This window comes from Phocoena sinus, chromosome 14 (genome assembly GCF_008692025.1).
Source record: "Phocoena sinus isolate mPhoSin1 chromosome 14, mPhoSin1.pri, whole genome shotgun sequence".
Taxonomy (NCBI): Eukaryota; Metazoa; Chordata; class Mammalia; order Artiodactyla; family Phocoenidae; genus Phocoena; species Phocoena sinus.
This window is the reverse complement of record NC_045776.1, coordinates 67,240,589-67,478,620: the sequence shown is the minus strand read 5'-3', so window position 1 is coordinate 67,478,620 and position 238,032 is coordinate 67,240,589. Positions and strand designations below refer to the sequence as shown.

Genomic DNA, 238,032 nt, shown 5'->3' with positions numbered 1-238,032 from the left:
AAGAAACTAAAAGGCAAGAAGAAAAAGGAGAAGAGCAGAAGGAGGAGATGAAGAAAGGGGGTGGGGGAGGAGGAGGAGGAGATTAGTGAGACCCCAAGTAAGTAGAAGAAAAGCATAAAAATCAACATGGAAATCAAACAAATGGAAAACAGAAAAATAATAGAGAAAATCACTGGAAAAAAAAAACTGGTTCTCTGAGAGCAATAAAATTGATTAACCTCCAGCCAGATTGGCCAATAAATAAGAAAGAAGACACACTACAGAAGTGACATCACTATAGATTTTATAGATATTTTAAAAACAAAAAGGGAATATTTTGAACAACTTTGTGCCAAAAATTTTGGCAATTTAGATGAAATAGACAAATTCTTTGAAAAGACATGATTTACCAAAGATCATTCAAGAACCAAGAAATAACGCTGAATACCTCTTTATCTATTAAAGACTTTGAATTTATAGTTAAAATCCTTCCTACAAACAAAACTTGAGGCCTAAATGGATTCACTGGGCCCGCAAATCCCCCCCAATATTTAAGGAAGAAATAATACCAATTCCATACAAACTTTCAGAAAATTGAACAGGAAGAAATATTTCCCAATTCATTCTATGAGGCCATTAATTCAACTGATACCAAAACCAGACAGTAGTATTTTAAGAACAGAAAAATTACAATATCACTCATGAACATAGAAACAAAAAATTCTTACCAAAATGTTGGAAAATTGAATCCAATAGTATACAGCAAATTCTCTTGTTTTATTGTCTGTCTGGGGATGTCTTTATTTCACCTTCAGCTTTGAAAGATAGTTTTTGCTGGATATAAGATTCTTAGCTGACATATTTTTCCTTTCAGCACTTTGCCTCCATTGTTTCTTTCTCTTTTTTTTTTTTTTTTTTTTTTTTGCGGTACGCGGGCCTCTCACTGTTGTGGCCTCTCCCGTTGCGGAGCACAGGCTCCGGACGCACAGGCTCAGCGGCCATGGCTCACGGGTCCAGCCGCTCTGCGGCACGTGGGATCTTCCCAGACCAGGGCACGAACCCGCGTCCCCTGCATCGGCAGGCGGACTCTCAACCACTGCACCACCAGGGAAGCCCTCTTTCTCTTTTTTTAAAAATAAATTTATTTATTTATCTATCTATCTATTTTTGGCTGTGTTGGGTCTTTGTTGCTGCGTGCAGGCTTTCTCCAGTTGTGGCAAATGGGGGCTACTCTTCGTTGTGGTGCTCACACTTCTCATTGTGGTGGCTTCTCTTGTTGCGGAGCACAGGCTCTAGGCATGCAGGCTTCAGTAGTTGTGGCACACGGGTTCAGTAGTTGTGGCTCACGGGCTCTAGAGTGCAGGCTCAGTAGTCGTGGCACACAGGCTTAGTTGCTCTGCAGCATGTGGGATCTTCCTGGACCAGGGCTCAAATCAGTGTCCCCTCCACTGGCAGGCAGATTCTTTTATTTTTTTAATAAATTTATTTATTTATTTATTTTTGGCTGTGTTGGGTCTTCTTTGCTGCATGCAGACTATCTCTAGCTGTGGTGAGCGAGAGCTACTCTTTGGTGTGGTGCACGGGCTTCTCATTGCAGGAGCTTTTCTTGTTGCAGAGCACAGGTTCTAGGCACATGGGCTTCAGTAGTTGTGGTGCACAGGCTCAGTAGTTGTGGCACGTGGGCTTCAGTAGGTGTGGCTCTTGGGCTCTAGAGCGCAGGCTCAGTAGTTGTGGCACACAGGCTTAGTAGCTCCACAGCATGTGGGATCTTCCCAGACCAGGGCTCGAACCCATGTCCCCTGCGTTGGCAGGTGGATTCTTAACCACTGTGCCACCCGGGAAGCCCTGCCTCCATTGTTTCTGATGAGAAGTCAGCTACTAGTCTTATTGAAGTCCTCTTGTATGTGATGACATACTTTTCTTTTGATGCTTTCAAGAATTTCTTTTTGTCCTTGAACTTTTTTTTTATTATGATGTGTTTGGATGTGGATCTGTTTGCATTTTTCCTACTTGAAGTTCATTAAGCTTCTTGTATATGTAAATTAACGTTTTCATCAAATTTGAGGAGTTTTCAACCATTATTTCTTCAAAAAATTTTTCTTCCCCCTTTTCTCTCTCCTCTCCTCTGGTGCTCCCATTATACATGTGTTGGTGCACGTAATGCTGTATCACATTTCTCTAACTCTGTTCATTTTTCTGCATTCTTTTCTCTCTCCATTCTTCAGATTGTATAATCTCTGTCAGTCTATCCTCGTTTGCTGATTCTTTCTGATCTGAAATGGGTGGGGGAGGGAGGGAATGTGCCATGTCTCAAATGCTACAAGGTCTTGCTGTTCTGAGATTTACTAGATTTTCTTGAATAAATGTTTCTTTGTTTGCTGTATGCCCTTAAGGCAATTTCCAGAGACTTTAAGTGTGTTTTTTGTTTGTTTGTTTTACAAATAATTGTTATCAATTATAGTTGTTTATCTGGGGAGAGGGAGCCACAGAGTTCCTCACACCACTATTCCGTAAGCCATCTCTGAATATATGACATGTAAAAAGAGTAATACATCACAACCAAGTGAGATTTCTCTAAAGAATGCAAAGTTGCTTTAATATTGGAAAATCAATCAGTATGATTCACTGTATTAATAGACTGAAAAATAAAAACTGTAAGAGCATCTCAATAAATGCAGAAAAACATGCATTCCTGTTAAAAAAAAACTTTAAGCAAACCAAGAATAGAAGGGAAATTCCTTACCTAATAAAGGACATCTACACAAAAAACACCAAGCAACAACAACAAAAATCCTACAGCTAACATCATCTTTAATGACGGAAAACTGAATACTTGCCCCCAAGATCATGAACAAGACAGGCCTGTCTACTCTCACCACTTCTATTCAGCATTGTACGAGAGGTTCTAGCCAATATAATCTGGTAAGAAAAAGAAATAAAAGGCATCTGTATTTGAGAGAAAAGGGGGAAACTGCCTTTATTTGCAAATAACATGTATGTCTACATTGAAAATCTGATGGAATTTACAAAAAAGCTATGAGAACAAGTAAGTGAGGATGAAAGATACAAGATCAACATACAAAAATCAATAGTATTACTAGCAACAAACAATTGGAAATTTTAAAAAATTTATTTACAATAGTACAAAAATATGAAATACTTAGGGATAAATACAACAGAAAGTATGAAGCATTGTACAGAACATTGTTCCGAGAAATTTAAAAAGTCTAAATAAGTGGAAAAGTATGCCATGTTTGTGGATCGAAAGACTTAATATTGTCAAACATGTCAGTTCTCCCTAAATCAATCTACAGATTCAACATAATCCTAATCGAAATCCCAACAGGGCTTTTGGTAGACATTGACAAGCTGATTCTAAAATTTATATGGAAATGCAAAGGACTTAGAATAGTCCTTTCAACAACTTTTTAAAAGAACAAAGTTGGAGGACTTAAATGCCTTCAAGATACTATAAAGCTACAGCAATGAAGACAATGTGGCATTGGTATAAAAATAGACAAGTGATTTAATGGAACAGAACAAAGAATCCAGAAATAGACTCATGTATGTATATGGTCAATTGACTTTCAACAAAGGTGCAAAGGCAATTTCATAGAGAAAGGGTAGTATTGATATTTTCAACAAATGGTGCTAAAACAATGATAGTGTGCTGAACCTCCACCCCCAAGATACGTCCACATCCTAATTCCCAGAACCTCTGAATGTTACCTTATTTGGGAAAATGGTCTTTGCAGATGTAATTACATTAAGGATCATGAAATGAGAAGATCATCCTGGATTATCTGAGTGGGCCCTAAATCCAATGACAAGTATGTTTATAAGAGACACACAGAGGAGAGACATACAAGGAGAAGGTGGTATGAAGTCAGAGGCGGAGATGGGAGTGATGTGACCAAGGAATGCCAGGCAGCCACCAGAAGCTACAAGATATGAGGAAGAGATTTTCTCACAGAGGCCCCGAGGGAGCACGGCCCTGCCAACATCTTGCTTTCAGACTTCTGAACTCCAGAACTGTTAGAGAGTTGTTTTAAGCCACCAAGTATGTGGTAATTTGTCATGGTATCCTCAAGAAACTAATGTAGACATCCATATGCAATTTTCTTTTAAAAAGAATTTTGATCCACACCTTGCATTGTATATAAAAATTAACTCAAAAATAGATCATAAACTTAAATGTAAAACCTAAAACTATAAAACTTCTAGAAGGAAGAAAGATAGGAAAAGAAAATCTTTGCAACCTTAGGTTAGGCAAAGATTTTTTATTTATATGCTCTTGCATATCCAACACCGGACCTGAACTCAGGCTCCGAGTGGCCACTCAGCAAACGTGTGTGTGGGAGGAATGAGGCCATTCCCTGTACAGGCCCGGGATGCTCAGGCCACAGAGCCAGCATTGAATCTCCTGGGGATTCAAGTCAGCCACGTTCCACCCAGCAGGAAAAATTCAGAGCTGACATTAATTCAGACCCTACATACATGATTCTTACCGAGTGAGGCATTGAGACAATCTTGCCCTTTGTCAGAACTGTGGGAGTCTTACTTACACGTAGAGAGAAGCCAGTCTAAAATCAGTCGCTTTTTGAAACCATCAACTCAAGAAATTAAGGATTCTGTCAGCGTGCCCTGAATTTCTGAGCCCAGCAATTAATTCCTTCTAGATTAAAGGATTGTTGTGTTTCTAATACATTATTATGCGGAGTGGGCTTGCTGTGAATTTTAAAACTTTAGCTAGAATCCTCATTAACTGGGACCTTTTATCCGTGTGCAACTTCTAGAAGAGGCCAGTGGCTAGAAAGTGAGCTGACACATGCAAAAAGAAAAAAAAAGCCTCCAAGGGGGCGTCCCAATGCACATTCAGCCTGGGCAGCTGTCGTCTCGCCTAACGGTAACAGGGCCATTTCCTCATAAGGCACCAGGCTCAGGCTGGACATTGTACATCACCCCATGAATCCTCGCCTGCCCTGTCAGGTGAACACGGTTATTATCATCTCCAGTTTACAAATGAGGAGACTGTGGCTGGTGAAGGGAGGTGAGGACCCTTGCTCAGACCCGTGGTGGCCCAAGTCTGCCTAACCTCCAGGCTCCATGCTTGGTCCCATTTTCCACTGCATCCCCTACTACCTGGACAGTGAAGATCGCTGTGCAGAAGGATGACCCCAAGGCCTTTTGAGTTCACCATCCACCTAAGAACCATTCTGTTGTGGAGTGGTACCCAGGGCCATTTACATGCTGGGAGGGAGCCATGGAAATGCAGCTGTGCATGAGGCGGAGGGTGACCCAGAGGCCAGGATCTCCATCCCATGTCTGGGAACCTCGGGATTCTTTCAGGCAGGGTCCAGCCTGGCTGCACTTATGGCAGAACCTGAACTCAGATGCAGCCCTTGAGGGGAGATTTCTAGGACCTGGGTCAGACACTGGCTGAGCCACCCCACATTAACCTGGGTCCCCTCAGTATTTTAGTCAATCCTCGTTTTTAGTTCACACGGGTTCATATACATAATGTGTGTGCACCCAGCCATCTCCTCACCCCACCCCAGCCCGCGGCAGGCTGGGAACCAGTGCCCACCTCCCCTCAGTCCAGTGCAGGTCCCTGGAACCCTGGGGTCTCCTCCTAGAAACTTTAGAAACTCACAAGGGAGTGGGTCAGGAGCTCCAGCCCCCCTAATAAAATGCCCCTTTCCAGCTCCCCAGACGAGAGGTCGGGAGACAGGCAGCCCCGAGAGCAGACCCATCCAAGGGCCTCCTTCCTCTGGGCCCACGGCACCTACCTAAAGCAGAGGGGCTGCTCAGCACCTCCTGCCAAGGTGGCTGGAGCTCACCACCGCACAAAGCCGCTCACAATATTTTTGTTGTGAAAAATAAAATCTAAAGGAAATTCCGATACATGCTGCAACATGGATGAACCTTGAGGACATTATGCTGAGTGAAATTAGCCAGTCACAAAAAGACAAATACTGTATGATTCCACTTATATGAGGTCCCTAGAGCAGCCAAATTCATAGAGGCAGAAAGTAGAGTGGTGGTTACCAGGGGCAGGAGGGGAGGAGGGATGGGGAGTTAGTGTTTAATGAGGATGGGGTTTCAGTTTTGCAAGATGCAAAGAGCTCTGGAGATGGATGGTGCTGACGGTTGCACAAAAAATATGAATGTACTTAATGCCACTGAACCATATATTTTAAAATGGTTAAAAAGGTAAATTTAAATGATGTATATTTTATCACAATTTTTTTAGTAAATTTATGTATTTTATTATTTTATTTTATTTATTTATTGTTTCTGGCTGCGTTGGGTCTTCGTTGCTGCACGTGGGCTTTTCTCTGGTTAAGGCGAGTGAGGGCTACTCTTTGTTGCGGTTCCTGGGCTTCTCACTGCGGTAGCTTCTCTTGTTGCGGAGCACAGGCTCTAGGCGCACAGGCTTCAGTAGTTGTGGCACATGGGATCAGTAGTTGTGGCACGTGGGCTCAGTAGTTGTGGCTCGTGGGCTCTAGAGCACAGGCTCAGTAGTTGTAGCGCACAGGCTTAGTTGCTCCACGGCATGTGGGATCTTCCTGGACCAGGGATTGAACCCATGTCCCCTGTACTGGCAGGCGGATTCTCAACCACTGCGCCACCAGGGAAGCCCTACAATATTTTTAAGTTAAAAAAAATATCTAAGATTTCCCTTCATCAAGCATCCTGCTATTCCCATTCTCCCCCTGAATGCTGGCAGCAACATTTGGAAGTAACTTCTACTGTTATTCTCATTTAATAGGTAAGAAAACAAAGACAATGGAGGTGACATGAGTGGCCTGAGTTCACCCAGCAAGTAAGTGTAGAGCTAGGGCTTGACCCAGGGCCAGACTGCAGGACCTGCTGTCTCCCACCAGGAGCCCTGGCCACAAAGAGAGCCGCCCCTCCCTGATTACTTGCTACAGCTCTGCTCTGATTCCCCTGCCAGGGGCTGCAGACAGGATCCAGATGGTGGTTCCCCTGCTGACCAGGATGGGGCCGAATTGGAAAACCCCTCCTCCAGTGTTTCCAAATGCATCCCGGACTTCTGTCCTGGAAGCGCCTGGTGCCCTCTTGCTGGGACAGTGGGGGGCAGAGGGGCAGCCGAGCCTGGCCACTGGCCTGGACGGTGACTGTTGTGGACGACAGGGGTTGGCACCAACCCAGGCCCTGGAATGCCCAGTTTCCTTGGACCGTGAGACTCACCTTATCCTCACCTGAGCTTGTGCCCTGGGGCTGCAGTAACAAAATATCACAACTGGAGGGTATAAAAAACACACTTATTGTGTCACAGCTGGGGAGGCTGGGAGGCTGGGAGTCTGCAGTTGAGGGCTCAGCAGGTGCCTTTGTGGATTGGGAGGGAGAATCTGTTCCATTGCTCTCTCCACCTTCTGGTGGCCTCAGGCGTTCCTTGACTCATAGGTGGCCTTCTCCCTGTGTCTTCACATCATCTTCCCTCCATCTGTCTCTGTGTCCAAATTTCCCCTTTCGTAAGGACACGGCCGTAGTGGATGAGGACCCACCCCAATTATCTCATCTTAACTTGATCATCTTCAAAGACTCTATTTCTAAATAACGTCACATTTCAAGGGGTGGGACTTCAACATCTTTTAGGGGGACACCATCCAACCCATAACTCTGTTCCACTACGCTCTTACTCCTCTCAGCCTCCCTGGAGGCCAGTGGGGAAGGTTCTGAGGGCTGGGGACGTTTGCAAAGTGAAAGGGTATTTCACATACTCTCTAAGGTTTTGTGAATTTATAACCATCATCGCATGTACTGAATGCTCACTGTGTGCCAGGCACTGGGCATACACATTCCCCCATCCTTAGCTGCAGGGCAGCTGTTACCATCCCATTTCACAAGTGGGTGACACAGCCCTCAGTTGAAGGAATGAAGCTTAGATCACTGCAGTTGGAGTAAAAGGCAATGCCTGGGAATTCGGGTAGGAGGGGAGGTGTGAGGGGAGGTTATTTCTACCTCCTAAAAATCTTCGGATCTGGTGACTTCTCTCCTTCCCCACGTGCCTGCCTGTATCTGTGTCCTGGGGCTGCTGTAGCAAATGACCATAGACTTGGTGGCTTAAAACAGCAGAAGTTTATTCTCTCACACTTCTGGAATCGGAAGTCAAGATGTCAGCAGGGCTCCCTCTGAAGCCTCTAGAGGGGGATCCTTCCCTGCAATGTGCAGCTTCTGGTGGCTCCAGGCATTCCTTGGCTTGTGGCTGCATCCCTCTCCGATCTCTGCCTCTGTCTCCACATGGCCTCCTCTTCTCTGTCTCTCCTCCAGTGTCCTTTATAAGGACAATTTGTCCTTGGATTTAGGGCTCACCCAGGTAATCCAGGACGATGTCACTTCAAAATCGTTAATTACATCTGCAGAGAGTCTTTTCCAAATAAGGACACATTCACAGCTTACAGGACGTGGACATATGTTTTGGGGGTCACCATTCAACCCCTTCTTATAGTCCCAGCTGCCATCATCCAAGCTGGGCCACTGCAACTACCCCGTCTCCCAGCCTCCAGGGCGCACAGCCAGAGGAATCTTTCAGAAGCAGAGACCAGACCCCAGTCCCTTCCAACTTAAAGCCTCACAGGCTCCCAGAGCCTCAGGAAGCTCCCTTGGCCGGGCCCTGCTGACCTCTTAGGCCTCGGGTCTCCCTGCTCCCCTCCCCACACCCTGTTCCCACCACACTGACCTGCCCTTGGTTCCTGCAAGGGTCCACACGCGCTCTTGCCTTCAGGCGTCCCCCGTGCGGTTACCGCCGCTCCCTCTGCCTGGGACTCTTCGTGTGGGCTTCACCTGGATGACTTTTGCTAGTCTACCAAGTCTGTTTAGAGAGATTCTCCTGCACTCTCCTTGACAAGTGAATCAGGGGCCTGAGTTCCCACAGCCTGTCCCCGTCAAGTCATCCCAGGGGGTTATAAGGTGGGTTCACCTGTCTTTGCTCTCCGGACCGCGAGCTCGGCTGGAGCAGGGCCCACTTCACCCACATCCATCCTGCTCACTGCAGAATGGCCGCCACCCGCCGCAGGGCACAGCTGGCATCCTGCAGTGTGTCTGGGGGAGCATGGGGATCAGACAGGGCTGGAACTTTCCTCCCACCTCCCACCCCTGCCCATCTTCCTTCCTCAGAGTCTAGGGAAACATTTTTTTCCCACCTTTAAAATCAAGTTCTGTTTGAATGTATGTATGTGTGTTTTCTATATAATAGCTTTATTGAGATATAATTTACATACCGTACAATTCACCCAAACTGTACAAGTCAATAGTTTTCAGGGTATTCAGAATTGTGCAAGCATCACTACAATCAACTTTAGAACATTTTCATTATCCCAAAAAGAAATCCTATACATATGAGCAGTCACGACCCATTTCCCTCTGACTGCACCCCTTCCCCAGCCCCAGCCTCAGGCAACCACTAATCTCTCTGTCTCCATGGAGCTCCCTATTCTGGACATTTCATACCAATAGAATCATACAGTACGTGGCCTTTTGTGTCTGGCTTCTTTCACTTAGCATAATGTTTTCTAGATTCAGCCACATTGTAGCATGTGTCAGCACTGCATTCCTTTTTATTGCCTGAATAATATTCCATTATATGGATAGACCACTATTTATTCATTCATCAGCTGATGGACATTTGGGTTGTTTCCACTTTGGGGCTATGATGAATAGTGATGCTGTGAACCTTTGTGTGCAAGTTTCTGTGTGGATATATGTTTTCATTTCTCTTGGGTCTATACCTAAGTGTGGTGAATGTGTTTTTCTTAATTAAAAATAATTTATATTTTAAATTACAAACACAAAACACGAGAGATCACCGAAGCCACAAATTAGAAACAAGAAAATACAGACACACCCATAATCCCTACAACAAAGATATCTGGTGTCCTGCCCTGGAAACATCCCTTTGCTCTTGTTTACTTATATGGATCATGAACGGGAGGCCGTGTATGTAGAAACTGACAACTCCTGGCCCTTGCATTCAGCTTCCTCTGATCTCTCATGTGACTATCAATAAAGAACCATTCAGCGCAGATTAGAAATGAAACCAGCTTTAACTTCAAAGGACAAACAGCTAAGAGTTTAGCTAACAGCTAAGAAAGAAGGAGGATTTTCAGCTGTCTGGAGGTGGGGGAAAGATTTTCAATGGGGCTGGAACTTCTCATTCTTTGGCCAAAAAAAAGAAAAGCACTAAAAAGAAGGGAAACCCAAACCCCAAACAAAAATCTAGGGAATCATTACATCAAGATAGATGGATTACAAGTGATTTATTTTCTTTTTGAAAAAATTTAATGATATTATATTATTATAATGTTTTACCACTAAAAAGATTCTAAGAAGGCTTTGAGGGATTACTGATGAAAAAGAGTGATTTTATAAAACCCAGCAATTCTTAAGGAGAGTGCGGCGAAAAAGGCCTTTTTTGTTCTTTTATAGTTTCTTCCAAGAATGGGCTCACTGAGACAGAGGCCAAGTGAGCAGACAGCCGCAGACTTGAGGGAAGCTGTGAACATCTCAACTCCAAGAATGAGAGTTGCCTGTGCACACATAGGAAAAAGCAGGTAAGAAAAGGCATTAAAGGTGTCTCTCTTTAAAAGGATTGTGGGGGAAAAATGGAAATTCTTAACCATTCATGACTGGTGAGAAAGGCTGAAACTTCATGTTTGCTGTCTTAAATATCTTGCTGCAAACCTTTTCCCAAACTATATGTTCATTATTACAAAAATAATTCTTATAAGCATCCCTTCTTAAACAGAGATTAGTAATTCTAATATTCATGATCAAGTGTTTTAAAGATTTCCACTTATTCTGAAAAGTATCATTAAACAGAAACACATTCTTGTCTACTCAGAAGCACAGTCTAGAGGCGGCTGGATGCCTGGCACAGAAGCTGCTGCTTTCCACTCCTTCACCCAGGGTAGACATTGCTAAGTGATCACAGCACTCTTTTCCACCAAACTATAGACTGTCTCTGTATCCCTATCTATTCTTCTCAAAAGGTAACTTCTAGGAGTGAATCAGAGGGGGCAAAAAAACAAAAACCAAAAAACACTCATTAATGTGCAAGTACAAACCCAAGGCGCCACCTAGTGTCAGAGCTTCCTAATTGCAGGCAGAGTACAGCAAACTATCCCCAGTTTTAGAAAGAACCGGATCCCTGGGCCAGCAAAGCCAGTCACGATGACAGTAAATAAACTGTTCAGTCTAGTCTTGAGCAAATACAGTAGACCTCCTAGAGAAAAGTTTTGTATTTCAACATGGGTTTTCCTTGCTTTAGCCCAAGAGATTGGCCAATAGAAGAATGTCAGGCAACAACTAGTAGCAACAAATGGCCTTTAGAAAACACCAAATTCTTCCCCAATATTCTCTTTGCCAAAGACTGACTCTTCTGTCTGTCAGGTTCCCAAGCTGCCCAGATTTCTCATTCTGCAAATTACATACACCATGCCTCAGAGTCACGTGGGTACTTTTTCCTGAGCAGAATATGCCAGGCCCTGCATAAGGAGCTCATCTGAATTCTCCTCTTAGCAACCTACCCTGAGACAAATGCTGCTATCCCCATTTTCCAGGCAAATACACTGAGGCTCAGAGAGGGGAAGCAACTTGGCCAATGTCACACAGTGAGGAAGATACAGGCAGGATTGAAACGTCCTCCTGGCCAAGCTGGGGCTACAGACCCCACAATGTCAGCCCCTTCCTGACAGCAGGCTGCCCTTCTTGCTGGAGGAGTCTAAGCAGGTCAGCTGTGCTCCTGGGAACATACCACTGGGGCAGGGCACAGGCAGCCCAGATGGGCCAATGGGCCCCGTCAGGAGGGGGCTGGGCACAGTGCAGGCTCTCAGGGCCAATTTCGGACCTGGACTGTCCCGACCACCTGCTCCAAGGTTCTGCAGCAAGACATTGAGTCGCCCTCTGTGGTCACTCGCTGTGCAGTTTATCAGCCTCCCCGGCCTCCCTTTCCTGGGCAGAACACCTCTGCATGGGCAGCTGTGATAATGCATGCCGTCTGCAGGCACATAGATACAGGCTCAGGGCTGACTCAGTAGAAGACAGGTCATTTCTGCCCACCCCACTCCCCCTGCTCCTGTCCACCATCCTGTCCTCCTGCTGTCTCTCTGCTCTCTCCACATCGCTGTCTGCCTGTGTGGCTACTCTGAGCCCCACCTCTTTCCATGTCAGGCCCGGCTCCTCCCTGCTGACCACAGGGCTCAGTCTCTCTGTCTCTGTGTGTTTATCTCTGTCTCTAACATTCTCTTTCTCTCTCTCTCACCCTCCTCTTCTCTATCTCTGTCTTCCCTCCTCTTCTCTTCCTCTTCTTCCCTCCCTGGGATCAGGGGAGGACACAGTCAACTTCAGCTTCTTGTGGCTTCAGCAGGCAGACATGGGGGGCAGCCCCGGCTCTCTGTCAGGTCCTTCCCTCTGGACAGGGCCCCCACCTCCCCATCACCTCCCTGAACAGCCTCCACTCAGGTGTGTCATGAGTAACCAGAATCCCTGGGCCAGGCCTGCTGAGGACCCGGGAGGGGAAGGAGGGGCCGCCTCCCAGGGTACAGCTGGTTCAGAGGCGCAGCTTCTGATCCAGCCCTGGCCCTTGTGGATCCTCTGCCTGCCCAGAGGTGAAGATCCATGTTGAAACTTCACCCCAGCACCCAGGGACCCTCCCAGGATGAAGGCAATAGCAGCTTCCAGAGCTGGAATTGTAAGAGTTGCCATTTCATACGTGTGCATGAGTGGGCGCACACACACATGAATTTAATTCTTAGGGCAGAGGGTGAATATAATATGTATACTTTTTGGTATTAATTTTTTTCAAACCATGCAAAAGGATTCACAGTGAAAACTAACACCCTCAGTCCCTCAGTTCACCTTCCCAAAGGCAGCCAGTTAGCAGTTTCTTGTGAATTCTTCTAGAGAAAGTAAGTGCATGATCTGAGTACTTACGGGTAGATATTCCTGCGATTTCCCCCCAATGGCAGCATCCTTTACACACAGCTGCACTTACTTTTTTCACTTAACAACTGATCTTAGAAGTTCCATAATCTAGGGACTTCCCTGGTGGCACAGTGGTTAAGAATCCACCTGCCAATGCAGGGGACATGCATTCGAGCCCTGGTCCAGGAAGATCCCACATGCCATGGAGCAACTAAGCCTGTGCGCCACAACTACTGAGCCTGAGCTCTAGAGCCCACGAGCCACAACTACTGGGCCTGCGTGCCACAGCTACTGAAGCCCGCATGCCTATAGTCTGTGCTCTGCAATAAGAGAAACCACCACAAAGAAAAGTAGCCCCCGCTCGCTGCAACTAGAGAAAAGCCCGTGCACAGCAACGAAGACCCAACGCAGCCAAAAAAAAAAGTTCCATAATCTCCCTCATCTTTACATATATAAATATATATATAAGCCTCATCTTTATATGTATATGTATATATAATTCACATGCCACAAAACTCATTCTTTAGTATGAACAATTCAGTGTTTTTTAGTATATTCAGAGTTGTGTAACCATCGCCACTAATTTTAGAACATTTTCATCACCCTAAAAAGAAACCCCATACCCACTAGCAGTCACTCCCCATCCCCTGCCCCCAGCCCCTGGCAACCACTAATCTATTTTTTGTCTCTAGGGATTTGCCTATTCTAGACATTTCATATAAATACAATATGTAGCCTTTTGTGTCTGGCTTCTTTCACTCAGCATGATGTTTTCAAGGTTCATCCGTGCTGGAGCATGTATCAGTACTGTGTTCCTTTCAATGGCTGACTAATATTCCACTGTATATGTATGCCACATTTCACTTATCTCTGTTCTTTTTACTCGCAATACAGCATTCCACTGATGGGTGTACCTTAATATACTAGTCTCCTGCAAGGGGCATTTAGGTTGTTTCCAGTCTTTTGATACTACGTATAGTACTGCAGTTAATTTCCTTCTGTTCTTTGCAAATATACATGTAAGAAACTTCCTCACTGTGGAATTACTAGGTCAAAGGAAGACACACTTTACCTGCTATTACATATTACCAACTGTGCTCCAAAGAGGGCATATGTGAAGTGACAATTTCTCCACATCCTTGCCAACTCATTTTATCAAAGATTTTAAGTCCTTACCATCAGTTTTGGAAGGTGCTATCTCATTGTGGTTTTCATCTGCAATTTTTTCTTTTGAGTGAAACTGAATGCCTTTTCATTCTGAGTTGTCTGTTCATAACTTTTGTCTATTTCTCTATTGGGTCATTGATTGATGTTATTGATTTGTAAGAGCTCGTTATATGTGGAGGAAAATAGTCTTTTTTTCTGATTGATATGTTGAAAATTTTTTCCACAGTTAATCATATTATTCTTTTTAATGCAGAAATTTTTATGTACCCAGTGTATCCTTTATGGCTTCTGGGGTATGTAGTTTTCTTAGTACTCTTAGAAAGATTACGGAAAGGGCCTAGCATCTATTTATGATCCATTAGGGGAATCAGACAAATCAACAGATGGCTCCTGCATAGAACACTGTGAGTGCAGAAGCCCAGTGGACATGTGATCCAGTCTTGGATCCAGTCTTCGTTTGGGACACCTTCCCAGAGGCAGGGAGGGAGTGATGTCTGAGCTGTGACAGAAGGGGGAGTGGGCATTGGTAGGCAGAGGGGATGGGATGGGATGGGAAAGCCCTGCAGTCCAGCTGGAGAGCACAGGGTTGGCTGGGAGGATGGAGACTCGCTTTGGTGTCCCAGGGTCTGGGACACAGGGAGGATGGGCAGGCCAGGCCACATTCAGTTCCCACCCTGAGGGCAGCAGGGACACTGAAGGTTTCCCTCACAGGGAAATACCTCCAGTCACCTTTGGGAAGATCCCAAAAGACTGGAACGGTCAGAGAGGAGGTGAGAAGCCACCAAGGAAACTGAGGCCAAATCCCATAGAGGGTGGGGAGGCTGGAAGGGACAGAGCCGAGGAGTGGGCAGATGGAGAGGATCCAGACTTGGCACTGCAGGGCTGGACAGGAGGGCAGGGCAGGGAGAGCCTGGAGTCCAGGTGCTCCAGGGGTACACATCCCCCATATGCTGTCCATCCACTTATGACTCCCTGGGCCAAGCCACAGGCTAGAAATCCATCTCTTCTGGGTCCAGCAGCTCCATCTGCCTAACAGGGCTTCCCAGGCACAATTTATACCAATGCAGGCAGCCCAGAGCCCATTGGTCAGCCAGTGCCAGGCAAGGGCAGCAGATGGCAGAAGGACCAGCTCCTGACTCTTAGGGGTTTGGGAGTGTGGGTCTGAGGGAGGCAGAGCCTGTCGTGCAGAAGATGGTGCTGGGCTGGCACCCTGGTCCTGCCCCCTCTGCCTGGTCCCCACAGGAGCTGAGACCGACAACCTGGGGTCCTCTTCCCCAAGTGCTCTTCTCTCTGTGTCTGTCTATCTCTTTTTCTGTCTCTCTGTCTTTCCATCTGCCTCTCTCTACATCTCTCTGACTGACATCTCTCCCTCTGTCTCCAGCTTGCTGGCTCTCTTTCTCCCTTTCTATCTCTCTATATCTCTATATATCTCTCTGGCTCTTTCTCCCTCTCCTCTTCCTCCTCAGAATCGCTTCCTCAGAGTGGAACCCATTCATCCTGGGGGTGTCAGGTGGGGCAGGCCCACATGCTCCTGGCCCAGCAGGCACCTCCTGGGACTGGCAGGGCTGGCAGGCAGCTCCAGGGTCTCCGCTCTAAGTGGCTCCTCTTGCCTGTCCTTCGTGCCTGCCAGGTCCATCCAAACCACATGGACTTGTGGCCACCACTCCAGATGCATCCAGCAGGGGGTGGGTTTCACCTCACTGTGGCTGGGAAAAGGACATTTTCCCACACAGAAGGCCCTTTCGCTTGGCAGACCTTGTTCCTAGATCCTTGGTCACCAAACATCCCCCTTACTAGCCTAGAAGTGATTACTAGCCCACTACTAGTGATTTGGGGTTTAAATGAGGAAGAATCCCTGTTAACTGGGCCCCAACATTTAACAACACTCAATATGTCAGTCATTAACACTCTAGTGTAAATGAGCCAACCTCTACCGCCCCCCCCCAGCTAGGTGGATGTTGCCTAAGGAGACCTCATTAGTCTGTTTTTGCAGGAGGAGAGATGTGGAAAAAGAAGCAGAGCCAGGGATACCCAAAGAAGGGAAATAGGGCAAAGGTGGGGGGCAGAAAGGAGGGGATTTGTGGGCAAGGAACCAGAGGAAGGGAAGTGGGACAAACATTGTTAAGGAGAAGGCCTCTTATCTGTCCATTTCTTCACAGTCAACAAAGCACAGTCACAGGAAAGTCCCCAAGTCTTGTATCCCTCCCTCCCCCGGTTTCCAGATGGGGGCACTGAGGCCCAGAGAGAAGGGACTCACTGTAGATCATGCAGACATCCAGGTGTCCTAACTTCAAATACAGGTGCCCTGGCTGCCACCCTGTCGTCCTCCCCTGACCCAAGGTGCCGGTCTCTCCCCCTGAGGATTCCTGAGGAGGGCAGGAAAGCCTTCTCTCTGAGCCCTAATTTATGATTTTCCGACAGCTTCCTTCCTCCCATCACTCCTTCTAGCTCCAGTCCCAGCTTCATGAGGAAGGAATGAACTGGGTGAGAAGGGCAGCTCCATGGAGCATAATTAACTTGGCTGGGCAGCTGCAGGCTCTCCGGGTCCCCCAGCATCCCCGCCCTGGCCCGGCGAGGGGCCGCAGGGCCAGGCCTCCAGATCAAAGGCACAGAAAGCGGGCATTGTTCCCTAACCTGGAAGGCCGGCCCACTGGCCCTGCCCTTTGTTTGGGCAGAGGCTTAAATGGCGCTGGCGCTGACTGGGCCCCTGGGGGCTGCCGCCACAGGCTCCGGTACCCCCAGGCCTCTTGGGCTGCTCCCTCCCCTGTAGAATGTGCACGACATGGGTACAGATCAACTGGGGCACCTGGACTCACACAAGCTGGTGTGCAAGCAGGGCTAATTTTATGCACCCCACCCCCCACCCCGAGCTGGGGAGACTGTCCTTGGGACATAGGCAGAGGGAAGAGGTCCTTAGCACAGGCTCCAGGGGCAGTTCACAGGGAAGGGAGGCTGCAACCCAGGTTTGTTTGCTGTTAGAAAAACAGCATTTCCTGTTTGGATTAGGCCGGCTGGATGTGTCAGTGAATACACACCAGAAGGGCTGTGTTTCCCAGACCCCATGGCCTGCTCCCAGTGGTGTGTGTGTGTGTGTGTGTGTGTGTGTGTGTGTGTGTGTGTGTGTGTGTGTGTTTATGCATGTGCTCCCTCTCACGGGAGTCTAAATCTGAGCTGAGTTCTCTTTTTGCCCAAAGAAACACCCTTGCAGGTTCAGAGGGCAGCAGTGTGGCCTAATGGGTAAGTGCAGAGGCCGGCACCCATCACTCACCAGCCGTGGGCCCCGCACCTGGGGATAATATGGAGGCCTCCCGGGTGTGAGAGAAGAGGGCAGGCGACAATGCAAGCAAAATGCTTAGCACAGCGCCTGGCACACGGTCAGCGCTCAGACCGGACCGGAAGCTACTGTTGTTACTGGCGGTTGTGGTTCCGTCTTGGCAGCTGAGAAGATCAGCCCCCCAGGGAAGAGGCCCCACCCACAGAGGCCTTGAGCCAGCGGGCCCCTCTCCTCCCCATCTCAGCAAACACTGAAACCTCAAATGACCAAACCCAGGTCCCTGCAGCATTTCCTGCCCTTCCTGCTCAGTGGGGAAAGAGGACCAGAAAATAAGCTGATATCCACCAGGAGAATGCGTCCTCAAAAGGGGGCTTCATACTGTGCCCCAGGACCACCGCGCAGAGACCCAAAGCTTTAAAAACTGCCTTGCTTTTTGTTTGTTTAATTGAAGTATAGTTGATTTACAATGTTGTGTTAGTTTCTGGTGTACAGGCAAGTGATTCAGTTATATATATATATTCAGATTATTTTCCATTATAGCTTATTACAAGATATTGAATATAGTTCCCTATGCTATACAGTAGGACCTTGTTGTTTATCTATCTTATATAAAGTAGTGTGTATCTGTTAATCCCAAACTCCTAATTTATCCCTCCCCCGCTTTCCCCTTTGGTAACCATAGGTTTGTTTTCTATGTCTGTGAGTCTGTTTCTGTTTTGTAAATAAGTTCATTTGTACCATTTTTTTAGAATCTATAGGTAAGTGATATCATATGGTATTTGCCTTTCTCTCTCTGACTTACTTCTCTTAGTATGATAATCTCTAGGTCCATCCATGTTTCTGTAAATGGCAATATTTCATTCTTTTTTATGGTTGAGTAATATTCCATGGTGTATATGTGCCACATCTTCTTTATCCATTCATCTGTCGATGGACACTTAGGTTGCTTCCATGTCTTAAAACTGCCTTGTTTTTTCAGGCAAGGAAATGAGGCTCCGAGAGGGGAGGTGACTTGTCCCGGGTCACACAGTGTCCAGTGGTTGCTCTGGAATTGACACTTAGGCCTATGGGGTGCTGAGCCTATGTGGTAACCACCAGGCTGCACTGGCATGGGGGTCTAGCTGTAGTTTTAAATAAATACGCTGGACCACGGGACCCCAGCCTCAGTAAGGATAGGACCCTTTCTGATGTCCAAATGTTGATAACAGCTTTTCCTGGGAGCATCCATTGCTGGAGAAATTCGCAGTGGCCTGGAGCGCCCACGCGTTTGGTGATAAAGGAACATGTATGCCATTCATCACAGGAGCATCTCAGACACGTTGCAAAAAGATGTGGTAGTGCCTCCTCATTCTGTGGCCCTCCTGAGCCTTCCCAGGACAGAAGCCACTGCCCAGCACTTCCCCTTCCTAAAGAGCTGCATACCCTCCAAAGTGCCCTTTGGGGTGTTGGGTTTTGATCGTGGCCACCTGACCAGGCCTCAGATGGGCCTGGGACCATCTCATGAGATGGCCCCTTGAGAGTGACAAGTTATCTAGAGGATTAATTAACTGATCTAGTTGTGTCAAAAATAAGAGCTAACCAGAGAGGTGCAAAGCTGCTTTTCTTGGGGGTCAGACAGACAGCACATAGAGGTGCCCAAAAATCACAGATGGCAGCTCCCCTAGGGGGGCAAAGTTGGCACCGTGATGATGTGATGATGTTGTTGGAGGATGTGAGGAGCCCTTGGGGGAACCACGTGAAGCAGGGGACTGTGGGGGTCAAGGCATATCTCATTCCTGCACACACCCCATAAGGAACGTGCAACTGTTCTCCTTACAAAGAGAAACTGAGGCTCAGAGAGGGGCAGGCCTTGCCCAAGCTAACACGGGCAGAGGGGGCAGAGGGAGGGTTTGAACCCAGCTCTCACTGCCTGCCCTCTCGGGGGACAGGAGTCGGCTCTCTCCACTGGCACACCCTCCCCCCTCTGACTCAGCCCAGGGCCCTGTGCTGCTCTGGTGAGTCTAGGAGAGGTAGTCCCAGGAATCAGAGGTCAGGGCCAGCATGCCCTTCTTGCTGGAGTGTTTCTAGCAGAGATCCTAGATCTGGACAAGCCACAGCAGGATCCTGTAGGACAGGTCACCGGTGCACTGCTGGGGTGGTAGGGGCTTCACCAGCCTGGGACTGCCTGCTGCCCATCAGTTCTGGCAGAAGGGGGTGGGGGGGAGGTCAGAGACTGTCCTGGAGTTTGGGGAGGGTCTGGGTGCCCTCTGATGAGAACATAAACATACACTCCTGTCACAGACACATACATCACACACATGCATACAGGCATCACACATTTCACATGCCCCCATCACACCTGCACACATATGTATCACACACACATACCATACTTTCATACTCTTTGGTGGAATTCACATGTACCCCAGATTAAGTAACTCCACGGTAAGCCAGTCCTTTTCTTGTCACTGATGGGGAAACCCAGGCGCAGAGCAACTGATGTCTGCACTCTTCCTTAATTGTGCTAAAGAGCTGACACCCCCTCTGAAGTCAGGAGACCTGGATTTGAATCCTAGCTCTTCCAACCACTGATGGGGTGCTTTAAGCAGATGACATCTCCTCTCTGCCTCAGTTTCTCCATCTGTAAAATGGTGATAAAAGTGGACACTGACTTTATGGGGTCAGCCCAGCTCTTCTCCCAGGGGGACTACGAGTGCCTGGGCCTCCTTTTTTCTCTCTGTAAAATGGGGATCATTGTGCCCACCTCACCCAGAGTGGTTTGAAGATTAAACCGAGAGAGGATGTGAAGCGGAGGTGAGGTGCCCTGCACACAGTGGCGTTCACTGCTCAGGAAGCCTTTGTTGCATGGATGGACCGTCCCTCGTGGCTCGGGAGCTGGAACCCTCAAAAATGTCGAGAGGGGATGAGGCCCCCGCATCATTAGCCCAGGCTTGTTGGGTTTGGGTCCTGGCTGCGTCTGAGACCATGGCCCGGCTTCAGCTCCCCACTTTGCAACACGTGGCAGGGCACCTCGAAACTGGCACTGCGCCCCCAAAAGGGCCACGCAGCGCAGGGCGCCAGGCTCAGGTGGGCACCTGGTGGCCTTCCTGGCGGGGGCGCCCGACCCCCGGGGCTTCTTCCGGGTTGGCAGCGGCGGCGCAAGGGGCGGGGGCCCGCGCGGAGGGGCCGGGCGAGGCCGGGAACGCGCGCCCCCGCCCCGCGCCCGCCTCCCGCCCGCCCTCCCGCCGCTGCGCTGGGAACCGGGATCCGCGCGTCCTGGGCGGCTGGCTGCGCGGGCGGGGACGCCAGGCTGGAGGCGACGGCGAGGGTCCGCGCGCGGAGGGCGCCGGGCGCAACATGGGCGACCCGCGGGCCTGGGCGCTGCTTTGCTTCGGGCTCCTGCTCCCGGGAGGCAGCGCCGCGTGGAGCGTTGGGGGAGCCCCGTTCTCTGCACGCAGGTAAGGGCTGCCCCTACCCCCCGCACCACCTCTGTGCCCTGCCAGCCCGGGGTTGGGGACAGGGACTCCAGGCACCGCCCCCCCACAAACTCCGTGCAAGCCCGGGATTGGGAAAGGGACCCGGTTCCCCACCTCATTGCCAGCCCGGGTTGGGGCAGGAACCCTGGGCCTCCCCGCTATCTGGCAGAAGCTCCAGGCCCTGCGGGGGTCACCTACTTCACGTATACAGAGCCGGCAGTCCCCCGACAGCCTTCTCCACCCCCCACCACTTCACCTCCAGAGCCCCTGGGGGTGGTTTCCCCCAAGGGAGGAAACCACCAAGACTTCCCCCACCCTCTCCCTAGGGCCCCCTTCCTGCACATAGGAGAAGCCCAGGACACCCTCTAGCTGCCACTTGGGGGACCCTCCTCGCTTTACTCTGCTCCTGGCTTTTTTTTAGTATCCCAGCTATTTATTTCTCTCAAAGGAAGAAGACTGGGGTGGAGTTTCACAGACCGAGGGTCAGTGTCGGCTCCCAGGGACCTGGCATTTTGGACTGTGCTGGGAGCAAGTGCTCTGTCTTCCTGCTGCTCTCTCAGGAGCAGGGAGCATTCTATCTGGTGGTGTTTATGGAGCATCTCCCAATACCAGTGAGGGGGCCCTTTATGTGCAGTGTTCAAGGATTGAATGAGGTAGGGAACACTTGTCCCCATTTAGCAGATGAGCGAACTGAGGCCCCAGAGAATTAACATAATCTTCTAGGCTCATTGACCATTAATAGAAGAACTGGGATTCAAATCTGTGTCTTTCTGGCCTTGGTGACACTGTTTGGACCTACCCAGGTCCCTGTCCTGGCTGTAGCCCCTGCCCCTGCTGGGGTCCTGTTTCGAGGGCCAGCCGCCACTGTTGTCTGAGGCAGACAATACGGAGTAGCCAGGCCTCTCCAGGCCTTTTCATCCCATTCAAAGGCCTGCCGGGCCCCCACCCCCTACGGGCTCAATTCTTTAATTCTTTTCAGAAATTCCCTTTTCCCAGTGGTCAGGGGCCAGCGTGCCCCTGCTGGGCTAGCAAGAGCAGGTGACATGGGCAGGGCTGGAGGGCAGAGGTGGCCGTGGCATCAGCGGCCAGAGGAGCAGTTGTTTTGAGACAGGGGCTGACCGCTGGCAGATGTCACAGCCACCACCATGCATGCTGACCTGGGCTGGCATTTCACCTGTACCTATACCCTCCAGAATCTTCCCAACTGCCATGGGAGGCACACATTTTTATGGTCCTCATTTCATAGAGGAGGAAGGTGAGGCTTAGAGAGGGGACATGACCTGCCTAGGGCAAGGATGTGAACCCCCAGGGTCCCCCGTGTCAAGCTCAGGATGATGGTTGAGAAGGCATAAGGCTTGGACTGCCCTTTAGCCAGTCCACTGCCTCCCAGCCTGGGCTCCTTGGCCCCCCAGGACTTGCTATGTGGGAGCAGGATGGTGTCCGTGGGCAGGTATCTGGTGGTCACTGGGGACTGTCACCCCATCTGGTCATAGAAGGCTCACAGTGGCCTGAGCATCACAAAAGCTCTGTAGGCAATGCTGTTGCTCCCATTTTACAGATAAGAAAACCAAGGCCCCCAAAAAAAGAAAGCCAAGGCTTAGAGAGGAAAAGATACCTCAATCTAAGTCAGTCAGTTTCCAGATCCAGTGTACTTTTCACTCCAGCAGCTCTCCTGGAGGAGGGCGAGCTTTTGTCAGCTTGGGGAGCTGAGAAAGGTTTGCAGGTCATGGTTAGGAATTAGGGGCTCTGGCCTCAGAGCAGCGTTTTATTCCTGGCTCTGTCACCCACTCAATGTGTGACCTCAGGCAGGTCTCTTCAGGGCCCCAGGTCTCAGTTCCCCTCTTCCCTCCCCTCATCCCCTGCACAGATGCCTGTTCTGAGGACAGTCCCCCATGGGAGGAACCAGTGCAGGGCCTGATGTACAGTGGTTCCTGCTATGACCAACATTAAGTGAGGGGAGGGACCCCTGGCCAGAGGAATCTGGTTCTTGGCTGCAGGGACCTCCCCTTGTGGCCCTGTCCCAGCATCATTGGAGACGGATGGGGATGTTGCTCCCCATCAGCCCTCCCTCCACCCCTATCCCGGTGCCCCAGGCACCCCTTGGCAGCTGAGAGACCACAGGGAGAAAAGAGGCTTTGTGCCTGGGGAGGGGGAGGCCCGGGAAGGCATCCAAGGGGCCGCCCCCAGGCCCAAGAATGTGGCAAGACTTTGAGACCCCCGGAACCAGGGTGTCCAGGGCTGTGCAGAGCTGCCTTGTCTCGCCTTTGCCCCTGTCTGCCCCCCCAAGTCCCTGCTGGGGGTGCTTCCTGCCCCTTTGAGGGCCCTTCCAGCCTTTAATGACCCATCTCAGTGTCTCAACGCTGTGGCTCTAGAGTTGAAGCCGTCACCGGTGTCCTGGTCCAGGCTTCTTTTCCTGCAGTACTGGCTTCCTTTGGGCAAATCTAAGAATCAAGGAGAGTGGAGAATTTTCTTCCCCACCCACTCCGTTGGGAGCTCAGATCCCAGCGCTATACCCACAGGGGTGACCTGGGTAGGTGACTTCTCTTGGGGCCTCAGTTTCCACTTGGTAAAATGCAGAGCCTGACAATCCCTATCCCAAAGTCAAGGGGGGGACCTTGTGCGGAAGGTACAGTGCTGGTGTCCCTCAGGGAAGCCCCTGGACCACAGCTGCCTGGTGTGGGCCCTATGTCACGGTCCAGGAACAAGAACTACCAAAAGCCGTCAGCGCTGCGCTAAGGGCTTTACGTGAAACCTCCCTTACAGGAGGAGTGTCTGCTGTCCCCATTTGCAGATGGACAAAGTGAGGCCCCGAGCGGGTCAGGGCCTTGTCCAAGGTCACCAACTTAGGAAGCAGCAGAGCCAGTGTGTGGGGTTCACCTCTGGTGTGGGGTTCTGGCTCTGTTCACCCCACCCCCACCCTGTGGGTCTTCTTTCTTTCCTCTCCTTTTCATAGCGGCCCTTGGCCCCCAGCCCGCTTGGCTGCCTCCTGCAATTAGCCCCTATCACTGTTCCGGATCACAGCCCTGGGCCCCGTGGAGACAAAGTCCCCTGAGCTCCTCGTGGCAGGGGGTGGAGGGCAGATGGGGGGGGCCCCCTCGTGGGGGCGGCCAGTGCCAGGCCGAGCTGGTCTGGCCTGTTTTCTCTCCTCCCGGCAGCCTCTGGAGGCCCAGGAGGTGCTGAGTGGGCAGAAGTGGCAGGCCCAGGAGAGAAGTGCTGCCTCCTCCCAGCCCCTGCCATTGTCCCATCCCACAGGAGGTAACCCAGCGTCATCGGGTTCCTGGGTGGCTTATCACCAACCACGTCCCAGAAAAGAAGCTCCCAAGGGCAGCAGGATGGGGGCGGGGCCTCCAAGGACTGCGCCCATCTCTGGGAACCTGGGTCCCGGCTCCTCTGCCAGGGCCACTGTCTATTCTCAGTCATTCAGCAAACCTCCCTGAGCGCCCCCGGGCTGAGCCCCATACTGGCTTGGTCCCCGCCAGCGCCCTCCCCCAGCGCCATCGGGGGAAGAAAAAGCTCAGGGCTGCTGTGAGTGGCTGAGGGGGGCCCCTGCAGGTGCCCAACTGTGCCCAGAGCCTCAGGACTGAGACCCAGAGGATGAATAGGAGTTTGCTGGAGCAGGGAGAGGGCTTTCCAGGCAGAGGAAATCTCCTATGCAAAGATCTGAGGTGGGGAGAAGATGTGCATGGGAGGGAGGGCAGGAAGGAGGGAGAGCAGCAGCGCAAGTGTGCAGGACCCAGCGGTCAGGGCGACGGGCAGCGTGGTGGGCTGTGGACTTCAGGCCAGCAGCGCCCCTGGAAAGTGGACGGAGGGGTGGGCGGGTGGTGGAGCCAGGCTGTGATCCTGCGGAGGAGCTCGGGCTTATCCTGGCAGCAGTGGGGCTGGGTCTTCAAGGCCAGGGAGGGGCAGCACGTAATTATTGGTGACCCCCCAGGTGGAGGGCACGAGGGGCTGACCTTGAACCCCACCTGGCCAGAGTGTCCCCTCCTGTCTAAAATGTCTGCTAGCCGGCCATCAGCTCCGTGTCTCCTAAGCAGGGGATTCAAGCAAACTCCAGCTGGTGGGAAATAAGCAGGGAACCAGGCAGCAACTCACATGGGGGAGATTTTAAGTAAGAAAGAAGAAAAAAACTGTTTTCTCTGGCTCCTCCGTGGTCAAAAGAATTGCTAGGGCAATTGTGGGCAGTCACAGGCCCGCCTCCCCCAGTCCAGTCCAGGGGCTGGGCATGGGGTGTGTGTGCACACTTGTGTGTGAGGGTGCACGGCTCTGTGTTTGCAGGTTTTGGCCCGAGTGCAAGTTGGACAGTCATTTCTGTGGTTATATGTCCTGCTAGATTGACCTTGGTCTGATTGCGTGCTGTAGTGTGTGTGTGCATGCACACACTTATGTAGGTGTGTGTGTGCACATGGACACGTGTGTCTGGAAGTTGTATATGTGAGCGTGTCTGTGTGCTTTCATGTCTGCATGTGTGTGTGCATATTGATGTGTATGCATGTGTGTGAGTCTGTACACTGGCATGGAGTCTTCAGTCCGTGCCAGGGCCCTCCTGTGTCCCATGCTCTGGCCATCCTCTGCCCAGGTTGCTCCCTCCCTCCCTCCTTCCTCCACTCACAGAGCCCCTGGGCTAGCCTGGGGGACATCACACAGGCTCAGGGAGCTCCTGAGTCCCCCTGAACTTGTACCCCACGTTTTATGCATTTTTGGGGGGAGGAGCGACAACTCACATCAGTCTCCAAAGGGGCTTATGTCCCCCTAAACAAGATCCCAGTGGATTTTAAACCACAGCTCTGGGGACCCAGAGGCTCTAACGGGTGGGGGACCTTTTTTTTTTTTTAACATCTTTATTGGAGTATAATTGCTTTACAGTGGTGTGTTAGTTTCTGCTTTATAACAAAGTGAATCAGCTATATATATACATATATCCCCATATCTCCTCCGTCTTGCATGTCTCCCTCCCACCCTCCCTATCCCACCCCTCTAGGTGGTCACAAAGCACCGAGCTGATCTCCCTGTGCTATGCGGCTGCTTCCCACTAGCTATCTATTTTACATTTGGTAGTGTATATATGGCCATGCCACTCTCTCACTTCGTCCCAGCTTACCTTTCCCACTCCGCGTGTCCTCAAGTCCATTCTCTATGTCTGCGTCTTTATTCCTGTCCTGACCCTAGGTTCTTCAGAACCATTTTTTTGTTTTTTAAATATGGAATGCTTCACTAATTTGTGTGTCATCCTTGCGCAGGAGCCATGTTAATCTTCTCTATATCGTTCCAATTTTAGTATATGTGCTGCCGAAGCGAGCGCTGGGGGGCCTTTTTGAAATGCATCTTTTTAAACTTATAAAATCCCCACTTGCTCATTAGGAGAAACATTTCCAGCCTGTGGTTAAGAGCACAAGCCCTGGGGTTAGAAGAAGCTGAGTTCCAACCGTGACTGTGTCACTCATCGTGGGTGCCTGGGGCACATCCCAGACCCCAGAGCCTCAGTCTTCCCATCTGTAAAGTGGCACTTATAATTAGGTGTGTGGAAGGCCCTGGGCACAGCTCCTGGCATGGTAAACGGAGGCTGCTGTGAGCACAGGGGACTGAGTGGATGGAACTCATCTAGGCATGTGATTTTTCCTCACTTAATACACACATAGGGAATTCCCTGGCGTCAAGCGGTTAGGACTCCGTGCTTTCACTGCCAAGGGCCGGGGTTCAATCCCTGGTTGGGGAACTAAGGTCCCACAAGCTGCATAGCGTGGCCAAATAAAATTAAAAAAAAAAATACACACATAGCTTTATATGTACATACATTTACAGTCTTTTGGCTTTCTCTGCTTTTCATGTATTAATAGAAATGTCATTCTCTTGGTCCACACATACTTTTTCCCCCTTAAGTAGGCACATGGAGACCTCGGACTCTGTTACAGCGCCTGGTTCTCTGTGTCTAGGGGTCCCACTTAGGCTGTTCCAGTTTTGCGCCGTTCCTGACAGTGCTGTAACAAGCGCCTGGCACCTCTGCTGTGGGTTCCCTGGCCGAGGGCTCTTTTGAGCTCCTGCCCCATCACTGGGCTGATCAGAGCCACCCTTCTCTGGCTTTCCCACCTCCATGCAGTCGGCCAGGGTGTTTCCTCCTCCTGGACTGATTTCAGCGTGACACAGAATGGTGAAGGGACTTCTGCAGAGTCCCATAGTGAGTTTGTCAACTGGTCCCCGCCAAAGACTTTCTCCTTCAGGTGGTCTGGGTGGGGGTGGGGCCGCAGCTGCAGGGCTGGGTTTCCGAGGTGGCAGGCACCTCCGTGATGGCTGGAACATTCCAGGTGCTCACCGGCCCTCAGCTCTGCACGGGGTCACGGGCCTGCGTTCTTTTGCTGGTGCTGGGAAAGGAGTGACCGTTTCAGGTGACCCTTCTCAGCTTGAGCCCCCACCCCACCAGACTTTCCTTTGTGGCCTGGAGCCCAGGGTCAGCAGGTTCCCAGGCTGAGGCCTTCACAGAGCCACAGACCGTGGCTCAGGAGGTGGGGAGGAGACGGGAGCTGACGGGGCCTCTGGGATGGAGGTGGGGGCCAGGCTGAGCCGTCCACATTCCTGGGTTCAAATCCAGATCCGCCATGCACCAGCTCTTTAACATGAACAATTGTCTTCCCCTCCCTGAGCCTCAGTTTACCCCTCTGTTAAATGGGGGGGGGGTTTCCTGGTTCCCTGTGGGAAGATGATGTAAATACCTTTAGCATACAGTAGGTGCTCAGTATGTGCAGTGCAAGGTGATTATTTGTTGGCATCTGAAAAAGTCAGTCCTCCATGCTTGGGATATTGATTGCGCATCCCAGCTGTCACACAGAGGGGACCTGAGGATAAGTGAGACAGAGCCTCTTTCTCACATGCCTCAGGGAGGGAGAGGGCAGACATGAATCACCAGCTTAATTCAGCATGACAGGGATACAGAGTGCTTAGGATCCCTGGCAGGGAACCATCGCTTCTACTCAGATGGGGGTGGAGGCGGAAGAGGACAAGGGAAGAGGTGACAGCACAGTGGGGCTTTGAAGGTAGGAGGTGTCAGGAAGAGAAATGGGGGAAGGGTGCTGCAGGCATCAGGTCCAGCATGAGCAAAGGCCTGGAGGTGAGGGATCCACAGCAGGAGTGGGAGCAGGAGACTTGGAGGGCTGAGGGTAGGGCTAGGCAAGGGACACCGCCAGGTTTCCATTGTCTGACCCTCCCTCCGGGGAGAGAGTGAGGGGAAAGACGCTCACTCACTGCCCTTGTCCAGGTGGGAGGTGGGAGGCAGTGGTGGCCTGGAGGGGTCAGGGTTGGAAAGGAGATGCTGAGGAGGAAGAGCCCCAGTCAAGATGCCCTGCTCCCATCTGGGCCCCTGCAGCTCATTCCCCAAGACCTCTGAGAGCACCCAGCACAGCTGTCCCCTCCAGGGTTCTGGAATTCACTGCTCAGCCACTTCAGCTCAGAGACTCCCACCAGGGCCCAAAGAACTTGGAGAGCTTAGGGGTCTCCCTGCCTGGAGACTCGGGGCTCCCAGAGAGAACATGGGCTGCACGTGGCACCTGAGCTTCCTCTCTGCTGGTCTGTTTCAGGAACTGGTGCTCATACGTGGTGACCCGCACCATCTCGTGCCACGTGCAGAATGGCACCTACCTGCAGCGCGTGCTGCAGAATTGCCCCTGGCCCATGAGCTGCCCTGGGAACAGGTGAGTGAGACCGTGTGGAGTAGAAGCTGCTAGCGTTCCCACGGTGGGCACGGCCTGGTGGAAGAGCTGGGGCTGGGGCTGGGACTCCGTGCAGGAGATGCCTGGGACCCCAAGGGTGGGCGGACAAAGGGACCATTGTCCATTCCCAGCGCCTCCCCTTGGCTCTTGGGCCTTCCTGGGGGAGGGATTCCAGCATTCACCTGCACGCCTTCGCTCAGTGAGCGTTCACCGCTGGGGACAGTCTAGCCCAGCTCGCAGGGGCTTCCTGTCCAGTTGGTTTCTAGATCCCCCCGGCTGGGGGCTGGGGAGGGAATGGAAGGGCTGAGGCCCAGAATGCATTAGGAAAGAGGCTCCAGAGGGACCTGGAGGTGGCAGAGGACCCTGGAGGCTCTGAGCTTGTCCCCATGGATGGTGGGAGGGGTGGCGGAAGGCCCATCTGAACCGGGCCACCTGGGCGCTCTTTCAGCTACAGAACCGTGGTGAGACCCACATACAAGGTGATGTACAAGACAGTGACAGCCCGCGAGTGGAGGTGCTGCCCTGGGCGCTCGGGGTCGAGCTGCGAGGAAGGTAGGACTGCCCCAGGCGCAGACCAGGTGCCTCCCCTCAGGTGTGTGGGAGGGAGCTGTAAACCATAGCTGAGTCGGTAGGTGCTCAAGGGCGCAGCGCCACACTTACCGGGGCTGCTGCACAGAGCTGCCGGCCAGACGCAGCTGGGCCACAGTGGGTATCTGCTCTCCCATGGGTGTTGACCACCTGCCTCTTGGGACACTGTCAGGACCCCTGGAGGAATTTCATACATGCTGGGTAGCTCACGTCTTAGGTCACACATCCCAAGCCTTTCCTCCAAACTTGGGGACATTTCCACGGGAGGTGGTAATGGTGCAGGGAAGCAAAGCACCACTTAGTGCAGTGGGTCAGCAAGGTCGGGATGGCTACACCCAGTCTGCAGGTGAGGAGAACAAGGCTGTGTGATGGGCACACAAGGGCGTGTGATGGGCACACAGCTCCTAAGTGGCAGGATTCAAACCCAGGTCTGCCTGGCTTCCCCCAGGCCCTCAGGGATGGGAGGACTCAGCTGGGCACCCTGTGTGCGGAGTGTGTCCCAGGCAGAGGCCCCCCTCTCTCCCCCCACCTCCTCTGCGTGCAGCTTGGTGGTTTGGGACCAAGCACCCAGCAGGGGCGCAGAGGAGGCAGCCCGCCCCTCCCCTGGCCACACAGCTACTGGCAGTGCCGTCTCCTCGAGGGCGCCTACCTCTGCTGAGGGGTCCAGGCTGCATCCACACTCACTGCCCGGCTGAACCCAGTGTGCTCCGAAGAATGACTAGAAAGAGGATGGACTGGCCTAGAGCCAGCCTGAGAACCAGGCCCATAGGCCCCTCAATAGAAAGAGGATGGACTGGCCTAGAGCCAGCCTGAGAACCAGGCCCATAGGCCCCTCAATAGAAAGAGGATGGACTGGCCTAGAGCCAGCCTGAGAACCAGGCCCATAGGCCCCTCAATAGAAAGAGGCATTCGGGGCCCCCAAGTAGCACATTAACGTGACTGTCGGTCGAAAGATGCATTCTGATTCCAGAAACACCGATGTGTGAAACACAGCCTCCGAATCAAGGGAAGGTGATGCTTATAGAGCCATTCATAGGTGTTTCTTGAGAGATTTACACACTTCACCTCCCTGGGACCCCACAGCAGCCCTAGTTCACAGATGGGGCAACGCAGGCCCAGAGAGGTGAAGTCACACGGGGTGGGGGCAGACTCCCCATGGAGTGGGGCAGGGAGGGAGCCTGGTGGTTTCCATGTGGGGTGGGAGAGCCCCCAGCACAGCGGGGGAGGAGCAGGGCAGCCAGAGGGAGGGGGGAGCTGCTCGAGGTCCAGCAGGGGTCCGGTACAGAGAGGCAGCCCTTTTTACGGATGGAGAAACTGAGGCTCAGAGAGGTGAGGGGGTTGACCTGTGGTCACGCAGTATGTGAGAGCTGGGACTGGGACCAGCCTGACCAAGCATCCATGTGTCAGTGCCTCCAGGCCTTGGGGCTGGATGGCAGGGAAGGAGACTAGCTGAGACTCACCAAGGCAGATGTGGGAGGCTGGGAGGGGCAGACAGGGAGGGAAGGAAGGGGGCCAGGAACAGCCCCCTTCCTCCCTGCATGCTGGGAGGAAGAGGGGCAGGCAGAAGGGCCCCAGGGGCAGAAGGGGAGCCAGCCAGGAGGGACTGTTGCCAAGGAGGCCACAGAGGAGCTGGTGGTAAGGAGGGGGCGAGTCCCCAGGGTACGGGGGCCCCCTGGGTGCAGAGCACCTGCCCATACATAGGCCACTCTGTCCCTGGCTCCCCTCCCAAGGGCAAACCTTCCCAGGTCTATGGGGCCATCGTGGAGCAGGTGTTGGCAGCGACCATGCCCTTGAGTGCAGCAGCTGTAGGCTGTGCATCCACGACCAAGCCAAGGGCTGTGGCTCTGCCGCGGGGGTGAGGTGGGAGTGCGAGACAAGGACTCGGGCCGGGCCAACCCTGACGTCTCCCTCGGCAGGGCCTTGGGGTTCCAGCCTGGGGACGGGACAGCTCTGCCACACACCAGCTGTGTGGCCTTGGGCCGGGTACTCCCCGTGCACCCTGCGAGTAGTTGTGCAGGGGTATCGGGCCGGGGGGCGGGGAGGCTGCAGTTCAGGCGGCACTTGTCTCGTGCCCTCTCAGAGGGAGAGGCACCTTCTCTAAAGGGCACCAAGCTGCCTTGTGCTCTTGCAACACCTGGGGCTCTCCTGCCCTGGGCCTCAGTGTCCTCACCTGTGAAATGGGCAGGATCATACAGTCGGCCTCCCAGGGATGTTGCAAGGGTGAAATGAAGCAGGTGGCGCCACAGCCCATGGAGGGCAGCACGTGACGTGATGCCCAGTGGGACAGGAAAGGAAGGGCCTGTCCACACCCATGAGGTTGGAGCCAAGTAAAGGGATGCCAAGGCCTGGATATTCTAGAAAACTGCTTTGCTGGGGCCCTGGGAATGGGGACGGGGAAGCATGAGGACATTGCTGACCCACGCCGGGCCCTGCCCTTCCTATGACAGCCAGCTTCAGGCTGGGCTCCCCCAGCTGTTTTCCCTGCTGGTGACTGCCCTCGCAGTCTGTCTGGTGTTGTGACATGACCTGAGGTCAAAGAGCTCTGTCACTAGGGGCAACAGGGCCCAGAGTGAGCTGAAGAGGGAAGGGAAACACCTGTCATTCCGGAATCCAGCCTTGGATCAGCTGTGCTCTGCTGTGTGACCTGGGGCAAGTCACTTCACCTCTCTGAACCCCGTCTCTATCTGAAAGTCACCTCAGATGGAGAAGTGCCTGCCTCACACCTTATTATGAGGACCAGAGACATGCCTCCAACATAGCTACTGAATAAATGTCTTCCTTTCCCCTTTGGCCCCCTGTGCTGGGGAGTCTGCCCTGCCTCCCAGCTCTGAGACCCCATTTCTCAGTCAGCTGCTCAGCAAACAGGCCTCTACTCTCTGGACTGGATGTTTGTGAGGTGAGCAGACTGCATGACTTTTAGTTCTGGTTTTCCCATCTGTACAGTAGGAGTGTTCACTCCGTGATAATGAGTGAGGATGGTTTCTCTGATGTTCTTGACAACCGTGAGGAAGGGGCTAGAATGGGTCCCTTTTTACAAATGGAGAAACTGAGGCTCAGAGAGGTTGGGGGGGGTTGGCCTGGGGTCACTCAGTATGTGAGAGCCGGGACTGGGACCAGCCTGACCAAGCGTCCATCTGCCAGTGCCTCCAGGCCTTGGGGCTGGATGGCAGGGAGGAGACTGGCCCAGGCTCTCACCTGGCTGCCTGCTACCACCAGAAACAATGGGCAAGGAATGGCCAAGGCCAGAATGCATCATGTGGGCTGGTCCTGATCCCCTGAGTGGCCTGGGCTGTTGGGCTCTGCTGAGGGTAGGGCTGTAGTGATCACCCTGCCTCTAGGGGCTCCCCACAGACCGATCTCTCACCCAACAACCCCATTGTCCAGATGATGAAAGTGAGGCTCAGAGAGGGTATAGGCCTCACACAAGGTCACACAGCAAGTAAACATCATGGCTGGGATTCTCCCAAGGGCTCTGACCTGAGGTCTACGATGTCGCCCTGCCTCAGACCCTCCTGCAGTCATAATGATGTAGACTTTATGACTGCCACTGACATAAATGGGGAGGAAAGCTGCCACTGTCCTCTGTGCTGGGCACCATGATTTGTACTCACCTGCATCGTGCCACCATGTCATCGTACGGAAGGTCCAACTGTGGAAACTGAGACTGGGAGAGAGGAGTGCCTTCCTCTGGGTTACAGCTGGATTCAAAGGCCTTGCTCTGGGTTACAGCTGGATTCAAAGCCCTTCAGTCTGACCAGAGCCGAGGTCTTTCCTCTGCAGCAGCGCTGGCCAAGGACTTCGTGGGGCACGTGTTCAGACAGCTGGGACTGACGGAAGCCAGCCTCAGCCCCAGCTCCTCCCAGATAGAAAGATAGAGGAGAGGGGACTCCCTCACCTTCCCTCCCCATGGGCTCCCCCAGAGCCAGGCTGCCTTCACTTACCCCTCACTGTCCCCATCTGTCCCTCACACCCGTCCCTTCCCCATCCGTGGACCCCCACAGCCCTTGTCTTCTGTGGTGGGGAACAGCAAGGGAAGAAGTTTGCCAAGGGTCACATAGTAAAAAAGCTTAAAAGCAGACGGAGATTCCAGCCCAGCACTTTCTGGGCCCCTCGGCCTCTCCACCGTCCAGGGCTTGGCCCTTTCCAAACATGGCTCTTGTGCTCTAACCAAATGCCAGGTGCAGTGCCAAGCCTGTGCCTTACTCTGCGGATTCAGAATCCTGCAGGTTAAATGCTGTTGGAATTTGCCCATATCTGCCACCCGTCTACTCCACTCCTGTCTGGGAGGCTTAGAGTCTCCCAGACAAGAGTCTGGGAGACTCCCACCAGTGTATTCTCCACCCCCAGCTGGGAGGCTCCTCCTCTGCCCTCCCAGCTGCCCCAGCGAGGTGCCCCAGCTTTGCCCTCCCTCCGTTTTGCCCGGGGCCCAATATAGCCTTCTCTCCCACCTCAGAGCCTGGGCAGTGGCTGTCCTCTCTGCCTGTAACCTTCTTGGCGCTCCCGCGTGGCTCCGAGGATCCCCACCCTTTCATCATTAATCCTGTCTCTCTGGTTCCTGGAATGGGTCTGGCGTTAAGTGGGTGCATGGGAAATGAGTGGGAACCTCATTTTACCCACAGAGGGACCAGGACAGACACAGACCAGGGCTTCCCAGAGGGCTGCTGGAGAGTTCTTGGAGCTCCCAGCCCCAGCCCTGACCCCAAACCCTGGCTCAGGCCAACAGTAGCAAATATTTACATTTGCAAAGTAAATTCCAGGGAGGGGAGCTGGGCTGGGGCAGGGGAGGTTGCGCTCATGTGGTCTGTGGTCACTGGACCCAGCAGACCTGGGGGGGAGGGTTATGAAGGAATAAGCCCCTCAGAGAGAAAGTCAGAACTGGAGCCCAGGGACACCACCAACGTCTCACACCCCTGTTCCCAGCTGAGGGTGGGATTTAAACACCATGCTCTGCTCCCCTCTTCTCCTGCCCTGGTCCTGCTGTGTGGACGGGCAGCCTCTTCTCTCTGGGCCTCAGTGTTCTCATGAGGATCTGTTGAGAAGGAACATGAGACACTGGGCAGAGGGAAGGGCGGCTGCTTAGGGGGGCACAGGACTAGAAACTGCAGATGGCACTGGCCTTGTGGAGTTCAAGATGGAGTGATGAGAGCTTGTTGGTGGGGGGCTTTGGTGGGTTCCCTGGTCTGTGCAGGAGGTGACATGGGGGCAGTGGCTGTGGGGATGAGGAGGCAGTGCACTCGTGTGTGTGTGTGTGTGTGTGTGTGTGTGTGTGTGTGTGTGTGTGTGTGTGTGTGTGTGTGTGGGGCTGGCTGGGACCTCCCAGATGGTGGGAAGTGGCCCACAGTCAGGGTCCCAGGGTGGATCCAGGGTTTGTGGTCCTGGGACTAGCGGGGAGCTCCTTGGAGGGTGAGGTTGGGGCTGGGGAGGGGCCCTTCAGGGTGGACCACCAGGCTGGGGTGAGGGGGGCTCTCAGCCCACTGGGGCCCGCTCCAGGGGCCCTGGCTCAACACCAGTGGGAGGGATGTGACATTTTTATCCTACAGGAGACCTCCCCCAGCCCTAGACTTTTTTACGTACTGGAATTTTGTGTGGTATAGGGCCATTTACAACCTGGTTCATCCCTTAAAGTATTTCTGTCCGTTTCTTAGAATTTAGGGAGAGCTTGGGGGGCCATTTTTTGTGAATCTTGAATCCAGAACCAATATTTTCTGGTCTTTTTGACAGTTTTTGTTATTTAAACTTTCTTTTTTTTTTTTTAATTTTAACTCACAATTTCTTTGAGCCAGTTATGTCTGCACTGCTGGTCAGACCGTGCTTTCATTAGTTTTTCTAGTTCTCTCTGGCTCCCAGTGAAATGTCCCAAAGCAAGTGGGTTGAAAAAGAATTTCCAACCATATGTTCACAGATTAAAAACTTGGGGACCCCCTGGCGTGACATTAGAACCCTTATGTTCATTTTCAAGACAGTCATGTCTGCCGTCCACATTATTTTGCCTTTTATTTTGTTTGCTTGCTTTAAATTCATTTTCAGCCAGTGATTCATGCATTCCTCAACAAGAGGTTTAGTGAAGCCCTGAGGCCCTACTGCGCACCAGGCACTTTCCCCAGCCACTCGCAAGACGGATGAGGTCCCTGCCTGGTGGAGTTCATGTTCCAGCCTAGGAGGGCGGAAGATCAGACCGGGGGAACTGGCAAGCAGATAACATGTTAGAGGGTGGAAAGTGCCATGGAAAAAATGGAAGACGATAGCAGGGTGGTGCGGAGGATGGGCAGGGCGGACGCTCTGCCTAACTTCATCCCAGAGAAAACCCAAACTTCCATGGGGTTGGAGGGACGGCCTCTTCTTTTGGTTGACTTCCTGGAAGCAGTCATCCAGTGACCTTTTACATCTTCACCTGGGAGCAAAGGAGGTGCGGAGGGCTTACCGAGGTCATTCTTCTAAGGAACCAGCATTCTTGACGGGCGCCGGGCCTCCCTGCCTCTCTGCCAAGGGGAACCTGGGGGACTTGCAGTGCCAGGTGGCCCAGGAGAGAGGAGGACGGGCCCTGGAGTTAGACTAACCTGGGTTCCAGTCCAGGCTCCAGCCTTCAGCTGGGTGACCAGTCTCTTTACCTGTCTGCCTTGTTTCCCCCCAAAGGGAAATATTCATATTCACTCATCCATTTATCTGAGCATGGGGTCGGGGGGCAGAGGAGTGATAATACCAAGCTACTCTGTGCCCATTTCCCCATCTGTAAAGCAGAGGGGTTACTAGCACCCACTCACAGGGCTTCGTGAGGACAGTGAGTTAAGACTGTTTATGAGAAGTACTTAGAATGTGCTGGGCCCAGCATAAGTGCTGCACAAGCATTGGCTGTTATTATTATTACCTACCTTGCAGGATCGAGCTGGGCTTAGCACCGGGCGTGGCTCATGGTGGCATTATCACCTCCCCACTGCTGTTGTTCTGCCCACAGAGCCCCTAACCCCTGCCCCAGTCTTGGGCTGCCAACCCCCTTCCTCTATCCCAGGTGAGACTTACCCCCTGTGAGAGGGCAAGTCGCAGGCCCCCAGGGAAGGCATGCTGGGGATGCGGGCCCAGCCTGAGCGAAGGCCCCGTGGTGGGACCTGGAGAGGGTCTGGCAGCCACCGTGCTGGGGGTTGGCCAGAGGGACCCGTCTGGTTTGAATTCCCGGCGCCTCTCACTCCCTGCACCAACCCACAGCCTGGCTCTGAGCTGCCAGGCCCGTGCCTTATTTGGGTCTTGTCTCCCCCCAGGCAACGCTTTGCGGCCTTAAAAGGCAGGCCCGGGCTGGGGGGTGGGGCAGTTGCCACTGCTGGCTTCAGAGCCCCTCCAGCTGCACCCCCCGCCCCTGGCTTGGCCAGTCCAACCCTCCAGCTATGGAGAGAACCTGGTCCCCAAAGCCAGACCAGCCAGGATGGCCTGCTCCTCATAGGGGTGGCTGCAGGGGTGGCCTCCTGGAACAGGCCCCCCGTGCCCTCCCAGGCAGCCAGCCTCCCTCTGGTTTTCATTTAAAACCAGAGCTGGATCCACTTCAGTGTCTTCTTACCAAGTGGGGCAGGGAGAGGGTGGATGGTGACGTTGCTGTGTTTATTGAGCACCTACTGCATACCAGGCCCTGTGTGTGCTCATTAAGCCCTTTGCATGCATGTCCATCCTCAGGCCTTACGCCAGCCCGGGAGGTGTAGAGACCTTATGATCCCATTTTACAGATGGGAAAATCAGCAGGTCCAAGGAGGACAAGTCACATAGGTCAGCAATTAGCAGGGCTGGGACCTGACCTTGCATCTGTTGACTCTAAGCTGTTAACCCATGCAGCTTGCTGGGGTTGTTGGAGAAGCCCCCAGCCTCATCCATGGCCCCCACCCATTGCCAGCCCCCCTCCCCAGCCCCGTCAGGTTGATAGCCTTGTCCCAGCTCAGCCCAGTTCATGCTGTGTGACCCAGGCAAACTGCCCCACCTCTCTGGGCCTCTCTCCCTTTGCACTAAGGGGAGTAGGGATCCCTCTGTGGCTGCAGTGGCAGGTCGGGGGGTGGGGAAGGGGACAGAACAAAATGTCACAGCCAGCAGGGCTCTCACCCTCACTGTCCCTCAGTTGTAGGCTCCTCTGGCTTCGTGGAGCCCAGGTGGTCGGGCAACGCCATGTGGCGGATGGCAGTTCGGCCCACAGCCCTGTCAGGTGGGTCCTGGGGCAGCTGTTTGGGGTCCCCCTGGGCTAGGGGAGGCTGGAGGGGCTGGTGGTGACTGTCCTAAAAACCAGCTGGGCCCAGCAGTGGAGGGTCAGGGATAGCACCCTGCGCTTGTCCACTGCAGGCTGGAAAGAAAACTGGAAGGTAGAGGAAAGGCCCCCAAGGGGAGTCTGACCTGGGCCCAGGCACCTGAGACCCAGGACCCCCAGAGTCTTGCAGACATGGGTCCAAGCCCCCACTTTCCTTTTTTTATTGAAACGACACTTTTCTGAGTGTCTGTAGGATGCGGGGCACTGTGCCAGGAGCTTTCCATAATCAACTTTGTGTAAACCTCACCCCAGGAAGGCATCATTGTTGCCACTTTAAAGAGGAGGCTGAGGGTCAGAGAGGGGACGTGCCCTGCCGGGGGCCCCGCAACCAGGAAGGGGCAGCGCTGGGCCTCGACCCAGGGTTTTTGCCTGTTACACACTCACTCCACCCTTGCTCTGAGCTCAGCCTTTCCAGGTGTGAACGGGGTGACACTTGTCCTAACATGCAGGATCATGGTGAGGACCGGAGAGGCGAGCTTGTATCGTGCTCGGTGGCTGCCCGGCACTGTTATGAATAACGTTGGGGTATCAATGAGGAGGCCAGGGAGCTGGACAGTGGTTCTGGAAGAAGGGTCAGAGCGTGACACCTAAGGCCATCCCAGTCTGGACTATAATGTGTCGGTCCCCAAAGCTTCAAGCCGAGGCCAGCCCCGCCCATGTGGGATGCAGTCGTTTTGGATGAGGAGTCAGATCCCTGGTCCTGCTCTGAGAGAAACAGTCCCCTTGGAGGCTCTGGAGCCAAAGGACACCCACAGGGCATGGCTCACCTTGGACAGGCTGTGACTCTTTAGCTCCTTCCCTGTGATGGGCTATCTCATGGGTTAGGGTCATCAGGTATCTGTCCCCTCCCTCCATCCTGCCCCCAGGGGCTGAGGGGCTCCAAGAGGAACCTGGGAGCCCTGGCCCAGCCTGCTTCCTCCCTGCAGGTTGTCTCAACTGCAGCAAAGTGTCGGAGCTGACGGAGAGGCTGAAGGTTCTAGAAGCCAAGGTGGGTGAACAGCTTCCGGGCCAGGCAGGCACCACCCTCCCATTCAGCTTTCTCAGCCTCCCTTCCAGCGCCCACCCCGGGAAGCCTGCGCACAGTCAGGCAGCCTGGCCTGCTCTCCTTCCAGGAGATCCATGAGGTTCTCCTATCCCCATCCCACCCAGAGACTCCTAGACACCCCCCCAGAGCTTGTGGCTGGGTCCCCTCATTGCCCCGTCACCTTCATCCTTTATCCCACCCACCCATAATGCCATTTTCCCAGTTCCAGAAAGAAAAACATCTATTGCGTGTCTCAAATTATCTCAAGATAAAAAGTTTTTAACCATTAAAAAGTAAGACATTCTAAATTTAGAAACATGAAAAACTCAGCACCATGAAAAACCATTGGCCTCTGTCGCCTGTGCCCCCAGAGAGAGCGATTGCCAACATTTAAGCATCTTTTCTTCCAGATTTTCTAAACACACATAGATGCATTTACGTTAATCTCCATATCCATTCCCTCCTCTGGGAATTTATCTTAGGAAGATTAGCTGCAAAGATGTTCATCCAAGTGTTAATTAAGAGGGAAATTTGAAAACCAAACAACAGAAGGGGTGGTTGTATAATTAGCAAGTGTGGCTCAGTGGAATACTGGACAGCCGTTAACAACGCCTCCATTTTCCAACACGAAAAGATGCCCCTGATCTATCAAGTGGAAAAACCAAGCTTCTAAACAGCATGGGTTAAAACCCCTGTTATGAGGTGTGAGCACCCCAGGAACTCCACCCTGCTCCCCAAGCTCCCTCCCAGAGGAAGCCAGCATGAGGGGCAGCTCAGCTCAGATCTGGGGGCTAGGTCTCAGTTCCGGGTCAGCTTCTCTCTGGGCACGTCTACACGGCCCCCCACTTCCTGGTCTGCGGACGTTCCGGCCTCTCTTAATCCTCAGTAAGTGGCTCAGGGGACACCGCTGACCCTTCAGGCTCTCCTCTCCACTGGGTCCAAAAGTGGTTTTGTACACATCTCGGCACCTCTGTTTCATGCCAGACCCTCCCAAATTTCCCTTCAAATTTAGTAAAAATCCGTGCAGCCTGTGGTGCTTTAACAGACCAAGAGAAGTTTAATATGTATGCATCTAAATGTATATAAATATACTTATTAACATGCAGGTAAGCATAGGAAAAAACCGCACGGCCCAGCAAACACGAGGACAGTCTCAGAACTCAAAGTGGGTGACTGTGATGGTGTGTGATGACTTTTCTACAATGAATGTGATGAATTGTGCATTTTGAAAGCCATGGTCACTTCTGATGAAGTTCGGGGCCCCTGTGAGTCCGGGTCTCCACTCCAGGCTGGGTTCCGCCAGCCACGTGGCCTCTTGCCCCCCAACACCAGGGCCCCGAGCTGGCCTGACCCTGGCGAGACCCTGGTACCCACCCCATCCCTATTGTCCTCTTCCTCCATAGGTGGCGGTGCTGACTGTCACTGAGCAGGCAGTGCCCCCGACCCCAGCTGCCCCTGAGGACCCCGCCCCGCTCTGGGGTTCCCCAGCTGCCCAGGGCAGCCCCGGGGATGGAGGCCTCCAAGGTGAGTGGGTCAGTGGGGAACACGCTCCCATGTGGCAATTAGTTGGATCCAGCCCCCTCCCTGCTGCTGACTCCCAGCTTGACCCCCTTGTGGGCCTCAGTCTTCCTAGTTTTCCCTTGGGCCTGAGGGGATGGTCTCCAGGGGCCCCTGAGCACTGGAGTCCTGGGAGGCCCAGCAGCTGGTGGAGCAGGGGTAGGAACTCTAGACACCACTGACCCCTGCCTACCTCTCCACCCCAGGGCTACCAGGAACCAGAGAAAATGTGAGGGCCCCTCTGCTCCCCCGAGATGGTAGGTGCTAGCGGGGCGGGCAGGGCCGGGGGCAGGCCAAGCGCAAGGCTGGAGCTGTGGAGCTGATGAACTTTCTCCCCCAGATCGAGTTGGTGCCCGGGGGCTTCCTGGGCCCTCTGGCCCCAAGGGAGACCCTGGCAGCCGGGGCCCAATGGGGATGAGAGGCCTGCCAGGTGAGTGCCCACAACACCGGCCCTTCCAGCTCCCCTGGCCAGCCCTGCTCAGGTGAGCCCAGGCTGGGGCCTTCCTTACCAGACCCTGCCCTCCTGGAGCTCCCAGACCATGAAGGCTAGTGGGGGTGGGCCTAGTAGGCAGGGGAGAAATAGCAGTGCCCACCCCATGTGACCAGGGTTCTTATGGGGGATGTTGCAGCTAAGGGAGCCCTAAGTAAGGAAGCCCAGACCCAGCCTGGATGGAGTGGGGGACAGGGAGGGCTTCCCAGTGGGAGCTACACCTTAGGTGAGGCCTCAGAATGACCAGAAGTGCACACCAGGCAGCGCTAAGGGAGGACTGATAGAGGGAGCAGCTCGTGCAAAAGCCTAGAAGAGAGAGGAGAGAACATTCTGGAAATCAGCGTCTGCTAGGCACCTGTTGTGTACCAAGTGTCCACTGTCCTGAAGCCCCAGGGGAGGGCTGTGTTCATCCCCCTCATAGACAGCCAGGGAGGGAGTCTGGTCTGTGGCCTCTGGAGCCATCTCGTACCTGCTGCCCCTGGCTGCCTCATCCCTGGGCCACCCTGGGCCTCCCTGCCTCTTGCACACCCACCAAACCCCCTGGTTCCATTGCAGGTCCGCAGGGCCCCCCAGGGAGCCCTGGCCAGGCTGGAGCTGTGGGCACCCCTGGAGAGAGGGGACCTCCAGGCCCCCCAGGGCCTCCTGGCCCCCCAGCCCCACTTGGACCACCCTACGCCCGGATCTCCCAGCATGGTGAGTCCCTTGGGGTCACAGCAGGTCCAGGTGGTGGTGGGGTGAGGCTGGCATGACCATCTGCCAGGCACCTTCTGTATACCAGGCTTGGCCTTGGCCCATAAGTCACCTGATCCTCCAGTGGGCGCTGTTGTCACTGATGAGGAAAACTGAGGGCCAGAGAGGGGAGATCACACAGCCAGGGCACAGGGGGGCCGGCTTCAGATCCACGAACCCTCCAGAGCCTGTGCTGGGAACCACCAGCATCAGGCCCTCCCACCAAGCCTTGGAGCTGGCCGGGATCCAGCCCTCAGAGCACTGGGAAGCTCAAGGCCTAGCAGCAGGACGTGAGCCCTGAACTCCCAAGGCCACAGCCCTGCCTCTGTGCTCAGAGAGGCCCTGCCCCCTCCGCCCAGCTGGGCCCTGACGCGCATCCTTCACCTTCTCCAAAGCCTGACTTGCACACGCACTGCCAGGGGTCAGCGCTTGGAGTGCCAGGTTCAACCCCATCTGCATCATACCTTTGGTGCGTGACCAGGCACCATTCATTCATTCTCCCTCTCCAAGGGACTTCCCTGGCGGTTCAGTGGTTAAGACTCTGCCCTTCCAATGCAGGGGCACGGGTTCGATCCCTGCTCAGGGAACCAAGATCCCACGTGTGGCGGGGTGTTGCCAAAAAACAACAACAACAACAAAACATTCTCCATCTCAGAGCCTCAGTTTCCTTATCTGTATGACACCCATGCACAGAAGCTTGGCACAAAGTAAGTGTCAAAAATGGTAACTTTTATTATTATTCCCATTAGGCACATGACAGTACAGGCTCAGCAGGGTAGACACTTGCTGGATGTCACTGGCTAGACTCTGGCAGTGTCTCCCTGCTTCCTGGTCCTGCATGGCCAACAGTCTCCTGACTCCCCACCCTTGAAGTGGGTGCCTCGTGGCCCCAGCCATGCTGCAGGCTGTCCCACAGGGCAGTCAAAGCTGGCTTGGCAGAAGTGACAGGTTAAAACTGACTGCCCGGGCTTCCCTGGTGGTAGAGTGGTTGAGAGTCCGCCTGCCGATGCAGGGGACACAGGTTCGTGCCCCGGTCCGGGAAGATCCCACATGCCGCGGAGCGGCTAGGCCCATGAGACATGGCCGCTGAGCCTGTGCGTCCGGAGCCTGTGCTCCACCACGGGAGAGGCCACAGCAGTGAGAGACCCTCGTACTGGAAACAAACAAACAAACAAAACAAAAAAACTGACTGCCCCACTCTGCCCCGCCCAGCCCAGCCCTGCTCACTCATCTTTCCTCCCCCAGGGGACCCATTTCTGTCCAACACCTTCACTGAGACCAGCAGCTACTGGCCCCAGGGACCGACTGGACCCCCAGGCCCCCCAGGACCCATGGGTAAGTTGAGTCCAGGTCTAGGGTAAGGGGCAGGGTTGAGGGATGGCAGAGAGACTAGGGCTGGCTATCAGGAGGGAGCTGATGATGGACTTTCTGGCATTGTACTGTTGAGGGCGTCATGTCTTATTCCAGGTCCTCCTGGACCTCCTGGTCCCATGGGCATCCCTGGGAATCCTGGACATATAGTGAGTATTTCTCCAAGTACTCCCACTCTTCTGTCCGTCCATCCACCCACCCACCCCCGCACCCAGCCCATCCATCCACTCACCTATCCACCCACCCACCCACTCAACCACCCATCCATCCATCCTTTCATTCATTCATTCAAGCATTTATGAAGTACTTAATGTGCAAGATACTTTCCATAAATCTTCTTATTCAGTCCATGTAACAAGAAGCAAGTATTGTTATCACCTAAGGCCAAGAAAGGTGGAGATTCTTGCCCTAGGGCTGTGGCCAGCACATGGCAGCTTCCAGATCAATGCAGGGACTGTCTGACTCCAGGGCCATCGCTCTGAACACTGAGCTGTATGCACTTCCTGTTGTGTGCTAGGCATTGGGTGTGTGGAGAAGGGCCCAGAAGCCCAGGGCAAGCTGGGGTGCCCTTCCCTACCCCTCTGCCCCCTAAGTCCCTGCCCCCTCTACCCTGCCCCAGCACAAGGCTGAGGCCCTGTCTTGTTGCTCAGGGACCCCCAGGCCCCACTGGACCCAAAGGAATCTCCGGCCACCCAGGAGAGAAGGGCGAGAGAGTGAGTATTGAGGTGGCCCTGGGTGGAGGATTCTGGGGAGTCCTGGGCACCCTGGGTCAGACCCTCTGATAGCGCACTCCATTCTTCTCCTCCCTCCTACAGGGACTGCGTGGGGAGCCTGGCCCCCAGGGCTCCATGGGGCAGCAGGTAAGTGATGCTGCCCACCCTGCAGCACCCCCTCCAGGATCCCACAGGCCCAGACCCCTGCTATGGCTCCATCTCCTATGGCCAGAGCCCCTGTCCCTCCCTGTCTGGTCCAGAGCAAGCTCCGTCTCCTTTCTCACCCCCTGTCTCAGGGTTCCATCAGCCTCTTAGGATCAGGCTGCCTCCATCTCCCTCGCTCTCGCTCTGTGTCTCTGTACCTGTTTGTCTTTCTCTATCTTCCCTCTGTGTCTCCATCTCTCTGACTCTTTGTATTTCTCTCTTTCTCCATCTCTCCAGCTATGACTGTAGATTTGTCTATTTCTCGCTCTAGTTTGGTCAGTTTTTGCTCCATGTATTTTGAAGCTTTGTTATTAGGTGCATACACATTAAAGATTTTAATGACTTCTTGGTCCTTTTATCTGTATGAAATGAATATCTTTCTCTCTGGTAATACTTCTTGTCTTGAATTCTATTTTGTTTGATATTAAAATAGCCACACCAGCTTTCTTATGCTTGGTGTTTGCATGATATATCTTTTCCAATCCTTTTACTTTCAACTTGTTTGTCTTTCTATTAAAAGTGCGTCTTGGGCTTCCCTGGTGGTGCAGTGGTTAAGAATCCACCTGCCAATGCAGGAGACATGGGTTCGAGCCCTGGTCAGGGAACTGGGATCCTGCATTCTGCGTGGTGCAGCCAAAAAAAGAAAAAAGACATACTTGAGTCTTGCTTTTTTTGTTTTAAACAGCCTAACTATTGAGTTCATTTACTTTTTTTTGTTTGTTTTGGCCACACTGCCCAGCTTGCAGGATCTTAACTCCCCAACAAGGGATTGAACCTGCGCCCTTGGCAGTGAAAGCATGGAGTCCTAACCACTGGACCACCAGGGAATTCCCCATTTACATTTATTTATTTGGTTGCACTGGGTCTTAGTTGCAGCAGGCAGGCTCCTTAGTTGCAGCTTGCAGGCTCCTTAGTTGCAGTTCGTGGTCTCCTTAGTTGTAGCATGTGAACTCTTAGTTGCAGCATGCATGTGGGATCTAGTTCCCTGAGCAAGGATCGAACCTGGGCCCCCTGCATTGGGAGCATGGAGTCTTTTTTTTTGTTTTTTGCGGTACGCGGGCCTCTCACTGCTGTGGCCTCTCCTGTTGCGGAGCACAGGCTCCGGACGCACAGGCTCAGCGGCCATGGCTCACGGGCCCAGCCGCTCCGCGGCATGTGGGATCTTCCCGGACCAGGGCACGAACCCGTGTCCCCTGCATCAGCAGGCGGACTCTCAACCACTGCGCCACCAGGGAAGCCCAAGGGAGCATGGAGTCTTAACCACTGTGCCACCAGGGAAGTCCCTCCATTTACATTTAGTGCTGTATATTATTATTGATATGGTTCTGTTTAAGTCAACTATCTGGCTATTTGTGTTCTGTTTACCCCAATCTCTCCTTTATTTCTTGTTCTCCCCTTCTTTTCCTGCCTTCTTTTTTTTTATTTTAGATTTTTAAAAAAATTTTATTGGAGTATAGTTGATTTACAATGTTGTGTTTCAGGTGTGCAGCAAAGTGAATCAGTTATACATAGACAAATACCTGCTCTTTTTAAGATTCTTTTCCCATATAGGTCATTACAGAGTATTGAGTAGAGTTCCCTGTGCTATACAGTAGGTCCTTATTAGTTATCTATTTTATATACTGTAGTGTGTATATGTCAATCCCAATCTCCCAATTTATCCCTCCTCCCCCCTTTCCTCCCTGTTAACCATAAGTTTGTTTTCTACATCTGTGACTCTATTTCTGCTTTGTAAATAAGTTCATTTGTACCTTTTTTTTTAGATCCCCTGCCTTCTTTTGGATTGAGAATTGTTCTGTGTTGTCTCTACTAATGACTTTTTCACTATACCTCTTTGTGTTACTTTTTTCATGGTTGCTCTAAGGATAATAATATGCATCCTTTTACTTGAATTAGTATTATACCTCTTCATGTATACATAAGAACGTTACAACTGTATAATCCACTCCCTTCTGTCCTTGTGCTATTGCCATCATATATTTTACTTCTGTATTTGTTATAAGTCCTCAATACATTGTTGTTATTGCTTTAAACAGTTGACTTTTAAAGAAGTTTAAAAAACAAAGAAAAATAGTCTTTTACATCTCATGATGTATTTATCATTTCTATACTCTTTATACCTTCCTGTAGATCCAGATTTTCATATAGTATCATCTCTCTTGAGCCTAAAGAACATCCTTTAGCCTTTTTTGTAGTGTGGGTCTGCTGGCAACAAATCCTCACTGCTTTTGTTATCTAAAACTGTATTTAACCTTAATTTTTGAAAGATATTTTCACTGTATATAAAATGATAGGTTGGCAGTTTTATCCCCCTTTATTACTTTAAAGATGTTGTTCTGTGGTCCTCTGGCTTACGTAGACAATTACAATTTCTCATGAGAAACTGACTGTCATTCTTATTGTTTTTCCCCTGTACATAATATGTCTTTTTTTCCTTTGGCATTTAAGACTTTCTCTTTACCCTTGGTTTTCATCAGATTGATCATGATGTGGATGGCTGTGATTTTCTTTGTGTTTATCCTGCTTTGGGTTGGCTGAGATTCCCGGATCTGTAAGGTTGCTGGGTTGTGTTTTTCGTTGATTGTTTTGTTTAATGAATAAAATTCTTTTTTACAGCATTTTTTGAGTTCACAGCAAAATTGAGTAGAAAGTACAGAGAATTCTCACATGCTCCCTGTTCCCACACGTGGATAGCCTACCCCACCATCGACATCTCACATCACAGTGGTGCATTTGATACAATTGATGAATCCACATTGTCATGTCATTATCCCCCAAAGTCCATAGTTTACATTAGGATTCATTCTTGGTGTTGTACGTTCTATGGGTATTAATAGATGTATAATGACATGTATACGCCATTGTAGTATCATGTAGAATATTTCACTGCCCTAAAAATCCTCTGTGCTCTGCTTATTCATCCCTCTCTCTCTTCTAACCCCTGATCTTTTAACTGTCTCCACATTTTTGCTTTTTCCAGAATGTCATATAGCTGGAATAATACAGTATGTAGCCTTTTCAGATTGGCTTTTTTCACTTAGTAATACACATTTAAGGTTCTAGCATGTCTCTTCATGGCTTGATAGCCCTTTTTTTTTTTGAATAATATTCCATTGTATGTACCACAGTTCATTTATCCATTCACCTACTGAAGGACATCTTGGTTGCTTCCAAGTTTTGGCAATAGTGAATAAAGCTGCTATAAACCTCCAAGTGTAGGTCTTTGTGTGGACATAACTTTTCAATTAATTTGGTTAAATGCCAATGAGTGCAATTGCTGGATCATATGGTAAGAGTATGGTTAGTTTTATAAACTTTTTTGTAAGTTTTTGTAAGAAACTATGGTCACCATACTATATCTTAGATCCTTAGATTAGAACTTAGTCATCTGGGAGTTCACTGGCAGTCTAGTGGTTAGGACTTGGCACTTTCACTGCCATGGGTTCAGTCCCTGGTCGGGGAACTAAGATCCCTCAAGCTGCACGATGCAGCCAAAAGAAAAAAAAAGAACTTAGTCATCTTATAACTGAAAGTTTGTACCCTTTTACCAACCTTTCTCCATTCCTTCCCTCCCCACAACCCAGTCCCTGGCAACCACCGTTCTACTGTTTCTCTGAGTTCAACTTTTCTTTTCTTTTTTTTTTTTTTTTCCGCATTCCACGTATAAGTGATACCACACGGTAGTTGTCTTTCTCTGTCTGGCTTATTTCACTTAGCATAATGCCCTCCAGATTCATCCATGTGGTCACAAATGGCAGGATTTCCTTCTTTTTTAAGGCTGAATAATATTCCTGTGTGTGTGTGTATAACCCACATAGTATTTATGTGTTCATCAATCAATGGACACAGGTTCTTTCCATATCTTGGCTATCATGAATAATGCTGCAATGAACATACCTCTTCAAGACAGTGATTTCCTTTCCTTTGGATAGATAACCAGAAGTGGGATTGCTGGATCATACAGTAGTTCTATGTTTAATTTCTTGAGGAATCTCCATACTGTTTTCCATAATGGCTGTACCAGTTTACATTTCCACCAGCAGTATACAAGTGTTCCCCTTTTTCCACATTCTCACCACCATTTGTTATCTCTCATCTTTTTGATAACAGACATCCTAACAGGTATGAAGTGATAGCTCAAGTTGTGGTTTTGATTTGCATATTCCTGATGACTAGTGATGTTGAGCATCTTTTCACATACCTATTGGCCATTTGTATATCTTCTTTGCAAAAATGTCTATTCAGGTCCTTAGCCCATTTTTTAATTGGCTTATTTGGGGGTTTTGCTATTGAGTTGTATGAGTTCCTTATATATTTTGGATATTAACTCCTTATTGGACATGTGGCTTGCAAATATCTTTTACGATTTCATAGGTCGCCTTTTCATTTTGTTGATGGTTTCCTTTCCTGTGCAAAAGCTTTTTAAATTGGGTTGTTTGTTTTCTTCTTGTTGAAGTTTAAGAGTTCTTTGTATATTTTGCATATACAGAGATACACCTTTGTACACCTTTATCAGATGTATCTTTTGCAAATATTTTCTCCGAGTCTATAACTTGTCTTCTAATTCTCTTGACATTCACTTTTGCAGAGCAGAAGTTTGTAATTTTAATGAAGTCCAGCTTATCAATGATTTCTTTCATGGATTGTGCTTCTGGCGTATCTAAAAAGTCATCATTAAACCCAAGATCATCAAGGTTTTCTCCTATGTTATCTTCTACAAATTTTATAGTTTTGCATTTTACATTTAGGTCTGTGATATATTTTGAGTTAATTTTTGTGAAGAGTATGAAGTCTGTGTCTAGATTCATGTTTTTGCATTTAGATGTCCAGTTGTTTCAGCATCATTTGTGGAAAAGACTACCTTTGCTCCATTGTATTGCCTTTGCTCCTTTGTCAAAGATCAGTCAACTATATTTATGTGGGTCTATTTCTGGGCTCTCTATTCTGTTCCATTAATCTGTTTGACTGTTCTTTAGCCAATACCACACTGTCTTGATAGTGTAGATTTATACTAAGTTCCCTCTAAGCACCGCTTTCACTATCTCCTACAAATTTTGCTAAGTTGCATTTTTATTTTCATGTAGTTCAAAGTATTTTAAAATTTCTCTTGAGATTTGTTCTTTGGTCCACCTGTTATTTAGAAGTCTTTTGTTTAATCTCCAAGTATTGGGGGAGTTTCCAGTTATCTTTTTTTGTGAGGGGGGCTGTGCCTCGCGGCTTGTGGGATCTTAAATTCCCTGACCCGGGATCGAACCCATGCCCCCTGCAATGGAAGCTTGGAGTCCTAACCACTGGACCGCCAGGGAATTCCCTCCAGTTATCTTTTTGTTAGGGATTTCTAATTTAATTCCATTGTGGTCTAAGAGCATACATTGTATGATTTTTTTTTTTTTTTTTGCGGTACGCGGGCCTCTCACTGCTGCGGCCTCCCCCGTTGCGGAGCACAGGCTCCGGACGCGCAGGCCCAGCGGCCATGGCCCACAGGCCCAGCCGCTCCGTGGCATGTGGGATCCTCCCAGACCGGGGCACGAACCCATGTCCCCTGCATCGGCAGGTGGACTCTCAACCACTGCGCCACCAGGGAAGCCCCATTGTATGATTTTTATTCTTTTTAATTTGTTGAGTTATATTTTATGGGCCAGAATGTGGTCTATCTTGGTGAATGTTCCATGTGAGCTTTAGAAGAATGTGTAATCTGCTGTTGTTGGATGAAGTGGTCTATAGATGTCAATTTTATCTGGTTGATTAATGGCATTGGCGGATTCATATATTTCTCTTTGCAGTTCTATCGGATTTGGCCTCACATATTTTGATGCTCTGTTGTAAAGTGCATACACATTAAGGATTGTTATGCCTTCATGGAATGCTGACCCCTCTATATCCGTGATAACTTTCCTTGCTCTGAAGTGTGCTCTGTCTGAAATTAATATAGCTACTCCCACTTTTGTTAAAAAATTAATTTATTTTATTTTATTTTTGGTTGCATTTGGGTCTTTGTTGCTCCATGCAGGCTTTCCTCTAGATGCAGCGAGCGGGAGCTACTATTTGTTGCAGTGCGCAGGCTTCTCATTGCCGTGGCTTCTCTTGTTGCGGAGGACGGGCTCTAGGTGCGTGGGCTTCAGTAGTTGTGGCACACAGGCTCAGTAGTTGTGGCTCGTAGGCTCTAGAGTGCGGGCTCAGTAGTTGTGGTGCACAGGCTTAGTTGCTCCGTGGCATGTGGGATCTTCCCAGACCAGGGCTCGAACCCATGTCCCCTGCATTGGCAGGCGGATTCTTAACCACTGCGCCACCAGGGAAGTCTGAGGCTCTGTTAATTTTTTAAAAAATCTTTCTTCTCTCTGGGCTTCACTTAGAATTATTGCATTGACCTGTCAAGTTAGTTGATTCTTTCTTCTGTTATGGCACATCTTCAATTAATCCTAGCTAATTAATTTTTTATTTCAAGTATTATCTTTTTTATTTCCAGGATTTCCATTTGATTCTCTTTTCATAATTTTCACATCCCTCCTGAAATTCCCCATCTCATCACCCATTGTGTCAATTCCACTAGATTCAATTTTTTATTTTTGGCTCCGTTGGGTCTTAGTTGTGGCGGGCGGGATCTTCACTGAGGCACGTGGGATCTTTTGTTGTGGCACGTGGGCTTTTCACTGCAGTGCGCGCGATTCTCTCTAGTTCTGGTGTGCAGGTTTTCTCTTCTCTATTTGTGGCATGCGGGTTTTCTCTTCTCTAGTTGTGGCATGCGGGTTTTCTCTTCTCTAGTTGTGGCATGCTGCCTCTGGGGTGCATGGGTTCTGTAGTTTGTGGCATGCAGGCTCTCTAGTTGAGGCGCGCGAGCTCAGTAGTTGTGGCGTGCAGGCTTAGTTGCCCCACATCCCCTGCATTGGAAGGTGGCTTCTTTACCACTGGACCACCAGGGAAGTCCCTCCACTATATCCTTTAACATAGTTGTCACAGATATTTTAATCTCCATGTCTGGTAATCCCAGTACCTGGGTTGGCTATGGATCTGTTTCTACTAACTGATTTTTCTCTTGCATATGGGTCACATTTTTCCATTTCTTCACATGTCTAATAATTTTGTATTGCATCTTGGACAATATAGACAATATAGTGAAGACAGTCTTCCTCTGAAGAGTGTTGAGTTTTGCTCTATGGTGTGGCTCCAACTCAGCTCTGTGACTTTAGCATGGGCATTTCACGGACCATCCAAGGATTAGAGTGGAGTATTTATACAGATTTTGCTCCCCTACTGTGGCTCCCTGCTTTCCAGCATTTCCCCTCAGTTTCCTCCTTCTTTGTCAGTCTTGACCCCGACCTCTGATTCCTCAGGCCAATAAGACTAAAGCTTGCTGCTTGAGCTGTTTGCCAGGCAGAGGGGGTTGGGATGAGCCCTCAGAGGAAAAGCCGTAAATATACTGATGCTACCCAGTGCAATTCCCTTCTTTCTAAGGTCAGATATCCTTCAGTTACTGGCTGCTCTTTATCACTTTCCATTGCCTTCAAACAGTTGTTTTTTTGCATTTTTATCTCGCCCAAACGAGCTACTCTCTGTCTCACCCTTGCTCAGCCTCTCTTCCTCTCTCTATCCTCGCCTCTCTCACTGTTCCTACCTCTCTCTCCTTGCAGGGAGAACCTGGCCCCAAAGGAGACCCTGGTGAGAAGAGCCACTGGGTAAGCCACTAGCCCAGCACTGCCCTCCCGCTGCCTCCCCGCCCTGGACACTCAGGAGATTATTTGGGGGTGGGGGCACCCCATCCAGATCCCCTTTGCAACCTGGTCTCCAAGTGGGGAGCCTTGCCAGTTCTCAGCCCCAGCGTCCTCCCCTACCCTGTCCCTCCCCAGTGGGCAGGGCCAGCCTTATCAGCAGACCCTACATTCTTTGTCTCTGTCTTTGTCCCTATCTCTGCCTTCCTTCTGCGGCCTTTCCAGGCCAGGGTGACCCTGCCAGTTCTCCTGGGCAGTTTGGGCTGACCCAGTCCAGACTGCATCCCCTGCCTCCATAGCCCCCTCCCAGCAAGGGCTTTGGCTTCTGCTTCCCTGTCTGCAAAAGAAAGGGAAGCATGAAAACAATATCCACACAGAAGAACGGGACAGGAGGCCTTAGGAGAGCCATGGAGCAGAGGAAGGGAGGTGTAGAAACGCTGAGGTACACAGGAGCGCTTTGGTAAAAGGGACAGGGCGCTAGACACCACCATACACATAGGAATCCGTGAATCACAGGAAGGGAGACCTGGAAACCACCATGGACACGTTGTACATGGTAAATGAGGTCAGGGGACCTAGATCCATTGTACCCAAAAGACCTATAATTAACATGAGGTCCCAGACACCATCACATACACAGGAGACCCATGAGGAGTGGGAGGAGAGGCCTAGAAACTGCCATACGCACCAGAAAACCATGGAAAATGAGATGGGGGATCTGGAAACCACTGTACACAAAAGAAGCCCATGAAGACTGGGAAGGGAGGTCTAGAAACTGTCACATACACAGCAGACACAGAATAAATGGGAAAGGGGACCTAGAAACCACATGTGGGATCCTAGAACCTTCACATCACGAGAGAGACTTGCAGTGAATGAATTTCAGGGCCTAGAAATCACCCACCCAGGAGACATGGTGGGAGGACTAAAAGCCCCACGGTGCAGGGACCTGGAAATCATCACTGATATAGGACACATTTGGAAAACTGGATGGGATGGGGGCAGACAGGAGAGGCAACTGGGGAGTTCTTTTGGAGGCTGGTATTGTGCCTCCCTCCCTCGTCCACCCCTCTCCCTGGTGCAGTCTGGCTGGGACGCCCTACTTCCTGGCAGGCATTAGTTAATGAAGACATGGGAAGTACTCAGCGCCTGCCCTGCCCTCTCTGCTCCTGATTGTGGGGTCAGTGATGGATACAGCCGTGGGAGCCCCCCACCCTGCACGAGCCCTCCCCCATGTCTTTCCATGACTTCTGGGGTCCTGCTACCTCTCGGGCAAGCCTCTCCCAGCCCCTTACTGCCACCCCACTCCCTTACCCACCCTCTACCCACTAGTGGCTCCAGAGCCTCTTAAGCATACTGCCTGCTTAGGCATGAGCTGGGCTGGGGGTCAGCTAGACCCATGTGATCCCAGCCCTCTGCCGCCTCTAGGCCCCTTCACTGGTCTCTCCCAGAGACCTTTCGTTTGGAAACACATTTTTCACCCCGCCCAGAGGAGGTGGGAGAGGTGGGATGAAGGCTGAATTAGGCTGGGCAGCCCCATCCCTATATGGAGGTCCCAACAGGAGAACAGATGCCTGAACTCTCCCAGAACAGACTTGAAACTCAGGACCACCTGTGGGAGGGGCCCCCACAAGAGGTAGCAGGGCCCCTGCCCATCTACCTGCTTTCCCCTCACCCACCTGCACTTCTGCCCCTGCTTGCCGCCTGCCTGGGAGGCGACCCGCTGGGCTGGGGGCTGCATGAGGCTTTGGGGGCTGGGGGAACAGCTCTGTTGGGGGCAGGTGGGGATGAGGTCTGTGTGGGGAAGAGGCCTGAGGGCTCCTATACACACTCCACCTACCAACCCCCACTTAGTGAAGCTTTTGGAGCCACTGACCTGGCTGTAGCTCAGCATTGACACCCAGTGGTCATGAGGATGCACTGCAGGCACTGCCTGGGAGTGACAGGGCTCAGCTGGCCCATCTAGACCAAAGCTCATACCCCTTATTCAGACAGGAAAAACTGAGGCCCAACTCCACAGAGTGAATTGTTGGCAGAGGTTGAACTGAAGCCCAGGCTTTTCAGCTCCCAGGACTGGGGGAGCCAGCTAACTTTCCCCAAGCGCCTCCTTGGTGGGTGTCAGGCCCCAGGCTGGGCACTGTGGACATAGATGTGATTTGGACACAGTCCCCATCCTCAGGGTGGTCACAGTGGGGTGGGGGGAAACAGACCAGTAACCAGCAGTGACAGGACAGGGGGAGCTCAGCTATGATTGTGGAGGGGTAGATTTAGCATCTTCTTGGTTAAGGAGACCCAGGCCGAAGCCTGGCAAAGGGTGTTCACGCAGAGGAGAAGAAACATCACATGCAAAGGCCCTGGGGCAAGAGTGGGCCCAGGGTGTTTGAGGAGCTGCAAATACTTTGAGTGACAGAGTGTGACAGGTAAGGAGTGAGACAGAGGTCATAGAGGCTTTTAGGACTTAAGAGGCCATGCTGAGGAATTAGAACTTTGTTCTATGGGCAGTGGGGAGTCATTGAAATATTTATAAGTAGGGAAGTGACATGGTCAGATTTTTGTTTGCAAAAGATCCCTCTGATTGCCATGTGGAGAAAGGATGGGAGAAGGGAGCAGAAAGAGAGACTAGACAGGAGGCTGTCCTGGTCACCCTGGCAAGAGGCTGTGGGGGCCGGAACTGGAAGGGGGACAGTGAAGAGGGACAGATGTCAATGGAGCTGAGAGACACTTGGGTGCTTGTCTGGCTATGGAGGGGGGAGCGAGAAGTTAAGGGAGATGTTTACAATAGTAAAAGAGAGAAGAGAGCCAGGAGAAGCTGGCCTGCTGAGTTTTCTCCATGGAGAACAGGAAATGTCTACATGACAGCCGAGTGGGGGTGTCCAACAGGCCCTGGACACTCAGGCCAGGATTGGAGAGCACTGGGACGTCATTGGTGCAAGCAGCAGGCCACCCACCCAGAATATTTTTTTGGCATTTTCCCCCATATTTTTACTTTGAAAACTTTCAAATATATAGAAAATTTGCTACAATGACTATCCTTGTACCCTTCTTCTAGACTGACCAATTATGAGTATTTTGCTGCCTTTGTTCTTTTGCTCTTTATATATCTATAGATCTTTTTTTTCTAATCCATTTGAAAGTAAGTTGCAGACCTCATCCACATCTTCCCTAACACATCAGCATGTGTCTTGAAAGAATATGGACATTCTCCCAAAGAGCCACAGTAACGCTGTCACACCTGAGAAAGCTGACATTAATTCAGTGAAATGATGCCACTTAATATACAGCTTATATATAAATTTTATCCATTGTCCCCAAAATGCCTTTTGTAGCTAGTTTAAAAAAAAAAACAAGATCAATCAAGATTCATGTGTTGCATTTGGTTGTCACGTCTCTAGGTTCTTTTTTTTTTTTTTTTTTGCGGTATGCGGGCCTCTCACTGTTGTGGCCTCTCCTGCTGCAGAGCACAGGCTCCGGACGCGCAGGCTCAGCAGCCATAGCTCACGGGCCCAGCCTCTCCACGGCATGTGGGATCTCCCCGGACCGGGGCACGAACCCGTGTCCCCTGCATTGGCAGGTGGACTCTCAATCACTGCGCCACCAGGGAAGCCCTCTAGGTTCTTTTCATGTAAAATAGGCCCCCTGCCCTTTTCTTCTTTCTCTTGATTTTGTCATTTTGTGACTGTCCCACTGTCTAGATTTGTCTGACTGTTCCCTCGTGATGAGATGCAGGTTAAATACCCTTGGCAGGTGCACTAACTGGGGATGTGGTGCCCTCTTATTGCATCTCCTCAGGAGGCTTATGACATTAGCTTGTCCCATTGTCGATGCTGGCAGTGGCTTAATGTAATTTTGAAGGTCATCCATGTTTAGATGGGTGTAATACTTGAAGAGAGATTACTTTAGTGTGACCCGGTGACCCCCAGGCCCAATGGCCAGTCAGTGGCCCCATCCATGTGATGTGGACAGGACAGCCAGATCATAAGGGACAGTCTCAGCATGGCCACAGTGGGCTCGCTCAGAACAGACATGTTGGGAGGACTCTTGATTGTTAGATGTTTTTGTGGGAACAGCTTCCTTGAAGGTAGTAATTGTACCAGGATGCATATTATACCTCATCCCTTCATTTAATCTGTACTAAGTGAAGCACTCTGAGAGACTCCCAGATGTGTCAGGGTGGGAATAGTTCTATTGCTATCCTGGTGCTCTGTCAGAATTAAGATATCTACATTCCAGAAATAGCTTTAGTCTGGACTCGGAAAGAGGAAGGAGTGAGGGAGTGTGGAGTTTTGGCAAGACCGTGGACCCTGTGCTGGGGGAGGAAAGGACAGACAGACAGACACTGGGAAGAAGTGAAGGCGAGGGCCAGCTGGCGGTCCCTGGCCAGCACCGGCACCACTTGAGACAGGAGACCCCAGAGCAGGGAGGCCTAGGGGAGGGGTCTGAGGGCCGCTGCCACATCCCCGGGCCTGGGTGCTGGAGACTCAGCTGAGAAGAGAGGGCGGGGCTGAGGGCTGGGCTCCGGGATGTGCAGCATATGGACCTGGAGTAGTCAGAGCCCAGGGAGGGATGGGCTCAAAAGGGCTGGGGCAGGGGCACCTGGGCCTGAACTTCAGCTTTGCCGGCATTTTAAGCCTGGCTTCCCAACAGCGATGCCACACAAACATTTTCTGATTTTACTCTTACATGTTCATTTGGACATGAGTGGGAAGGACATCGGTAAGTAGCCTGATCCCACCAATGGAGTTAATTAGGGTGAGACAAATACAGTATTTAAGGCAAAATTGAGTCAGTTTAAAAGACTGTTAAGTAAAGAAGAGTACAAGTGGCCCAGGGATGTGGCAGGAATCATGCAGATGATGTGAGACCAACTGGTTTCAGGCAACAGGGATGGAGGAGGGGCTGGGGCTCTGCGGCAACGTCTGGGCAGGTTCTGTGGCAGGCTCTGGGACAGCAGTGCCACCCCTGCAGACTGGCCTCCGCCCGCCCTCAGTGCAGCAGGATTTGCAGGGGTGTGAGGGAAGAGCAGCCAGCTGGGTGGGATCCTACTGAGGAGGTTGCTTCTGCCTGCCTTGTCCCCCTCCCGTCCTCTCCTGGTCTTGTCCCTGCTGTCCGTGGGCCCTGGGCTGTGGCAGGTGGTGTGGAGCTGCAGGTGCATGTCCAGGGTGGGGCATGGGCCTCCAACAAGCTTTGCAGGGCCCCCTCCCCTGCCCCCTTCACGGCTGCATCTGTCTCTTTCCTCCACAGGGGGAGGGGTTGCACCAACTACGCGAGGCTTTGAAGATTTTAGCTGAGAGGGTTTTAATCTTGGAAACAATGATTGGGCTCTATGGTGAGTAGAGACAGACAGACGGACAGACAGCCCAGCCCCCGCCTGCCAGGCTTCCCCAGGCCCTCCAGGGTGGAGCTGCCTGGGTCCAGTCAAGAGGCTGGATAAGGTACCTGCCCTTCTCCAGGTGGGGACCTGAAAGGTCAAGACCACCCATCTTTCAATGACTGGTCCCTTGTCCACGGGTGAAGGGGGGGGCGCTAGAGACACAGGCCCCCACCCCTGTGGTAAGACCTGGGGCTCCAGACATTGTGGGTAATGTGGTTTCCAGGCCTGCAGGGGAACCAGAGGTGACAGATTTCGAGTCTGAAAGGAATTATGGGCAATGGAGCCAAACTCCAGAACTGCAGGGGATTGTGGGTAACAGAGCCAGACTGTAACAGTGCAGGGGGTTGTGGGTAATAACGTCAGAGCCCAGGCCCCCAGGAGGATTATGGGTAATGAATCCAGACCCCAGTCAGGCCTCAGCTCAAGAGAAATTGTGGGGAACAGAGCCAGTCTGCAGGCCCACAGGACAACAGGTCATGGGGCTAGACTCCAGAAGTGCAGGGGACTGTGGGTGACAGAGCCAGGCTCAGGTCCCAGGGTACTCTGGGTAATGTACCACCCACCAGTTCTGACCCCAGAGGCTCTCACTGGGCAGGCCATCCTGGCCCCAGGGTCCCCCTTTAGTGGCCTGAGAGACCCTCCCCCAGGCATTCACCCACCAGTTCTCCACCCATCTGGTCACTTGAGGAGACAAGTGAGCCCCATCCCCACTTAGAAGGAGCAGCCAAGGTCCCAACAGAGACTCACGCCCAGGCTCCTGCCCGGAAGCCAGAAGGAACTGGCCCCGCCCCCCACCCTCGGTGCCCAGCCCAGCCCCTGGAGGCCGGACACGCACCGTCTGCTCTTCTCGATCTCCCATCAGGCTCCTAGCTTACAGAGCTTCCTGCAGCAGCAGGCTCAGCTGGAGCTCCTGGCCAGACGGGTCACCCTGCTGGAAGCCATCATCTGGCCAGGTAACGGCAGGGTGGGCAGGCAGGGGCAGCCCCTGCCAGGAAGGGCCTGGGAAGGGCCTGGGGACACAGAAGGCGCCTCCCAATACTGGATCCAGACTAGCAGACAGCCACTCTTCAGCCCTTCCATCCGGCCAGCAGACGGTGTCTGGCACAGAGGAGGTTCTGGTAACTAGTTCTTGAGTGAATGAGCACCTGCTCTGTGCCAGGTACCTCGCTGGCACAGGCTCCAACAGATAAGACAGACAGGGTCCTGCTCTCATGGAGCTTAGGGTGCTGGGGGGAAGCCCTGGAACTGGGCGTTAAACCTAGGGTGAGGAATACCACAGTGGAGTGAATACAGGTGGCCACCAAAGCCCACAAGTGCTCCTGATGCAGGCTGGGGGGTGGTAGAGGGCATCTCAGGAGGGCTTCCTGGAGGAGGAGGCATCTAAGTGGAGACCTGAAAGGCAAGGATCGGGGGCAAGTGAACAGGCAGAGGAACAGCATGGACAAAAGCCAGGAGACCAGAGAGAACCTAGAGGGACAGTTCCATGAGGTTGCTGAGGGTGAGAACAGAGGCCAGAAGATCTGGTAGGGCCCCATTTGAGAAGGTCCTTGAAGGTAGGTCAGGGAGGCATGGAAGGAGGTTAGACACCACCTGGCTGTCACAGTGGGCCTAAGGAGGTCTCTCCATGTTAAACTGGAGCCTGTGGCTGGCCCTGGAGAGAGTCAGGGATCGGCCACCCCGTTCCTCACCTACCCGTGAAGAGGCCCCAGCCCTTCTCCCAGCTGCCCCATCTCTCAGCCCAGTCCTAGCACATCAGTGCACACAGCCTCAGACATAATGTCCAACCTCCCGTCTATTTTACAGATGGGGAAATTGAGGCCCCCAGCAGGAAGGAGAGCCAAGGTTAGAGCCACGCCTCCTTCATTTGGCAAAACTGTAGGGCACACCTACTGCAGGCTGGGTCTGAGGCAGATCTCAGGGTACCCGCCTTGGGGAGCTGCCCATTGGGTGGTGGGCAATCCTCAGCATCTATAGAGATGAGGGCCATGGGGTACAGGAGCACCAAAGGATGTGTGTGAGGAGAAGCCTTCCTGGAAGATGGGACCCTTGCGTTAGTCATGGAAGGTCCCTACGAGTGTGCCAGGAGGAAGTGGTGGGAGGGCAGCCCCCGTGGAGACAAAGGCCTAGAAGTGGGAAGGTGTGTGGGTTCTGCTTCCAAAGCTGCTCTCGCCATGCCACAGGGCTTCCCCAACTTGTGAAAACTCAGACCATCTCCCAGACCTCCTCCCCTCTCCCAGAGGAAGGACCAAGGACCAAATCCCAGGCGCTCAGCTCCTTGTCAGGTGTCCCCTGACTCCCCTCTCAGGAGGATTGGGAGGGGAGCCAGAAGGGACACATTGTGGCCTTGGATCTGTGCTCCGCCCCCCTCAGCTGGCTCTGTCTCCAGCAGCCCAGGGAGGAAGTGCCAGGCACCTGGCAGTGTGGCCAGGAGGGGGGGGAGTAGAGGAGATGGAGCCTTCCCCATTGGCCCATCATACACAGCAGGTGCTAACAAAAGACCCAGATGGGGCTCATGTTTAGATTATAATCAATAATGATGATAATAGTAACAGCTGTCACATATCCAGTCCACCTGGGCCGGGAAATTTACATCCATCATCTCTAGTCCTTGCAACAAGCTTTCTAGGTGGGCAACACTGTGCTCACTTCACAGATGAAGAAACACAGGTTCAGAGGGCTCGTGTGACTCCCCCGGAACATAGGGATAGTAGTGGTGAGGCCAGGGGTCCACCCTAGGTCAGGCCTCTAAAGCGCCAGCTCTTTGGGCTCCATCGGCAAAGGTTCCCTGACCCCTCTGCTTTGCTAGGCACTGAGTGGGGCCCGGGGGAAACCAAAGCCCTGAATTTGATCATGTCAGAACAGCATCTCATGACTGATTCAGTGACCAGACCTGCAGGAGCCCTGGGTCGAAAACACACCAACCTAGTGACCATAATAATCCAACATTTACTGTGAAAACCACTTTCCACTCTTGGTCACATTGAACACTCTGCAAGGGTGTGACAACAGGAGTGTCATCCCCACATTCCAGATGAGGCTTAAAGGTTCTGGGACTTGCCCAAGGCCACATAACCGGGACATGGTAGGGCCAGGACTTGGCCTGAGCTGATGTTGGAACCTGAGCTTTGTGCTACCCTCCTCCTATGCTCCCTGTTTTAGGGCATGAAATGTTCCTTGACTGTGATTGCAAATACCTGTCTGCCCCAAGGGCGCCAAATCTCAGCCCAGAGGTGCATGAGACACAGGGTCAGAGTGCTAGACAGTTATGAGTATGAGGGTATAGCTCCCTCCCTGGCATTGCCTTCAGTGGGAAGCTGGTGCTCACCAGAGTCAAAGTGTCTCTCCTGTGAACAGTGTTTCGAAGGCTCAGCCAAGTCCTCCATCCTGGGGCCCTCCCCCTGGAAAAACAACCCGTCCTTCCGAGCTGCCTAACCCCTCATTTAACTTTGAGAGGGACTGAGGTGATAGTTACATAAGGCTTCCTGGAAGAGGTAGGTCCTGATCTGCGTTTTAAAGGTTGAGTAGTTTTCCAGGTGGGAAGAATGCCAATTATCCGGTTTTACTCTTGGGCGCCAGCTTATTTGCAGGTTGGGGCATATCTCACCATAGCTAAATCGAAACTAACTTCAGTAATTACTGGAGTTGGCCAGGGCCTCTGTATCTGGAACTGTCCCCCTGGTTTTAGAGATGAGACAACTGAGGCCCTGACAGAGGTCCAAAGCCACACAGTAGGTCAGTGGCAGAGCCTGGCCTTCCTAAACCCTTCCCCACTACAGGTGGCCTAACCTGAAAAGAGAGGAAGAGTGAGGCTGATGCCTGGCCTTAGTTTATGCAGCTCTGAAATGGGAATGATTCAGGGCACACCTCTGCTCCAAGATATGTTAACGAAAAAAAGAGCTATACTGTTTATGGAGCATCTACTACATGCTAAGCATTTCAGAAACATGGTGGGTTCATTGATCCCCACTTGACAGAGAAAATCAAATAGAGGCCCTGAGTGTTCTAGTTGGGTTAGGGGCTAATAACTCCTGGGGGGAGGGGCACTAACCAGCTTTGCAGACCCCCTTCTTTCCCACACCTCTGCCTCTCAGACTTGGGCAGAAAGCCCCACCCTCCACCCCCTCAGAGGGCCAAGGGAAGGTGGGCACCTCACACAGACGTCACTAACCCGGCCTCTTTCCTTCCCTCCCGCAGAACCAGAGGGGTCAGGGGCAGACCCTGCCGGCACGGGCACCCCCAGCCTCCTGAGGGGCAAGAGGGGAGGACACGCCACCAGCTACCGGATCGTGGCCCCCAAGAGCCAAAATGAGAGAGACTGAGTGTGGTGGTGGCCCCTTGGCGAGGGCCAGGCCAGGCTTCCCTTCCCAGCCTGGACTTGGCCAGCTGCCTCCAAGGTCCGCCATCCGTATTTATTAATATCCTCAGGGTCCCTTCTGCCACCTAGGCCTTTGGGGTGGGCATGTCTTGGTCCTGGCAGCCCGTGCGCATCTGCCTCCTATGAGGCTGAGCCGGGACTGGAGCCTGAGAGGGAGGTGTGGTCCAGGCAAGAGGTGAGGCTTTGCTCAGGGCCGTGGGCCTCAGTTTCCCTCTGTGAAATGGGGTGATGCAGGCCTGTGGGGAGGGGCGGCAGGTTTGGAGCTTCTGTCTTCTCATCAACCGCCCGGCCATCCAGGCCCCAAGCAACTGAGGGAGTTGGAAGCTGGGGCTCTGCCCGGCCCTCAGCACACCCAGGGATGATGAGGGCGGGCAGTCTCACCTCCCCACTCCCCAGCCAAACCTGGGGGGCCCACCTGTACCCCTCGTCTCCTTGTTTTCTGGTGCTGGGTTCCTGGCCCTGAGGTCAAGCTACCTGATCTGACTGGACATTCAGGGCTCCTTGTCTCAGTTCTGACCCCTGAACCCTCAGTCCTTCTCATGTCCCAGGCGGAGGGGGCATGGAGAGGGAGGGGCCACCTGCTCCTACAACGGCTTGTGACAGACACCAGGAGGTAGATGTGTATCGGCCAATAAAGGCCCCCAGCCTCACTGCCCACCGGCCTGGTCTCAGTGTGTGCTTAGATGAGGGGCAGCCGGACAGGGCCAGCAGCCTCTCTTCTCAGTGGCCTTCACTGTCCACCTGCAAAGCACGACTGTGAGGCCAGGGCTCCCCTGGCCATCACCTGGGCAGCTGGGGAATGGGGGTAGGTGAGCAGAACAGAGGCTCAGGCCATCCCCACCCCCTGGCCAGGTGTCCAGCAGGAGCTACCAGACCTCAGGGCAGCTTCCCTTCTCTGAGCCTGTTTCCTCACCTGTAAAATGAGACTGATGGTGTAGTCCTCAGGTTTCCCAGTCTGTTTCTGGCCCCTGGCTGGTGACCAACGGCAGGGTCAGTCTCTGTGGCCCCTCCACTCTGGCCCTGGCCTGGGGTACAGCCTCACGGGTGACCAGAGCACAGGCCAATCCGGGGCCTACAGCCCCCTGTACTGCCCCTCAAAGTCCAGCTTCCTGGCCCCTCTGCCTTGCAGAGTTCCCATCGGTGACTCACACCCATGCCCCACCCTCTGTCCTCTAGGCTTTGGCTACACCTCCCCTCCCTGGGAAGGGGGCAAAGACTGAGAGGGGCCAGGAGGGAGGAGCTGCTTCTACAAAGCTGAGGAAGCTTCTCCCCAACAGCACGGCCACATTGCTTCCTGCCCCCGGCCACCCCCCACCGCAGGGCCCAGCCACCGGCCTCAGAGCCTGCCCTGGGGCTCTGGCCCTTGTCGCACTGAACTGGCCCTTGTCCAGCAGGGACACAGGGGGCTGTGGGCAGTGAAGGGATGCTGTTCCTGGCGAATCAGGGAAGGCTTCCTGGAGGAAGGTCTCCGTGTAGGCCAAGACCTGAGGATGGGTAGAAATTAGCTGGGGAACAGATGATAAATGCTCCTTGGCAGAGGGTCCAGCCCAACAAAGACCCTGAGGCGGAAGCTCGGTAACACTGTGTCTCTGGACATCAGGGAGCTGTTCTCCTGCAGTCGGCTGTTCATTCACTGCTCGTTCATTCTTTCATTCATTCATTCATCCCCCTGATGCTAACGTAGAAGAGTCAGACACAACTGCTGCCTCCAAGGAGGTCCAGGTTGAAAAGTGAACTGGTTTTTATTCTAAACAGTACCAGGGCAGGATGCTGGGGGGCCACCTCTGAACCCACCCTGACTCTCAGCAGACAGGGCTGGGCTCTGACTTCCTACCCACAGGCCAGGCTTCTCACCTGAGAGCCTGCCTGTGCTAGGGGGGCCCAGGACCCTCAGGGTGGGTGGGCCCACCCCTCCCCTGAGTCACCAGCGCCTCGGTGCCCACCTCCCCACCGACCAGCAGTGACACGGCACCCTCCACACGGCCTGTGGCTGCCAGGGCCACCACCGCCTGCTCCGTGGGGAAGCCCATGCGCTCCAGTTGCTGCAGCCTGTGGGAAGGGGGGACAGGGAGGGAGTGTCAGGGCCGCCTCCAGCCCCCACACCAGGGGACCCCACCCCTACTTACCCCACCTTACCGCAGGGAGGAGACGGAGGACTTAGACAGCCGGAGTGGGCTCTCGGGACCCTGGACTGGCCCCTCAAGGAGCGAGGCCTGGATCCCCTTCTGCAGCATCTGCTCGTCTAGGGCTGCCCACAGCGGGTTCCCTGGGGGGAAGCTGGGCCCAGACCAGGCCAGTCCCACCTCTGAGGAGCCCTCCCAGAGCGGTTGCATAGGCCCCAGGACTGGCGGGAGCGGGGCTGAGCCTTCGCTGAGGGGCCAGAGGCTAGGGGAGGCCATGTAAGGAGGTCCAGGGGTGGGCGGCCTGGAGGAGCAGAAGCAAAAGGCCTGACTGCCAGCCACCGGCATGGCTTCCACCACCGGGGCCAGTGTCCTCGGCATCACCCTCACCTCACTCCGGCAGGATGGGTGACAGGCAGCTCAGCCAGGCTGCCTGGGGTGGGAAGGAGCTGGAGCGGCCAGCACCCCGCCAGGGCCCTGCACAGGACACCCTCCTGCAGTGCCTGCAGCCGCTGCTCAGAGATCTCCAGCCACCGGAAGGCCCCAGCCGCGTCTATCTGCCCAGGGCAGGGCGGCGGGTCAAGGAAAACCACATTCAGCCAGGGGTGAGCCTGCGCCACATGCCAGGCCACGTGCCAAGTGTGTGATGGGAATTCCCTCCTGTCTCCTCACTGTGGCCCTGCCAGGGAGGTGTCATCACCCTCGTCAGCAGTGGAGGCTCAGAGAGGGAAAAGGGCCCCTGCCTGAAGCTACCCAGCCAATGCCTCATCCCAAAACCTGTCTCATCCCCATTCAGCTGCCCCCTGCCCGCTGTCCCCTGAGGCCTGTTGCTGGCCTGCTCAGGCCTGTGACACCAGGCCCACCCCTGGGCCCTGCCCCAGCCAGGGCGACATGCTCCCCTCTCCAGGATTCAGCCGGGTGTCCCCAATCCTAAACGACTCCTGGGTCAGCCTGCACCCACTGTTCCCTCTGACTGCACTGTTGTCCCCGACAGGCATTAAGCATCTTTGGAGCAAAAGCCTGTTTAACACACCTGCACCACCGGCCGCAGGTTGTTCCCCCTTTTGGTGCCAGGAGAGCCGCAGGCTCACGCTCACCCTGGTCCTTAACACTCTCTGTACTGTCTGCCAGGCCCATGCTCTCCTTTTCCACTTCTCGTCACCTGAACCCCTCCTTCTGCATGGTCTCGGCGTAGACCCACCTCCACTGGGACGTCCAGATTAAGTGCCTCCTTGGGCCCCTCAGCTCCCAGGCTCTCCTTTAAATTGTAATCGGTACCTCTACATGGCCACAAGCCCCCAGTTCCCAGCCCAGAGCCAGGCGAGAGGAGGACTTGGAGATGCTCCTGGGATGTGTGTGAATGTGGGGGCCCGACCCCTTGTGCCAGTTCCTTCCCAGGCACCCTGGGGGCCCAGCCACAGAACCCACACGTCCACATGAGCCCTGGGCCCAGGCAAAGGATACAGGCCAGGCCAGCCAGGAGGCCACAGAAGAGCTGCAGGAAGGGCGGCTCGGAGCTGAGCAGTGGTGTCAGGGCGAGCAGCAGCCACGGCAGGAGCCATGGTGGCAGTGCCCCACGGGGCCGTCTAGGGTTGTAACCCTGCCCCGCCAGCATGGCCAGGTGGACAGGCATGTATCCACAGCCCCCGGCTGCACTGGACACCCCGAGGCCTGCCAGCAGCACAGCCATCAGCCCGGAGGCCAGGGCAAGGAGGGTAGAGACATGCAGGAACCGCAGTGTGCCCAGGTGGCACTCCTGCCGCCAGCCCAGTGTGGGCAGGAGCAGCAGGCTCAGCAGCAGCCCTGGGAGGGCCTTGTGGCCCAGGGCATGTGTCAGCAGCCGGTGCGCTGGGAGAGAGAATGGGCTTATGTGCCAGGTTAGTGGCCCTAACCCCCAAGGCTGGCCCCAGTGTGCCAGATGGGGAAACACCCTCCGCCAGGGCCGCCCACTAAGCCAGCACCCCCTCCCCGGGAGCCAAAGTCTGCCCACTGCCAGTAGTTTAATCACTGGTGGTGGGGACCAAGGGCTTCCAAACACTGTGACCGGCCCCCTGCTGCTTTAAGTAGAACAAGCCAGACCCAACACTCGGTCTTCTTAAGAACAACCAACCATGGATAAGTCACTTCACTTCTGTGAGCATCATTTGGGTTCCTCAAATGTAAATGGAAGCTGTCATTCTTGGGAAACAGGTGTTCAGCTGGGGTCACTCTTCAAACCCCGAGTGCCTCCTTCCTGTTCTTGGGCTTAGCTGAAAGTCTTAGTTTATTTTAAGGGAAAGCCACCCAAAAGGGGAGCCGTCTGAAAAGAATTCCTACTTACAGGCTCCCACCCCTGTGCTGGCCCCTCTGCCCAGGTCCTCGGCCCTCCCTTCTTGGCTGTAGTTGAGCTGGGCATGCTCCCATCCAAGGCTGACCTTCCCCGGGGCCCTGGGTCCTGTCCTTGCCTGACAACTGCAGGATGCATGCTGCTCCTGACAACTGGTCTCAGGCCCTACAGCAAGTCTCCTGCCTCCTCCAAGGCCCATGTGGCCGGCCCTCACCCTGCCAAGGGTCCAGCAGCAGCTCTGGGGCCAGGACAAGGCTGGGGCCAGCTCCCAGAAGCCACAGGCCGCTCATGAGCAGCATCAGGACGGAGGAGGCGAGAGGCAGCGCCGGGGTCAGTAGGCCAGGGGGACCTCTGGCATGCATAGCTTGTCTGAAGGTGATCAAAGGTGATCTTGGGGCTGTGTGCTAGGGGTAAAGGAAAACAATAACAAGTTATTATTGCAGCTTTTATCTGACTTCCTTTCGGCTACCATACCAACAGTACCATTTTACAGAAATAAAAACTGAGGCTGGAGAGGCGGGTGCAGCAACTTGGCCATAGAGGACCTCAGAGCCTAACCATGTGTTTAGTAGCCATCTTGCCATCCCACTGATGTGTGAGGATGGGAAGAGGCCAGGCCAAAAGGTCCCTGAGCCCTGATGGGCCCTGGAAAGGGGCCTGGAGTGGGAAGCACAGGGAATGGGAAGTTGAACGGGAGCCCTGGACTCCCCAAATTTTTTGGATTTGTGTAGCCCCCCAGGGCAAATTCAGGGCCATCTCCAGCTTTCCTCTGCCTCCCTCTTCCCTCAGGCTACAGACCAGCTACCTTCCTCCCTCCCTCCTCCCCTCCACTGACTTAAAGCTCCAGGTGGCCTGAGCTGCCCTTGACAGAGGGGGTAAGGCCAGCCAAAGGGCAGGCAGATTAGGGAGGGGGTGGAGCAGAAGGGTTGGAGGAGAGGCAACAGGAGTCTCACACCCTGAGTGCACACAGTGACACTGGACAGAGACGTCCCCTTCCTCGAGCCCCGACCACAGCCCCTCTGACCCTACCTTCCCTTTCACAGAAAGGTTTCAGTATCCACTCCACTTCTTCCTGCTGTTATCTCTCCCTGGGCAAATCTGGAGCTTCTCCTTCCTCATCTGTAAATTGGGGATTAAGAAAATCCATTCCTCATAGAATGAGAAAAAGGAATGGACTTAGGCAGTCCCACAGCTCCTGCTGGATAAACTGTAGCCATCCTGGCTGTCCCCAACAAGGGGAAGCCTGAACATGGAAGCAGCTGCTCCAGCCCTCAAATGTGCCAATTTCCTGCCCATGAGGCAAGGCTTTCTCTCCCATTCTCCCTCCTCACATCCAGCCTGTCCTCTAGGCCCTGCTGGAATCCTCTCACTCCTGTACCCTAGCCTGTCTCTGGACTCCCACTGAGCTGATTTTATAGGGCAGGAAGCAAAATCCCAGAGACAAGAAGGCTGCTTCATCTGCTCCCTTGTCATGGGCATCCTTGGCATCAAAACCCACCCGGCAGTTTCCTGCAGGAAAAATATAGGAAACTCCTCTGCCTGCGACGTCCTTCCCTTCATCTAACAGCAAACTCCTATTCACCCACTGAAGCCCAGCTCAAAGGTTCCCTTCCCCTCCTCTGGTCCCTCTACATCTTGGAGCCTAGCCTATCCAGTGAGCACCGCTTGGCCTGTTTTTCTCTAGGCAGGTGGTCTGAACTGTGGGAGGAGGGGTGGTCCTCCTACTCATGGTCAAGTTCCCCAGGGTGCTCCTAGCACACAGCTCGTGCTTTATGTGTCTTCACTGAAAGAAAGACACTAGCTTTGCTCCAGGTCCCGCTGAAGGATTTGGTGAGCGCTGCCCTTCGCTGGGCCTGGGCATCTGCCTAGGGAGACTGGGTTGAGTCCAAGAAGTCAGGCAGGTGCAAGCCTTGCGGGGAGCCAAGGCACCCACTGCCAGCCTTCTCCTGCACCTTCACAACCATCCCGCCCCCCCACCCCGTGTACTTTAGCAAGAGTGAGAGACTTGCCCATGGACCAGCAGAACTGGGATCTGAACGCCCCAGGTCTCAGTCTCTTTATCTATAAAACGGGGCTGTGCAGCATCAGGCCCTGCCTACCTTACTGGGAAGGCGGGAGGACAGAATGTGAAGACAGGACGGGGACAATTCTTCCGGGTGATGGAGAGTGTGTGTGGGGGGTGGGTGGGTGGGTGTCCCAGGCTGTGGGTGGGGCTCAGCTTTGTGACTTTAGGAGAAGTACCCCAAGTCCTTGGGCCTCAGTTTCCCCTTCTGTAAAAACAAGGATGTTGGATGAGAGGTGATTAAAGGGTCTTCTCAATCTCGACCGTTACTGGGGGGCTCTCGGGCCGGGCGCTACGTTCGGGGCCTCCCATCCAGCCCACCGGCCTTGGCCCCCTCCCCCGCGGACCGGGCCACGTGTCTGGGGTACTCACAGCGCAGCGCGCCCCCCGCCCCCATTAGGCTGAGTGGAGCCCTTGGCTGGGAGTCGGTACTCTAGCTTCCCGCCGACACCCGAGCGCCCCGAGCCCATTCTGCTCGCCCTCGGGCGCGTGACCCGGGCCGACCGGTCGGCAGGCCACCCCCTCCTCCTCCACCACCGCCCGCCGATTAGTCAGCAGTTGTTCTAGGCCCCGGTCCCTTCCCCCAGCCCTCCCGCCGGCCTCCGTTTCCCTCCAAGGCCGACTCTTCAGAGACGGTCCCTAGAGCCAGCGGGAGTAACCATTCCAAACAACCTAGCATCAACCGGAGAATCACTCCGACTTGTTACCAAGATCCGCTCGCCAGCCGCTCCCGCCCCTGCGGTGCTATTTTGGCCCACACGTCACATCCGGTGCTCTTTAGAGAGGATTAGGACTAGGTTTGCGGGCGCGAAAGCTGTGGTTCGTCCCTCCCTCTCCCACCCCCGTGGCCTGGCCCGATGGTAGCGCCCGAGGTTGCGGGTTTCGCGCCTGCGCAGTGCGGTGCCTAGAGGGAAAGCGAGAGGGAGACGGACGTTGAGAGAACGAGAAGGAAGGAGAGAGAAAATGGCGTCCACGGGTGAGTGTGGTGGAACTGCGGTCGCTCCGGCGACGGCCGGGATGCCCAAATTGGGGGCCGCTCGTTTCTCGGGGTGGCCGGGACGACTGAGTGGACCTGCCAAGAAGGGCGTGAGGTACCCGTCGCGGCGTGAGAAGCTCGACGGCCGGCGTCCCCCTCCGCTCCCTCCCCTCCCCCAACTGGGCAGGCCGGTTCTGGAACCTTCCGGCGCCCCCCGCGCGCGGGGGGCTCGAGGCGGCGGGTACGCGCGGGGCCTGCTTTAGTCTCCATTGTGTGATGGCCGTCGGGCCCCGCGCCCAGGGCAGCCCGCCACGTGGGCGGGGCCTGTGGCCTCTGGGCCCCCGCGTGGGGGTGGGGGGAGGGTTCGGCTAGGCTTCAGGCCCGGCACCCCGAAACCGGAGGTGGGGGGGGCCGGCGGCGGCCCGAGAAGCCGCAGGCCCGCTGACCCTCTGACTCTCCCCACCCCAACCCCATTTCCAGGGCGGCAGCCCAAGCCCGAGCGCTTCCTCTGCCTCACCGAGAACACGAGAGAAAAAAGCAAATAGAAAAGGTTTCGCGGATTTGTGAGCCGAGGGGCGCCGACCTATGAGCGGGAGCCCCGTCATTCTTAAAGCCGGGTCGGCTGGGGCGTCCGGGGCCGCAGAGCTGCGTCTAAGGCGGGCTCCAACCCCCAAGCCGAACTTCTGCCCGAACTGGGGTTTAGATGGAGTGCCCCCCCCCGCTCCTTTACAGCCCCCCAATCGGCTGCCTCTTCGGGATTCGGTTTTTACCATTATTAATTATCCTTACCGCCCCAAAAGGCAATTCCCAGAGCCATTTTTCAGCAAACGCCGAGGGAGATTTTTTGTATAAGGCCAACCCGGATCGTGTGGCCAGAAATCCCCACCGAAAGAAATTTCTGGCCTCTTTGACTTAGGGGAAACAAAAGGCCCCAGTCGGCGTTTGAATTATACTTAAGTAATCGTTTCGCACGTCTATTCGCTTAGGTTAAGCCGAGAGGCTTGTTTATTTCGTGGACTGATAGAAGAGAGCGGAAGGAGGCGCGGACTGGACTTTGAAAGCCCGGGGTGGGAGCTGGAATATGATGTCTGGGGTGGTCCTTGACGCCCGGAGTGTGTAAGAGAGTAGCCTAAACGTGACCTGCGGTTTGCAGCCTGTTCCTGCACTAACTTGTGGTTATTGGTTGAGTGGGGCATTTTTGCCTCCGGGGGTGTTCTTAGGCAGCCTGACTCCAGGCCTTAAGAAGCAGTTGGAGAAGATGGAAGATGGGAAAAGCTCTGGGTGCTTCAGAGTTTTAATTTGAAAAGGGTCCAGAATCCAGCAACGGAATGACAGTTTCAGAACTCTCCGCAACTATGTGGTCAGTAAACAAGCAGGTAGATGCTGGCTGTTAGTGCCAGGGTACAGAGTGCCCCTAGAAGAAAGAACTCTGAAATAACCACAGTCTTACACACATCTTGGTGGGAAATGGTTTCCTCAAAGCCCTTTCCACCTTCCTCTTCCCTGCAGTGTTAGGATTTTGTAAGGAGGAGTGCTACTCCTCCCTTCCCTGTTAACGTTTGGGGAGTAAATATGTGTGTTCAAATTTGTGTGTGGCTGGACTTGCCCCTTTTTCGTTCTACTTTGCTCAACCTCTTTTTACTGGTAACCACCACATACTATATTAGAATTACAATTATGGATTATGTAGACACACAGTAGTAGGCCTGGCTGGGGGCCCTTTGCGGGGGGGGGGTGGGGTGTCACTAACTTATCTGGACTTTGGTTTCCTTTCAGTCCAAATGAAGGGGTTAGGCTAGACCTTTTAAGAGCTTTTTCAGCCTTTAGCTTCTGACCTTACAGCAAAGTATTTTGGCTCCCACAAAGTTGTCCCATAGTGACTTTAACTCATGATGTTAGTCTGAAACTCTAAATCTCTGCAGTTTCTTGATCGTGACTGCCTTAAAGTGTCTAAAAGCCACCACCTTGGGTAATGTTAGTTGTTTTTCCTCCTCATGTGTAGCATATATAGAAAAGTACCTAGAGTATATGTCCACTTTAACGAAGAGTTACAACGCGAACTCCCAGGTAACCACCATTCAGACCAAGAAATAGAACATTGTCAGCACTCTGGAGGTCCCCCACCCCCACCCCAGTCACAGCCCCTTTTCTCCTCAACCTGTCCTGTATTTTTAGTGTAGTCTTCAGCTGCAGATTTGGTAGTTAAAAAAACAAAACAAAAAAAATAATTGCTAAAAAATCTGACAAATGTGTAACTGTAGATTTTTGAGGCCATATAATGTTTGTATGCTGTAGGTAGATAACATAAGTTCTCATGAAGCACATTTGCCACTTTCTGTAGCCCACCAGTATGGGGCTAAATCAGCTGGTTTCCCATGGATCTGAGATCATTCCTTGTTCATGTCAGCTTCGCCACTTTGATGTTTTACATAACTTCTTGTGTAGCAGTCCTCTTGCAGACATTGAGCTTACATGTCAGCTATTTAGAATCATTTCTCATACAGAAGCTTCTGCAGAAGGTAGTTTGAAATATTTGATTTTTGATGCTTCATTGGTATGTTTATTTTGTAACTACAACATGGAAGAAGTGATTTGCATTTAGTTTTTTATATGTCACATACAGAGCTAAGATTGTCTTGAACAAATCAATTTGTTCATTATACATAGCCTTTGGCCGTTGATTTGATAATGTTGATGATTCAGGGTTCTGAGTTAAGGGTGTACAGAGGAAGGAAAGTGGTCAAGTGAAGTGTAGAGAGATGAAAAATGAGCTAAGTTAAAGAGATGGATTCAGCAAAATGCTCTGGGGGCAGGCCAGGTGAACTGTGAAGCAGGCTTTGAATGGAGTGGGATTAGAAACTCCTCCACAAAGAGCTGTCAACTGTTGCTTTCAGGTGAGGGACTATTTTCTGATTGGAGAAGAAAGGACCCTTTGGTCTGCCTTAATGACAGTGTTGCCTTATAGAATAAGATACATAGTTCTTGTGGAGAGCAAAGAATTGGGCAGAAAAAAAAAAAGAATTGGGCAGGATTTAAAAAAATAATTACTTTAACTTCTTTAAAAATACATGTTTGATTCAGTAGTGCCATGAAAACCTCTTAACCATTTTGTTTTCTGTTTTCACTACTTGCAGATGCCTCAGTGGACCAGAGGGGTTTTTTTTGTTTTCATTTTTAGTCCTTTTTTGTGCGTGTTGTAAATTTCTTATGAAAAGGAAAGTTGTAGGAAGCTTTACTTAGAGAGGAGAGGGGAAGATAAGTTGTTTTTTTTTTTTAAGTTGAAATCACTTGAGTTTAAAAAGATGATGTTACTTAAAACCAAGTTATTCCCCCAAAGATTAAATGCTTTCTCCTCTGCCAGTTATCATGAGTCTGCCTTGACTGCTTCACTTGTACTTACAATGTGTCTAGTTTTTTAATTATTCTACAGATGTAGCCCTCATATAGTCAGCAAACCCTTTAGAACACTGGATTGAGATGATTGTCCTCTTGTTTTCTGCCATTTCATTTCACAGTCCTCCTCGGGAATTATGGTTGGTCTAACTTGCTAAAGTGAGGGAGTGATTTTTTTTTTTAACTAGTTTTTGAGGAGATGTAGCTACTGGTATAACCATTCTGGTATTAAACATTGTTATATTGTTGCATGCCTCCTTTTTATATGAAGGTAAAACTTCCGATCCTCTTGAGTTTATCTTGTTCTCCTGTTAGTTTTAGGATGATGATCATATATTTGAAATGACAGCCTACAGTTAAGGGAAGTTTGTAGTCATGGGAACATGCAAAGTATCTTTGCCAAATCAGATGATCTTGACCTCATTAGCTGGCACTTTGTTCAAATTTTCTGTTTAACTGGCTCAGATTTTTTTACTTTGGTGTTGAAAGATAAGAGGTACTCATTTGGACCTGTGTTGTCCTGTAGGTCCTCTCAATACTGGTTTTTTTTTTTTAATATATATATATTTATTTTTGGCTGTGTTGGGTCTTCATTGCTGTGTGTGGGCTTTCTCTGGTTATGGTGAGCGGGGGCTTCTCTTGTTGTGGAGCACGGGCTCTAGGCACACGGGCCTCAGTAATTGTGGCGCACAGGCTTAGTTGCTCCACGGCATGTGGGATCTTCCCAGACCAGGGCTCGAACCCGTGTCCCCTGCATTGGCAGGCGGATTCTTAACCACTGTGCCACCAGGGAAGTCCCTCAATACAGTTTTTAAAATTCATCTTCCTGCCACCTGAATTCCTTCCCCCCTTTTTTCCTTTCTCCTTGTAAATGTTGGCTTCACACTATTTTCTCTCCTTGTTTTCTCTAGATTACAGTACCTACAGCCAAGCTGCAGCCCAGCAGGGGTAAGTCAAACTTTTACAGCAGTATCTTGGGTGTGATTTGTTGTTTTTTAGAGTACAGAGCCTCCTTTAATTGTAGAGGATTTAGTAATGGAATCTGGATTTCTATATTCAGTTCTTGCATTTAATTTCTCTTACAGCTACAGTGCTTACACCGCCCAGCCCACTCAAGGATATGCACAGACCACCCAGGTAATCTTTAAGATAATTATTTGTGGCTGCATCCCCAAGTTAAATATTTCCATCAGCCATTGAAACAATAGCTAGCACAAATCTTCTTCAGAAATTAGGTAGTAGAAGAGTATAATGTGCTTGTAATCATAAAATACACAGGTGTTTAAAGTTTCACAGTGGGAGTGCCATTGTAATGAAACCATCAAACTGGGAGTTGCTAGCTCTCCTTTCCTCCCTAGTATGGTTTCTCAAGTTAGGTGTTTTGCTCCATGCTTGTTCCTTCTACATATTTTGTGTTTAAATTTATTTAACTTAATCATACAGCAGTTCTGCAGAGGAAGGTGATATTATGACATTTTGCAGATGAAAAATTGCAGTGCATAGATATTACACCATTCGCCACTGGTCACATTAAGTGATGGGTTAACTCTTATGGGTGCCTAACTATAGGGCTTTTGAGCTCTTTCTAGTACGTGAGTCTATTCTAAAGTCTAGGCTAACAGATACTAGAAATTAGCCACCTAGTGTTCTCAATATCATCTCAAGTTCTGAAACGGTCTGTGGCATAAAATGGATACAGTAGCTCTGCCATGGAAACATTATAGGACAGGCAGAATGTGATGTCTCTGGCTGATCTTACATAACTGGTCATTCACATCTAGAATGTGATCTTGCTAATATCTGAAAAAACAGTTCATTCCTTGCCAGGTTTTAAGTATTACTGATGTCCAGGTTCAAAAGACAGCAGTCTTGCTGTCTTAAGAAGACATGCAGCGATCTTGTTCATTTTCTTTGAAGTGGTATGATAATTTTTAAAATTTTGTCTCAAGGTGAAGATATAGTTTTCAAGATTGTCTGACAGATTTTAGTCCCATTTTCATTTTCATTGTTCATTTTATCTTCCTAGCATTTGTTTCCGTTTGCTAAAACTGCTACACTAAGTGCTGGCAATTATACACCTGTTCCCTCATTGTTAATCATTTGAGGGCATCTTGTTAATCTCCTGTATCGTTAAACTGTGGTTTTGCCCGATTATCTCAGGAACTTTTTTGTAGTTTATGAAAATATGAGTGGATTAGATAAGGAGAAACAAGCATTCATGATACTGCGGTCACTTGTCTGTTTTTTTTTTAACCTTTTTATTAGAAAGCATATTTTTGACTTTGGTTTTCCAATTTAGGAACTTAGAAGTCAGTCCATTTTATTGCTAAAATGCAAGATTCATATATGAAGTTCTTAAATCCATTTTCTTTGAGCAGGCATATGGGCAACAAAGTTATGGAACCTATGGACAGCCCACTGATGTCAGCTATACCCAGGCTCAGACCACTGCAACCTATGGGCAGACCGCCTATGCAACTTCTTATGGACAGCCTCCCACTGGTAAGACTCTAGAGAGACTTTGGGGTTACATTAGCTAGGGTGTTTGCTAAGAAGCTTGTTACTTGTGCTCTTGGGTGTATATTCTGGTTGATACCTTGGCGTTTGGGAATCCTTTATTCTTAGGAGGAGCTGGGGGTTTTTGTTTTGTTTTTTTCCTTTTCATTATATTCTCCTTGAGGGATCTCTGATAGAATGTGGGTGGGATAAATTCCAAGGGAAAAAAGAACTTTTCATGCTAGCTATTTTATACAGTGTATTGAGTAATCTCACGACAAAATAGAGAATATATAAGAGATTCTGCTAATGCTAATACTGGGAAAGAATGAGCCTTCTTAAACTGAGCTGCTTAAAAATCACTGATTTTCACATCTGTTTGCTTCATCTGATAGTGTGCCCTCTACTTTTTGCTTTGTGCTTTCCACAGTAGAAGGGACCAGTACAGGTTTGACTATCCTGCTCATTCTTGCATGGGAATTGCTTTCCATCTTGTCTAACCCTGTAATGTTAACCCTTTAGGTGTTTTCATTTGTTTAACCCTCAAACTTTCTAACATCACACACAATAAGGTGCTAATGGAAAACTGCTTCAGGTGCCATTCGCAGATTCATGTCCCTTTTCTTTATGTGATTTTGGGAAAGGTTTCGCTTTGTTTTATTTTACATTATTTTGTGTCAAGCCTTAATAATAGTTGTTCACCTTCTCAAAGGTATTTCAGGTGACTACTCCCCAGCTGATTTCCCCCTATTCCCTGAAGGATAGATTGCATGATTAGATTTATTCAGAGGAACAGATTGCCACCTTGCATGTATTATGTTTGTCTGTTGGTTGGCTTCCGGTCCAGACACATTTTATTTTCTGTTTAAATGTTAATGAATTATTTTTATCCATAGTATGTCTTAAATATATATGTAACAGCATTCCAGGGAGCAAAAAAAAAAATTATTTTAAGAATTAGAATAAATTGTATCCTAATACTAGGGTTGAAATGGAGCCTGTGAAAATTTTACAATAACTTTTTTATGTTTGGTGCTGTGTGACATTTCAGGATCCCTACCTTTAAGATGTAAAAACTTAGATTTTTCAAACTATCTTTAATCCCAAGTTATATATGGTCTATCAGAGTCATTAGTAGGGAGAAACCCACCTGTAATTTATCTCACTTCGTGACAGTGTCCTGGATTTGATGCGAAGTATTTCCTAATCTATCTCAATGCATATCATTGAATAGGATGGGAAATGTTTAAACTTTCTGTGGGTGTTGGCAACTGTAGGAAGAGCTGGAACTGAGACTCTGCAGTTTGTATTTTTAGCACAGAATTTTGAAATTGTGAGATGAACTTTACGTTTTCAAGCTATTATGTTTTTAATGAGATGTAATTGACATATAACATTAGTTTCAGGTATACAACATGATTCAATATTTGTGTATGTTGTGAAATCACCACAGTAAGTCTAGTTAACATGAATTACCACACATCCTTTTGATGAGAACTTTTAGGATCATCTGTCTTAGCAACTTTCAAATATATAATACAGTATTGCTAACTGTAGTCATCATGCTGCACATTACATCCCCAGGACTGATTTATTATAGCTAGATATTTTGTATCTTTTTGACCTTAACTTATTTTTAAAATAAGTATCATCTGAAGTAATACAGCTTAGATCTAGCCTTTGGAGCCTTTGGATCATTTTATAAGAACATGATAAAGTCATTTATAGGAAATACAGTAGTCTTCTAGATTCTGTGGAGCCATGTTTTCACTTTGTAGTTTATGGAAGACCTTTCATATCTCCCCAAATTCTTCCATCAGCTTTTGGAGTGTAGGAACTAAAATTAAACCTAGTGAGCAGATTGAGGCTGAACCAAACCAAGCAGGACCCTGACAGTAGTAAGTAGGTTCAGGAACACTTAATGCTTTTTTCCTTACCTCTTACTGTCTTTACACATAAAAGTCACTGGATAGGGCTTCCCTGGTGGCGCAGTGGTTAAGAATCTGCCTGCCAATGCAGAGGACATGGGTTCGAGCCCTGGTCCGGGAAGATCCCTCATGCTGTGGAGCAGTGAAGCCCGTGTGCTGCAACTACTGAGCCTGCTCTCTAGAGCCCATGAGCCACAACTACTGAGCCCACGCACTGCATCTAAAGCCCGCCGCGCTCTAGAGCCCGTGCTCTGCAACAAGAGAAGCCACCACAGTGAGAAGTCCGCGCACCACAACAAAGAGCAGCCCCTGCTCGCTGCAACTAGAGAAAGCCCGCACACAGCAACAAAGACCCAACACAGCCAAAACTAATAAATTTATTTTTAAAAGAGTCATTGGATAATTATTGGAAGAAATAAATAAAAAGACACTTATAGAATATTTTAAAATTAAGCTTCATGAGAGGGAGCTATATAAATCTCAACTCTTAATTGGAATAGAAATCTTAGACTTTAGTTTTTACCGTTGAAGTTGAACAAAAATTCTGGTTGGTTTGTGTGATGTTTCTTACTACCCTTTTCCTTAAATTTATCAACACATAGTAGATACGTTGTCTTTTTGCTATTGGTCTTTTTTATTGTCATTAAATCATTTTGCTCTGTTAATTTTTGCTCATTTTGATTGGCTGCTTGTGCAGGTACTACAATTAATTAAAAGATTATTAATTTTTAAAAAAAATGATTAATTAACCAGTGTCTATTTGTGTAATCTTTAGCACTGCAAGGCTCTGTTGCTGGATACTTCTATGACACGAGTTACTGCCCTTGTCACTTTTTGTTGTTGTTTTTTAATTGTTCTTCTTATAAATCTTTTTTTTTTAACTGTATTTATTTTTGGCTGCATTGGGTCTTTGTTGCTGCCTGCGGGCTTTCTCTAGTTGCCGCAGGCGGGGGCTACTCTAAGTTCTGGTGCGTGGGCTTCTCATTGCGGTGGCTTCTTTTGTTGTGGAGCATGGGCTTCAGTAGTTGTGGCTCGTGGGCTCTAGAGCACAGGCTCAATAGTTGTGGTGCACGGCTTTGTTGCTCTGCAGCATGTAGGATCTTCCTGGACCAGGGCTCAAACCCGTGTCCCCTGCATTGGCCGGAGGATTCTTAACCACTGCGCCACCAGGGAAGTCCTCTTCTTGTAAATCTTATAGATGGCCTGTCATGTAGGGGAAAAAAAAATCTGTGTAGGAGTAATAGGGTAGGTGGAATTAGATTCCAGTAAATAAATGAGTGCTTTATGTGGTTGACATTAGGATTCTGCAAAGAACTTTTAAATTAAATAAACAGTTCAGATGAATAATATGCCAACTTGAAAAACTTCCAGTGCTTGGGGCTCCCTGTTTGAGAAGGAAATATGTGTATAATTAATTTCAGAATTTCCCTAAAATGTTTGGGATGGAGAAGAAAGTAGTATACTCTGTGCTACAAAAGATGACACTTTAGATTGTACAAAGGGAAGTTGGTATTTGTTTTTGGCTATTTGTTGGTATTTGGCTAAGTTGGTATTTGTATTTATTTTTGTGTATATAGTGAGGACACTTTATTCTAACTGAAGTTTAAGTACTGAAACATTTTTACTTTAGTGAGATTTGGGTTTTTCTTTGATGGACATAAATGCTGACAGCTAGACCCAACTTTTTATTGCATGGCTTACTTGTGCTCGTTGACCGTGAGGGAGGAGTAGGAGGGAGGGAAGCCAAGCACCAGGAAAGGTTATAATACTTTTTGTAGGAAAGGGACGCAAGTTAGGAGCTGCAGGTCCAGGGGTGGGAGTTGTCACATTCCAAGCCCAAGTTCCAAATGAAAGGGCATGGATCCCAGGAATTCCCTGGCAGTCCAGTGGTTAGGACTCCAGGGTCTGGGTTCAGTCCCTGGTCAGGGAACTAAGATCTTGTAAGCCGAGCAGTATGGCAAAAAAAGAAAAGGGCATGGATCCTGCCTGGTTTGGCAGAGGCAGGAACTAGGGAAAGAGCCTAGCTTGGTCTCTGCACACCTGTGACAATAGGTCTGTAACATTTGGTTAGGGAAATAGCAAGGGGGCTGCAGAGTCCTTCTCCAGTATTGCTGAGCAGGAAAAAGACTCATTTGCTTGCGGTGGGTAAATAAGAGAAATGGGGTGGGTAATTTGATGACAGGCTTAGAATCTCAAATGGTTTTATTATGTGAAAAACATTTACCTTTTCATTGTTTATTTTGGGAATGTTAAGTTTAATTTAAAATAATTTATCAGAAAAGTTAAATAGGGAAAGCCTTTGTTGGTCATGTACATAAGCAAATGTAACTTGTAGTATGTCTTTATTACTAATGTGCCATTTCAAATCTTAGTGCCGGTAACAAGCATTTTCTTAGTTGTTCGTTACCCGAAACAAAATTAGCAGTTCTTAGAGTGTTTAATCAATTGTTAACATCTCACTGAAAATTAAACACATGTTCTCTGCAATTTCCAGTTTCCTTAAACATGAACTGCCCATGATGCTTGGGGCTGAAAGCAGATAGTTCCAAATGATAGGTTTTAATGCTAAAACTTGTACCTGGATCATTATTTTATAGCTACTTACAGATGTTGTGTCATTTGCCTTTTACCTCCCTTTCTGTGACATTTTATTCCTGTTGGATTATAGAATTAGTGAAAGCAGATTTGTCCCCTATTGAATGCTTTCGAGGTGGGGGCAAAGGGAGCCCTTTTTCCTATACCAGCACTTTCTGTGGCCTACTCTCTCTCCTTTCTTTTAGGTGTGGTTTAGAGCAAAAGAGACAGTGCTTTGCTGAAAACTGAGTATTTTCAGAGAACTTAGGCTTTAAATATTGGTTTATTGCTATTTTTACTGAAGGGGAAATATTTAAAGGAGCTAAATATCATGATGGTTGAAAGTAGGTGGTTTACAGATTGTCCTGTTAATGAGTGTCTAGGCAGGTCTCTGAGGAGCCAGAAATCTGACGTAGCTCTCCTTTATTCCAGGATATTCTACTCCAACTGCCCCCCAGGCATACAGTCAGCCTGTCCAGGGGTACGGCACTGGTGCTTATGATACCACCACTGCTACAGTCACTACCACCCAGGCCTCCTATGCAGCTCAGTCTGCATATGGCACTCAGCCTGCTTATCCAGCCTATGGGCAGCAGCCAGCAGCCACCGCGCCTGCAAGGTAAGGCCCCCTCACCTATTCCTAACACAGCATCCTCAGGCTTTCAGAAAAGAGAGCAAGCCTCACTTAGAGAATGTATGACTTGGTTCCTTTGTAATGCTTACTCACATACTTAGGTGTTAATTAATTGTTCTTCACCCGCTACAGTCACACCACAAACAGTACTCTTCATTTAGTAGAGAAATGGTGCCATCCAGGGGCCAAAATGAGGAATGTCACTGAGTGGGTTGTTTCAGAAGAGTGGACTTTTCGGTAGGAGGAAGCTGGTTATTTACTTTGCTAAACCCAGAAGAAAATTGAGTGTGGTTTCCTCACAACAACTGATAGAATTGTACTTTGATGCTTTTACCTTTGGTTTTATTGACCCTGTAAATGGGTAACACCTTTCTCTTTGGGAAGAACACTAGTTCACAGTTGGGATGGGGGTAGAATCATGTGGTTCAAGAAATAGTCACACGATCCAGTTGTCAGTAAAGGGTATATCCATATCCAGAAGTCAGACGTCGGTGACATGATTTTCTCTGTATTATGTATTGGGTTGGTAATCTAACTATCCCAGGCAAGTATAAATTCTTAACTGGGTGCCCTGCTATAGGGTGAATATTTGAGCAGAGTTCATACTCCGTGACTGATTAGCAAGTAAACAGTATTAATTATTACTTAACAGAAGATTTCAGGTCTTTGCTTTAGGCAATGCACTTAGGTGGCTTCTGCATACAGTCTTGAAGGAACATTGAATTCTGGTTTGAAAGAAGACTTTTTAGGGAGTAAACAAGAGATCAACTTGTAACCTAGACTTTTTGTCTGCTGTAGAGGTAAGAAATTAGCTCTGGCAAACACTCATGAGATTACTTCTAAAATGCACAGTGAGTAATCAGAGCTACTTGGTAATTTACCTCTTCTAGACAGCCTGTGCAGTGGTTAGTGTTAAGCTGATTCCTGTAGGGTCCCAATTCAGTTGACCTAGAGTGTTCTCAGATGTTTGAAGTCCCATTTGATGCTCCATTGCAACAGTATATCCAAGCCATAGCTGGGGGGCGGGGGTATATACTAATTGGTCTTTGAATAAATCATCCTTTTTGGTTCCTTTTAATTTTTCGATCCTTAACACTTTATAACAGCTGTCTTGTGATCAGTGATAGCTACTCCCTTTTCCCCTAGAAAGAGGGGGCTTGTGACCCGTTTCAGCTCTTTGGAGAAACCAGTGCTTCCACATCCTCCCTGGTCTGCCTGCTGATTCTTGGGCTTTGCTTAAAATAGCATATGCTCACTTTGCTACAACCCTGTTATAAACTGTTAAGGTAAAGGGATAATAGAAACCTTTTTTTTTCCTTGGGATTAAGATTGGCTTTCGTCATTTAACAAGGATATTTTCCAGTTCACCTGAGCGTGAGAGGAGTGTGTGTGTTTGTCTGTCTCCATCCCTATGTGTGTCCCTGCCCTACTCTGGTATTTCCATTATGGAGACTGAGGCAGGGTTAGATTAATTTATGGCAGTTCAAGTTAGGAAATGTTTTTTTCAGGTCTGTTCTTAATAGATGAGAAACATAAAAAGAGACATAAACCTACAGATTGTCCAAACTTATAAATGCCATGGACTTTTGTAAATGTTACTCTGACCCAGAATTTGCATTATTGTTAAAGTTTCTTGCTTGTCTTTAATGGTCCTTTTTAAGAAAAGGCATTTTCTTGCCGAACAAACCACCTCCCCCCCACATCTCTTAAATGGGCAGCACAAAGTATTGTAACCGCCTTTTTTTTTTTTTTTTTTTTTTTTTTTTTTTTTTTTTTTTGGCGGTACACGGGCCTCTCACTGTTGTGGCCTCTCCCGTTGTGGAGCACAGGCTCCGGACACGCAGGCTCAGTGGCCATGGCTCATGGGCCCAGCCGCTCCGCGGCATGTGGGGTCTTCCCAGACCGGGGCACAAACCCGTGTCCCCTGCATCGGCAGGCAGACTCTCAACCACTGCGCCACCAGGGAAGCCCGTAACTGCCTTTTGTAGCTGCTGATATGGAATGAATGGAGCATGTTGATGTCTCTTCTGTGGATGAGATTAAGTCTCCCCCATCTTTAGTGTTGTCTTCCAGCAGAAACAGTTGGACCGACATTGGGTTTTGATGTAGTTCGCTTTGCAATTGTATATATTTCCAAGCTCAATACTAACATTGCTTATTGCTCATAGATTGTAGAGTTCTTACCCAAGAATTTTGTGGTTGAGAAAAAAGTCTCACTTTTTTATTTCTCCTTTTAGACCGCAGGATGGTAACAAACCCGCTGAGACTAGTCAACCTCAATCTAGCACAGGAGGTTACAACCAGCCCAGCCTAGGATATGGACAGAGTAACTACAGTTATCCCCAGGTACCTGGGAGCTACCCCATGCAGCCAGTCACAGCACCACCATCCTATCCTCCTACCAGGTCAGTCTTCTCATTCTTGTGTCCAGTGAGCTAGTAGAATAATAAAACAGATTTTTTTCAGGCTGACCAGCTTGCTTCTGCTTCCTCAGGTGGGCTATGTTATCTGACTCTCCCAGTGATAAGCCTGACCACATATTATACATTAAAACCTCAGTCCTAAAAAAAAAAAAAAAAAAAAAAAAACCTCAGTCCTAAGTTCTGATAGCAGTGCCTGACAGTCAAAAACTCTTCTCTCTAAATACGTTTTTATCACTCTAGGTTTTTTCTTTGAATTTTTTTCTTTTAGTTTATTCAGATGAGAAACAATGAAAGCAGGTAAACAGAACCACAGAAGCCACATTCTCCGATACATTTGAGCTGGGTAAAGTGCAGGGCATTATTTTTTCGAAAAAAAGAAAGTTCACCTTAATCATTTTATATTTAAAGGTCCATTCATGCAGCAGGCTTTTTTTTTAATAAATTTATTTAGTTATTTATTTTTGGCCGCATTGGGTCGTCGCTGTGTGCCGGCTTTCTCTGGTTGCAGCAAGTGAGGGCCACTCTTAGCTGCAGTGCGCGGGCTTCTCATTGCGGTGGTTTCTATTGCTGCGGAGCACGGGCTCAAGGCATGCAGGCTTCAGTAGTTGTGGCTCGTGGGCTCTAGAGCGCAGGCTCAGTAGTTGTGGAGCACGGGCTTAGTTGCTCCACGGCATGTGGGATCTTCCTGGACCAGGGATCAAACCTGTGCCCCCTGCATTGGCAGGCGGACTCCTAACCACTGGGCCACCAGGGAAGTCCATGCACCAGCCTTTTAACGGCCAAGGCCCTTCCTTTTGACTAAGAGTTTACTTGTTCTGTATTTTGTCTTACATTAACCACACCAGCAGCTACAATGTCCAGTTTTGGTTTCTTTAAAGTAGAGGAAGAACTGCAAGTTCTCACATTTAATTTGATGCAAGTTTTCAAATGAATTGTCTGAATTGTGTCCTAAAGTGTTAACTTAGTTTTGGTAGAATTAACAGTTCCCCTTTTTGTACTCATTTCATTGGTTTATACATTAAAGTACAGCAGACATGAGCAGGCTTATGAGCCAATACAGCTGACTGGTAAGTGTCTCTGTTCAGCTTGGAGCAGCAGTGGGCAGGGCTCTAGCAGTTCTTCCACAGGGCCCACCCACAGCTGTCATGCTGAGAGCACTTAATCTGGCTAGTGGAATAGGTGCACTTGGTGTGAAGAGAGGCCTTTGAATCCTTACAGCTGTGGTGAGGGAGGTGGTGATACTTAAAATTGTTGTTCTTAGAATTAAAATTGTAAAATGTGTTGTCTTTTTGGTTTTTCATTATGGTTCATCCAGAGTTTAATACCAGTTCTTTCAAGCTTTATTTCTGTGTAAGAATGTATCTTTGTTTAGTTTCCCTGCCCTGTAGTTGACATGTGTGAAGATGAATATCAGTGTAATATTCATCTTTCATACAATGCCTTGATACTGACGTTTCCTTGTCCATCTTTTCTTTATTAATGCCTGGATTTCGTAGATGATCAGGCATGTCTGAAAGTTTGAAACTGTATACATACCAAAGCAGTTTGAAACTTAGACTTATCCTCAAGAGAAAAGTGGCCAAACACACACCAAGTGGCCTTTTAGCTTCAGAAAAATTGTCATCACTCAAGGGAATTATTGGAGGCAGCCTTAGGACTGAATACCGCACTTAACTGCCTCATTTTTCTCAGTGCCTTTTTTGCTGGGGCAACCTTCCCTGGCAGCACATCTGCATATTCTTCCCTTAATACAGGAAGCACCTAAACTCCCCAATTTGCCTTGAATTTGGTTGAGAATAACTATTGTTTTCATGAGGGTGGGGGTAAAGGAGAGGCTCTAGGGTTGTACATTTTATAAATGGGTTGTTTTTAATAATATCCCCTCCCTTCCATTCAGAGTTTTATTCTGAATACAAAGATATTTGCTTATTTTAAATTCATTGTATGTTAATATGTAGAAAGTAACTGCATTTTTAAGGATTTCTGTGTCATGTACTATTTATGTCTCATGTTTAGGGGACTAGAAAAAATAATGTCTCTCCTTCCTAACAAGTTTTTTTTTTTTTTTTTTTTTTTTTTTTTTTACTTTCAGCTATTCTTCTACACAGCCGACTAGTTATGATCAGAGCAGTTACTCCCAGCAGAACACCTATGGGCAGCCGAGCAGCTATGGACAACAGAGTAGCTATGGTCAACAAAGCAGCTATGGGCAGCAGCCGCCCACTAGTTACCCCCCCCAAACTGGATCCTACAGCCAGGCTCCAAGTCAATATAGCCAACAGAGCAGCAGCTACGGGCAGCAGAGTGAGTTGCTAAGAGAGAAAACCAAATAAGAATGGTTATGTTTGGAGTTTCTGAAATGGGGAAATGCTCTTTACTATTGTGTACTTTTGAACTCCAGGATGCATCTTGAAGGTATCATATCCTGGCTAATATCCTGGCTTTTCTCCAATTTAATTGTTATTAGTATGCCTTACAAGAAAAGAGAGTTTGTAACTGACCAGAGAAAATGTTGTAGACTGCCAGCCCTGCTCTCTTTGGGGAGGTTATATACAGTGAGTGAAGCCAGCATTTCTTATGGCCTGCCCACCCCAGCTTATTAAGAGAGAGTGAGCAGGTAGCTATTGAAGACTACTGCAATTTTGATAGTTAACAAAATGCTATGTTTTGTTTTTATTTACATTCATAAAACAAAAAAAGTTTCACAGAATGCTTACGGTTTTATGTGGGAAAGCAACCAAAAACTCAAGAAACTGTCTTCACAGTTTAATCTCTTACCTGGATTATTGTTGTCTTTTAACTAAATTCCATCCTGAGTGTGTCTCATTATGACAATGAGATGAGTAGTGCTACTTGATGGAGACTACCCCTTAGCAACCCCCAAGAAACCTGGCTCCATTTTTGTTTCTTGAGTTTGGTTTAAAGAAGCAACTTTTTAAAGACATCTTAGGATACAGAACCCTGTAAACTGTTGACCAGAGTCCTTTTTTTGTTTGGGAGTGGTTTATTCTAGATGAACTATATGAGGTTACTTCAGCCTTAATGAGCCAGTTGTTCTTGTTGAACTTTAAAAAGATCAGGAGTGCTTAATCAGGTGTAAAGAAGATGGTACCTTGGTTTGTGCCTTGCAATTGAGAATTCTATGATTCCAGGAGAAAGTACAACAGGCAGTGGTGTAAATGCTGGTCCACGGCTTACAGATGTGACTCTTTCCTCAGGTTCATTCCGACAGGACCACCCCAGTAGCATGGGTGTTTATGGGCAGGAGTCTGGAGGATTTTCCGGACCAGGAGAGAACCGGAGCATGAGTGGCCCTGATAACCGGGGCAGGGGAAGAGGGGGATTTGATCGTGGAGGCATGAGCAGAGGTGGGCGGGGAGGAGGACGCGGTGGAATGGGGTAAGAGCAAACCTTTTCTCCTTTTACCTAATTTTGTTTCATCCATAGGATTTTCAATGGAAAGAAGGGACTGAAAGACATAAGAAATTTATTTCTGCATTTCCATGGATAATCTGATGAGCCCAAGCCATCTTCCAAAACATGGAAATGTCATCTCTGTGGCATATCTAGAGGCAGTTTGCTTTTTTCAGTGCCAATCTACTTGGTTGGGATGGGGAGAACAAAGAATGGTTTTGAAATTAGAGCTTTCAGTTCCCTTCATGGTTTCCAGAGGTCCAAAGCCTCTGTGGGTAATAAGACTTGGGATGGAACACACACAACTCTTAAAACAACCCTAGGTATTTAACTAATTGCTTCTGAATGGTTGTCTTGAAATACCTGGTATATATACTGCAAAAAAGGAATGCAGCTGTCTTCCACCATGTTTGTCCCTAACTTCTGTTTGTACTCGGAACTGTTGAACATAACGATGAAGATCTTGGTTCCATAACCCTTGAACTGTGGCCTGAGGTGCACCTGGTACACAAGAAGTCCAATAGCTTTTTGAAGAGTAATGTATATAATTATGGGATCACTCTTCCCATTGGAGATTTTGAGAAGTCTAAATCGGTTTGACCATTTTAATTGATGGCACAATCTGGTTTAGAAAACTTTGTTTAGATCAGTAACATAACCCTGCTACCTGTGCCTACCCTTCCCCTCCCTTCTCCCATACCCTCTCCCCTTTCTGGTGTCTATACTTTGATGAAGGTGAGGTATAATGTTGGTTAACATAATCCAGAAGGCTTAGTTCTGTGTGTGTTCTGTCCCTATATAAATAGTAAAAAAGTTATGCAGAATGTTAATGTAGGTATAAATTGGATTTGGTGCCACTGTAGGTTCAAGGAAAAACTGAACAGAATTTCTTCAGAAATGTACTTCAAGATTAAAAAGTTGGTCTTTATTTTTTACATTAGCAATCTGTTTACTATTGAACAATACTGGTTTAAAATACTGTTTTGCATATTCTGCATAACTTAAAAAGTCTTCGGTGAAATCTTTATTGGAAGAAAGTCATTTTACAAGATGCAAAAACTTATGAATAATTTGGTATAAAGTAAAATTAATATTCTGATTTGAAGAATGTCATTCCATTATAAAGGTTTCACCTTCTTTATGGATGTTTTAAATAGATGTAGACACTTGAAATCACTATCATCACGTTTCCAATCACCTAGAATCCTAGTATTTTTTGATTGCAAAACCAATTTCAAGTTTATTCATTTTAATTCTCCAGAAGTAATAATTCTACTAATTTTGCTAGACTTTGCTAGTAGAGGGGTTCCCTCTTTCTGGGTTAGAAGTCTCTCCTGAAGCCATAGAAAACATCATGGCTTTCCTCATAGGTTTTTCAACAGACTGTGAAGCAGTCGGTTGGATCCTTTGGGGACAGGACAAGGGCTTTCCCCTCTCCCCTCTTTTTTATTGTGGTGTGGTGATGGTTTTCAGTGTCTTCTGCAGGTAAGGCACTCAATGTTGTTAACATGCCCTTTTTCATTGCCTCAGTATTTTGATATTTTCGTTGGCTGTTAAACGTGGAAACTTTTTAACATGCTTTGTCGCATTTATATGCTACAGGTTACAAAGTGAGAGCCTTGTATACACTTCAATACTTAAAAAGTACCCGTACTCAGTACTCAGCCGGCAGCATAATGAAAAGTGGGACTAGACACGGTGTCCATATGGAGAGGACAAATATACATAGAATATTTTTAACAAAATGTATTCATTGTATAAATGGAATCCTTCTGTAACTTTGGTAACTGCATACTTGTTGTTTGGTAATGAACCAGAGGAGGTATAATACTCTAGAATTGTGTAACATTAAAGTGTAAACTTTTGTGTTTAAAGAGAGAGAACATTTTATGGTGTGTACTTTTAAAAAGGAAACAAAGCTGCATGCAACAGCTTGAAATTGTATATTCAGGTATTAAAGGTGCAATACTGGTTAGAAAAAGCTCAGGGCCTCCCACTGAGGAGCTGCCTTTATTTAATTTTTTAAAAAAGAAACAGGCCCAATTCATATTTCTTCTCCCTTTAAAATACATAAGGCGGTGATTTTATACTGCCATTGTCATTGTTTTCAACTGGTATGTCTATAAAGTTGCACCCCCATTCCGTGGAGCCTTGGTATTTGTTGTAAATTCTCCTTTCACAGCGATTGTTAAACCCATTAGTGCCCTGAAATGTATGGCTTTATGCTGAAGATCGGCTGGATGCGTCCTCTGGTGTGTGTTGTAGGCCTTTACTTTGGTGTCTCCTGCTTTATTATACTGTGACTTGTTAGGAAGCCCAGGGCCTCACTTGGCTCTCCCCTGGGAGAGGTTGAGGGTGCACCTTTATGAACATGAAAAGATTCAGTTACCCCAGCTTGCTACTTCTCTCCACACCAAGCTCTCCCTGTTTTTCAGCTGACGGGGTGGGTGTTTGGGATGTATTTTTTCCCCAATTTGCCAAGTATTGCACTATTAATACCAGCCCCCCGAAATGAAAGGAACCAACCACAGTGGTGTGTACAATCAGACAAGCAAGGTTGTATATAAAGGAAATTTGAGCGAGCTGCCCTGAAGAAAGGCATAGTGACAAGATGAGAGAGATGCATTGTTTGGAGATGTGTTTAGCCAGTGCCCTTCTTCCCCACGAGCCCCCACAAGGCTCAGAGCGGTACTGGCTTTTAAAGGGAAAGGCCTTCATTTCTTCGTTTATCCCCCCAGCAGCGCTGGAGAGCGAGGTGGCTTCAATAAGCCTGGTGGTAAGTTTTTGAGTATTACCATGGATAGTGTTTAAAAAAAAATACAGTCAGTATTTAGAAAACTATAATTTTATATTAGTTTCATAAGCGGTTTAAAAATGATCTATACAAAAGAGACTAATGGGTACTGCCGGCATTGTCTTAGGGGTAATAAGGTTAACCTATGGTTACAAAACAAAGGGTAACTTGAAGTATTGAGCAACTGCTTCTGTAATATGGGGGAGAATACAGTTTTAAAGTTTGGTTTATTTGGAGGAAAAAATTTGACTTAAATTTAACACTAATTTGGCACATAAGCATTGAGAGTGTATTTGGTTAATGGTTTAAAAGCAAACCAGCAAAGAAAAAGCAAACCCTAGCAAACCTTTCACAGATGTTAAAGGGGCACTGCTCCATTTTAGCAGTGCGGGTCATTTTGAATTTAATGAAGCCCCATCAAATGGTGGTGTAGTAGATAGCTATGTGTGTTTGTAAGGTTTGTAGCTTGCAAGACGTGCACTAACAGTATTTTATATGATCTTTCCTGGTTGGCAGGACCCATGGACGAAGGACCAGATCTTGATTTAGGTAACTCCAAATTCCTGATTTTTATATTGTGCTTTATAAATGAATAGCACAGAAGCAAGTGCGTGTTGGGGTTCAACAGCCTGGTAAATCAATGGGATAATCTTGCTGTCAAGAGCAGTTTGGGGCTTCCTTTATCAAAGTAAACCAAGAGTTCCATGTCATTCTTATTAGTAAGGTTGGTAGTTCTCTTAGCTTTGTGATGAATACCAGTGGGCAGTAGTGACCATTGGTTAATAAACTCTAATGGATACATGACAAATAACTCCCTTTGTCTACTTTTCTCTGGAAGGCCCACCTGTAGATCCAGATGAAGACTGTGACAACAGTGCAATTTATGTGCAAGGATTAAGTGACAGTGTGACTCTAGATGATCTGGCAGACTTCTTTAAGCAGTGTGGAGTTGTCAAGGTAAGTGAAAGCGTGACCATGTGATCTGGCAGATCTTTCAACCACTTCCTTCTGGACTGTCCATATTGTGGTTTGCTCCTTAAAATACAAAAAGCAAAACACAAAAATTTTTTATAGAAAAGAAATGCTAAACATGATTTAAGGTTACTTGATAACTCAGGGTCATTTTTATAATTATCATGTTAATTGTAAGAATACTTAACACGAACATTACTTATTGTGAAATATAGAATATGACATAGTTTTAAAAATAACACTTACGTATCCATATCCCCAGCCTAGGAAGTACGGCTTTATATGAGTACCTTTGAAGTACCTGGTATATGTCTTCCCAGTTTTACCTCTTCTCTCAACTCCCTTCCTGAAATTTATCATTCCCTTTCTTTACTTTATAGATGTCTCCCTTTCTTTACTTTATAGATGTGTCCTCAGTAATATTTTGTTTTACATAATTTTTGAAGAGTATTAAACACTATTGTAAGGCAAGTATACTGGGAAACAAACAGATAAGAACCCTTGGAGTTTACATATAGTGGGGAACATACTGTAGAAAGGAATATAGTTGTACTGTGTTCAGTGATCGTGATTTGTTAGGGAGGAAAATAAATACAGCAAGATAGAACAGGGATAAAATGAGGAACAGAGCCACTAGGAGCAGGGAAATAATTTCAGAATAGTGGAGGGAATAGTGAGGCAGGAGCTTGCCTGGTAAGCTCAAAGAAGCTAGTGTGGCTAGAATGGTTTGGTCTGAGCTGCTGTAATGGTGGTGGGGTCTGCAAGTAACCACAAAAAGTGCCACAAGCATTGATTTTGGTAGGCAAAATACTGATGAGTAGGCAGATTTGCAAATTTGAATCCACGGATAATGAGAACCCACTATGTCCAGGTGTAGAACTGCTGGTTCTTAAGATGTGTACAGTGTTTAACCTCAAAATAACTGTCTGGCTGACCAGCTTAGACTCCCACTGGCACTCTGACTGCACACCTGCCACAGCCTCACCGGGAATCGCCTTTTTTTTAACTTTCACTAATCTGGTAGAAGAAAATGGAAATGTAATTTAATTTGCTTTTTCCCTGATCATTAATAATGTTACAATGGCACGCTATCTTCTTTGAAATACCTGTTTGTGTTTTGTACGCATTTTTCATTGGGTTGTTTGTCCTTTGTTGCAAATACAGGTCTCCCAGTTTGTGGCTCACTTTTTTCTTTTTTTTGGCCGTGCCACACAGCTTGCGGGATCCTAGTTCCCCGACCAGGGATTGAACCTGTGCCCTCAGCAGTGAAAGGGCAGAGTCCTAAGCGCTGGACTGCCAGGGAATTCCCTGTGGCCCACTTATTCATTTTTTTTTTTTTTTGATGAGTAGTTCTTAATTTTACTGTGGTTGAACTTAGAGGTCATTACCTTACTGGTTTGTGTCTTTATTTTTTTCCATTTGCAAGACCTTTTATTCCGCAACATCTTTTGAAAGAGCCATCTTCTTCCTGGTGGTGTATAATGCTTTCACATAGAAAGTACACCTCTACCTGGAGCTGTTTCTTGGCTGTTTTGTATACTTGGTTAATTTGCGTGATCCTATGCTAGTAGCACTGCTAATTACTCTGTGCTCGATATTGATACCTAGTAAGGCAAATTCTTCTGTTTTATTCTTTTTCTTCAGAAATGTTTTGTTGTTTACTCCTTGCTCTATACATTTTATATATATATACATTTTAGAACCAGTTTATGAAGTTCCTTAAAAAACCCCAATTGGAGGAATTCCCTGGCGGTCCAGTGGTTAGGACTCCACACTTCCACTGCAGGGGGCACTCGTTTGATCCCTAGTCAGGGAACTGAGATCCCATATGCTGTGCAGAGCGGCAAAAAAACCCACAAAACCTATTGGATGTTTACTGAACCTGTAAGAATTTTATTTATTTTGGCTGCATCGGGTCTTCGTTGCTGCATGTGAGGGCTCAGTAGTTGTGGCACACGGGGTTAGTTGCTCCGTGGCATGTGGGATCTTCCCAGAGCAGGGATCGAACCTGTGTCCCGTGCATTGGCAGGTGGATTCTTAACCACTGCGGGGAAGTCAATGAATCTATAAGAATTTGACCCATTAACATCGTATTTCTCCATTTATTAGGTGTTTGGTAAAGCCAATCTCCTTAAAAGTTTTGCAGATCTTTTTAGATTTATTTTTTAGTTAATGGTCTATTTTGAATGGCATTTTCTGATCCAGCGATTTTGGTAAATCTTAAATCATATAAGGAGATTTCTCTCTACTTGTGAATATGTTTATTTGTGTATGTGGGGTTTATGCGTAGTTAAGAAAGCAGTGTTTACTATCAAAGTTTTGTAAAATTACAGATTTTAAACTGACATACCCCAACATTCATACCACTATTTCGCCACATTTCCTTTCAGTGTTTATATGTATGTCCTTTATAAAAACATACGTATCAGCATATATATATATATATATATATATATATTATATATAACATATATATCGTAATTTATCTATAAATGCAGATAAGAGTTTGATCATATGCAGAAAACACATAAAGCCATATTCTTGTGCAGTGTGGCTCTTGAATTCAAGCCACTTGCATCTGGTGTTGAGCTGAAAAACTAGTCATCTCTTCTGTCTCGAAAAACTGGCTGTGTTGAACTTGAGATAACCAAGATCCTTTTAGAACACTCACAGCCCTGTATGTTGTACTTAATGATTGTAATTTTTACTTTATGTGAGATGTGTCTTATATGATGGCATCAAAGCCTGCCTGAGTCCTAAGAGGTGGCTGCTCACTGGGTGCCTGTTAGTGTGACCTACAGGGTGTTGGGGCAGGTGCAGGGACACAGGAAAAGGTGGCTGGGGGAGGAATGGGACCTGTAAAGTTCATTTACACAATTTGGAACTTTGGTTTTATGATAAAACCTATTTTGGTTTTATGATAAAACACATCTAAGAGGGAAAGTCTCCTAAGTACAGATTTGTGGTAGCTATTTAGGAAATAAGTCACCCATAATTCCACCACTCAGATAAGCTAAAACAACATCCTTCTGAATGTGTGTCTGGAAAATTTACTGCTTTTTGACAGTAAAGAACTTGGATGGAAAAGAAAAAGAATTTCACATGGATTTTCCCCTGAAAACTATATTCTGGTCACAGCTTCATTATGCTATTTTATGCCTAGATAAACAAGAGGACTGGACAACCCATGATCCATATCTATTTGGACAAGGAAACAGGAAAGCCCAAAGGCGATGCTACTGTATCCTATGAAGACCCGCCAACTGCCAAAACTGCCGTCGAGTGGTTTGATGGTAGGAACCCTAGAGTGGTTTGATGGTAGGACCCCTAGGTCAACAAGGGTGTGCTCCTAGCCTTCTTAGCTCTGCCTCCTCTGGGGCACACAGAAGGTCTGGTAGCAAGTGTTGCCTGTGTCAACTTGTGGGTAAAGAAAGGGTCTTGCTCTAATGTATTAATTCTGGCTGTTAAATGTTGTTCTCTTAAAGTGGTTCTAGGGACCGGGGACAGATAGGTTCTCCCTCTGTGTGGCTATAGGACATGGCAGGAAGGAGGACCTCAAGAGCCAGAGGAGCAAGAAGACCCTCTGTCTGCTCCTGGAGGAGCACTGGATGGCTGCTGGGAAGTGCTTGTCACGCTCCCCTCAGCCACGTGAGGGCCTGGGCGCTGACCATGGGTTAAGAGATCCCTTACTTTCAGTCATTGTTGTTCAAAGCCTCATGCTAAAGTTGTAATTCTTCTCTAAGGATGTCAGAGGTGCAGAAAGTCCCACAGACACCTTAGCCGTTTACATTTGCGTTTACATATATGTGTGGCTTTGACATTGATCCTGGAAATTCACTTCGCACAAAAGTGTCAGAAAGTTCTGCCTCTCCTATTTTTTTGTTTTCTGTTTGTTTCTTTTAAAGGCTTTTCTGGCCTTGCCTGTAAAAATCTTAGGGAACATCATGGGTGGGCACACTTGATGAAGCAGGAATGGTTGGTTTGATATAGGGGGCGGGGTTGGTGAAAGGAGTCATCTCACCTTGCCTGGTCCCTCAAGGGGACTAAGAGTTGGAAGGTTGGGAGTAATTGGTGTTCTTTTATCTTGTTTCAGGGAAAGATTTTCAAGGGAGCAAACTTAAAGTTTCTCTTGCTCGGAAGAAGCCTCCAATGAACAGCATGCGGGGAGGAATGCCCCCCCGTGAGGGCAGAGGGATGCCGCCGCCGCTCCGAGGAGGTATTTACTGGATGCTGTCTCTGGGCTTTTTCTGTGTTGCTTTGGAAGTTTAGTACACTTGTCTTTGAGGAACTTGGTTTCTAGAGTGAAGACAAGCCCATTAGCAATACTGAAAAGGTATCTAGATAGATATTAGACTATTGGGAACCGCACTGCCTGGGGTTTAGCCCTGGGCTGTTCTCTTCATCTGCACTCCCCTCCTCAAGTTGTTGTGGAGCTAACCGCAGTGATGATAGTGACTAGCCTGTGGGAAAGTATGGGCCAGGTGATGGGGCAGCGACAGCTGTGATCTCTGTTTCTGTTTCCCTTCATGAGATGTATGCCTGTAGCAAATCTGGTGCTGCAAAGAGGTGGTTTATGCTTATTGCAGGTCCAGGAGGCCCAGGAGGTCCTGGAGGACCCATGGGTCGCATGGGAGGCCGTGGAGGAGACAGAGGAGGCTTCCCACCAAGAGGGCCCCGCGGTTCCCGAGGGAACCCGTCTGGAGGAGGAAACGTCCAGCACCGAGCTGGAGACTGGCAGTGCCCCAATCCGTATGTACTTCTCGGGGCACACTGATAGCCTACTAGTGCAGTCTCCCTACATCTTGCTCCATTCCCATTCTGGGGAGGCCTGCTGGATTCTTTTCATCCGCAGGAGAGTAATGATGACCATGATGGCTCTGCTGGGGGCGGTGGTGGTGGTAGTCGGTCCTTTACTGGCTGTTTTGGAGCCTTCGGGAGACGGTCACAGTCCACTGGACTCAGGCCCACATGGTTGACTTTGCTGGATCAAACTCTGGTGCTATGTGTGTTGCTGCCTGAGGCTCAAAAGCCATTTTCTGTGGACTCAGTAATTATGGTGGTTTCTGCTCAGCCTTTACTTGTTCACTTAAGTGATACTGTTGTGATGTAACTTTATGCAGGGGGTGTGGAAACCAGAACTTTGCGTGGAGAACAGAGTGCAACCAGTGTAAGGCCCCAAAGCCTGAAGGCTTCCTCCCACCACCTTTCCCACCCCCAGGTAGGTACCATCAATTGGCACTAACCTTTTGTGTTGCCCAGACCAGGTTGGTGATTTCAGCAAGTTCAGCCCTGGACACTGGGGCTCTTTAAGTTACATGGTTGACCCTTGAACAATGCAGGGGTTGGGGCGCTGGGCCTCTGCGCAGTCAAAAAAAATCCACTTAGGGGCTTCCCTGCTGATGCAGGGGACACGGGTTCGTGCCCCAGTCAGGAAGATCCCACATGCCGCGGAGCAGCTGGGCCCGTGAGCCCTGGCCGCTGAGCCTGCGCGTCCAGAGCCTGTGCTCTGCAGTGGGAGAGGCCACAGCAGTGAGGCCTGCGTACAGCAAAAGAAAAAAAAAATCCACTTTCGGCCCTCCCTCCACATCCTCAGATTCTACCAACCTCAGATTAGAACTCTGCCAACCTCAGATTAGAACTGTAGTATATTTAGTGGGAAAAAAATCGATGTATAAGTGGACCCATGCACCTCAAACCTGTTGCTGTTGTTCAAGGGTCACCTGTAGTTCCATCAGTTCTAAACTGTGACCCAGGTGTTTGGGGTAAAGTATCTTCTGCGGGGGGAAGACAGCAGATCCTGAGGGGACCTCTGCGTTCACCCATTCTCTCTGTCCTCTCCTGTACTTTCCCTTACCTTAGGCGGTGACCGTGGCAGAGGTGGCCCTGGTGGCATGCGGGGAGGAAGAGGTGGCCTCATGGATCGAGGTGGTCCTGGTGGAATGTTCAGAGGTGGCCGTGGTGGAGACAGAGGTGGCTTCCGCGGCACCCGGGGCATGGACCGTGGTGGCTTTGGTGGAGGAAGACGAGGTGGCCCTGGGGGACCCCCTGGACCTTTGATGGAACAGATGGGAGGAAGAAGAGGCGGGCGTGGAGGACCTGGGAAAATGGATAAGTATGTGGTGGTAGAAACAGCTGTGGAGCACAGGGCCCATCGGGCAGCAGGTCTCACCTGTTCTGTGGGAATGAGGCTGGCAGCTCGGCTCAGGGCTGTGGAGGGCTTCCTTTCCTCTCCCCATTTTTAACACATCGCCCCCTTTTTCCTTTTTGCCCTGCAGAGGCGAGCACCGTCAGGAACGCAGAGACCGGCCCTACTAGACGCAGAGACCCCGCAGAGCTGCATTGACTACCAGATTTATTTTTTAAACCAGAAAATGTTTTAAATTTATAATTCCATATTTATAATGTTGGCCACAACATTATGATTATTCCTGTCTGTACTTTAGTATTTTTCACCATTTGTGAAGAAACATTAAAACAAGTTAAATGGTAGTGTGCCGAGTTTTTTTTTCCTTCTTTTAAAGATGGTTGTTTAACTAAGACTAAACAATGGGAATCCCTTGTGAGCATGCTCAGTATCATTGTGGAGAACCAAGAGGGCCTCTCTAACTGTAACAATGTTCATGGTTGTGATTTTTTTTTAAATAAAATTCCAAATGTTTATAAACCGTCATCCTTCTCGGCCTCTGTTCTGCAGCCACTGCACATCTACTTGGAGCATGTCCCCAACCCCCCAGATCACAGCTCATTCAAGCGTCATGTGTGAGGAAATCTGAACGGTCAAGATGTGACAGTGCAGTGTTGGTCATGGTGCTGCTGGCAAGGAAAGGGGGTTCGAGTGTCACTTTGACCCTGAGCCGTGTCTCAAGGGGACGTCATAGCCCAGGTCTGTCGATTTGCAGTGCGGGGGGGGGGGCACTGTGTTGGGGATCTATGGCTGGGAGCCCTCTGAGGGAGCTTTGGGTCACAGGGCCCTCTGAACACCCCTCCCAGCAGTGGCGGAGTTGGTGGGCCTCTGAGCCTCCACACACTTCAGGACGCAGGTCTGCCTTAGTGACAGCTAAGGAGGGGAACCGTTTTTATATTTCCTACTTAAGTGGTAGTGGTTGTTGTGCTTCCTTGATGTTATGGGGTTAGAGTTTTAAAGTTAAACAGCCTAAAACTAAAATGGAGGCCTTGGTTAAGACTGCCTTGGTTGCCTTGTGTGGGGTCAGAGCACATTTCTGTTGTCAGGGAGGAGATGTGAAGAGCCCCAGACCCATCACCTGTTGGCCTTGTGGTCAGTCTGGTCTCTTCTTGGAGCCGCATGAAGATAAGTATCCAAAGCAGGCCAGTAGTTTTCAGTCATTCAAAGATCCAAGGCTCTTAACACGTCCATCTGGGAAAAGCCATTTTCCAGGTAAACAATTGTAACTTAGTCCATAAATGTGTCCCCAGGCAGATGCTCAAGAAACAAACTTCGGCCTTAACACACCCACCCTCTCTAGGAGAGATTGTCACCTTCAGCCAGGGGAAGGGGCAAGGGTTTGGAGTGAATTTTCCCTACCATCCCCTGCCCAGTGAGAGCAGGGCCTGGGGAAGTGGGTACACTGCTCACAGCACCCTACTGGCCCCACGGTCTGACCATTCACCCCGGGTCTTCTCTCTCCCCAGCCCACCTGGACGTACTTTACATACAACTGTGTGGTTTCCCGTTTCCTCTTTTTCTGCATTACCAGCCCATCTCCCAAATGAATACGCATTGCGCTTGCACCTTTGGAAAACCCTCCCTTACCCCTCGTTAATCCCCCTCCAGCCACCAAGCCATTTTACTGTTTCCTTGGCATCCACCTCCTCTCCCTTTCTAGAAACCACTTCCAACCGGTCTTGCCTCTGCGGAGACAGTAGCAACCTCCATGTCACCAAATCACTGGTGGTGCCTTCCCAGCCTCTGCTGCCCTCCTTCACTGCCTGACCTCACAGGGGCTCCCAGGCTGTGACAGGGCTCCTCTGACCCCTCACTGCTTGGCTGACCGCCCACCCTTCTCCCAAGTGCCAGCTCTTCCTGGGATCTGATGGGCTGAAAGGGCTGGATCCTGCCCCGCACCTCCCTCCACCCCATTCTCAGCAAGTGGAAGAGTTTGTTCCCTCATCCTGAACCTTGGAGTTCCTCATTGACTCCTGTTCTCTCAGACCCCAAAGCAAATCATCAGGCTCTCCAAGACGCAGCACCAAAAACACCCATGCCTCCCATGGCCCTCTCGCAGGGCTCCCAGCTTCCCTCCACCCCTCTAGCCCTTACCCCATGGAGGCTGACCGACCTCACCATTCTCAAAACCCTCCGGAGGCTCCTGCCACGCTGGCCATGACCCATGAGATCTGGCCTCCCTCAGGCCCCCATGACCCAAGTTGCCCTCTCTGCCTTCCTCTCCGCAGCCCCGCCACACAGGCCAGTGCTATTCTCGCAAGGAGCCAAGGACGCTCCCACCTCAGTCTTGGCAGGTGTCAGAGCCAGAGTTCACACTCCTGAGGCCCAAACGCACCCACGACATCACTGGGCTGCATTGTGCCAAGTGCACATCAGCCCCTGAGGCAGTGTGAGCACCCCGTGGCTCAGGTGAGGAGATGGGACTTGCCTTCAGGCCCGAGGGGGCTCCTCAGAGCCTGCGCTCTCCCCCTCCTGACCTGCCGCCCACAGGCATCCTATTTCTAAAGGGCTGGGTGCCCGGTCCACCCCCTCCCCGGCCTGCAGCCCAAGCTAGGGGATCACGAGCAGCCCTCCCAGCAGCTGCTGCAGGGACAGCCACCGAGTGTGACAGGTGTTGCCTAACTTCTGCCCAGAGCTTGAGGCGCCCTGCGGGGGCAGCCTCACATCCCTGGCGCCTAGGCCCAGGGTGGAGGTGCTTATGTCAGGCAGGCCAGGTCCTCCCAGCCAAAAGAAACGTCTGGACTGCACTGACCTCAGATGCCCTCAGGAGGCGTGGGTTCCAAGCCCTGTCTCAAAGGGCTGCGCAGAGCTGGCTGAAGCCTGGGGATGGGGTGGGGAAGGGAAACCGGGCTCCTCACGCCGCTCCCAATTCTCAAGAGCTCCTGGTCAGTCACACTTAAAATAAAAATTTTCCGCACACCCTCGTGGTCCCACAAGGCCACAGCCCGCAGACCCAGGCCAAGGTTCAGGGGTCAGTGGGAGACCGATCTCTGCCCCTACGCGTGGACAAAGGCTCACAGGGAGTGGCTCACCTCCAAGGGAGGAAATTGGAGCCGAGGACAGTGCAGTGACAGGGCCTCCCCTAGGCCCAACCACGGGCCCTGGAACGCCCCATCCTGCTCCGCTCCTGACAGAGAGCTGCCGGGCGCAGAGTGAGCGTGAGCACAGAGAGATGGAGGCTGGTGGGAAAGCGGGCCTTCCAGGCTTTCTGGTCCTGCTTCTCCAGGCACAGGAAGCAGCTCAGGGGAGCTTGGGGGCACTCACCCCACAGCCGGGGCAGGAGCAGTCGTCATGGTTGGACCCACATCTGGACAAAGCATCCTGAAGCCCCCGGCGGGTCACCAACTCATCCTGGGCCATGCTCACAGGTCAGTCTAGCCCAGAGGGCATCGGATGGAACCAGCCAGGACCTGAGCTGCCCAGTGCCAGGGCTGGGGCCTGCCGGCAAGCCCATTGTCCAACCTCCGGCTGCAACCAAGGCCAGCAGGCTGCACTCTAGCACCCAGTAGCTAAGGCTGGAAATCCAGCCATGTGCCCATTGCCCAAGGGCCAGCCCGAGCCTGCACTGGAGCCACAGCATTCTGTACTCAAAGGTGGCCTGTGGGGTCTGTGGGGATGGGCTCAGGACAACCACAGCCCAAACCTCTCGTCCCACCAGCGGTGTCTGTGCTTCCCTTGGTCCTGCCAGGAAGAGGAGAGGATGCCTTACGATACAGGGGATCAAAGCCAAGGCCCTCCATGGCCTGGGCCGTGGGTCTGGCCACACCAGTGGGGACCACACCTGCCATGTGTCCTAGAGTCAGAATATTGGAGTCTCTGGTCTGCAGCGGGCCTCTGTGATGGCAGGCCACAGCTCAGGGGACTGGAGATAGAGAGGAACAATCCCCCCTCGGCTCCTCCTCCTCAGAGGAGCAGTGGATGTATGCCCTGGCTGCACTCGGCTGAGTAATAACATTTTCACAACTCTGTGGTGTGACTGCTGTTGTCCCATTTTACAAACAGTGCAACTGACTCAGGGAGCTTAACCATCTCACCCAATGACCAACAGAAGGGCCTAGGTTCAGTCTGACCTCTCCTGTGTCCAGGGCCCTGCAGAGACACGAGGTAGATATGAGCAGGGGTCAAATTCCTGCACAGCTGCTGACCACACACATCCCTTGCCCTCTCTGGGCCTCAGTTTCCCAAAATTGCAAAAGGAGAACACAAAAAGGCATTGAGAATTTAATTACTTAGTTTCCATACCCTGATCTTCCCCTGCCCCATCTGCAGCAATCCTGTCCTCCCCAGGTATCAGTGGCCCCAAACCTGTAACTCTGTCCTCACCTTCACACCCGATTCACCAGCATATTCTATCCGCTGTCCCCTCAAAATACAGCCAGAATCCAACTCCTCTCAACACTGGCACCACCTGGTTTCCTCCAGGGCCCCTGCCCTGCCCACCACAGTACCACAGGGAACCTGTTATGACCTAAGTCAGGTCACCCCTCCCCTGCTCTAATTCCCTCCCTGGCTCCCAGGTCCCTCAAAAGAGGTATGGCCCCCTCAGCCCCACCTCCATCTGCCTCCACCCAGCCTCACAGGCCCCCTCCCTCTTTCTTGAACACACCAGGCACCCGCCTACCTTGACCTTTGCCCTTGCTATTCCCTGAGCCTGAAACACTCTCCTTCCAGATATCCACACAGCTCCCTCCCTCACCTTTACTGTTCACTGATCAAAAATTACAGGCCTGGGACTTCCCTGGTGGGCCAGTGGCTAAGACTCCATTCTCCCAATACGGGTGGCCCGGGTTCAATCCCTGGTCAGGGAACTAGATCCCACATGCCGCAACTAAAGATTCCGCATGCTGCAACAAAGATCCCTCCTGCCACAACTAAGACCCAGCGCAGACAAATAAATATTTTTAAAAAAACAAACAGGGACTTCCCTGGTAGCACAGTGGTTAAGAATCTGCCTGCCAATGCAGGGGACGGGGGTTCAATCCCTAGTCTCGGAAGGTCCCACATGCCGTGGAGCAACTAAGCCCATGCACCACAACTACCTAGTCTGTGCTCTAGAGCCTGGGAGCCACAACTACTGAAGCCCGCGCACCTAGAGCCCATGCTCTGCAATAAGAGAAGCCACTGCAATGAGAAGCCCTCACACCACAATGAAGAGTAGCCCCCCTGCGCAGCAACTAGAGAAAGCCCTCACACAGCAACGAAGACCCAATGCAGCCAAAAATAAATACTAAATAAATAAATTAAGAAAAAAAATTGCAGGCCCATCCCACCCCCACTCCTGCTCCCCACTCCCTTCTCCCCAGTGCCTTGTCCCTGTTGCAGCCCAGGAGCCACCTCTAGACTGTGAGCCTGGGAGCTGGCTCTGTTTTGTTCCCTGCTTTTTGCTCTTGGTTTGCAGTGCCAAAAGACACAGCACCCAGTAGGCTCCATGTCAATGTCAGCCGTTAGTTACTACTAGACACGGGCCTTCCTCACTCTACAGTGGATGGAGTGGGCTGTGGAGAGGGTAGAGTGGGACCTGCACGACCTGGGTATTGGGGTAAGAGTCCACCTTTTGAAAGGTCACGAGGACTCAGTGAGATGATGTAAGTAGTCTGCCACCAGGAGGTCAGGCACATAGTAGGTAACAAATGCCCCGATCCTTGAATGAAGGTATTCCCATAATAGTCATTGTTCAAATCCCTGTGCCACCAGCTACTCTCCTGACTCAGCCCAAGTTTGGGCATGAGTGTCCCTCATAGAGGTGACTCATTGTTTCCTTCAGGTCAAGGGCACACAGCTGGCCTGGCACACAGTAGGAGCTTTATTAAAGCTCTGAGCATCGGGCGGTTGGTGGTGGTGCTTCCCCGCAGCAGCCCCGCCTGGCCAGTGAGGCTGCTGCCCAGCCAGGCCTGGTGTCCCCGCCCAGCGGCTGCAGTGGCAGGATTTCCCGCTGGTCCCAGCCAGGTCTCTCCTGTGCAGTTTGAAAAGAAACCAGCGGGTCTTAACTCTCCAGAGCCAGGCTGCCGCCTAGCCTCTGCCGTTTATTCCATGGCCCACCCCGATAGCCAGAGGTGGTCCAGGACTGGCCTGTCCCCACTGCAGTGTATGGGCCGCAGCGTCAGAAACGTGGGCCTCAGCCACCCACCTACCCACCCCCAGCCTCAGTGTCCTCATCTGAGAAACGGATTCCCCTAACCTGAGGGTTAACAAAGAGCATTCGATAAGGAGCCAGTGGTTAAGTGGGGGTAAAACGGAGCCATCCTCCCCCTCCCCCAGGCCGGTGTTGCTGATAGGAAGCCCGCCACCCAAGGCTGGACGGTCTCATTTATCTGAGCTAAGGAGGTCCACTCCGGCCGGAGGTGACTTGCATCCCCGGCCCCTATCGCTTCCTGAGTTCGTCTTGGGAACTGCCCGTTTGTGCTCACCCGGGGAGGCCACTATCTGGGGAGGCAGAGCAACTAGAAACACCCAAACCCCTCCCCAGGAGACCAAGGAGGGTGGAAGGGACCGTGGGGACTAGCCTGGCTGGGGATGGGACTTCTGGGCTGGAAGCGTCGCCTGGGGGCCGTGGTCCCGCCTGCACTCAGGGCTGGGCCGAGTCCCTGGCCCGCCCCGCATCTGGAGACTCCAGCCCCTCCCCAGGCCGGGGAACAGCGCGTCCCCTTTAAGAGAGCGCGGCCCCGCCCACCCCCTCCGGCCGGATCCGAATTCCAGAGAGGCGGGGCGGAGACTGCAGGCGCTGATGAGGACGCGGTGGTGGGACAGGGATCCGCTGTAGCTCGGGCGGCGCCTCCCTGCGGCGGCCCGGCCCGGCTCCGGCCCCGCCGGGGCGATGCTCCCCGAGGCCGCGGGATGAGCCAGGTGAGCGCGGGGACCCCCAGCACCCACTACCCGGCGCACACTGAAGGGGACCTGGCGGCGGCAGCCGCGGGCCTCTGTTCCCCAGGGCTGTGTGACCTTGGGCAGCCCCGCACCCTCTCTGGGCCGAAGCCCAGAGGACAGCCAGGACTGGCAAAGGCCCTTCTGAGTCCCGGCTCACAGGCACCAGCCTGGGGCGCTAGCGAGGCTCCTTGGAGGAGGCGGGCGGGCCAGCCGGCTGCCGGATCAGCAACGCGGGCAGGTCGGCCCCGGCTCCGCCACCCACTGCTCTGTGACCTTGAGCGAGCTCTGCGCCTCAGTTTCCTCATCTGTAAAATGGAGATAATATCACTGCACGCTCAGACCTGGCCAAGGTCACTGTGATTACTTTACTACTGCTGCTGTTCTGTCGTTAGAATGACACAGTCCTTACGGAAGGGAGGCTGAGGGAGGACCTGGGATCTTTCCGGAGGAAGTGGGATCGCCACCAGCCCTGAGCAGTCGACCTAACCCCTCTCTGAGGTCGGGACCGGGGTTCCTACTGTGAGTCCAGGGCCGTGGGCTACATCTCTCTAGGGCTCATCTCTTTACCTATCACAGGGGCAGTAAGGATGGGTGCCTCCCTGCCTGGTCAGGAGGACTCTGCCAAGTCTTTCAATCCCCCCTCCCCCAAAGAACCAAGCAGCAAACACTTATGGACACTAAGTCATTTATAAAAATCATCCCATTAGTTTCTATGAGAAAGGTACTATTATTGCATCCATTTTGCAGATGGGAAAATTAAGGTGAAGAGTTTCTCACAGCCAGGGCTCAAACCCAGGCATTTGGTCTGAAACGACAGGCGGGTGCAGGTGGTCAGCGGCAGAGCCTGTACTGAGCGCCTGCTGGGTCCTCACAGCCATCCTGACCCGTGTCCCTGCCCACAGTGACTCGGCTGGCCTGGGCATGGCAGACCCCGTGGTGGGCATCGCGGGCTCGGCAGCCAAGAGCGTGCGGCCGTTCCGCTCAAGTGAGGCCTACGTGGAGGCCATGAAGGAGGACCTGGCCGAGTGGCTCAACGCCTTGTACAGCCTGGGTCTGCCCAGCGGTGGCGATGGCTTCCTGATGGGGCTGGCCACGGGCACCACCCTGTGCCAGCATGCCAATGCCGTCACCGAGGCCGCCCGCGCGATGGCCGCCGCCCGCCCAGCCCGTGGGGTGGCCTTCCAGGCACACAGCGTGGCACCCGGCTCCTTCGTGGCCCGAGACAATGTGGCCACCTTCATCGGCTGGTGCCGCGCAGAGCTGGGTGTGCCCGAAGTGCTCATGTTCGAGACCGAGGATTTGGTGCTGCGAAAGAACGAGAAAAGCGTGGTGCTGTGCCTGCTGGAGGTGGCGCGGCGCGGGGCCCGCCTCGGCCTGCTGGCCCCTCGCCTCGTGCAGTTCGAACAGGAAATTGAGCAGGAGTTGCGCGCCGCGCCCCCGGCCCCCAACGCCCCCAGTGCCGGGGAGGACGCTGCCACCGCTGCTGCTGCTGCTGAGATCGCCACCACCCCGGGGGCTCCCTCCCGCGGGCCCCGCATGACACCCAGCGACCTGCGCAACCTTGACGAGCTGGTGAGTCCCCGAGAGTGCATATACCCGGTGGCCTGGCTTACTCTCCCCAGGGACCAGACAGCAGGGTGGTGCCTGCAACCTCCAGGGGCCTATCCTCGTATCTGCAGGACAGCCTGCCCCATGGAAAGAGTGCTTATGTTGAGCACCAAGTGGATACCTGGCCCCAAGGAGTTGAGCAGGCCCAGAGAGGGAGAGGTGCTGGGTGAGGTCACAGGGCCCAGCACGGCCTGGGAGAAAACTCGGGTTCCATTGCACGATCTCCCTGCTTCCTTTTTGTGGTAACCATGCACCAGATAAGTGCTAGGTGTTCCTTTATCCTGGGGGCCGTGTGATTTGAGCCCCTCCTGTATGCCCTCCCTGCGCTCAGCTGCTAGACATTTGCATTCACACCGTCACTGAGCTCGAGGTTGAATGGGTGCCTGTGTTGTTTGGTCCTGGGCAAGGCGTTTGGCACACAGTAGGTGCTCAGTGAGTGCCTAGGGAAGCTCCCAGGGGCTCTGCAGGTCCCTCCTTCTCTCCAGGGCCCTGCACACATCACTTATCTGGGAACCCAAGCCTGGAGTAGCTGCTGCTACTGGGGGCTAAAGTCCTTTCAGGAGCTGCAGGATTAGTTCTACCCTGAGCATAGGAGGTGCCAGACCATGACCCCAGCTTCCTCCTCCTCTTCCCAGGACCTAGGTGTCCCTAACACCCCCACAGCCGGGCCAAGAGTTTCCTTCTTATCAGGAGGTTAGAACATGATGTCCCCTTCCTGGAGGCCGGTAGCTGGATGGCTGTGGGCAGAGGTTGCCACCCCACCCCATCCTGCACCAGGGTCACCAGAGGCTCCACCTGCTCATTTTCTCAGCAGCTCCGCTGTGGGCAAGGAGGCAGGCAGGCTGCCCACACAGCCAGCCTGGCAGCTCCCAGCCTGGGGGAGCATGTGGGCAGATGTGTGCTAGCTGGGCGGGTGGCCTGGTGTGCACGTTGGTGTATGCGTGTGCCCCGTATGTCTGTGGCACTCCTGCCTCCATGGGGTGTGGGTCCTGCCTCCACCCCAAACCTGGCCTCTCTGTGGGTCTCAACATTCATGTCTGTGAAGTGGGCGAGGGGGAGTGAGGACTCCCCCAGGGCTCAGGGACTTTAAGAATGTGCCTTGTTGGGGTCCCAGGCCCTGGCCCAACCACAGTCCCTCCATCTTTTCCTAGTCAGCTCCCTGACCCCTGGTAGCCAAAGGGGAAGGAGAGCTTCCAGAAGGGCTTACTTCCTTCTGACCCTGGAGTTGCTGACATTGGGCCAGGGGAGGAGTGACCTGACCCCTGACCACCAGCCTCTCTCTGGCTTCAGGTGAGAGAGATCTTGGGGCGCTGCACCTGCCCAGACCAGTTTCCCATGATCAAAGTCTCGGAGGGGAAGTACCGCGTGGGAGACTCCAGTCTGCTCATCTTTGTGCGGGTGAGAGCCAGGGGCTACCTGAGCAGGTGGCAGCCTGGGAGGTGGGGGGGCAGGCCGTGACCTGCCCACGCTGGGCTGCCACAGGTGCTGAGAAGCCACGTGATGGTGCGCGTGGGCGGCGGCTGGGACACGCTGGAGCACTACCTGGACAAGCACGACCCCTGCCGCTGCTCCTCCACGGGTCAGTGCCCACGGCGGGGGCGGGGGGGGGCACCTCTGTGGCCCCACCTCTCATGCGCCACCCGTCCTCTCTCCCTGCAGCCCACCGCCCACCCCAGACGAGGGCCCGCACCTTCTCCCCACAGCGGGTGTCGCCCACCCGAAGCCCCCGAGCTGGTAGCCCAGCCTCCGGGGGTGAGCGCAGGGGCTCCCGCCCGGAGGTGACACCCATTAGCTTACGCAGCTCGAAGGAGGGGCCCGAGACCCCGCTCAGGTGAGAAGCAGGAGGACGCGGGGTGAGGGGTCCAGGGGGTGGGGGTGGGGGCGCCCGCCCTAGGCTGGATGACTGTGCTCCGTGACTCACACCCTGGGAAAAGTTCCCGGGGGTGGGGAGGTGGCGGCAGGCCCGGCTTCCCGTCTCCATGGCAACCCAACCAAACGAACAACACAGCTGGGCGGGCCTTGGGGGCTGGGTGGCGGCCAGTCCAACCCTGCTTCCCGATGGCCTGCCCAGGAAACTGGAGGCCCGGGGAGGGGGAGCTTAGGGCCTTACTTCTTCTGCTGCCTTGGGGCGGCGGGAGTGGCCGTGGCTGCAGGAAGCTGTGGCAGAGCCTCTCACTTCTCCCTGGAAGTCCCCAGGGCAACAGACACCCTTGGCACTCCCGTCACCACACCACAGGTGCCTCTCCCCCCCCCCCCCCCCCCGCCAAACCTCGCGGCTGCTGGTTCCTTACTCTTCCTGCCCTTTCTGCACGCCAGTCCCCTCTGCGTTGCCCCAGCTCTCTCTCTTGCTCCCCTGCCCCAGGGCCCGGGACCAGCTGCCCCCCCATCCCCGCTCCCGCCGCTACTCCGGGGACAGCGATTCCTCAGCCTCTTCAGCCCAGAGCGGCCCCCTTGGTGCCCGCAGTGAAGACTCAGGCACTGGCCCCCGACGGGAACGGCCCAGCCGTCGGGTGACCACAGGCACTCCGGCCTCCCCGAGACGCCCCCCCGCCCCGCGCAGCCAGTCCCGAGACCGGCTAGATCGGGGGCGGCCGCGTGGGGCCCCAGGAGGCAGAGGAGGCCAGCTGTTGGGCCCCAGCCCTGCCCGGCGGGCCCGGAGCCAGAGCCGTGAAGAGCAGGCTGTGCTGCTGGTGCGTCGGGACCGAGATGGGCAGCACTCGTGGATGCCACGGGGCAGGAGCAGCCCCCAGACTCCCCGTGCCCACAGCCCCGCAGCCCCCCGGCCTCCCCGGGTCCCCAGCCCCAGTCCAGAGTTGAGCACCACCCCGGCCACTGTCTTCCGCACACCCCTGCAGCTTGACCCAAAGGAGGAGCAGCAACTATTCCAGCGCCTGGAAGAGGAGTTCCTGGCCAATGCCCGAGCGCTTAAGGCTGCTGCTGGCGGGACCCCGACGGCCCCAGACCCTCCAGCTCCTGACTCAGCCTACTGTTCCTCCAGCTCCTCCTCTTCGTCCCTCAGCATCCTGGGTGGCAAGTGTGGCCAAACCACAGACTCTGGCAGGATGGCCAATGGGCTGCCCGGGCCCCGAGGCCCAGCTCTGTCTAGCTCTTCGGATGAAGGCAACCCCTGCCCCGGTGTAGGGGGCCCACCAGATGCACCTGGGAGCCCCATGGCCGGCCCAGAGCCCCTGAGGACCTGGGCACGAGGCCGGATGGACACACAGCCAGACCGAAAACCCTCACGCATCCCCACCCCGAGGGGCCCCCGCCGCCCATCTGGACCCACGGAGTCCAGGGCCTGGCATGCCCTGCAGTCAGTCAGTCCAAGGGCTGAGCCAGATTCCTGGATGTGATGGACCAGCCCAGCTGCCCCCAGTCCCCCATTCCTTCTCCTTTTCCTTTGTGGCCTTAACCCCTCTGCATCAGGGAGTCTCCCCTGCCTCTTGGGGACCAGACCTCATGGGACCAGACCCCTTGGGACCACATGGCACAATGGGACCTCTGTTGTACATTCCGGTTGGGGGATGAGCATTGCTATTTAATTACTAATATTATTGAATGCCTTAGAGGGGGTTGGGCCAGCCCAATAAGGACCCTTCCTGCGGTCCTGTGGCCCTGCAGAGCCTGACAGTAAAGTTTTGTTCCAGATACTTGTGTCTGCTTCTTGGGGACTCTGCCTTGGGGCCATCACACCCATTTGGGGGCCCTCATTACAGGTTGGGATTCTGGAGTTAATTGCCAGGGGGCAACGCCTGGCAGCTCTGACCTTCAGGCTTAAGATTGTCCTGCCATCCCAGAAGTGCCAGGTTCACTTGAGTTGTTTCCCCCTTTATTTCCTCCTGAGAGGCGGGATTTAACTGTTTGTCCAATGAAACTCCAAGAGCAGTCTGAGAGCTTCCAATCAGATGCATAACCACGTCCCTTCCATCCAATGGGATCGTGACCCAATGAGGTCCCAGAAAGGACTGTCCAATGGGGCCTAGCCGGGTCCAATGAGATTCAAAGAGAAGCCTGTCGCCCAGGAGACTGGGTGGGAGTGTTCCTCAGCCAATCAGAGAGGAGGCTGTCCTGTCCAATCCGAGAGAAGTTGGGCAATCTCGTCCAATCCGGGTCCCCAGTTGTTCCAGTCAAATGGAGGACCCCTCCCCGCCATCGGTCGTGTCGTCCAATTCAATCACATGAGGCTGCAGCGCGCCGGATGCAGCGCCCCCTGCAGGCGCAGAGCCGGATGCGCAGGGCGTGCGCGCACCAAAGCGCAGCGCAGCAGCTCGCGGAAGAGACGCAGCACGTGCCAATTGTACTTGGCCGAGCACTCGAGGTATCCACAGCGCCAGCCCCTGCGCACTAGCGCAGCCAGTGCGCGCCGAGGCCCGAACCGCAGCCGCTGCCGGTCCCGCTTGTTGCCCACCACAAGGATGGGCGCCTCGGGTGCGCCCGCCGGCCTGGGGGCCAAATGGGGAAGAGGGTCGCGGTGCCACGGACCCCATGGCCGGAGAATCCCCCCAAGTGGGTATATACATTCCCCTCTTGCGGCCAGAGACCCTCCAGCAAATTACCAGAACCACAAAGACACAAAGACCCAGGCCTAAAGACCGCATAGGGCTAGAGGCCACGCCCGGAAGGCCTGAGACCAGGCCCAAGATGGCGGAAGAACCCCCTCACTCACCTCAGGCAAAGGCCTGGCCAGACCCGCAAACACTCCCCTCCGCCCTGCCGCTCACCTACCTGGTCTCCGCGATGCGCTGCCGCAGCGCCTTCACATAGTCAAAGCTGTCTGGGCTGCATATATCATAGACGAGCACGAAGGCGTCCGTGTCCTGCAAGCTCCAGTCTTTAGGGTCCGGCCACTCCTGGGGGCGGGAGGCCAGAATTTGCCGGAGCCCCCCCCTTCCCACTCTCCCATGCCCAGGCCTCCAGCAGGGGCCTTGACGCTAAACCCACAGTCCATGCTCAGGCCTTGGCCAACTTCATCCTCGTCTGTGCGCTCTCTCTCCCAAGCTCCCTGGGCCCTACTGTCCTTACGGACGCTGGCGTATGAATTTTAAAACCGTGCCTGAAGCCGGTCAGCCCTCAACCCTCCTTCACTCTGGGTCTCCTCTCCCCTCACTCCTATCTTCTTCCTCCTCCTCCAGTTTCCCACAGTTCAACTCGGGACAAACCCCGCCCCTCCCCAGACCCCCTCCTTGGTAGTTATGCCTCAGCCTAATTCCAAAGCCCTTGGCCGGTGTTCCCCCAGCCCGCAGAGACCACTAATTAGCGGCAGCTGTACACGTTTAGGCCTTTGGCCTAAGCACATGCTGCTCTTTCCACCTGGAATGCTTCCACTACTTCTTTTCATCAAAAGTTCACTCATCCTTCCAGGTTTAGCCCAAATGCCACCCCTTCCAGGAAGCCCTGCTTAATCCTGCCTGCTCTTTCCTCTTCACCTCTCGAAGGCATCAGCTCCAAGGATTCAAAAGTCTGTCCTGGACTTTGCAAAATTACTAGACGAGTCTTTGCTGCAGGTCACAGGAATGAGGGAGCAGAGAATGATCCCCCTAGAAAGTACACCACTATGTCTGGCTTCAACCTCTCCCAGTGCGGCTCTGCTCAAGGCCCCAGACCCACAACGCTCACCCTCAGGGAGGCAGGACCATGCTCCCCCACGCACGGATCCCCACCCACCAGCGGAGGCAGGCAAATAGAAAGGCACTTAAGCGAGCTAGAAAAAGCCACCTTGCAAACTCGCCGGGTCTCGGGCCTGATTTTGGGCAACTTCAGGCCAGCAGAAGGGGTGAGACACACAAACGCCAGGACACACATTCATTCTTCGGCCCATGAACACAGTCGGGCACCCCTGGGCCGTCCACGCGGACTCGCACGTTGTGTACCGAGCACCCACACACATGCTGTCACACGCCCCTGCCCACTCCTCGAGCTGCTACCTCTAGCCCCCCGGGGCTCTGACCGGGGCCAGCACCGTCGCCGTCGCGGATGCTCAGGTCGTAGACGGCGCCGTCGAGCAGCACCGCGGGCCGGTAGAGGCGCGGCCCGTCCGTGGGCCGGTGGCGCTCGGGGTAGTCACCGAACAGGAACTGGCGGATGATGGCTGTCTTGCCCACGCCCGGGGCGCCCAGCACCGCCACCCGCAGGCTGCCCCCCATGGCCCGCGCGTGCTGCCGCGCCCCGCGCTGAGAAGCCTCATGGGCCGACGCCGCTCGGCGCGCGCCGCGCGCCCTGCCCGGTACGCCCCGGCCCCGCCGCGCTCCTCATCGCCCCTCGGAGGACCCGGGGCCCAGGGAGGCCAGGCCGGAGGACGCAACTGGCGGTGGGCGGGCAGACAGCCGAGCAGGCCGACGGAAGACGTGAGAGCAGCTCCGGCGGGTGCCAAGCTCGGAAGAGAACAGACCGAGCGCGCCGCGCACAGACACGGCCTCCTCTCGCAGCGCGACTGGAGGCGCCGCCCGCAGCGCGGGGCACCGAGGTCGGACCCCCTGCTTGGGTCCCGCGGCGGAGAGGGGCGCTGGGGGCGGCACTGCCTCTCGGCGCCTCCGTCCCTCTGTCCTTCTCTAGCTCCGGCGCCTGGAGTCGCCGCCCCAGCCGGCGGCGCGAGAAAGCGAGCGAGCGGAGCCTCCCGGAGGCGGCGATGAGGTAACCGCCTGCCCGCCCGCCCCTCCCACCTCCCCCCTACCCGCCCGGGACGCCCCTCCCGGGAAGGGTCGCGGGAAGGTGACTGGGACTCGGGGAGCCCGGGGAGGGACCCAGCCCCCTCTGCGTTCCGCACTCCTGTCACCCGCTCCAAAATAGAAGTCCTTCCCGCCCACATCCTTGTCCCCTCCTCCAAACACCGCTCCCCCAAGCTGGCTCCTCACAAATCCGGCCCGCTGGAGTCAGGGCGCCCGGGTCGGATCCAGCCCAGCTGTGTGACCTTGGACGAGTTGCCGCACTGCGCCGGCTCTGCTCCACATCCATCAAACGCAGACACCGTTTCTTGAGAACCTACTACGTGCCAAGCCCTATACTAAGATATGTGATCCTTGAATCAAAGCCTCAACCTGGTGTCTCTGAGAGAGGAAAAGAAACCTAAGGCTGGAGAGGGGACTCTCCGAGGTTGGGGGGCAGTGGGTGGCCCCTGACCCGCCGCCCTGCGGTCTCTTCTGAGGAGCTCTCCCACCTCCCTCCTGCCCACAGGGGTAAATGGCCAGCACTAAATAACATGTCAAATGGCATCATGGAGGGGGGCGTGGGACAGAGGGTGCTGAACCCGGCATGCACCAGGTCCCAGCAGCTCAGCCCCAAATCCCTGTCCCAACAATGCTGAAAGATCCAGAAATTGGTCGACACCACCACCTTCGTCACAGCTAAGGCCAAATTTTCTGCCTAAGTCTCCACTGTAGCTTCCCTCAAACCCTGCAGCCTCCACGCCAGATTGTCAGAGCCCAAATCCCTCCCTGGAGCTGGCCGGAAGCTCCTTCCGCATCAGGGCTTGGGAAGTCTGGGTTTACCAGCCCCATCCTCTGCCTCTGCTTGCTTACCCCCTACAGTGGGGGGCTCCCACATCTCTGATGCCCAGGTACTGGGGGAAATGCACAGGCATGTCTGTTTCTGCACTGAACAAGGGTTTTTCTTATCTGTCTCTTCAACAAACATCTCCAATCTTACTGCTTGCCAGGATGCTGAGATAGGTTTTTTAAAAAGTCCTGCCTTAAGAGAGAACGTTCTAGGGATGGGATGCAGGAATTGTAAGAGCACAGACAACGTGCCCACCCTAGCCTGGGAGAAGTGGGAGAGGGAGAAGGAGCTGAGTCTTGAAGTGGAGAGTGGGGTTCATCCTCCTGGGAGCAGGTGATGGTACCTGGATCAGGGATATGGGTCTGCTTTCACTCTTCTTCTCAGCCACTAGGGAGAGCAGAGCCAGAGTTGTGGCTACATCTAACAGGTGTTCCAGGTCTTCAGGCCCAGTGAGTGGGGACCCTTGGCTTTATTTTACTTTCTGCTGTGATTTTTCCCTTCACCCGATTTCGCCTCTGACTTTTTAACTTTTCAGGCATCTGGGTTTTGTGAGCCGCCTCAGTTCCTTTGGGGAACAAGGCAGGGAGTAAATAAACTAGGCACCACTTTCCCTGTTGGCACTCAGCAGAGTGTGGGGCTGACATCATTATGGTCTTCCTTGGGGCACTCGGGACCACCAGCCCCTGCCTGGAGCACCCTCCCTCCCACACGTGGGAGCCAGCTCTGGGTGTCCTGGAAACCTTCCTTGCTTCACTTTCTGACAGAGAGCCCTTTTCTTGGGTAGGGCTTCTTTGGGAACCACAGACAGGGCTGTGTGTGAGGCATCTCAGGGCCCCAGCGTGTGGTTTTTGGAGTGACGGAAGATACTCTGGGCAGAGTACGTCCAAAAGCTCCCACAAAGTCGTCCACACTCCACAGGGGTGACACATTCCCAAGGGAAGTCTCCCAACAGTATCACTAGCAGCCATTCCCATTTATCAAGGACCTGTGGGGAATTCCTTGGTGGTCCAGTGGTTAGGACTCCAAACTTCCACTGCAGGGAGCATGGGTTCGATCCTTGGTCGGGGAACTAAGATCCCACAAGCCACAAGGTGCAGCCAAAAAAAAAAAAAGGACCTGTGATGTGCCAAGCCTTGACTGTAGCTATGCTCATTGAGGCCCAAAGGGATGAGCAGGAAAGTGGCAGCACAGGGACCAGAACCCAGGACCTTAGGCCACTGAAGCTGACTTTCTGAGAAGCCCAACTTCACTGGGGCTCAGAGACCAGAAGGGCTTCAGGAGGAGGTCAGCTGGAGCCTAGGGCCCTGTAGGGAGGGACTCTGAGGAAGCCCCTGTCACTGTGGGAGCTGAGCTGAGACAGAAGTGGGCCGCCCAGGGCCAGGCTTCCCAAAGACTAGCTAGCCAGAGAACTCGGGCTGCCTGTTGGCCGCTGCCTGACATTTGCCCAAAAGGTTTCTTCCCATCCGGCCTGATTCCAGACCTTCTCTGGGGTTGAGCACCGTGGACCACGTCCAGCTCCCAGGGGTATTTGCTCTGGACTCCTCTCACCCAGCCATCTGCGTCAGTCCACTGACCATTAATCATAGTCTGTCCTGCCTGTTAATCACTTGTCCCAGCTTAACTCACTCCCCCAGAGTCCTGATGGGGGAAACCCTTACCATTTGGATGCTTCAAGCACGGTGGGTCCTTGGTGGCCATCGTAAGACTGCCCATTGATTGTAGCCGGTCAGCCCCTTGAATGCCATGGGTTTTTGTAACCATCAGGACACAAGGAGGCAGCACAGGGCAGGGCTTCCAGGCCTCTGGAGTGAGACCTCTAGGGTTTGAAACCTCCTTCCTGGAGGGGTGTCATCTGCACAAGTTATTTAAGCTCTCTGAACCTCAGTTTCCTTCTCTAAAGGGGATAATGATGGTCTTGACTTCATATAGTTGTTGTGGGATGAAATGAGATGATACAAAGAGGAAAACAAGACAATTTAGTAAGGCTGGTGGGGGGACTAAGTTTGTACATATAAAATAATTTCATTTTATATGCTAGTTTACCAACTATAACGGAGGCATATGTGTGTACACAGAGGTAAGTATGTAGACAGATATTTCCTAGTTCTGTCTGCCGAAAGGGCCTAGAAGTGCCACCCCAAGAGCAGCACACACACCCAGCACCCAGATCTTGGTTTCTAATTCTGTTCTCCAGGCTTCCTGGAAAATGGCTGATGCTAGGGTTGGAGCAGGATGAATAAAAGATGAGCCTGGAGCATCTTATAGTACTGGAAAGTAAGGAAGTGCTCAAAAGAAGCCAAAGGATGGGGGCATGTCAAAGAGACACAGAGCCTACTTGAAAGAGCTCCCAATAGCCAAAGCTTAAAAAATTTAAGCAACAAGATAAATAATGCACTTTTGGATTAAACCCAAATTATAAAATAAATATCCATGAGTCCAAACTGATATAAAATGATTGAATTAATACATAAATGCAGGAGAAGAAACAAATTTTCCTTACAGAAGAATTCTAAACGTTTTATGTAGCTGCTCCCTGCCCCCACGCTCTTTCCCGAGTGTAGGCTGCACTTCGTGACTTGCTTCTGAACAGTGTGTGGAAAGGGGAGAAAGTAACTTCACAGTGGAGACCACTGGAAACACTACCTCGGCCAAGTGATCCAGGCTGATGTGACGGCGATGACTCACGTCGATAGCGTGGACCCCTGATATGATGGGACGAGAAGGGCGCCTCCCTTGTCTCCTTCCTAAAAACCTGTAACCCCAGTCTAACTGTGAGAAAAACATCAGACAGACCCAAGTTGAGGGACAGTCTACAAAATACCTGACCAGCACTCCTCAGAATGGTTAAGGTCATGACAAACAAAGAAAGTCTCAGAAACTATCACAGACCTAAGGAGACTCAGGAAACATGACAACCACATGGAACGTGGGATCCGGGAACAGAACGAGGACATGAGTGGGAAAACTAATGAAAACTGAATAAAGTCTGGAGTTTAGTTTTAAAATTATATGTTATATAATTTGTTATTTTATATTATAAATATATATTATTCTTATTCTTGTGTATTATATATTAATAAACATTTACATCATAAACATTATATATATAGAAAAGAATAGAAAAGATCCCATTTACAAAAGGAACAAAAAAATAGAAAAAACTCATGTATCTATGAAGAATAAATGTGCATGCAAGAATTTTTTTTTTTTTCTGGCACACCACAGCTTGCAGGGATCAAACCCGGGCCCTGGCAGGGAAAGCGCCGAGTCCTAACCACTGGACTGCCAGGGAATTCCGCATGCAAGAACTTTTAAATGAAGAAAACTTAAAAGGTTATAGAGGACTTCCCTGGTGGAGCAGTGGTTAAGAATCCACCTGCCAATGCAGGAGACACGGGTTCAATCCCTGGTCCAGGAAGATCCCACATGCCACGGAGCAACTAAGCCCGTGCACCACAACTACTGAGCCTGCGCTCTAGAGCTCGCGAGCCACAACTACTGAGCCTGTGCTCTAGAGCCTGTGCTCCACAACAAAAGAAGCCACCGCAATGAGAAGCCCATGCACACAATGAAGAGCAGCCCCTGCTCGCTGCAACTAGAGAAAACCCACGCGCAGCAACAAAGACCCAACGCAGCCAAAAATAAATAAATAAATTTATATATTAAAAAAAAAAAAAAAAAAAAAAGGGGGCTTCCCTGGTGGCGCAGTGGTTGAGCGTCTGCCTGCCAATGCAGGGGACGCAGGTTCGTGCCCCGGTCCGGGAAGATCCCACATGCCGTGGAGCGGCTGGGCCCGTGAGCCATGGCCGCTGAGCCTGTGCGTCTGGAGCCTGTGCCCCGCAATGGGAGAGGCCACAACAGTGAGAGGCCCGCGTACCGCAAAAAAAAAAAAAAAAAGGTTATAGAGATGTAAAAGAAAGCATGAACCAATGGAAAGGCATCGACTCCTATATTTGGATGTACAGATTAATATTATTATTATTTGTTTTGGGTTTTTTTTTTTTTTTTTGGCGGTACGCGGGCCTCTCACTGTTGTGGCCTCTCCCGTTGTGGAGCACAGGCTCCGGACGCACAGGCTCAGCGGCCATGGCTCACTGGCCCAGCCACTCCGCGGCATGTGGGATCTTCCCGGACCGGGGCACGAACCAGCGTCCTCTGCATTGGCAGGCGGACTCTCAACCACTGCGCCACCAGGGAAGCCCCTGTTTTGGGTTTTTAAAAAATTTATTTATTTTGTTTATTTGTTTGTTGTTCCACGGCATGTGGGATCTTCCCAGACCAGGGCTCGAACCTGTGTCCCTTGCGTTGGCAGGCAGATTCTTAACCACTGTGCCACTAGGGAAGTCCAGATTAATATTATTATCCTCACATCGTTTTGAGGATGTCAATTCTCCATAAGTTAATATAAACATTTGATGTGATCCAAACAAAAATAATACCATCATTAAAAAAAAAGAAACTTAGTTCTAAAGTTCAAATGGGACCAAAAGGGTGAATAAGAGGGTACTATAAATTATGAAAATATAAAGGTACAATACTTTTTTAAAAACTCAGTGGTGGGGAGTTCTCTGGTGGCCTAGTGGTTAGGATTCTGGACTTTCACTGCCATGGCCTGGGTTCAATATCTGGTTAGGGAAGATCCCACAAGCCACACGATACAGCCAAACAAAAACAAAAACAAACAGAAACAAATGCAATGACCGATGAATAGACAAATTCTCTGGTACTGAACAGAGTCCAGAAAAGCACTGATATATATGTGGAAATTTAGTATATGATACAAATGATATTTCAGATCTGTGGGGAAAAGATGAATTATACAGTAAATGGTGTGGAAACAACTACATAACCATCTGGGAAAAGAAAGTTGAATCCCTACCTCGTTCCTAACATAAAGCCCACATGGAACAGGCTCAAAATGCAAAAACTGAGATAATCTGACAAGCACTGGAAAGAAAGAAGAGATTAGGACTTCCCTGGTGGTGCAGTGGTTAAGAGTCCACCTGCCAAAGCAGGGAACACGGGTTCAAGCCCTGGTCCAGGAAGATGCCACATACTGCAGAGCAACTAAGCCCGCGAGCCACAACTACTGAGCCCACGTGCCACAACTACTGAAGCCCACACGCCTAGAGCCCGTGCTCCACAACAAGAGAAGCCACTGCCACGAGAAGCCCGCGCACCGCAACGAAGAGTAGCCCCCGCCTGCCGCAACTAGAGAAAGCCCGCGCACAGCAACGAAGACCCAACACAGCCAAAAATAAATAAATAAATTTATAAAAAAAAAAAAAGGAAGAAGAGATTAAAAGAAGACAATGCCCAACACAATTTCAGCATGGAAAAGTAAAAACTAACAAAATGGGGAGAAATAACGACAAATCGGGAAGAAAAGGACCGATAACCATGTCAAAAAAGGGCAATAAACATGAAAACGGCTCACAGAAAAGGACACACAAATGGCTCAAAAACACACGAATGGAGGCATGTTTAAAACACAGTAAGGTACAGTTTTTTGCCCGTCACTTAAACACACCGCGATATGCTGAGTGTGTGAGGGTGTGGGGAAACAGGCTTCACATTTCTGGTTGGTGGGGCTGTAAACTAGAGAAGTTTTAGCAGTAGCTATCAAAATGATGAACGCACCTACCTTCGAACCAGCAATTTCAGTCTGAGGAATTTACTGACATGAAAATGAATGTTCTTTGCAGTATCAGTTGCACCAACACCACCAAAGACACAATTAAGAGGACATCACGGCGAGGACTGGTTCATCATGGTGCCTCCATTCAATGGAAAACCACACGGCTGTTATATAAAGGCATGAGGCCGCTCTCTATAATGGGCTAATAATGGAAAAGTCTCCAAGATACAAGTACGATGCAGATCGGGGTGTATTCCATGCTACTCTTTGTGTATAAAAAGGGAAAAAATCGTATTAGACGTCATTGAGTCTCTTTGGAAGGTAACACTGGTCTCTTTAGGGAGAGGAATGAGAAGGATTATTTCACTTCTACATTCTTTTTGCCTTTCGGATTTTGAACCATGTGAATGCATTACCTTTTCAAAACAAGAAAATTTAAAATGTGAAATGCTTATACCCTCTGGTCCAGCAATTCTGGGGCTAGATCCTATAGCTGCATTTGTGTCTACGAGCAAGGATGTCTAGAAAGATATTCACTGCACCTTTGCTTGGACTCCAGAAGATGGAAACAGCCAGAATGTCCATCTGCAGACACCAGCCCATCTGCACAAGAAATTCCAAGGTGGCTCTATTTGTACTGATAGGTAAATAAAGCAAACTGCTGGTAGCGTCTAGGGTGTGCTATTTATTTAGTAAACACGTCCCTGGATTTGCTTTATACAGGCACAGAATTATTCCTGGAAAACCAAAATGTAGCAACGAACTTTGCCTCTAGGGAGGAAAATAAGAACTGAGGAAGTGTGGAAGGGAAAACTTTATCCTTTGTGTGACTGATCTCACCGTGGTCCAGAATCACTCTCTCCATAAAACAAACCACTAGTTGAAGATAAAAAAAATGTACAATGAGGTCACGCCGCAGGCCTTGGCAGGGTGTCTGGCACACAGGGAACCCATCAGGCCCCTGGGTGTTTGTTGGACCCTCTGAAATAACTAGTTGCTGTGTTGAATTCCCCGACTGGCTGGGAAGGCTCAGGACCCTGGAGAATCTTCTGCAAAAGATGCCAAGGCCCCTGAGAAGCATAGAGAGCTGAGAATAAGGACACCTGAGCACACCAGGACTGGGGAGAGCATGCGATGGGTGTCACTGGGGTGAGGGAGGGACAGGAAAGCTGGAGAGGGACAAAATCATGGTAAGTTTCCTCCCACGACCACCTGAGGCCTGAGCACACGAACCCAAGGTGTCCGATGACGGTCCAAGGGCCTCTGTCTGGCCAGGACAGCGTTCCTCACTGGCACTTCCCCCTCACCTCAGGGGCTTGGTCCTGGGCCTCATCATCGCCCCACTGGGGACAGCAGTGCACTCACAAGGCTGGGTGGGCGTTGGGCCTCAGCAGGTCAGGACAGCAGGTGACAGGGCAGGCTGCGCTGAGTCCACAGACGGAGGGGACTCCAGCTGCGTTTGTGTGTGGCCTTCTGAGCTGGGGACTTTCAGGTGAGGCGAGAACTGGGGTTGTGCGGTCAGGGGCCTTGGTTGGTTCTAGACTCTGGGGTCCCAGGGCAGTATGGTGACACCCCAGGGGTCAGAGGTGGGGCAGTGGAAGGCCAGGCGCCCCTAACAATGCCTACAGCAGTGTGTCCAGCATGGGCAGGGTGCAGGGAGTGGCCATGGCAAGAAGGGGCTGAGGGCCCACCAGCCACGAGGCACTGAGAACCCACTGGCAGCTCTGCCCACAGAGCCCTGCCCAGAGTCCCCCCACCTCCCTCCCCACCCCGGGAGCCAGGCCAGTGCCAGAACTGGGGCCACATGAGGTGTCCCTGGTGGTGGCTGGGGAGGCTGCTGCAGATGCAGGGCGGGGAACAGCCCGCCCAGACAGGCCTGGTGCTGGGCCTCCCTGCCGCTCCCAGGAGCTGAGGAAAACCAAGATGGGCTCGGCCCTCCCAGCATCTAAAGGCAAGATGGCGTGGGCTCGGGTGGAGCTGGGATCAAGGGTGGGAGAGGTGCTGGGAGACCAGCAGGCCTCAGCAGGCAGTTTCCAAGGACAAGAGAGGGAAAGGTACTGTCAGCAGGGCTAGGCAGGGGCTGACACAGCTCAAGCCCTTGACCCTGGACCCCAGGAGATCCAGGACCCTGCCCAGAAGAGCCTCAGGACCTGACACACTGGCCAGGAACACACTTGATGTCATCATTTTTATTCACTTTCTCTTTCTGAAAATAAGAGTAAACATACAATATATAGTCTCTATTTATATATATTAGACATCGTTACTGCAGGGCTCAAGAAAACCATCCTCAACCACTTGGAAGCAGTTTTTAATTCTGACATTTGGTGGAAGAGGAAAAAAGTGTCCGTGATTGCCAAAAGCAGAATCTTTCTTTATTATTAAACAGCAGTAACAGGAAAACCTAATGCTCTGTCAGACACAACTGAAGGAGGCCAGGAGGGGGGCAGCAGATGCTAAGGAGAAACCCCAGACAGGATGCACCACGCTCGCCCACATGCCCCACCTCTCAGCCGTGTCTCGGCTCCAGGAACCCTGGACACATCGAGGAATGTATCAGAGGCAGAGACCGTCCTCACGGGCAAGAGGGGGAGCGGGCGGGCGTGTCTGCCAGGGGAGCAGGAGCCCAGGAGGGGCTCTGGGAGCTTCTGCATGGTCTTCCCCGAGCGGCTCAGTGCTCGGGAGGGTGGGGTTGTAGGCCCTGGGAGCCCCAGACCCTGACAGAGCAGCTCTCCTGGTACCCAGTGGACCCTCCACACACACCAGGATGCCTGCCAGGGTCCATCCCAAGAGAGGGGCGGTGAGGAGGGCACCACCAAGAGAGACTAACACCACCCCAAGAGAGACTGGGGCAGGGGGCTTCCTGGGCTGGGAGCCGAGGAGGGAACTGCGTGCTCGCCCTCAGGTGCTGGGAAAAGCAAGAGAAGAACCCTGGATCTCCCCGTCCAGCTCTTGTGCCGCGCTGGCTCCTTTGGTCCCCTCCTCACCTGACTCTAAACGTCAGCAGCAATGGAAAGAGGGGGGTCTCAAGCACGCGAGTATCCCGAGGACCCAGGCAGGCCCTACTGTCAGAACCAGGGAAGCCCGTGGGTGCCAGGAGCCTCGCCCGGCCCCTCCCGGGAGAAGGAGGTGCTGCCACCTCCCAGGGGGCTCCTTGACGCGGCTGGTGGAAGGCTGGAGCGGATGCTGGACGGGGCCTCAGTTCTTGAGGATGGTCTCATAGGCCTGGTACACGTGCTGGGACACCTCCGGTGCTCGGCACTTCAGGGACAGCTGCAGGGAGAGAGGGGTCGTGGGACAGGGAGCGCTCATTCCCAGAGCTCCTTTCCAGGGCTGGGAAGGAACAGGCGGGGAAGGCAGAGAAGGAGGGAACCAGATGGGAGAGGGTGGTGTGCACACGTGGCCTGGTTGCAGCAGCGGCTGGGGCAGCTGTGTGGTTTAGGTGAGGGGGCGGCCGCTGCAGCCAGCCGGGTGGGGACCAAATTTACTCGCAGCCCACATGCCTGCTGTCCGCTCACCACCATGGCCCTCTGCAGCGTGAATCACGAGCCCGAGGCTGCCAGGCAGTGCTGGCCGCACCCTGCAGAGCTGCCAGGCCCCCCAGAGCCCATGGAGGGCAGAGGAGGTTTGGGGCCAGGAGAGAGGCCATGGGGACGCTGGGTGGTCTTTCTGGTTTCTTGCACAGGAAGCAGGCACATCAGACTTGGCTCGGCTCTAACTGTGGGAAGAGCCTGGAGAGCCCTGGCAGCGGAGACAAGCGCAGCCACCCCTCCTGCCAACATCACTGCTCTGAAGGGGGCCGTTGGGAAGGGGGAGGGGCATGTGGCGCTCTAGCAGTCAGGGTCCCAGTCTCCTCTGAAGGGCTCTGTGCACACTGACTGTGTGAAGTGAAGGCACCAGGCTGGGGAGCACAGGGCAGCCAATCCTCCTGCCTGCAGCCTGCATGCATGTCTGCCCGGCTTTGGGGAGCAGCGGGGTGAGGCCAACTCAGGAGAGCCGGGCCAAGAGATGGGGTGTGCGAGGTATGGCTGGGAGGATGGAGGGGAAGAGGAAGAGAAAAGCAATCCGCTAACCTCCAAGTCCTGCACCACGGGCACCAGCAGGGAAGGTGGACATGCAGCAACCGAACACAGGGAGACGGAAATTACCACCACCGAAGCCACCGCCGAGGCCCCACCCGACCTCTGCGCCCACACCACCAGCGGAGCCCAGGGAGCAGTCTCTGGAGGGTCATGCCTGCCCGAGACTTGGGTGCAGGGAGAAGCAAAGTCTGGACTCTCTGGGGCCTGGAACAGCGGCTTGGCCTCTGGGAAGGCACGTCCTGACTGAGGTCTGACTCAAAGGTCAGGAAGGATGAGTTGCTCAGAATCTACGTCCTCCCAGGAGGACACTCAGGTGGGGAAGAGCCGGAGGGCCAGGGCCGGGGCCCAGCGGAGCCACTTCCCAGTCAGACGGGCCTTGGGCCAACTGGGCCACCTCACAGGGCCCAATTTTACAGAATCTTCTGGTCCAACTCACTGTTCTGAGACCCAATTTGGTGTCTTATCTGAGAAACTAGATGGGACTGAGTTGAAAGCTTTCTAAGGTCAGAATTCTGATGATCCTCCAATGCCAGGCTCAAAGGGATCCCAGCTCAGCTAGGCTAGAGTGCCCCCCGATCAGGGCCGACCCCTGGCCCGGGAAGGAGGGGGACGGGAGAGGCTGCCCAGATAGGAAGGCAGAGGCCGCATGGCAAGCAGGCAGGAGCGGGGGCCCTCACCATGAAGCTGGGGTTGCCGGGCTGGATGCGCAGCTCCGCCAGCACCCAGATGCCATTGGTCAGCTTGAGGGACTGGTAAAGCATGTCCTGGCCCTCCACGTTCCTCTTGGCGATGGTGAAGATGTTGCTGCTCTGCAGCCTACTGCTCACGGCCTCTGGGGGTCAAAAGGCCCCCAGTCAGAGATGGGGAGGCCTGGGGCACAGGCGAGGGGCAGCATGGAGTGGGGGCGGGGCTCAGGAGTCCTACCCGCATTCAGGGGGCAGTCTCTGATCTGGAACTGGGCTTCGTTCTCATTGGGAATGTCCTTCCACGTGGCCAGGAACATCTGCCGGTCTGGAGGGGTAGAGGTGGGATCCTGATACACCTTTGGTCCCGCTCAGTAACCCTCAGCAGGAAGTGGGTCGGGGGGCAGTGCCACCTTGCAGCTGAGGACAGGACTGGCTCTGCCACAGCCCCTCCTGCTTCCCTGAGCAAACCCTGAGCTCTGTGAGGGTGGCCACTTGTGCTGTTCCCAAAAGACCCAGGGTTCCTGCCTCTGGGCCTCGAAGCTCTCCCCACTACCACCCACATCCGACCTCCTGCTGCTCTGGAGCCGAGCACCCTGCTCATTAGTCACAGCGGTGTTACAGAGCTTCTGATGTGACAGAGGTGTCGTGGGCAAAGTGCTCCATGCCCTCTGGGTGCTGGGATGAGTCTTCCCAGGGGTTCCAGCTGGGGCACAGGGGATGGGCATCAGGTGTGACACATGGCCGAGGCTCCCTGCCTCGGGGGGCCCATGTGACGACTGTCTAGAGGCTGCAGGCAAGACTGAGGGGCAGAGCTGGCCAGATAAGACCCTGGGGGCCCCGGTGAAGTTGTGACCCTCACTCCAGACTCTGCAGGGGAGCCGGTGACTCATGGACTCTATCGTGGGGCAAAGCCAATCCATCTGTTCTAGGGATCCCAGGGGCACCCTCATGACTCACCCATCTTCCCATCCTCCACAAAGAGGATGTGCAGCGGGTACAAGGTGCTGAAGTAGAAGACGTCAATGTTGTTCTTTACGGCCACCTAGGAACAAGGGGGTCCCCGATTAGTCCCTGATGCTCGACACCCTAAGGCCCCAGGAAGTGCCTGCTCCCTGTGAGCCCACCTGAGCAGGTTCCCTCTCATGACTTCCCTGGTAGCCATGCCCAACACCCCCTCCCACCGGCCTCCCCACTCCCCATCCCTGCCCCCAGTCTGTGTCTAAGAGCAAGATTCCACAGACAGCCCTTTGCCAGCACCAGCCAGGCCCCAGACGGTTCCCCCAGGCTCCTCCCCGGGGCAGGTGGGTAAGGACTGGGGTGGCAAGCCCTGCCTGGAACACACCTGGAGGTTGTTCAGAGGCTCCATCTTCATGACTGAGCCCACCGTGTTGAGAGGCAGGGAGATCTCCACAGTCTGGTTGGGGCTGAGCGGCGCATGGACCTGGAGGGGGGCGGCGGGGGCCAGGCCAAAGCTGGGGAGAGACAAGCCCCCGTGGGGGTGGCAGGGGAACAGGTGCTGACACAGGACAGGTAGGCTCCTGGGGCTCCGGAGCCTGGGCAGCAGCTGGCGAGAAGCCTCTCCAGTGAGCCGGCCTCATCCCAGGCCCAGACCCAGGCCTGAAGGACAAGCTCCTGACCCCCACTCCCCACCCCTCAATGGCCACAGGAACAGGAAGAGAAATCTGGGACAGCTGCAGGCCTGAAGCCCATCTCTGTTCCTCTTTCTCCTCTGGGTGAGGCGCTGGGCAGGCCCAGGTAAGAGTGCCCCTGCCCTGCCCTCAAGAAGCTCCATTTAAAACCAGGGGAAAAAACAAAACAAAACAAACCAGGGGGCCTTTAAGCTTCTTTTAATTTGAAAACTCTGTGACTGCCCAACTCTCAGTGACCAACCTCCATCTCCCAGGAGGGATGTGACCATCCCAAACGAGACACTGGGTTTTACTGTCTGGGCCAGAACTGGCTAGATCATAAGATGGCCACAGAGATTCAGAAAAGCCCTGCTTCTTGGTATAGCAGCATGTGAGCAAATCAGGAGGATGCCCAAGAGCGTAAAAGACACTGGAGTGTTTCTGTGGCCTCTAGGGTCTCCCTGGTCTGACAGAGGGTCGGAAACCACTGGCCCACAGGCTCTCCCTGAGGAAACAGCCCCTTCAGTCAACTTCTTAGAGGCTCAGTTTGCTCATCACTAGAGCCGCTCAGGAAGAAGGATCATCAGGAGAGGCTGCTGGGGTCCCCCAGAGAGCCCTGGCCTAGCTGGCCTGGTCCATGAAGACCCTGATGGTGCCAGACAGGAGAACTTCCCTGCTGACAGGGGACCTGGTAGGGGTTAGGGCCTGGAGCAGGCCCTGTCTGGTGGTTTAATCCTGCCACATGGGGGAGGCTGGCGGCCAGGCCCACTCCCCATCCTCCTTCTTAGAGACTCCTGAGACGGGAGCTGCTCAGATCTGGAGATTATGTCAGTAAAATGCCCCCGGGGCAGTGGGGGAAGGCAAAAATAAAGGGAGGTGCGCTGCCCCTCCACCTCATACTTTGGTGTCCACATAAAGAGGTTACTGTGGGGAAAAATCACTGCTTTAGAGAGTTTTGGCCTGAGCTGTGGTTGTGAGGAATATCCTCCTTCACCAGAAAGAGGCTCCAGGCCCACAGCCCTCAGCGCCTGCCTGCAGTCACCAGCATGGGGTCTCAGCAGGCTGGCCTCAGGGAGCTCACCTGTTGCGGTTGAACTGGATGGCGAAGTCGGTCATGACCTGCAAGGCCTTGTTGGTCAGCTGCAGGTCCATGGAGATGGACCCCACCTGGCGGGTGAAGGTACCTGAGATCTCCAATCCTTTGGCCTTCATAGCTGGGAGCCAGACCTGCGGGGAAGACGATGGGATGGGGGCTGGTGTTCACCATGTCCCCAACTCCATAGCCCATGTGAGGGTCCTTCCCCCACCCCCCTTCCCTCACACCTAAAGGGGCCTCTCAGATTGATCACACCTGCCTTTACCATCAGGGGACGACCATGTGAACCGTGGGATGGGAGGAAGGCTCCTGCACAGCCTGCCCAGGACCCCCAAGCCGTGTGGCCACGTGCTGGAGCAGCGCAGGGCAGGGAGGAACCTGGTGAGCCCAAGGCTGAGCTGAGTCTCCGGAGGTCAGAGAAGGATGACTCAGAAGCAGGGCTGAGGAAAGCGATGAGACAAGCGGGCCCTGCCAGCCTCCTGACGAGCCAAGGAGAGTCGAGAGCCAAGGGCACTCTGGGCCTCAGCCAGAGCCTGAGGCCTCCCTGGCTGTCACAGCCTGCCCTTCCTCACAGAAGGCAGGGCTGGCCTTTAATTGTACAAACTGGCCTGACCAAGGACAGTACTAAGAGCACCCCTCGCCTGGCAGGTCTTCTGCTGCTTGCTTGGCTGCCCTTGTCATCCGAGTCTCAGCTCAAGCCCACCTCCTCCTGAAGCCTTCTCCAGGCTCCCGCTGCAGTGACGTTTTAGCAAATAAACTGTCTTCTCGGTCCCCAGACAGCTCTTCGAGGGGAGGGCTCTGCTTTTCTGTCTTTGCATCCTTGGCTCAGAGCCTGGTGTGAGATTGGTATGCAGGGAACGTTTGCTAAGCGAACAGCATGAATTAAAAGCTCTGCCCGTGAGGGACACCAGTGGGGGCCATCCTGTGGACGCGCAAATGCCTCTCAAGTTGCCATTCTCACCAGGACAGCTCACAGCCCCGCCCCAGGCCAGCTTCTCCAGGTGCTCTGTGTCAGTGAACGCCCCACTGTCTCTCAAGTCGCCAACGCCAGGAACCAGAGCATCTGGGCACCAGCCCTCAGCCCACCCATGACCCCCATGGTCATGCAGCTCAGGTCCTGTCAACACCACCTCCTCCCATCTGCCACCACGTTCTCTGCTCTCCCCTCTCCACAGGCACTGCTTGCGTCTGAGCCACCATCAGAGTTCCTCAGGTAAGATGGCAGCCACCCGCATAGCTGCCCAATTCTTCTATCCCCAATTTCCACAGCAGCCAAAGCCATCTTTTACAATGCAAATCAGATCACAGCACCCTTGAACCCCCTCAATCCTGCAATGCTTCCACTGCCCACGGCCTCCGAGGCCTGGTGCCCTGCTCTCCCTGGGCTCTGGTCCTCACACACACACTGTTCCCTCTGCTTGGAAAGCATGCCCCACCCTAACCCCGTCCTAATTGCTAACTCTGATCATGCTTTGCTCCCCCCAGACAAATCTGTGAGGGCAGAATCTCATGGCTTTAGCCATGAGCTGTGATTTGGCACACAGCACTCAGAGGGCTCCCACGGTGACTTCCCTGCTCCCTGCCCCTCCAAGGAGCCTGGCTTCCTTTCCCAGGTTCTTGCAGAACTGGCTCTTTCTGGCACTGTCACCATCCTGACTGCCGAGGGTGGGGACCTCATCTCTCTTGGTCATTGTAGGTTCATGGAGTCTAGAACTGTCAGCATCCACTGGCCCAAGTGCTTGAGGAACTCCAAGTTCTTGTACAGAGAGCCTCATTCCCCTTGACCAGGAGGAGCGGGGAATGCACGCAGGACAAACTATTCGAGGTAGTCACAGCGCTGTCAGGAAAATGTAGACCGCACAGCCACTGCTTCTGGAGGGAGAGCACACCCATATCCCAGAACCCGCCTGTGACTACGGTAGCAGGAGGGAGAAAGTCCTGCCCATGTTGCAAGGACTCCTCCTCCAGGCAGCCTGCCCTGATTACTCCTAACCTGGGATTCCCCTCACCTCTCCTTGCAGTTGGTACACTCATCTGGCCCTCCACTAAGACAAAGCAGTGATAATACCTGTTAAAATGAACCCACATGTAGAGGGCAAGCTCCCCGAGGGCCAGCTGATTCTGACAACCCCTGACATTAAGATAGGCACACTGAGGTTCTTAAACACTTTAAGATCACATAAGGGGGACCTCCCTGGTGGCGCAGTGGTTAAGAATCCGCCTGCCAATGCAGGGGACACGGGTTCGAGCCCTGGTCCGAGAAGATCCCACATGCTGCGGAGCAACTAAGCCCGTGAACCACAACTACTGAGCCTGGCTCTAGAGCCCGTGAACCACAACTACTGAGCCTGGCTCTAGAGCCCGCAAACCACAACTACTGAAGCCCGCGCACCTAGAGCCCGTGCTGTGCAACAAGAGAAGCCACTGCAAAAAGAAGCCCTCACACCACAATGAAGAGTAGCCCCCGCTCACCACAACTAGAGAAAGCCTGTGCACAGCAACGAAGACCCAATGCAGCCAAAAATAAATGAAATTAAATCTTTAAAGAAAAACAAAAAGATCGCATAAGGGTTGGGGGCAGAGGCTTTGGTGCCACAGCCCTACATTTAGTTCCAGACTCTGTCAGTTACCAGCTATGTGACCTTAGGAAAAAGCACTCAGATTTCTCAATTGCAAAAATGGGAATAACAGCATCATAAGGCTGCTGGGAGGACTTAGTGGGATGGTGGCCATGCCATGTTCATGCAGTACCCAGCACGGAAGTGTGTGGTTGCTAGCACTAGACTTGCCGTCTGCTGGGGGCCCCTCAGGCCCAGATCCTGCCAGGAATCCTGGCTGGGGACTCTGGCCACCACCACTGTGGTGTAGTGGGCAGGGCAGGGCAGGTGCTGGCTCATAGCTCCCCAGTCATGAGGGAGATGTCCCTGTGCTCCTGAAGCCCTGCTGTGTCCTGCTTTGGGGAGGGGACCTTGGAATAGACAGCGGCTCTGGCTGGGAACGAAGCGGCAGACATGATGTGTGACCTGAGTGTTGTGAGGGATCAGGCCACATCTGTCCCCTCTGGCAGCTTCCTTGAGGCTAAAAGCCTGGCCCACACTGTGCTCTCCTTAGTGCCAGGCCCACATGTTCTCACACCCCGAACTCAGCTCTCCTTCACTCACCCTGCCCCTTGCCCACTGTTCCAGCTGGAATCCCCCTCCCCACCAGCCCCATGTCCTGCCACGTCCTGCCACGCCAGCCTCCAGTCCAGCCTCCTTTCCACCCCTACAAGTGCCTTGCTGTCCGGCAGCCATCAGCCAACTCCTGCCAGTCTCCCCACCGGCTCCTTGCTTCTGCTCTAGCCTTTCCAGTCCGGCCTCCACACGGTGGCCAGAGGATCGCTATCAAGTGCAAATCTGCTTCGTCCCTGCTTAAAACCTTCCAATGTCTCCTGCTGCACCAGGATCAAGAACAAAGGCTCAAAGCTGGTGCAGCCGACCTTGCCAGCTTCCTCCCTCCTCAGCTCTGGTCTAGGCGGGAGTCTGGGGGCAGGGGTACTGCCCTGGGTGGCCCAGTGGGCATTGTGAGGCACCGCCAGGCAGGCAATGGTGTGTGTGGGGGGGGACACTGTGTTTAGTGGGCTGGGGTCAGGGATGCTACCTTGAGGACAACGGTCTTCACAATGAGCTACTGTCCTGCAGCCCTTGAGTATTTTCTGCATGGTTTCAACATGCCCTGAAATTTCCAGGAAACTAATGATGGTGAAAATCAAGGGAAGCCCGTTTCTTGTTTTGTTTGGAACTTAACTGGAAGTCAGTCACCATTTCAGAAACTAATGGCACCTCTGGCCACATCACTCATGGCACGTGAGCTACAAACACTCTCTATAGCTATGGTGTCACTGTGACTCTGCACTGCTGCCAGCACCCAACAATGTGATCAGATCTGGGGCGGGCATGCCCAAGCCTCCACAACACTGAAATACATCATTATACTCTCTTCCTTTTAAGTCTCTCTTTTTTTTTTCTTTTGCTGTACACGGGCCTCTCACTGTTGTGGCCTCTCCCGTTGCAGAGCACAGGCTCCGGACGCGCAGGCTCAGCGGCCATGGCTCATGGGCCCAGCCGCTCCACGGTATGTGGGATCTTTCCGGACCGGGGCACGAACCTGTGTCCCCTGCATCAGCAGGCGGACTCTCAACCACTGCGCCACCAGGGAAGCCCTTAAGTCTCTTTTATGCGATGACAACATCTTACCATTTTTGAAATTATATGTATAGGTAGGATGTACAGTCCACAGATCTCATTTATTATGAAAGGAGGGGGCGTTATAAAACCCCTGTTATCAATTAGGAGCATTGGGTAGGACAGCACTGAGAACCACTGACCCAACTAGATGGGACTTTTGCCAGTTTTCTGGAAGGTGTGGGCTTTCCCTCAACTCTGGGCCTGGAGCCCGCTCCCCATTTTTGCCTTGCTAATTCTGACTTGATCCGAAGGCCTGAGCTCCAGCAACACCACCCTCTGCGAAGCCTTCCCCAGGCCTCCACGCCTGACTTAGCATCCCTTCCCTGTGCTCCCTGCTGCCCTCAGCATCGTGCTGGCCAACTGCTGCTCCAGGAGCCCATCCTGGCCGGTCAGGGCCGATCCCACACAGTGGGCCACTTAAGGAGCCACATGTCCTGCCACAAGAGAAGCCATGGCACTTACTGCTTTGGGAGCCACATATGATCCTGATAAGGTGCCCACACCACTGGTCAGGTCAAAGAGGTCACTCAGGCCACTGCCCATGGGTGCTCCTAGGTTGGCTGGTACTGCTGCTGCTGGGGGTGACACGAAGTTGGAGGCCCCGATCTAGAAAGGAAGGGAAACGGGTCAAAGGTGGGCATCAAAGGCAGGGACATCAGGGCCCCAGGATGAGTGTGGCCACCTGGCCCTTTAGAAAACGGGGGCAGGCCAGGAGGGGGTATTGCAGGGCTGCCATCACATCAACTCTAAGTTGCAGAAACAAGACAGAGTGAGGTGGGTGGAGAGGAGAGGCCGAGCCCTCCCGTGATCCGCAGGCCCTGAGGGAAAGGGCTGGGGACACTCACAAACTAACAGCCCATGGATAAAGGGGTACTTGAGACACAATACTGTGAGGGGGCTGTGCTCAGGAGATGAAAGCACGCACCCCAGGATGTCAGAGAGGGGTTGTGGGGACTGAGAGGGCCGGCGAGCCTCAGGATGACAAGGCAACTTCATTGTAGGGTAGTGAGGATGGGCTGAGGAATTAATGGACATGGGGGCCCAAGGGCAGCTGGATGCTGGGCAGTCAATGCAGAGGCTGCCAGGACACTGGACAGAGGCCAGGGCTAGCAGGGAGGGACTGCTTTGACATCATCCGACCCTTGGGATGCTGGTGGGGCGATCTAGGAGCAGCAGGGTTGGTGGCACAAGGGTTGAACCATACCCCTTCAGGCTCATCCCCCATCTCCAAGCAGAAGCAGGCAGGGTGAAGAGAACAGGCAGCCACATGCAGAGAGAAAAGCCAGGAAAGAAGACACAGAGAGATAAGAAAGAGAGGGAAAGAGGGAGAAAATTAGTCATTGCTGCTCCACCCAAAAGGGGCCTGGTGTGAAGCTGTGCCGGGCCTATGAGGGGCCCACATTGTCTCTATGAAGGGCATGACCCACTGGCCTCACCTGACCACCCTCGTCCTTCCTACCCTTTCCTATGCTGTGGCCTTGGGGACCTGAGCCAGGCATAGCCAAGTGACAAGGGCCCCACTGCCCCCTTCACCTGGCTCTACCAGCTGCCTGAAGAAATCCAAGGGAAACACCCAGGCCAGTCTTACCACCCCCTTTCACAGGGGAAGAGGGACTGTCCCTGACCTCTCATGGGCCTCTCTCAGGCCTGCTGGGCTGCTACCCCCAACCAGTGCAGCATGTGGGGTAAGTGGATGCAGGTATGGCTCCTCCAGCCTTACAGGGCCGAGGTGCCAGACTCAGGGGAAGGGGCTAGGACAGGCCCTACACTGCTCCAGGTCTCTTGGGGTTCAGCAGCCCGGCAAGGGGCTAAATCCTGTGTCTGCCACTTAGCAGCTGTGTTCTCTTTGGAAGGAAGGTCACCCGACCTCTTTAAGCCTCAGTCTCTCACCGATGTGTAAGGAGCTACATGATCACCTTCGCAGGCAAATGTGCCTGAAGCCCTTGGTTGGCGTCTGGCAGAGAGGGCGTTCAACGATCGGTTCTCCAAAGATCACTATCAACCTCATCCAGAGGGGGCCCTAGGACATACCAGGCTGTCGAGGCCGCTGCCAAGAAGGTCCACAGCTCCCATCTGCACCGAGGAGGTGGCCAGGGGTGGGCCACTCACCGGAGGGCCGAGGTCCAGGTTGAGGAGGTCGCCCAGCAGGTCGCCCTGGGTGGGGATGACATCCAGCTGCTCGCCAGGGGGCGCTCCGGCAGGGGCCGTCTCCGGGCTCTCTGTGCTCTCACTCCTGTCAGGACAGGGAAAGAGGCTCAGCAGGGTAGGGGGTCAGGCTATCTCAGGGAGGTCAGAGCCCCCAGTCTCCACCCTCAGGAGAGGCACCTGGGTCTCCTCACTACCCCAGAAGCCTGTCTATATCCCCCCTTCCTCCCCCTTCCGACGCCTGATCCATCATGTTGGCTCTCCGAGACATCCAGCTTCATGGGCTGAGGGAAGGGAGGGCCATCTGTATTCCCTTCACTCAGCCCACTCTAAAGAGAAGAGCGGGTGCTGGTCCCCAGAGGACTGGACAACCAGGCCAACAACCCTGGGAGCCGCAGAGCAGGAAGGCGAGAGGAACGGGGCTCTGGAGTCAGGCAGAATCGAGTCTGAGCCCAGCTCTGCTGCCTGGGATGCTGCACCAGGCACTCAAGCTCTCTATGCCTCTTGTCCCCATCTTTTAAGAGGGGACATCTCTCAGAGCTGTTGTCACCGAGTCAATACCTGGTATGTAGTAAGCATTCACTAAAAAGTTGCTAGAATCATAATTTTGCTCAGACTCAGGCCCGAGTGCTTGTGCTACTGAACCGAGGAAGCAGATGGGGAGGCTCAGGCCAGCGAGTGGCCCCTGGTACTCACGAGGCGGTGCGGGGCGGCAGGCTCTTGTGCACGACGCCCCGGCCCCCCTCCACGAAGGCACTGGGCGGCTTGTGGTAGACTGAGGCCAGGGTGCCGATGTAGCAGATGAGCTCGTCCAGCAGCGTGGGCTCGATGAGGTCTGTCTCCTCCGAGATGAGCGGCTTCTCCGCCAGCACCACCTCCTTGGCAGCCACGGGGTCCGTGGAGAGCAGGCGCCAGTAGATGTAGCCGCGGTCTCGCAGGTCCGGGTTGTCTGAGTCCTGGGAGGTGATGAGAAGACAGTGAAACTTGGAGCAACCAGGTGAGGGGAAGGGGGAGCCCCATCCGTAGTCCCATAACATGGGTGGGATCACAGGGCGACTGATGATGGCAACCTGAGCGCTGGCGGGAGCACACCCGTAAACCGCCTGAATAGATGTGGCCCAGCCCCCCGGTTTCCCCCCAGCCCACTCCTGCCTCCGTTCCCTGCCTCCTCCACCGTCTGCCCTCCCAGTTCTCAGGGACTTCCCTCTCCTCTCTCATGTATGGTCTGGCTCAAAGTCACCACCTGCCCCTGCCCCACCTCTATTTGATTGTGACTGAGCTCCCTGAGCAGGGATCCTAGAATGCTCTGGGACCAAATCCCAGTGGTGCCAGTTTTAGGGGCAAGACCACCCAGGTCTGGCTCCTTGGACTGAAGCTCCCTCCGTGGAACAAGGGCTGTGCTGGGCACAGCAGGGAGGCTGCGCACCCACCTGAGTGGCCAAGCTGAGGACCTGCTGCACCAGCTCCTGAGTCTCTGTCGGCTTCTTCAGAAAGAGTTTCACGATGGCTGTCAGCAGCTGCAGCTGGACCTGCAGGAAGACAGAGAGGAGGCGAGGAAGGTGTGTAAGCTTCTTGTGGGGACAGTAGGAAACCAGGTGAGGACCTCAGAGAGGTAAAACGATGTTCAAAGGCTGAGAACAACTTTCCGGGGTTTGGGGTTGGCCACACAAACAGGCCAAGTCCAGCAGGGGAGAGGTAGTGCTGAGAAGCCTGGACCTTCGCCCGACCGCTCAGGAAGGAGCTGGCCACGGTGCTATCTGGCAACCCCAGGCGGGTGGGGGCTGCTGCCCAGTGCTAGGGTCCCAGAAACCCATCAGGGCTCCAGGCCTCACAGCCTTCAGGAGCTCGCAGCTTACGGAGGCAACACATGTGCCTGGTATGCTTATTAAAGACCATCTGCCAACAAGTGGAACAGGTGCCAGGGATGCCCAGCAGACTGGGGCAGCAGGGCCCACACAGTCAGCCTGTTGTGAGGAACTGTGCTTCCACCAGAGGGCGGGAACCATTCCTGCCCCGCCCCCACCAGCCCCACCTCTCACCTGCCACTGTCTTCACCTGAACGTACGTCCTGTGCCCCCTCCCCACTTCTGTAGCCTCCTGTCCCCCTCACTGGCACCACCCCACAGTACTGGAGATGCTTTCCAGCCACTGGGCCACCCTATGGAGAGATCCCCTTGAGGTCAGGGATCGTGTCTGTCACTGCTGCATCCCTGGCTATTGTTCATTCTAGTGCCTGGTGTGCAACGGGCACTTAAGAAAAACCTGCTGACTAAAAACATACCTCTGAAAGAACAATTCTGTGCATAGACCTTCCTTAGCCCCATCGCATTTTGTCAGTCCTGCGACAAGAGGACAGCCTGAGGCTCCCCAGACTGTGCTAGGGACAGGCCTGCGGCAGAAGGGTGGCAACGGGGCTGGCTGCACCTCCTGGGCCTGTCCGGTAGGAGGGCACTTACAAAAACAAATGGCTTAGCTGCCCTGGTATGCAGGATTGAGGGGATGCAGTCTGTTTCTGGGACTAAGCATCCAGAGTCCCTGCAATTTGGTGACACATGGGCCAATGGCAGAGGAGCAGGCTAGCTGTGTCCAAGGCAGGAGGCGGCTCGGGGACTGGCTTCCAGACCTGGCTCGAGTCGCTGGCTGGGTAGCCTAGAGAAAGCCACTTACCCTCAGTCGTTGAGGGAGATGTGTGGCCTACCTCAGGGGGTTCTTGTGAGCTCTGAAGACCAATCTATGGCAGCTTACTTGGAGCCAGAGTTAGATCACACCTCATTTGAACTCTGATTCTACCACTTCCCAGCTGGTGACCCTGGATGAGCCATTTAACTTCTGAGTCTGTTTCCTCATCTATAAAATGGAGGCAACACCTCACAGAGTTGATGGGAAGAGTCAATGAGACAACAAACGGAAAGAACTGTGTCCTCTGCTCAATGCACAACAGCTGTCATCATCGTCAACGTCACCACAACTGCCACACAGGGACTCTTTACCAAGTTCTCCCCAATCCCGGGCAGCTGGCTGCCAGCGCTCATTCATCACTGTCGGGTCTGCAGTGCTGCCTGGGAACAGGGCCGCCTCAGCTCCCTACCTCGTCTCCCCACACACACGCTGAGGCTCCCGTTAGCCTGCAGGTTCAGGCAGTCCCCCTGCCAAGATGCCGCTGCCCCTGCCCTCAGACAGGCCAGACGCAGCGCTCCCTGTCCACGGCTGGAGAGGCTTAGGAGCCAGGATGAGGGGGCACAAAGAGACAATCTAAAGTAAGTTCCTAGGACTTACCTGGTGACGCAGTGGTTAAGAATGTGCCTGCCAATGCAGGGGACACAGGTTTGAGCCCTGATCCGGGAAGATCCCACATGCCGCAGAGCAACTAAGCCCGTGCGCCACAACTACTGAGCCCGCGGTCTGCAACAAGAGAAGCCACCATAATAAGAAGCCCCTGCTCGCCGCAACTTAGAGAAAGCCCGCGCAGCAATGAAGACCCAATGCAGCCAAAAATAAATAAATAAGTTCCCAAACTGCAAAGCATTAAGTATTCTTATAAAAGCTCTGAACTGTGCTGTGAACCCAGGAGGCAAAGGAAACAGGCCACCTAATTAAAACACCACCACCACCCAACTACTGTTTGCTGAGCGCTGGAGCGGACAGTTTACACACAACATCCAATAAGCTTTGCAGGAACCCTGTGCTAGAGATGAGGAAATGGGCTTGGTGGGTTGAACGCTCCAGACCCTACAATGGGGGAGGAGCCACAGGCAGAAACACCCCCACAGGGCATCCTCTGCAGTCATCCCAGCAGGACCTGACTACAGGAGCAGAAACCAGCCCAGACTGGGCTTTGCTTCTCTGACAAGGGAGGGAGGCTGGTGCGGTGGAAGTGGAGGCAGCCCTGGGGCAGGCTGCCAGCTGGATGTGGCAGGTGGCAGTGGGAGTCAGTGAGAATTACTATTATTATTTTGTGACAGACACCTGTTGTTTTTCCCACCCAGCATCCATTCGATCTTCTGGCTTTGAAACGCTGGCTTTCCCTCAGAGAACTGTCCTTCTCTCTGGCCCTCTCAATCCACAGAGACAGGGACTGGCTCAGGGTAATGCAAACAGGCCTGAACTGTTGCTGGAACCACTGAGGGGAAGGCAGTTACGGGGTTGCTAAGTGAGAAGGACATAGCCTGGAAGCACTGACACCTCGCAAGCTTCACTGGTGGGGAGCCTGCCCAAGGGCAATGCCACCCAAGGAAGGCAGAGACAGCCCCACTGCCACCACCCACGCACCTTCACCCAGGGGTGCAGAAGAGAGAACGCTCCTTGGACTCAGCTACAGGAACCTATAGGTCCCCTTTTCTGCCTGGACAAGTGTGCTTTTAAACCAATTCCGACCAACACTGACACCACCATTAATGAGTGCTTCTAATTTAGGGGCTGCGCACGTGTTAGGGACATTACACAAAGCATCCCATTTAACTTTCACAGCACAGGATGAGGGAAAGTATTATGATTCTCATTTTGTAAATGAGGAAACTGAGGCTCAGACAGGTAAAGGGTTAGCATAAAGGCAGCAAGCCAGGAAGGGGCAGAAGAGGGGTTTGGACTCTGGTATCTTCGATTCAAGGTCCAAAGTCTGATCCACTGGGTTCCACTGCGCCAGCTGGGCAGCTAAGATTTCTGTGCTCACAGACATTTTAAAGGCCCCACATGCATGAGCACAGTTCACATAAGAGGGAATACAAATGTACAGATGTTCAACCCCACTCAAAACAGAAATGCAAACAAAACTATACCAAGGTACCATTCGTTATCAATCAGATAGGCAAAAATAAAGTCTGAGCATGCGCTCGGCTGGCAAAGGAGGTAAGGAGAGGACTCTCCCACCTCTGAGACAGGAGTGTAAACCAGAACAATCTCCACACCAAGGGAAATCTGCTACAGCAACCTGAACCTGCGATGCACGGGTCCTTCTACCTAGCATCGTGCTTCTAAGAATTCACCCTCCAGCTGCACATGCAGGTGTGCTTTCCACAGGTTATTCACAGCAGTACTGTTTAAAAGAGCAGAAGGTTGGACACCTAAATATCCATCAGGGGAGGCTGGTTAAACAAACATCGTCCTTCTGCATGAAGGACTCCTCTGAAACTGTAAATTAATAATGGCACAAATTAATAATGGCATGGCCTTCCAATGTATTTTTAAGGGAAAAATGAAAGGTACTGATCAGTTTCAATTTGTATAGTTTACTATCAGTATTTAAAAATAAGTGAGGGGACTTTCCTGGTGGCGCAGTGGTTAAGAATCCGCCTGCCAATGCAGGGGACACGGGTTCGAGCCCTGGTCTGGGAAGATCCCACATGCCACAGAGCAACTAAGCCCGTGTGCCACAACTACTGAGCCTGTGCTCTAGAGCCCGCAAGCCACAACTACTGAGCCTGTGTAGCACAACTACTGAAGCCGTGTGCCTAGAGCCCGTGCTCTGCAACAAGAGAAGCCACTGCAATGAGAAGCCTGCGCGCTGCAACGAATAGTAGCCCCTGCTCGCCACAACTAGAGAAAGCCCGTGCACAGCAGTGAAGACCCAACACAGCCAAAAATAAATAAAGAAATTTTTTAAAAAAGTGAGAAGGATATATATATATATAGTTGATCCTCATTATTCACAGAGGACACATCTGCAAATTTGTCTGCCTGCTAAAATTTACTGGTGACCCTGAAATCAGTGCTTGTGGCGTTTTCACGGTCATTCACAGACATGCACAGCAGTGAAAAATTCGAGTTGCCTGAAGTACACATTCCCAGCTGAGGTCGAGTGAGGCGGTGCCCTGCCGTCTGTCTCAACTCTCATATTGTAAACAAGTGACTTCTTCACAGTTTACTTAGTGCCATGTCTTTCACATTTTGGTGCTTTTTGTTGGTGATTTTGCTGTTTAAAATGCCCCCACCCCACCCCCAGTGTATTGCTAAAGCGCTATCTGGTATTCCTAAGCGCAAGAAGGCTGTGATGTGCCTTTTAGAGAAAATACATGTGTTAGACGAGCTTTGTTCAGGCGTGAGTTACAGTGCTGCTGGCCACGAGTTCAATGCTAATGAATCAACAGTAATATATTAATAAATAAGGTGTCTCTAAACAGAGACACACATAAAACAAGGTTTACCTTGACCAGCTGATAAAAATGCTGTGACTGGGGTTTGTAGGAACCCAACTCTATATTTCTCCTGGAAGCAATGGTTTAGCACTTACTAAATCAGTGTTTGACTTTATGTAATATAAGTGCCACAAACGATGAAAATTGACTATTCATGTCTCTGTAGAGGAACTGGCTAGTGTGTTCCTAAACTCTCTCTCTGGAAGTACCCACCAGAAACCAATAAATAACATGGTGTTCTCCAGGAGAACTTGTGACCAGGAAAGTGGTAGGAAACAGAATTTTCACTATATATCCTTTTGTGTCTTTTCAATTTTGAACTAAGTCAATGTACTACCTATCCAAACATAAATACAAAATTAAAACAAAACCAGAAACTTTTGCAGTCTTTAATATCCACCACCACAGAGTGTCCTCACATGTCCCCTTTAGGTACCGCAGTGTGGGAGGCAAGGGGCCACACCTGTCACCCATACGGCACTCCTGTGTCTGTCCGCACCGTCAGTGCAGTTTTAGGAAGGGTAGGGCCCTGAGGCCTCCTGGCTGAGAGGAGGGTTTCAGGGCAGGAGGGACCGCAGGTGCTGAGTTGCCGGCCATGCCCAAGTCGGCCACCCAACATCTCACCTGGGTGCTCTCGTCATGGAAGCCCTCTAGGAAGCTCTCGAGCAGCTCATCCGCGTTGTCTATCCGCTCGGCGTACTCGCCCACTATCCAGATCATGGCGGCCCGGGCCTCAGGCTCGTCCAGGGAATCCAGGTTCTCGCACAGCGTGGCGATCACGCTCTCATACCTGGAGACCAGGGCACGGCCGGCACGTGAGCACTGAGGGAGCCCGGGCCACCCAGGGGAGGCCCGGGAGGGACCAACAGAGACGGGCAGCTGTCCCACAAGAGCCCGAGAGGCTGGCAAGTAACAGGATTTGAGTTTTATCCTTTACATTTCAGTTCTTATTTGGGCCTGGGGAGCAGAGCAGGGGCGGCTCAGGAGAAATAAGAAAAAAATAAAGGGTTTCTTTTGAGAATGCTGTTTACGGCAGAAAAATAAGGAAGAGGGAGAGGCTCCTCCTTGCTTTTCCTCCCCACCAGTCCGTCCCCGGCAGAGCCACAACACCCTCATGGGGCGGGGGGGCAGCCACATACTTGTTGGGGTACTTGCGGAAGATGTCCTTGATGACCACGATGGCTTCCTGGACCACGTAGTTGACCTTGGTCTGGATGAGATCGAGCAGCGTGCTCACGCAGCGCTCGGCAGATTGCTGTGTGGGAAGAGGAGAGTGTGGGCAAGGCCTTGCACCCACTTCCAGCAGAACCTCTGACCAACATGCCTTGGTCAAGGGCTCAGTCACACCTTGCCCACCTTCCTTTTCACAGCTGGAAAACAGGAGAACCCTCTCTGCAGGTAACAGGGGAGAATGAGTACAAAATGATGGTCCTGGGATGGCAGGGACACAGGGAGATAGAATTAGACTGAGGAGAAGGCCAGTAGAGCTTCTGAGAGCAGGGAGGGTCTTTGGAGCTCTTCTATGCCAAGCCCTGAGAGCAGGGTTTCACTTCTACTTGTTCCACAAAATGGGCTCCCGTGACCAGAAGCATTTAGGAGGTCTCTGCTTGGACCAGCCCTCCCCACACCCCTCTACTCCAACACGCTGCACTAGGCTCTATGGGAGAGATTTCTCAGACTGCCATCACGGGTGCCAAATGGAAAATGTCTCAAGGGGCTGGGCTGAAGTGACCAGCTGTCCCAGATCCCCTAGCCTCCAGGAGACCCATTTAAGGAGAGTCAGATCAGTAATCAAGGAACCTCTCCAGAGGCAAAGAATGGGAGGGACGAAGTGCCAGGACACAGGGGTCTGAATGACCCTTGGGAATTTGAAGATAAGGGCACATGGACAGCTGAATCATGATATCTGCCAAAACGTCCAATAGGCAGAGCCCCTGCCCCAAAGCTCCACAAAGTGAGAGCTAAGTCTACCAGGGCCACCACCAGCTTGGGCTGCCACACTGTCTTAGCTAATGCTGCTGCAGACCCCTGACGATGACGGGCTAATTTCACCTGCAGCAACTCAGAGGCCCAAGGGAGATTACAGATGAGAAGGAGCCCAACCAAATCTGTACCGTGGGTACCTTGGGGGCTCCAGTTGTGACCCTCAGGCCTTCCTGGACCATGAGCAGCTGGCAGATTCTGCTGGAATCAGACTGGTTTCCTGGTTTCAGCTTCCTTTCCTTTCCTCCTTCCCCCCGCCAAGGACCGAGTCTCAGAGCCTCACCTCCACCTTGATGGCGCAACGGCCAATGGCTCGCACAGCCTTCCGTACAAAGTCCACATCCACCTCTGTCGCGTACTCTTTCAACTCCGCCAACACCTGTGGCCCAAAGATGCAGTTGGGGGAATCTGGCAGGGCAACCTCCTGGAACATCCCTGGGCTGTGGGTATGCACACACCCCTAGAAGGGTGGGATTCTGCCTCCTGTTCGAAGTGGAAGTTCCAAGGGAGGAAGAGAGCTGTCAGGTGCCCCAAGAGGAAAACAGGAAGGACTAGTTGGCAGGGATGGACAATCCTTAGTTTGGTTGATCTAGCTAACATATCCACCTAACTACCACTTCAATGGATGTGAAGTAATAACAGAGAGAACAAACTCTTTAATCACAAAAATATCAGTTAACATTTGTGGAGAGCTTGCTCACAGAGCCCGGTGCGCTGGGCACCACCCTCTGCTGACCTGGGCGATGTTGGCCTGGGAGGCCAGGCGGATCATGATGTCCAGCTTCTCCAGCTTCACGTAGATGGGGTCATTGTACTTCACAAAGAACACCTTCATCTCGTGCTTCAGGATCTCAGGCCTGGTGGTGGGCAAGTTGCCCGAAGAGCAAAGAGCAAGTCACAGGCCCTGTGAGAAAACCCTTCCACGTTTGCTAGGACATTTCTGGGGTCGGACATGGAAACTGACATCCATGAAAGTAGTCGCCCCCATGGCTGCACGCTCCTGGGCACAGGACCTGCCAACCAAGGCTCTGACCGGCCCCTGTGTGTCCAACCACATTCCAGGAAGGGAAGAGGGAATATGAGCAAGAAACAGTTCACATTCAAGAGGCCACAGGCATCAGGCAACAGGCTTGGGAGTCAGGCCTCAGTTCCAATCCTAGCTGCTGACCTCAGGCCCGTTTCCTCACTCACGAAATAGGACGCGTTCTGTGTCAGAAGCATTACCTTTGCAGGCCCGAGTTGCCAGTCTTAGAAAGGCCTGGCATCTGGGAATTCAGCTTTTGGGAGTGCCCTCACCATTCCCTAAATGATGAAGGTGGTTAACTGTGCCTTGACTGTTTGTATAAACAACATGGTTTTTGCTGAACACCTGCTTTCCTTCTAGGAGCCTGGAATTTTGGTAGGTGTCAGGCAGAGGGTGCCTTTATGACCCCTTCCCCCCAAAAAAAAACCCAGGGTGCTAAGTCTCAAACAGGCATCCCTGGGCAGAAACATTACACACATGCTGCTGCACTGTCGCTGGGGGAGGAACATGCTCTGTGTGACCCGCCATGGGAAGCCTGCACGAGGATTCCTCCAGACTCCACCTGTCTTTCTCCCTCATGATCCAGCTGTGCAGCCCTACAAGGTCGATGATAAACCTCAGCTATGAAAACAATGATATGCTGTCTCCTGTGAGTCCTTCTAGTGAATCTCTAAGTGTGTGTGTGTGGGGGGGGTGGGGGGGTGGTCCTGGGAACCCCAGCACAGAGACCTACATAACAGGGCTGTTGTGAGAGGTAGATGCAAAGCATCTAGCATGATCCATATCTGCCTCAGAGAAGGCACTTGCTAGGCAGGAACTGTCACCAGTGTCATTGCTCCTCCCTCACCAGCACCACCCACCTCATTTTTCTTAGCTGAGGAAACCTGAGGGGGGAGGGGCCTGCCCTAGGTCACACATCTAGTGCTAATAAGGGTGGGAGCAAGATGAGAGTCACCTCCCCTACCTGACTCCTACTCCCGCACCCTTCCCAGAAAAGAGAGCAGGAACAAAAAGGAATGAGGACAGATGGTGAAAAGGCGAGAAGATCCAGCAAAGAGAAAGGAGGGACCCTGCCCAGGGTGGTCCTCAGTGCTGCTGAGCAGGCTGCGGGGAGGTCCTGGCAATGCGAGGCAGGATCCTGAGCTGGGCGGCAGAAGTTGTGATTTCTGCCATCAGGACTCGGCACAAGCTACCCAACAGCATGTTGGGTCTGGGCCTGGTAGTGCCTCAGCAACAGGGTCAACTTCTTAGGAGGTTTGCCTTGTTAAATATAGCACAGGGAGCCCCTCCTGCTGATTGGGATCCACAGGTCACGACACCTCACTAAACCCCACACTGCAACTGTGAATCCCTAGTCTCATCCCTTTGTTCAGGCACTCAGAAAGCTTGCCCCAATTTACCTCCCAAACCTTCGCAAATGTCTGAATTCCACTGATTTTTCTGGGCCCCCATGTGTGTACTAAGAACCAGACTGAAGCTATAAAGACAGGGAGCATGTGTGGTCTTCCACACATGCTCCCTGTCCACAAGAGGCCCTTGTTCTGCTTTTGAGTTAGTTGCTGATCCAGCCATTTGACCAAAGAGGCTGGAAGTAGAACTGCAGAGTCTGGCCCCACTCCACGGAGCTGCCCGGCACCCTTACTGGATTGGTCCTTGTTTCTTAGCCCAACCCACCCCGGTGTCAGGTACCTTCCCTTAAGCAGTGGCTCACTACTGTGGTCATTCCTACTGGGTGGACTGAAACTGGCTGCTCAGCATTCTGAGTGGCCCTGAGGCTAATGCAAAATCCATGGTGCCTCATCTTGGAGTCCTCCAGCCTCTAGAGCTATGGACTCTTACCCAGGAAAAATGAGTGTGCGCACACATACACGATCTTACAGCCTGTTTCAGGAAGGCTGTGTGGACTGTGGACCATCCACTCTCCAAGGTTAAGAAGTGCACGCTAGCTTTTATCCGGCATGCTACCTGGTTAGGCTAAGCCGAGGTTTCCCAACGTCAGCACTACAGACTTTTTGGCATGGATAGTTCTATGTGGGGGCAGAGCTGTCCTGTGTACTGTAGGATGTTGAGCAGCATCCCTGGCTTCCACCCACTAGATGACAGTAGCAGCCCCCACTGTGACAACCAAAAATGTCTCCAGACATTGTCAAATGTCCCCTGTGGGACAAAGATGCCGATGGCTCAGAACCCCTGGGTTAAGCTGTTGAGACATCCTGCACGGTGACAGGTCACTTTCCCTTCAGAGCCCCTGTTCCCAGCAGGAGACCCCCCCACCAGGGCACACACTACCCATATGTGGTGGTCCCAGTACCTTTTCTGCACGATGAGGTTGATGTTTCGCAGGGCCACGTACTGCAGCTCCGGTTCGGCCGACAGCAGTGTGACCAGGGGCGGGGCCAGCTTCTTGAGCAGCGTGCCATAGTAGTCCAGGTCCTTGGACAACATCTCCATGAACTTCATCAGCACCTTCACAGCAGACAACACTACAGCAGAGTTGGCGTGGGAGAGCCTGGGGGTGACCCGCTCACAGATGCTGCAGTCCATTCCAAGGGGGACAAATAGGAGAGACAAGCAAGGGGAAACACCCTGTTTTTAGTTATCAAGATAGCTTGTCTTCTGTAGGAGGAAGACCTAGCTCCTGGTTCTGTTTCCTGCTAAATGATCCCAAGCAGCTTAAAACCACTCTGAGCCTCAAGTTTCCTCATCTAAAAAAATGGAGATGATGATGCCAACTTCACACGGTTGCTGGTGGCTTAAATGAGACATTGCATGTACAGCACTGAGCACAGTGCCTGGCAGTCAGTAAACACTGGATGAATGTCAACTCACGCCCTTCTGTTGTGAGGGCATTCAAAAGGGGCAGGAGGGCTTCCCTGGTGGCGCAGCGGTTGAGAGTCTGCCTGCCGATGCAGGGGACATGGGTTCATGCCCCGGTCTGGGAGGATCCCGTGTGCCGCGGAGCGGCAGGGCCCGTGAGCCACGGCTGCTGAGCCTGCGCGTCCGGAGCCTGTGCTCCGCAACGGGAGTAGGCCACAACAGTGAGAGGCCCGCGTACCGCAAGAAACAAAAACAAAAAAAAAGGGGCAGGATACCATGTTGGTTAGGACCAAGAGTCAGGGGAGACCCAGCTGGGTGACCTAGGTGATTTCTTCCACCTCCCTAAGTCAGAGTTTCCCTACCTGTAAAACGGGGACAGTGATGGGGCTGCCTTCACAGTTTCTTTAAAGATTATCTAACGCGTAGGAAGCACCCAGCAGAGCCCCAGGCACCCAGTAAGAATTCAACGAGTGGTGGCTCTCATGCTGCTGTCCACCTCTTTCCTCAGCCCGCAGTGACCAAGATCTCTCTGTCAGCTCCCAGGTCAGGCCCTGGCTTCTGTTCTGTGCCTTCAGTGAGCAGTGAGCTGACTGCCTGAAGCAACACCACTGTCAACCTGCTTGCTCTGTGTCTGAGGATGGTCTGTGGGGCAAGGCCTGGAAAGAAGCCCCCCGGAGGCCTGCGGCCAGCTCATGGTTGGAGCCTCCCACCCCAGGGCTTGGCAAGGCTGGCAAGCAAGGGCAGCCTCCTACCTCTGGGCCTCCCGGTCGTCCTTGGGTGTGTAGTTGGCCAGGCAGTCCAGGATGAAGATCTGGCCCCACTCGGTGCACTCGTTCAGGGCTGTCAGCAGCTTGTTAATGGACTGCGGGTTCAGATCAAGCAGGTTGCTGCTGGGGTGAGATTCGGCGATCTCCGAGAGGGCAGCCACTGCGTTTGCCACCACCTGGTTGAGAGGGTAGAAGTGACAGAGGCTGGGATGCTGCTCTCAGGACAGGGAGGTAGTGAGGCTAATGATGTTGGCCAGTCAGAGCTCAAACATCCTGAAAGGAATATGACCTGAAGGGCAGGGTCTGGAGCACCAAGACCCACTCCAAGCACGCACCCTACTGACTCCTCTGTAAGCTGAAACTAAAGTCAGTGCACCTGACAATAAAGAAAAACACAAAACAAGAAAGATCTAGCTCCAGGTTCCTGCAACAGATAGTGCTCCCTGTTACCTAACATGCAGTCCCGCTCTACCAGCTACAGCAGCTCACTGTGGGAGCTGAAAACTGTGCTTCTCAGAGCTAGAAGGTTCCTCCTGCAGAGCCCCTCAGGGGCTGGAGCACAGAGGGGTTGCCAGGTGAATCTCTGGGGCTGCAACCCATTTCCACCAGAGCAGCTGTTTTTATGTGTTTTCTGCGTGGTTTTCAACTTTCCCGTAATCAAGCAATGCTCCCACGGCCATCGTCGTACTGGCCACTTGGCACCCGCGTGTGATCAGTGTTTCAGAGGGACACAGAATGAGACGTCTGGGCCGGGTGGGTTGTATACTTCATTTTAAACATGGCCCTACCGAACTGTTCTCCAAACTGCTGCCATCACCAGCCGTGAGGAGACCAGCTCCCCTCCCAGCTGCTTTCTGGTGCCCTGTCCTCCAGGCTACACTACTTCAAGGGTGATTCTCTACAACCCTGCAAAGAAGTGAGGAAAGGGAGAAGTACCTCACATTCAGAGCTCTCTGACAGTCTTGGTGAGAGGACGGTGACAATGACAGTGACTGGAAGGGGAAGGAGGGTACTAGTCTTGGGTGCACACCCACTGTGTGCCAGGCTGTGCCAGGCTATGCCAGGCACATTACCTTAACGGCTTAAGCCTCCCAACACCCCCGGCAGTCATGCAGAATTAGATCCATCTTACTAATGAAGAAAAGAGGACTCTGGAAGGTTAGGTAGGATGCCTGAGATCACACAGCTCCTTAGAGAGGGCTGTGCAGAGAAGGGAATCCAGGTCTAGCTCACTCCAAAGATGGCGCCCAAACCACTGCGGGTAGGAAAACAGCTAGCCCACCCTGCAGGGCTCTGACTTCCAAGAACTGGGGCTGCCTGGTGGAGGGTCAAGCAGAGGTCTTCCCAAGCAACCCTGGAGGTGGTGGAGGTGGCAGGGTGGGTGGCAGAGACTTACCATGGGGTTAGAGTCAGAGATGAGGTCTTTAAGGGTATCCAGGAAGCCCTGGTCCTCTACCAGCTGGGCATTGATGTCGTGGAGCTTGGCCACGCACACAGCCGCCGTCTTGCGCACATATGGGTCCTCGTCCTTCAGGCACTTCCGGAGTGGCTCGCATAGGTACTCTGTGATCTTGTCAACGCGGATGCAGCCCATGGTCCGCACAGCCAGGGCCCGGATCAGGGGGTTGGGGTCCTCACAGTCCTGAGGGAAACCAGCCATTGGCCGAGGGCAGGGGCGAGCTGAGCAACATTAGACAGCTGCTGTGGGATCTCCCACCGACTGCGGCCAACAGCACCGAAAGTAAGTGCCGTGTGTTTAGCACGTAGCATCTGTCAGATACCAGGCTTTGTACTGTTCCCTCTGATCCTCACAGCAGACACACAATACTGTTCCCATTTCACAGGTGAGGGAGCTAAGGCCCTCAGGAAGGTCAGGAGCTCACCTGGTCACAGAGCAGAGCCACAATTCAAGCCGCGTCCACCCAGCACCACAACCCTCAATCTTCCCACTGGGCCACAGAACCCTCATTTGCCCACATCTAAGCATCGACAGGGCTGGGGAGCTAAGGTTTTAAAGGTGCATAGAGCTGACAACACAAGTCCCTGTTTCTCCTCAATCTGGAGGACAGAACATGCAGAAAGGAGTGAAGTCTAGAAGGGCAATACGGAAGCCCTCAAACACATGCTGCATCCTCAGCCGGCAAATGACACAGGGCCATGGCTCACCCCAGGGCACACGGGGATCGAAAGGCCTGGGGCGACCTCACATGGAATGAGTTAGCAGGGTCTGTAGCATCAGATTTTCTGGAGACAACGGGAGCCCTCTGCTGGAGGAAGAGGCCCCCAGGCTGGAAGTCAGACGGCCTGGAAAGGATCCTCCGTGTTTCTACCCAGGGCTGTAGCGCCCCACCCCTGGAGACTGAGGGGAGATGGAGCAGTGAGCACCCAGCCCCACACCAAGCTTCTACTTACCTTCACAAAGGTGTTGACGGCCATGATGGCCATGTCGGGCTGACTCTTGGCATAGTTCATCAAGTACAGGTACACCAGCTTTTTCAGCTCCAGGTTGTCCGTCTGCATACAGTTCACCACGTCGGGGAAGAGGGCACTGGCAGGTCAAAGTAGCGTCAATGTGGGAAAGGTGAAAAAAAGAAGAGGAAGACTTTTCAGGCAGCTAATGGGGGCTGGGGAGGAGGGTGAGTGGGAAGGAGGGAAGGAAAACATAACAGGACTTCTTAGTAAAAGGCAGGGCAACAGCTCCATTAACGTGAACATCTGTTGGTAGAAATGGAATTCCAAAGGGTGATTTTAAAAGCAAAGAAGTCCTCTGTTCTTTACACAGGGTTCAAACATGAGCTCTAGAGCCCATCTGACCTGGCTCAAACCCAGCTCTGCCTCTTGCTGGCTGAATCAAGTTGGGAAAATTCTTTTATCCCCAGTTTCAGTTTCCTCATTTGCAAGAAAGATATAACAAAACCCCATTTCACAGGGCCCTTGTGATAACTGAAAGAGACAACATACTTAAGGTATCTAGTCCTTGACATCTAGGAGTTGCTACAGAAATGAAAACGATTGTTTCTCCTTCTCTGATACTTGACATGGCCACTTATATTGGGCTGCTGGTTGCAGAGGGCTTAGGAGAGCAGGGGTAGGCTGGGCTGCAGTCACTACAAGGCACCCACTAAGAACCAGCCCATGTGTACAGAGCACGTGCTACACACCAGGCTTGGTGCTAGGGGCTTTACATAATGATCTCGTTTAACAGCCCTGAGAAGTCAGTGGATTATCCCCACTTTACGGAAGACAATACTGAGGTTCACAAATATCAAACAACTGCCTAAGGCACCAGGTCTGAGTCACAGCCCATGCTCAGGACCACTGTTATACTGGGCAGAACCCTTCCCAACATGGTACCCCACAGTCCCAGGGTCACAGGCCCCTTGACATGTGAAATATGGTTAGTGGTCAATTTTCTGTCTCTGGAATTATCTATCACCCCCCTTCTCAATTTTCGTGATTTTATGGGCGAGGACCCAGTAACACAGACTTAAGAGGTCAAAGTGAATTTCCTGAGCCCCGACAGGCAGGAGAGTCCAGTCAGTGCTGAAGCTGATGCATCACCTTGGAAGATGACGAACCAGGAAAGGGGGGAGCTGAGAGGCCTGACTTGCTCTTTTGGGCCCGTCACATCAGCAAAACAAGCTCATTTGAGATGACAGGGGTGCCTCCTCTGTGACAGGGGTGTTCTAGTTGAAGGAAAGCAGCTTTGTCCTGGGAAGAATCTGTCTTGGAAGGAGGCCCAGTTTTCCAGCAGACACCTGATTCCTTTGCCACTGTGTCCTCAGCAGGGTTCTCTGCAGAACTGTTTCTACTGTGTGCTGTCAGGAGGCCCCTTATGAGCATGGCAATGGGACAGGGAAATCCATGGAGAAGTCCGGAGCTGTGGGTTCCTGCTGAGGGATCCAGATGGGGAGCTGCTCCACGTCAGCACCCAGGCCTATAAGGCACAGGACTGGGCACCAAAAGGGCCCAAAGGAGAGGGAATGGGGGAAAGCACCCTGGGTTTGGATTTCAGAAGGGCTGAGCATGAGTCCAGTTCCTCCATTAACCACGTGACCATGGGGCAGTCATTGTTTCTGGTTTCTTTGGCAGGAAAAATATCCTTACCTACAGTATGGGAATTGCTAGGAAAACATTTAAAAGTGTTTTGCTGACTCTCAAACACTGTGCAAGTGTTAAGTTGTCACAGAACCCAGCTCCTGTCCTTGGGGACTCAACAATGTGGTGGGCAGGTAAGCACAAGTATACATAAGAAGAGGACAGTCTACAATTAGTGCCAGGCGACAGGAACACAGCAAATGCTGCGTGTTCAGGGTAGTCAGCTGGCATGATGAGGGAGGCAGCAGTGTAAATGGACAAGGGGAAGGGACATTCCAGGCTGGGGAGATGCATGAGCAAAGGAGTGGCCACAATTCTACATGTGATGTACTCTGGCAACAGATGCACACCAGGGGATGCAAACTGACAACAAATTTAACAAGCCCAACATGCAGGTGTGTTTTACTTGCACAGTGTTTATTTGTTTGTTTAGTATTATCTGGCAATTTTTTTTTTTTTTTTTTTTGCCACACCACATGGCTTGTGGGATCTTAGTTCCCTGACCAGGGATTGAACCTGGGGCCACAGCAGTGAAAGCGCCAAGTCTTAACCATTGGACTGCCAGGGAATTCCCTCATCTGGCAATCTAAAACAAGGAGATTTAAAATGAAAAATCCAGATTCCCTTTTCTTTTTAAAAACCAAAAGACCTGGTCCCACTGGGGTCATTTTCCCCAGCAGGCAGCATCCTCTGGAGTTCCTGACAGGGCTCACAGCACATCCACTGCATTGCCTGTTGCCTTTTCGACCCAGCCCACTTCACTTGCTGCATTACTGCCTGACCCCATCAACATCTGAGCACATGACCCCTCTGCAAACAAAACCTTCTATTTGGAAAGATCTGAGAAGGGAGCGACACCAGGGGAGACATGGGTCCCTAGGGATATCTTAAAGGAGGGATCGAACTGGACCCAAGCTCAAAAGCTTCCCTCTGTCAGCTGCCTCCAGCTGCCAGCCAGCCTACCCCTGCACACCTGACGTCTTTGCCCACGGTCATGGACGCAATCACTTTCTTCACCGCCTCCTTCTTCTTCTCCTTCTTGTCACTGTTCAGCTCTGCCTTCAGCTCGAAGATCTCCCCTAAAAAAGGAGGCAGCATGAGTGATCCATTTCCACTCTGCCAAGGGGCGATTCCCAGTCTCCAACTTCCAAAAGAATGGGAGGGAGGCAGGGAAGACACTCTGTGCTGCCCGCTGAAGGCAGCTTCAGGCCCTGGCCCTGGTGGGCAGGCAGAAACAACTCTGAATTATCAGGAAGGAAGGTTGGAGATCACGTCAGATCGAGGGGAGAGGAGCCATGCAAGCTACAGAGGTTCTGAGGGAGACAAAAAATTTGCTGCCAGGTCCTGCTCAGCCAGATGGCTAAAAACATGCCGAGGGAAGCAAAGCTCTCCTCAGCCACCCGCACCCAAAGCCCTCAAGCAGCGTGGGATGGAACCTGGGGACTTAAGGTTTGAGGGAAAAGGGCAGGATTTGCTCAGTTTCAACACATAGGCTTTTCCTGTTTTCCTAGAGCTTCGAGTTAAAAGAGCTCACTCAGGGTTTCACTTCCTGATCCACAAGTGGTTGCTCGGCTCTGAAAATGGGAATTCAGCTGTCCCACGAGGGCTCTAGCATTTAATAAACTGTTCTTAAGAACTTGATGATCTGGAAAAAGCAAACGAGGAAGTAGGACTGTTCAGGGCCCTGCCATGGAGAGGTAGTCAGGGGCCTGATAACCCCAATAACAGGTTAAGAGGGCAGATGCTGGAGTGAGACAGACCTCCTGCCCTTAAACCAGCTGCAGCCAGCCTTTCCTGAGCCTTTCTCTAAGCCAGGCACCTCCCTAACTTCTTCCCACACCTTTTCTCATTGCATCCTCACAACAACTCCACACTTGCCCGCATTTTGCAGATGAGCAAATGGAGGCCAGAAGAGGTTCAGGAACTTGCCCAAGGACACAGCCATGAGGAGGAAGGCTAAGATTCAAAAACAGGTCTGCCAGCTCCAAAGCCCATGTGCTCTGGCCGAGCCAGGACATTCACCCTGCTTCTCTGAAACCATTTCCTTGTCTGTACTCTCTGCCTTGCCTGGGGCCTTGACTCTTCTCACATAACAGATGCAAAACGCTCAGCTCAGTGCCTGGCACTCAGTGGCCTGCATTAAAGGTGGTCACTATTATTACTAATTTACCACGTGAACCTCTGTCTTGGCTCCCTCTTTTGTAGGAGAGTCCCGGGCTTCCCTCTCAAGTTACTTGGGTTGGGGGTGAAGCAGAAACTATCATGTGGGGGGAAGTGCTAGAAGAAGTTCTAGATGGATTTACAGTGAAAAAAAGAAAACTAACAGCGTTTTTTTGCTTTGTTCTTTTTTGTTGTTGTTGTTTTTTGTTCTGTTCTTTTTTAAAAAATTATTTTAATGACTGAACAATGTGGTGTTCAGCAAAGACTTGAGATGAGAGACAGTAAGCAGGTTAATTAAGAACAATCATGCAGCACAGCCCGGGCAAGGCCACATTGAGGATATTGCTCAACAGAGCCAGAAGGAATCTGCAGACCTTGCAGTTCAAATCCAAGGCTCTGGAGAGCTGAAGGAACACACGCCCTTCTCCTCCAAGGGACTAAGGGGGCTGTGTCCCTGCTATGGGATCCAACAGACCATGTCACTGACCCTGGGCCTTGCTGCTGGGCTGCCCCTGCTTTGTTTGAGGTGTTTGGCCAGATTCAGTACAACTGGCAGTCAATTGATGGATCTAGGCCTGAGTCACCTTGGCCCCAAGAAGGCTAGTGAGGTGATCCCGGGATCTGCCTGCTTCAGAAATGCTTCCTTCCTATAATGTGCCCCAAATCCAACCAGTTACCAAGCCTACCTCCTCAATCACATACGAGGCATCCAATTCTATCCCCAACACCCCCGCCTTCCTCCCCAGCTCAGGCAGCATCATCTCTCATGCGAACTGTGGTTCTGATCCCCCTGCCTCCCCACAGCCTCACCCACTTCGATCCTTGATTAGAATCTGCCTCTGACTTCCCCCTGCCTAAAACCATCAATGATGTCAAATTTGGTCCCAGATATTTCTCTAGATATTCTCCTCAAAAGAAAACCCATAAAAAAAACCCCACTACTGACACCTCAGTTTACTCGGCACTGTTCACCCGCTCTGACCTGGCTCACCAGGCACCACAAACCTCTCCAACCTTTCTTCCATCACACTCTTCAGTAACTTGTGCCTAGGCTTTCCTTGCCCTAATGGACCTGGGACAGCACTCACTCCACCCCACTTTATCTGTCTAGCTCCACCCCAACCCTCCCACGGGCCCCGCCCCTCCCTTATCACAGCACCCACTGCCCTTTAGAGTGATCACTACTTAATAAACTGTCCTCTCAGGCTTCCCTGGTGGCGCACTGGATAAGAATCTGCCTGCCAATGCAGGGGACACAGGTTTGATCCCTGGTCCAGGAAGATCCCACAGGCCGCGGGGCTGGAACAACTAAGCCCGTGCGCCACAACTACTGAGCCTGCACTCTAGAGCCTGGGAGCCACAACTACTGAAGCCCATGCGCCTAGAGCCCGTGCTCCACAACAAGAGAAACCACCACAATGAGAAGCCCGCACACTGCAACAAAGAGGAGTCCCTGCTCGCCACAACTAGAGAAAGCCCGCGTGCAGCAACAAAGACCCAACACAGCCAAAAATAAATAAATAAAATAAAAATTTTTTTAAATTAAAATAAATAAATAAATAGTCGTCTCTGCCCAAGGGCAAGCAAAGCCAGGTCAGAGACTCCGTTTGTCTCCTCCACTGCACATGGAAGAGACACAGGAAAACTGGCTGGACTGAGAAATGAACCACCTGACGAGGGGACTGCAGGTCCTGGCTCAGCTGACCCAACAACAAACTCTCCTCATCTGGTCAGCAGGCGAGTGTTAATCTTACTTGGAGGAAAGGAAGGAAGAAGGAAGGGCCAGCCAGAAAGATTGCTTACAGGGTTAAAGCACATTTGTCAGCCACTACAACCAACTCCATTTCCCGAAAAGCAAAATCAACTGTAATACCCAAACAATACAAGACTAGCTTAGCAAATTTTGATGCAGCAACTCAACAGACTGAGTCTTCAGAACTGTGGGGAAACGTTTATGATAATGCCAGATGAAAAACAGGATATAAACTCTGACTTCAACCACGTAAAACATGTGCCCAACGATAAGGACCAAACATGCACAGATACCACTGTGCAGTTGCTGACAGGATTGTGTGCTTTCTTTCCTCTGGGCGGTGGGGCGTCATTTTTAACAATTTAAAGCCATGGGGAACAAAAGAGGGCTTTTTTCTATACGTGGAGCTAATGTTTTTTCCTTCTGGAATTCTGAAAGAAGTAGTCGTACTTCTTACACCATCCACAGTTCAAATTTCTGGATCCACAAGGTTCAAAATGCTCTCAGTGATTCTTGCCACTTGCTTCCAGGCCTCCACACGCCCTCACCCCCCACTACCACAGGGAGCAAGCAGAAGGGTCGGGCAAGGAAAGAAGAGGATAAGACCCCACAATGGGGATGTCCCTGCTGGTGCAGTGGTTAAGAATCCGCCTGCCAATGCAGGGGACATGGGTTTGAGCCCTGGTCCGGGAAGAGCCCACATGCCACAGAGCAGCTAAGCCCGTGCACCACAACTACTGAGCCTGCGTTCTAGAGCCGGCGAGCCACAACTACTGAGCCCGCGTGCCATAACTACTAAAGCCCACACGCCTAGAGCCCGTGCTCTGCAACAAGAGAAGCCACTGCAATGAGAAGCCCGTGCACTGCAATGAAAAGTAGCCCCCATCTGCTGCAACTAGAGGAAGCCCGTGTGCAGCAACGAAGACCAAAGGCAGCCAAAAAAAAGAAAAGACCCCACAGTGAAACAAACAGTACCTTTCTTGGTTGTGGTGAAATATTTTGAGTCCGTCATTTTGGTCCCTTATCTGTGGCCAGACTCTGCAAGACAGAAAAGAGGTAACTTGCCCTTGTGTTCCATTCCATTTTCATTTCACAAGAGGGGAGAGGGATCCAGTGCATGCCTGATGAGGGGAGATAGCTTCTCATCTCTTTACTGGGCAAATGAACTGTTAGATAATGGCTGATTAGATTTTGGAGGGTAATTCCGAAGGATCTATCAAATTTTAAAATGTGCATATTCTTTGACCCAGCGATTTTACTTCTAGGAATCTCTCCCACAGAAATATCTGCACAGGATAAAAGGGTTTTATATCCTGCAGCACTGTCCATAACAATATACCACTGGAAATAACTTAAATGTCCATTGGTAGGGAATGGCTCAATACTTTGGAAGAGTCCACAGATTAAAAAGCACTGAACAATCATGGTTACAGCAGCCCCTCTGTGGTGCTCACTCTGCCCAGCACTAAGTGCTTCTCACATGTGAACTCACTGAAGCCTCATCACAGCCTCATGGAAGTACTATCGCTATCATTGCCTATATAGTCAAAGACGCTTGGAAAACACCAAGGTTAAAAAGCTAGAGAGATTTCTTCTCTACCCAACTTTCCCAAGCTTCTCTAAACAGTGATAGGCACTATTCATCTCTAGAGAGGGCTAGAAACTACACACTGCAGACTCTACAGCACTCCCCAAATCTGACTGGTCAGTTTTCTCAAAGCATCTCTCAGGACACCTCCTAGGGTTAAAACTCACACTGTGAAGTACTGGTCTAAGGCAACAGGGCAAAGAAAGTACCAAGGCCCTCTCATTCATTCAACAATTTGCTGAGCATTTACTATGTAACTTCAATAGTTTTTCTTGGTCAACAGATGAGAGATATAAGAAGCTACACAGGAGCCAAGTACCCTGGATGCATGGCAGAGGCTTCAGGGGTTGTTCTAACATTTATTAAGAAGCTATCATTTACTGAACCCCTATTAAAGCTTTACAAACATTATCTCATTTAATTCTACCAATAAAGTAATTGCTTTTACCCCCTTTTTAGATGAGGAAACTGAGGCTCAGGGATGTTAAGTAACTTGCCCAAGGTCACATGGCTTGTAAGTGGCTGGACTGGGAGACAATTTCAGGTCCATCTGAGCTCAGGACCTGTGCTCTAGAGAGGAGGGAATTCTGCTTCCCCATCTGAGAGAAAAGACAGAACCCTGAGAGTGGCTTAAGGACTCAGTCCAAAAAGCCATGAGACTTTCAACTTCCAGTCCTACCTATAGTTTCATATGGTACATAAAACCACACAACCCAAAGAACAGACATTTGCATGGAGAAAACTCACTCACTTGGTCCCTTCTGTTGCCTCTATAGAAGAGACTCAAACATGTAAACCATTAATATCTTCTTTCAGTTCATTGCTATCGGTGGGGGGAGATTAAGGTTACTCTTGGGATGGATGTGAGGAGTCAAGGAACATCTCAAAAGTCTCTGGAGGGACTTCCCTGGTGGCGCAGTGGTTAAGAATCCACCTGCCAACGCAGGGGACATGGGTTCAAACCCGGGTCCGGGAAGATCCCACATGCCGCGGAGCAACTAAGCCAGTGCACCACTACTACTGAGCCTGAGCTATAGAGCCCATGAGCCACAACTAATGAAGCCCGTGCACCTAGAGCCCATGCTCCACAACAAGAAAAGCCACCGCAATGAGAAGCCCATGCACTGCAACAAAGAGTAGCCCCTGCTCTCTGCAACTAGAGAAAGCCCATACGCAGCAACAAAGACCCAACACAGCCAAAAATAAATAAATAAAATAAATTTATTTTATAAAAAATCTCTGGAAACAATGGCAACACAGCTCTCCTGCAGTCCAACTGTATTTTTCCAGTTTAAGCCTGTATTTATGGCAGGATGGCAACAGGGCTGTTTCCCAACTGAGACACCTGCCCATAGGTTTTGTTTCAGTAACCAACAGGGAACCAATAAGTACTGCCTCAGGGCTGCCTTAAAGCCTTTGTGGATCCCATTAGGATAAAGGAATAAAGGCTTCACTGACAAAAGTATAAAGAAAAAGACACAATTCCACATTCCTTTTGCTTTGTCAGGTTGAAAAGGGATGATGGCACTTTTCTGTGGGAGCTGTGGGAAAGAGCAGAAGAGACCCCTGTGTCTGCTGATGCCAGTGCCACTGCGGGGCCACTAACTGCCAGTCTCGGCAGTGGAAGTCAGGGCTGCAAACAGATCCACAAAGGCAAGGACCCAAGTCGGCCTGGTCCACAGCTGCATCCATCCTCCACACAAGCTTGGCCAGGGTTCAGTCAATAGTTGCTGAAAGAAATGAAAAGTAGCCACTGAAAAGCCCAGGAACCCTCAGCCTGCTCTCCAACAGCTGTGAGGTAACTAAGCATTTGTTTCCTACCGGAGTTTACATACATTAAAAATAATCTCATTTTGAGCACAGAGAAAGCCATTTTCTCAGAGAAACCTCACCAACCTAGAGGTTCTTTGTGGAGCTCTGAGAATGAGCAGGTAAAGAAGGCAATGGCACGTCTGTCACACAATAAAAGGCTGTATGGCTTCAGAAGTCACAGGCCTGAGAGCATAACCAGAGGTATCCGGAATAGGAGAGTACCTTGGGTTTCCCAAGGTTAAATTTAGTTGAAGAAGAGGGATCAATGAAGGCAAGAGGGGCTAAAAATCACAGGCCAAAAAATCACAGAAAGTAACGTACAAACCCCTCCAACATTAAATCTAGAAGGAAATCAAAGTGAACAAAGCAAAAACTACCTTAGATGTCCAACTTCAGCGCTGCCCAGAAATTCCTCCTTCTCTGGTAGAGGAGGGTGTCACAGGCGTTCCCCTCATCTGCAGGCACAACACAACATCCAAGGGCCCTGAATTCCCAGAACACAGCCTGGCAGATCTGTGTTGGATGCAACCACCCAGATGGAGGAAAGGGTGGGGAAATTCCTCTTTGGGGGATTAAAAAAAGCAAGAGAGCTGCAAGGTCAGCTAGTGAAGCCACCACAGCTGCTGATGCCCCTACAGCTGGAGCTTTTGATGACACTCTTCCTTTTACAGGTGCTAAGCAACTACTCACAAACTTAAACTGCCACCCCATGTGACGGCTGGCGCTGGTGGCCTCTTTCCTCCACAGTATCTATTTCGCATATCCCTCTGCAGAGGGCCCAGTGGGACTGCTGATGCAGAAATTGTATCCCTCTGAAGTTGTTTCACATACAGGAAATTAAGGTAGAGGAGGAAGGAGAAGATGGAGAGAAATGAAAATGCTTTTGCAAAGCCACCCCAGAGCACCGATTAAAAAACCTCACCTCACCATGAAAGATCACCAGCACCATGTGGATCTACTGAGGGTGGCTATCTCTGCATGTTCTTTCACCGCAGTTGCCTAGGGTATCAGCGCAAGAGAGATTTTTCATTCTCTCTGCAGGAATGGAAAAAACCCTACAGTTCAGTCAGACTTTGAGCTCAGACTTGCAGATGCCACAGGAAAGACTGGTGCTTTTCTTGGCCCTGCTCTCAGCCGTTGCTATGCATTGTATCCCTGCTAATGGAGGCCACAGGGGCCAAGACTCTGACCATGCATGAGCCACAATTGAAAGCAAGCAGCCAATGTAGGCAAGAAAAAGCTTAGGGTTTGGATTCCATCTTTGGAAGTGGAAGAGCGCATTAAAAAAAGCAATAATTGGAGGGAATTTTTGTTTCAGAAGCTGCTCTGGCCAATGTGATGAGTCATTTCTGCTAAGGATACAGCATTCTATGCTGGGATACCCCTCAGTTTCAGTATTTACAGGCCAAGGAATGCCTGAAGGGGATGGCACTGTCCAAATTCAAAGCGGGGCACACCTGGGGCACACCTGGGACCAGTTTGTCTTTGGAGGAGACACTGCTGCTGTCCCCACCTCTGTCCTCCCTCCCCACATCCATTCTCAGTAGATGACTCTGATGCCACAATCCCAGGGCCAGTTCCTGTTAATCTCACTTTTTTCTTGGTTTTAAATCCTATTGACAAGGGCTGCTTCCCTTGTCACTAGGTGTAAAGAAATGAACTGAGTAATAAGGCCTGAAACAGAGTAGTTTTCTCCTACGTTTTCTAGAATTATAAAGAAGTCCTTGGTGAGAATCACTGACGTACTGGCCAGGGACAAAGATGTAATTTAAGAGTGGAAAAATGAGGCCCTAGGAAGAAAAGGAAAGGAAAAAAACTCACAAAAAATATTGTCAGCTAAAGACTGAATTTTAGCAACTGGAGATAGGGTTGGGTTTAAGAAAAAAAGTCCTCAACGCTTTTAAAATTTTTGAGTCATCACAAATCTAAATGTAATTTTCTGACCAGGAGATTAAAAATATCTTTCTGTGTTTTAAGCTAACAAAATGAATTTAAATCTATTAAAAAACACATTATGGGACTTCCCTGGTGGTCCAGTGGTTAAGACTCCATGCTCCCAGTGCAGGAGGCATGGGTTAGATCCCTGGCTGGGGAACTAGGATCCCGCATGCCGCATAGCGCCACAAAAAAAAAAAAAAAAAATTTTTTTTTGGAGAAAATATTGAGGGGCTTCCCTGGTGGCGCAGTGGTTAGGAATATGCCTGCCAATGAAGGGGACATGGGTTCAATCCCTGGTCCAAGAGGATCCCACATGCCGCAGAGAAACTGAGCCTGTGCGCCAGAAACTGAGCCGGTGCTCTAGAGCCCGTGCACCACAACTACTGAGCCCACATGCCACAACTACTGAGGCCCGTGTGCCTGGAGCCCATGCTCCGCAATGGGAGAGGCCACCGCAGTGAGAAGCCTGTGCACAGCAACGAGGAGTGGCTCTTGCTTGCTGCAACTGGAGAAAGCCCGCATGCAGCAACGAAGACCCAACGCAACCAAGATCAATAAATTAATTAATTAATTTTTTAAAAAAGAAAATATTGAATATATTTCAACTTTTCTCCAAGGTCTCAAACTTGCTAATAATAATTAACTGAAGAATACTGAGCTGAGGTTACAGTTTACTTCGTCTCTACAATTCAACTTCATCTCTTAAAAATGGGGAACTCAGGGACTTCCCTGGTGGCGCAGTGGTTAAGAATCCACCTGCCAACGCAGGGGGCACGGGTTTGAGCCCTGGTCCAGGAAGATCCCACATGCCGCGGAGCAACTAAGCCCGTGCGCCACAACTACTGAGCCTGCGCTCTAGAGCCCGCAAGCCGCAAATACTGAAGCCCGTGTGCCTAGAGTCCGTGCTCCACAACAAGAGAAGCCACTGCAATGAGAAACCCGTGCACCGCAATGAAGAGTAGCCCCCGCCCGCCACAACTAGAGAAAGCCCGTGCACAGCAACGAAGACCCAAAGCAGCCAAAGATAAATAAAAAAATAAATTTAAAAAAAAATGGGGAATTTACCACTGACGGGATAATGTGAGAGTGAAAGACACTGACAACTGCAAACATAAACATCGTAAATATGAAATTCTAGAATAAGTAGAAGAGGCAAAATTAACCTATAGTGACAGAAGTCTGATCAGTGGATGCTTCTAGGTGGGAAGGACTGATTTATGCGTGGGTGAAAGAACTCTAGGGGTGACGGAAAAGATCTGTATTTTGATGCAGATACTGGCCAAACTGTACATGTAAGAGCTGAGCATTTCACTTGGTGTAAATTAAACAAACATTAGTTTTTAAAAAAAAAATAACAAAGTAGAACCCAATGCTGGAGAAGAAAAATAGAGCACTGTATAATCCAACGGAAATAAAGCCTTTCTGAGTATGACATAAAATCAAGAAGTCTTAAAAGATCTATGAATTCAATTATATAAAAATCAAGTTTTCCTGCATGGCCAAAACCAATAAAAACCAAATGGCGTACAAAACAAAAGAAACACACACCAAAAAAAAGTTGCATCACATCACAAAAGCTTATTTTCCTTAATACATAAAAAGTGACTACAAAGAGAAGAATGGCGAAGGATGTGACCCATTCATAGAAAATGAAATACAACGATTTAGGCTTACTTGTAAGAGAAATGGAAATTAAAATTACAATGAAATACCATCCATCAGCTATTGGATTGGTAAAGGCCCAGAAGTCTGCTAACACTCCTTGTTGGTGTTGATGTGGGGAAATAGATACCCTCATACGATGCTAGTGAGAGTCTAAATTGCTACAACCTCTATAGTAATTTGGCAACAGCAGTTACCAAAATTGCAAAGGTACTTACCCACTGACCTAGCAATTCTGCTTCCAGGAGTTTCTTCTATATGTATAAAACTATGTAGATACAGTTACTCATGTGGCATCCTTTATAAGAGCAAAACACTGTAAACACCTTAAATGTCCTCCCACAGAGGACTGACTGGTTTAAAACAGAAATGAAATTGAGCTATTTGTAATGAGGTGGATAGACCTAGAGTCTGTCATACAGAGTGAAGTAAGTCAGAAAGAGAAAGACAAATACTGTATGCTAACACATATATATGGAATTTAAGAAAAAAAAAATGTCATGAAGAACCTAGGGGTAAGACAGGAATAAAGACACAGACCTACTGGAGAACGGACTTGAGGATATGGGGAGGGGGAAGGGTGAGCTCTGACAAGGCGAGAGAGAGGCATGGACATATATACACTAACAAACGTAAGGTAGATAGCTAGTGGGAAGCAGCCGCATAGCACAGGGATATCAGCTCAGTGCTTTGTGACCGCCTGGAGGGGTGGGATAGGGAGGGTGGGAGGGAGGGAGACGCAAGAGGGAAGAGATATGGGAACATATGTATATGTATAACTGATTCACTTTGTTATAAAGCAGAAACTAACACACCATTGTAAAGCAATTATACCCCAATAAAGATGTTAAAAAAATAAAAAATTACGGCACTACATACAGACATGGGGAATACTGTGCAATCATGAAAAAGAATGAGGTAGTTCTACATGTACTTGTCTGTAACACTCTCTAAGATGTTAAGTGAAAAAAAGCAAGATGAAAAACTATATGTAGTATACTACCATTTCTATTAAAAATTAAAATATTAATAAAACATAAATACCAAGTGTTTGCAAATGCATGGACTATCCTTGAAAGGGTAAATAAGAAAAGTGGACAGTGGTTGCCTCAAGAAAGGAAGATGGATTACCAATGGTTGGGGTAAGAGACTGACCCTTCATCGTTTACCTTTGTCTATCTTGGGAATTTTATATCCTATGCATGTATCATCTCTTTTAAACATAATGCAGTTTAGAAAACAATGGTGCATCTAATTCAAAACACTATCCCCATCCCCGGGCTCCTCCTTCAGTCTCTGCTCAAACACCATTGCCCCAGAGGACCCCTCTCCAGACCCAGAAGGGCAGAAGCCTCCTCGACATTTGAGTCAATCATACTGTGGACTTCTCCACAGCCCTCCTCACAACTCTAATTTAGGATTTTTCCTGTTTAATGCTGTCAACCCAGTGACTGGCACAATGTCTGACATATTCCAGGAGTTCACCAAATGTTTGCTGACAAAATGAAAGGACAGGTTCCCAGAGAAGCTAGAAAACCAAGGGCCCATAATAGATCAAAACAACAGGAATCCCTGATGAGTGCCAGACAGCGACAACTGGGCAAACCGGGAACATGCGGCTTTGCAGCTAACTTTCCACAAACATGGCACGGCTGATCCAATGCCAAGATGGCTGCCAGGAATTCTAGCTTTGCTACCAACAGCTGTGTGACCCTGGGCAAATACCCCCATCTCTGGGCCTTCCTTTCTCCAACTGTCAAACAAGAGAATTCAACCAGATCAATGGCTTTTCAAGCCCCACCCCCCAGCACCCCATTTCTAAATTGTTTAAAATAAAAGTGGAACTGCTCTGATTGAAGTAACGGTGAGGGCCCAGAGCCTGACTCATTTCACTATGCCCACTTTTCCCCCTCCTCACCGGGGGCCCTTCAGACACCCCATAGTTCCACAGAACAAAGTTTGAAGACAAAGTTTAAAGGACAAGATCCCTCCTGCATCTCATGTTCTATGATTCCTTGCTAGAGGTGGAATCCACTTCCTCACCAGCGTGTTCTTCCTGGGTATCAAACAAGAGAAAATGGAGCATGATCATTCACAGAGCATGACAGAAAACGTTTCCAAGGGGACAAAAAAGAAAACAAATTCAGAATGCAGCCAGGGCCAGCAAACCTCATTAGGTCTTCAGAAGGGAAAACAGTAACAAGCCAAGCAATTCCCCAAATGGCCAGCCAATGGCCAGGGGAGGACTTCTCTAGTCTCAGGGCAGTGGTTCATGTCAGAGCAGCCCATACTCTGCAGTCGGACAAGAAGCATGAAGTTGGCAGCACCAGCACAGTGGACTGCACGCCATCGGCATCCAGTGATGGAACCAGGGAGACTATCGGTGTAGTGAAACCAGCCAGAGAAGTTGAGGAAACGAAACGGGGAGAAAGACATCTGACAAGGTCTGATCCAGCTCCCAAGACCCATTTCTGAATTCAAGGATATCCAGGCAGGGAAAACTGATCCTTAAAAGTCTGTGTTGGTGGCTTCCAACTTCAGTGCTGAATTTCACTGTTAAACCCTTGCCTGATGAATAGCTTTCAGAAACCTGCTCAAGGACAGTCAAGACTAAGCTAGAGGGACTTCCCTGGTGGCGCATTGGTTAAGAATCCGCCTGCCAACGCAAGGGACACAGGTTCGCACCCTGGTCTGGGAAGATCCCACATGCCACAGAGCAACTATGCCTGTGCGCCACAACTACTGAGCCTGCGCTCTGGAGCCCGTGAGCCATAACTACCGAAGCCCACACTCCTAGAGCCCTGCTCTGCAACAAGAGAAGCCACTGCAATGAGAAGCCTGCGTACTGCAATGAAGAGTAGCCCCCACTCACCGCAACTAGAGAAAGCTTGGGCACAGCAATGAAGACCCAACATAGCCAAAAATAAATAAATAAACGAAATAATAGGGGCTTCTTCTGAACAAACCTTAAATCAATGAAGATGAGGAAACAGAGGCCAAAGACTAAAGAACTAGGCTCCTGAGACCTCAGTTTTCCCGCCTATACATTGGGAACACTTTCTGAAAATCTGTCACATTTTGGATATAGCATGTTTAACAGTGTGGAGCACCATCAGCTCCAAGCCTGCAACTGTGCCCCACACAGGAGCTCACACACAGTAGACAAAGAACAATCTTTTCCTGATGGCTCCTACAGATTCAGAGGGCAGGTGAAGGACTTCAGGGGAACAGCAGAGTAATCATGCCCTCCAGGTAACTGCCACCAGAGCTCTGAGGAGGAGACTTTAAGATGGGTGGAGCATCAAAGGAAGCCCTCTTGGATTAAAAGGGGCTTGGCTGGACATGAAAATATGTATCGGATTTGGAAAGGGTGGGGTGAAGGTGACATGGAGAAGACCCACAAGATGACAGCATAACAGGGAGTGAATTGAGAATAACTAAACCAACACAAACACTGGCTGGGGCACAGGTTCTGTGATAAGTAATTTAGAGCCCCTGTGTCATTTAATTCTCCAGTAACCTATTTAAAAATGAGGAGTTAGAGATGCTGAGAGAGGAGTGACATATCCACGCCCAAAACAAGCACACATATTTAGGAGTCTGTGAGACCCCTGCTTGGCTGAAGGCAAGATCATGGCAGGGAAAGGAGCAGATGAGGTTAGTCAGGGAAGGATGAGATTCAAAGACGGGCTTGGATGCCAGGGTGAGTTGGACCCTGCCAGCAGAAGACGCAGTGATCTTATGACAAGTCTCATGCTAACAAGCATTTGATGCTACTGATCACTCCATCCTCCTTGAAACATTTTCTTCCCTTGGATTCCAGGATGTCATGCTCTCTACTTTCCCTTCTACCCCACTGTCTAGTCTCCTTTGTTCCTCCTCCTCTCTCTCTCCTTCAACACCTGGAGTGCCCCAGGGCTCAGGCCTGGTTCCTCTGACCTTTCCCAGAGGCCCTCTTCCCTCCTCCAGCTGCTTGCTTCATCCAGTGTCGTGCCTTTAAGTACCATCTATGTGCTGACAACTCACAACTTTACATCCCCAGGCCCAACCTCTCCTCTGAACTCCCAGCTCATATTTTCAAATTGCCTGATATCACTGGAATGTCTATATGGCTAACAGGCAGCTCAAACTTAAAATGATAAAAACTGCCACTTGCTTCCTCCTATCCCCCAACTGACTCATCCTGCAGTCTTCATTATCCAGTTATTACCAAAACCATCTTTGACAGGTTCTCAGGCCCAAAACCTCAGTTACCCTTGATAACACACTCTCTCTCATATCACACATCTAATCCATCAGCAATTCCTGTCGGGCCTAACCTCAAAATGAATTCCGAGTCCATGAAGGGGCTTCTCACCAGCTCTATCACTACCACCTGGCCCCAGGCCATCATCCCCTCCCACTGAGATTGCTACCAAAGCTGCTTCCACACTGCACCTGACAGCCCATCCCGGCAACAGCCAGAATGGTCCTATGACAGTCTAAATCAGACAATGGCAACCCTTTGCTCAAAATCCCCCAATGGTTCCCTGTCTCACTCAGAGTAAAAGCCAAAGTCCCTACCATGGCCTCATGGCCCACAAAGTCCTGGATGAGATGCATACCCGCTTCTGTCTCTCACACACACACACCCTCCCTGTCATTATCTCTTTCAAACTCTTCTTCCACTGTTCTCCCCATCACTCCCTCAGTTCCAGCCATATGGGCCTCTTTGCTGATCCTGGAACACAACAGGCATGTTTCAACCCCAGGGCCTTTGCACATGCTGTTCACTTTGCCAATGAGGCTCTTTCTCTAGAAAGTCTCATGGCTCAGCTCCTCATCTTTTTTCCCCCCTCCAGTTTTATTGAGATATAATTGACATACAGCACTGTAAAAGTTTAAGGTGTACAGCATAATGATTTGACTTTCATACATCATGAAATTATTATCACAATAAGTTTAGTGAACATCCATCATCTCATATAAATACAAAATAAAACAGAAAAAAAATGTTTTCCTTGTGATGAGAAATCTAACAGTTTACTCTCAACAACTTTCATACACAACATACAGCAGTGTTAATTATATTTATCATGTTGTGCATTACATTTCTAATACTTATGTATCTTTTAACTGGGAGCTTGTACCTTTTGACTGCCTTCATTCAATTCCCCTCCCCCCAACCCCCACCTCTGGTAACCACAAATCTTATCTCTTTTTCTATAAGTTTGTTTGTTTTTTAAAGTATAATTGACCTACAACACTATGTTAGTTCCTTTTACACAACATAGTGGTTCGATATTTATACATATTTCCAAGTTATCACCACTGTAAGTCGTTATGTCACCATACAGATATTACATAGTTATGGACTATATTCTCCACGCTGTACATTTCATACCTGTGACTCATTTATGTTGTAACTGGAAGTTTGTACCTCTTAATCTCCCGCACCTATTTCTTTCCTCCCCCCCAACCCCAGTCCCTCACCTCTTTTTTTTTAATATCTTTATTGGAGTATAATTGCTTTACAATGGTCTGTTAGTTTCTGCTTTATAACAAAGTGAATCAGCTATACATATGCATATATCCCCATATCTCCTCCCTCTTGCATCTCCCTCCCACCCTCCTTATCCCACCCTCTCTATCCCACCCCTCTAGGTGGTCACAAAGCACCGAGCTGATCTCCCTGTGCTATGCAGTTGCTTCCCACTAGCTATCTATTTTACATTTGGTAGTGTATGTATCCCTCACCTCTTTCATGTCTTGGCTCAAATGTCACCTTCTCACTGAGGTCTTCTCCGACCACTTTATTTAAAACTGAACACGCTCCCAACAAATCCCCCACACTTCCTATCCTTCTTTCCTCTTTTTGTTTTTTCCTCTAAGTACTTATCACCAACATAGGATAAAACACTTATCTATTTTTTTCCCCTCCATAATGAAATTCCATAAGGACAAGGATTTTGTTCATTTTGTTCCCTACCGTATTCCTAGCTCCTAGACTGGTACCTGGCAAGTAGTAGGGGCTCAGTAAATATTCAAATGACTGGTGCTCAATCCTCCTCTTGGGGAAATTTCATGTTTTGTAAACCAACCTCAGCTAGAGAGCAGCTTCCCAATGTTGATTTCATGGTGTTTGCCAGGGTCAGAGCTACATCTGTTCTGGTTGTCAAGCTATTTTGAAATTGAGGATGCCAAACACCCTAGCCCATTTTACAGACAGTAAATGGAAGGTAAGTAAATAAATGATAAGAGAGAGAAGAAAGGGCAAAGGGTAGAAGGTCAGGTGGCAACATCTCCAATGGGAGGAATGTTCAGGCCACTTCCTTCAGATCACCATCAGATCACTATCCCCAGCCCTGGGCATCAGCTCAGAGTGACCAGAGCTGCAGAAGTGGGGAAACAAATTACTGGGGGAGGTGTGCAGAGGGGGCTCTGACACAGGCTATGATGTGAGCTCAGCTAGGCCCTTCCTTCTGCCTATAACCCTCCAGGCCCACAGCCTTCTGTGTTCCTCTAGTTGACAAGCTCTTCACTGCCTTCATACTTGCTGATCCTTCTGCCTGGATTATCTCTCCAGCTTCTAGATTTATCCTTCAAATCTCAGCTTAGGTGACATCACTTCAAAGATACCATCCTTGCACGCACTAAGTAGGTATTTTTCTGTCCTCATAGCCCAGTACTCCTATTCACATATTTACTGAGCCATAAATAGGTTTATATGCTGGGGATGAAGCAGTGAATTAAACAGACAAAAACCTTTCCCTTCATAGACCTTACATCCTTAATGGCAGACAGGAACCACAAGCAAGATAAATAAGTAACATATATAGTATCTCAGACAGTGATAAATGCTATGGAGAAAAAGAAAGCAGGGAAGGAAGATAGGGAGTGTGGGGGAGGACGAGTGGGAGGTTGAAATTTAACCAGGGTGGCCACAAAAGGCCTCCTTGAGAGGTGACACTGCCTGGGGAAGAGCCTTCCAGGCATAAAAAATAGTGCAAAGGTGGGAGTATGCCTGGCCTGTTTGAGGAACAGCAGGGAAGCGATGTGGCTTGAACAGAGTGAGCTGTGAGGGGGGCAGTGGGTTATGAGGTCAGAGAATGGAGGGGGCCTTACAGGTCAAGGTAAGGACTCTGGCTTTTACTCTGAATAAGCTGAGTGCCACTGGAGGGTTTTAAGCAAGAGTCCTGAGATCTGGCTTACATTTTAACAGGGGTGAGCTGCTCTGCCTCATTTCCCTCATGATTTATCTGTTTTTCTAATTATAACATTTGTTTTCTATTTCTTCTTTGTCTCTCTCCCCCACTAGAATGTGGTAAGCAATCCAAGGGCAGAAACTGTCTGGCTTGTTTACCTGTCACCACATTTAGCCCAGTGCCAGGTGCACAGCAGGGCTCAATAAATACTGAATGAATGAAGGAACGAACGAATAAATGAATGTTGGGCATATGAAGGCTCTGTCCTCAGTGTCTCAACATCCAGCCACCCAGCCCTTAGAGATCAGAGAGTGAAAACCACAGAAGAGACTCAATAGCTTGCTATAATGAAATTTTGTCATTCTACTCTAAATATGTTTAGGACCCTAAAAGCAATTAGGGTGTGATAAAAAGTATGTCACCCGGGCTTCCCTGGTGGCGCAGTGGTTGAGAGTCCGCCTGCTGATGCAGGGGACACGGGTTCGTGCCCCGGTCCGGGAAGATCCCACATTCCACGGAGCAGCTGGACCTGCGAGCCATGGCCACTGAGCCTGTGCATCCGGAGCCTGTGCTCCGCAACGGGAGAGGCCGCAACAGTGAGAGGCCCGTGTACCGCAAAAAAAAAAAAAAAAGTATGTCACCCAAGGCTAGTCCTCTATAGAGCTCAGCTGTAACGAATGTCAGTGCTGAAAACCAACACTGAAGGGCTGGTTTTAAAACTTTTTTTTTTTTTAAACTTTCTGGCCATGCCACACAGCTTGTGGGATCTTATTTCCCATACTAGGGACTGAACCCGCACCCCCTGCAGTGGAAGCGTGGAGTCTTAACCACTGGACTGCCATTGAAGTCCCAGTTTTAAAGCTTTTGAGACCTGACTTCCAAACCTACAAATCTTGCAGCTCAAGTCCACAGAGGAGACTATGGATCAATGACTAAGGCATCCTGGCTGATGATGACCTCTGGGCATTCTGTAGTCAACCAATCATACTTAACTAGAGAAGGCCTCCCAACTTCAGTGAGACCCTCTTAATGGAGGTCAGAGGTCAAGCCCAAGGCCAAAGACCCAAAAAGCATGAGGCTTGGGAGGCTAGAACCATAGCCAAGCCCTTCCTCAGCTCCATTAAATAACAGGAGACAATTCAAGAACAAGGGATTGGGAAAGGAAAGGTGGCCACAGAGGGTACAACATGGGCTCTCAAGGGGTCTACACAACCTAACAGGCACAACCATACCACAACTGCAAAACGAGAATTACAATGTCACATACTTGAGGGGTCTGTGAGGCTAAAACAAGTGAATACATGCAAAGCCCTCAGCAGTACCCAGCCCACCAAGTGCTTGATAAATGTTAGCCACTTTTACTACTACACAGGGAGAGCCGTTACCACCAGTACCTCCTGCTGCTCCCCAACCCCCAGGTCTCTGGAGGCCCTGAAGCACTCTGATGGCTGGCTGGGTGGTAGCAGTAGTTCGAGAGTAGTTATTCCCACCATTGGGCAGATTTCTCCCTACCCCCCTGGGGTGACATGATGATGGACAGGAGATCATCTGGGAAGTGCTCTGAATTCCTTAGGAGTCAAGGAATCCTAAAAATTCAATGTGATATTCATTCATTCATTCACCAGACATTTACTGAGTACCTACTATGTGCCAGATATTGCACTAGGTGCTGGAGACACAGACAGTTAAAACAAGTCCTCTCCAGGGATTAAGAGCTGTTTACTTAGAAGACAGCCAAGTACACAGACAATGACAACCCACTGTGATCAATGCCACAGGACAACCAGTTCAGGCCTGCAAGGTGGGGGAGATGATCAGATGGGAAGCACCAAGTAGTGGTCTAGCAAAGAAGCGGGTGTGTGTGACAGGAACTGGTGCTCAGGAGGTGGGAACAGCACAAAGCAAAGACACAGAGGTAAACATCTGGGGCTGGCAGAAGTGGCAAGCAGTTGAGTTTGACTGGAACTTGGGGAGATGCTGGAAGTGAGTAGTAGGAGAGATGAGGCAGGAGAACCCCGTGGAGGTCAGAGCTCAAAAGGCTTTGACCGCCACGCTAAAGAATGTGAGTTTCAGCCTGAGAGCAGTGAGGATCCACTGATGGATATTCAAGCAGAATTTTTTTTTTAAAGGATTCCCCACTTGCCCAAGTAATATTCTCTCTCTGGAGTTATTTGTTCCTCTCTGTGTGAAGCGAAGAAGAACACAAAAACCATTCCTGTGCTCTGATAATTTATCAGTGACCTATCTTAGGCAAAAAGACCTGTTCAGGGCTTCCCTGGTGACACAGTGGTTGAGAGTCCGCCTACCAATGCAGGGGACGCGGGTTCGTGCCCCGGTCCGGGAAGATCCCATATGCTGCGGAGTGGCTGGGCCCATGAGCCATGGCCACTGAGCCTGTGCGTCCGGAGCCTGTGCTCTGCAATGGGAGAGGCCACAGCAGTGAGAGGCCCACGTACTACAAAAAAAAAAAAAAAAAAGACCTGTTCAGAAAAAGAAATACCTACAAGCAACAGATGCCCCTTTAGTTTTCAGAAATACACCAAAGCGCGAAACTCATAACCAAGCAATGTTTGCTCACCATCAGCACATCAGGCTTTGGTGCCAGGCGTGGGGGTTTTCAGGAAGTGAGCAGTCAAGACATGCAACAGCTTCAAAGGATGACTAGAAAAAGATGAAAGTCCAAGCCCAGAGCCAGCAGGACCAACAGACTGAATTTCTTCTGAAACACTTTTAGGAAGTGAAACAAGAAGGATGGGAGAAGTCCTGTGTACATAAAGGTCTCTGTCTGCAGATGGAAGTAACACCCCCCAAACCAGGCCCCCAGTGGGCATCAACTGCCTAGGATCAAGGCACCCACCACCACAACAGGCTCTGACAAATGTCCTTGTCCAGCCCCGACATATGCCAATGTTCGGTGGTGGGGGGGTGGGGAGGGGAAGGTATTATTTGAGAGCTGAGGTAAAGAAGGCTCCAGGTCACACTACCAAGAAGCTGCTGAGCTGGGACTGGAACCCAGGGTTAACTGATGGGGAGTCGAGGAGTGCTTTTTCCATCACACCTCTAAGCTATTCACGTCGCTCAGGTGAAGCCTCTGCTCAAACCACACTCAACAGATAATCTCTACACAACCTCTAAGGGATCTGAGTCTTTGTAAACTAGTGAAGTCACTCTTCATGAAGCTGCTCTAAGAGGTCGAAGGAGCCTGGTAGGCTCAACTCAGGACAGGGAGCCAGATGCTCTGAGCTCTGCTCATGTTCCTACCATCTGTGACAAGTCACTTCATCTCAAATCCTCTCTTGGAAGGATGGGGATAAGGTAACAATATTAAGTTTCCGTGAATTCAATGGAACTAGGAGAACAGATCGTAGAGTTTAAAAACAGGCACTACAGTAATATTTATATCACAGCTTTCTTCAGAAGCATGTGGAAACCCTCAAGGGTTCGTTAAGGCTTATAATACCTAGGAGTGAGTAGGAAATCAGCAGGTCTGTGCTGCTATCAGGGAAACTGAGGCAGAACTGGAGCAAGTGAATGTCTCTGCAAAGGAATAAGGCTCAGACTCACAAAGCCTCATCCTCTGGCCATGAAACCACCTTACCTGGACAAGATGTGGCTCCCCAGTCAAGAAGCCATGGGACCTGTACTTTTCTCAGAGACACAGACCCTTCCCTTGGGAATGTTCAAGAACCCAGGGCCAAAAGATCCCCTAGCGGTCACGTGGTTCCTCTCTTCACTCCAAAAAGAATGCAGCTCAACCACTCTCAAAAGAAGTTCTGGATATTGTTTTTTTCTTTTTTTTTAAAAATTAATTTCTTTAGTTAGTTTTTTGGCTGTGTTGGGTCTTCATGGCTGCGTGCAGGCTTTCTCTAGTTGCAGCAAGCGGGGGCTACTCTTCGTTGAGGTGCGTGGGCTTCTCATTGTCATGGCTTCTCTTGTTGTGGAACACGAGCTCTAGGTGCGTAGGCTTCAGTAGTTGTGGTGTGTGGGCTCAGTAGCTGTGGCTCACAGGCTCTAGAGCGCAGACTCAGTAGTTGTGGCACATGGGCTTAGTTACTCTGCGGCATGTGGGATCTTCCCGGACCAGGGCTCAAACCTGTGTCCCCTGCATTGGCAGGCGGATTCCCAACCACTGCGCCACCAGGGAAGTCCTGGATATTCTTAAATTCATTTCATGGCCAGCCTGTTTTATGTCTCACAGTTCTCAATAGTCAGGAAAAACTTCCTCTCTTGCCCTGAAAGGTAATCAGTTATAGGAATAGCCTACAGGACTGTTTCATCCTGAAGAAAGTGAATCAAATACTCCTTATGAAGATCAGATGAGAAGCAAGAAGGCTACATCTTTATATAGGTGCAAATTTAATGGTTTAATGGTAGCTAAATATATTAAATAGCCCCTACACCCCAACCTTGCTCCAGCCTCTCCTTTGTCTCTGCACTTACAGGTCCGTGAGAGCCTGGGTGGGAACCCTGGCTCTTGTCTATACTACCCGATTGACCTTACAGGTGTGATTTAACCTCTCTGTGCCTCAGTTTCCTCGTGGATAAGATGGGGATAACAACAGCAGCTACCTCACAAAGGTTGCTGGGAAGCTTAAATGCGGCATTATAAGTGCCTAGCACAGGGCTTGGTACACAGTAGGAGCTCAGTAACCAGTAGCTAGCATTTCCATCAGTACTTTTGGCATTATTACAGGTGTCCCCAGTTAACTTGTCTGTGAGGCGTCTACGGACAGACCAAGCCCAACCCCACCCCAGAGGAGGCGGTGCCGGGCCATTTCTTAGTTTTTCTTTTTTTCCTTTTTGAACCTTGGCAAAGAGATAAGGCCCTGAACGACGAGGAGGCGTCAGGATAGCCACGGGGGTGACTGTGCAGGGGGAACCAGTACCCAAAGAGAAGTTTCCTGTCTGGCCAGGTGCAGGCTCCCTCAGGCCTAAATCTAGGAGTCTCTCCGGGAGGGCGCCCTGGGAGGGAATGCGGACTTGGGGTGGCTGGGGTGCAGGCCGGCGGCCAAGGGGGCGCGAATGAATGAACCCGCAGCCCTTCTGCCTCGTCCTGGCTTGGGAAGCCACTCTAGTCCCTCCAGCTCCCTGTCCTCTCCGTGACCTTTGACCCCAGAAACCCCTCACCTCAGACCCCTGACTCCCCGCCCCACCACTTCTCCGGCCTCGTCGGGCTTCCCGTTTCCTCACCCACAGGTCCGAACGGCTCCCGGAGCCACGGCGCTGCTCGACGCGGCAGTAAAATATCTGCGGCCTTGTCCCCCTGCTCTCCCCGTGCGTCCGTGCCGCCGGCAGCTCCGAGCCCCACGGCTGTCACCTGCCGGGCGGAAATGAGCTGCCCGCGCGCGGGCACTTCCGGTGGACGCACGGGCTGGGGGCGGGGTCAAGAGTGCACTGGCTGGGGCGGGGGGTGGGGCCAGAAGGGGCGGGGTCTACCGGAATTAACTCCGCCCCCGACACGTCCTTCGCCGCCGCTGTCTTCGGTAGAGCGCGGAGAAAAACCAGGCAAGCTAACCGGTTGTTAAGCAATTTAACGTGATGGAGATGGAAAAGTTCGTAGAGACTTTGAGATCCGTTTCCCTTCTGTGTTACAGACGGGAAAACTGAGGTTCTGAAAGGGGCAGGTGTTGCTCAAGAGCACTTACCTTCTGAAGGGAAGAGTTAAACTAGAGCTGTAAGTCTAGTCTAGCGCTTGCAGCCCTTCAGTGCAGCCCTTAGGGGAATTCCGCGTTTTACGGGAAAACCTCAGACCCTCCAAGGAGAACTTCATAATGTCCCATTTCCCCTTTTGCTGGGTCGGCCAGGACCTCAATTGCTATAGCTATCTCGCTCCCAACTCTAGTACTATTAACTTTCTCCTCCTCCTAGATAATTTCTGATCATTCTCTTTAAAATATTTAAAATAATATTTGCATTGTAGAGAAATGGAAATATACTAGTAAGCAAAAGGAGATAAAAAAATCATCTGCAATCCCACCGACCTGAGACAATCATTTTCAACATTTTGGTGAATACCCTTCCAGACTCGACATATCATGCGGTACCTTTAACTCACCAAGATATTGGTAAAGCTTTCCCAAAACAATAAATACATTTCTATTTGGTACTTTCCAATGCCTGCATGGAATTCTACAGTATGGGTGCCATCACTGTTCTAAAAAACAATCCCCTACAGCTGAACACTTAGGTTGTCACCAAACTTTTAATATTATAAAATATATTGATAAATAAGCATGCACAGCCAAGTCTGTATGTCCCATCTAATCCAGATATTACTGTTTTAATATTTAATATAGTTTTCTATGTTTAATCAGCCTCAACTACTTTTTTTTAACATTTATTTATTTTATTTATTTATTTTTGGCTGCATTGGGTCTTCACTGCTGCGCGCTGGCGTTCTCTAGTTGCGGCAAGTGGGGACTACTCTTCGTTGCAGTGTGCGGGCTTCTCATTGCAGTGGCTTCTCTTGTCGCGGAGCACGGGCTCTAGGCATGGGGGCTTCAGTAGTTGTGCACACGGGCTCAGTAGGTGTGGCTCACAGGCTCTAGAGTGCAGGCTCAGTAGTTGTGGCACACGGGCTTAGTTGCTCCACGGCATGTGGGATCTTCCCAGACCAGGGCTCGAACACGTGTCCCCTGCATCGGCAGGTGAATTCTTAACCACTGTGCCACCAGGGAAGTTCCTCAACTACTTTTTATAAAATGTTATTTTAAAAATAATTATAGACTTACAGGAAATTGCAAAAATAGTACACAAAGGGTATCATGTACCCCTCACCCAGCTTCCCTCCATGGTGACATTTTATATATTGGTAGTATAATATTGAAACCGGGATATTGTCATTGGAACAATACCATTAACTACATTACAGACCTTACTCCACTTTTAAAATCCTCTTATGAAGTAGACAGGAAACAAATAAAATTCCATATGTACATGCCATGTTCCATGTGCTATATACAGCTGTCTGGAGGAACCACCATTCCCCTAATAATAAATGTTGGCAAATGCCATCAGCCTCATTGGAAAACAAAATTTCACTGGGAATGTGACATGGAAAGAGAAGAATTATCCAACAAAACAAACCAAGGAACTTAAAGGTACCAAGCTGGACAGCTTATGTGAAAGTGACAAGTTAGTGGTAGAAGCAGTCAGAGATGGAAGATTTCCAAGGAGACAGAAGTCACAGCGTCAGTTTGCTCAGGAAGGATATCCTGAGGAAAGTGACATTTGTGCTAGGCTTTGCCCAGTAAGAACACAGTTGCATAGGATGAGACAGAAGGAAAAGGTGATCCAGGGACAACAGTGCAGAGGCAGGAAGGCAAGGGAACCAGACATCTGGGTCCTTCAGAAAGCAGTTCCCAAGTCCCTGATCTGAATCATGCCCTGGACTGGGTGTTGGATAGTTGCATGGCTGAGGCAAAGGCCCTGCTCTTGCTGACCCTACTGTTTGTCTGGGGAGGATGACAGAGCAGCAGACACGAGTGTGATTGGTGCTGTGGTAGGGGATGGGCTGGGGGCTATGGGAGTCCAAAGCAGGAAGTGCAGAGCAACAATGAATGTTTATGGAGCACCTCTGGTGGGCCAGGCAGTGTGCAGAGGGTCTCATTTCCTTCTCACTTCAGCCCCACTTTATCCAGGTGGAGGGTTGTTGCAACTCCAAGAGCTTAAGCCAAACAGTGTGTGAGTGGCAGCGCTGAGGGACTGGCCCCAGAGCCCTTGGATATGTGCTCTCACAAGTCCCACTCATTCACCTAAAATATATTTGTCACTAAACCAGCCATATTGGGAATACAACAATGAGCAAAAGGCAGCATGATCCCTCCTTGGGGCTATGGTGGAGTGTGGGAGAAAGACAAACAAAGGAATAATTATAACACCACTCAGGATGGCTTCCTGGAGGAGGTGACATCCAGCCTGAACTGTGAAGGATGATATTCCTCCTACTAACAGTTACTGTGAATGAATCACTGTGCTTGGCTTTTTCACATATTAATCCACTGAACTCTCCCAACAATTCAATCCCATGACTGTCTCCAAGGAAAGATGAGAAGACTTAGGCCAGTGGGCAGAGCCAATTTCTCCCTGACTCCCTTGTGGGCCTGGGCCTTCTCTCCCACAGCTCAGCCTGACAGGAAAGCTAAAAGGATACTACTAATAAGAGGAGGCCAAAGGCTGGATAGTTACAGCTTGCAGAGGTGGGAGACGGAAGCAGGGAAAGGGGGCGTTTGGGGGCTTCCCTCTCCACCGCCACCACCAAACCCAGCTGGCCACACGGCCGAGTCACACTCACCATCAAACGCTGACCGCTGTGGCTAGAACAGTCGCTCCTGGGGCACGTGTGGTTCACCCTGGCCCTCTGAGACTCCAGGATGGGTGGAGCAGAGCCGATGATGGCCAAGCCCAACTGGAGAGAGAACCAGCTTCTCCCAACAAATACACCATTACTAACAACATCACCTCCTGATTGGAGGAGGACGTTTTTCATCTTCTACCCTGCCCTACTGAGCTGACTGATGTTGGACAGGCCTGTGCACCTCTTTGGGCCTCAATTTCTCCACTCTGAGAACTCTGAACCCATCATGGGCCAAGTACTTTGTATACCCTTGACCTCCATCACTTTATTTAACCCTCACTGTTCTCAAGAGGTGGGTGCAATGATAACCCTCACTTTACAGGTGAGCACACTGAAGCCCTGAGAGGCTGAGGAACTTTCCCAACTTCACAAGGCAACAATGTGCCGAGCTGGGAGTCCAGGCCAGGGCTGGTGACTGCAGGGCCCAGGCTTTCTCCCTTGTCCCATCCTCACCTGCCAATGAGGTCTCATCTAATCAGAGGAAGGTGGTGTCGAGAATTGACCTGGTGCTGTGTGACCTTCAGCAAGTTCCTTCCTCTTTGTGACACACAGAAGCTCAGAGCACACCCTTCCCACCCTCTCTCCACACTGGTGCATAATAAATAAAGGTTGAACAAATTAAATATTCTTTCCGTCTGTGCCCACTAGAGGGCGCACGGGTGACATTAATTGCCACCCTTCCCTTCCAATGGAATTGTTGCATGGGCAGCCCCACGTCAGCCTTTCTACGTCTAGACCTTCTTTCTAGATTCTTCTTCCTGTAATTACTATTCCTCTACTTCAGTTTGTGTGTGCTTGTTTTTTCTGTTGTTTTTATCTTACACATTTCTAAAAGTTGCCGCAGAGCCTTTCTGGAAGGAAGCAGGAGGTGACTGTCCACAAGCCTCACTGACTAGGCCAGTGTCCCACCTGCTGAAGGTGGGCAGCACCATCTCCCCCTCCCCACTCCCCCCCCTCGCCCAGGCCAGGACTGGCACAGCTCCCAGGACAGAGGGGCCTAGAGTCTGCCCAGGACCCCTCCTCCGCTGCCCCCATCTCCCCCTGCTGTAAATGTTCGCATTACACCATCCCTGGGCTTCCCAGGAACAAAATGCTGCTCAACCCTCCTGGTTTCTCTGCCACCGCAGGCTGCTTCTCAAAGGGCTCTGCCCTCCTCTCTCAGGTGCCCCTGAGAGGGTTGGATGACCCTCCACTGGTGCAATCGAAAAGGCCCAGCCTCTGAAACGCACCTGGGTTCAAATCCCCAGCTGGACCTCACTTTCCAATTTGGAAAATGGGGCTGATTGAGCCTTCGTGCAAAGCTGTTACAGAGATTAAATTGTACAACTTCTGTAGAGTGCTTGACAACCTAGAAACCCTCCTTCAAGGCAGCTGTTATCTGTGTTAATATTAGTTCAGCTCAGCCACTTCCTGACTGTGTCTGTGAGCACATGACGTAGCTTCTTTGAGCCTCAGCTTCCCTATCTGGAAAGTGGTACTAATACTCTATACAGATGTCAAGAAAATTACAGTAGATGTTGTAGGTAATATTCCTAGAGCAACAGCTAGCAGGCACTAAATAAGCATAGTGATTACGTTTATTAAAGGCCATAGATTAGGGCACAGAGAAAATGTCAATAAATTCCAATATAGAAGAACTGGAGTTCATACATCCTTCTTTGATAACAATCTACAAAACTAGAAATTAAAAATAAAACCAGAAAACTACCCCTACACCTGGCAAATAAAACCCTTTCTTTTAAACAACTCCTGAGACTTCTGGGTCAGGTAGTGGATTCAACATGGGCATGTGATTCTGCTCCTTTCTGAAATTCTACTAAAACAACAGTAAGGGAACTTTAAAATTTTGACAAACTATAGATAAAATAAAATTTGTCTTTTAAACCATTTTTAAGTGTACACTTTAATGGGATTAAGTAGATGCACATTGTTGTACAACCATCACCACCATCCATCTCCAGAGCTTTTTCATCTTTCCAAACCGACACTCTAAACCCATTAAACACTAAACTCCCCAGTTCCCCGTTCCCTTAGCCCCTGGCAACCACGATTCTGCTTTCTGTGTCTACAAATTTGACTGTTCTAGGTACCTCATGTAAGTGGAATCATAGTGTTTGTCCTTTTGTGTCTGGCTTAATTCACTTAGCATAATGTCCTAAAGGTTCATCCATGTTGTGGCATGTGTCAGAATTTCATTCCTTTTTATGGTTGAATAACATTCCATTGTATGGATAGACCATATTTTATTATATTTATCCATCCATCAGTGGACAGTTGTGTTGCTTCCACCTTTTGGCTATTGTGAATAATGCTATAGAAATATTGGTGTACAATGGGGGAAACAGACTCCACTCTTGGAGGGCACACACAAAGTAGGGTGCGCATTGGGACCCAGGGCAAAGAGCAGTGACCCCATAGGAGACTGAACCAGACCTATCTGCTAGTGTTGGAGGATCTTCTGCAGAGACAGTGGGTGGCTGTGGCTCACCGTGGTGTCAAGGACAACGGCAGCGGAAGTTCTGGGAAGTACTCCTTGGTGTGAGCCCTCCCAGAGTCCGCCATTAGCCCCACCAAAGAGCCACGTAGGCTCCAGTGCTGGGTCACCTCATGCCAAACAACCAGTAGGGAGGGAACCCAGCCCCACCCATCAGCAGACAAGAGGATTAAAGTTTTACTGAGCTCTGCCCACCAGAGCAACACCCAGCTCTACCCACCACCAGTCCCTCCCATCAGGAAGCTTGCACAAGCCTCTAAGATAGCCTCATCCACCAGAGGGCAGACAGCAGAAGCAAGAAGAACTACAATTCTGCAGCCTGTGGAAGGAAAACCACATTCACAGAAAGGTAGACAAAATGAAAAGGCAGAGGACTTTGTACCAGATGAAGGAACAAGATAAAACCCCAGAAAAACAACTAAATGAAGTGGAAATAGGCAAACTTCCAGGGAAAGAATTCAGAATAATGATAGTGAAGATGATCCAGGACCTCGGAAAAAGAATGGAGCAAAGATCGAGAAGATGCAAGAAATGTTTAACAAAGACCTAGAAGAATTAAAGAACAAACAAACAGAGATGAACTATACAATAACTGAAATGAAAAATACACTAGAAGGAATCAATAGCAGAATAACTGAGGCAGAAGAACGGATACATGACCTAGAAGACAGAATGGTGGAATTCACTGCTGTGGAACAGAATAAAGAAAAAAGAATGAAAAGAAATGAAGACGGCCTAAGAGACCTCTGGGACAACATTAAATGCAACAACATTCGCATTTTAGGGGTCGCAGAAGGAGAAGAGAGAGAGAAAGGACCTGAGAAAATATTTGAAGAGATTATAGTCGAAAACTTCCCTAACATGGTAAAGGAAATAGCCATCCAGGTCCAGGAAGTGCAGAGAGTCCCAAGCAGGAAAAACCCAAGGAGAAACACGCCAAGACACATAGTAATCAAATTGACAAAAATTAAAGACAAAGAAAAATTATTGAAAGCAACAAGGGAAAAATGACAAATAACATACAAGGGAACTCCCATAAGGTTAACAGCTGATTTCGCAACAGAAACTCTACAAGCCAGAAGGGAGTGACACGATATATTTAAAATGATGAAAGGGAAGAACCTACAACCAAGATTACTCTACTCGGCAAGGATCTTGTTCAGATTCAACGGAGAAATCAAAAGCTTTACAGACAAGCAAAAGCTAAGAGAATTCAGTACCACCAAACCAGCTCTACAACAAATGCTAAAGGAACTTCTCTAAGTGGGAAACACAAGAGAAGAAAAGGACCTACAAAAACAAACCCATAACAATTAAGAAAATGGTAATAGGAACATACATATTGATAATTACCTTAAACGTGACTGGATTACATGCTCCAACCAAAAGACACAGGCTCGCTGAATGGATATAAAAACAAGACGCATATATATACTGTCTACAAGAGACCCACTTCAGACCTAGGGACACATACAGACTGAAAGGAAAGGTATGGAAAAAGATATTCCATACAAATGGAAATCAAAAGAAAGCTGGAGTAGCAATACTCATATCAGATAAAATAGACTTTAAAATAAAGAATGTTACAAGAGACAAGGAAGGACACTACATAATGATCAAGGGATCAATCCAAGAAGAAGATATAACAATTACAAATATATATGTACCCAACATAGGTGCACCTCAATACATAAGGCAACTACTAACAGCTATAAAAGAGGAAATCGACAGTAATAAAATAATAGTGGGGGACTTTAACATCTCACTTACACCTATGGACAGATCATCCAGACAGAAAAGTAATAAGGAAACACAAGCTTTAAATGACACAATAGACCAGATAGATTTAATTGATATTTATAGGACATTCCATCCAAAAACAGCAGATTACACTTTCTTCTCAAGTGCGCTTGGAACATTCTCCAGGATAGATCACATCTTGGGTCACAAATCAAGCCTCGGTAAATTTAAGAAAATTGAAATCATATCGAGCATCTTTTCCGACCACAACGCTATGAGATTAGAAATCAATTACAGGGAAAAAAACATAAAGAACACAAACACATGGAGGCTAAACAATATGTTACTAAATAACCAAGAGATCACTTAAGAAATCAAAAAATACCTAGAGACAAATTACAATGAGAACACGATGATCCAAAACCTATGCAACGCAGCAAAAGCAGTTCTAAGGGGGAAGTTTATAGCAATACAAGCCCACCTCAAGAAACAAGCCTACCTCAAATAAACAATCTAACCTTACACCTAAAGCAATTAGAGAAAGAAGAACAAACAAAACCCAAAGTTAGTAGAAGGAAAGAAATCATAAAGATCAGAGCAGAAATAAATGAAATAGAACCAAAGAAAACAATAGCAAAGATCAATAAAACTAAAAGCTGTTTCTTTGAGAAGATAAACAAAATTGATACACCTTTAGCCAGACTCATCAAGAAAAAGAGGGAGAGGACTCAAATCAATAAAATTAGAAATGAAAAAGGAGAAGTTACAACAGACATCGCAGAAATACAAAGCATCCTAAGAGACTACTACAAGCAACTCTATGCCAATAAAATGGACAACCTGGAAGAAATGGACAAATTCTTAAAAAGGTATAAGCTTCCAAGACTGAACCGGGAAGAAACAGAAAATATGAACAGACCAATCACAAGTAATGAAATTGGAACTGTGATTAAAAAATCTTCCAACAAAAAAAAAAAAAAAAAAATCTTCCAACAAACAAAAGTCCAGGACCAGATGGCTTCCCAGGTGAATTCTATCAAACATTTAGAGAAGAGCTAACACCCATCCTTCTCAAACTCTTCCAAAAAATAGCAGAGGAAGGAACACTCCCAAACTCATTCTATGAGGCCACCATCACCCTGATACCAAAACCAGACAAAGATACTACAAAAAAAGAAAATTACAGACGAATATCACTGATGAATATAGATGCAAAAATCCTCAACAAAATACTAGCAAACAGAATCCAACAACACATTAAAAGGATCATACACCATGATCAAGTGGGATTTATCCCAGGGATGCAAGGATTTTTCAATATATGCAAATCTATCAATGTGATACACCATATTAACAAATTGAAGGAGAAAAACCATATGATCATCTCAATAGATGCAGAAAAAGCTTTTGACAAAATTCAACACCAATTTATGATAAAAACTCTCCAGAAAGTGGGCATAGAGGGAACCTACCTCAATATAATAAAGGCCATATATGACAAACCCACAGCAAGCATCCTCAATAGTGAAAAACTGAAAGCATTTCCTCTAAGATCGGGAAAAAGACAAGGATGTCCACTCTCACCACTATTATTCAACATAGTTTTGGAAGTTTTAGCCACGGCAATCAGAGAAGAAGTAAAAGGAATACAAATTAGAAAAGAAGAAGTAAAACTATCACTGTTTGCAGATGACATGATACTATACATAGAGAATCCTAAAGATGCCACCAGACAACTACTAGAACTAGTCAGTGAATTTGGTAAAGTTGCAGGATACAAAATTAATGCACAGAAATCTCTTGCATTCCTATACACTAACAACAAAAGATCATAAAGAGAAATTAAGGAAACAATCCCATTCACCACTGCAACAAAAAGAATAAAATACCTAGGAATAAACCTACCTAAGGAGGTAAAAGACCTGTACTCAGAAAACTATAAGACACTGATGAAAGAAATCAAAGATGACACAAACAGATGGAGAGATATACCACGTTCTTGGATTGGAAGAATCAATATTGTGAAAATGACTATACTACCCAAAGCAATCTACAGATTCAATGCAATCCCTATCAAATTACCATGGCATTTTTTACAGAACTAGAACAAAGAAATCTTAACATTTGTATGGAGACACAAAAGACCCCGAATAGCCAAAGCAGTCTTGAGTGAACAAAACAGAGGTGGAGGAATCAGACTCCCTGACTTCAGACTGTACTACAAAGGTACAGTAATCAAGATAATATGGTACTGGCACAAAAACAGAAATATAGATCAATGGAACAGGATAGAAAGCCCAGAGATAAACTCACGCACTTATGGTCAACTAATCTATGACAAAGGAGGCAAGGATATATAATGGAGAAAAGACAGTCTCTTCAGTAAGTGCTGCTGGGATGGGCTTCCCTGGTGGCACAGTGTTTGAGAATCCGTCTGCCAGTGCAAGGGACACAGGTTCGAGCCCTGGTCTGGGAAGATCCCACATGCTGCGAAGCAACTAAGCCCGTGCGCCACAACTACTGAGCCTGCACTCTAGAGCCTGCAAGCCACAACTACTGGAGCCTGTGTGCCTAGAGCCCATGCTCCACAACAAGAGAAGCCACCGCAGTGAGAAGCCCGTGCATGACAATGAAGAGTAGTCCCCACTCACCGCAACTAGAGCAAAGCCCGTGTGCAGCAACTACGACCCAGTGCAGCCAAAAATAAATAAATAAACTTATTTTTAAAAAGTGGTGCTGGGAAAACTGGACAGCTACATGTACAAGAATGAAACTAGAACACTCCCTAACACCATACATAAAAATAAACTCAAAATGGATTAGAGGCCTAAATGTAAGACCACACACTATAAAACTCTTAGAGGAAAACATAGGAAGAACACTCTTTGACATAAGTTACAGCAAGATTTTTTGATCCACCTCCTAGAGTAATGGAAATAAAAACAAAAATAAACAAATGGGGTCTAATGAAACGTAAAAGCTTTTGCAAAGCAAAGGAAACTACAAACAAGATGAAAAGACAACCCTCAAAATGGGAGAAAATATTTGCCAATGAATCAACAAAGGATTAAGCTCCAAAATATATAAACAGCTCATGCAGCTCAATATTAGAAAAACCAACAACCCAATCAGAAAATGGGCAGAAGACCTAAATAGACCTAAATTTCTCCAAAGAAGACATACAGATGGCCAAGAAGCACATGAAAAGCTGCTCAACATCACTAATTATTAGAGAAATGCAAATCAAAACTACAATGAGGTATCACCTCACACCAGTTAGAATGGGCATCATCAGAAAATCTACAAACAATAAATGCTGGAGAGGGTGTGGAGAAAGGGGAACCCTCTTGCACTGTTGGTGGGAATGTAAATTGATAGAGCCGCTATGGAGAACAGTATGGAGGTTCCTTAAAAAACTAAAAATAGAATTACCATATGACCCAGCAATCCCACTACGGGGCATATACTCAGAGAAAACCATAATTCAAAAAGACACATGCACCCCAATGTTCATTGCAGCACTATTTACAATGACCAGGTCATGGAGGCAACCTAAATGCCCATCGACAGATGAATGGATAAAGAAGATGTGGTACATATATACAATGGAATATTACTCAGCCATAAAAAGGAATGAAATTGGGTCATTTGTAGAGATGTTGATGGATCTAGAGACTGTCATACAGAGCGAAGTAAGTCAGAAAGAGAAAAACAAATATCGTACATTAATGCATATATGTGGAACCTAGAAAAATGGTACAGATGAACCGGTTTGCAGGGCAAAAATAGAGACACAGAGGTAGAGAACAAACAAACGTATGGACACCAAGGGGGGAAAGTGGTGGTGGTGGTGGTGGTGGTGGTATGAATTGGGAGATTGGGATTGACATGTATACACTGATGTGTATAAAATTGATGACTAGGGCTTCCCTGGTGGCGCAGTGGTTGAGAGTCCGCCTGCCGATGCAGGGGACACCGGTTCGTGCCCCGGTCCGGTAGGATCCCACATGCCGCAGAGCGGCTGGGCGCGTGAGCCATGGCCGCTGAGCCTGTGCGTCTGGAGCCTGTGCTCCGCAACGGGAGAGGCCACAGCAGTGAGAGGCCTGCGTACCGCCAAAAAAAAAAAAAAAAATTGATGACTAATAAGAGCCTGCTGTATAAAAAATAAAATTAAATTAAAAAATTTAAAAAAACCCCACAGATATGATCTAGACTAGTTGCTGCAGACACATAGATTATTCTGGAAGGAAAAGAAACTGATAACATTGATCCCTGTGGGGAAGGGACTTGCATAGTTGAAGGACACCAGAGGGAAGGAGATTTCCCACTGAACTTCCTTTTGAACCTATAAAATTATTTTAAACTTTTCATTTTGAAATACTTTTAGACTTACAGAGAAGTTACAAAAATAGCAGAGTGTTCCCATTTACCCTTCACCTGGCTTCCTCTAATGTTTATATCTTACCTAACTGTAGTACAAGGATCAAAACCAAAACATCAAAACTGTTCATACGGTGCTAGTACCTAAACGCTAGGCTTTATTCAAATGTCACCAGTTTTCCCACTAATGTCTTTTCTGCATCAGGATCCAGGATGCCACATTATACTTCACCATCATGTCTCTTTCAACTCCTCTGGTCCGTGACAGTTTCTCAGTCTTTCCCTTAATTTATCAACGTTAAGCATCATGCATTTTTGGTAATACCACAAAAATGATGCGCCCTTCTTGGTACGTGGTATCAGGGGATACATGGTACATGATTGCCATAGGTCTTATTACTGGTGATGTCAAACATTGTCACCTGGTTGAGGTTTTATCTGTCATGTTTCTCCACTGTAAAGTTACTATTTTTCCTTTGTAATTAATAAATATGTTGTGGGGAAATACTGTGAGACTATACAAAATCCTATTTCATATCGCACTTTTTCCCACTAACTTTAGCATCCCTCACTGTTTCTTGACTGCAACAGTTATCACTATGGTGTTTGCCTAATGATGATTTTCTATTTCCCTCATTTCTTCTGTATGTATTAATTGGAATTCTACTGTAAGGAAGAGCTGCCCTTTCTTCCCCATTAATTTATTTATTCAATTATTTATTTCTATTCATATTCGATTTTTAAATTTAAATCCAATTATTAGCCTTAGGAACTCAGGAACATTTTTTCTGAGTTATAATCCAATTCTATACTTATTTATTTTGTGGATCATTTTGTCCAGCTTCAGCCTTTGGGAATCCCTTAAGGTTGGCTCCTGTCAATAGCCCTCATCTTTTTTTTTCAGCACTTCCTTACTTTCTGGTACCTCAAGAAATTTCCAGGTTCTTCATCAAGAGATGAATGAAGAAGTGGTACACACACACACACACACACACACACACACACACACATACACACAATGGAATACTACCCATCCATAAAAAAGAATGAAATTTTGCCATTTGCAACAACATGGATGGACTTGGAGGGTATTATGCTAAGTGAAATAAGCAGACAGAGAAAGGCAAATACTGTATGATATCACTTATATGTGGAATCTAAAAAATACAACGAACTAGTGAATATAACGAAAAAGAAATAGACTCACAGGTATAGAGGACAAACTAGTGGTTATCAGTGGGGAGATAGAAGGGGAAGGGGCAATACAGGGTAGGAGATTAAGAAGTACAAACCATTACGTATAAAATAAGCTACAAGAGGGCTTCCCTGGTGGCGCGATGGTTGAGAGTCGGCCTGCCGATGCAGGGGACACGGGTTCGTGCCCCGGTCCGGGAAGATCCCACATGCCGCGGAGCGGCTAGGCCCGTGAGCCATGGCCGCTGAGCCCGTGCGTCCGGAGCCTGTGCTCCGCAACGGGAGACGCCACAACAGTGAGAGGTCCGCGTACCGCAAATAAATAAGTAAATAAATAAAATAAACTACAAGAATATATTATACAACACAAGGAATATACCCAGTATTTTCCAATAACTATAAATGGAGAATAACCTTTAAAAATTGTGAATCACTATATTGTAACATATGATATTGTACAGCAACTACACTTCAACTTAAAAAATAGGGTTTAAAAAAAGAGGAGTCCTTGTTCATGGAAGATCCAGTGCTCCAATAAAATCAATACAACTTTGGATTAAAAATCTGAAATGGGGAATTCCCTGGCAGTCCAGTGGTTAGGACTCCGAGCTTTACTGCCAAGGGCCCGGGGTTCAACCCCTGGTTGGGGAACTAAGACCTTGCAAGCTGTGTGGCGTGGCCAAAAAAAATAAAGATCTGAAATGATGTCCCGTCCCATCAACCACAAATTAAGCTTTGAGATTATAGAGTCACAACCTTTCCCTGGCAAACCCCTCAAATACCCAGCCACCATATGAAAGAAAAACTGTTCAAAATGTAATGTTACACATTTTGATAATATTAAACATTTCTTCTGTTAAAAAAAAAAAAAAAGAAGAAGTTTCCAGACCCATCTTGTATTTTCTCTGCCCCAGCACTGGAATCAACCATTTTTCCAAACAAATTACCCTGGGATCATGATTTTATTAACCACAGATTAAATTTGTTCATTATGCTTTCTTTAGGTTAATATGAACTAGGTTACCTGAACACAGCATCCTGAGTGTGTTATGTGCATTACCTTCAATCCTCATATTACTGCTGCAGGCAGTGTACTATTATTACTGCTGTTTCACACATGGGGAAACTGAGGCTCAAAGCTCAGTTCGCCCATCCAGGTGGAGAGTTTGAGCTCAGGTCTGTGGGCCTCCAAGCCCAGCCTCTTCTCCCTGATGGAGACTGGAATTTAGGGAGGGCACGAGGGAACTGACAGGTCCACATCAGCATCTAGAAGGATTGTGATGGCTGCCTCAGAGGCTGTGGTGGACGTGTAACGTGTCACTCTGGCTAGACTGAGTGACATTTCCCACAGCTCCCTTCCCTGGGTGGGTCACAGAAGAGGTCCTTGCATGCCTGCCACTGGCCCACCTTCCCCAGGGTTGGGTCTTTCAACTTCAACTCCTAGGCCGATGGTGTGAGTTTGGCTCTGTGAGGAGCAGCCTGGAAGTAAGAACTGACCTGGATTTCAGCCTGTCTGCACGGGCTTGTGCCTGTGGATTCCAGCACGTTCTTGCTCCCCCGCTACCTTACATCCGTCTGCCCTTCCGACAGCCTACCCTGTGGCTTCAAGCTCCAGCAACAGACTCAAGGATACAGCCTTCCAGAGACAGCTTAAGATGCCCCTACAGTCACCCTAAGTTCAAACACTTGTGACAAATCCTTTACTCTCTGTGGCCGGGTGTTTCCACTTGAACCCTAACTGCATCAGAGGAGAGACAGTGGTTCAGAGCAGGTGGGCCCTTAGAGTTCAGGGCCTCCAAGGGTTACCAGCATCGGGGTCCTCCCGCCAGGCCTGCTCAGAGTCCAGCTTTCCTATCTGTCCTGCAGCTATCAGTGGAGGAGGAGGACAGAGTTTCCCAAGCTGATGCTGACAAAAAAAAGCTGCAGTTACCTACTGAATCTTACATAAAAATCAGATGCTCTGTGTCATAGGGGGTATTTTGGTAAATGGGCATCCTGGAACTGGGGCACCCTGGGGACAAAGTTGGTGCTGTGACTCCGTGGGTGGGTACCACCACCAGGATGGGGTCATCCGCTCCTCAGGAGCAGGGCTCGGCCTCAGCATCCAGGGTGGGACCCTGCTCCGGAACTCAGCTGGGTAAAGAGACCTGGACATCTGTGATGGCCAGACTCTGCAGCTCAGGCTTGGGGTGGCCACCAGGGGGCGCTGAGGCCATGCCCAGATGGCAGTGATGTCCCTAGGGGTGTCAGGGTGCCTGGGAGTTAGGAAGAATCCAGGGTAGAGGAATGGGGGTCTCCAAGGTTGAGCAGGGCAAATGCCCACTGTATCTGTAGGAACCCTTGGTGCTTTGGCTCCACCTGCTCCACCTTGGGCAGCTGGAGTACAGAGCTGGGTTGGTGCCACCTGGGACCCCCAGGAGGGCTACACTCGTTGGAAGGTCTGAGGCCATCACCATGCAGGGTGGGAGGCTGGATGTGGCAGGCCTCAGCTGCGTGAGGATTTCTGTTACTCCTTCACTGCTTACCGATCATGTGACCTACCGACCCCTGTTCAGGCCTCAGTTTCCCCATCTGTACAATAAGTGGGTAGATTGGAAGATCATTCAGGTGACTCCCAGCTTACCAGTAATAATAGAGATGATGGTGGCGATGGTGATGGTGGTGCCACTTGCCAAGAATTCATCATGTGCCAGACTCTGCACAAAAGTCATTTAATTGGAACTTCCCTGGTGGTCTAGTGGTTAGGACTCCATGCTTCCACTGCAGGGGGCGTGGGTTTGATCCTGGTCGGGAAACTAAGATCCCTCATGCCGCACGGCACAGCCAAAAAAAGGAAAAACGTAATTTAATTGGGCTGTGTCCTTTACTCTGCATGATGACCCCCTAGGGTGGGCACAGTTGTCATCCCCATTTCATAGGTGAGGACATAAAGGCTCACACAGCTGGAAAGGAGCTGAGCTGGGAGACAGCACAGCTGGGAAGAGTCTAGCCCAGGATCACATGGACCTGGGCTGGGACCCAGGTTCTGCCATTTCTGTCTGTGTGACTCTGAGCAAATCACTAGCCCTCTCTGTGCCTCTGTGTCCTCTGATGACCACTCCACAGGGCAGCCATGAGGACCAAAGGAGGTCATGCCCAATGCCTGGTGCCCAGGGAGCACACCGTGGACATCGACCATTGTTCTAGACGAAATGCATCACTGTCTGTGGTTGAGGTTGAACCACAGTTCACTGGATCCCACAGCCCTGGCTCTCCACATTCTGGGTAAATCCTTGCAGAAGCAGGAGGTGAGATGCTGCCTGGGTTGAGAACTCCCGTTTCAGGACAGGCTCAGGTTGCCCCCTAGAGGAGCCAGGTCGCCACAGCTGCACAGCAGGCCTGCTGGGCACCTAGGAAGCTGCCTGCCCAGCTCCCCAGCCAGGTGTGGCTGCCCCCAGGCTGCACAGGTATTCTTGCCTCACCTGGGCAGCAGCCTCTGCCATCCCATCCTGGCAGTCTCAGAGCCGGCCTCTGCCCCCAGGATCTCACCAGACTCTCAGCCCCCCTGCCAGGCCCAGCTCACATCCCATTTCTCCACCAGGTCCTGGGAGAGCCGTATGACCAGACGCCCAGCAGCTGCCCCAGCCTTGGGGGTCTCCAGAGCTGCTGATCCCAGACTGCCAGTGCAGGATGGGAGCTGCCTCTACCGATCTTCTGCAGTTGTTAGAGAGTGAAAAAGACTTGGAAGATGCTGAGGAATATAAGGAGGACGCTTAGTACCGGATTCAGTGAAGTTAGAAGCCTGATGTTTTTCTGTACAGCGTGTCTTTGGCATTCAATCCTGGGATCCATTCCACATTCATTATTTTTGACCATTGCTGAGTGTTCAAGGAGTATGAGTATGTGATTCTTTTTACACAACGCATATATTTTTCCTTGTCTGATTTAATGTGCCAAGTAAATGAGTTCATCTAATAAAATTGCTTCTTTTATTCTTTAAAAAATGGTAAATGTTATAATATGTGAATTATATCTCAATTTTATAAAAGGAGAAAGAGGACCTGGGCTACAGTGCTGACCCTAGCCATGTGGCCTTGGGTGAGTTTCTTACCCTGCTGGTGCCTCCTTTCCATCCCCTATAAAATGGGGACAAAATGTTTCCCTTTGGAAGTTGCTGGGAGGATTTACCTTATAATGAATGTGGAGCCTCAGCACAGCGCCTCACCTGCGGTGGGTCCCCAGTGATAAACGTGGCCACTGTGGTGCTGGTGAAGCACCAGGATGACGTCCACCTCAGCTCCTGCCAAGCCACGGCCGGAGGGCCAAAAAGAGGACACTTTCTTGGGCCACTCACTGTGCAGCAGGATGTCAGAAGCCAGATGACCTGGCCCGGCTGTGTGATTTGGGGCAAGTCACTTGCCTTCCCTGAGTTTCTGTTTCCTCATCTGCACAGTGGAGATGATCATAGCACCCTCCCCACCTGCTGCATGAGAAGATGTGGACAAAAACCCAAGTGTGAAATGCCACGTGCTGCATAGACCCCTACACTGAAAAGAGCTCTGAGATGGGAAAAGTGTGCTCCCGGCCGTGCTGGCTGGTCCTCTTTGTCAAGCCCACCCCCTCCCCCATATGCTCACCTATTCCTTCAGCTGCCTAATCTCAGCCTCCCTGTGCCCCACCCACAGGCACTAGTTCTGGTGGCAGAGCTCTGGCCTGATAGGATCCAGTGGGGGGACAGCACGTGGGGCTGCAGCACGGGGGACACACTGTGGATGCTCCAGAGGCTTGGACAACAGGGCAGGAGAGCACCTCCCAGGCCTCACCAGGGTGGCAGAGTGACTTGAATTCGGGCAAGGGCAGGAATGCACACGGCACCACTTCTTTGTTGAGTGTCCAAGGTGAGAAGGCATTTGTCTGCTGGAGCCTCAGTTTCCAGTTTCCCAAACCCACAAATAATGGAACCCCTCATAACTTCTCATGAGCTGCCCTTTAGAAGATATTGCTTTAGTGTCCCCCCAGCCCCAAACTCCTGCCCGATTCCTCACCCAGTAACCCCCAAACTGGCGGATCCCCTTGCCCCAATGTGGCTTACCTGCCTGGGTACTGAGGAGATACTGTTCTCAAAGAGGACGTTGCTCGCATCTACGCCGTGTCCCTTAGCAGTAGCATCTGGCGGATGCCATCAAGGGGTGGGGCTGGCGGTGTCCCTGGTCTCCCCAGTCCCCACCACCTGGCTGCTGCTGGAGCTGCTATCCTTTGCACACAGAGTCAGGGCAACCCCCCTGGTAGTACAGGGTCTGCTGCCTGCGTTCCTCCCTGAGGCCTCGCCAGTGCTTAGCAGAGCAGCTGGGGCTCATGAGGGTGATGATGAGTGAATGAATGAATGAATGGATGAACTAATGAATAGTAATACAAGGCTGCATTTGGCCTGTGGATCTGGGGGACTTAGGGGCTCTCAGTGGAACTGGAACCCTGGATTTGGGTCCTGGCTCTGTCTGCCCCCACTCAGAGGCCGTGGGACCTTGGCCAAGGTTCTCGACCTCCCCAAGCCTCAGGTTCCTTTTCTGTAAACCAGGGAGAGTAACAGTCCCAACCTCCCGGAGCCACTGGAGAGAAGTGAACACAGCCTGGGGCTATCACGATTACCCACCCCAGCCAATGCCCACCTTCCTGAGACACCTAGGCACCACCACATGGGAGCTAGAGGTGGGTTTGGAGGTGAAGTGGGGATGCTGAGCTGCTCTCAAGGGTACTGGCATGAAACCTTGGTGAGGAGGCTTCGGGACCCGTGGCAGGGAGCCAAAGAGTGAGCCCCCCCAGCTTGTTCTGTGGTCCCTCTCTGTCTGCACCCAGCCCAGGGTGGCACACAGCCACCCAGCAGTGCCTCCCTGCCATCGTCGCATCCCCAGCTCCCCCAGATCCAGCCTCTGTCAGAAGGAGCCTTCAAATACCGCCGCTGCCTGAGCCCTTCTCAGAACCTTCCCTGGTCCAGCTCTCCACCTGACACCTGGCCCTGTGACCTCTGAAGCCTCTCCCCCTCCTCCCCCGCCCTCCCACTCTGAGCTCTGGCCATAGGGACCACCTGTTGAATTCCTCATGTCCTTCTACCTGTGCTGGACCCTCTGTCCTCGAGAATACTTCCAAGGTTCCCTTAGACTCAGCTCAGCTGCATCTCTTCCAGGAAAGTTTTGCTGCCCCTCCACTGGGCTCCCCTACCACCCTGTGCCTTTGTCCACTTAGCACGGCCCTTTCCACCTTCCTCAATGACTAGATTTGTGGTTCTAAATCAGAACCACCATCGACTGAGGCTCAGTGTATGCCAGGCACTGAGCTGAGCTCAGTGACCTCAGACAAGCCCCTTCACATCTCCTTAGAAGGGGAGGCCAGTACCTCCTTCACGGGGTGTGGGGTGGGGTAGAGGGGCTTATGTTTGTCAGGTGCCCACACAATACCCAGCATCAGGGTTGTCCTAGTTACTAAGGGGCTAGTCCCAGGGCTGCCCTCTGACACCCACCCCCCAGTGGAGAGAACTCCCCAGATTCCCTCCTCTGCTCCTCCTGCCCCCTCCCAGGCCACGCAGCCAGCAGGGAATTGTCCTCTGCAGGGATGTGCAGGCTCCTTTTATATTTATTTATTTACTTACTTACTTTTGGCTGTGCTGCATGGTGCGCAGGATCTTAGTTCCCTGACCAGGGATGGAATCGGGGCCCCAGCAGTGAAAGCGTTGAGTCCTAAGCACTGGACCGCCAAGGAATTCCCTGTCGGGCTCCTTTCAAAGCCTGACTTTTAACCACCACCCTGAGCTGTGTGTGCCTGCCCCTCCCACGTCACTGCATACTCCTGTCTTAGTGGCTAGGAGCACGGTCTGGCACCAAGCGGGGCTAAATAGAGTCTGTTGGGCTGAAGGAAGAAATGACGTGACTGAGCAGCAGCTTAGGGTGGTCTGGATTCACTGAAATGCCTGGGCCCCCACCATGGCTCCTGCCTCCCGTGTCACCCTGGCCCTCTATCCGCAGCGGTTTCACCAACAGTGAGCAGGCCTTGTTGCCTAGAATTTTCTGCTCTTGGCAGTGTTCCAGAAGCTCTCCTGAGCTGATCTTATTCCAAGATCAGCTCACACTCGCCCACATTTCTGAGCCTTTATCTAGGCTGTCCACCCTTCCCAAGCCCCCCACCCCACCCCTACCCCACCACAACCCCAGCAGCCTGTAAGCCTCCTCAGCCAGGAAGCCCACCCTGCTTTGAGGCCAGGAACTTAGGGGAAGAAGCTTCTCCTGGCCCAAGGCTGGGTCTGAGGAAGGTGTCGCCTGAGAAGGGCGCCCATGGGCAGGAGGCCTGTGGTGTCCAGCCTCAGTGGGCCTTTATTGGGCCCCGCATGTAAAGCACTAAGCTGAGCTATTTGCTAGTCATTTCAGAAATACAGATTAAACCAACACGGACCTACTGTATAGCACAGGGAACTCTGCTCAATATTCTGTAATAACCTAAATGGGAAAAGAATATGAAAAAGAATAAATACATGTATATATATGACTGAATCACTTTGCTGTACACCTGAAACTAATGTAACATTGTTAATGAACTATACTTCAATGTAAAATAAAAATTAAAAAAAAGAAATACAGATTAAAAAAAATTTTTTTTTCCCCTTAACTACAAAAGTGATGTGTACTTGTGGTAAAAAAAAAAAAGTTCAGGGACTTCCCTGGTGGTCCAGTGGTTAAGACTCCGTGCTCCCAATGCAGGGGACATGGGATTCCATCCCTGGTCAGGGAACTAGATCCCACATGCTGCAACTAAGAGCCCGCATGCTGCAACGAAGATCCCGCACGCAGTAATGAAGATCCCTCAAGCCGCAACTAACACCCAGCACAGCCAAATAAATAAATAAATAAATAAATAAATAAATAAATAAATATATATTTTTTAAAGTTCAAAAACAACAATAACTCCTCCACCCTCACCTTGTATAGTTTATTCCTGCACCAGGGTGCAGCTCCCTGCCCCCGCTCCGCCCAGGGAGGGCAGAGGAGAGCAGCTCTGGTTGAGGACAGGGGCTCAGGCACCGGGCATATGAGGCTCACATCTGCACGGTGCCACTGCTGACCCCATAGCCTTGGGTGGGCTCTTAGCCTTGCTGAGCCACTGTGAAGTGGGGAGAATAACAGGAACTCGCCCCAGGGGGTTGCTGTGGGCGTTGAAGGCTGGGGTACACAGGCCCACATAGGAGATGAGATCGATGGACGGTGCCCATCGTTACTGGTGATATCATACCCCAACCCTTCCCACCGCGGCAGCTGGAGAAGTCCTGAGCAGCCCAAGCTCTGTAGAGCCTGCTGGCTGTATGGATCAGTAACAAGAGCTGGCCAGGCCCCGTGCTCAGCACCTTCCTCAGGGTCTGGGTCCCAGCACAAGCTCTGTGTATGTTTGGGGGAGAGGGGGTGTTTCTGATCCCGACAGCATCCTTTAACCCCTCACCCTCACCCACCCCCATGCCTTCCCCTTGGAGGGCTTTTCTGAGCCTGGAGGAGCCAGGCCTGCCCAAAAGCTGGCCCACTGCAGGCAAAGTGCTGCACCAGGCTTTTCCTCTGTACCCTCCCCAGCTCCTAGTGGCTGTAAATCTTCTCCCCACAGGGACTGCAAAGGCACTGCCCGGCAGCTCAGGCAGGGCTGACTCCCTTGCCCTCCTCCTGGCTCTGTAGGGCACAGCTCCTGTCTGTGGCCCAGACAGGATGCCCAGGGCAGGCGACTGCAGCTTTCTTGCCCTCATCCTTCCAGGCCATCCCGCAGGGCTGGGTTCCCCACTCACCACGCCCTTCCCTCTCAGCCAGCCTCGCTTTCTCCATCTGAAAAACAAGAGGCTTGGGTCTGAATCATTTTTAAAGATCCTCACCTGAAACTAACACAACATTGTAAATCAACTATACTCCAATAAAAAAATTTTTTAAAAAAAGATCCTAATGAGAGTCATAATCACTATCTCTAAAAAGTGCTCACACACAACACACAATTTTGCATCAAACATTACCAGCTACCTCCTCCACCAGATCTGCCACAACTCTGGACTCTGCCTGGTTAGGAACCTCTGTGTCTCCAGAGCTACTGTTATTTTCAAAAAGCAAGCTGCAAAACAGAATGTATCGTATCATCTTTTTAAAAACATAAATATTAGCATTTACTTGTAAATGCATAGGAAAATCTAAAGGAATCTATATAAGAAATTATTCCAGAGCTTGTGTCTAGGGTGTGGGGTTTCAGGAGCTTTTACTGTGTACCTCAGACATTTTTGGAACTGAATATTTTTGTAACAATTGTATGCTTTTAGGGATTTCTCTTATTCCCATTTAAAATATGATCCTATTATAGTATCACCAACAACCCCGAGTTCACCAGGCCATTGTTTCTTTTGTTGAGCACCTTGAGTCAACCAGGGACCCAGATGGTATTGAGGACTCAGGCTTCTGAAGTGTGATAAGCAAGGGATCAACAGGATTAAGACCATGACTTGACACTTAATACTGGGTTCCTACAGGCAAGGTAATTAACCTGTCTAGGCCTCAGTTTACCCTCCAAAATGGAGTTTATCCTCAGCTCATGCCTCAAAGGGTTTCTTACTTTGCTAAGAAGGAAAAATAATTAATTTATTTACTTATTTTTAATAATTTTTTTAAAGAAAAGACTCTTGAATGAGGCAGGCTCTTAAAGACCCTGCCTGGGTCCCCAGAGGAGTCACTAGGTCTTGCTACCGTTTTCATTGCGCCCCCAAATTCTTCCCAGCTGTTGGGTCTCAAGCTGGACCCCCAGAAGGTTCCCACAAGACCAGGAGCCCAGAGGACGAATGTGGCTAATGGAATCTGGCCTGGACTCTTTTGTGTCTGGCACCAGTTCAGCAATGGGGATATAAAAAACCCAGACATCACCTCATCGCTGTTTCATCAAAAAAGGAGACTTTCTCCCTGCACATTCCTGCAGAGGACAAGTCCCTGCTGGCTGCGTGGCCTGGGAGGGGGCAGGAAGAGCAGAGGAGGGAATCTGGGGAGTTCTCCCCACTGCGGGGTGGATGTCAGAGGGCAGCCCTGGGACTAGCCCCTTGGTAACCAGGACAACCCTGATGCTGGGTATTGTGTGGGCACCTGACAAGCATAAGCCCCTCTACCCCACCCCACACCCCATGAAGGAGGTACTGGCCCTTTCTAAGGAGATGTGAAGGGGCTTGTCTGAGGTCACTGGGCTACACCCAGGATTTGCCCGAAGTCTGACTGACGCCGGAGCCGGTGCTCTCTGCTTCCTAGGAGACCAGAGGCCCGTGGCCTAAGCACGCCTCTCTTCAAACAACATGTGCAACCTTGGGCAGGTCTGAGACCCTTCCTGAATGCTTCCATATCCCCCAAAGCCTCTGGATTTTCAGAGGAAAACTCTGGGCCACCTAACCTCTTCCTCCAGGATAGCTCTGCCATGCGTTTACATGTTGGGCTTTCCTGGAAGAGTTGATCTGAACACAGGGCCTGACAGCCTCAGAAAGTGAACTAAAACAGCAACCAGACAGACAAACAGAACCCCCACGGGCCCAGACAGTCTCCAAGAGCTACGATAGGAAGGTTCCCACAGTCCCAGATACCCGATGCACTCTTTCTAGGGGCCAGTCCTGCCCCGCAGGCCCCTCTGGCTGCCTGTTCAGTCCACCTAGCTCAGGGTCCTCATGCTTCCCCCCCTCTACCCCACTCTAGAGGACCTGGGGTCCCCTCATGCCTCACTGAGTGCAAGTCAGAATACTAGGGACCCTGGGCGTCTCAGGACTTCTCAGCAGGGCCCCCCAAGGCCAGTGCACCAGCACGACTAGGCAGAGATGGGCCTCACCACTCCCCAACCCCCATCTTCCTTTCTTCACCCACCTTCTTTGGGGTGATTACTGGGAAAACGGGCCCAAGGGTGTCTTAGGAGAAGCTATAAATTCAGATTTTTATGCTACATCACCTGGTTGTTTTTTTTTGTTTTTGTTTTTTGGCAGTGCCACGCAGCATGTGGGATTTTCATTCCCTGACCAGGGACTGAACCTGTGCCCCCTGCAGTGTAAGTGCGGAGCCCTAACCACTGGACCGCCAGGGAAGTCCCCACCTGGTTGTTAAATGTAGACAACAGTTCTGGTCATTTGGTATGTGATCTCAAAACTGCCCTTCCGCGGCTCTGCTTGGCATCCCGGGGGCTGACCCTTGTGAACTACATTTCCCAAGTTCCTTTGCCAACTGGCCCTGGTTTGGTTCGGCCAATGGGAGGCACAGAAGGGAGACTGGAGGGTGGGAAGAAGCCAGGGTATTTCCCCCTCTCTGCGCAGTGGCTGGGTATCCTCTGAAGCTCCACTGCCCCGCCTGCAGCCCATTCTCCATGATCCCAGGCCAGGAGTTCCAGTAACCACTCCCCCATTTCCTGTATGACTTTTCAAAATTGCCCCTATGGAACCCCTTAAAGTGGGCTCTGGTTTTCTGACTGATACAGTAACTAATTCAAATCCTCTTTTACCCCCAACATTAAAAAAAAAAAAGTGGTAAAAAATATGACATGAAATTTACCACTTTAATCTTTTTTTTTTTTTTTTTTTTTTTTTTTTTTTTTTTTTTTGCGGTACGCTGGCCTCTCACTGTCGTGGTCTCTCCCGTTGCGGAGCACAGGCTCCGGATGTGCAGGCTCAGCGACCATGGCTCACGGGCCTAGCCACTCCGAGGCACGTGGGATCTTCGCGGACCGAGGCACGAACCCGTGTCCCCTGCATCGGCGGCAGGCGGACTCTCAACCACTGCGCCACCAGGGAAGCCCATTTTAATCATTTTTAAGTGTACAGTTCAGTGGCTTTAATTACATTCACAATGTTGGGCAACCATGACGACTATCCATTTGTAAATTAAAGCCTTTTAATATCCTTGGGGCTGAACCAAGCTGGTCTGCAGCCTACATCAGCCTGCGTGACCTTCACTTTGCAGGTGGCAAATACCCTCTTATGAATTCTCCCACCTGAGCATCCCAAAGCCCCTGATGTTAGTGGGAGAGGGAAGATGACCTCCATTTCACAGAGGAGGAAACTGGGGCTCAGGCAGGTCAAGGCTACTGACCAAGACACCCGATTCCAAGCCCTGTGCTCTGTGCTCTTAGCTCCCCCAGCTTTCTGTTAGCTCCCCCCCTCCCCACTCTCCAAACCCGTGCACGTACCCCCTGCTGCCCTGCTCCCCATCAGGGGTAAACTCCTGCCACTGAGCTTCCCCACAAAGTGTCATCCCAGAGAGTTGGGTGGGGGTGGGGGTTCTTGGGGTCTGCACACCCAAGGACACCACAGAGCTGGGCACCAAATAAGAACAATGACAACAAAAACAATAATAATACCACCTAATGTTTATTCACACTCAATTCCTTCTGCATGTGGGAAGGAAGGAAGAGTTCTGAGGGTCTCGTGTCTCTGCTTTTCAGCGGTCAGATATAAGAAGGGGGTGGTGGAAAAGCTCAGAGCAGAGGCTTCCATAATTGAAACAACCCAACTAACCACTTATCAAGGGCCAACTACATTCCCCAGTTTGAGGTACTTTGTCTCTTAATTCTCATGCATGAGAAAACAGAGGCTCCTCAGGGAGGTGGACTCACCTGGTTCCACAGCAGGAAGGGCTGGAGCTGGGACCCACACCTAAGTCAGTTTGGTTGCCAAAGACCAAGGCTGCCCCGCCTGCCCTGACACTCCCCCTCTGTTCACTCTGGCCTCCCAGCCTTTGCACGGGTTATTCCCACACACTGAGCAGCGTCCATGAGGGATAATGAAGTGGGTCTCAGATTGGGCAGAAGAGCTCTCCCCAGGCCTCCAGGCCTGCCGCAGCCCTTCCCAGTCGCCGGGCAGGGCCCTGGACCAGAGCCCAGACTCTGCTGCAGCCTGAAGAGGAGAGGCAGTTGCTGGGGTGTGGGGGTGGGCACAACGGCAGCGGGGAGAGGGGCCCCGGTGGGGGGATGGAGGCCTTCAGTGACCCCACATCTCCACCAGGGCATGACAGACATTCTATGTCAAGCCCTGAGCCACTCACAGACCTGGGTTTAAACCTGGCTCTGAATAACACACATTCAGGTTTGCCTGTGAACACACAATCCTGCTCTGAAAGACACTTGAGAATCATCCTGGTTGCCTCCAGGGGAGGAGCTGGGTGGCTGTGGATCAAGGCAGAGGAGGCAGACTTTTTTTTTTTTTTTTTTTTTCCAGACTTTTCACTGTCTACCCTTTGGGCCCTTGGACTCTTGAACCATTAATAAATAATTTAAAAAATTTAAATCCTGGATTGGTAAATCACTGTGTGACTCTGAGTAAGTCACTTAGCCTCTCTGAGCCTCTATTTCCCCAACTGTAAAAGAGTGTTAATTATAGCACTTACTCCATAGGGTAAGGGTAAAGCATAAATAAAAGCATGCATGCAAAGAGTTAAGCATGACACCTGACACACAATAAGAGCTCCTAGAATGGGATTGTTTATTATTATTATTATTATTAGCCATTTGCCTGACAGACCCCAGGCATGGGCTACTGCCACAGTCCTCTGTCACCTTCCAGGATCTCATCCTCAATATGGAGGCCATTCCAGCAAACGCCAGCTCTGTTGCCACTAGCTCTGTGACTTGTGTAGATTATGTCACTGCTCTGTGCCTCTGTTTTCTCCTCTGTGAAACAGAGACACTAGAACTTGCCCACTATCCACAAGACTATTAACAGCCAAGACTGGTCATTCAACATTTCCTAGCGATCTCGGTACCGCATATGGTGCCCGGCACAGGGTGCCAGGGTAAGGGTGAAGGGCTCACAGTCTGGTGGGGGAGGGAGGCAGATACATTAACCGATGCTTACAAAGGAGAGACGTGGTGGATGAGGGAAAGAGAACTAAGAGAGGCCAGCAAAGGAGCCTAACCCAGCCCGGGGAGGGAAGGACAACAAGGAAGCCTTCCTGGAGGAGGTGTTGCCACACCTGAGCACTGAAGGATGATCAGGGGTTGGTCAGTCAGTTAAAGGAGAAAGGGGGGACTTCCCTGGTGATCCACTGGTTAAGACTCTGCACTTCCACTGCAGGGGAAACAGGTTTGATCCCTGGTCAGGGAACTAAGATCCCGCATGCCGTGCGGCGCAGCCAATAAATAAAGAAATTTTTAAACATTTTTAAAAAGGAGAAAGGGGGTCAGAAAAGGAAATGCAGGCAGGAGAAGCAGTAGGAGCAAGGGCTGGAGGTAGAAGACCCAATGGGTTGTTCCAGAACAAACAGGAAGGAGGCTTGGTGCTGAGGGCAGTGGGAAGCAGAGGAAAGTCTTTTGTCATCGACCTTAAAGGATTGCCTGGTTTCAGAGCCCAGCTCTACCTCTTATCAGCTGTGTGACCTTGGGCAAGTTACTTAACTTCTCTGTGCCAAATGAGGGGAACAGTGCTTACTCCATACTGTTTCTGTGAGGATAAAAGTGAGTTAATTCATGTAAGGTGCTTAGGACAGGACCTGGCGCACAGCCCTGTTCAGCTGTCTTCTGCTGGCCCAGGTACACAGCGGCCTTCAAGGAGATGATGCTGCTTAAATATTTGCCGAGTGGATGAACAAATGAGCAAACAGGCTGCCAAACCCTTGCCCAGTCCCATGGCCCCTTGCCCACGCCCAGGGTTGGGGCCTGCCCTGGCTTCTCCACTTCCTGACTACTGAGCAGGGATCACAGATCGCCTGGAGGCTCAGTGATGTCCCCCCCACCCCCGCACATCTGGGAACCACCTTGGTCACAACATGCCCACTGCCAGCCCATCCCCCATCTCTGACACAGTTCACAGGGGGCCTGGACTTGACCACCCCAGGCTGAGGGGGCTGCTCTGGGCCTCAGAGGGGAAGGAGACCCTTGTTTATTGTCACCTGCTAGTACCATGTCTGGCACAGGGATACACCTCCAATAACTCAGGTCTGACTCTCAGGGAGGTGAGGACCGGCCTGGAGGGAGGGGAGCACTGCCCTAGACCATGGGGCTCCGAGGCTGGGCTTCTCCACCATCCCCATCACCCACCCTGTCCTTCCTCTCCCTTGTCTGCCTGGCCTGGCTGCCGAGGTCCCTGTTCAGACACAGAGGAGATTCAGTTCCAAGGTGAGAAATTCAGGGTTGGGGGAGGTGGGGGTAAATCAGAAGCAGGATGCAGTGAGGACACCTTCAAGGTCATTCACACTGTACAAAAGGGGAACCTGAGGCCCAGAGAGAATCCGTAATTCACGTCGTCAGGCTGCCCAGCCCACCTACGGCAGGGCTGGGATGGGACCTGCTCCTTCCTCCCAGTGCTCAGGGAAGCTCCGCAGGCTGGGGCCTGAAACAACCTGGCTGTCTGCAAATGGGAACCAGGAAAAAGGGGAAGGAGGGAGTGGTGTGCAGGCAGTTTGCTGGCGAGAGCCTTGAGGGAGCCCTATAACTGGCACTGTGGCTAAGGGTCCGGAGCAGGGAGTTGTGCCCAACAGAAGAAGCAGCCGCCACCGCCCCCCCGCCCCCGACCCGTGCTTGCTGCCACCACAGCAGTGGGGATGCTGCAGAGGCTGCTGCGGCCCTGGCTGAGTCCCCAGCCTGGCCTGCAGCTCTGCAGAGGGAGGGACGTGGGAGGAGATGCTGAGTTGGGCTCTGCCACTCCAGCTCCAGCCGCAGTGAGAGCAGAATGCTCAGAAAGGCCCGCTGGGGGGTGGCCTGGTGACCTTACCCTGCAGCTGGGCGGAAGAAGAGGGCAGGAGCTGGGCTTTCATTCCCTGCCTGGTCAGGCCTTGCAGGCCCCAGGGCAACATGGCTTTAGTGGCTGGGCCTGAAGAAAGGGGGCAGAAAGGGGGCCTGAGGCTGCGCAGAGGAGAAGCTTCTTCAGGCCTGGGGGCTGGGTCTGAAAGGGGGCATCCAGGCCCTGCCCTCAGGGAGCTGACTGATGGCCTGGGGCAGGGACAGGGGAGATGTAGCCCTGACACAATTCACTGTGTGACAAGATAGCTGAGGTGGGATGAAAAAAGGCGCTTGATGGATGAGGATAATGACATTAATCATAGCAATAGTGACAATAATGATTCAGCGCAGGAGCTGGGCCAGTCACTGTGAGGCTCAGCACAGCCCTATGAGGGAGGCATTATTTTTCCCCCTTCTACAGGTGAGGTAACTGAGGCCTGCACAGCTGGCTTGCTCCATCCTCGCCACAGAGACCCTTGTAGGCCTCTCCTCCTGGACTCTGAGCTCCGGGCGGGTGGGGCTCTGACTATTTTGGCCCCTGCTCTTTCCTCCACCCAGAGCCTTCAACCCAACCTGCACTCAGTACACAAGATAAGTGGATGCAGGAAGCCAGCCCCGTGGGGGGCAGAGAGAGGGCACACCCACCACCCTTCCCCACTTCTCCATGTAAGTGGAGACACGTCCAACCCTGCATTTGTGTCTGGCAAAACCCACGGTCTGATCTGAGCCTCATGGTGTCTCAAGAGGTGGCCAAGGCCTGGAAAATCACCCCCAAATCACTGATGAGAAAACTGAGGCTCAGGGAGGTTATGTGCCTTGCTTAGGGCCCCAGCCAGCAGTGGTGGGCCAGGCCCCTTCCCCTCCTCCTCCCAGAGCCTATCAGCCCTCTGTGAGGGAGGGCCGTCTTGCTGCCAGGAATAAACGATGCCAGTGGTAGCTAACGTTTAGGGAGCGCTTACAATGGGCCTGGTATGTAGCATCTCATCTAATTCTCCCAATAACATTTTGGGGGTTTGGTGACAGTTTATTAAAATATAATTCACATAGCATACAATTCACCCACTTAAAGTGTATGAGTCGATGGTTTCTAGTATATTCAGAGTGTGCAACCATCACCACACCATAATCAATTTTAGACCATTTTCATCACCCCCAAAATAAACCCTGTACTCTTTAACTATCAGCCCTCAAGCCCCTCATACCTACAGCTCCAGGCAACCACGAATCTACTTTCTTCCCTGTAGATATGCCTATTCTGGATATTTCATATAAATGGAGTCATATAATATCCAGCAACCTTTTGAATGGAGTGTTATCATTGCTCCTGTTTCCCAGATGAAAGTGACTGAGGCTTGGACAGGTGAAAACCTTACCAAGGGCTCAATGAAGCAGTAATGGGAAGGATTGGAACCCAGGCCCACCTGACTACAGAGGCCCTGCTCTTTGTCCTCAACTCCCCCAGTTAGGGAGCCTGGGAGCTCACTGAGTACCCCACTCATCCCCTCCCTTCTACCTGAATCCAGGGCCCCACCCCCAAATTCCTCCATCACACTCAGGGCTTTTGCCAGGGAAACCCCAGGCCCAGAAATCACACACAGTTCTCTCATGACCCTTGCTCTCAATCCTTCAGGCCTCAGCTATGCCACCCCCTCTGAGAAGCTTTCCCTGACTGCTTACTTTCTTGGCACTCCACTGCCCATGTGCCTTTGCCTACAGAAGACCGGGCAGCCTGACTCCCTCTCTGCGGTTGGGAAATTGAGGCCCTGGGGAGGTGTCTGGGGTCACCCAGTGAGACAAGGCAGAGCGGGGAGCAGGGCCACACTCCTGACTCCCACACCAATGCTCTTCCTCCTGGCTATTCCAAACAGGAAGCCCTCATCTCCTCCACCCTTATCCCATCCTGAAAGTTGTGTCATCAGGCCCACGGGCAAGAGGGGGAAACTGAGGCTCAGTAGAGTTAGTGATCTGCTCAAGGCCACAGGCACTGAGCCAGGACTCACCTGCTGACTCCCCAACCTCCCCCACCAGATGCACTGAGTCAGGAGCCCCAGCGTGTGGCTCCCATGGCTCCTGGACTTGCCCCTCTACCAACCCTCATAAAAATCGGCTTCTTACTTGGTGATGGGGGGAGCTGGGATTCCCGTCTTCTTCGTGGCTGTATTCCCAGCGCAGTCCTGAGCCTGGAACAGGTTCAGGAATTGTTTGTTGAATGGATGATGGAAAAAGGGAAGGAAGGGAGGAGTGCGGGTGGGGCGGGAGAGGGTGGTGTGGGCCGTTAAACAGCCTGCTCAGAATCGCAGGATGCCTTTTACTAGAATCACAGGGTCTTACACCAATTCTTCTGGCACCTGAATCTAGAACTCTTTACATCTGTGGGTCTTATGCCTCTTGGGGAGTCACCCACACAATCTTGCGCCCAGTTTTGAGGGCTCCTGGCCCACTAGAGCTCACCCACAGGCCTCCAGGAGTCGAGTCTCTGTACTGCAAGTTGAGAACCTTGTACAGGCTACACAGCCCTGTCCTGGGGACGCAACTGACATGAACACACTTCACCAGAGCCTGAAGCACAGCACACTATCTCGACCTCAAGCCTGTATGGAGCTGCAGCCCCTGGCACACAATGCAGCAGTTCTGACACCATTCCTCCACCTCCTCCCTCCTCACTCACATGGCCCACTGTCCCTCCCCAGGCCCTGCCACCAGCCAGGGACGTGCTGGAATGCTTGTTAATGCTATTTAAGCCTCCATCAGGCCTGGCAGCCTACGCCCTCAGCTTCCAGGGCAGGGAAGCCTGCATCCCACATCTGGGTCCCCCGATAATTCAGCAGGACCCTGCCTCTCTTCCCTCGACCCTAACACCATCTTGGTTGTAAGGGGCAGAGGATCGGCAGGGTCCAAGGCTCAGGAACTCTCCCAGTGTCCAGAATGGTGCGGCAGACACAATTGGTAACAGTTGTGTTTATTGAGGGTTTTCTAAGCCAGAAATGGTGTTAGGCTTTTTGCATATGTTTTTTCACCAAATCTCAAATGAAGCTGGTCCTGTTACACCCCGTTTTACAGATGCAGAAACCAAGCCACAGAAAGGAGAGTCACTTGTCTGAGGTATCCCAGAGGGAGTGCAGACATTCAGTCTTGGGTTGGTCCGACCTCGAGGGTGGATTCTGAACCATTAGTTACTGTTGATTGTTCCCCTTCACCTGTGTAGGCATCTGTCCTTGGAAGCCCGGCACCAGGAATGTTCTGTGTGGGGTGGTAGATTCGCATTCATTACCATTTCTCAGAGGATGCAGAGTTTGCTGAACCTCAGCTTGTCTCTTCATTTGCAGTCATAAAATATTAAAGCCAGAAGATGCCCTGGTGACTGGGATTGTCTAGTCTCCACATTTTATGAAGTGGGAAGCTGAGGCCCAGAGATCCACACGACTTGGACAAGGTGTTCCCAAGTCACAGGTAATTAGGAACAAACCCAGGACTCCAGATGTCATGTCAATGCTCCCTAAAATCAAAGAATGTGAGCTCAGGAAACAACGTCCAGGGCCTTCCAGTCCAAGCCTCTCGTTTTACAGAAGGGGAAACCGAGACTCAGAGAAGAGTGGGGTCTTCTAAGAGTGATATACAGGCAGGCAGGGTGCACCATCAATGGACCCAAAAGTTCCAGTTTTGTACTAGCAGTGACCAGACATATGAGATGACCTATTAGAGCCTCATCTGTGAAGTGGCAATAATAAAACCTATAGTATAGGCTCACTGTCAGGAGTATAAATGATGCTGGACCTTAGGCCAGCACCCAACACATACTAAGTGCTCAATTCACGGTATATTTTATTAACACTGGTAGGCTCTTGTCATTTTCCTTCTCTGCCATCTGCCTTCCAGGTCAAACTTTTCTCGGTACAGTGCAGTGGGTAAGACTGTGGACTACTGCTTCAGCCACTTGTTAGCTGGGTGACTTTGGACTGGTTACTACTTTGTGACTCTGGGCTTCAAATGTCTCATCAGTAAACTGGGGATGGCAAATACAGGACCTACCAGGCAGGGCTGTTGGGTGATGGAAATAATACACGTGACAGGTTTAATGCAAAGCGAGGCATATAGTAAGTGCTCAACATATTTGAGCTACCACAATTACTTATTACTTTCATGGCCATGTCGCATGTCTGTCACATCTCTGGCTGCAGGGCGCCTGCTCCACCAGGAAGGATCTGGTCCCCAATCTCCAGAACTCTCCAGTGTCAGGAGTGCTAAAGCAGCAAGGGAAGGAGATCTCAGAGCTCTGCGCCTCCACGGGGACGCAGCTCTAATTTCTCAGTGCCTGCCTGGAGACGGGAATTCTGGAAATGCTGGACGAAATTCCGATTTTTGCAGTTGTGGAAGTGTCCTGGAAGAGCCCTCCATTGTACAGGTGCAGAAACTGAGGTCTGGGGAGGGGAAGGTTGCTGCCCACAGATGCACAGACGCCCGGACACAGGCCCGTGGCATGACGCACCGGTGTCCTCGCTTGTGGCACCCCAGGGACGATGCCCTTCCCCAGGAGCCCCCGCCCCCAAAGAGCGCTGGCCGGGCCCCTCCCAGAGCCCCGCCCCCTGCGTTCGAGGCTGTTCGTCCCGCCCTTCCGGTGGCCTCTTGGCCTCTGTCCCGTCTTTATTTAAAACAAAGGGAGCGATGGCAACCCAGGCCGTCGCCACCTTTCTGCGGTCTCCAGGGATAATTTTTTTTAAAATAAATTTTATTTATTTATTTATTGGCTGCGTTGGGTCTTCGTTGCTGTGTGCGGGCTTTCTCTAGTTGTGGTGAGCGGGGTCTACTCTTTGTTGCGGTGCGCGGGCTTCTCATTGTCGTGGCTTCTCTTGCTGCAGAGCACGGGCTCTGGGCGCGTAGGCTTCAGTAGTTGTGGCTTGCTGGCTCCAGAGCGCAGGCTCAATAGTTGTGGCGCATGGTCTTAGTTGCTCCGCGGCAACGTGGGATCTTCCCAGGCCAGGGCTCGAACTTCTGTCCCGTGCATTGGCAGGCAGATTCTTAACCACTGCGCCACCAGGGCAGCCAAGCCCTCCAACGATGCTTTTGACCTGATGACTTCTGACCAAGGCTGCTTGGGAGTTAGGTCCGAGTTGTAGGGAGCACTCCCGGCTTCTCCGAGCCCGTGCTTCGGAGGAGTGCTCGACAGTCTTCGGAAGCCGGAGGGAGCGCTCGGGCATTTCCGGCGCCGAGGGGCGAGGCTGACCGTGAACGCTGGCGAACCCGCCTCCGCCTGTAGAGTCTGTCAGGCCAGAGAGCCTGACAAATTCTGTATATCATTTCTTCTTTCAGCCTTTAGCTCCTAATTAAAAGGTGGAGTCCCAGCTGGCGCGAGTCTGTCAGGCCAGAGAGCCGGCCTACGTATTAGCAGGCACAGAAACAGGCTCTAACCCTGGAGCCTCCATACTTCCTCTGGAAAATGGGCTGATGACAAGTCTTGTGAGGCTCCAATGGAACCCCGATAAGTTTTTGAGAGAAACTAGAAGACACATTGGTAAATATCCAAGCTATTTAAGTTGCCTCAGTTTGTTCATTGTAATTAAGGGTAATTGTACCTTCCTTCCCTGTGTAAATTGTGAGAATTGCAAACTGTGGGAAAGATACATGTAAAAGATCTGGCACCTTGTCAGCACCCAGTAAAAGGCAATGATTGTGATAATGGGCAAAGCACCCTCCTTGCCAAGACAGGAAATAAAGTCCACGTGTCTATTCCTGCTTCCAAGGACCTTCAGCCTCAGAACCAGAAGCAAGGTAGCTGTGAGCCGCAGTGAAAGCACTGGCTGGGAGTCAGAACTGCCACGGACCACTTGGCCTCAGTTTCCTCATCTGTACAACTGATGGCCTTTAAGGCCCTCTAGCCTGGCTTCCTTGAACTCTGGGTTGTGAAACGCAGTCCAAGATGGCTCTAATTATAGATGGATAAGGTGGAGGACAGTCTATAGGAAGTCACCGTGGACTGGCATTTATTCATTCAACAAACTTCACTGAGGTAATACTCTGGTACCAGGTCCTAGGGAAGCAACATTGAATAAGAGATGCCTGTCACCCTTGCCCAAAGTCCAGTTAGGAGACAAACAGCCCTTTAGAATACAGTGTTAGGCTAGAATGAGGGAAAGGCAGGGGGCTATGGGAGCCCACACGTTGGGGGTAGGGAAGGCTCCCTGAAGGCAGAGTTAACATGGAATAGGTAAAGCATAAAGAGAAGTTATGTAAATGGGTGAAGTGAATTTGGGGTGGGGGAAAGGATGTCAGAGAAGAAGCTCCGGGTACAAGAGATTATGGCAGAATCAAGAATTTCATGGAGGGACTTCCCTGGTGGCACAGTGGTTAAGAGTCCGCCGGCCAAGGCAGGGGACACGGGTTCCAGCCCTGCTCCAGGAAGATCCCACATGCCACGGGGCAACTAAGCCCGTGTGCCACAACTACTGAGCCTGTGCTCTAGAGCCCAGGAGCCACAACTACTGAGCACACTGACACAACTACTGAAGCCCCCGCGCCTAGAGCCCGTGCTCCGCAGCAAGAGAAGCCATGACAATGAGAAGTTCGCACACTGCAACCAAGAGTAGTCCCCGCTTGCCACAACTAGAGAAAGCCCGCACACAGCAATGAAGACCCAACGCAGCCAAATAAATAAATTAATTAATTAAATTAAAAAAAAAAAAGAATTTCACGGAGGTGGGCCTGGAAGGCAGAAGAGATTTGGGCAGAGAGGGATGTGGGCAGGGGAGGGCATACCAGCTCTCTCTGTCCTTTCCATCCAGCCCTGCCCCCTCCAAAGCCACCGCCAGGAAACATTCTTGTGTCCTTCTCTCTGTGCCTCAAGTGTTTATATCCCCACCATATGTTTACCCACTGCACACATCCTGAGTGCCCCAGTACAAGGACCACTCCCTGCACTCATGGACTCATGGTCTAGGAAGGATGTGAAGGCACAGGCACCAGGGACTCCAGCACATGCCATCACCTAGGTCCCAGGACAGGCACCTAGGTGATGAATGGGGTTCAAGGCAGCAGGAAGGACATGGAGGAGGAGGAAGTCTCGGACTGAAGAGATGAGGCGGGGCAGCATTCCCAGGAGAGGTCCAGTTGTGAGCAAAGACAGGGAGGTGGGACCGGGTGGCCGTGTTCTAGAGCCAAGTTTTGTGCTTGGCAAGTGATTTAACCTCTCCAGGCCTCAATTTTTCTCACCAAAGCTTCTCAGAGTGGATGTGACACCTAAATGAGATAAGGTACGTAAAAGACTTAACAGCAGGGCTCAATCAGTGAACTTGGAAGGTTGGTCAAGGCCAGATCAACACAGGCAGTACTGCTGTAGGGACACTGGTTCAGGATGTACATCCCCAGGCCCCTCCACCAGAGATTCTGACTCAGAGGTTATGGACGGGCCGGGGGATTTGCTTTGGTGACCAGCATTGTGGCAGAATATTTTAAATTTTTAAATAAAAAGCACATTTCCTCCACTAACTCCCCCTGAGAGAGCAAAGACCTCAAGGTCAGCTCTGTCTCCTCCTTCCTTTACCACTAACCTGCCCAGAAGCCAGAAGGCGGTTCAGGTGCCCAGCAGAGTTTTTACCGGCGTGTGTGACCGAGTGCCCGGTCCAGGTCTGCTATGGGCTCCCGCAGTCTTCTGTCCACCCATCCGTGGCAGGCGCCTGGCTCAGGGCCGAGGAAGAGGTTTTAGAAACCTACCTGGCATGTCTCCTTGCTGCTGGCATTTGCTGCTTTTGGGTGATGCCAGGCTGCTGCCAGGCCCTGTGTGTCCTCATGCAGACTGACTTCAAAGGGATGGGCCAGGATGTGGCTGCCCCTCAGCAAAGCAAGCTTCATGTCCCCAGAGCCCTGGCTGTGCCCATTTGTAGGGGCCTCTTTTAAGGCCCAGTAATGCCTCATTGACCTGCCAACACCGACCATCAGAAATGAACTTTTATCCAACTGATAGTTCTCCCCCTAAGCCTCAACACCCCAATTTAAACTCATTGGCATAGAATCTTTCTCAAATGTACTATGGACAGCCTTCTCCTCCAGAATAAAGAGATGAAGCACCACTGAAATATTTTTTTCTGAGAGCGATTGTGGATCCCAGGAAGTGCAGGTGGCCCAGCTGTGAGCCACAGCCCCACCACCACCTTGCTCAGTGACCTTGGCAGGTCACTTTCTCTGACTTAGACGTCCTACTCTGTATTGGGGGATGACCCTGCAGACCTAGGGCAGTTGTTGCAGACACCACATACATAGGGGTCCAGCACACAGCAGGCAAGTGCTCACCACACAGAGGTTGCCAAAATTGTCTTCTTGATGACTCAAGATCTACACTGTGAACATCAATCATGGTTCCATGACTGCTGTCTAGTTATCTGTCTCCTCAGGGTAGGCCATCCAGAAAGCTGTCAGCTGTCATTTCAACTTCCTGACTGTACTGCCTTGGGGGCCTCCTTCCCCAAGACAATGCCAGTTCTCAACCCCCCTTGCTTCCATAAAGATGCTGGAAGGAACTCCCAGAGCAAAGCTCCAGCCAGTGTGATGGGACCAGGAAAGTGCTGGGTCCAGTTCTAAAGCAGTGGTCCTGTGGGAACCTAGCTGGGCCTTCCTATGAACGTGAGAGGTGATAGCACAGTCTTGTAGTTGAGCATACTTGCTGTGGAGCCCATCAGACCTGGGTTTGAATCCCAGCTTCACCACTTACTAGCTGTGACCTGGGGCAAGTTTCCCAACCTCTCCGAACCTCCATTTCCCAAACCATGAAGTGGGGATAGTAACCGTCTTTATCTCACAGAGTTGCTGGAATGAGAGAGGCCAGGTGTAAAAGAGGCCAGGTGTAAAAGCAGAGGTACCTCACAACTATACTCCAATAAAAATTAAGTTAAAAAAAAAAAAAAGAGGGCTTCCTTGGTGGCGCGGTGGTTGTGAGTCCGCCTGCCGATGCAGGGGACACCGGTTCATGCCCCGGTCCGGGAAGATCCCACATGCCACGGAGCGGCTGGGCCCGTGAGCCGTGGCCGCTGAGCCTGCACGTCCGGAGCCTGTGCTCCACAACGGGAGAGGCCACAACAGTGAGAGGCCCGCGTACAGCAAAAAAAAAAAAAAAAAAAAAAAAAAAAAGAAAAAGAAATAAACAAAATCAAAAAAAAAGAAAACCTTGCATAGTGAGATTATGATGAGATGGACATTTTTGCACGTATGTAAAACTTCAGTTGATGTGTCATACTCAACTGAAATAATGATGAACATGTTTTGAAATAATGATGAACATGACTGGTTCAAAGCTTTAAAGAAAATATTTGATTATCCCTGCAAAAATGTCAAACCATGCAATAATACTTTTTTTATAAAATCATGTTAGTTAAAGCACAACTATTTGATTTCCATTACTGAAGCAAATAAAATGCATCCAAAAAAAAAAGCAGAGGTACCTCTTCCCCTCCTTAGCTGAGAGCCTTGAGTCCTATTATTGCTTAGCCTCTTGCACTAGATAACAAGAATAAAACAGCCCTAGAGCGTGTGTAACTCCGAATGCCTCATCCAGTTGCTAGAACTTTTTCCTTAGGGAAAACGAATGAATCGCCTCACCCTCAGACTCGGGAACCACAGCCGGAGAATCATTCATCCACAATTGCTCGCAAAGGGAACCAGAGCGGAAGAGATGGGGCGGATCTGTAAATCCACCCACCAGCTCCTGACCTTTGTGGCAGAATTCAGCCTCCCACACGGTGTCATCCCAGGGCGGCAGACAGATGGGTGGGCAGGCAGACCTGCTGCAGGCTTTCATCAGCTTTGGGCCAGTCCCCTTGTGGTTACAACTATGGGCGGATACTAGGGGGGGAGGCTTATGCAAAACTGCACGTAGTTCAGTTTTTGCTGTCTGTTTCATAAAGGGAGTAGGGGGAGGGAGGCTGCCTCCCCTTTACTATAAATCAAGGCCTGCAAAAATAGGACAACTCTAAGGAGCGGGAGGAGGAAAGGGATAAGGAGGACAGAGAAACTGGGGGTGGGGGAGAGATGGAAGAACGTGATAGAAGAAGAAGGAACAGAGAGAAGGGAAGGAGAGTATGTGAGGCATGATGAGCACCAAAGAGAGATAAGGAGAAAGAGAAATGCTTGGCACTTCACAAATACATAAAAGTAATTGAGGAACTCAAAAAGGAAAAGGTATTACTGAGGTGAGTTTGCAAGCAATGCAGTGGGCAGGGCTTGAGCCCCAGCAAAGGTGACCTCGCGCAGCTCAGGCTGGCTGGGAGGCTCCAAGCCTGCGGTGGCCACCCTCCAAGGGCTGAGCCGGCCGGGAGCTGTCCAGATTCCTGGTGCTGAAATGACCAGGTGCTCACCAGCTTCTCAGGCAGGACTGCTCAGGTATTCAACTACTTGTTAAGCACCTACTGTTTGCCAGCCATTGTTCCAAGGGCTGAGGAAAGCTGTACTGAATAAGACAGGCAAAAGTCCCTGTCCTTATGAAGCTTAAATTGTATGGGAGGAGACAAGATAGTAGAATTTTCCATGTTAGAAAAGGTCAAGTTCTATGGAAAGGAGGAAGAGAATGAGTTTAGCAAATGCACCCCCAAACAGTGGTCACAGAGAGGTGACACAGTGGTGCAGGATGCCCAGGCTGGGAGTGAGCCCCCTCGTAAAGGATGTGCTGACATTGGGTCACAGGTCACAGAGGCTCTCAGCTGGGCAATCTGTCAGGGGCCAGACCCCATTTCCAGCCAGCTGCCTGTTCTCTCTCTGGGGGGCCTCTCATTCCTCCAACCTCAGGCCATCTGGGCCCCGACTGTGCCTGAGAAATGGATTTCCACCCACTGTGTACAGCACCAGCTTAAACTTGGATGATTTGAGACCCTGTCACTGGGTCAACTCGGGCAACTCACTACCTTACTCTGGCCTTCATTTACTCATCTATAATAGGGACAGTGATCCTTGCCAAGTTTGAGGAGGTACCAAGGAGAAAGTGATGGCCGAGTTCTCTCTGCTGTACACATGGGGGGATTCCCCCTCACTAGGGTCTCATTCTTCAGAGTCCCCACTGCTCACCACAGGGTCTAATCCTGTAGACACTGAATGAATGAAGTAAGTGGCAGCAATGCTTGGCTGATATTCACCGAGGGCTGTACTGCTTTACCCTTCACACTGCAGCCCTGTTCCTGAAGAACACTAACCTTGGGGGTACGCAGGAGCCCAGATGGCAGCCCAGGGGGAACAGGGGCTGAAGCCCATGTCTGAGTGGGTTCTGCAGTGAGGGCCGATGTGGGCGACACTTGGGGACAAGAAGGGCCTGTGGTCTAATAAGTTTGGGGAAGTCGGCACCTCTGGGAGATTCCCGATGCTCATCACCACGTCCAGGCTCCAAGGGTTGCCCCAAGAGCCCTGTTTAACTCCTTTAACTGTGAAATTCTTCTTTTCCTCTCCTTTTTTAGGAACACTTATCACCATCCTCAAGAAGTTGCCCTGGGAAATGCTGCACTGGGATTTGGGAAGGACTTGAGAACCCTTGTCCCAGGGAGGCAATTTTAGAGGTTTATGGGGTTCTGAACCTCCGTGTTTTGTGTGTGCCTATCACATAGCAGGCACTCAGTAAACATGTGAAGAATGGATGAATGAATGAATGAATGAATGAATATGTTGTTCTACTCACTTTCAAATGGTAAGAATTGAGGGCAGGAAGATGAAAGTGATTTGAGACTCAAGGACTCAGGGCAGGATCACTTTTAGTCCCCTCTAGACCACAAGTTTGGCTGGAGAACTGATGGAATTTATTCATCCATCCATTCATTCACCCAATGACAACTCGGAGTGGTAAGTGTGATGTGGTGGATTAGCACTGGGGACCATGGAGGGGATAACTGACCACATGTAGGGGTAAAACGGATGGCTTCCTGGAGGTGAGCCTGAAGGGCCCTTTGGGGGGCACTGACCCCAGGACTCCCACCCTCATGTCATTTTCCCCAGCCACATGAATCATGCTTGGGACTTCTTGCTTAGAATCTCATGTTTGTGGCCCCCCAGCCTTGACAGAATCCACCTTGGCCCCTCCCCTCTTTTACACAGCCTCGACAGAATCCACCTTGGCCCCTCCCCTCTTTTACCCAGCCTCTGCTACCACTCTCCCTTGCTGTCCGCTGCTTGTCAGCCTCCCCACACCCAGAGGATGCGTCTGCATTACGCAGATGACTGAAAAGACCCGAAGGAACAGGGCTCTAATGGCAAGATTCCAAGCAGAATGACAAGTAATGGGGAGCCATGTGAGAGCATGGGAGTCCTCTTGAGCCCCCCAAATGCCATTCTCAGAAGCCTCAGACCAGACACTCACCTCCATCCTCCACCAACTGCAAAGGTGCCCTTCTGCCCCCTGCAAACTGGAGCATGGCTGGATCTTTAAACAGGAGAAAAATGCTTCATCATGTTCTGCTTCTCCATGCAAAACCAGAAACTCCCTTCCCCCTCCCTCCTCCTCCCCAGCGCACTCTCCTCCCTGTAAAACGTGGTTAAAGGGACAGTGCCATCACTTCCCCATCTCTGAGGGTCTGCTTAGAACCAGGGGTCTGGGAGTGAGGTGGAGGGCAAAGAGAAAAGAACTGGCATAGGTCTTTCCTAGGGTATTTTTCTGTCCCCATCCTGGGGATCCTACAGAATGTAAACCATGTTAAACTGGAAATGTAGTGGGGTTTGGGTTAACTGCCTGAGGGAGGCTCAGGTCTGGGAGGGGAGTCTACACTGACTCCCCAGGAGGTCTCAAGGTTCCCTCCTGGCATCTGGCATCTAGGGGTGTCCCTTCAGCTCCCAATGGAGAGGCAAGACAGCCCAGGTGTGTACGTGGGAGAACGTCACAGAAAACAGGGGACCGGATCCCTAGCAGAAGGTCGAGGGGCTGGGTCTCTGGCTGCCGGCGTTTCTCCACTGGATCATTCACCCATCCCTCCTCAGCTCCCTATCTGCATAACACAGGGATCAGGCAAGGGGGAGATGGCATTCCTCCGTCCCATCCCTCAAGGGAAAGGCAGAGGCTAATTAACCCCTTCCTCCCCAACAATGAGCAGTAGGCCCTGTCCCTGGTGCTGAAGCACCAGCCGCAGCGCCGCCCCCACTCCCAAGGCACTTGACAGGAGCCAAACCCAAGAAAAAGCCAAATAACCACCAGCTGTTGCAGGGCCCTCCAAATACCAGGGTCCTCTTTTCTACGTGAATTAGGGTTTATGGGGGTGAAGGACTCTGGTACCCTGAAAGCATCCCACCACTTCTCTGGCGGGGGGGGGGAGAAGGGAAATCTATCATGGCACCCACTTGTCTGTTGTGGGTGTCGGGGAGAGACTACAAGTTGAAGCTGAGGAGATGGGGAGGGGAAAGGAACAAAGATGGACTTCCTAGTTGTGGGAAAGTGGCTGCTATATCCACGGGCAGTAGGAGGTTCTCCTCCCCCAATTCTGCCAGAGATCCCCCAAGTCAGAATCTGCTGGGGGAGCAGGGGGTCTCAAGTTGCAGCCCGACCCAGGGCAAGGTCCTTTCTCTGTAAAGATGGGAAAACCGAGTGGGGGGGGGATGGGGGACAACTTGTCCAAGGTCATTTGCCAGCAACTGTGGAGCTGACCTCAGTGTGCAGACCCTGGCCTGAGTGACTCCTAGCCCTCCTGTCACTTCCCCAACTCCCCACAGGCATCAACTCTCCCAGCTTCATGCCAAGTTCCCCGCAGCACGCCCACTCTTGGTTCTCTGACCCTCACACACCCTGCCTTTACAGGGGACCCTCTGCCACTTCACTGAGGGCCCTCCTTGCTGGGGCCGGTTGTAGGGTCTCCTGCCTCCTATCCTGCGGAGACCACTGTGTCCCCCAATCCAGACTTCCCTTCTCCATCCTCTGCAGTGTCTCCCACACGCCCAATTCAGGGCAGCCTTGTCGCCCTCCCCAACTCCAGGTCCTCCCCCTCCATTCCGGAGCCGGCTGCAAAGTTCCTTGAGCCCTCTCCTGGTGGCCCCTCTAGCTACTAGGGGAACAGTGTACCTCCACTCAGGGGTTTTCTACCTCTACCCTCTGTAGTGCCCACTATGCTTCCATTCAGGATTACTTTTCTCCCTCCCCTATTCCGGGCCGGCTGCAGACACTCTGCATCCCCTATCCTGAAGGTCTAACTATGAGGAAAAACCTGTGCTCCCTCTCATTCGGGGGTCCTCTCATCCTACCGAGTTTTCTATCGCTCCATCCCGAAGGCATCCTGCCCCTATTCCCATCAGGTCTCCTTGCCCTCCCCCCATTTCAGGCTCCTTCTTTAATTCCGAACATAATAGCAGGGTCTCCCGACCCGCACCAGGGGGCTCCCCTTCGGTCCACTCCGGGAGTCCTCTACCGCCTGACTCTGCTTCGGGGGTGCTTCTCTGACGCTGCGTCGTCGATTCCCCTCCACTCCTTGGTTTCCCTGCCCCGCCCCTCTCACTGCGGCGGAGCCAGCCGGCCCCGGGCCGCTGGGGGAGGAGGCGGAGAGGGCGGGGCCCTCCTCCCCTGCTCACCCCCCCAGCAACTGCTGAGGGGCTGGACCCCGCCGGGCTGCTATAAAAGGGCCGGCCGGCCGGGTGCTACCGCAGTGCCGCCCGCCCCGTCCCGGCCTCGGGTTCCCACTCCGCCGGCAGCCGCACCTGCTCCGGCCAAGATGAGCTTCAGCGGCGCTGAGGCGCTGCTGGGCGCCTTCGCGCCGCTCCACGGAGGCGGCAGTCTGCACTACGGGCTGACTCGCAAGGGCGGCGCGCGCTCTGCAGCCGGCTCCTCCAGCGGCTTCCACTCATGGGCGCGGACGTCCGTGAGCTCCGTGTCGGCCTCGCCGAGCCGCTTCCGCGGCGCGGGAGCCGCCTCCAGCACCGACTCGCTAGACACGCTGAGCAACGGACCGGAGGGCTGCGTGGTGGCGGCGGCGGCGGCGCGCAGCGAGAAGGAACAGCTACAGGCGCTGAACGACCGCTTCGCGGGCTACATCGACAAGGTGCGGCAGCTCGAGGCACATAACCGCAGCCTGGAGGGAGAGGCGGCGGCGCTGCGGCAGCAGCAGGCGGGCCGCGCCGCCATGGGCGAGCTATACGAGCGCGAGGTGCGCGAGATGCGCGGCGCTGTGCTGCGCTTGGGCGCGGCCCGCGGCCAGCTGCGCCTGGAGCAAGAGCACCTGCTGGAGGACATCGCGCACGTGCGCCAGCGCCTAGACGACGAGGCCCGGCAGCGCGAGGAGGCTGAGGCGGCGGCGCGCGCACTTGCGCGCTTTGCGCAGGAGGCCGAAGCGGCGCGCGTCGAGCTGCAGAAGAAGGCTCAGGCCCTGCAGGAAGAGTGCGGCTACCTGCGGCGTCACCACCAGCAGGAGGTGGGCGAGTTGCTCGGCCAGATCCAGGGCAGCAGCGCCGCGCAGACTCAGGCGCAGGCCGAGGCGCGCGACGCCCTCAAGTGCGACGTGACGTCGGCACTGCGCGAGATCCGCGCGCAGCTGGAAGGCCACGCAGTGCAGAGCACGCTACAGTCCGAGGAGTGGTTCCGAGGTTCGCAGGCGAGCGGGGACAGGGAGGATGGGGCGCCCTCTGTTGGTCGGTCAGTGAGGGGAAGGGTGGCGTGACTTAGGGTGCTGGTGGACTCTGCATAGAGGTGGCTGGACTGGATGGTGCACTGCTCAGCTTCCTCCTGCAGAGCGCATGCCCCTTAGTTAAAAAACAGTTTTACTCTGGGCCTCTTGTGGAACACCCCCCCTTCCCCCCAACTCTAGGTTCTCCTTTGGCCTTCTCCAGGGTCCTTATATCTGTCCTTCAACTCTGGGTCCTCTCTGCTCCTTCTCCCGAGTTTTGGTAACGCCATTATGAGGCCCCTCGTCATCAGGTTCCCTCTACTGCTCCAGAGCGGTGCCGGCTTCTAGTCGCTGGGGCGCTCTTTGCCCTTCAAAGTAACATGGCTTCCCTGTCCAATGCTGCCCGCCCCCTTTCTTGCACACTGCAGGGAACCCTATTCTGACACCTATCGGGCTCCTCCCCACTACAGTTGGGGAGGGTGGGTCATTCTCACATTCTTTCTCCCCAGGGGGACCACCATTACAACCAATTGGTGCCTGAAGCTGAAGTGGCTTGTGGGCCCTTTAATGTCCTTGCTCCCCTTCAGAAAAGCCGGGAGCCTCCCAAACCCATCTCCCTCCCCCAACTCCGTGCCACCCCGAGTCAGCTAGGTTGCAGCTGCAGCAGCTTTGAAGCTGTGCGCAGCACCTGCAGGGTGACTTTGACCAACACTGGCCCTCTCTGGTTTTCATTTCTTTTGGGGTTGAAAGGGGGGTCGACTAACTGGGCTTCTTACCCTGGGGAGCTCCATGAGCCTTCCTGAAACTGTCTGTAAAACTTCTGCATTGTTCTTGGGAGAGGGTACAGAGGCTTCAGTGATTTTCAGACAGGTCTGTGATCCACAGTGCGTAAGAATCCTCACCCACCTGGATGGTTTCTAAGTCTTTGCCAGTACTAGCAGAGAAAAACCAGAAAAGCTGGGATTTTGATGCATTGCTTTTCCAGTTCCTTCCTCACCTCTGCAGTGGCAGAACCATCCCCTCCCCCATCTTTGCAGCAAGGCTCCTCCCAAAGCAAACCTCTCTGCTCTCTTGGGCGTTGCCCTTCATCCATCTCAGGACTTCTGGACCACCCAGCTGGCATCCCTTCTTCCTCCCCCACTCCCAAGACTCAGGTCCTGAATGTCATTATCTCAGGATTCAGGATGTCCACATTCAGGAGGTTCAGACTAGCCTCCAGACCCCCACTGGTCCCTGAAAAGTCTTCTGGGAACCTGCAGCCCATTGCTCACAGGGGCCAGGGTGTGGCTGCCATTGGCACAGGGGCTCCTGTGCTAGAGAATGCGCAACAAGGGGCAGGAAGGGACAGAGAAGCTGGCACGCAGTCCCCAGGCTCTGCAGTGACCTTGGTCTCTGCAAAGCAGAAACCTGCAAGGAAGGGGCTATGGCTACATGGTGGCTCACGGCGCCCTCATGCCTCTAAAGGTCACAGACTCATTAACTTGTTCAACCACAAGCTCAGAGTTAAGCCCTATGGGTCAGGTTTCACATATGACCCTCAGCACTGCCAGCCTCTTCTGGGGAGCTGAACCAGGAGGACCAGAAATGTGGGCTTCTTTTGCCCTGCAGAGTTTCCAGATCCTGGGTTTGGGGAGACAATGTGATCTTTGGAGCCAGATAGACACTAGATCTGAATCCCAGCTCTGCTGCTCAAACTGGCCTACCAGCCTTGGGCAGTGGTCATTTGCCTATCACAAAGGATACGGTGAGTTAAGCATCCAAGATGGCACCGGCACTCAGTAGGTCCTCAACCCATGTGTGTCACCTTCCAGGTCTGGGCAGTAGAATCCAAATCCAGTTGTGTCTAACCCTGTGCCCTACTCCCTTCTCTCCCAGTGAGACTGGACCGACTGTCCGAGGCAGCCAAGGTGAACACAGACGCCATGCGCTTGGCACAGGAGGAGATAACTGAGTACCGGCGGCAGCTGCAGGCCAGGACCACAGAGCTGGAGGCGCTCAAAAGCACTAAGGACTCACTGGAGAGGCAGCGCTCTGAGCTGGAGGACCGTCATCAGGCTGACATTGCATCCTACCAGGTGGGCGGGGTGGGGCAGAGAGCCAGATTGTCTCACCTGGTTGGGTGACCCTGGACAAGTCATTGCCCCTCTTTGAGTGGGGTCATCGTAGTTAAGACCATGGGCCTTGGAGTCAGACATACCAGAGGTACCAGTATGTCTTTCTAGCCGTGTGACCCCAGGAAAGTGTCTGCCTCTCTGACTCTGAATTCCCTCAATGCAATGGGAAAAAAAAAAAGCCTCCTTTGCAGAGCTATGAAGCTTAAAGAGAGAGACGACCTTTTTGTGTGAGGAGTGAGTGTGCTCAGCAGGGTCTTGGTCATAGTGGGCATTCAGTAAACAATAACCAGTGTCTATGAGTGAGGGTAGCCTGGGGAAGGCCTTGGCAGATACCTCCCGTTAAAGACAACTGCCAAAAGAAAATACCGCTTTTAAAGAGCTTATTATGCAAGTAATATATGGTGATTGTAGAAAAAGGAGGCAATAAAAATCAGCCATACTGATTCACTTCAAGCAGTGGCTAAGTGGCCTTGGGGTCAGGGGAGAAGCTTCAGCTCGTATTGAGTGTGCTTCTGTGTATTGTCTCGGTCAACAGATGCCTCCCAAGCCTGTACTGTGTGGCAGGCACTTTGGAGCACTGGGGAAACGACAGGGAGCCAAAGCAGACAAGGCCGTGTTCCCACTGAGCCCTTTCTAAGCTTAAGATCTGTAAAAATTCACCCATCATCCCACTGACCTGTGATGACCATTGTTGGTGTCTGGTGTGTTTCGTTCCAGACCACTCCCCAGGCTGAGGTTATACACACAGCAGGAGTTTTGTGCCAGGTGGCTTTCACGTCCATGAATGAGATCCGTAGCTTTCACCGGGTGGGGGTTGGCCCCAGCACGCCTGGCTGAACAGGACTACGTTGGGTTTGCGTAGCCCACCCCAGCTCCTCCGGTGCTGAGGGCCAGAATGCTGACTGGCGCGTGACATGTATGTGACTTCTCCTCCCCAGGAAGCCATCCAGCAGCTGGATGCTGAGCTCCGGAACACCAAGTGGGAGATGGCAGCCCAGCTCCGAGAGTACCAAGACCTGCTCAATGTCAAGATGGCTCTGGATATTGAGATTGCTGCTTACAGGTGAGGGGCCAGGGGGCCTTTGGGTGGTGCTTCTTAGAAGGAGAAGCCTTGGATTTTAAGCCCCACAGTGAGGTAGCCTGCCAGTCTTAGAGACAAAAAAAAAAAATTTTTTTTTTCGTATTGCGGTGAAATGTATATAACAGAAAATTTACCATTTAACCATTTTTAACTATACAGTTCAGGGGCATTAAAAATATTTACATTATTGTGCAATCATCACCATCATCTATGTCCAGACCGTTTTTCATCTTCCCAAACTGAAATTCAGTGCTCATTAAACAGTAACTCTCCACTCCCTTCCCTTCCTTCCCCCCAGCCCTGGCAACCACCATTCTACCTTTTGAGAGACAAATATCTTGAGAGTGACTTAGTTTCATTCTGACAGTGATTCAGAGGGTTAAACCTCCTCACCCTCTTCCCAAATCCAGCCAGCTAGAGGTTGGCTTGGAGGGAAAGGAGGTACTTGAGTTGTCAAGGGCCTTCACAACTCTACCTCTTAGAGATTCCTAGCTCTCTGAGCAGTTGTTTCCTGGGGAAATAAAATAGGGGTGATAATAACAGTACCCACGTCCTGGGATTGTTGGGAGGAGGTGCTAATCCTGTTCCTGAGCTAATCCAGGTAACACAGGTACCACTGGGCTGCCACAGAGAAAGCCTTCAGTAAAAAGTAGCCATGAGAAAGCCAAGAGACCTCCCAGCTTAGCAGTTTCCTGCTAAGGAACAGGGCTGACCCCGTGAAGACCTGTCCCAGTTGTTGGCTAATGACCCTTCACTTCCCACGTCTTGGCTCTAATCTGTAGTCTTGCTACTCAAAGTGTTGTCCATGGAGTAGCACAATCAACATTATCTGAAAGCTGGTTAGAAAGGCACCCCAGACCTGTTGAATCAAAATCTGCATTTTAATCAGATCCCTGGGTGATTTGCATGCCGTTAAATTTGCAAAGCACTGGTCTGTGTGGGTAACCCCTACACTTACTCTGAGGTAGGTACTGCCAGGTTTTTAAAATTTATTATTTCACTGAAACAACCCTCTGAGGTTAGGACTCTTAATGACCCTGTTTTTACTGATGAGGAGACTGAGGATGAAAGAGTTTGAGTGGCTTAGCTAAAGTCACACATCTAGTGAGTAGGAAAGAGTGGAAACTGCCCCCACCATGTTCCTAAAACCCAAAGGATGAGACTATAAGGTAACAGGAGACCCTTGAAATTCAAATGGGAACCTTCTAAGACCTCTTAAACCCAGGTTTATACATGTGGAATTCCTTGCTCATATTTCCACCTTTCTCTTGAATAACATTTTAGTTGAGGGACAATAAGTATAAATGTTGTTAATATAGGTGTTTTCTCTTGAGGGCCATTTTTTCAGGAGAAAAAGTTTTATAAATTGCAACCTTAGCTGCATTAAACAAGAGCAGTGCCATTGGGGTGTGGGTTCTGGGTGGTCCCTGGGATGATCTGCTAAGTGACCTTCTCCAGTCTCAAAGTGCCCACCATTCACACCCCTTCCTCCACCAAAGTGCATATCACTGGATGCGGTGGACCTTCAGAGTAGCTCAGGAAGCCCCCTAACTTATTGATCGGCTCTCTGAGTTAATGGTAACGTGTTCCATTATCCATTCTGCAGAAAACTCCTGGAGGGTGAAGAGTGTCGGATTGGCTTTGGCCCGAGTCCTTTCTCCCTTCTAGAAGGACTCCCCAAAATCCCTGCCATATCCACTCATATAAAAGTCAAAAGCGAAGAGAAGATCAAGGTGGTAGAAAAGTCAGAGAAGGAAACTGTGATTGTGCAGGAACAGACAGAGGAGGTCCAGCTGACTGAGGAAGTGACTGAAGAAGAAGAGAAAGAGGCCAAAGAGGAGGAGGAAGGGGGAGAAGAAGCAGCAAAATCTCCCCCAGCAGAAGAGGCCGCATCTCCAGAGAAAGAGGAGGCCAAGTCCCCAGTAAAGGAAGAAGGCAAGTCCCCAGAAAAGGCTGAGTCCCCTATGAAAGAAGAAGCAAAATCACCAGCTGAGGCCAAGTCTCCTGAGAAGGCCAAGTCCCCAGAAGGAGTGAAGTCTCCAGAGAAGGCCAAGTCCCCAGAGAAGGAAGAGGCCAAATCCCCAGAGAAGGCCAAATCCCCAGAGAAGGAAGAGGCCAAATCCCCAGAGAAGGCCAAATCCCCTGTGAAGGAAGAGGCCAAATCCCCAGAGAAGGCCAAGTCCCCTGTGAAGGAAGAGGCCAAATCCCCAGAGAAGGCCAAGTCCCCAGAGAAGGAAGAGGCCAAATCCCCAGAGAAGGCCAAATCCCCTGTGAAGGAAGAGGCCAAATCCCCAGAGAAGGCCAAGTCCCCTGTGAAGGAAGAGGCCAAGTCCCCAGAGAAGGCCAAGTCCCCAGAGAAGGAAGAGGCCAAATCCCCAGAGAAGGCCAAGTCCCCAGTGGAGGTGAAGTCCCCAGAGAAGGCCAAGTCCCCAGAGAAGGAAGAGGCCAAATCCCCAGAGAAGGCCAAGTCCCCAGTGGAGGTGAAGTCCCCAGAGAAGGCCAAGTCCCCAGTGAAGGAAGAGACCAAATCCCCAGAGAAGGCCAAGTCCCCAGTGGAGGTGAAGTCCCCAGAGAAGGCCAAGTCCCCGGTGAAGGAAGAGACCAAATCCCCAGAGAAGGCCAAGTCTCCCGTGAAGGAAGAAGCAAAGTCCCCGGAGAAGGCCAAAAGCCCTGTCAAGGAGGAGGCCAAATCCCCAGGGAAGGTCAAGTCTCCTGTGAAGGAGGTCCCAAAGAAGGAGGAGGCAAAGTCCCCCATGAAGGAGGAAGAGAAAGCCCAGGAGGTGAAAGCCAAAGAGCCCCCAAAGAAGACAGAGGAAGAGAAAGCTCCAGCCACACTGAAAACTGAGGAGAAGAAGGACAGCAAGAAAGATGAGGTGCCCAAGAAGGAGGCTCCAAAGCCCGAGGTCCAGGAGAAGAAGGACCCTGCTGTGGAAAAGCCCAAAGAACCCAAAGCTGAAGCCAAGAAGGAAGAGGCTGAAGATAAGAAAAAAGCAACCACCCCAGAGAAGGAGGCTGCTGCCAAGGGGAAGGAAGAAGCCAAACCCAAAGAGAAGACTGAGGTGGCCAAGAAGGAACCAGATGATGCCAAGGCCAAAGAACCCAGCAAAGCAGCAGAGAAAGAGCCGGAAAAGCCAAAGAAGGAAGAGACGCCAGCGGCACCTGAGAAAAAGGACGCCAAGGAGGGGAAGGCCACAGAGGCCAAGAAGCCTGAGGAGAAACCCAAAGCAGAGGCCCAAGCCAAGGAGCCCAGCAAGGAGGCCTCCACACCAGGCAAAGCCAAGGCAGAAAAGGCTGAGAAATCCTCTAGCACAGACCAGAAAGACAGCAGGCCTCCAGAGAAGGCCACAGAAGACAAGGCCACCAAGGGAGAGAAGTAAGGCAGGGAGAGAGGAACATCCAGAGCAGCCAAAGAAACTCAGGAGGGTCTGGGAGCTCAAGGGTCGGTGTAACCAATTTTCATTTTTTCTCCCTTTTCTTTAAGAAGAAACTCTGCTTAGACTATGGGCCCTCCTTCACCAAACAGGAATTTCTTTTAGCAATGTGTTAGCAAGAGAGGGTCCTTCCAAACCCCGGCCCCACGCCCCAAACCCTCCCTGGGCGATGGACAATTATGTTATGATAGCTTATGTAGCCGAATGTGATATATGCAGAATGCCACATGTAAACACTTGACTATAAAAACTGCCCCCTCCTCTCCAAATAAGTGCATTTATTTCCTGTATGTGCAACTGACAGATGACCGCAATAATGAATGAGCAGTTAGAAACACATTATGCTTGAGATGTCTTAACCTATTCCTGAATGCCTTCTGTTTTCCAAAGGAGTGGTCGAGCCCTTGCCCAAAGCTCTCTGTCCTGGAAGAGCTGGAGCAGGTGGGGCTGGGCGCTGGCCACTGAACCATGCCAGGGCGCACTTTTCCACTGGAGTCCACTTTCAATTGCTTCTGTGCGATAAAACCAAGTGCTTATAAAATGAAAACGCTGCTGTTGTTATTTATTCTTTTCCCGTGGGCAGGCTGGGGGATGGGCGAGGGAGGTCTTGATCTCACTCTTAAGAATGCACAGGACTGAATGGGAATCAGAGGTCTTGTGCGGGTCTGGGACCAGTTACAAGGCCTCTCGTGGGCTATTTCCCGGGCACAAACCATGTGCCAGGTAATGTGCTCGGTGCTTTCTCTTTAAAATCTTGTAGACAGGTGGCCTGGTGTGTGGTTTCTCAGTGAGGTCCATGGACCACCTACATAAGCATCATCTGGGAGCCTTATAAATATGCACACTCCTTGATTCCACCCTAGACCACTGAATCAGAAGCTGAGGGGTAGGCCTGGGACAGTGAATGCTTCACCAAGTCCCACTTGATTCTAATGCACGCTGAAGTCTGGGAACAGGTGAGGTCCTGAGGACACTGAGCCATCTATTTAAGAGTTCTGCATGTGTCCTTTTTTGTAAGGAGGGATGAGCTTTCTGAATGAGGGGCCATAGGTAGCTAATTCACCTGTAGTGAAGACTATAGTCACCACTATTGGGAACAATTTGTCAATAGTCACTTGACTCCAACATGCTTCTCCAGACACAAGTTTGAAAGCTGTGGTGCTCTTGTGGATTTATGTGGGGTCTTTACTGTAAAATTTTGACCTCATGACGTACTTGTAATGACTAGAATATGGCAAAGCGATGGGATGTCATTTCTGAGAGTAGATTACAAAAAGATTCTGGCTTCTGTTTTGCTTATTCTCTCTTGCTCATTCTACTTGCTCATTCCAATGAAAGAAGGAGAAGCCTACATGGCCAGGAACTGAAAGAGGCCCCTGGCCAACAGCCAGTGAGGAACTGTGGTCCTCAGTACAACAAGAAACCGAATCCTGCCAACAACCGCACTGTTGAGCATAGATGCAGATTCTGCCCTGCTGAGCCTTCAGCCCCAGACAACACACTGGCTGCAGCCTTCTGAGAGACCTAAGGAAGAAGCACCCAGCTAAACGGCACCTGGATGATAGATGTTTGTTGCTTTAAGCCACTAAGTTTTGGGGTAATATGTTACATAGAAATAGATGACTGGACTTCCCTGGTGGCACAGTGGTTAAGAATCCGCCTGCCAGGGGCTTCCCTGGTGGCGCAGTGGTTGAGAGTCCGCCTGCCGATGCAGGGGACGCGGGTTCGTGCCCCGGTCCGGGAGGATCCCACATGCCGCGGAGCGGCTGGGCCCGTGAGCCATGGCCGCTGGGCCTGCGCGTCCGGAGCCTGTGCTCCGCAACGGGAGAGGCCACAACAGTGAGAGGCCCGCGTACCACAAAAAAAAAAAAAAAAAAAAAAAAAAAAAGAATCCGCCTGCCAATGCAGGGGACACGGGTTCGAGTCCTGGTCCAGGAAGATCCCACATGTCACGGAGCAACTAAGCCCGTGTGCCACAACTACTGAGCCTGTGCTCTAGAGCCTGTGAACCGCAACTACTGAGCCCGTGTGCTGCAACTACTGAAGCCCACGTGCCTAGAGCCTGTGCTCCGCAACAAGAGAGGCCACCACAATTAGAAGCCCGTGCACTGCGAGAAAGAGTAGCCCCCACTTGCCACAACTAGAAAAGCCCGCTTGCAGCAACGAAGACCCAGCGCAGCCAAAAAATAAAAATAAAATGAAATAGTTAACTAATATAGCTTCTCTCTCAGGAAGGCCTTCTTTTCATGGAGATCCTAAGTAGCTATGGGCTTGCACCCTTTCAGGTACAAATCAGGGAGAGAGAGATAGTGTCCCCACCAGTTCAACCAAAGTCTGAGAACTGAGTCTCATTACATGGTCAGGTTATGTGCCCATCCTGAAATTAATAGAACATACTAATTGGACCTGCTGGGTCACATGTCAAACTCTAGATCCAGGGTGGAGTCAGCCATCTGAATTATATAGACTGGACCTGACATTTCAGAACCCAGGGATAGAGAGGATTCTAAAATTTTCTAGAGAGAGAGAGAGTAGGAAAAAAAAAAAAGGATCAAGAACAAGAATGGTCCCAAATTTCTCAATGATGGGAAATGCCTAGAAGTCTATACTGATAAATCAAGTGTGAGGATAGATAAAGGGCAATTTAAAGCATACAAGGTCCCAAAAAGTTACTTCCCATAAACCCTTTCTCTGAAATCACTAGGGGGACATGCTCAACAACAGGAGACTATAAACCAAGAAATAGAAAATCTAAGAATACAGAAAACAGGGACTATAACAAAGAAGAGACAAGAAGGGAATCCCCAGGATGATGACAGAGAAGAGTTGATGGACAAGAGCTGTGCAGCCCTATCTAGACTAGAGTGGGTCTGAGGAGAGAAGGGGGGGTTCCAAGAAAAAAATGAAACTGATAAATTATTTGACGTGATCCACCATGTATAAAATTGAATTGAAAGCCCTTTACTGAACTATTGGAGAGTGTGGGAAAATTTAGTCAATTTCAAAGAAAACAAAGTAACTCCAAGACAAACAAAAAAATTATGTATAAGAGGAAGTGTAATTATAACACATTAGTCAAATCAACAGGTAACAATATTTACATAAAAATAACAAAAGCAATGAATATGGATTATACCAAAAAGCAAGATAAAAAATGGGAAAGGGAAAATGGAGTGTGTAATTGACAAAAATACTCATCTCTTATACTCCTCTGGAGAAAATGCTTAATATTAATAAATGAAAAGAAAGCCTGAGAAACTATCACAGACTAGAGGAGACTAAGATGACATAATGACACAGGGCAATGTGGAACCCTGGACTGGATCCTGCAACATTCGTGGAAAACACGGTGACCTCCAAATAAAGTTTGTAATTCAGTTAATAGTAATGTACCAACATTAATTTTAATTTTAGTTTTGACAAATGTACCATGATCATGTAAGATGTCAACATGAGATGGAGCTAGGTGAGAACATTCAGGAGCTCTCTATGCTGTCTTTGCAACTTTTCAGTAAATTTAAAATTACTTCAAAATAAAAAGTTTAAGAAAAAAGTTTAAGATATATCAATAAATTGTATATGATTAAAAACATGGAGGTAAATACCAAAACCTAAGAGCTATGGTTGAAAATAAGAATAGGGACTTCCTTGGCAGCCCAGTGGTTAAGACTTCAACTTCCAATGCAGGGGGTGTGGGTTCGATCCCTGGTCAGGGAGCTAAGATCCCACATGTCTCCCCGCCAATAAACCGAAACATAAAACAGAAGCAATATTGTAACAAATTCAATAAAGACTTAAACAAAAAGAAAGAAAATAAGAATAGATGGGGGTTGGGAAGAGAAGGCAAAGGCCCCTGTATATTACTATAAGTAAATCATAACCAGTCAAAGCAAATAGGGACCCAAATAGCATCTAGTCCAATCCCATTATACAGATGGGGAAATTGAGGCCAGAGAGACAGGAGCCTGCCTAAGGCCCAACAGCCAGTTGGTAGCAGAGCTACATTTTCCTATGTGTTCTATAGAGAAAACATGAATTACATGGATATTAATTTTTTTAAGAATCTGATTTTTTAATAAATTATCCTCAGTGACCCTTACTTAGAAAATCTACATTTTCTTAGTTTTGAAACCACAGGGAAGACATGAAAGGTATTAGAGCTACAAGGGCTCTCTCTCATGAATCATTGTCTCAGCTGATGTCCACAGAAGAAAAGACGGGACTTGTCCAGACAAGAATCCACAGTCACCACTTACTGAGCATCCTCAAGGACCGGGCCCTGGACTATACACTTTATGTCCACAGTCTAAAACAGCCAGCCCAATGAAGTGAGCACTATGGAACCTGCATTTCTCAGTTGAGGAAACTGAGGCTCAGAGAAGCAGACCTTGCCCAAAGTCCAGAGCCAGGAAGAGGTGGAGCGTGGATTTAAATTCAGGCCTGTCTGACCACAGAACCCAGGCTCGTCCTTACTCTGCCATCCTGCCTCCATCCTCTCCAGGGACATATTACGTGGCCACCCCTAAACCAGATGCTGAAGGTATTTAGAATGCCAAAAGCTCCAGCCCTCCTTGATGATATCATTCTCATGGTGGCCCTAAGTGGCACAGGCAGGGCAGAAGGATCTGACCAGGATGCCCCTCCTTTTTTGCCCTAACTGGACGTGTACCCAATGCTGTAGGCAGGATTCGCTGGCCAGATACCAGCCAGACTGACTTTAACCATCTGCCAAACAAAATCATCCTCCCTCTGGGAGGATAACAAACCTTAGGAAAAACCAATACAGTCAATTTGCTATGGAATTGCTTGTCAGATGTTAGAGGCCTGGGGGACAGAGACGAAATGTGGAAGGAGCTGACTGCTTTAGGATGTGCCCTTCCTGCTGGTTAGCTGTTGGCTCTGCAGATACAGCTGAGCTGATGAAAACCATCCTTCATTTTTATCCCAGGGGGATTGTTTCAGAAAGAAGAGGTTAGGTTCTGTCTATAATAATGAACAACTACATCTCGGTGGCTTAACACAAAGAAAGCATCTTTCTCACTTATGCTATACACTCTGGGTAGGTCAGCAGGGGTCTCTGTTCATAATGGTCATTCAAAGGCCAAGCTAATAGGGGATCCATCTAGACCCAGGCTTCCAAGTTCACTAAGGCAGAGGCGAGAGGATGTGGCAAACCAGGCACAGGCTCTTAAAACTTCTACCTAGAAGTGATACAGGTCTCTTCTGACAACATTTCATCAGCCAAAGCAATCCACACAGTTATATCTAACATCAGAGGGGATGGGCAGAGCAGTCCTGCCAAGTGCCTGGAGGGAGGAGAGTAGGGACTCTTTTAGGGGGAATCAAACAGAATCAAACTAGTTTAAGCAAAATACTTGCTACTGGTAATAATGATTGATATAACATATTAGCTTACATAACCAAGGAGTTTAAGAAGGTTGACTTGCTTCAGATACAGCTAGAGCCAGGAGAATTCTCAAGTAATGTTCCCCAAGATCCTGTCACTCGTTTCTTCATCTCTCAGCCGTTTCCTTTTGTGTAGGCTTCATTCTCAGGCAGGACCTCTCCATGTGGTCTCCAGAAGCTTCAGGCTTACATCCCACCTGTTTAGGAAACTTGAGGGGAAAAAAGAACTCTTTTTCAATATTCCAGGAAAAGTCCAGGGGTTGATTCTCGTTGGGGCCCTCAAACTGAAACTGAGAGTTTGTGAGGTGTGGTTCCAAAAGAAAATTAGAGGATGGTTAGCAGAAGAAAAAGGAGTGGTTGCTGGGCAGCAACAATAACTGTCCACAGTGGCTTGAGTGCTTGTAGCAGAAGATCCAAATAGGCAGTAATACCCAGTGTTTGTGGGTGTGCAGAGAAACTTGAACTTTCTGACACTAATGATTGGAATGAAAATTGACAAAACCTTCCTGGAAGGCAACATAATGAGACATATCAAAAGCCTTAAAAGCTTAGACATTCTAACCAAAGTATGCCACTTTTAGGAATGTATCCTAAATAATCAGGTCTGTACAGAAATATTCAAATACAAAATATATTCACTTCGCTTTATGTTTTGGAAAAATGGAAAATACTCTGAATATACAATAGGAGATTGGTTAAATAAATTAAATTACCTCTATTTTTTAAAATATTTATTTATTTATTGTTTATTTTTATTTATTTTGGCTGTGCCGGGTCTTAGTTGCAGCATGCAGGTTCTTTCAGTTGCAGCATGTGGACTTCTTAGTTGTAGCATGCATGTGGGATCTAGTTCCCCAACCAGGGATCAAACCCTGGCCCCCTGCATTGGGAGCATGGAGTCTTACCCACTGGACCACCAGGGAAGTCCCTAAATTACCTCTATATTAGTAAACATGTTGCTGCAAAAAAGAAACAAGTTTTTAATTTTAAAAGTAATTTATATCAATGAGACCTAACAGATATCTATAGAACACTGCATGCAACAACAGTAGAATACACATTTCTTCTCCAGTGCACATGGAACATTCTCCAGGACAGATCATATATCTTAGGCCATAAACAAGCCTCAATAAATTTAAAAGGATTGAAAATGGAGGGACTTCCCTGGTGGTCCAGTGGTTAAGACTCTGAGCTCCCAATGCAGGGGATCCAGGTTCGATCCCTGGTCAGGGACCTAGATCCCACATGCCGCAGCTAAAGAGCCTGCATGCCGCAATGAAGATCCTGCATGCGGCCACTAAGGCCTGACACAGCAAAATAAATAAATATATATTTAAAAAAATAATAATACAATAAAAATGGGAGATAACAAGTGTTGGTGAGAATGTGGAGAAAATGGAAACCTTGTATCATACATTGCTGGTAGGAACGTGAAATGGTGTAGCTGCTGTGGAAAGCAGTTTGGTGGGTCCTCAAAAAGATAAACATAGAATTAGTATGTAACCGAGCAGTTTCACTCCTAGCTATATACTCAAAAGAATTGAAAACAGATACTCAAACAAAAATATACACACATGTTCATAGCAGAACTATTCACAACAGCCAAAAGGTAGAAACAGCCTAAATTCCCATCAATGGCTAAATAAATAGAAAGCAGACTGGTGGTTGCCAGGAACTGGAGATAGGGAGAAATAGGGACCGACTGCCTATTGGGTACAGGGTTGCCTCTTTGGGTGATGAAAATGTTTTGGGATAGGTAGAGGTGATGGTTGCACACCATTGTGAATGTACTAAATGCCACTGGATAGTTCACTTTAAAATGGTTAATTTATGTTATGTGAATTTCACCTCAGTAGATTTAAAAAAAAATTTATTGTAGGAAAATACACATAAAATTCACCATTAAAAAACAACCTAACCTTGCACCTCAAGCAATTAGAGAAAGAAGAACAAAAAAACCCCAAAGCTAGCAGAAGGAAAGAAATCATAAAAATCAGATCAGAAATAAATGAAAAAGAAATGAAGGAAACGATAGCAAAGATCAATAAAACCAAAAGCTGGTTCTTTGAGAAGATAAACAAAATAGATAAACCACTAGCCAGACTCATCAAGAAAAAAAGGGAGAAGACTCAAATCAATAGAATTAGAAATGAAAAAGGAGAAGTAACAACTGACACTGCAGAAATAAAAAAAATCATGAGAGATTACTACAAGCAACTCTATGCCAATAAAATGGACAATCTGGAAGAAATGGACAAATTCTTAGAAATGCACAACCTGCCAAGACTGAATCAGGAAAAAATAGAAAATATGAACAGACCAATCACAAGCACTGAAATTGAAACTGTGATTAAAAACCTTCCAACAAACAAAAGCCCAGGACCAGATGGCTTCACAGGTGAATTCTATCAAACGTTTAGAGAAGAGCTAACACCTATCCTTCTCGAACTCTTCCAAAATATAGCAGAGGGAGGAACACTCCCAAATTCCTTCTACGAGGCCACCATCACCTTGATACCAAAACCAGACAAGGATGTCACAAAGAAAGAAAACTACAGGCCAATATCACTGATGAACATAGATGCAAAAATCCTCAACAAAATACTAGCAAACAGAATCCAACAGCACATTAAAAGGATCATACACCATGATCAAGTGGGGTTTATTCCAGGAATGCAAGGATTCTTCAATATACGCAAATCTATCAATGTGATAAACCATATTAACAAATTGAAGGAGAAAAACCATATGATCATCTCAATAGATGCAGAGAAAGCTTTCGACAAAATTCAACACCCATTTATGATAAAAACCCTCCAGAAAGTAGGCATAGAGGGAACTTTCCTCAACATAATAAAGGCCATATATGACAAGCCCACAGCAAACATCATCCTCAATGGTGAAAAACTGAAAGCATTTCCACTAAGATCAGGAACAAGACAAGGTTGCCCACTCTCACCACTCTTATTCAACATAGTTTTGGAAGTTTTAGCCACAGCAATCAGAGAAGAAAAGGAAATAAAAGGAATCCAAATCGGAAAAGAAGAAGTAAAGCTGTCACTGTTTGCAGATGACATGATACTATACATAGAGAATCCTAAAGATGCTACCAGAAAACTACTAGAGCTAATCAATGAATTTGGTAAAGTAGCAGGATACAAAATTAATGCACAGAAATCTCTGGCATTCCTATATACTAATGATGAAAAATCTGAAAGTGAAATCAAGAAAACACTCCCATTTACCATTGCAACAAAAAGAATAAAATATCTAGGAATAAACCTACCTAAGGAGACGAAAGACCTGTATGCAGAAAATTATAAGACACTGATGAAAGAAATTAAAGATGATACAAATAGATGGAGAGATATACCATGTTCTTGGATGGGAAGAATCAACATTGTGAAAATGACTCTACTACCCAAAGCAATCTACAGATTCAATGCAATCCCTATCAAACTACCACTGGCATTTTTCACAGAACTAGAACAAAAAATTTCGCAATTTGTATGGAAACACAAAAGACCCCGAATAGCCAAAGCAATCTTGAGAACGAAAAAAGGAGCTGGAGGAATCAGGCTCCCTGACTTCAGACTATATTACAAAGCAACAGTAATCAAGACAGTATGGTACTGGCACAAAAACAGAAAGATAGATCAGTGGAACAGGATAGAAAGCCCAGAGATAAACCCACGCACATATGGACACCTTATCTTTGATAAAGGAGGCAGGAATGTACAGTGGAGAAAGGACAGCCTCTTCAATAAATGGTGCTGGGAAAACTGGACAGGTACGTGTAAAAGTATGAGATTAGATCACTCCCTAACACCATACACAAAAATAAGCTCAAAATGGATTAAAGACCTAAATGTAAGGCCAGAAACTATCAAACTCTTAGAAGAAAACATAGGAAGAACACTCTATGACATAAATCACAGCAAGATCCTTTCTGACCCACCTCCTAGAGTAATGGAAATAAAAACAAAAATAAACAAATGGGACCTAATGAAACTTCAAAGCTTTTGCACAGCAAAGGAAACCATAACCAAGACCAAAAGACAACCCTCAGAATGGGAGAAAACATTTGCAAATGAAGCAACTGACAAAGGATTAATCTCCAAAATTTATAAGCAGCTCATGCAGCTCAATAACAAAAAAACAAACAACCCCATCCAAAAATGGGCAGAAGACCTAAATAGACATTTCTCCAAAGAAGATATACAGAATGCCAACAAACACATGAAAGAATGCTCAACATCATTAATCATTAGAGAAATGCAAATCAAAACTACAATGAGATATCATCTCACACCAGTCAGAATGGCCATCATCAAAAAATCTAGAAACAATAAATGCTGGAGAGGGTGTGGAGAAAAGGGGACACTCTTGCACTGCTGGTGGGAATGTGAATTGGTTCAGCCACTATGGAGAACAGTATGGAGGTTCCTTAAAAAACTACAAATAGAATTACCATATGACCCAGCAATCCCACTACTGGGCATATACCCTGAGAAAACCAAAATTCAAAAAGAGTCATGTACCAAAATGTTCATTGCAGCTCTATTTACAATAGCCCGGAGATGGAAACAACCTAAGCGCCCATCATCGGATGAATGGATAAAGAAGATGTGGCACATATACACAATGGAATATTACTCAGCCTTAAAAAGAAATGAAATTGAGCTATTTGTAATGAGATGGATAGACCTAGAGTCTGTCATACAGAGTGAAGTAAGTCAGAAAGAAAAAGACAAATACCGTATGCTAACACATATATATGGAATTTAAGGGAAAAAAATGTCATGAAGAACCTAGGGGTAAGACAGGAATAAAGACGCAGACCTACTGGAGAACGGACTTGAGGATATGGGGAGGGGGAAGGGTGAGTTTTGACAGGGCAAGAGAGAGTCATGGACATATACACACTAACAAACGTAGTAAGGTAGATAGCTGGGGGGAAGCAGCCGCAAGGCACAGGGATATTAGGGATATTACCCCAATAAAGATGTTTAAAAAAAAAATTCACCATTAATGACATTTAGTATATTCACAATGTTGTACAATTATTACTACTATCTAGTTCCAGAACTTTTCAATATTCCAAAAGGATACCTCTTACCCATTAAGCAGTCTTTCCCATTTTCCCCTCCCCACAGTCCCTGGAAACCACTAATCTGCTTTCTGTTTCTATGGATTTATATATTCTGGACATTTCCTATAAATAGAATCATACAATATGTGACCTCTGGTGTCTGGCTTCTTTCTGAGAAGTCTATCCTGCAGGTTGTAATACCCAGATGAGGGAGATACAGGGACAGAGGGATTTTTGTTGCTGCTATGGTTTTTGCTAATGCCTGGAGATTCTTTAACAGTTACATATATATGAATGTCAGCCTTAAATAGTACATTAATGATTATAAAAATAATTTCCTGCCTTTCTTGCTATCCCAAATCTGAGTTAACTCATTAAATTTAACACCATTTTACCATAATCTTCTCCTTACAGACTATAAGCTTTATGTGTTAATTCATTCAAGAGATATATATTTTTAATTAATTTATTTATTTTTGGCTGCGTTGGGTCTTCGTTGTGCACACGGGCTTTCTTTAGTTGCGGCTAGTGGGGGCTACTCTTCGTTGCGGTGCGCAGGCTTCTCGTTGCAGTGGCTTCTCTTATTGCAGAGCACAGGCTCTAGGCACACGAACTTCAGTAGTTGTGGCTCGTGGGCTCTAGAGAGCAGGCTCAGTAGTTGTGGCACATGGGCTTAGTTGCTCCGTGGCATGTGGGATCTTCCTGGACCAGGGCTCGAACCCGTGTCCCCTGCATTGGCAGGCAGATTCTTAACCACTGTGCCACCAGGGAAGCCCCTCAAGAGATATTTATTGACCTCCTACTGTACCCACCTTGTGCAAGATCCTGGAGATATAGAGGTGAGCAAGATAGAGGTGTGTTCTGCCTTTTCTGGAGCCTGCAGTCTAGTAGGAGAACAAATATAGAAGAGTAAACACAAAGGGTTATGTAATAAAATCGGTTGTATGTTACATTCTTGTGGGTCTCTGTTGGCTTTTGCCACTCTAGCTTCCATTTTCTCTTTTACTGATAAAAAGAGAAACCACATGTCCCCACTCTCAGGCCATGTAGTAGGGTGAATAATGATCCCCCAAAGACGTCTAAATCCTAATCCCTGGACTTTGCATATGTGATTAAGTCAAGGATTCTGAGATGGGAGATTACCCTGGATTACTTGGATGGGCCCAATGTCATCATAAGGCTCCTTATTAGAGGGAGCAGGAGTCAGAGGAGAAAGTGATGTGATGATGGAAGCAGAGATTGGAGTGATGCACTTTGAAGATGGAGGAAGGGACCACAAGCCAAGTAAAACAGGAAGCTTGCTCTAGAAGCTGGAAAAAGCAAGGAAATAGATTCCCTCCTGGAGCCCCCAGCCCTGCCAAAATCTTGACTTTAGCCCAGTGAAATTGATTTTGCACTTCTGGCTCCCAAAATAGTAAGAGAATAAATCGGCATTGTTTTTAGGCCACCAAGTTAGTGGTAATTTGTTACAGCAGCCACAGAAACCTAATATAGGCCACATGGTTTGGGTGACCCCATGTACCCAGAACTCAGAGATGAACATGTTCCAGGCATTGCGGATCATGCACTATCCCCTGGCCTCTGTGATTAGTTCACAGATTCACATGTGATGCAAGTTTATCCAATGAGAGCCAATTACAATGATATTGTGGGAGCTGTTGGTGCAGAGAAGCCTTACCAAAGGCTACCCAGAGAACAAACAGCAGCAGAGAAGACAGCACCTTGGAATTACTGCCAGTGTTCAGGTGACAATGACACAGTTTGAACAGCTGAATCGAGCCATGCCTGAAGTCTTCCTCTGCGGGACTTCTTAGTTACCTGGGTCAATTAATTCTCTCTTTTGCTTAAAAATAAAAAAACAAAAAAACAACTATAATGAATGCAATTTTTTCGTTATTGTATCAACAAAAATCCAAAAGTTTAATAATATTTTGGTAAGGCTGTGAAGAAACTAGTCCTCTCATAGGTTGCTGGTGGGAACATAAGCTGGTATATCTCTCATGGAGGAGAATTGGGAAATATCCTTCCAAATTATGAAAACATAGACCCTCTACTCTGGTATTTCTACTTTTGAAAGTTTAACCTACAGATGTATATTAGCATATGGGTGAAATGGCTCTGTGCACAGGTTATCTACTAAAGCAAATGTTAGTAGCCACATATCCATTAATAAGACTAAATAAATTATAATACATCCATTCAATAGAATATTATGCAGCTCTAAAAAAGAACAAGGAAACTTTGTATCTCTGTACTGATAAGGAAAGATATCCAAGATATGAAAAAAAATCAAGATGCATATAGTATGATATTTGTGTGCAAAAATAATTGTGTTTGCTTAAAGAATTTGAAAGGATACAAAAGAAACTAAGCAACTTGGTTGCCTATTTGTGAGGGAGATGGGAACTAGGCAGGTGGGGGATAAGATTGGTAGTGAAACCTTTCACTGTATTTCACTTCTTATGCTTTCTGGTTTTTGAAGCTTGTGAATGTATTACACTTATTCTAAAAATTAAATTTAAAAAAAACAATTTGTACACTGTGATCCAAGTTTAGTAAGAAAATAAATGTGCATGAAATCAGAAAATAGAAAACATCTAGCCTATAAGTGGTTATTCTGGATACAGTGGGAAGTAAATATTGTACTGGTTCTGTGGAATCAGGGAAGGAATGGCATAATTTCAGGGTCTACCAACTCTCTGCATTGCCAGAACAGGTGCCCCATCAGGCATTTTAAACCAGTTGCTCACCCAAACTGTCACATATTTTAACTCAAGCTGTTGTTACATCCCAGCACATGGGTGAGTGATTGGATTTTAGGTCTTTTTGTAGGACTTTACATTTCAACTTGTTAGACTGGGTTCATCTTCGAAATATTTTGGGACCCCCATCCATTCACTCATTTCACAAATACTCTGAGGGTCCTTCTCCACCAGCCCCACTGGGGAGTGCTGGGGTTTCCTTTCCCACCTTAGGTCATCTACAGAGGTGGGGGAAAGCCAAGTTAGAACAAGATGTGGTGAGAGCCCAGGAAGTTGAGGTGATCCTCTGGTGGGGACCAGGACACAGGCCCACAGACAGCAGGGAACAGCTGTGTGGCTAACAGGCTGTGGTTGGCCTAGTGTGACAGGTAATGAGAGCCTGACTCCAGATGAGGACAGAGCCCAGCTTGGCCACTGACTTGTGGACATGAGGCCGAAAAGGAGGGACAGGGCCAGAGAGAGCGGGGCTTCCAGAGCCTGGGAACACTCCAGCAGGGGAAAGGGCATCAGGAAGGTAAGGCCTTCCTCACTCAGGCGGCCTCTTCTCCAGGCGGAAACCTGGAGGCAGAGACAAGAATCGCTCCCCTTTACTGAGTGGTGCTTGGTGTTGGACACGGTCCTGAGTTGATTCTTAATTCCCACAACCACCCTGGGGGGAAGGTTGACTGTCACCTCTAGTTGCAGATGAGGACCCCCTGAGGCTTCGAGTGATTCATGCAATCTGCCCAGGGTACACAGCTGCTCAGGGGTGGGACAGGATCCAGCTGGTAGGTCTGACACCAGGCTGTAACTCTTGACCACCACAGTACTCTTGGTGTACTTGTGTTGCTGAAATGAATAAATGGCCCAGAAGGAGCGCCAGACTGAAGCTACGTTGAGACTGAAGCTACTCTTGTGGAAAGGAAAGCCTTGGAGGCAGACAGACCTCCCTGGGCTTGCATCCTGGGTGGGCAGCTCAAGAACCCTGTGAGCAACGGACAAGTCATTTAACCCTCTGAGTCTCAGTTTCCTCATCTGTAAACATGAAGGGAATGTGTACCCTTTGCAGCCTGCAGTAATTAAATAGGACAGTGAATGTAAAATCATGACTAGCACAGGGCCTGACCCAAAGTCGATGCTTGACATCTGAGCTCAACAGAGAGGCTGCTGAACACCATGGAAAGGCCAGAGTTGGGGCTACAGAGACAGGGAGAAAGTTCCTTTGGAAGCCTGGCAGCTCTGCTCCATCCCATGGATAGGGCTTTTAGCTTTGTTTCCCCAGAGTGATCATCAGGAATGCCCTTAAAATAAAAGGGGTCTTTGGATTTATTTGCAGAGAAAACAATTAGGGGAGGGCAAGCTTGGAAAAAGGGAGAGACTAGGAGACACAGAGAAATCAAAAATATGGGTAGTAGCTTTAAAAAGGCAAGGAACCTGGGCTGAGTCCCAGGTGTGGGAGGATGACAGAAGGGGGTTGCCATCTGGGATGTGCCCCAGTCAAGGCCAAGGCCAAGGCTGAAGAGGAAGCTTTGAGGTCCTCCCAAGCCAGGCCCCTTCCCCCTAATCTGCCCACTGGTGACACAAAAGGCTCAGTTCAGTAGCTCAAAGGGGCTGGATTGTCTTGGGCTTCTCACTAGTTTTAAAACCTTACTCCTTAAGGCCAAAGGATTCTTTTGTTCAGCTTGTTCCTTTCAAGAGGGAAAATCTCTTCTGGAGGGTGACAGGCCCTGATATCCTCTGCCCAGGAAGCAGAGCCTCCTCCCAGCCCTCACAAGCTGTCTTTGCAACCTTGTCCCAGCTCTCGGAGACGGGCTCGTGTGCTGAGTCAGTTTGGCCGCCTTCCAGCCAAGAAGACAGTGAAGGCTGCAATGCAGGGGCCATTAAAGGAACTATTTTTAGGCTCCATTTCAATCTTATTCAGCACAGGCTGTGAGATGCTAGGCTTGAAAGTGGCCAGACCAAGGAGATGCTGGCGGAGACAGAGTCCCAGGCAAGTAGGTCAGGGAAAAGACAAAGAAATCTCACTATGGGAGAGAAAGAAGCTCCCAGAGGTTCATGTTGCTGTCCAAGGTGCAGGAGACAGGCGAGGGGAGCTTTTCAGAGAATCAGCCCTCCTGCATTACCTGAGGAGTCACCAAGAAAAATGAGGAAAGTACAGCGACTTCCAAAAAGAGACTAGGGCAACATGCACCTGGGGAGCTCATTAAAAATATACCTCCCTGGCTCATCTTAGGTTATCTGAGTCCAAATATTACAGTGGGGATGTGTGTTTCCAACCTACTCCCAGGGTAGGTGACTCTCACACACAATGAAGTTCAAGGACCTGAGGGCTGGAGAGTATCTAGGTCTAGAATTCAAAGGAATGATCCAGACTGAGGGGAAGGAAAGGCACAGGTGGTGGTGGTTATTTAACAACCCCCAGAGGTGCCATTCTCCTTTCCTCACTGGTCTCAGGCTTCCACCTATAAAGTGCAGGGTCCTGGCAGGACTAGGAGTCTCTTAGTTCATTGTCAGATGTTTGTAACAGCCACCAATCAGGAGAATTTGGCCATCAGAGACAGTAACAAGGTCTAGTGGAAAGAGTGAGGGGAAGGGAGAAAAAGAGCTTTTGCTTTTTGTGCTATGCGACTTTGGCTTCCCCGGCCACCTGCTAACAGCAGGGACTTAGCATAACAAATACCAAGATAATGAGGACCTGCCAAAGCAAGGTGAATTGTTCTCACTCTGCTTTTCTTGGCCACCTAGGGAAAGCCTATCCACACATGCTCTTTCACATTGTGCCTCGGCTCCCACCTGCCCATGCAGACTGCAAAGCCACCCCTTCTTCCCTAAGGAGACACAAACAAAGGCCACATGGTCAGGTGACACTTTAATAGGCTAGAAATAGAAAACCTGTCTTTGGAGACTATCAAGAGCCACATGCTTTACATGTACCTGTCCAGTTTTCCCAGCACCACTTATTGAAGAGGCTGTCCTTTCTCCACTGTACATTCTTGCCCCTTTATCAAAGATAAGGTGACCATACGTGTGTGGGTTTATCTCTGGGCTTTCTATCCTGTTCCATTGATCTTTGTTTTTGTGCCAGTACCATACTGTCTTGATTACTGTAGCTTTGTAGTATAGTCTGAAGTCAGGAAGCCTGATTCCTCCAGCTCCGTTTTTCGT

At 50.5% G+C, this 238,032-nt stretch overlaps 7 protein-coding genes and 2 non-coding genes across 35 annotated transcripts; 4 read left to right on the top strand and 5 right to left on the bottom strand.

Moving 5' to 3' along the window:
- Positions 1-10,492: 10,492 nt before the first annotated feature.
- On the top strand, positions 10,493-61,580 carry EMID1 (EMI domain containing 1). 14 transcript variants are annotated; one of them, XR_004345542.1, is made up of 17 exons: positions 20,644-20,805; positions 28,389-28,502; positions 28,969-29,072; positions 37,201-37,284; positions 38,310-38,371; positions 39,811-39,931; positions 40,171-40,221; positions 40,305-40,394; positions 41,010-41,147; positions 42,429-42,518; positions 42,651-42,703; positions 43,205-43,267; positions 43,370-43,414; positions 51,100-51,144; positions 56,419-56,503; positions 57,411-57,501; positions 60,743-61,580. XR_004345542.1 is itself a non-coding variant. In XM_032603719.1 (16 exons), exons 1-16 carry the CDS (start codon positions 10,522-10,524, stop codon positions 60,865-60,867), a joined length of 1,311 nt encoding a protein of 436 aa, XP_032459610.1. In that variant the 5' UTR covers positions 10,493-10,521; the 3' UTR covers positions 60,868-61,580. The 14 variants fall into 14 exon arrangements, 11 of the variants coding, with proteins under 11 accessions (XP_032459610.1, XP_032459609.1, XP_032459605.1 ...); XM_032603719.1 differs by lacking the exons at positions 20,644-20,805; positions 56,419-56,503 and adding an exon at positions 10,493-10,556; XR_004345543.1 differs by lacking the exons at positions 57,411-57,501; positions 60,743-61,580 and adding an exon at positions 51,403-52,357 and having other exon boundaries at positions 56,419-56,492.
- Positions 26,016-26,122, bottom strand: LOC116739383. Its single transcript, XR_004345560.1, has one exon. It is a non-coding gene; the product is annotated as a U6 spliceosomal RNA (small nuclear RNA).
- A 1,063-nt stretch (positions 61,581-62,643) lies between the features above and the next one.
- RHBDD3 (rhomboid domain containing 3) lies at positions 62,644-68,260 on the bottom strand. 9 transcript variants are annotated; one of them, XM_032654213.1, is made up of 8 exons: positions 68,139-68,257; positions 67,469-67,639; positions 66,399-66,488; positions 65,584-65,773; positions 64,508-64,891; positions 63,434-63,596; positions 63,060-63,347; positions 62,644-62,972 (listed from the first exon to the last, which is right to left on the bottom strand). In XM_032654213.1, exons 4-8 carry the CDS (start codon positions 65,729-65,731, stop codon positions 62,795-62,797), a joined length of 1,161 nt encoding a protein of 386 aa, XP_032510104.1. In that variant the 5' UTR covers positions 65,732-65,773; positions 66,399-66,488; positions 67,469-67,639; positions 68,139-68,257; the 3' UTR covers positions 62,644-62,794. The 9 variants fall into 9 exon arrangements, with proteins under 9 accessions (XP_032510104.1, XP_032510106.1, XP_032510105.1 ...); XM_032654215.1 differs by having other exon boundaries at positions 68,104-68,139; XM_032654214.1 differs by lacking the exon at positions 68,139-68,257 and adding an exon at positions 67,804-67,995.
- EWSR1 (EWS RNA binding protein 1) lies at positions 68,190-95,705 on the top strand. 4 transcript variants are annotated; one of them, XM_032654211.1, is made up of 17 exons: positions 68,190-68,407; positions 72,712-72,748; positions 72,886-72,937; positions 74,179-74,302; positions 79,231-79,417; positions 81,670-81,837; positions 83,948-84,159; positions 85,074-85,254; positions 88,011-88,045; positions 88,580-88,612; positions 88,902-89,020; positions 92,199-92,328; positions 93,129-93,251; positions 93,622-93,784; positions 94,156-94,253; positions 94,895-95,147; positions 95,311-95,705. In XM_032654211.1, the coding sequence occupies exons 1-17, from the start codon at positions 68,395-68,397 to the stop codon at positions 95,348-95,350; spliced, it is 1,968 nt and encodes a 655-aa protein (XP_032510102.1). In that variant the 5' UTR covers positions 68,190-68,394; the 3' UTR covers positions 95,351-95,705. The 4 variants fall into 4 exon arrangements, 3 of the variants coding, with proteins under 3 accessions (XP_032510102.1, XP_032510103.1, XP_032510101.1); XR_004353132.1 differs by having other exon boundaries at positions 68,280-68,407; positions 86,872-88,045; XM_032654212.1 differs by having other exon boundaries at positions 68,320-68,407; positions 88,008-88,045; positions 94,895-95,062.
- A 6,202-nt stretch (positions 95,706-101,907) lies between these two features.
- On the top strand, positions 101,908-107,339 carry GAS2L1 (growth arrest specific 2 like 1). Its single transcript, XM_032603386.1, has 6 exons — positions 101,908-102,062; positions 102,986-103,655; positions 104,982-105,089; positions 105,174-105,270; positions 105,351-105,522; positions 106,054-107,339. Exons 2-6 carry the CDS (start codon positions 103,005-103,007, stop codon positions 107,042-107,044), a joined length of 2,019 nt encoding a protein of 672 aa, XP_032459277.1. The 5' UTR covers positions 101,908-102,062; positions 102,986-103,004; the 3' UTR covers positions 107,045-107,339.
- Positions 107,340-107,503: 164 nt separating this feature from the next.
- RASL10A (RAS like family 10 member A) lies at positions 107,504-110,246 on the bottom strand. The gene is made up of 3 exons (XM_032603388.1): positions 109,616-110,246; positions 108,417-108,541; positions 107,504-108,133 (listed from the first exon to the last, which is right to left on the bottom strand). The coding sequence occupies exons 1-3, from the start codon at positions 109,832-109,834 to the stop codon at positions 107,866-107,868; spliced, it is 612 nt and encodes a 203-aa protein (XP_032459279.1). The 5' UTR covers positions 109,835-110,246; the 3' UTR covers positions 107,504-107,865.
- Positions 110,247-119,173: 8,927 nt separating this feature from the next.
- Positions 119,174-170,937, bottom strand: AP1B1 (adaptor related protein complex 1 subunit beta 1). Of its 3 annotated transcripts, none has more exons than XM_032602863.1 (22): positions 170,791-170,937; positions 152,392-152,454; positions 148,477-148,582; positions 145,818-145,953; positions 144,802-145,047; positions 143,391-143,581; positions 142,133-142,354; positions 139,534-139,654; positions 139,081-139,176; positions 137,954-138,069; positions 137,439-137,604; positions 132,114-132,212; positions 131,380-131,639; positions 130,570-130,771; positions 129,001-129,144; positions 124,298-124,443; positions 122,931-123,060; positions 122,546-122,630; positions 121,827-121,913; positions 121,580-121,734; positions 120,894-120,902; positions 119,174-120,093 (listed from the first exon to the last, which is right to left on the bottom strand). In XM_032602863.1, the coding sequence occupies exons 2-22, from the start codon at positions 152,426-152,428 to the stop codon at positions 120,019-120,021; spliced, it is 2,829 nt and encodes a 942-aa protein (XP_032458754.1). In that variant the 5' UTR covers positions 152,429-152,454; positions 170,791-170,937; the 3' UTR covers positions 119,174-120,018. The 3 variants fall into 3 exon arrangements, with proteins under 3 accessions (XP_032458754.1, XP_032458755.1, XP_032458756.1); XM_032602864.1 differs by lacking the exon at positions 170,791-170,937 and adding an exon at positions 169,199-169,451; XM_032602865.1 differs by lacking the exon at positions 120,894-120,902.
- Positions 123,724-123,820, bottom strand: LOC116739368. The gene has a single exon (XR_004345548.1). It is a non-coding gene; the product is annotated as a small nucleolar RNA SNORD125 (small nucleolar RNA).
- Positions 170,938-214,114: 43,177 nt separating the features above from the next.
- NEFH (neurofilament heavy) lies at positions 214,115-222,019 on the top strand. Its single transcript, XM_032603072.1, has 4 exons — positions 214,115-214,982; positions 216,878-217,077; positions 218,055-218,179; positions 219,804-222,019. Exons 1-4 carry the CDS (start codon positions 214,115-214,117, stop codon positions 221,572-221,574), a joined length of 2,964 nt encoding a protein of 987 aa, XP_032458963.1. The 3' UTR covers positions 221,575-222,019.
- Positions 222,020-238,032: the final 16,013 nt, after the last annotated feature.

Bases quoted from the DNA above. Each gene is read 5' to 3' on its own strand.
- EWSR1 (XM_032654210.1), top strand. The intron at 74,303-79,230 runs GTAAGACTCTAG...CCTTTATTCCAG, and splicing joins TTATGGACAGCCTCCCACTG to GATATTCTACTCCAACTGCC. The intron at 79,418-81,669 runs GTAAGGCCCCCT...TTCTCCTTTTAG, and splicing joins GCAGCCACCGCGCCTGCAAG to ACCGCAGGATGGTAACAAAC.
- RHBDD3 (XM_032654218.1), bottom strand. From the start codon at position 65,731: ATGCATGCCAGAGGTCCCCCTGGCCTACTGACCCCGGCGCTGCCTCTC. The intron at 64,892-65,583 runs GTGAGGGCCGGC...TCTCTCTCCCAG, and splicing joins GCTGCTGGACCCTTGGCAGG to CGCACCGGCTGCTGACACAT. The intron at 63,597-64,507 runs GTATCCTTTGCC...CTGGGCAGATAG, and splicing joins CCTCCTGGCTGGCCTGGCCT to ACGCGGCTGGGGCCTTCCGG.
- EMID1 (XM_032603714.1), top strand. From the start codon at position 20,705: ATGGGCGACCCGCGGGCCTGGGCGCTGCTTTGCTTCGGGCTCCTGCTC. The intron at 43,268-43,369 runs GTGAGTATTGAG...TCCCTCCTACAG, and splicing joins CAGGAGAGAAGGGCGAGAGA to GGACTGCGTGGGGAGCCTGG. The intron at 51,145-57,410 runs GTAAGCCACTAG...ATCTCCCATCAG, and splicing joins CTGGTGAGAAGAGCCACTGG to GCTCCTAGCTTACAGAGCTT.
- GAS2L1 (XM_032603386.1), top strand. From the start codon at position 103,005: ATGGCAGACCCCGTGGTGGGCATCGCGGGCTCGGCAGCCAAGAGCGTG. The intron at 103,656-104,981 runs GTGAGTCCCCGA...CTCTGGCTTCAG, and splicing joins TGCGCAACCTTGACGAGCTG to GTGAGAGAGATCTTGGGGCG. The intron at 105,523-106,053 runs GTGAGAAGCAGG...CCCCTGCCCCAG, and splicing joins GGGCCCGAGACCCCGCTCAG to GGCCCGGGACCAGCTGCCCC.
- NEFH (XM_032603072.1), top strand. From the start codon at position 214,115: ATGAGCTTCAGCGGCGCTGAGGCGCTGCTGGGCGCCTTCGCGCCGCTC. The intron at 214,983-216,877 runs GTTCGCAGGCGA...CTTCTCTCCCAG, and splicing joins GTCCGAGGAGTGGTTCCGAG to TGAGACTGGACCGACTGTCC. The intron at 217,078-218,054 runs GTGGGCGGGGTG...TCTCCTCCCCAG, and splicing joins CTGACATTGCATCCTACCAG to GAAGCCATCCAGCAGCTGGA.
- RASL10A (XM_032603388.1), bottom strand. From the start codon at position 109,834: ATGGGGGGCAGCCTGCGGGTGGCGGTGCTGGGCGCCCCGGGCGTGGGC. The intron at 108,542-109,615 runs GTAGCAGCTCGA...TCCCGCCCCCAG, and splicing joins AGAGCCCCGGGGGGCTAGAG to GAGTGGCCGGACCCTAAAGA. The intron at 108,134-108,416 runs GTAGGTGAGCGG...TTTGGCCCCCAG, and splicing joins CAGCGCATCGCGGAGACCAG to GCCGGCGGGCGCACCCGAGG.
- AP1B1 (XM_032602863.1), bottom strand. From the start codon at position 152,428: ATGACGGACTCAAAATATTTCACCACAACCAAGAAAG. The intron at 145,954-148,476 runs GTGTGCAGGGGT...TTGACCTGCCAG, and splicing joins ACCGTGGGCAAAGACGTCAG to TGCCCTCTTCCCCGACGTGG. The intron at 129,145-130,569 runs GTATGTCCTAGG...CTTCCTTTCTAG, and splicing joins GCAGCGGCCTCGACAGCCTG to ATCGGGGCCTCCAACTTCGT.